Below are 246,608 nucleotides of genomic sequence, written 5' to 3' on the forward strand. Positions count from 1 at the left end.
TCAGATGCCTGAACCTGTGTTGGTTTTTTATACTTTTGCTTCATGCTCTTCTCATGCCATTCTAAGGCTTGTCTTGGACATGTGTTGTCTGTACAGCACAGCTGGTGCAAGTCGGAGAATAAATAAATAGAAAACGATGCATTCCCCAAAGGTAAGTGTTCTGCTTAGTATCAAAGAAATTCTACTGGCTATGACTTTTTTGAAATTAGTATATGGATATTTCTTGACTCTTGCAGTCCTTATAATAATAATTCAAGAATTAAAGGCTTTAAAAGTATAAGAAGAACAACTGGTCAATATATCTGTTTTGTGTTGTTTTCATCTCCCATTTTACATTTTCAAATTTTAATAGGTGTGGTGGTTTTTTGTTACCTCATCAAATAAAATACAAATTCAGTTCCAAGAAGAAGAATGCTCCTAATGTGGGAACGATCCAAGAAAGAGCAGGAAATGTATTAAAGGCTTCTCTGCAGTTTCTTAGCATTATTTACTTAAGGGGATAAAAACAGTATCAAAGGATGTTTGTTCCTTTCTGACTGAACAGCGATCTGGTTTATATCACATTAATCTTAGACTTCTGCTCATAGGAACAGAAATTAGTCTAAGGAAATATTTTCCCCCAGAGTCCCCAACTACATTTCTCTTGTTTCAGGCCACAAGCTTGAAAAAAACCTGGAAATAAAACATTCAAGCTCTGTATTTCCCTTTGTTTTGGCTAGTTATATGTATTTTGAAATTAGTCATGGTGAGGCCAGAACACAGTGTTGTGTATTTGTCAGGCTGACTAAAAAAGAACAAAACAAAAGCTGGAAGACAGTTCCCCTGTTAGATGCTCTGATTTAAATACACCTTTAATATCCAGAAGTTTTTTTCTTTATATCTGGAATGGAAGCACAAGATTTACTCAGTTTTTCTTAAAGGAAATTTGTTCACGTATTGATCGCACAGCTGTTAATATAAATGCCATCCAAAAACAAGTGTTCAGCTATGAAAACAAAACATTTTCACAAGGAAACGTTTATGTTGGCCCAGTCTTTCCCTTCAGGGGAAAAAAGTAACCATCAAACTGCAATATTACAAAATTGTTTGGTTTGCACTAAGCTTCCATTGAATCTTGTCATTATATCTTTGTTCTGGCTAAGATTTAAGGATTGTGAGGCCCCAGAAAAGAAGCTACTTCTAGAAATCTTCAAATAGATGAGAAATAATCCTCCATACTGTCGTTAACAAATTGTCTGAGACTTTTCTTCCCCCAGCCAAGGGCCAGCTCAGCAGAGACCCAACAGTTGCGCTGTAAAATGCAGGCGTGCAAAAGAGGCACCCAGCCCTTTCCAACCACTTAACGCCTTGAGCTCAGCAGGGAAAGAACCCAAAACTGTGATGAATTTTGTTGGTGTCATCAGCAAAGCATTGCAGATAAATAATGATATTTTACCAGAGCATGTTTAGACCCACTAAGGACCAATTTAGCCAGAGGCAAAGACTGTTCCTTGAACTCCTTTGGGCCATGGCTTTGCACACGCGGATGCACCTCCTAGTGTACGTGCCTCTGCACTAATTTCCCTTTCCCAGTACATTCAGTGCTGTTATCTGCTCTGTGGTGAGCAGAAGTATTTAAAAAAGTGCTACTGTGTGAAATTTTTACATAAATACAGAGTTATTGCTGGTGGAGCTAATGTGAGTGATTGTTACAGCAGTCACACAGATAGAAGTAATGCATCTGCTGCCCTTCTCTCCTGGGAGGAGGTCCAGGTTCTCTTTTGGAGTTTGGGATACTTCGGGGAGGAGCAAAACAGCTTTGATTCTTCTCAAGAACGTAGATGAACTCATGTCTCTTAGTTTTGGGTCAAATGCTCTGAACACTGGGATGTCGTTTAAGGGAAGGGTAATAAATGTAGCAGAGCAGGGATGGTCCGTAGGAGAGGCCAGGATTTCAGCACCTAAATCCTGGGCAGATTCTGTTCTCGGAGCCTGTGGCGGGATGCAGCAGTGTTGGCAGTGCAGCTCATGAGGGGCTGCCTTTGCCCCTCTCAGGCGGGGGGGAATGGCACAGTCCCAGGGTGAGGGGTTTTTTTCTTAATGCTCCAGTGACCGTCCTGAGGTCAGGGGAGTTATGTGACCAATTCACTGACCAATTGCTAAGAGATTTAATAGCAAAGGAGACAAGAGAAGGATTAGGAACCTTTTGTTAGCTGACTTCCTTATGCAGCTCTGGTTCTGTGGATGTTTCTGGGCTTAGGTGAACTCGTTTCAGGGTGGAACAACTCTGGAAAATGCAAGCCAGAGGTTACTAGGCTTGTGCTAGCTGGGAATTGTCTTTTCTCCTTGTCAGCAGATGATTTCTTTTGCCTGGAGGGAAAGACTAATTCAAGAAAGAACTTGAGAATGACTTTGGTTTCCTTTCTAACCTAATATATCCAACTGGAACATCTTGGTTCCCCGGGAATCAGACCTTTGGGGAGAAAACATCCCTGACTCCACTTTATGATCCCCCTGTGCACCATGACTTTGACAGCATAACTCCACAAAGCCATCAGGCTTGGCATCTGGAAGATAATCCTTTCAGCATCTGAGCAGTGAGGATATGTCAGAGGGACTTTCCTGGAAATGTAACTGATGGCAATGGACCTTCAAGGCTCCTTTAGTTCTGCTCCAGGTCCTAGAAATGCCGTCAAGGGCTTCACAACAGCATGGCTCTAGGGATTTCTCTGGGTCTACATCCATGCTGCACCTTAGGAGACCAGTGAAAAGTCCTTTCTGTGAGGTATCTCAAATTTCTGTGAAGTTTGAGTGAAGTAAAGCAAAGCTGCAGCGGGTTGAGAGTGACTCACGTTTCTGCATTCTTTTGACCAGAAAAAAAGTTATCATCTGAGTTGTTTTGTTCATGGGGGCTCATTTGGACATAGAGAGTAATGAAATAATTCCATTATTGAGATTCTCTTATCTTTCAAACATCTCTGAAAATTATACTAAAGCTTCCCAAAAGCATATTTCTATGTCCATAGATGATGGACTGGAAGGGCTGAAGTTTTAAGGCAGAAAGAGAATTACTTCTCTCTTTGAGAAGCTTATTTTTACAGATAAAGAACAGTAAGACAACAGTGAGACAATGCTTTTACAGTAAGAAGACAGTAGTAACGACATGTGTTGATGCATTAACAGGGCTCTAGTGTGTAAGATATATTTTCTTTAAGAGTCTTTGTAGCCTTTATTTCAGAATTAATTACATTACAACAATAATGATTTTAATAATCTAGTACTCTACAAGATGCTGATGGCAACCTTGAAATTGCATTAGCAACACTGACTTCAAATAGTGGTTTGAAAAAATCTGCTTCTAGATATTTTCATGAAACTTTTTAACTAACGTGTCTGATCAAACTTTGAAGATTTATTTAACCTTACCTCTCAGTATCTATGCAGCTGTGACATTCAAACACCAAACTTCTAAATGGTTACTCTAAAGTACTTACAAGGAATTATGCATGGAAATATTGTTCAAGGTTGAAAGGTTTTAGAAGTAAATTCTTCCTTGATTAAAATATTTAAATGCTCCTTCCTGCTTTTTTGGTAAACCATAAACATTTATTCCTACATGGATTAGCCCATCACAAAACCCTGAAGCCTTTCCCACAGCACTGTATGCATTATTACTATTTTCCAGCCACTTAATAGCTGATTGCCAAACAGTGGGATTTTGTTGATTAACTTTTTATACACTGAATTAGTAATTATTTTAAATTCCTCTATTAGAAAAGAAGCTACAGTGAAACTGTGCGAAGTTGCATTAATTAGCTGCCAGCACTATGGGGATTGTTGGCAGGTAACACATATTTATAAATTAAATTTTTAATATTTTTTTTCTAATGCATATAGGCAAATGCTTTTAGGAAAATATCATGCAGAAAAGTGTTGGTAAAAGAAAAAGAAAAATAATTTGATTGCAAGTTGCCAGTCTGACTAGTTAATGGATTAAAGGAAATTGTTGAGATAAATCAGTTTCTTACCTGCTATTAGAAACTTGATTCGAACTAGCAGCACCAGCAGCCATAAATGGCTCCTGAGACCTTGCTTTCCCTGGGCCATTCAAAGGGCAGTAATGGTATTGCTGCTGAATGTGAGAGATCACAAAAGTCTCTGGCAGGCTTGGTTCAACAGTACCTACCCTCTTAACACAAAAGGATATCAAATTTGCATTTGTAGAGCAAAGATAATCTCATAAAGTTCATCACACTGCAGCTTGGAAGGGGGAAGCTGTGGTGTGACCTGCCTAGAGGTTCCCGAGGGCACATTCAGTGAATTGGGGACATGCATATCTAGGATGCACAATAAATATTTTATTTGCAATTGATCTTTGAAAAAGGAAAATTAGGATGTTGACAAAAGTTTCTTCTTCTGCTCCAGGGTTTGCTGTGGAGCAAAAGCTGCACTGGAGGCCCGCTGATGTGTTTTGCCGTGAGACGGGACTGCACGCCTGACAGCGCCAGCAGGGAACGCACTGGGAGATCCTGGGGCAGCTGCCCCACTCTGCGAATGGGAAGCGCTACCCTCAGCACTGCACCAGGTCTCTGTAGGGGCTTCACTGGGTGAACTACCTCCATCTGCCTTGGGACAACGCAAGGCGGTGAGTTACAGGGCAGTGGAGGTGCTCCCAATCCTACTGGTCACAGCTCCCATTCTTTTCATCGTAGCTGTTGCCTGGTGGAAGAGTTGCTTGATTTGAAGGGGAGGAGCAAGAATGTGCTGCCGTCACTCATGGCCACCTTTCCCTTACAAGAAATTATGTGTAAACTTTGCAGAAACCCTGAGAACTGTTTCACAATGGTATTCATTTGCTCAGTTCAGCTTCTAAGTCGCTGGCTATCAAAGCCAGGTATGCCTGGGTGTCGTGCCTCTGCAACAGGAGATCTGTGGAAAGTTAGCGCTGATGCCGCTGGGGCCCTGGGAGGAGGGCTCCGCATTGTCTCCCGGAGGACCGGCTGGGTGGTTCTTTTTCTTCCTTTCAGTTTGTAAATAATACGCCTAAGCCCTGTAACTGATTCAGAATCCAAAGGACTTTTCTGAAAGAAAATGGTACAAATGCCTGTAATTCTGTCAGATTGAAATCCCACAAACGAGATTAACTCTTGTACAGGTGAGTTTCCAGACCTGCTCGGTAGAAAGGGCTGGCCACAGGCAAGCTGTGCAAGGCACCAGCTGCCAGGTGCCTGAGCACCATGAAGCAGTGGAGGTCTTGAAGCCAGACCCTGAGCTTTCACTGGGCACTGTGACTCATAACCCCAGCCAGGTTTTGCAAGTGCCCCTCTTTCTCTGCTGTGTCGTGCTGAAACCCAGACCTAGACACATCTGCTTTTTGCAAATACTGATATTCAAAGCCTGATCTGGATTTGGCCATAGTGCTTAACACTCCTCAGCAATCAAATGGTTAAGAGGGGAATGGTGAAGGAAGACGGTTGGGAAGGCAGCTGCCAACACCAAGAAAGAGCAGAAGGGCAGACGGAGAGGCATTCTGGTTCATTGCGCTGAGGAAAGAGTAGCACCCGCGGCATGAAGTTTTACTGGATGCCCATACGTTTAGGGTGTGGTGAGAAGCATTAATGTGAAGGTCAAGTGTTTAAGGATATGTGTCGATCCTGTATACCTGCATTTCTAGCATTGCATTCTTGTGAAGGCCTTTCCTTTTTGGTAACAAATGTCCCTTGATTTGGGGTTTTCTGCAGCCGGGTGGGTGTGCTTTCTTAGCGTTACAGGAGCCTGAGGGATTCCCTTGCTGGGGAGGCCTTTAAAGAGGTACAGGGATTCACTACCACATCTTTACTTAAAGTGTAAGTGTACTAAGAGGCCCTGCCGCTTTGCAGTGGGTTTGCAGGTGCCTTGTTTAAGCACCCGTATGCACACAGGGAGGCCGTGGCTGCCTGAAATGCCAGTGCAGCATCCTGGCTCAGCATGAAGACAAGGCAGAGCAGATCCCCCTGCCCACACCCAGCTCTTACCCACTACAGCAGGGGATATTCCCTGCAGGGAGAGGAAAATCTGTTATCCTGGAAAAGTCAGCTTTTTATTTTTCCAGATGTAAAGGAATACAAAGCGGAAAAAAATCTTTTTCAGATTAGGCATGTCATGGTGACACAGGTGGCAGGAATGTGCTGTGGAGAAGGAGCTTCGGAGCCTCCAGCCTCACTTAGCACCTGCTGTTTACTTCTTTCTTCCTTGGCTGAAAAGGTGATGGGTGAGTTGATTACCCTCCTCTTCACCAAACTTGTCACCCAGGCCATGACTTTCTTCCCCTGCAAGGAGCCACACACAGAAGAGCAATCAATGGTCCTGGTCCTGCTGGTAGAGGCTCGGGGCTGGGAGACCTCATCTGGAGACAACTCGAGTCGTTCTCCTTCCCCTGAGCCTGCTCACTTAGCAGTGGTGCAGCGGTAGCGGAAGGCATCCTTTGGAGGTTTGCTGCAGGCAGAGATTCATGGGAATGAAGTTCTTGAAAGGATTTAGCAAACTCATGCCAGGTTTGGAGCCTGCAAAGTCAAGATATGCAGTTTATACAGGAGGAAGCTGGGGGGGCTGGTTTGTCACCATAATGCAACCACGTGTAAGGCTCAGACAGTAGGGCCCCGTGAAGCTGGGAAGCAGGAACAGTGAGAATGCCTTTTATTAACTGAATTAAGATTAAAACGCCAGTAATTCTAAGGATCTTCTTGGTATGCACATCTATTTACCACCTGTTTAATTAGGATAGCATGGGTTGTTTCTCTTAAAAAGAGAGCTTGGACTACAATAAGCTTGAAGAAACAGCTTTCTGTCACACCTGAGATGTCTAAATAAAAAAGCAATAGTTGGTAGTGGGAATGTATAATATTAAAGTGGTCTTTAAATTTTCTTCTAGCCTGGATTCATCCAAGTGCAAGTCGGCCCTAACATGAGCAGATTTAAACCTTCCACCCCACTCCCCAGGGCATCTCAAACTATCCAGCTAACGGTATGAGATGTTTCATTGCCCAGGTCTATCCATCTCAGAGCTTCTCTGCCTGAGGTGGTCAAAACCTTCACTGGTGATCACTCAGTAGATGCAAGATTTGAGGGGAACATCACCTACCTAACTCCTAGGAGTGCTTGTCTACCTTGCATCTTTGCTGAAGTGACATCAAAGCTAAGGCAGAGAATGGCAGGAGTGACCAGGTGAGATCAGGCTAGGAACAAGTCAGTACTGAGTCATGCTGCAGCTGGGCATCATTCTCATACATTTTCCTCTTAGAAAATGATGCTTTATTGAAATCTAAGCTTTCACCAAAACTGTGTTGGATTATGCCCATTATATTCTGAATGCAAAGTCAAGCATGCAAATCGGGCTGAAGTGTTCCACTTTAAAATGACAAGACCTTCACATTTCCATTTCTCCTTTCAAAATAATTTTTGCTATGAAAATTATTACTTTACGTAATAAATTACAATAAGAATATAAAAGAAGGCTGTCAAAATGACAACAGAACGTTTCAAGTAACTTTTGAAAACTTTTTAAACATCTCACTTTATGCTGAATTTCTAAATATGACATTTCGCTCCACACTGGAATGAAAATTGAGTTTGAAATAACAGAATTTCCAAGGAAACAGACATTTCAGCTTCCACGTAGGTGTAGTCTTAATGCACTAAACATTTCAAACCCCTAACTTTGATTGGTCAGTGCTGCATATTCAAAAACAATTTCTGAAATCTGTAAAATGTCATGGATAGAGTGTAAGATAGAGCTATTTCATCAGTGTTGCTCCTAAAACTTTGAAAACTTTATGCATTAAGAGAGATGCAATTTGGTGGCAGGAGTGTTTCAAGGCACTAGCAGAAGTCCTCACTGACACTCCTCATCTGAGATTATCAGTTCCCCTTCCCTCACTCCCTGAAGGTCTGACAGGGAAACTCAGTTTCACTAAGAGTGAAATTTTAGTTTAAAGTATTTAAGCTCAGATAAGGTTTAAATTCATTCCTTGATCTGTTAAAGGCAGGTGCGTGAGTACGCTGCTGGGCTGCTTTAGGAGAAGGCAAAGGGAGTGGCTCCTATTCAAGACTAGTTTCCAGTAACACCCAGTTTGGAACGGGCATGATGGCAAGCTCAGCCGGCCAGCTTGGTACATGGTGCTACTTTCCCTGATGTCTTCACCTTGGCCAGTGTCTCCTTCACACCCTTTTTTCCTTGTGCTGGGAGGAAGCAGAGGTCAGAGACAGCGATGCTCAAAACATCTGAGCTGTATCGTGGCCTGGGGTAAGCATTTACCAAATTGAAGACAGGTGGGCAGAGCATCACAGCCTGGCTGGTTTCTGCCCTTTCCTTCTTTTTGCCTCTTTATGCTTCTTGACATACATTCCTAAGCAGTGTTGCCTCTGGGAGCTTGCCTACAAATACCATATTTTAATTTTCATTTTTCTCCTTCATGATCATATCTCTTTATATTCAAACAGAAGATGGCTTCTTCCCTACATCTGTGAAAATGTATAAATACATGGAAATTGTATCCACTTAAAATATTGCAGCGTGAAAGGTCTGTAAACATTTTGAAATGTTGCACAGTTTGTTTTAGCAGCTCTAGGAACAGTTTGCAGGGGGCTCAAAGCTGGACAAGGCAGATTTCTTCTCCACAGCCACGCTGCAGATGTCAGGTCAGGAAGAACCCCCTGTGCCAGCCTCCTGAGGGCACCCAGGACATCACACGGTGAGCTCTTCTGAGATCATCTTCCTTGCTTGAAACTGAAATACTGAAATGGCATTGTTCATGGGTGCGTTCAGTGCCTTGAAAATGAGTGGGTATCCTGTAAACATGAAAACAAAACAAAAAGGAAGAAGAAAAAAACAACAACAAAAACACAAACCCTTACTCATCAGAAGGGTTTAGGAGTATGCTCTGGAAAGGAGCGTGTCTTCTGTAGCCAGTAGATTGGCAGGTAGGAAAATTGAGTTTGAAATGTGTTGTCAGTGTAGCTTTCTGGTCCTCTTTGAGAATTAAAGTCTCTGGTACTAATACTTAAGGATTGTGAAGGAACAACATGGGGAGATTTGCAAAAAAGAAGATTCTTTTAAGGGTTTACGAGTTTTGGTCCAAATCATAACACTTGAGACTTTCTTGAGTAATCCCCACTGTCCCTGTCACAGCCTTTACCCATCGCTTCAGGGCTCTGGAGCAATCCCACCCACAGGGAGAGACGAGGGCTTTTTGTGGCTGTTTATACTCTGCCTGAGCTGCCTGGGTTTGAGAAAAAAACATTTTGAGTTTCAGAGCTCTCCTGGGATCCAGCTCCAGGCCACATGGCTCTGGAAGGGAAGCTGAACCTCAGCCACCTGTGGACTTCTTCTGCCAGTAGGGGAGAAATGAAAATGTCCAGGTAGCGCTTGCGGCCACCTTGTCTGATGGACATCACTCATGTCACTGCGAGCACCCACAGCTCAGCCACACGTGCACTGGCCAGGGCTGCTCCCTGTGCAGCTGGAATTAGCTGGAGCACCAGCGTAATTGGGGTAGCTCTCAAGGGTGCTAATTTGCCCTGAATTTGACCTGAGCTCACTCCTAAGAATCAACATCTAGACTTGAGGGTGAATTTCACATTGAGATTGGCCTTGAGGCCACTGGTGGTGCAGAGCGGGTGTCCCCTGCAGTGACCCCGGGCTTCCCACAAAGTGCTTTCAGGGGTTCCCAGGCACGTGGCTGGCTCTGCCCTCAGGCACAGGGTTGCATCTGCAGCTGGAGCGCAATGGATTTTCTTCTGAGGTCTTACAACCAGTAGCTGGACATCTGGGAATTACCTGAAATTGCTTTCAACAAGGATGTGCATGTGAATTGAATTTTACATGCCTTAATTGTTGCTCTGGTAGCTAAACTGACAGGTGGATAACAGCAGCCTAGATTTAGTAGGTTTGATATTACAGAAGCATTTCTGGATGTTTCCCAGAGAAAATGTGTTGGCTAGTGAGTCATCTAGAGTTCCAGTTTCAGTGGTATATTAGAAGTGTGAGCTCTGGCGCAAGAAATATGCTTGGGAGTCTCCCAGAGGATGGAGAAATTAATAAGAATTTGTGAGAATTGGCATTATCTGTGTGCAAGTGTCTATGGGAAGAGGACATAACTCTTTGTGGAATCTCACTGAATTCTTGGGCACAAATTACTGTATTGTACTAATGAGTTTCCAGATCAAAAGCACTTCATCTGAGTTTTAATGGTGTTTGACATAAAAAGGTTATTTGAATTTATATCAGTGCCTCCTCTTTATTCAGTACAACACAGAGTATTTTGGAAGATCTTTTATTTTTCTTTTCCTATATCATTCATTAGTGAATGAAATTCAGTTTTTTCCATTACTAATTTCTTATCTAAAGTTGAAATAGTCCAAGCAGTCTCTTTTCATATGGAAATCTTCCAAGTCTTTAGCATTTCTTCATGCGCTCTTTGAACTTGATTTATATTTTCCAAATGAGGGGAACAGAACTGGATTGAACACACTGTTTAAGATGAGAAGGTGTCATCACTAATGTAATATATGGCACTATAATATTTTCATCATTACATAAAACCTATATTTAAATATCCTAATGCCTTACTGCTTTTCTGGTCAGAACGCTTTGCTGAGCAGATGCTTCTTAATGAGCTCTTTACAGTGACACCAAGGCCTTTTAGTTGATTTACAATGCATGAAGACCAAGAATAGTTCAAACTGTTTCTTCCCATATGCATCACATTGCACTGACTTTAATCTGCCAACCTACTGCCCAGCTGATCTTTTTTTTTTCTGTCCTTTCAAATTTCCTCAAAATCCTCTCATATCTGGGACTATTCAAAATTCTCTCATATCTAAATCATTTTCTGTAAGCCGTAATTTTCTGACATCCACTGTTCACCGTCTTTTATAGATCGTCACTAAATATATGCAGTAATCCTGTCTCTTGCAGAAATTGTTAGGATACAGAGCTAACAATCTCTTCCCATGCTGAAAGTTTGCCTCTTAATTCTGCATTTTGGGGGTTTATCTCTTGACTAATTTCTCGTCAATGAAAGAAGGTTTTACTGTGGAGCTATTTAACCCCACAATGTGGACACCACCACATCGCTGTTATCGGAGCAGCTTTGAGCCTCCATCTCCTCATCAGTAGCCCCCAGAATAAAACAGGGGTAGCAAAAATGCCCATGTGGAGGTATCGATCCATGCAGACAGAGCGTATTTACATCCCTTGTGGATGGAGCACTCAGCTTGTTGTTGCCAGGTTCTGCATTCCTCAGGATTCCTTCAGCAGCTTGCAATTAATTTGTTTTCCTGGAGCAAGAAGCTTTTTGAGACCAAGTGAGTAAACAGGAGCACACACAGTGCCACCACCAGCTGGCTCTGGGGTGCTCCCTCCTCCTCCTCCTCTCTGGCCGTCACTGCTGCGAGCTGGGACTTGCCCAAGAACAATAGCCAAGTGCAGCGCAAGCAGGGAGCTCACAGCTCTGTTTGATCAAGGCTTAACTCTCTGTATCTTTGGGGCGGCTTCATGGGGTGAGGCTGCAGGTTGAAAGGCTCGTCTGTACACCCTTCATCCCCTTGTTCCAATGTCGGGGTTATTTTTTTTCCAGGGAGGATGTATCAGCTGCCAGACAGCTTCAAAAGGAGTAGTGTGTAAGAGCATTTTGTCTCTAGAAACCAAGCGCCTGATAAGAGTCGGGGTGTTAGCACAGCACCTTAACCGCAAAGCAACGTATGGGATTGACTGGAGACGGAGTATATGGGTGTAGGCTGAGAGTCAGGAATGAGATACAGCAGGGCTGGCAGGAAAGGGTTTGCAGGAGGTCAGATCTTGGGTCTTTTCACAGAACAGGGGAAGAGTTAGAGGAGGATGTGCACATATCGCTGATCTCCCAGCGAGCCCAGTGAAAGTCCTGCCAGGCAAGCAAACAGTGGGAAACCCTGGCGTCTTGCAGTTGGTTTGGTGGGGCAGAACGCAGTGATGGGGGAGAAGCTTAAAAAGAGCAGTAACAGCAGGGAAAGGGAACACAGAGGCATCAGCACTATGAAATCACACGATGCCAAGCTGAAGGACAGAAGGGGCTCTGCCAAAATGTACCTGCATGGGAGGCATCAGAGTGCCCAGCTTCTGTGACAACCCCCGGGGTGAATGCGGCTGTGTGTACCCCACCTGCCAGAGCCCCAGCCCAGGCTGCATCCCTTCCTGCCCTGCGGAATAATCTGTGGTGTCCAGGATACTTTTCCCCCTCTGATTCATATCAGACTTAGAGGATTTTCTTATCCAAAAAGACCCGCTATTTAAATTGAATAGCAAGAATAAAGTCTGAATAAATCTCTTCCTTAGATAAGCGGATTGCTACCAGAGGACTGGCATAGCAGTAGGCTTCCAGTTTAGGTGACATGAAAGATTTTAGCTTGCCCTAGTCTGAATAATTGAACTGACGTGATTAGATCATCTTTTTGATGGTCTAATTGAATTATGTGAATTTCTAAAAGGTTTTCTCAGTACAGCTGATGAATTTTATGTTTTATCTGAGCCAAGCAGATGAGGGTGCAGATACAAAGTTATACCCTTTCTATGTGATTTCTGTAATGAACATAATCAGAACAAGAGGTTAGCAGGGAATTTTAACACCAATTATCAAAGGTTCATCTCAGTTTCTCCTCTACTAGCATCTTGCTCAGAACCTTGTCCCGGTAGGTTGCTGTGTACCTTTGCAGGTGATATGGGATGTTATTTACCAGCTCGTTTCCTGGGCAGTCTGAGTAGCTGATGGGGAAGTTGCCTTTGGCCTTTATGGGACCTGAGCTGATCCGCGTGGTCCCAAGGGGCGAGCTCCTAAGCCCATGTAAGTTGTGAGCTGCACATCAGCCCTACAAGGACAGACCCCTTCCCACTCACTGTCCTGGCCTTTTACTGATCTTGACCTCTGGAACAGAGGCAAGAGCAAAGCTGGCAGGCAGAAAGCGGCTGTAAAAATATGAGCTTGTTCCTTCAGCGGGAGTGTCTTGGTCTGCAGAGAGGACAAGGTGCCAGGTTCAGCTGCCTCTGCCTGAACTTTGTCCCCAGGCCGAACCGAAAGTGTCGAAACAATTGCAGCAGATGGGAGGTTTGTTTAGCCTGGATTATCGGCATGGAGCGGAAGGCTTGGGAAATCCTGCAGTGACCGAAGTTTGCGCTTGGATAAAATTTGTGTTGTCAATTGCTTTTCAAAGCAAGAGATTTACAGCCACGGGAACCCGGTGCATGTGAGAGCAGGCTCAGAGGTTTCTCCTCCACCTCATGTACCACCCTTCCATCCTGACAGACCCTCTGGGCCATCCAGACCTCTGCTGGTAGATGCTGTAGCTGTTTGCAGCTCCAGTGGGGGGAAAAGAGCAGCTGCTGCTTCTTCCATTGTTACTGTCACTTGGTACCATGCACAAGCCTGTTCTCATCTGCCTCACTCTCAATGTAACTGCACGTTGGTCTGCTGCAAGCTAAGTCCGACTGCAGCCTGGCCAGAATGTAAAAACTGCTATAATCAAAGCAAACGTTCAGGAAATTTCACTGCTGCCAGCCCTTCTCCTTGTGCTTTCTCAGTTGTAGCATCCTGCAGTCTGGCAGCTGGAACCAGCCAAGACAAGGACCAGGTCCACAAAGTTCATGAAAACATCTGATACTTCCCTTCAAAATGTGGTGGTGCATTGGTGGGGAGTGATCCTCTCCTGCATCTACAAAGAACTGTGATGCCTTTGAAGTGTGAGATTCAGTTTGAATTTTTAAAACATCCCTACCTCTTACTAAGGGTAACAATGCCATCAAGGCAGGATCCATTTCCTGACATGTTCCTTCAATGCAGAGCCAAGAAGTTTTCTTTCTAGGAACAAAGTTAGTATTTGGAACACTTAAGTGCAAAAAAGTCCAGACAGATTTTGACAACAGCCTTGATAGCTGTTGCAGTTTGTTGTGGTTATAATCTCGAGACAAGAATTTGACACTAGATCAGTGTGGGGTTTAACGGCATAACAAATGACAAAATCCATCTTCAGAAAATGATGCCAGAGATAAATGTAGTCACGTTCTTTCAGAAAAATCCTGGACAGCAAAAGTGAACCTTATCAGCTTGTATAAAAGGAATCACAACATTTGCATGAAATTTCTGTTAAAATTATAATGTGGTATCACACTAATAAAGGCATGTCATTCCCAGGCACTCCATAATGATTAGCAACTTGGTGGTAAGAAGCCAGTGGGGTTCTTGAGACTTGAAGATCAACACCCTGAATAAATAAAAGCAGATAAATTTATGTTCTCTGAAAATAGTATGTTCCTTGTTTTACAGCCACTTGCTTTCATGTGTGCAGAGGACGCTCTATCTTTACAAGCCAGTTCAGGTTTTTGCAGACTAACTGGTCCAGGGGCTCAGATGGTTGAAAGGGCATCTCTGTGTACCTAAAGGGATGGTCTTGGTGCGACCTCCCTTCCCAGGCTGGGTCAGGGAAACATGCCAAACATTTTTGTTCACATCTAGAACAGGATATGGGTGTAAATGCAGGAGATTTAGTCTTTTATGCTCTGACAGTCCTTGATCTGAAGTGCCAGTGTGCCCAGAGTTTCACAAACATGGTCCCAGTCCACTGATGAGCAGACACACTCCTAACTCCTTCTACCTAAAAATTACGATCGGTCACTGCCCGCGTTCTTTCAGGATCCTTCCAGGCTGGCTTTTATTCACCATTTCACTGACACTGAACTTTCTAAAACCTTTTCCATGCCAAGTCTGTCCTGTGTTCATCCTCCTGCAAACCCTGCTGCTTCTGACACCAAAGTTCAGGCTCTCCCTACTTACCTGACTTCCTCATCTCTCCTTCCTTTCAGTGTCTCTGCCCACCCAGGGTCGCTGCAGCTTTTGCCTGCTCCTAGGCTCTGCCTTTCATCTCCTTTTCCGTACAGACCCACTCTCCTACCTGCGTCATCAGCAACATTGCAGCAAACAGCCAGTCACCTCCAGGCCATATCTCCAATTTGGAAGTCGCCACTGCATGCGGCACCTTTCATCTCTCCTAAGACTCGTGTCCTTGAAAAAAGAGGCTGAGTGGAAGTGTTGGCACAAAGGGAACAGAGCAGCCCCTTTTCATTTGCTGGCTTCTCTCTTGCCTGGCCTTCCCCTGGGCTCTTGAAGCTTTCAGTTAGGGATGCAGCATGACAAAGGTGACAATGCGGGCAGCATGCAGCACAGTCCTGCCTCAGTCAGCACTTTTGCCAGCGGAGGTCACCTCTCCTCCAGGCTCTTAAAGTCAGATATTGTTGGTTCCACATCCTTGGAAAGACCTGCAGTAAGGCTAGCAGCCTCCAGCACCTGCACTTTGAGGGCTGGAAGGAGGGTCTGCTGGGCAGCTTTCCTGGGCTCACAAGGCACAGAGCCCCGTGTTGCCAGGACGTGGGCATTTGACCTCTTTGTGCTGTCCTCCGCAGCCTGGCTGGCTCGGAGCAGTTGCTCCAGTTGTACCCATGCCAGGTCCCATGGCGTTAACATCTCTACACACGGGGCAAGCTCTTTTCACCCTGCCACAATTGCACAGCTGTAGCCTCTGTCCAGATGCACTTAGGTGATTCTCACATCTCCTTGCCTTTTGGTTGTTGCTTGACTGTCCAGCTAGTGTGGGGCTGCCTGCCCTGCTGGGACACCACAAACCCACAGCCCTCCCCGGCTATGCAGCACCAGTCAGCACCTTCGCAGGCAAGAGGCCAGCAGGAGCCCCAGGCAGACCTTGACCCCATTCATCACTGACCTGCACTTTGTGTGGCCACTGGAAAGGCTGGGTACCACAACCAGCCATCAGTGCAGAGCTTTGGTCCTCTTCACGGTCACCAGGTGGCACAAGGTGGTTGAGGGTCAGTGTGCTGATGGATAGGAGACCGCTGCTTGGTGGGGCAGGTATTCCCTAGCCCCAAGGTCTCCTGCTGGAGCCGAGTCCTCTTACACTACTCCTGTGTGGTAGGCAGCCCTGGGTCCTGATGCAGCCTTGCTTTTCCCTTAATATTAATGACGATGTTCAGTTGAGCTGTCTCACTTTTGGGATCACATACAGGGCAACAGTTAGGCTTTTATTCATCTTCAAGTGCCATCTGCTCTTTCATAGTGTAATTTGTAAAGGAGAGGCCCTTACATTCAGGAAAATCATTTGATAAATAAACATACTGTTTTCCTGTGATACTTTTCATTGCGATGATAACTTCTTTAATTGTGAAAGATAAATAAGTTTAATTAGTGTTAAGACATTTCTTTTTTAACATTTATAAGAGTGTAATTATTATTCCCCTTGCATAGGCAGATTTAGAATTTAAAGCATAGCATAAACTAATCTCCTGTGTGGCATGCACTGTCAGGGGAGTCCAATGAATAATGTAAGACCATGTTGTCATATTGCACTCAAAGAAAACGCTAAAATTTTGCTCTAGCTTTCTGAACCCCTGTCCACGAAGGATCGATTGTATTCCCATGGGAGCTGACTCTGCTGGGAGCCGCGTGGCTGTGAGTGGAAGCTGTCCTTTCTCCATCACAGTGGAAAAGTTTTACAAGTCCCAGGAGGAACAGGTTCAGCTGAAATAGGGCAGAGCACTGCATGTGCTGACAACGTGACGTACACCATGCCATGCAGGGTCTGCACCTCCAGCAGTCCCAAAGCAGCTCCTGTTCACACCCCAGCGTTTCTGCCTAGTTCTTTTGAGGCAGCGACTGAGTATTTATTTACAAAGTACTGAGGACCAACAAACACTCTCCAGGTCATGTAGCTGTTACGGGGCTAGTTTTCTGGCTTCTCTGTGGGAACATGAAGTATTTGGTGGCTGTTAAAAGGACTGTCTGTTCTGGCTCCCTGCATTCCCAGGATGAACCATCCAAAAAGCATGGAAAACTACAGACAAATTTAGAGAGACATTAGTTACAAATAACTAGTTACAAAAAAGTTGGAAAATCTCAGTGTCCCACTAAAACCAATGTCCTGCCTCTTGCAGTGGGGGCAGCAGCAAGTGGCTACAGGAGATGGAACAGTAGTGCCATCGCGAGTGACCATAGGAAATCCTGCTCTTTGGGAAGTTTCTCCCTAAGTCACGTCAATTAGAAATCAATCTTGTTCAGAAGGTGGAACACCGCACCCCAGAGAAGTGTGAGGTTGCTCCTGCTTGTCTCCCCTCCACCAGAAATGCTGCTGGAGCTGAATGCAAACTCACGTTCGTTGTTTGTTCTGGAGTTTGGGAGAGCACTGGCGTTTCTAAGAACAGCACTCGGCTTCCTCCAGCACCAGGGCCACGACTGAAGCTGAGCTCTGGGCAGAATGGATCCCCTTCACTCAGGAGCAGCTCGTGATCCTCTGTGCTTCTCTGCAAACGTGGTGATGTCTGTTAGGGAGTATCTGACAGGGAGACCGGGGCCTCACTGCTGCTCCCAGGCAGCACCCGTAGGAGAGGTGTTATGAGGTTGTTTCTTAAAAAAACCTTGCTCTTAGCCTTAGATAAATGAGGATGGGTTTAATCCAAGACACAGAGGGGAAAGGAGAAGAAAGGTAAGCTAATGATAAAAGAAGAAATTAAATATACTAAGAAGAAAGGCTGGAGAAGAGGAACGTAACCTAGAGAGGGGCTCTGAAAGGTCTTGAACTGTTCAAAAAAATTAAAACCCCACAGGCATTTAAAATGTAGGGCAAGGAGCAACTTTCCTCTCTTGCCTCTGCTAAAAACCTGTGGGCGCTGGGCAGCAGCTGCAGGTTGGCAGCGAGCGCCAACAGTGTGGCAGGGAGCCAGGGGAGGGCACCAGATGCTGCAAAGCAGCAGCTGAGGTGCTGCCACATCCCCAGGCGGCCCAGGTAGGTGCTGGAGGCAGCTCAGCACCTTGAGCTTGCATCCCTCCCTGGGCTGCTGTAGGCTGTTTCATTGCTCAGGGGGGCATTGCCCTTGCAGTCTCTCTGGCTCCACGTCCAGCTGTCCCAGCCAGGGGAAGGTGAGCCGCCTTGGACATAGCTGTGTCGCTGGGAAGATGGATGCCTGCTGCTATAAGGGCAGCCTGAATTCACGTTTGTGCTCAAAACACATAGGCAGCAGGCAATTTTGCATATGCAAACAGGCTCCTGCCTGGGCATAAGTTACCAGGGGGACGCAAGCCAGGGAGATCACATCTGCACACCCTGTGAAGGCAGGACACAGAGGTGGCACTGATCCTATGCAAACAGGGCTAACAGTCCCTTTCAGCAGGGTGGGTGAGCTGTGTGTGAAGTTTTTACCTCTAGGCCCACCAATCCATCCCTAAATGTTGCTGGCAGCGTGTCCAAAGCGCAGCTCAGAAATCAGCAGTTCCACCTGGCTACCCAGAAAACCGAGCTGTCAGCTTCCCTGGCCCTGGGCTCATGGGGACCATTACCCCTGGATTTGTTCCCTCAATATTAATCATACTGTTCCCTCTTGGGCACTCTGCCTAAAATAATAGCAATAAAACCCTCAATGTAATCTCAAGACTAGTGCTCCTAAAAGGACTGGGTTCCTGCACTGTCTGTAGCTAGTTGTGATATCTAAGGACCAGACCCTATAAGGTACCGCATCATCTGGCCGTGATCCAGTAGATAAATAAGCTAGTGTTTCATCTCAAGCCAGTGAATCACCCCCATTAAAATCAATAGGACTAATCTCATTAATTGGGTAGATATAGTACGTACCTCTGCATTCTCATCACTGCCCTTCTATAATAAAAAAACTTGATTGAACCATTTTTAAATAATATATCAACTCCAAAATACAAAGCAAAATTTGCTAAAGTCATCTTTTTTCTACACATCACACTTATTGGCAGGAGGCTGTGAGGCACACTGCAAATTCCCGCAGAAGAGGCAAGCAAGAGGAGCTCTCCTACAGAGTGTAATCCTCAAAGAAGATTGTGAGTTTAGTTGCCTCCAGCGGTTTCTCACCATGCTGTCAGGTTTAGAGACTCTGCTGGGACTGCAGGGAAGTGCCTCTCTGAAAGGTTACACACCGTGGAACAGAGCTGTAAGGTGACAGAGCAAAGAAAGGAAAGAAGGAAGGGAGAAAGGGGAGGAGAAGAAAGGAAATCTCCCTGACAGCTCTATCCTTGAAAGCATTCACTTCTCCCGAAGGCAGAGGTATAAAGCATCCCTGCTGTTTCTCCTTCATCCATGGCCAAGCACAGATTTTCTTCCCTTAGCCAGTCCGTGAAGCAGCAACGTGGCAGCAGCCCCTGGCTCCTCCTTGGGTGAGCTGCTGTGTGGGAGCCATCGCTGGTGCCCCCCACCATTGCCAGTGGCAGCAGCACGGCCCCACCATCGCCGGCGGCACAGCACCACGGCCCCACCATCACCAGTGGCACAGCACCACGGCCCCACAAGCTCCCTGCCCGCCTGCCCGTTGGCAGCCCAGCTGCTCAGGTACCTGCCATGGAGCTGGGAGATGTGCCGAGCCGGGGGGGAATGGGGACTTGCAGGGTGGAGGTGACCCTGGGACAGGCCAAACAGCCTTTGTATGGAAACTTAAAACGCTTGATATGATGACAGGAGATGTCTCTGGGCAAAGCAGAAGCGTACTGTAAAACTTCCCATGGTTAGAAATCTGCTAAGCTTTGGGAGGGAACAAAGAGTCGCTGGTGGTTGTAAGGAATGGAAAAGCAGGGAATGGATGCGGTGCTTGGTTATTGTAGGGTGGCTAAAAATGTCTGTGAGCAATGCACAAGCGTTCAGCAGAGGGTGACGTTGCTGGGATCTCTGTCCCCGCTGTCCCCACAGACTCACCCCAGTGTTCAGCTGCAAAACCATGGAGGAGCCAGGAGTTACGCAGCCTCAAATGGACATTACTGGGCAGCTCTTCTGCAGCGCATTAGGTTTGTGTTGTAGCGGCTTTTGCAGTCTTACAGGTTTGCTCAGGACCACGGCATTTTCCTCACCCCTCTGTGTACCCCAGTCCCACACCCAGATGACAGCTGGGCAGGGGTTAAGGCATCCCTCCCCAGTGCCAGCGGGGCTCAGCTCGCCCTCGAAAGACCCTCCTGCAGCCAGAAGTGAAAGCACAACGCAGATTTCTCTGTCCAAAACAAGCCAGCGTTTTAATAGTTTTCAGTCCTCACATCAGCATGCCTGATCTCACCAGGTTTCCCAAGCCAGCTGTTAGGGAGATGGGCAAGGATAAGCCGATCCTGTAGCTCTGTAGTCACCACCTAAAACCTCTGCGACAACACACGCTTTTTCCACCGCAAGCTCTGCATCCGGCTTCAGGCACCCGTTGATGATAAATGTTGCTTTTCTCATTCTCTTCCTTTGTGTTGGTCACATAAATCACAATGTATACTTTCTCTTCCCTGGGCTCCTCCTTATCAAGCCTTCAAAACCATCAGTATTTCTGACACTGGGACTTGTGCAAACACATTCCCACAGGTTTCTGCCAAGAGCTCCCACTCAGCAAATTTATAGCTTTTGTCATTTAGCTCAGAGGGCTGTGTGTTGGCCGGCTCTGCAGAGCTCAGCCCATCCTCACTCTCCTTTTGTTCCACTTTTCAGAAGCAGGAAAAAATGCCCTTCCACATGTTTTGCCTATTTCTTTTCTCCCCTATACTTGCCTTGCAGAGCAGAACAGTTGCGGGGCCATAAATACCCAGATATTATTGCCTTTTCATGACTTTTTCTGGAGCACAGAGTGATTAAGGCTCTATCAGCCCAGCTGCTCTTGCTGAAATGCATTTCCCAGAATAGAGTCGCATCAGTAGACCTGAGTGCCTGCCTGAAGGAGCAGCGTGGTGGCCCCGGGCAGGCGGGTGGCCACGCAGGCAGCCCCAGGCTGCTGCACCGAGGGTGACAGGGGAGTGAGGGGGAGGTGCCAAGCAAAGGAGAATGAAGAATTTCAGTCAGAGACTTGAGCAGCGACAGGGAGATGATGAGGAAAGGAGAAAAGAGGAACCTTGCCTCCACACTCTGCTCACCTGGGCTTTTTTCCCGCAAGGCGGCTCCGTCTTTCAGTGTCCCTCCTCTTCTGCCACAAAGCCTGGTGAGACCCCGTGGCGTTAGTGGCAATGCAGAACACTCATCCTGTTGGGCAAGCGTTGGATGAGTGAGGTAACCTTCTGTGCCTCAGTTTCCCTGAAACTGCCTGTCAGCCAGGTCGAGCTGTCCCTGCCCGGCTGAGGAGCCGTGCGGGTGAAGCCTTTCTGGAGCAGGAGGATGCAATGCTCCCTGGTAAGACCTGCTTGGGGCAGGCAGTGCCTGTAGGCAGAGCCCCTGAGCGCAGAGGTATTTCACACCCTGCACTGTCTGCTCCTGCTCCACTGACACCTGAAGGACTTTCCAGCCCCCGGAGCAATGGGGTGCTCGCTGCTGCGCTTGCACCAGTGATGCAGCAGGGAGTGGGGGCAGCGGGCACAGCAACTGCGCCGGTGGGTTCGTTTCCCCCAGCAGCCTGGCCCCACGCTCCCAAGAGCTTTCCCAAAGTGTTGTTTTCTTAAGGGACAGAATAGCATACAATGCTTTTTCTCTCTTCTCCTTTATCCCCTAATGAAAATCATCTTCTAGCTAAATTAAATTCACCCTCACAGTACACCCAGCCCTGAGGGCAATTAAAGAAACATAATGAATCCTGCTTCTTATTTTTTTTAAAGCAATTAGCTTGAAGCAGATACAAAGGTGAACCACATAGCTTTTAAAAATTACATGACTCATGACTTTTGATGGGGAAAGCAATACTGGTTTATAAGCTTCTAGTAGCACTTTCACATGTGAAGAAGGGGTTGAGGTAGAAGCTGAGGGCATGGTGTCTGGGGGAGGATATCCAGCCTGTCTGGTGAGGAGCTTTGCGATTGTCATGTTTGCTGATCAACTACATTTTCTTGCTGGCTGCCGGCACATGAAGATGTGCCCAGGGCTTGAAGCGCTGTTGAGAGCAGGGCCAGCAGGCAGCAGCTTGGCACACCGGTTCAAGTGAGAGGGAGGAGACCCCAGCTGGGGAGAGTGTCAGCTGGGGGCCTTTGAACCAGGAGGGTTCAGAGGTTGGAGATAACACAGGGAAAGGCCCCAGATCTGCAAACCAGGTGCTTTCAGTTTTTCAGCCTCCAGGCTGGGATACACGATGAGATGGTGCTGTGTTCTCCCTGCTCCTTCCTTCAGCTCTCTGGCTGGTCCTGCTTTGCAAGCCCAGTTACCTGGCCATCTCTGGAGATCAAATGGTCTCATAACTCATGAACTGGAGAGTGGCTCGGCCACGTGGGATGCTGATTGCCACAAAGTTCAGGCTCTCTGCATTTGTACAGCATGGGACACAGAGGAGCTCTCGTGTCTGTGTAGCAACCACAGCTCTGCTGCTTGCATTTGTGCTAAAGTCCCCGGCACAAACAACAAAGCTGCTTGGTAGGTTTATCTGTTCACCCAGAAAACTGGTTCACCTTGTTTGCATTCTCACTCGTGCCAGGTACACAGCATTCAGCTCCTTTCTCTGCTACAGGTTTACTCCAACTTTCCTCGCTGCCGCTGTGATCCCAGTGGGTACCTGTTCCCCGAAGAGCAGCCCTGGGCGCCCTGGCAGGGTCGGCAGCCCCAGCACTCTCCAGCTGCTCCCTGCAGCTGAGCTGGGCTGGGATCCCTGTGGCTCTGCCCCAGCTCAGCTGCTTCTTCAAACCAGGCTGATGGTGACCAGCCTCCCTTCCCTTTGCCATACCAAGCTCCTTGCTGAGCATGAACACGAAAGGAGGCAAGGCAAGTACTGATTTTATTTTCAGCCACAGTTTATTGTTTTGTTGGACACAAGAAAAACAGCAGCTGACACTGAATAATGCACATCTGTCTTGTTCCCTCCATCCATGGGCAGCCAGCTCTGGCACTGGGAAGCTGGTCCTGGCAAGACCTCCCACCCCAGGGTGCTGAGCCAGTGCTGGCAGCGTGACACGCAGCTTCCCAGGGCTTTGTCCTCCTGCGAGACCTGCCTGTCTGCACAAGGAGAGGCTTTTCCAGCATGGCTGTGTCTGGTCTGAGCCTGGAAGTTTTGCTGTGCTGTGTAAGAAACAACCTGAAGCCTGGGAAAACAACTTCTTGCCAACATTGGTTTTCCCAAGGGTGGGCTTTGGCTTGTGAGTCTGCCACATCCAGACAAGCTCATGGGAAGAGGCACTGGGGGGAAGTAAAATACCCACAAATGAACAAAGCAGCTCTCTGCTGCTCAGTAGGGTCAAATCCTGAGAGGTGTGAAGACAGCATACGGAAGAAAATTATTTTGGTTTCCAACTTTAACAGCTTGTTTCATCTACATGGATAATTAGCAAAAACAAGACAAAAATATAGCTCCTTGCTTTGCCCTGTGCTGAAAACTGGAGCTATCCCTGCAGATGCCTCCCGTGTGTTTCCTCTAATTGAGCTGGCAGTCTTGTTTGGGCCAACTCCAGCCGCAGCAGAGGAAGCAGCTCTGCTACAGCTCGGATGAGTCCTGCCCGCAGGACTCTTCCTTGCATCTTCATGGGTGGGTGGGAAAGCAGCCCCGGTAAGGGACCTCACCACCAGCTCTGCCCTCCACTGTGCTCTCGTAGCGACGCCCGTGTAGCACAGAGAATATGAGAAGGCAAAGCAGCCAAAACTGCTGTGTTTGAGGCAAGTCCTGCTTTGAGTGTCACAGCTGAGGGTGCTCCTTGCAGAGCCATGCTCTCACAGGGGCACCTTCGCAATGTGCTGCCATCATTGACAGCATTGCCTGCATCTCTCAGGCCATTTCTCCTGGCTGAAGACCCTCTGCTGTAACCCTGGGAAGCCCCAAGCCAGAGTCAGTGATGCCCAGGACTGCTGTTACCAGTGGGAAACCATCTCCAGGTTCACCACCCCCTGTCCTGCTGCTCTCCAGGGGCACAGTGTTGGAGGACTGCTAAAGGAGACTATCATTTAGCACAACCACCAAGTCTGCCGCTTGCTGAGCTTGTCACTGCTTTGCCTACCATGTCCCAAATGCTGGCCCTGAAGAGGCAGCTGAGCCAAGTATCTCTGGTGTGTGGCCTAAAAGCGACACTAAAACATGAGTGAGTGACATTATCCAGGAGCGAATTCAAGCAAACCCTGGTCAGACAAGCTGAAGGTGGAAAAAAAACATGAGCAACTCCTTACGAATGCCTGCGTGGCTTTCCTGCCCACCAACCTTGCTGCTGCAGCTCTCAAGCTACCCTTTGGCACCCAGGAGTGAAAATCTCCAGCTCAGGAAATTTGGCATCTCCTTGAGCGGCAACCAGAAATCACAGGCCTGGGGTCCAGTACAGATGCCCTTGGGGGGACCCCCCTGACGCCTCGCCCCAGCTGGGTTTCAGCAGTTATAACTGCGGCAGCTCTCCCAGTGGGGAAGGAGTGACAGCAAGTGGTGGGAAGAGAAGCGCAGGGGACGGAGGTTGCTTGAGTCCTCCTGGGCTTGCTGAAGGTGGCCCCCAGTGCCAGGATGAGGTGCAGGGCTGTGCTGTATGTGCACGGAGAAGCCCTGGGCACAGCCGTGGGGCTGCAGCATCGCTGGCTTCATGGGCAGTGGGGGTCACCCACACCCCTCACAGCCTGGGAACAACCCCCGCACCACGGGGGCTGGAAGCAAAGCTGTGCAGCCATGCCCACCCCTCCTCGCCTTGCCAAGGCCACCGCACCAGGGGAACGAACTGCCCATTTCTTCAGGGTGGCTGTAGGAGGAATTACACAGCCACGTGGAAAAGCATGAGGAACCTCCCTCCATGGGGTGAATTCTCCTGCCCATCCCTGTGCCCGCTCACAGACACACCTACACACTCCCCAAAGGTGTGTGCCGGGTCCCAGCCCACCTCTTCCCCAGGTGATGCTGCCAGTCCCATCCTGCCAGGCAGGTTCAGGTCTGCAGCAGCCTGGCTCTCCTCTGCCCTCCTTGCTAACCCCGCTGAGCTTTTCCCTGTCCTGGCAGCTCCTGCTTTCCAGTCACCACATCCCAGCTGCTGCCTTGTGATGGGCTCAGCCAGGAATCTTCCTCCTTTTTTTCACAGCACAGAAGCTGTTTTGCCTTTCCTTTCCCATTAAGCCAGGCTCCAGCAGTAGAGCACAGATGTCCAGAGATAACATCGCATCCCTTGTGCGCCGGCTGCTCCCACACACCCTCCCAGTTGCACGCTATAAACCCCATCTCTAGAGATATTTGAATATATTCAGAGCAAGAGGAGCTGCCTGAAAATCACTCGGATATGACTCTCAGCTCTTCGTGAAGAGCAACAGATGATCACACCGAGGTTTAAAGTAAACCCCGAGGAGGGGAACACAGTTAGTATTTTTCCTCCTCGCAAGTGGATCAGTCTCGCCATGGTTGGATCTCTGGGAGCATCTGAAGGGAAAAGCATGGACTTGGATGCACTCACGCAGCTGCCTCTGCAGACGGCGGCTGGGGACAGAGGTCCTGCTGCTGAGCCCGGGTAGATGGAAAAGTGGTTTCTCCATGCGGGCGCAGCTGAGCGGGGAGCAGCTGCTGCCATGTGCCGTGCAGGGGCTCACATGGCTCTGCCCGGCAAGAGCCTGAGCCCTGTCCCCGTGCCATGCACGGCAAACGAGCACAGCTTGGCTGTCAGATGGCTGCAGTAAGGGAAACAAGCAAACAAACCCCTTCACGGAACAAACGAGAATAACAGAGAAATTGGAGGCAGTCGCTACCTGGTCGCAAACAGCCTGCCAGCTGAGGAGGTGAAATTTAACCCGCTGGAGAAGCCGTGATCCTTGTAGCATCCAGGCACCGGTGAAGCCCACAGCCCAGCCAGGCGCCCGCGGTGTGGAGCGGGGTGCTGAGAGCGTGGCGCTGCTTGAAGGCAGCAGGGGGTGTTTCAGGAGGGGTCAGCAGGGTGGTCTCCAGCCCCGCATGCCTCCCAGCTTCCCAAGCTGGGACTCTGACTGCGGCAGACTGTCTCATAGCAAGAGCTTGACCTTTCCAGCACCAATTAGCTGGGAAAGGAGCCGTGCAGCTAATGAGCACATGAAGGGGCTTATCTCACCCAGCAGGCAGGGACACTGACTATAAAATTCTTGGCAAAGACAGCAGTTCTGTATCGATCTCAGGAAGGCCAGGTGTTCCATTGCATAAAAATCATGCCGAGATCACAAATGTTGCTTGCTCCCAGCTGACTCCTGCTGCTGCTTAGGGCCTGGTGTCCATGAGACCAACATCTCTCCATGCCCAGCATGGTGAAGAGACCTTCAGTGTGCAGTAAGTGACATTTGTGGCACCTGAGATTGTCAAGAGCAAGAGATCAGCTTCCTCTTGGGTGGTCTCTGCTCTGCCCTGCAGAGCCCAGCACCAGGGCTGCAGTACCGATGTGACCGGTGATGGTAGCAGCCTGGCCAGGGGCAAGCTGGGCTTCTTTGAAAAGGAAAGAGAGAGGTCCTGGTTTCCATAGGTTGCAGTAAAAATCCTGGAGAACAGGGGAGATAACACCATGAGAGGGACCTTGACAGATACACTAGATCCACTGAGATCGAAGGGAAGGTCTTGTTTATTTTTCCTGATAGAGTTTGCAGGAATGAGACATTGGGAAATGCTCTCGGTCTCTGCCCAGTTTGGCTGGTTTTCTTCCAAATAAGCTGGTGCCTGGTGCATCTGATCTCTTAGAAGGGTCAGCATGGAGGGAAGAAGCATCTCAGTACCACAGGGCTGGGGGAGGCCGTGGTACTGCCTGGCTCACTGGCTGCAGCAGCTGAGCCCTGCGGGAGGGTGCTGGGGAAGCTGCTGCTGCGGAGGATTTGGAGACCTGTCCTCAATCCAGCCCCTTGTGCTCTGGAGATTTGGACTTGTTACGTTTCTGATTCCACCTACTTACAGCCAAGCGTGGTTAGTGCTGCTGAAACCGCTGTACGTGGGATTAAGAGCTGATAATTAGCCCTGAGCTTTTCTGCTGTCTGTACCTGCAGGAGGCTGGAACAAAATTCTGAGTCAGACAAAAACAGCATTTAGAAAATGTACCAGGCCCAGGCAGAATAATCAGTTGCTGGTAACGACTATTTATCTTGCCACATCAGTGATGGCTCCCACTGTAACGTCCTCACTGCCAGGCACGGGGTTTGCAGGGAAAGGGCATCCTGTAAATCTCAGAGACACGTTGCTCCAGTGGGAGATATTGTCCTTCTCACTTCGCAGGCTGGAGGGATGCCTTGAGGTGTAGCCTGGCAGCAGCAGAAATACGGCAGAGAGGCAGTTTCACGGCAGAGCACCTTTGCTGTGTTGCATGGAATTGATGTTTCCTCCCTAGCTTAAGCCCGGCTCCACACCTGCCATGTAGTGATCCCCACCGCAACCATTTTAAACAAAGCTTTAATTTGTGATTCTGTCCAGGCTGATAATCCCTACACTAGCACATGCGGAGGAAAGGAGTCTCGTACCATGGCAGGCTGTAATAACATCCAATATTTCTTCCCTTGGGATATCCTGCCAAGGGCATCAGAGATGTCTTGTGAACATGGATGCCACCCACCCGTGAAGCAGAGCAGATTTCTTCCTATTTTGTAGACAAGGAAGGGGCACAGTAAGGTTCCCAGGAGCTCAGGAAGGTCACCAAGCAAGGAATAAAACCCAGGAGCCCTAGCTCCCACCCTCCAGGTTTAATTGCTAAATACAGCAGGCTCACCACTTCAGTCAGCTGCCACCAAGGATTTGTCCCCATGCCTTCCTTGGAAGATGATGAGGCAGTTAAACAGAGCCACTACTGTGCAGTAGCTTAAGCATCAAAAGGAAATGGAGAGAGGTTTACAGGAGCATGGCTTAATTCATATTTGCCTGTCAGCTCAGAGCATGCACACATTCAGATATCACAACTCAACTGATAACCGCTCGTTTATTAATCTGTAGTAACTCAATCTGCCCTCTCATCCCTAAGTGCTGAACGGAGATGATGCCCTCAGGAGCTGGAGATCAATTTAAATTTTCAGAAGCTTTAGTCCCTGACTTGCTCTATAGTGCCAGTGCTCCTAATAATAATAGTTGAGCGGATTTTCTGTCACATAACTGATCCTGGGTCCCTTTCTAACAGCCCTTGCTACCACATTCTTCCATGCTGGAGAAAGAGTCATTAATATCCATGCCATAAGCCATGCAGGAGGGCATGTATATGCCTGGAGAAGTCTGGGATTTGCATATGAAAAGCTCCCACCCCTATTTCATGCCATCACTGAAGTCCTCTGGGTACCGGTGCTTTCATGCAACAGCATCTGGAGGAAAGCAGGGACTCTGGGGACCTGTGTCCCGCTTCTGGCTCATCCTGGTGGCTGCGTGGTGCTCAGACACACTCGGCAAAGCTCCTTTGTAAGTGGCGGTTCCAGCAAAGGGCTTATCTTATAGTCAAACTAGACTGAAGAGATGGGGGAAACCAAGCCACTGAGTTAGAGCATGACATGGCCCAGGTCACACAGCCAGCCTGGCAGGGAGTGGAATCAAACTGAGATAAGAAACCCACTGTTTAATGGCCCCGATGCAAAACCTGATCGCTGCCTGCTCTGTATGGTCTTATTGCAGGGACCTCAGCTGACCCCCAGTCCCCCCCAGGTGGCTGCACTCCACCTGCTCGCCTGGGCCAGGACCAGCCCTCCCAGTTCCACCTCTCAGGGATCCTCATTGAGAATTAAGAGCCCTGAAAGTGAACGTGACAGCAGCCCAGCGCTGCTGACCCAGGACACTGTGCTTCATTAGCCCTAAAACACTGCTGACCATGAATGCTTTAATTCTGGCATTGCAGGTTCTGCTTCTCAATAAAAGCAAAAAGCAGTTTATGAGAGCACAGCCAATAATGCGCAACTTGCTTTATCGCAGCTAGTTAAGAGCAGTTGGCAACTGTACCCTGTGGACTGCCGTGGAGTAACTATTTCTGGAAAGCTGCTGTGTCCTGGAAGCAGAGGTCCCGCCTGCAAGGGTCAGGCTGGGAGAGGGACCCTGGCACATGCAGACGTCCCACCCTACAGCCACAAAGCTGGAAACCAGCCATAAAGTGGATGTGATCTCTCTTTCCTAGCCTGCTGCAGCTCATGTCCTGGAGGGCTCAGACACTCTCCTGCTCTGCATTTCAGCAGTTTCAAGCCCATCAAGAACCTGCTCTCACCTGGAGATAAACAGTGGGAGCTGCTGAGACCAGGGGTACAATAGGAGGGAGTGCTGGGGTGCACCCAAATATCCTGTTGATACTCAGCTGCTGGCACAGGAAAGAAAAAAGGAGAGGTGCATTGGTCAGTTGGAATGTTTTCACTTTTATTCAGATGCTGTACAGTTACAAACCTGCAGCCCCCTCTGCTCCCCAGCCTGCCCCACGCAGCTGCACCACTGCTGCTGCCGCTGCTGCCGCCACTGCTGCTGCTGTCCTCTGGCCTGGTGGGCACGCTGCCCCAGCCCGTGAAGCCCCCGGCGCCTCCTGCTGCAGAGCACTCCTGGCGTCCCAGCCAAGGGCAATGCCACTTCAGTGTTTTTCCTCCGGGTGAAGTGACACATCTGATGCCCTCCCGTTTGAGCCCGGCTGCTGGCAGGCTGAGGCTCTGGCCAGCGCGTCCCTTTCCCAAGTCTGTAGGGAATCTTTGTTTCTCAGAGCTGCTTTGCAAGATCAGTGGAGAGTGAAATTTGTAGGCTTGAGCTGCCGAGGGTGGGCAAGGTGCCTCCCGAGGATCCTCTGGAGCAAGTTCTTCCTGGGTGTCCCAGTGGGGAGCTCCAGGCTGGAGCTGCTCCTCTGACAGCCCACCCCCAGGAGCCTCGTCTCTCTCTTCTCTGCCTCTTTGCTTTCCAGAACATCCGTTATTTGCATGTCTCTGAGCGGGCTGGCACATCTGCTGAGCAGCGGAAGCCCTGCTGGAGTCCTGTAGGCCTGGCTGTCTCCGCCATCCTTGTGACTCCTGGCATGGGGACTCGGCTGCTTGTGGTCCCTCAGCCCCCCCCTGGTCCGGGAGCAGCCGCCTCCCCCAGCAACAGGCACCCCTGGGTGCCTGCAGCATCCTGGCTCCTCCTGCCAGCTGGGCTCTACCTCAGCAGCGGGTTCTCGAGGGAAACCTGAGCCCGAGTGAAAAAACAGTGCCTCTTCACTGGTGACCTGGGGGCTCTGCCCCAGGGTGACGAAGCCATACGGGGTGGTGACCTTAGGGAGATGGGGCAGGGACAGAGCTGCCCGAGCACTGGGGTCTGGCATAGCCTGCGCAGCGGCAGCGAGCCCGGTGTTGGAGCAGGACGACATAGAGCCAGGCACACCGTGCTCATCCTCCGCTGTTGAGTCCCAGCCACTCCTCCAAGCCGTCCCCACCAGCTGCCCCTTCCCCTTGCCTGAGCGCCTCTGCTTCTTGTGGTTGTCCAGAGAGGGGATAGTAAACTGCGGGATGCGGTCGGGGGTCACCACATGGAGGAAGATGTCCCTGGAGCCATTACCCTGGAGCGCACGGGGGCAGAGCATCTCCTCCCAGAGCGACATGGTGGGACCGACAGGGCTCCCTGGAGCAGCGCTGTGTATTTATGCTCTGCAGCCAGCCCTGATTGCTCTCCATGTGGTGACGCATTGTGACAACGGCTGCCAGGTCCCTGCACCTGCTCCCTCCAGACCAGCAGCAATTCGTCACCCGCCTGGGCACAGGAGAGACAGATGGAGGGGGACGGGCGAGGAGGCACTTGTCTGCAACCTCTGCTCCTGCCTTCCTGCTCACATGCAGGGCCACTGGTGCCGGCCAGCCCCGTCACCCATGAGACAGGAGGTGGGGGGTGCACAGAGGGGAAGAAGAGCTGGATGAGCAGCCGGAGCGAGGGCTGCAGCACCCAGGGTGGGAGGGAGCCAGGAGCATGAGCAAGTGCATGGAGCGGTGGCCTGTGCAGGATGAGTCACCGTCTGTGGGTATCAGGTGGAGCTGAGCAGAAGGGGCAGCCTGAGGTGAGAGCAGGAGACAAACACTTCAGCTCTGTCTGGCAAAACTCCCACCAGGAAAATCTCTACCTTGGCCCACGCAATTACCCAGAGAAATTACCGATTTCAGTCAGAGCCCCCATCTCCTCCCATCTCTGCTGTCACTCGGGCTGCGTACTGGGCAGCATCCCTGTGCTCCCATCCCTGCTGGGCATGGGACTGAGGGGGGCGACGGTCCCGGGCAGCCCCCAGGCATGAGGCTGTTGTGATGACACGTGTTGCGTGTCCTCCAGGTGGGAGCATGAACCCGCTGTCCCAGCAGAGCCTCAGACAAAGGCTGCTTTGCCTTCTCCCCTCTGCAGCCGGGCAGGGGCAGAGCTGCAGAGCCACCTTTGCTGGGGAAGCCCACCCCCCCCTCTCTAGCAGGGGGATCACGGATGCTTTGTGTTAGCTCCTGCTCTGCAAACAGCACAGAGAGCAAAGCAGCTCCGCTTCTGTGCAGTGCAGGGTCTGCCGCTGCAGCAGTGCAGCTGGGCTGTGGTAACCTGCCGTGATTTGGTTCTGTCCCACACCAGGAACCGAAGAGGCTCTGCCGTGGGTTTCAGCAGGAGCAGGGGCAAGGCCAGGCTGGCTTTGGCACTAGCCGGCGCTGGGAGCCTGACCGAGAATATCGTAAACAGCCACGTCCCAGCTCCACTGAGGGGGGCTCATGCCTGTCCCCCAAACGTGTGGCCAGTGGCATGGCTGCAAGCAAGATCTGTGGATGCTGGACATCGGTCCCCATCTCTGCGGGGTCATCTCTGCCACGATGCCCTGTTCAGCTGAATGGAGAGGGGAGGTGGGTGCCCTGTTACGCTGATGCTGTGCCCTTCACGCCAAGGGCAGTGCCCGCACACCATGCCTGCTTCTGGGCCTCGCCAGCATTTGGAGCAGTGTGTCTGTTACCTTGCAACAGGGTAAAGTGACACCTAGACATTAAACACCTTTCCCCACTCCAATCCCACCTGCCTGGTAGAAATAACAGCTGAAAATCCCTCCTGATAGTTATGGGGCCAGAACTGGACAGAGATGGGACTCCAGCCCATCTGCACATCATGGTCCTCAGCTTGCCCAAGCACAGAGCTGGGGGAAGGATCGACGCTGAGCTGCACATGGGGGTCAGCAGGTCTGTTCACACTACGCCCAGCACAACTTTTGGGTTTACAGTCCGCACAAAGTTACAACCTCAGAGTGCCCAGAGCAGGGGCTGAAAGGATCTGCTATAAAGAAGCTTCTGGAAAGTGCTTCTAGGGGCTCAGCTGAGCCCATTTTACAAAGAGGAGTGTGTGTGCATGTGTGTTCCTGCACACACAGAGCTGCTGACTAATTGATCAGGCTGTGATTTCAAAGACCCAGGCTTACTCCCTTCCTTTCATCTTTATTGACTGAAACAAATCCCAGCCCCAGCTTCCCCCTGCAGTGCGGGAGCAAGGGAAGGGCACAGGCCAGGAGGGATGCTGAAGGGCCTCTCCTCATCTGGGGTCCACCTTCTCCCATCACCAAGGGGCTCAGCAGGACAGGTTTTCTAGCACCTCATCACCCTCTGCCTTCAGCTATTCACATTGTCACAGAGCAAGGGGAGATATCCCAAATCAGGGTCTTGGCTTGGCAAGCTACAACCCCTCGGAGGAGGCAAGCACCCCACATTGAGAAAAAATAAACCTCTAATTGAGAGCCATCAGGCCCTGCACCAGGACCAGTGCTCAACCAGGGAACCCCCAGGGGAGGGCACTGGGCTGCCCCACTGGTTAGTGGGGCTGGCAGCTCGTCAGTGCAACGAGCAGCAGCTGGGCCAGGGGCTACAAGTAGCCTGAGGGCTGCAGGCTGGGCTAAACCAGGTTTCTGTTGAGTCTGGGTTCTTGGGCTTCATGGAGAAGCAAGTAATGCCATCCCCCAGACCAAAGAAGGTGCTGAAGTAGTTGATTCTGCTGGGGGCACTGTCAGAGCTGGGGTGGAGGGTGTCTGACCTTTCTCTCTCCATCTCTAGGGGAGGCCAGTCACCTGCAATGAGCCCGGCTCCCTCTCCAGCAGGCTCCTGTGCCACATCCTTCAGCTGGGTTTTGTTAAGTACCTGGTAAGTGATATTCCTGCGGATGGAGGAGTCTGAGGCCAAGGGGATGGGGGGGATAAAGCCCCTCTTTGAGACTAGCAGTTCCTTTAGTTTCTCTGCCAGATATTCTCTCTACTTCTGTCTTTTCCCTCTTCCCTGTGCTCTGTGTGCACTTCTCTGCTTCCCTCCCCATTCCAGCTCTTGTCCTCTGCCTGGTTTGGTCTTGCCTTGTTCTCCTTCTGCTAATGGGTGTTGCATCACTTGCATTTCTCCCCTTCTCTGGGCCACGAGAGATGGGGGGTCTTTAGAGACAAGGTACAATCTGACTGGCCCTGTTTTACCTGGCTGAAGTTGGTCCCAATCTCCACTCCAAGCTGGGGTAGAGCAGAGTTTAAGAGTTTCACTGAGGACTTTAAATAGCTGGAAGTTCTCACATGACATAAGGTACCTCTTGTTTGCAGCTGAAGACCCTTCAGAGAGCATCAGGCTGGACTGGATTTGTGGTCCCTGTGGAGACCATCATCAGCAAAGTCTCCTTCACACGGTCTCCCACCCAGCCTGGACAACTTTCCAAGAAGCTCAGGGGGAGAATAATGCGCCTCATCTTCTCTATTGTCCCCACCAGGATCCAGAACATCCTGGGCCACCTGCCAGCAGACTGGGGCCAAAGCAACATGCCCAAGGGTAAGAGCTGCAGCTTCCTGGAACACCTGGAGGCTCTGCAGCTAAGAAGCACACAGCATGGTATTTCAATACACCAGCTCTGGAGCTCCTGTGCTGGGTGGAAAACTGGGAAGTGCACAAATGAAGGTTTGTTCTGTGTGTGTTGTGACTGTGTCTCTTACGAATCCCTGCAGAGACCCATGAAGCTCTAATCAACCCAACTAACAAAGCAAATGAGAGAAAGAGGGATGACTTGGATCCAGAGGAGCCAGAGACCTGGTTGGTGGTATTGGAGAGGGGCCTGTCGGAGGATGACTCTGAAGACCTCACATACGAGGTATGATCTGGCTGCTGAGCAGGCTTGTGCCTCCAGGGCTGAGCAACTCCAAGGTGATTGTGTTTAGCCTCTATGTGCCCCTGGTAGGCTGGGAGTGTCACTGCAGTGTCCCCGCAGAGGAGCCTGTGTGGGGAGCTGTAAAGAGGTTTCCTTTATTGGACACCCTTTGAGGGCTGCAGGCTGTCCAAAGAACACTGGAGTATCACTTCACTTTGTGTCTGAAAGGTGTGGGTGCCCCACTCATCCCATAACACAACAAAGTTTATCTTTGGTTGACATCCCTGAAAAGCAGCATCCCTGTCACCCTTGGTTACTTGGCTGTGGCTCCCAGTGCTGTTGGGGATGGGGCCGGTGCGTCCACTGCCTCTTTCTTCTCCAGCCCTCTGACACAGCAACAGACAGTGAAGAGTACAAATCCCAGAATGACACTGAGGCAGACCTGGAGCTTGAAGAGAAAAATGAGATCATTATGCTGAAGGAATCACCAGATCTCCAGGTGAGTGTGCTTGCCCCACGCTGGCTGTAGCCTTGGTCTGCAGTACACTTGCAAATACCAGGCTGGAAGGGTGTACTTCTGTCCTTCCCTTGGCTACAGAAGGAGAGGTGTCAAGGGTTATCTGAACTACTCTGAAACTCATGAGATCACTCATGGGTCTTGTGCCACCCTTCCGTGGAGCTGCAGTCTGGCCATGCCCCTGACTCTGCAAGTGGAGGATGTACAACCCCACTGGGGTTAGTGGTACCCCAGAGCCGCTGGCTGCAAGCACAGAGCTGGGACCAGGGAATGCAGCTGGGTCTACCAGCGGGGAAGATGCTCCAGCTGCTGATGGTGGTAATGGTGATGCCCAGAAGCCCAAGCTGATGTGGGCAGTGAGGGTGGCAGTGAGCAGGAGGCTCATGTAGGCTGCAATGACCAGCAGTAGTTTGTCACAGAGTGGGGTAAGGACTTCTCTGTGCTGGGCCATAATTCCACCCACCCTTTTCTAGTGTGGAGCATGCCAGGTGTCACAAGCTCAAAGGTCTTTCAGCCTGGGGGGATGTCTCCAGGCTCTGAGCCTTTGGACATAGCTCTCTACTCCCTTTGCTGCCAAGTCAGCTAGGAAAGGGTTGTAGGGGCTCTAGTTCCTCTCCCTGTGCAAGGAGACAGCCTCAGTCCCCACATGTTGTTGAGATGATGATGGATGTGTGCTGTGGGTGTTTCCACCCCTGCATGACAGGTGCCAAATGCCAGTTGAGCATCTTGTGCTGGTACCCAGAGCAGCCACCTCTGAACCACAGGTGCTACCAGCAGGCCACCATGAGCTCTTCACAGCTCGCTGGCCTAGGTATCTTCCACTTCAAAATGGGGAGGACCTGTGGGAGAGTCTTCATCACTAGCACCTTCACACAGGGTCCTTCACTGCTCTAGACCCACATGTTGCCAAAGCACTGGTGGATGCCTGGCTAATTCCCATGAAACTGATGCTCAGTGCCTGGCTTTCAGGGAAACGGAGGGTGAGGAGAGGTGCTGGGTGGGTTGGCTCAGCAGCTCTCTCATCAGTGTCAGTGATGACTGGCTGGTGTTAACAGTAAAATATCTTGTTTTCTAGGATAAGCAAGAGCCCTGACCTGTGAACCTGGACCTCTGCTGTGGCTGCAAAGTGCCTGTTTCTCTGGGGCAGCTGTGTCCTAGAGTAAGATGTCCAGTTAAATGCTATGTTGATATTTTTTAAACTATATAATAAAATTACCCTTTTTTTTTTTTCATGTGAACTAGGATGCAGTTGGCTGTCATTACCTGGAGCTGGCAGGTTCTGCCTGTAGATGGTCTGGACATGCTGCTGCTGGAGTCCAGGGTATAGGGACCTTCCCCTCTGATCCCTCCTGTGGAGAGGCTCTTCATGACTCCTGGGAGGGTGATAGCTTTGGGAATGCTGAAATGTGGGATGGGAAGGAGAGGGGTGCAGGGAGTAGAGATGCAGGCTCAGTCTGTGTGGAGCCAGGTTTTCTGTGGTGGTACCTGAGCATGGTCACACTGACGTGGCCCTGGGCTGGCTGCAGAGGTGCCTCCCTCCACATGTGTGACATCCCCCAGCAATACAGGGGGTAGCAAGTCTGTGCCCTTGGGATAAACCAGCCAGTTTCATGTGGAGTCCCTGTTGCTCAGACTGAAGATCTCTAAGTATTTGATGCTTTCTGGCTTCTTTGTGCCTGGGTGTCTGCCTAGAGCTGTCTCCTCCACATGGATCCTACAACCCACCCTGGCTCAAGTGCAAGGGTTGAGCAAAGGGTGATTCAGGTTCTAGAAAGGCAGGCTGGGATCAGAAAGTGCCTGAATGCAACCCAGTGCTCTGGAGTCACTCGAGATTGGCCAACACCTGATCTGTCGCCTGGAACAAGTCACAGTATCTGAAGCTGCAAAGAGCAGTTCCTCCTCCAAATGTGAGTGTAAAAATGGGAACAGCTTGGGGTGTTTGGCGCTCTGCTTGGGGCATGCCTGGAGGCTGCTTCTGATGGCACAGCTGCCTGGAGCTCTATTTGTGTGTGTATCAACTTGAACTAACAATGCACCAAGTGTTATAAATAACCGTGGTGCCCTGCAGCAGGGATGCTGTGCTGAGCAAGCTGAGCTCTCGGGCAGGTTTAACCTGGATGGGTCAGGCCAGCTCTGCTCCGAGCACGGCAGTGGACAACCACACACCCTCTGCTGCCCACCAGCATTGTAACGACTGTGCTTGCCCCTGCCAGGGGCAGAGTCTCTAAAGAAGTATAAATCCCTCTGAGCTCTGGAGGGAGGGGCTGAGGAGCCCCGAGGTTTTGTTCTTGTGTTCCCCAATTCATATGGTCTGCAAGAAAGTGGGAGTTAAAAATCCCAGGAAGTTCAAAAGCAGGGTGGTAAGGAGGATGGAGGTGTCCTTGCTCCCAGACTCTGCTGTGACCAGAGATGTTAATGTCTTTCTAATTAAAGATTGTTTCTTCTGTTAAGAGCATCTCTGGGGCATGTTGTGCTCTGTGCAGCTTTTCCTGCTGGGCTACAGTGCCTGTGCCTGTGCAAAGGGCTGCTCTGGCCAGCAGTGAGCCACTGGGAGGAAGAAACACTTGCCCTTTAAACTAGGGGCTGTGTCAGGGCACCTCTTCTTGAGCTGCAGCCCTTAACCACCTCCCTGGCACTCCAGAGCTGGCTTTCCCCACGCAGATCTGGCCAGAGACCTGGCGCTGGCTCCTTGTACCTCTGCTTGGCTTGGGCTAGGCAGAGACATTTTTCTCTCAGGTTAGACCAGTTATCTGTGCACCATCGATGTGCACAATGAGTCACAAAGCGCAAGCAGTCATAAAGCAGCTCGACATCTTTCCCTGTGGCAGTGTCTTTTAAAATGCAGGTGTGCCTCTCACCTGGCACTATCTACAGCCACAATAGCACTGGTTTCATTACTGCTGAATAACAGTAAGATTTGCCTTCAGATTGATAAAGGAGCTGATATTGCAACTCCTAGATATTATATTGGTCTCTGCATTAATTCAGTTCCTCCTCATTTGTGTTTGACAGCTCTCCCATTCTCTGCAGCCAGTGTTTTCAAAGCAGAGATTAATAAAGCATCCTTTAGTGGCATGTAGCTAGGTGAGGGCTCTGTCTGAAATCTGCGCAGGCTTTTCCTGCTTGCTCCCAAACCCTGGATGTGGAGATAAAGAAAAGGCTTTGTTCATTGTCTGGGTGCCAGGCTGCAGAGTGATTATGCCTTAGAATGTGGTGAGGAAACAACTAGCACTAAATCTGGCTCTCAGAGCTCACCTGCAAATTAATTCTGTGCACACCTGTCTGCAATGAGGGGTATGCCCAAAGCTTCCCATGTCTTGCGTCCTGACCTGGGAAGAAGAGAGCTCCTCAGATGACTGTGGAGGAAGTAAATGACTCAGTGGAGTGTGAACTGGCTGTGAAGCTGCTTTACCCCAAGGTCATCACCTTGAATCCAGCCCAAGTGAGTAGGTGGTGCGTGTTTGCATTGTTGGGGAGGCAGGCTGAAAAAGGAGGAAGCTGATGGTCTTGCCGCTGCTAGTGTGCGAAGGCTCAGCCTGGAGAGCAGTGACTGATCACCTGGGAGGTGCCTGAATGTGGCAGGGGCTGCTGGTGGCCTGGTGGGTGTCCCTGCTGCTGGGGTTAAGGGGTTCTGCAGGGCTGTGAGTGAGCTGCCTGCAATACCTGCTTGCACATGGGCTTCTAGTTGCGGCAGGATAAGGCTCGTCTATCCCAGGAATACAGGTCTGTAGCTGAAAGGCTGTGTGGGCAGAGAAGCGTTGCTGCAGCCAGCCTGTTCCCTGGGAGGTGTTTTTACAGAACCTGATGCTTTTTGAAGGCTTGGCACCTTGTTACATCTTGGGGGGGGGGGGGGGGGAGGATTGCAAGCAGGGCGAGAGGGATGGGAGAGTCTATTCTGCCAAAATGCAGGAATCTACTAAGCACTTTTGGATATCCCTCCCCTTCCTTCCCATAGTCCCTGTTGTTCCCTGTCCTGGTCTGTGGCTTTTTGCCTATTTTTTTCCCCCCAGTGTGGGGAGGTGGAGCACAGGGATGTTCCCCAGCCTGGGCAGGGTGGCTGCAGCCCAGCTGGGTTTGGGGCTGGATGATGCAAGGAGCAGCCTGGTACAGCAGGTTGGTGAGCTCTGGTCAGGTAGAGATGCGTCTCCTCGGCAAAGACCACTATAGAGCAAGTCGGGTGCTGTGAGAGAGGAGGATGGGAAAGAGGGGAATGGGGGGAGGGAGAGAAATAGAGGGGTTAATGCCATGGTAGGAGGATGAAGAGACAAGCATGGCCCTTGAGGGAGCCCAAAGGGGTAAGCCAAGGCAATCCTGATAGTCAATGTCCCCAGAGGATGTGTGGACCAAGCAGTCTGCAAAGGGCTCCCTGCTAGACCTATGACAAGGGAGTTGTGTGGGAAACAAATGGCTTAATTGAGGCAAAAATGATCATAATTAGCATGAGCAAATCCAATTAGGAGCCATGGGCAGGTTACCTTAGGCCTGTCTTTGGGAGCGTGGGGGGTCAGGGTGGTACGGGAACAGCCCCGCAGCTGGGACAGGCAGGGAAAGGGGGTGGCAGGCACTCCCCAGGGCTGGCATCCCTCATTAGCATCCTCTCCTCCTCGGGCTGCTGGCTCCGTGCCCTGGATGGAGCCTAATTAGGATTGAGAAATGGATTTGCTGGGTTGTGCTCAGCAGAGGGGTGAGCCATTGATAAAGGGGCTGACGGGCAGAGCGGCCATCACATCCCGTGGCACAGTGCTGTAAGAAATGCCATCGCCATCAGCAGTTCAAATCTGGTAATTGAGAGGGTCAGAACCCCTATTCCAACCTCGTTCCAGGGCTGGAAGGAGCATTTTGCATTTTTCTACAAGGAGCAGAGGAAAATTGTTCATTTGTCCCTTCGGGGTGAGTGCCATGTCCCTGGCGTGCGTGGGGGCTGTGGAGGGGGAAACGTGATCGGCTCCAATGCCTCTGCCCCAGCACTCTGGAAATAATGAGGTTAAACGTTAAGTGTAATTTTTTAAATTACAGGAGGCATTTCTCTCCTATCATGTGCATACAGCTGCCAGGGACTCAAAACATTAATTTCCAGCAAAATCATCTTTATGGGTCATAATTTTAGTTACAAAATCTTTTCCTCTATTTCAGGAAAAGACAAAACCACAGCATTTCTCTTCCCATCAGGCTCCTCTTTCCCCTTCAGTCTCCTGGTCTCCCCAGAACTAGTGCTCCAGCAGCGAGGGGCAGGCACCGAGCACCACCTGACCCTGATCCCCTGCCTTTTCCAGCCCAGCTGTTCTCTGAGGGACCCCCGCCGCCTGGAAAGCGAAGCAGGAGCTTGCAAGCCCCTGGCAATGCTGGGCTGTGGTGCTGTGCCTGGCACAGTCCCAGCTTTGCCCCAGCAAAACCAGTATCCCTGCCAGCAGGAGGAGCGGACGGCTGGTACTGCAGTTCCTGAAAAGCATCAGGGCCCCTCATGGCAGCTGCTTTCCCGAGGCAGAGGGGTAGTTCAGGGGGTCCCTCTGGCTGTGCTCCTGCCCACCACCCCCACAGGAGACGCGGACCCTCACGGCGTGGGCAGGTGCCTGCTCGGTGCCATCATCCACGCGAGGTTCCTGCCTGCAGCTGGCAGCCTGCTGCGATAATCCCAGCTTTATCTTCCCGCTGCGACAGGAACGAGGGAGACACTGATGAGTCCCTGGGGAGCTCGGTAGGAGCTGCAGGCAGAGCCAGGGGCCTGCGCTGAGGATCAGGCTCTCCGCTGCGGCGCAGGCAGCCAGGGTCGAAGCGCTGTGGCCGCCCCCAAAACGGTGGGTTTACAGCTGGCATTGCATCTGGTGGCAGAGACAGACGGCTGTCCCGTGTCTGTCACCACACCAAGCGCTGGGCATCGCTGCTGCAGAGTAAGGCTTCTGGTCCTGGCTGTCTGGGGAATTAATCTGTGCCTTTTCCGAGGATGCAGCGTGGTCCCAGAGGCACGCGGGTGCAGGGGCAGAGCTGGTGGTGGGCTCTGCCTGGCTCAGGGATGCGTGTGGTGAGACCCAGCCAGGCTGCCTCAAGCTGCCCTTCGGGGGGTTGTGGTTGCCGGTGGGGGCTTGTCAGCAGGGCTGACCACCACTCCTGGCATCCATCTGGATCTGAGAGTCCAGGGATGCCTTGGACCAACTAAGCAGTGGTTTATCCCTGACCTGGGCACACAGGCCCTTGTCACGAGGAGAACTGCACCCAGGGGCGTACCTGGGAGCAGATGAGCACACCAGTGCCGGAGTGCTCCTGGCCATCACCCGCACCGCTGGAAATGGAGCCATCACGAGGTACATGGTTTCCAGGCCAGATATTTTTGGCTCGTGTGTACTCGGAATGTTGAAGCTCTCCAAAGGCCTTGAGCCAATATTTGTGCTGTTGCCCTTGTTGCAGTCTCCTGAACCGGAGCCAAGCTGTTGGTCACAGTTGGGTGGTGTGGAGAAACCAGTGCTGTACTGGTTGCCATGACTGGGCTGATGTCCAGCTGGGAGATGGCGAGCTGAGACCTGGAGACTTATTGTGTGTCACACTGCAAGCAAAGTAACAGAAAAACTGTGAGATCCGGTGGGCCAGACCCCCACACACTACGGGCCATGTTCAGCTGAGCTGTGAAATGAGCGGTGGTGTGCGTCTTTCTAGCTAAACCCCCAGTGCAAGCTCTTCAAAACAAAGATGGGAAGGAGAGCATGCTGCAAGCATTAATATGCACATACATTAGTTGTGTGACTCACACAAGAAAGGAGAGTAATTTTCAGGTCCGATTAGCTTCATCCATGCACTCTCCAAAACTCGCTGTATTTATTCATATTTCATTTAAGATGCTGCAAGATATCAGCTTAGAAAAAGGGAAGGCTGAGAGCTAAGGACAACCCCAACCCCAGCCCCACAGAGGTAAGGAAGGATGAGGTCCTTGCCAGGGAGCTGGTCTGCTGGTGCTAACACACGATGTGCCGGTGCTCTAGGGCTGGTTCCAGGTACGGGGTGCAGGAGCACCCAAAGGGGCCGAGGGTTGGGCTGGGTTTCGTGGCAAGAGTGCCCTGGATCTGTCTGATGGGAAAGAGGCACCTGCAGCTTCAGTTCAGGGCAGAACAGAGCTGGGGGGTAGGTCACCGCCCGGCCCCTCCTTGCTCTGAGGTAGGTCACCCCCCTCTCCCCAGGGACCTCCCTGGTAGCTGTGGGTGCTTCTCTGCCTGCAGTGGGTGACTCATCTTCCCGACCTGTCCCCATATCCCAGCTCCCCCAGGGAGGGGGGATCTGGGCATGGTGCCTGCAGCTCTGCAATATGAAGAGGCAGGCAAGGTTGCAGGTTGCTGCTTTGTCCCCAGAGGACCTGCTGCTGTCCTCATCTCATCCTGGCTGGCTGTGCCCTGCTCGCCACTGTCAGTGCTTCCAGGGGCTCTGGGAAGCTAGCCAGGCTGGCGTTCTTGCAGAGCATGGAGGAGGTGGGCTGTCTGCTGGGGCCTCAGTGATTCTTCCAGCCTTCTTAGCAGTTCCTGGCTTTATCACCAAGAATGCTTTCTCAGGAGGAGCCTACAGCCAAGGAAACTTCATGCCCAGAACAGCTCTGTGCAACCAAGGAACCACCCTGGATTGCATCTTCCACTGCACGTTCCAGTCAGTCTCCTCAGCGGTTCCAGGGTCTCTAACAGAGAAGGAATCTGAAGACCGCCTGGTTTATCACCAGCAAAAAATAGGTCCTCCCACCTTGTTTTAAGTCTTCATTGCAGCTCACATCAGAGGCAGGAGCATGATCTGCGACATGAGACCCAGCCCTCCCGCACTTCTGGGGAAGCAGGTGGCTTCTCTTTTGCTGTTCTAGCTCATGAGCTAGTTTTGTCCTCGGCTGTAGCTCACTTGCAGATCAGAGGCCAGGAGCTTTGCCCAAAGGATCAAAACAATCTGGTTCCTGATTCCCAGGCAGCTAAGGGGTGTCTTCAGGATGGGGATGGCATCGCGGGGTTGAATAGCCTGCGATGCACAGGAGGGAAGGGGACAGTGAGGGAACACTGCTGCGCTGCAGCAGGCACCGTGCATTTCTTTAAAAGGTAAGCATCCCAGAGGCAGATGTGCTCCCAACAGCCATGCATCATTCATGCAAGAGTGCTCCCTAGCTGATAAATCATTAGAAAGACAAGACACAATGGGGCTTTTAATTATAGAAACAATTACCAGGGATTAATGACAGCAGCGGTATGATGGATTATTGTTACTCCTGTTACTTTAGTAGGTTTTGTCAGACGTGGACAGCAATGAGACAACGCTTCCTTGGGTGTTTGCTTAAGCTGTAGAGCACCTCTGCTCCTGCTTCATCCTGCTCCCTTCCTCTCCTTTGCACTGATGAGGGACGTTCCGGGGGCTTGCAGCAAATGCAGGGGCTTGACCAGCTGAAGCTTCCATGAGATCGTTGTGGGAAAGGTCAGGGCTGAGTGTGGTGATGCTGCCCACGGGGACCACTGGGGGGGAGCAGAGCCTGGTGGTGGTCCTGGCCCCATGAGGTGCAGCACGGACAGCTCGCCTCAGCGACACCAGCCATCAGCTGATGTGGATGTGTCCCCCATGCTCGTAATCTGAGCAGAGATGCTGCTCCCCACAAAGCACATCCCTTTGCAGCCCCCCCAGGGGGATGCGGTGGCCTCTGATATGCAGCTCCAGCATCAACATCTGTGCACATGGGTCTTTCTGAGCAAAGGATCAGGTTCTCATGAATTGTAGAATGGTTTGGGCGGGGAAGGGACCTTTAAAGGCCATCTAGACAACCCCACCCCACCACCCCAAGCAGGAGCATCTTCAACTGGACCAGGTTGCCCAGAGCCCCGTCCAACCTGGCCTTGAATGTTTCAGGGATGGGGCATCCACAGCTTCTCTGGGCACCCTGTGCCAGTGCTTCACCACACTCAGTGTAAAGAATTTCTTTCTGCTTTCCATGTTCAGAGAAACCCCCTTCTGCCTCCCAGCAGCCTGGTGAGCTGGGCATGGGACTGCCCTGCCTGGGACCCAAATTTAATCTGCTTAGAAGACAGTAACAGAGATGACTGCTTGGGAAAATGCAAAAGTCTGCAATAGTTCCCCTTCGCCTGCAGCCCTAATTATCCCCCTGCCAAGGAGGCTGGCTTGGCAGCACTGGCAGGGCAGCTGGTGCTGATGGCAGCTGCCAGCGAAGAGCTCGCCAGCAGCAGGGACGCAATTGAGGAGTGACAGGAGGGCAAGAGCCACATGGGGGGCACAGGGTGGCTGGAGAGGGGAGGTGGAGCGATCCATGCCAGCTTGCAGCCTCGAGCTGCCCTTCCTTCTCCCTTCCTCCATGGGATGCTTGAATGCTCAGTGGCAGAAAATGCAGGTGAGACAGGGTGCCAGCATGGTCTGCCCCCAGGGCTTGCCCACAGGTGCTGCAGGGCGAGGAGACCGCTGCCCCACAGGACCTGAGCAGGCCTCCCATGCTGAGTCACCCTGAGCAGCCCCGGCATCGGCACTTGCCCCACACAACTGCCCCCGTGCTGGGAGCAGGCGTCAGGGAGCCGATGTGCTCCCTGCTCTGTGCAACAGCCCTGGGCGCTGCAATGGCTCCCTGAGCAGCACCGAGCATCCATGCGCTGCTGTGCCCCTGGGAGCACCCCCTCCTCTCACAGCACCCCACCCTGTGCTCAGGTCTTCCCTAGAAGCCCCAGAACGTGGCAGCAGGATCCCAAGATTTCCTCCAGGATTCACCCTGGGGCAGAGCAGTGAAGACTGGCACAGGGCAAGGGGTGAGAGCAACCTTAAATTCCCCATGACTTAGTGGCGGAGCAGGGGAAGGGACACAGTCTCCAGACAGCCAGCACCACGCTTGGCCTGGGTCACTTGGTCTCTGGCCAGTTCCCCCAGCAGGACATGGACAACCCGGGCCCGGTGTCCCTGCACGCTGGGGGACAGCCAGGGATGGCTGGTGGGGAAGATTTAACAGTCCAACCTGTCTAATGCTGGATTAATAATTCATTGCATGAGGCAGGGTGCAGCGATCTTCGCCCCTTCTTGCATATTAAGTGCTGCAAGGTGCAGAGAGCTGTCACTGGCATGACGAGCAGGGACAGGGGACAGGGTGCTGGGGATGGTCATGGTGGAACTGAGGTCCCTTAGGCACAGCTGCCCCTCTCCTGCTGCTGCTGCAGTGCAGTGTGCAGGGAGCTGGGTGCTGCAGGCAGGGAGGCATGGGGAAGGGGGGGGGCGGTGTGCGCATCTCTGGATCCGTGTGCCAGGTAGAGGTCTTGTTTCCAAACAGTTTTTCCTTCCATCGAGGACGTGGGTGGATTTGTTGCTTGCAGAAGTGAGACACTAATAATGCTGGCTGGATGCCAGGTGCAGCGCCAGCTCTCACCTCCAGCACTGACGCTCCCCAAGGTGCTCCCGCAGCCCCGCTCTATGCCAGCCCCCCCACCCTGCAGCCCCCCCAGTAGCTGTGTGAGAGCAGCCCTGGTTGCGCTGACCCCAGCACCCAGTTACCAACAGCCAAAGAAGAGCCCTCCTCCCCCAGCCTCCAAAGCACCCACACCTGGACAAGGCTGCCCGCGCTGCTGTCATTGCCTGCCTGGCTGCAGGCAGCCTGGAGCAATGAAACCCATTCCCACAGGGTCACGCTGGAGAAATTGCTTCCAGCCCCGGAGCCACGTTCAGCCCCAAAGCATTGCTTGGCATGGGGACAGCCGGAGCTCCTCATCCCTGCAGTGGGCAATGAGGGTTGTTCTGGCAGGCGAGACACAGCCAGCACTGCGACGCTTCACACGTGGGCCAGAAGAGGTGCTCAACAACTGGAAACAGCTGGATTCCCCAGGGGAGAAACTGCCATCTTCAAACTGGTGTCAGCCAATGCCCCTGAAGACCAACACATGGGTGGGAGATGATCCTTCTGGCAAATTTTAAGCCGTTTATATTAAAACACTTCCTCTTTAAAACAGATTTCCTAACCATGACAGCCCCTTTGTCCCACGGAAGCCGAGTGCTTGGCTGGGCAGGGCAATGGCATTCTGCTGGTAGGTAATAATGTGCTCATCAAAGAAAAGTTAGTTTCCCAAGAAAGAATTCGTCAGCTATCTTCCATCCCAAATTAGACCTTGTAGACCCACCTGGCTTATGAATCAGCTCTACCATCACTGCATACCAGCATGATTTGTCTTGTCTTTCAACATAACGGCTTCCATCCCACTCAGAGGACATGGAGCAAAAGTAGGCAGCCAAAAAAAGCAGGACCCCACGCACTGGACTGAGCAGAGCAGTAAGGAATGGGGACTGGGGGAGCTTCTTCCCTCGTTGTCTGAGATCGTGTCCTGGACATGGTACGTGTGAGGACAGGAAAGACGGAGCAAATCACAAGGGATTGGCACTTGGCGTGACCCTGAACCATGGAAGGGACTGAAAAGGGCGCATCACTCCGGGCAGCCCGAGTGAGCAAGACAGGGCACACAGCAGAGCGAAGAAAACCTTGAAAGCCTCCAATAAGAAAAGGGTCAGAGAAGTGTGTTGTCACCATTGTCACCTGCCAGTGCCCACTGGCCACAGAGCAGGAGAGGGGCTGGGAGGGATGAGGTCACCGAGCCCCAGCTGGGGGGTGGGTGGTCTCCTTTCTGTGTTTGGTGCTTTTAGTTAGTTCCTTCCAGACAAGGGGAGAAGCCTGGCGGTGGCTGGGCATGTGTCCCTGAGCAATTTGCAACGACTTGCCACTTTTCTCCCAAGATGTTGTCTTGCAGAGTGACCAGTGGATCAGAAATGTTGCGTGGGAGTGAGCCATCAGAAATGGGTGAGGAGGACCCCTCCTTGGCCGCTGGCCCCAGCAGCCCCCCAGGTCCCCAGCCAGGGTAGTGAGCTCCCTCCTGCCTGCGCTGCCAGCTTCAGCATCACGTACCTGCAACATCCCTGAGCCAGAACCTGGCAAGGGCCATCCCTCAGTGGCGCCGGGCATGACTTTTGGGGTTTTATTGCCACCAGGCTACATGCTCCACTCGTGCGATTCTGTTCAGACTGGCTGGGGACAGGACTGCCGTGACTTGTCTGCAACAGCCCTGGGACATCCGACTGGGAACCAGCAGCTCCCAGAGCTGTGAGCAGACACAGCCGTGGCTGGAGCTGATGAATTAAGGAGAGGAGAACCTGGTCTACTGGTGCTGAGCGCGAAGACAGATGCCAGGGTCACGGAAGCACGGGGCAGAGGAGGCACCGGGGACAGTTTCTGTCTAGCAAGTGCAAATGGTGTGTTTGCCGGCCACGGCACCACAGTGCCTGGAATCCTAATTGCCTGCAAAGCAGCTCTAATGATATTTGAAAATGAGCTTGGAGCTGCCGGGAGGGATTTGATGCCACTCTCAGATAAAGGCAGGCAGGAGGCGTGCGCAGAGGGAGGGCGAGGGAGGTAGGGGGAGGCAGAGGGAAACGGGAAACAGGGGTGGGAAGCGCGTTTTGCACGACACAGCTGAGTGAAGGGAAATGTGGGCTGAATTTCATCAGGAGCAATTTCCTAGTGGGGAGGGAGTGAGGAGGCAGCGGAGCAGCCGCCCCCAGCTCTCTGGTGGCATGGAGCGCGGGATCCCACCGGGAACGGCTCTGGCATGAACCCCTGCACTTGTTCAGGGATGGAGAGGTGACCTTGGACCCTTCCAGCAGCCACCAGTACCTCTGCCGCACAGAGGAGGTGAAACAGGCAGAGCCTGGCAAAAAAACTGCTGTGTCAGCACCTCTCATCACCCCTTCTGCCCGTCTGCATCAGGACAGCTGCGCTGTCCTCAGCAGTGCCCAAGCACCCCCCAGCCCATGTCTCGGCCAGTTCTGCTGGTGGTGGACACGCTGGTGCTGCCAGATGCCTCCCACTGTCCTGCACCCACCCGGAGCAGTGACAAGGGCTCGGCAGCCTGCACAGGCCAGCGCAGAGGCTGGGTGGCGTGGGGGGTGGCCGCTGGCCTGGCCCCTGCGCAGGCATACGGCAGGACATGCAGCGGCATGTGGGGCCATGAACCGGAACAAGAAATGGGAAGAAAATCACTGCAGGGGCAGCTGCCAGATCAGCTCCTTGAGCAAGGGTGGGATCTGCCACCTCGGACAGGCCACGCAGCTGCCTGCGCTGCTGCTACAGAGCTGTGGCCAGTGCTTTGGGAAGGGACACATGCTGCCCGGTCACTCTGGTGCAGAGTGACTGCAGTGCTGGCTTCCATATGTGACCAGCCCCTGGAGGACCCCTGAGGGGCCCAGTGCTATAGAAATGTGTGTTTTGGGGTTGTTGGCAAAGCCAGGTGGGTTGGAGGAAGCATTTGCAGTGGCCGTGCCCGGCTCCCTGCCTGCCCTCACCCCACAGCCCAGCACCATCTCCCCCGCCACCCTGAGCTCCAGGCAGCCTGGGGGTGGGATGTGCGGCCGCTGCGGGCAGCTGCACCCAGAGCTGGATTTAAAGCCTGAAATTTCCCACTCCTTGCTGCTTTTGGGTCGAGCAGGGATCTCAGCATGAGGCAATTCCTTAGGCTTTTCCGCTCGATGGACCCCCAACCCCACAGCATCACTGCACCACCCCCACCACAGCACGGTCTGGTGGTCCTTGAGGACACAGATGGCTCTGCAATCCTGCCAGGCTGGGCAGCAGCAGCAAACCCCACTTTGGAGATGAGTATCACAGTGGGAGGAGGAATCGGGGCGCATCTGCTGGCAGGGATTCCTCTCCCGATGTATCCTGGTGCCTGGAGCACCTTCCTGGATTAGTAGGGCCAACAGAACCCCCTGAGAAAACGAGCTGGGCAGTACTGGCCTCACCTGCCGAGCTGCCGAGGGAATAAATCAACGGCTGTGGGCTAGACGCTCTGCTGCCAGCTGCAGCAGGGCCACGAGCCGAGCAGTGGGGATGGGCGAGCCCGGAAGGTGGGCATGCAGCACCCGGAGCACACGCACTTCCACGCCAGGCAGTGAGCAGCTCCGTGAGCACGGGCAGGTGTTGGGACCTGGGCGCTGCACAGACACCCCTGCCCCTGGCAAAGGACCTGCAGCAGCGATGGACTCGCAAAGGGGACCCCGGGTGGGCTGAGCCCCACCACGAGCATCGTGCCAGGTGGCAGCAGGAGAAATGCAGCTTGGGGGGGGGCGAGTGAGGGATAATTGGCTTTATCCTCCTCGGGGCTGGGAAATAGGTGTGCTGGGTTTGGGGGCTGGTGGGGTGCAAAGCTCCTGGCGCTGGTGTTTGTTGCAAAACTGAGCCCCAGACCTTAAAACAGGGATGGGGGGAATCATCCTTCTGAAGAGTTTGTCACCTTCACCCAAATTCACTGACAGAAGGGACACTTGACCCAGACATGGTGAAAGGGCTCACTTAGGCGGTGCTGAAGGTGGGTGGGTGAGGAGCCAAGCGCTGGCTCCCCCCATCTCCCCTCTGCTCGAAGCCCCGGCAGTCAGAGGGGAGAAAGGTCCCTCTCCTTCCTGCTTGAATTAAAACCTTTCGCCTGATGGCTTTTCTGCTGGGGACAGCTCGGAACAGCAGGTGCTTGGCCAAAGAAACTTTCATTGTAGGTACCAAATATTTATTAAAAGTAACTAGGATTAGTCATGGGCTCAGGCTGTGTTTGCAGGGCAGGTACGTCCGTCCGGTGCTTTGTAGGTAAATACAGGGGTGAGATGTCTTCCCTCAGGGGTCCGTGCTCTGCAGCAGATCAAAACCGCAGACACAGAAGCATCGGGGTCAGGGCAGAGTGAGCTGGAGGAAACGGGCTCTGTAAGGGCAACGACGCCGGCTCCACGCGGCGGAGGTCACATACGCTGTGTGCGGTGTGGCAGCGACCTGATCCTGTGCTCCCCAATGCCCAGGAGCAGGGGCTGTGGGCTATGCCCCTCCGTCTGCACCCTGGAGTCCTGCCTGAGTGACATGGGGTGGGGACGCTGCATTTTGGGGTGCTGATGGGGGACCCAGCCAGATGGGACCTCCAGGCCAGGCGGTGCAGGGTCCCACCCCGGCGAGTCCCTGGGAGGGGGTGGCCCCAGGCTGGGGACCTGTGGATGTCGAGGGGCCCCTCCTGCCCTTCCAGCTGGAGGAGAAGACAGCTGGGGTGGTGGCCCTGGGGCGCCCAGGGCCTTGCTGCCTCCAGCCATGTGGTGTCACTCTCCACTTGTGTTTGGGTCCCTGCAAAGCCTCCCAGTGGCACATCCACGGGGGGGAACAACCCCCCGTGGGCCCCAGCAGCCTCTGGCACCCAGGAGAGAGGCTCCTGGCACAGGGCTCAGCTCGGGCAGCATCCACCCCAGGGGGGTGAGCGCTGAGGACGGTGCTGTCCCCAGCCCCCTTGGTTTGGCTGGCTCTGATGCAGAGCCATTTGGGGGTGTCTGGGCTGCCCTCCAGCCATGCCCTGGGGTTGGTACCCCGCCAAGCGAGGACTAGCTCCCTGGCACCCTTACAGCATCAGTGCAGTGCCCAGGGGCACTCGCTGAGCTCCCCAACCGCCCGACCTCTGCAGGACCAAACGCTGCCTCCTCCTGCACCCGCCACGCACATCATGAGCCACCCGGCCGGCTCCTTCTAGGAGTTAATCGAGGTTTCCATTAGTCAAAATTAACAGCCACCAAGACTCTGTAGTCATCACATGGCTCCCACTGCTGCATCCTGGGGGATGGGAGGGAAATCACTGGCTGTCACCGGAGCTGGCTGTGCTGGAGTGCTGCATTTGAGCTGGCAGGGGACCAGGTTAGTGGTACTGGGGGCTGGCACAGCCCCCCAGCAGGGAAAGCTCCCTCACTCCACCATGGAAGGGCAAACGGGGGGCAAAAGGGAGTTTACCTCTCTGTTTATTGGGTTATATTTTTTCCCGTTGGCACGTTTCAGCCAAAAACTCTTTGGGATTTTGAGTGTGTGCCAGAGCAGCTGTGATTTTTTTATTTCTCTCTCGTTTATTTTTTTTTTTTTTAAATCATTTTGCTGAGTCTGTGTGAAAACGCCCCAGAAACAGTAAAACTTGTCAAGGCGCTCCTAGTGCTGGCTCTCTCAGATCAGCACCTCCAAAGGTAGAGATCCCCCCAAAGCACTGTGTGCCGACAGCCCCAGGGCATACCACCCTGTGCTTCCCCCAGCCCACCCCTGAGCTGGGGACAGGGACACCTTGACAGGAGGAGGTGACATTTGTGTTCCCCTCAGTTCACAAGGTACAGCTGTAACCCAGGTGGTCCCACTCCGTCCCCAGTCCTGATGCTGAGCAAGAGGCAGAGTTCAGAGCAATGTGGTTTATGGGTCCCCATCCTCATGGCAGGGGCAGGGCACACACACACACACACACAACTATTTTACATAGGGCCAGGATCTTGGGATAGGGGTGATGGGTAGGGGTAAAGTCCAGGGAGCTAAGGAGAGCCCCCAAATGCCTGTGGCAGGGAGCAGGCTCTGGGTGCTCAGAGGATGGGTGGCCCCTGGCCCAGCCTGCCCCCTGTCTCCTAGTATAAGGTTATTTCTGATTAATGCAAATTTGAATTAATTGGACAGCAAGACCTGGCTCCCTGGGCTTCTCTGATGCCCAGCACAGGGCTGCGAGGCTCCAGCCCAGGGAAGCAGAGCTGTTAACCTCAGCCTGGCACCTCTTCCCTGCATTTTTGTCCAGGGCTTTCATTAAAGTCCAAATTGATGCTAAAGGGGCATCAAAGCTAGTAGAAGGAGGTGGGAACTGGGACACACCTGGAGAGGGATCACGTCTGAGCTAAAATCCACTCCAGGGGCTTTAGTGACAAACCCTTGTCTGTGCCTTGATTTCCCCCAAAGTAAAATAATGGTGTGAAGGGGTCAGATTCTAACATAAATTACTTGGATTTCTGGTGAGAGGCTTGGAGAGGGGACAAGGACAAGGTGGTGCCCTCCAACCTGGGCTCCCCTCTGTATTACCAGCACTCTGCCCCCCAAAATCAACTCTAATCCTGGCCAGCAGGCAGGGAAAGCATCTTCCATCAGATAAAATCAGATCAGCACTTGGCTCCCAGTGACAGGAGCATGAGCCGTATGGATGAAGCAATTCCCCCTGTCCCTTGATTAATAACAAGGCAGGCCTGTGGAGCGAGGAGGGGGGGAAGCTGTTTAATTGACTCTGTGTTTTTGAAACAGCAGCTTAATGACTAGGTTCAAATTAGCCAAAATCACCTTTTCATCCTAGGGAATTGAAATGAAACGTGGATCGCTCCAGCACGCCCTCCCCCCCAACACCAGCCTCTTAAAAATACATCTCCAACTAAGTTGCATTTCTCATGCTTGGATTTTTCACCTTTTATTAAGCAGATAAATTGTTATTGTTTAAAACAGCAATTAAATGCCTTCACACCCATGTAAATCTCCTGGTTTTAACTGCAGATCCAGGGATGAAACTCAAATGGGAAAGCCTGAGATGCTTGTGCCTGCACTGAAATTATAAATCCACATCCCAGAACAAACGAGCAGTAGGAGGCAGCCAGAAATCTCCATCAGCAGAAGCACTGGGCTGCAGCAAGGGATGGAAGTTGCAAGTGGAACCGATAAGGCACCCAAGCTGGGAGAGCTGTTGGCATTTCTCCTGGCAACATCCTGCACAAATGCAGCCAATCCAGGCAGGAACATCTAGCAAGGGAGCCCGTGGCACTAAATCAGCCTGGGATCCAGCGCTGTGCCTGCTCCTTACTCCTGATCTCTTCCCTCAGTTTCCCCATCTGTAAAATGGAGGACATGCTGCCAAACCCCGCTTGAAAACCGCTGCCAGATGCAGAAATTGTAACCAAATCGCTCAGGTGATGCTCATCAGCTGTCACGCAACAGATCAAGGGCACAGGACACTCCACTTCAGCAGCCTGCATCTCCTAAGCCCTGTGACCAGCGAGGCTAGCGCCAGCCTGGACCAGCAGTGATGAACGGAGAAGACCAGGAATTCTGTCAGCCCTAAGAGGGAACTGGCCTTTCCCATCCTCAAAGCCTAATTAACCAAATCATCCGTGTTTGCGGGAGGCTTTAGCAGGAGCTGAGGGGCAAGAGAGGTCAGAGGAGGAATGGCTAATGGTGAGCACTGTCTCCATGTGGGTGGTGGGTGCTGGTGGGCGCACCGACGTTGTCACCCGCAGAGCTTGGCGTCTTCCTGGCCCTGCTGTGGCTGCGTGTGGGGTAATGGAGCCCAGCGGGCGCGCAGGAGCTGGGCTGGGGCCATGCTCACTCCTGCTGTTACCGTGCTGCCGATGCCCTGTTTGTCCCAATTTCCCAGTTGGGGGGCGGGGGGGGGGGGGAATGGCAATGGTGGTCCACAACCACCCCCGCGGGGTAAGTCTGCGGCACAGGGAGGGGGGCTCACGGTGCTGTGGGCCCCAGGACCCTGTCCCAGGGCAGGTAGGCAGGGTGACACGGGGTGGTGGAGACACCGGCTGGGTGACACGGGGCTGGGGGAGCCCAGGCGGGTACCCGGGCGTGCTGGCATGGGCTCGGGGAGCCCAGGGCTGGGGGATCCCGGGCGGACCCCTCCCCTCCGGGCACCGCAAGGCGGGGAGGAGAGGAGGAGACACCCCCCCACACCCTTCCCTGCGCTCCGCCACGGATTCCCCCCTCCCGCAGCGCAGCCCGGGGCCGCGCATCGTCCCTGTCCCCGTCCCTCCCCCGCGCTCCCGGGGCGGCGCGGCCCGGCCCGGCGGGGGGCGCGGGGGGCGGCTCCCACGCCCGCTCCGCCGCGCACGGCCAGGCACGGCGGGCGGCGGGGAGAGCCGGGGCCGGGCCGTGCCGGGGCAGGGCCGGGGTCCGTCCGGAGCCGCCGCCGCGCCGCCCCCGGGGCTGCGGCTCTGCCCGCGCCGCCGCGCCATGGGCAGCCGGGGAGCGGGAGCCGAGCGGTGAGTGCGGGGTCCCGGGGGGGGGGGGGCACAGCCCGGCGGGGCGCACACGTGGGTGGGGGGGCGGCCGCGGAGCCCCCGCCGCCCTGGGGCCACCCTCGCCCCCTGCCCCCCGTACCCCCAAACCGGCTGCCCGGCCGGTGCCCACCGTCCCGGGGCTGCAGGGCCCCTCGGCGGCCGCGGGGAGCGGGGCTCAGCTCCGGGGGGGGGCGGGCAGGGCTGGCGCCCCCCGTGCCGGGTTGGCTTCCATGGCCTCAGGCGGGCGGGGAGCGGCGCCGGGGCGGGGGGGGGTCCAGCCCGAACCCGGCCGGCTCAACGCTCCGCCGCTCCTCCGCGCTGCCCTCGGCCCCGGCGCTCGGGGGGGGGCGGTACCTGCAGCCCCCCCGCCGCCAGGGCTGGGGCCGCTGCGGGCAGCCCCCCGGCGGCCCCGAGCCGGTCTGGCAGGGCCGGGAGGTGGCTGCTCCCCGCCCCTGTCGGCCCCCCCCCGGTCCAGCAGGCTCCCGCTGCCCCCCGCCCCGCAGCCGCGGCCCCCCGCACCCCCGGGGTTCGGGCCAGGCGCATCCCGCCCGCAATCCCAGTCTGGTTTACATGGGAATGTTGCCGGGGTTGTGGTTCTCCGGGAAATGGAGCAGGCAGCAATCGCAGCAGACGCGGCTCCTGTCGCCGTTCTGGAATAGCAGCCTGCTCTTCCTACTCCACATCCCGAGTACTTTTGTGCCAGTTTCTTAATCCACTTGCAAAACGGATTGAGCTTAAAACCTGACAAAAGGTGCTCTAATTCCCACCGCGTTCGCGCGAGGCGGCGGTGGCAGAAGAGCAGCTGCTGCTTCAATCCGTGCCCAGCCTTCACCCTGAGACGAGCTTTTGGGAAGGAGAAAAGAGCAAACGGGAAGAGAGAGGATAACAAAAGCAGGCAGAGCACCCACAAAATAGATGGAGAGCGGCTCAGCGTGTGGATCTGCAGCCTGGCAGCACCCAGAGTGTGAGTCCACACACTCGGAGCAAAGAGCATCGGCTGCGCCAGCCGGAGAGGCTGGAACCTGGGGATGGAGCAGGATTGGGGACGTTTGGTTGCCTGGTGAGGACCAGCCTGGGCCTTTTGAAGAGCTACCACTTGCTGCTTAGTTTTGTTGCTTGGTCTCAGCTGCCAGCTGCTGCCTGCTCCTGCCCGGCTGGGGATGCGCTGCCTGCGGGTGGGAAGCTGTCCTGCCTAGAGCAGGCCACCCCAGTGGGCACTGGTTTACCCAGGTCCAGCCCGAACGCAAGGGAGACAGCATGAGAAAAGCTGCATGCAGAGAGGGAAAGTTCCTGCAAACATCTCTCTCAATCAAATCACAAGGAATATTTAAAAAAAAAAAAATCAAACAAGCTAAAACTGAAAAATCAGAGCTGCCCAGCAGTTCCTTGCAAGCCCAGCGGCTGCTCAGTGTGATATATTCATGCATGTCTTTAAAGCCAGGGCCAGATTCTGCCGGTGGCCTTAAAAATGCAAAATGCAGGTGATGAACCGCATGGCAACCTCTTGGTAAAGCGAGGGACCATGCGGCTTTGCACCCCAAAGCTCTGCCCTTCGCCGCTGCTTTGTCATCCCTCACGCTGCAGGATGGAGGCTGGGGACAAAGTCCCTGCTGCCTGCACCCCCTGCCCTGGGTCATGGCAAGGAACGTGCCGTGCGTCCTTTAAACAGGAGAATAATTCAAGACATGTTGGGGAGCTGCCAGTGTGACAGCCTGTGATTGATCCGGTTTAATTTGAGATAATGTATCTATCAACAGTGTTCTGTGGTGCTCGTTAAGGTGGAGGGGAGGGAGCGGAGTTGCTGCCGGAGGACTAGCAGAGTTTTGGCCGGAGCAGCTGGGAGAGGTGGCTTCTGGTTCCCCCCGACATTTCTCATGGTTTTCAGAGGCTGCAGAAATCCCACTGCAGCCCTTCCCAAAGCTCTTGGTCTTTGGCTGAGCTGGGCTCAGGGGAAGATGCTCTCGAACACGGCAATGCCCAGCTTGCAAAGCAGCAGGAGAAGCACCCCTGGAGCAGGGTGCAAACGTGTCCCCACCGACACAGGGAAGCAGGAGGCAAAACAGCTTCTTGAAAGAGCTGGGGTTTTTGGCTTAAAACCCAGCAGATTTTGCTTTTATCCTGCTCTGCTGGGAGGAGGGAGCTGGAGGGCCAGAGAAATGGGGACTGGGCTGCTTTTCACCCCTCTTGGGCTGCTTTTCTGCCTCGTGGCGTCAATGCCTGGGGTGGGAAGCGGCTGCGCCAGGCTGAGCAAGGGGCTCGCTGCGGTGGCAGAGCCAGGGCATCTCCCAGGCACGGCTGGATCCTGCACCACCTCCTGCTGCTGCCAGGCTCAGCCCTTCCCAGGGGACTCGCTTCTGCCGATCCCTCACTGAAGATAACAGGGCCAGGGGCTTTTTTCATATTTTTCTAGTGTTTGGAGCTCAGGAATGTCTGTTTTTATTAGCTGTGTTAATCCTGCATTGCAAGATAACGTATCCCTCGCTCCAAGGCCCCAACCTAATCACTGCGCTTTCTCTCCAAGCAGCAGCACGGGCCCGAATTAAACATTGAATTTGAAGCCCGATGGCACAGACGGACAAGAGCGCCCAGCTGTATTTGTGCTTGGCATTTAAAGGCTTTAATTTGATGTTAGAATTGTTTGGGGTTTTTTTTCCAGCTTCGGGTGGTTGGCTTGCCACTGTTTTGCCCCCGAGCATCCTACCAGGGAGTGGGTGGCCCCGAAGCTGCCCTAAGGCAGGAGGAGCAGGCGGTTGCAGAGGAGCTGGGCTGCTCCAGCAGATAAGAGCTGCATCACTGCTACGTTCGCATCCCCAGGACGGGAGCGAGCTGTTGCCGTAGCCCTGGAAATAACATTGGAAATATAAAAGAACGTGGACGGGTGTTTTGCATGGGCAGCGGTAATTCCCGTGCCACCGGCTCGCTGTGCTGTGGGCAGCTTGGGTGGGACGCCTGGTGCCAGCAGCATCCCCCAGGTGCCGAATGCCATATCTCAGAGCTAAGGGACCCGGGGGCCAAGCGAGACTGTCCCTGAGCTTGTCCCTGGCCACACTGACTTCCCAAGTGGCTCTAAAAACCTCCAATATACACCCCGCGCATCGTTTCCCCATCTGTAAATGGATGGAGTCCGGAGGCCTAGCTTTGTAGGTTGAGATGGCAACAGCCAAACTCCTGCTGCCTGCCTGTGGCTGCAGCTGTAAAGCAACAATTAAATTGTCTGAGGAGGGCGGAGGGGGCATCATGCGGCACCTCCCCTGCCCCGGGGCAGGGGCTGCAGTGCGGGGGCAGGAGGCGCTGCTAACGCTGCTAACGGAGGGGCTGCCGGAGCCCGAAGGGCCGCTTTTCGAGTCCTGGAAAAACATCAAATCGAACAGGCGAGGGCAGAAATGTTCAGAGCAGAGATGTGAGAGGAGATGAAGGAAAGCAATAAAACCTGCAAGAGCATTTGGAAAAGATGCCGAGAGCCACTCCAGCTTGCCGGCAATGGTAGGGAAATTGATTTGGCTTCAGGTGTTATCAGTTGACTTTTCTGGAAGGCTATTTTTGAGGTGTAGTTGGGGTTTACCTTGAAAGACAAAGCAAATGCTTCCATCAGCGTTGGCTCAGGGGGTGCAGGAGCGAGGGGGCTGGACCGCAGCATCGCTCAGCTGTCGGCAGCATGCGCTGGGCAGCCATTGGCAAGGGCATGTGCTGGGTTCTCCTTTTGATCTCTTGGCTTTTAAGTTGTGACGCTTTGGGGCCGTAGCTGGACCCCTGTGCTGGCCCAGGGGTGCCCCGGCTCTGTGGGGTGTGGGAGGTGGGGGCTGAGGCTGGCCAAGATGTGGGGCCAGGGCTGGTGCGGGTGTCAAGGTGGGGGAATGGCACTTGTCGCAGAGCAGAGCACTCCCCAGCCCCGAGCACTTCTCTCGACAGAAAATGGGCAAACCAAGGACAGGAGCAAACTCACCCCAGCGTGGCCAAATAGCAGGGACTTGGGTGGATAATTTGGGCAAACTGTGAGAAATTGCTTCCCTGTGGGCAAGTTCAAAAAGCAAACGGTGAAGGCTCTGGGCTGCCATCCCCAGGCTGCCACGGTGCCTTGGTATCCACACGGGCATCCCAGGTACCAGGCTGGGGAGTGGAGGCAGCATCCATCTCGCCAAGCAGCTCAGTCCTGAGTGGCAAAGCCAGCCGCAGCCCCAACACGTGCCCTTCTCCTTCGCCCTCCTCCTTCCCGTGCCCTCTGGCTGCCCCCCAGATCTTTCCTTGCTTTCCTGCCTTCCTCTCCCTGAATCTTTCATGCCACCGTGAGCTTTGCTGCAGGTTGCAGCCCCATCCATCATATGGGTTTGTTTTTTAAAGCTGCATCCCAGCTCTTAACATCTCAGATGTGAAGCACCAGGGCTTCTTGTTTGGCTCCCGATGTGCCAGCCAAAATAGCAGCGGCCACGTACCGTAGTGGAGAGGAACAAGTGTCACCAAGAATTAAAATGACAGATCCCAGCATCAAGGTCTCCGAGGGTTTGTGCTTTATTAAGCAACAGTGAGTTCATGGGAAAGGACTTTCACCCGGAGCACTGGTTCTGCCTACAAGAAAAGAGAACTGGGGACTATATTTAGTTGTAGCCGTGTGATGAGGCGGCAGGGCCAGGCGCCGTGGGGAGCCGGGCATCCTCTGCCCTGCAAGGGTGAGCCATGTCCCTGCAGAGCCCGGGGGGATGTGGGGACCAGGTGATGGCAAGAGCTGGTGCAGAGGGACAACCCACAGTGCTGCGGGCTGGGAGAGCTGGAGGGTTCCCCTTCCTGGGCAATGGCCTCTGGGGGTCTCGCGCACCCAGAGCCACCTCGGCCATGACCGTGTGCATGTGGCAAGGCCAGGAAAGTCCCTCTGAGCAGGATTCGCCCCGTCTGCAACTTGCTTTTGCTAAGCATCCCCCCTGGCACTGGTTTAGGAGAAAAGCAGGGGCTGCGACCCCAAGCGTGAGCAGATGTCGGCACCCATCGGCCCCTGCCCGAAGCTGCATGGTCCTTCGTGCGATTCCCTCTCCCTAAAATGTGGGTTTGTGATAATGGAGTTATTTAATAGATCAATGTTTTATCTCTTTGCCTTAGGGTCTCCTGCTTCCCACCGCCCCCTCCTATTAAAAATTCATTGTTTCTCCCAGATACCGTTGCTAGAGGGAGATGGGGAGAAATAAAGGAGGTTCTCTGAGAGGAGGAGGGAAAATATTTAATAGAAAGGGAATAGAAGAAATGTTTGAAACAAATATTGTCCCTCTCCCTCTCACTGCCCTGGGTACATTTGAGCCCGAGTGCTGTCCCTGTTACATGGCAGGACCCTGATGCTCCCGGGAGACTCAAGGAGGCCATGTGGGACCTGGGGTGAGCCCGGGCAGTGGGGACCATCCTGCTTCTCCCTGGGGCTGAGCAACCCATCGCTCTGGAGGTAGCAAAGCCCCTGCTGGCTTCAGAGCCAGGAGCGTGGGGGTATCGTGGCCACTTACATGCACAGATGCAAGCAGACACAGCGGGTCAAGGGGATGTGCCTGACCTTCAACTCATCTCGCATCCTCAGCATCTCCAGAAAAGTGCCCCCGAGGTCTTGCTTGCCTTTCTTGCTCTATTTTGATGCTGTTTCAGTCTGGAGGGATGAGAGGGTTCATTTGCAGGCTGAAATAGTTTAGAGGGGCGTTGAGGAGCTGTGGGGCCAGCTTGCCTGGGGCGCAGCAAAGCAAGGAGCTCTGGCTGTAATGTGGAGTGGCCGGGCAGCCAGGATGGCTGTAAAACAACCCAAGTCAGAGGAGCAGCGATTGTTGCCCCTGGGGATGGACCAAGTAAGACCCAGGCAGGCTCAGGAAGGTGCTTCCTACCTTCAAAAGGCCTCGTAAGCACCATCCTTGTGCCACCCCTGGCGGGTTGGTGAGCAGCAGAGGATTGCAGAGCACCATCCTGCAGTGCCAGGTAGGGTAACTAAGGCGACTCTGACCAAGCATCTCTTCCAGACTCCATTGACTGAGTCTTTGCAGTGATCTGGTTTATGGAGACCATAATACCTAAGTTTAGGTGGGTTATTTTTTTTTCCCTTGGGAGGAAAATAAGGTGTTGAGCTCTGTGCCCGGAGCCGTGCCTTGACCGCTGTTTCAGACCCAGCCTCAGTGGTGCGGCCACAGGAGCAAACTGTGCGGGTGGTTGGTGCTTCTGGCCTCTTTTTCCAGAGGGTCACCCGGTCTGACCTTCCCCGTGCTTGGGACAGCTGGGCGCCAACTCTTCAATATTGGCAGAATGAGCTATTTTGTGTTTTTCCATTTAAATCTCATTTGAAAGAAAGTCCATCTGCTTCCCTTTGTGCTGCCAGAGGAAAAAGGCTGCTCTCAGGTCAGCCTTCTACAGAGCATCTCCTCTCCGGAGACCTGGGGGGAGCTGCATGGCCAGGACCATTGTCTCTTCTCCGTTCCAGTGCAGCAGTGAGGTGGGATGGAGCAGCGCCCCTGTAATTGAACACTAGCTGGGGGTAGAAAACGAGCAGGACCCTGCAATTGCAAACCAAAGATGAAGTGACATAAATGCGGTCTAAATCGCAACCTTTTTCCATAAGCATTAACTAAGTGTGACAAATGGAAGGCGGGGGGGAATTCCTGCTTTCATTAGTCCTTGTGCCCAGGGCTGACGTGGATCTGGAGCCTCTGGTCTGCTCCCTGGGCAGTGCAGCTGGTGATGCCAGACATCCCTCCTTGTCTTGTCTTCACGTTCACTTTTTTTGCATCAAGCACCAGCCTCATGGCAAAGCGATTTCCAGCTAAGGGAGCATCCTGCTGGCATTCAGCACCGCTGCCTTTCCCTGCCTTGCTCAGTCCTGCACCAACATCTGGCAGCCTCTGGATTCAGAGTTCAGGCCCAAGTTGTTTGCTGTTGCAGTGGCAAAGGGGGTTGTGATCTGGTGGATTTGTTTCATCCAGCACCAGCCGTCACAGCTGCCAGTTGGGTTTGTTGGTGGGTTTTTTCCCCATGAATTTGCCCCGAGGTTCTTGCTGGGTCGCGGCTGTTGCTGGCCACCCAGCCACCCTGCACCCCCCAGGGGCTGTGTGGGACCCCCGGCTCAGGGGTGGCCAGGGAAGCGGAGCTCCCACACAGCACCTGCATGGCTGAGCCTCGAGCCGGTGCAGGGACCGCTCGATGCTGGATTGATGCTGTGCTGCTGGGGTCCAGCTCAGCTGCCTCCATCTCAGTAACTTCCCACTTTCCCAAGACTCTTAAGAAACAGGTCTTTTCTCTATTTCTTTCTTCTTGTTGTTTGGGGTTTTTTTGGTTTTGGGGGTTTTTTTGAACAGCTCTGCCCCGTCTCTCCATTCCTCTCCCTGGGGTCATTTCTGGCTCTGCCCTCCCCAGAAGCCAGGAGATGCCTGTCCCTGCTGGGCTGCTGCTGTGGATGGGTGGAGCTGAATTTTTTCTCTTTCTCAGATGGTTTTCCAAACTTTCCTATTTACTTTTGCAAAAAGATGTTCTTGGGGGCGCATGTTAAATGAACGGCCTGTGACACCCCCTCCACAATAACACATCATTTTTATTGTTCATATTTCAATAACTGAAGGTCAAGTGGAAGCCTGCCTGGCTGGGAAGTGTGATGCTAATTGCCCTAATGAACAAAAGTCTCTGGCTTACTGCTCCATGCTCCGCGCTCCCATATGCCAGGGCAGCACAATGCTGGCTGGCTGGACCCTGGACACTGTTGGGTGTCCTGAAGCGGGGGCATGTCGGGGGGCTCTTGGGGTCTGGGTCTCTTGTGGTTTGGCCCCTGCGGGTCTCTCATGGGCTGGGATGAGCTGCAGGTTTGCTGCTGTGCACATCTGCAGGCTGTGGTTGGGAGACTTGGGGTGTGTGTGTGTGTGTGCCGAGGGTGGGGGGCTCCTGCCCCAGAGGAGCTTGACACGGGCATCCTGGTCTGGTCTTTAGGAGATACTGCTCTAGGAGACCCTGCCATAGCAGGGGTTGGACGAGGTGATCTCCAGAGATCCCTTCTGACCCCAGCCGTTCCATGATTCTGTGCTGCTGGCAACACTGGGACCTGGCAGCTGGAAATGTGGGTGCTTGCCCTCCCAGGGAGAACTTGAGGTTCTCCCAGGCCAAGCAGACAAGAGGAAGGTTTTCTGGAGCAGGGAACGGGCTGGGATTGTCAGTCCCTGGTGAAGCCCAGCCACCCTGCACCCCCCAGGGGCTGTGTGGGACCCCCGGCTCAGGGGTGGCCAGGGAAGCGGAGCTCCCACACAGCACCTGCATGGCTGAGCCTCGAGCCGGTGGGTTTTAGGGGGATCCCTCCATCTTTCGCTTTGGGGTAGTGATGCTTTCCTGTAGGAATTTCAGCTTCTCTGGAGTGCTGTGCACTCTCGGTTCACCGGGGACCCCAAAAGTGCAGTTTTACCCATCCAGAAGCAGCAGGTAGGCAGCGCTGGGGCTGCAGGAGCATGTGGGGGGAGGCTGCGGGGGGTGGCTCTGCCCGGGCAGGGGCACCCACCCTCCTGGGGTCAGCTCCGGTGCCACTGGCGATGTCCCCCCCAAGCACAAAGCGGGGGATCTGGTGGCACATGGTTCGGGCTGCCGCTGCAGGGCCCGCTCCTCCTTTCTCCACTGTTCTCCAGCGATGGAAAGCTCCTTTGGCGAAGGCTCCCCGGTCCCCTCTCAGCAGGAATTAACCTCCCCAGCTGCTGCCATGCCCCCTGAGCAGTTCTGGGGCAGCTGGGCTGGACAGGAGCAGGGGGCAGAGATGAGTTGGGGTCTCGAGCAGAGGTCAGAGCAGCTGCCAGGCTGTAACAGCATCTCTGTAACAGCATCTCTGTAACAGCATCTCTGTGTGAGTGTAGCTGAACAGGACCCGAGCCTGGGACCATCTGTGGTCTCTTAACCAGGAGGGTGTGGATTTCCCCTGAAAAAGGAGCTGTTTCAGTTCCCTCTTTCTTTGTTACAGACTAATTAAGGTTGATCCAGAGAGCTCAAAACACTTTAGCAAACTAGTGAAACGTGCTCGCAGGCTGGTGTCCTGCATCCCCTGCACCGGCCCTCAGGGCTGGGAGCATGTCTCAGCCCTGCAGAGAGCCCCGGGGAGGGACATGGGACAGGGCACTTCTCCCAGGTTTGGGTCAAATCTCCCCAAATGAGGGGGCTCCTGGCAAGCTGCCCATGGGCACCTGCTGTGGGGGTGCTGCCTCCTGGCATCCCCGCAGGTGATTGCCCAGGAGCGTTGCCGGGTCTTCCCTTGCTCCATCCCAGAGCTGCTGTTGGCTCCAACACTCTCCTTTTTGTCAGAGGACACTTCAGGATACAAAGTGCTGTATCATTTTATGGATGTAATTGGGCAAGCTGGAATGGTCAGGTCACACATTGGGCTGGAGCAACACTATGGATGCTTCGATGCTTCCCCTCTCTGCGAGGTGCCCGTGTGCCACGTCCTTGGGTTTTGGGGGCATTTATTTGAGATTTCTGTGCTGGACACTGTGGAAAGGTGATTGACAGTCGTCTCCTTGTGCTGTTTTGCCCAGAGGAGCCGAGGCTGGCTGTGCCGGACACTTTGCTGTCTAAACATCCCCGATCTCAGATGCCACAGCAGACCCAGATGTTGGTGCGGCCCCGGACCTGCAGAACGGTGAGCACCCCCCGGGCTTGAGAGGGGCGGGGGGGACAGCAGCATCCCTGCCCTTGCACCTCATGGGATCTGTACGCTGGGATGCTTGAAATCCAACTCATTTCTAGCTCGTGGCCATCCCTGCTTGGTGGCATTAGCTCCCTCCTCGTCCCCACCATCCTTTTTCAGTGTGGAGCACTTGGTACCATCGAGCTGGTGGTTTATCCCACGTAACAGCTGAGAAATCTCCTGCCTGTTGCCATGGCCCCAAAATGAAGAAAAAGTAACTGAAGTGGGGGTGTGATGTGAAGCTCAGGGGCGTTCAGCTCTGTTACACCCTCTGAGGCCACTGGCAGACAGCAGCGGGGACCCCAGACTTGGCCGCACTGGCCTGCACGCGCAGCATCGCTTTGAAGAGTGGCAGTTTGGGGTTTGGGTGGGTTTCATGGGATTCGGGAGTCCCCCAGCTCTGGGAGAGGGGCTCTGGAGCCTTTGCCCTTGCTCTGCTGTCAAGATGCCGGACAGGGAGTGAAGCGATACAGCCCTGCCATCCCCTTCCCCTCTTGCCATGGAGACTTCTGACTTGTGGGGACCTCACTGGGGCTGCGTGTGGGAAGGGAGATACTGCCCTGGTCCTGCAGCCACAGCTGATGCCCCGAAGCTGTAGATCTGGGGACAGACACCAGCGTGTCTTGCTCCAAATGTCACCACTTGCTGCAGTCTCCAGCCTGGAGGAGATGCGGGGGTGGCGCAGCTGGACACCCCCCCCCAGGGCCCGGGCAACCCCCTCCGAAATCTGAGCAGCGAGGCTGGGGGGGCCTCTGCTCTCCCAGGGCTCAGGCAGGGCTGGGACGAGTCCGCCGTCCCCCTCCCCTCCCAGGGACTTATTACAGTGGGGGGTTCGGTCTCTCTCCCACTGGCAGGATGAGGTATAGATTGCAATGTCAAGCGTTATTTCACCCTGTAATGGCGTTTTGCTTTCTTTGCTCGCTGCTCCCATGATCGTAATTGGGATGGCAATGAAATTGCCAATGCAGTAGCTTGTGGACAGGTCTTAAAAAATGCATTCAGCCCAGGACTGATGCTGAGCAGAGCTGAAAGGTGGAGGGGAGGCTTTTGCTCCGCACTCCCCTTGCCTGGGATTCCAGCTGTGAGCAGGGTTTCCAGCAGATCAGGGGCTCCATACCTGCCCCTCTCACCCCCCTGCACCCACAGAGGTTTGCTAGCAGAGCCACAAGAAGCTCGTTATCCTGTAGAGAGCCGAGCAGTCCTGCTGGGACCGCTTGCTTTCCCCCCATGGCTGCCTCTCCTGCCCTGTCCTCGGAGCAGACATCTGTCTGTCAGCCTGCTCATCCTGCTCATCCTGCCCACAGGTCCAGCCGCCCGGTTGAATTAAAGCCTCCCAAGTGATGCATCACCCTCCCGAGGTGAGGTGCCCGTGGGCTGGCAGCAGCCAGCCCCAGGGCTCCAGGCTCGCTCTCTGGAGGGAAGCCGGGCTCGCCAGCGTGCCAGGCACCCTTGCACCCCCCGCCGTGGGTGAGGGCACCCCTGGGGCTGAGCCCTCAGGAGCAGGGTCCTCTCTGAGGGTCAAGCCTGGAAATAGCTGTCATTTTATCTGTGTGCCTTGGAGAGGTAGCTGTGACCACCTTGACTTGGTTTTGTGCAACCCTGGCTCTGCGCTGGGTGCCACTGCAGTTCAGGTAAGGGATGAAGAGTAGACTTTGCCATCAAAGGTCCAGTGCCGGCAGCTGGAAGCATCAATCACGGTGTGAGATTTACATGCCAGACTCCCAAGGGGCTCAGGCCAGCATCACCAAGATGCTGAGCTTAATGAACAACCTAATCTAACGAGGGCTGGCGCGCTGGACCAGGTGGACAAATGAGGTCGTTTGCCGGGGCAAAGCCTGCGGGGAAGCAGCTGGTGCTCAGGCTGCTGCGATGTCCTCGACCAGCAGCTGGGGGGGGGCTCTGCCAGGTGCTGGCCGGGGCTGGGGCCAGCGGCTGCATGTGTGCCAGCCTGGGTGCGCCGCGCGCCCCCGAGCAGCGTCATCAATCAGCTTTCTGAAGGGTGGCTAATTACAGTGTATGCTTTTCAGTTATGATTATTAATCATCCTGCTCCTGTACTTCATTTATTATGGAGCTGCCTGGGTTAGAGGAGCAAAGACACAGGGCCCCTTCACATGGCCAGGTGGCACGTTGTCCCTGCTGCTTGGGAGTCCCTTCGGATGCTGTGGCAGGACATGGGTGCTCCCAGTGAGGGGGGACAGCGAGCTCTGCCTGGGGATGTCCTGCTTGGCCAGGTTCCAGCAAGCTCCCTCCGTCCCCTTCCACGTGGCTCCAGCCATGCGTGGCACACGGGCTCCGGTGCTCTCTGCCGCCCAGGGTTTGTTCCTGGGGTGCTGCTCCCAGGCTGGGTTTTGGCAGCCCTGGTGCAGAAGGTACGCGATGAGCTCGTAAAGCAGCCACACGCCGTGGGAGGCAGGAGGGGGAAGGAGCTGCAGGAGAAGGAGCAAATTCCCCTTTCTCATTTAATGACTTTTATCTGTGTCTCAGTGGGGGCAGGAGCCCTTGCCAGGAGCACAGCCCTGCGTCCTGAGATGCTCTGCTCGTAGCCAGGGTACGTGCCTGCCTGGCTGTCACGGCTGTGCTGGATGGGGCTGTTGGGAGCGTGTGTTTTCTACATCTTGCAGCAGCATCGTGGCGTGGGCTTTAAAACCCAACAGATGCCAGGAGGACGTTTCCCGGGGGCTCGGGTTGCCCGTCCCCGCTCTTGGTGCTGGGTTGGGGAGAAACCTGAGTACGGGCAGACCCCCAGGCTGGTTCGGATGAGGAGCTTTGGTTTGGATGAGGAGCTCTGCAAAGCCTCCTGGGCTGCATCCTGCTGTTCAGTGGGAGAGGGGGGAGGTGGTTTACAGGGGGAGCCTCCTAGACCCGGGTGGCCTCTGAGCTCGTTGCTGGGTCCTCTCCCAGCCGAGTGGGTGCTCAGGGACAAGGACACCATGGGATCTGTGGCCAGCAGCTGGTCGGGTGACAGACAGTGATGGCAAAGCATTGGGGTGAAGTCCCAGGGACGTGCATCGTCAGCCTGCATTTGCCTTCCCGACCCTCTTCATCCTGCCCATGACATTAACGGCTTCTGCAAATTAAAAGTTCTCACTGCGCAGCAGAAACTTGCTGGGAGTCCTGAAAAAAATAATCCCCGGTGCCCATCCGGGGACCACCGCCCCTGACTAAACCCAAGCTCAACTCCAGTGTTTTCTGAGCGATGCCAGTGGAGCAGCTCACCACCAGCAAGGCGTTCTGGTTGGAGACAGGGAGTGGAGCCCAGCCCTGGTTCCCGCGTGGTCCAGCAGGTGCTGAGGTCGTGAAGGTCTGGGCCAGGTTTGCTCTCAGCCACCATCGCCCAGTGGGTGTCGGGATTCAGATCTGGCTGGTGGTTCAAGCCAACTGCTTGGGTTGAAATAAGAGTGTAGCACCCACCAGTCCTGCTCCCCCTTCCCGCGTTTTAGAGGAGTTACTCACCTTGGTAGAGAAATAAAGATGCTTGTGGAATGTTAAATACCTCCCCAAAGCCCCTGTTGCTGATGAGTGGCTCCTGCACCTCGTTCCCTAGTACATGCAGTGACCTTTTAGAAATGTTGTACATTGTGGTCGTATCTAAATGTCTTCTCTCCCGGGAGCATCTTGTAGAGATAGAGATTCAGACATGACGTCTATCAAGAAGAAAAGCAGATTGCGGCCAATCTGTGGCTGCCTGTGCAGTATTGCCTGGGCCACGTGCTCAAGAATCATAAGGTTGACTCTAAAAATAAGCCATGGCTTCTTTCAAGTTGTCTCCTTGGTGTCTTAGCTCATTAGGGAATCCTCATTTCTGGGTTTTCGCAGCATTTGTGAGGGTTGGGAGTTTCCACGTGGGAGGAAAAGTGGAGAGTCCTGTGGTTTCGACTGTTGAGGACTCAGCTAGGACTCAGGATGGGATCACAGGGTGGGAAGACAGCTCCGTTAAGACATCAGTCGTGGCTTTTGCTGGGTAGAAAGGGTAAATCCTGCCTCTGCTGAAAGCTCACACAGCCTTCGTGCTCCAGCATTGTCTCGGCTGGCCCCGAAACCTGGGGCCATTGAGCAGGGGGAGACGAGTGGGATGCAGCAGCTGCCAGTCACCTGAGTAACTCCCTTCTACAGAAGGTTTCCACGCTGTTCGAGCAGTCCCTTGAAGTCACGCTTCGGGACACTTTCTGCAGTGGCCCAGCAGGAGCTGGTCTCCTCACAGACATCTCTCCTCCGACACTTTCTTCTTCCATCTCTGTGAGTCGTCAGGAAAGCCTGTTTCTGTTTGAGCCGGCTCAGGAGGGTGACTCTTAGGAGGACAGCCACCACGGGTCCCTGCTGGGCTCTGCCATGGCTGTTGGTTGCAGTCACTTGGCTGCCTGGTGCCCCGGGGAGCCCCGACCTTGGGGCATTTGCCAGGTCTTGCAGGCACGAGCCACCGCGGCATGGGAGCACCCACCGTACGGAGCCTGCCGGCTGCCCTCCTGCTGCAGAGGCTGCCCCGCCGCCCACCCAGCCGCTCGGTTGTCCCCGCCACTGCTCCCGCTCTGCCTCCTGCCTGCTCCCACCCGGCTTTGCAGGGAGCTGAACTGACCCAGAAAAACATGCTGTGGAGTGGCAGAGCTGGAAGAATTTGTTTCCCAGCCAGACTCTGATGGGATTAGGAATAACTCTCTGCTAGATAATTCTCCATTAGGTCTGGTGATTGATTTTCTTCCTTCTTATCCCCAGCTCTCTCCTCCTCTCCCTGTTTCAGCTGGATTATTCTCATGCTTGGTTTGCTAATTGCCTGATCACTAGAGCCTCGCTAGAGCAAGGCGCAGGCACGTCACTGGCCTCCTCTGACCCTCCAAGTTTTCTGCCTCTTTGTTTATGCCTCAGATCTGATCTATTCTCCTCCACTCCCCAGCATAAGCAGAATTGTTTCTGCTGCCCTCAGCAGAGGGAGAAACCTGCTGGTGTCACTCCTACAGCCAGGGATGCTCCTTCAGCTCCTCCCCATCATCTCCATCCTCCCCATGCCCCCTGGTCTTTCCTGTGGGTTTTCCAAGCTCAGCGTGGCCACATACCCATTGGTTTTGCAGACTCCAGGCAATGGATAAAATAAAACTGCAAGAGCCACAGGTTTATTTTTGGGTGGTGGCAGGAGAAACCCTGGAGACACTGAGCAGCACAAGATCGCCTTCGGTCCCTGTTTCAGTGCCCTTGGAAAATGTCCCTGGTGACTGTGCTCTGCTGTGAGCAAAGCCACCTGCAGCCGTGGCTGGAAATACATGGTTCAAATCCCTGACTTCACGTTTGGGCACGGATTTTTTTTGTATCAGCTCTGAAAAATGCCTAAAATTGCCCCGGGGGGCCAGTGTCAGCCTGCAGGTGCTACAGGTTGATTTGGGCAGCATCACCAGTGAGAGCTGAGCACAAAGCAGACATCCCGGGGGCTCTGGGTGTCTCCGTTGCAACCCAAGACCCCCGCAGGCAGGCTGTGCTTTTGCTGGTTGTTGCAGGGTATAAATAGGGGCGCGGGGTTTTCTAGTGGGGAGGAAGGAGCAGGCGTCTGGATGGGTTTTGGCACAGGACTGGGGAGCTGGGCTCCTTTTCGGGTCTTGAAGGGCTCTGGCTCTGGGCTTCCCCGTGCCAAGGCTCCCACCCGGAGGCAAAGCCCAGAGCTCAGCCTGGCACCCACCCGTGGGAGTTGGTGGAGTCCCCGTTCAGCGCGCGCATCCTCCGCTCCAAGCCAGCAGCTCCGAGTGGTTTGAGTCCCAGCCGAGCCATCGAGCCTGCTTGATGCAGCTGTACCCCATTCCTGGGAACGCAGAGTTCATCTAGTTGATAACCCAGGACCGGGGAGCACAGGCAGTTTGTGCTGATGGAGAGTCCGGCGCTCTGCCCGAGCAGTCTTGGCAAGCTGGAAATAAGCCAGGGGAAATACCACCCTGCTTCGGCAGGGATGCTCGGCCACACCATCCTCCTCCCAAATCCAGTGCAGGGGCTGAGCGGGGCAGTGGCGCCTGCGAGGATGCTGGCACGGCCCCCAGCGAGCACGGAGGTGCCGCTGTCTGCGCCGAAGAGCTGCTGGCACAGAGCCTGGCAGGCTGGGGACGGCAGCCGGGGAGCGAGGGCGGCCATGGGCAGGCAGCTGGGACGCTTCGCTGCCAGGGCAGGGCTGGCTGCTGGCAAGCAGCATCGAGCAGGCAGCGCTCGGGGTGTTTCCAGCAGCGTTTGGCTGCCGGCGGTGTTTGTAGGAGCCCTCTCCTGTCTCATGTCAATTTGGGATGTGCTGGCACGGGTTGCTGGCGCTGCCACCTCCCTGTCACCTGTGTGTCAGGGCACACACATCCCCCCCATTGGTGTTTTGAGGATGAGCCTTTCAAAAATGCATGGGGGTCCCAGCATTGCTTTCTGCCCTGGTTTTTCCTTCCCTGCCTGGGGGTCTCCACCCTCCCCTGGGGTCCCCTGCATCCCCTGTCCCAAGCATGTAGCCTCCCCAGGCAGACCTGTGAAGGAGGTGACACAGGCTCATCCAGCAGCAGCAGTGGGGTTCCTGAAGGAGAAGGTCTCGGCAGGACCGTTTTGCATCTTGCAAGTCAATGGTACGATAAAACAAGATGCTTTTTTGACCGAAGCATTTGTACGTGCACGATGTCAAAACAGGGGAACCTAGAAATGTCACCCTTGGCTTATTTTCTGGTCTTTATTCAGAAAAAGGGAGGAATGGTGGCTGAGGAGCAATTGCTGTCTGAGGAGCTGAGTGTGCCAAGCGTGTGCCACCAAAGCAGGAGCCGTTCGAAGCGGGTGACAGGGATTTGCCGCCTCCGTTTCCCGGAGCAGCGGTGGTGAGGCAGCGAAACCCCACCTGTGAGCTGGGGTGGCTGGCAGCTGAGCATCTGCGAACCGGGTGGCTGGGGAGCACCGTGCTGGGGTGGCTGGAACAAAACAGGCTCAGTGGCCACCTGTCCTGGTGGGGAGGGGGGGAAGGAGCTGGGGGCTGCTCCCAGGGGCTCTGAGTTAGCCAAAGGTGGTCTGCTTGGCTTCCCCACCCTGTGCCGCAGCCCCTCAGCCGCAGGCTTTCCCGGCTCTGTTCCCCAGCCCTGCAGGCAGCAGGCGTGTTATTTTTAAAAATAAATTAAATGTGAAGAAGAGCCTGTATCTAGGCCTTCAACTGGAGTCTTAATTGGCCTCAGTCCCCGGGGACGAGGTGAGCCCTGGAGAGCACCACGCTGTCGGAGTCATGAGCTATTAATAGCCAGTGGGCTCAGCTCTGTGCTGGGCTCTGCCCGGGCTGGATGGGGACCATGGGGTCCCAGTTGTCACTGCAGGGGACACGAGGTCTCCACAGCTGGGGCAGCTTCTGCGGGATGTTCCGGGGCCAGCAGAGACCCCCACTCCAGAGCGTGTATCCACCTGGATTTGCTGGGAGGGGAAGCTCATCCAGCACCCATTAATCCCCTGCTGTGGGGTTTGCTGAGGGTGTCGGGGCCGTGCCCAGCTCCACCAGAGCACCCATGGGTGCTCTGCTGCAGCTGCGGAGCGGGGAGGATAGCCATGGGCCATGGCTCCTGCTCCCTGGCTGCCGGGTAAAACAACGCCAGCAGGTTCATACCTCTGCTTAGAGGATCAGGTGGCCAGAGTAGTAACCAAAAGTGGAGTATGGTTACCGCGGGCTCATTCATAATAAACACGGCGGTGAGCTGGCGTGCTCATGGGCTGCCTCAGCACCGTGGCTGTGGGCAGGGGAAGGGGCCAGATCCACCCCCAGCCCCTGGGGGATGTGACGGCAGGCACAAGATACAGCCAAGCATAGAGATGCTACCTAGAAAAAATGCGTCACAGTCAACTGGGAAGGTGTTTTTCCTGTGGGATTGCAGGTCGTGCCCGAGTGCATCCTGCCCATTCAGCCCTGCAGCAGAGCAGGAGCAGAGCCTTCTGAAGTGGGGGGACCAAGGAAGCCACCCCCCCCCCCCATCCCAGAGCCAGCTCGGGTTCCCAAGGCCACCAGCCAGGCAGAGCCGAACGCAAAATGCTCTTGGCATGGCTGTGAGCAGCCTCCCAGAAGGCAGAAGCTGCCAAGCAGCTCCAGCCACATCCCTCCTCCAGTGCTTGGGGGGCATTTGGGGACCCCCAGTCACTGGACAGGGGGGTTTGGGTGCAATGGTGAAGCCTGAGCACTGCTGGAGGGGGCTGCATAGCTGGCGAGGGGGTAAGAAGGGGCTGGGGCATCAAGGGCATCTCTGGTCCCACCCCACTGTCCTCCAGCAAGGAAATGTGATGCTGCATCCCACCCGGCTGCTGGTCCCCTCCCTGTGGTTGTGTGAAAAATGGGAACGCTTCCCTCTCGGCTGGAAGAAAAAGGGAAATGTGGCAAGATTAAGGCACGCACCAAAAAAAAAAAAAAGTCATGGATTCATAGAATAGGAAAAGCCATGGAATCATTTAGGTTGGAAGAAACCTGTGATGGGCTGAGCGGCTCCGGACATCGCATCCTCCCGTCCCCCCTCCCCACATTTGGCTGGGCTCTGGCAGCCGTGTTTGGGGTCCCTGATGGACCCAGAGGGACAGAAGTGAGGGGGTGGGGGCTTGGGTAAGGAAACAAGGTCCAGCGCTCCCCGGAGCCAGGGCTTGGGCTTCCCTGAGGCAGAAGGGCTGGAGCCAGCCTGGCTGCCTCTCGGGTACTGCACACCAGTTTGTCCCAGTGCTGTGGGAGTGATGGGATGTGGTCCCCTGTGCTTGAGGGGTCGGTGCCCCACTGCCCCTTCAAACCATCAGTCTGGCCGTGCTGAAAATTTGGAAAACAGCGAAGGCAGGGCTCGGAGTCTGTGAGCGGAGATGTCCCAGGGACAGGCAGGTTTGTCCCCGGTGAGGGCCGCTGGAGCGCAGGTAAACACTGTCGATGGAGAGCAGCTGGGAAGAGGGATGCTCTTGCCTCCTGCCCATGAGGTGCAGTGGCCAGGAGACACCTGGGAGGGCACAAAGCAAATAAACCCTGGCAGTGAGGAGGTGGAGGAGTCAGAGGTGGAAGAGGAGGAGGAGGAGGGGGAGGAAGAGGAGAAGGAGGGGCTGCCAGGACATGGTGAGCATCTCCCCATGGAGGCAGGCATGCCAGGATGCATGCAGGCCCAGAAATACCCCACAGCACCCCAACCAAGCAGCTCTGCCACTTAATTAGGTTAATGACAGTGCTTCATTATGGAAAGGGGGACTGTGGAGTGCGTTTCCAGGTGCAGTGGCAGCCCAGCGGCTTTGGGGCGCGGAAAGGGACGGGCAGTGGGAAAGGGGAAGCAGAGAAAAGGGAAAGCAACAGCCAAGTGCTAATCCCTGGAAAGGAGGGCAGCCAGGGCACCACGCTGCGCAGGGTCGGCATTAATCCCTCTGCTGTGAAGATTGTGCCGCAGCTGCCTTAATCTCCACTCCGAGAGGGCGATGCTGGGGACAGGGATGGGAGGACAGGTCCCTACGTGCAGCACTGAGCATCCCCTGTCCTGGGGGACCTCACGGAGCCCCGGGCTTGGGAAGGATTTGTGCTGCCAGATAAGACCTCGCTGCAGCTGCAGGGGGAGCCGAGGACATGTGGCATCCCACCTGTGTCATGAGTTTGCAAGGCCTCTGGCTGCATCTCTCTGCTCCTACACTGCCCTTTCACAAACCTCTCCTCCTGCCTCGGTTCCTGTGCTCTCCCAACAGAATGTGCGGGCAGTGGGGCTTGTTTACCCCAGGTTTGCATGGGGCACAATCACAAGGTCACCCATTAGATGCTGAGAGTGGGGTCCAGTGGGTTTCCTGGGGGGTGCTGGGGCCTTACCAGCACCACAGGCCACGGTCTGGGGAGCATTTTCCAATCTCAGCCCACAGACGGGTGATCTGGGGCTGGGTAGGACTTTGTTAGCCTCCCCCAGGCTTGCCACTCACTCTGCATCTCTCTTCCTTCCAGGCACATGGGGGAACAGTAGTGAGCCCGTAAGACCATGCTCTACACAATGACATGGTGGCTTCTGGTCCTGGTCCTCCACCTGGTCCTCCTGAGCCCCCCGCGGGTGGCAGCCTGCCCTGCCCGCTGCGAGTGTGTCCCGCAGATCAAGTCGGTGGTGTGCCACCGCAAGCGGCTCACCTCCATCCCTGAGGGCATCCCCACCGAGACCAAGATCCTGGAGCTCAACAAGAACCGCATCCGCTGCCTGAACCCGGGGGACCTCTCCCCATACCCGCTGCTGGAGGAGCTGGATTTCAGTGAGAACATCATCTCCAATGTGGAGCCGGGCGCTTTCAGCAACCTGTTCAACCTGCAGACCTTGCGGCTGCGGGGGAACCAGCTCAAGCTCATCCCACCAGGGGTCTTCACCAAGCTGACCAACCTCACGCTCCTGGACATCAGCGAGAACAAACTCGTCATCCTGCTGGATTACATGTTCCAGGACCTGCGAAACCTGAAGAGCCTGGAGGTGGGCGATAACGACTTGGTGTACATCTCCCAGCGGGCCTTCTCAGGGCTGCTCGGCCTGGAGCAGCTGACCATCGAGAAGTGCAACCTGACCTCCATCTCAGCGGAGTCACTCTCCTACCTCCAGAACCTGGAGGTGCTGCGGCTCCGGCACCTCAGCATCTCTGCACTGGAGGACCAAAACTTCAAGAAGCTCTACAACCTCCTGCAGCTGGAGATTGACAACTGGCCGCTGCTGGAAGACGTCTCCCCCACCAGCTTCCAGGGCCTGAACCTCACCTCGCTCTCCATCACCTACACCAACATCACAGCCGTGCCTGCCGCTGCCTTGAGGAACCTGGTATACCTCCGGTACCTGAACCTGTCCTACAACCCCATCAGCACTGTGCAGAAGGGCTCCTTTAAAGACCTCATCCGGCTCCAGGAGCTCCACATTGTGGGCGCTCTCTTGATATCCGTGGAGCCGCAGGCTTTCTCCGGCCTGAGACAAATCCGGCTGCTCAACCTCTCCAGCAACTTTCTCTCCACGCTGGAGGAGAGCACCTTTCACTCCGTCAACACGCTGGAGACACTGCGGGTGGATAGGAACCCCCTGGCCTGCGACTGCCGCCTCCTCTGGATCCTGCAGCGGCGGAAGACGCTCAACTTCGACGGGCAGCAGCCCATGTGCTCCTCGCCCCCTGAAATCCAGGGCAATGCCCTGCGCGACTTCCCGGACTCTGTGCTTTTCGAGTACTTCACCTGCCAGAAGCCCAAGATCCGGGATCGGAAGCTGCAGCACGTGACAGCCCAGGAGGGGCAGTCCGTGTCCTTCCTTTGCCGGGCAGACGGGGAGCCAGACCCCTCCATCGCCTGGGTGTCCCCCCAGCACCGCATGATCACCACCCGCAGCACGGGGCGGGTGACCGTGCTGCCTGGGGGCACCTTGGAGATCCGCTTCGCCCAGGTGCAGGACAGTGGCACCTACATCTGCATCGCCAGCAACGCAGGCGGCAACGACACCTACTTCGCCACCCTGACAGTCAAGGGTCGCCCAGCTGATGGCTCCCGCTACGCAAACCGGACTTTATACCTCAGCGAGTTCAACGACACCTCCCACAATGACACGCAAGTCTTCTTGAAGTTTACGTTGGACCTCAAGACCATCCTGGTCTCCACGGCCATGGGCTGCATCACCTTCCTGGGCGTGGTGCTCTTCTGCTTCCTCCTCCTCTTCGTCTGGAGCCGGGGCCGGGGGCAGCACAAGAACAACTTCTCAGTGGAGTACTCCTTCCGCAAGGTGGACGGTCCCACCACCACCACTGGCCAAGGAGGAGCCAGAAAGTTCAACATGAAGATGATCTGAGCCTCTCCCAGAAGAGAACCATTGTCTGCTGCCTGGGCCCGGGCACGGCCACGGCGGAACGGGGTCGAAGGGGTGGTGGGAGCACCAGGGACGTCCCAGGGCTGGTGGCGGGACCTCGCAGTGCTGGGACACAGATGGAGACATGGCAGAGGTGCCGTGGGCCAGCAGGGTCAGAACCACGTGGACCTTAGGGGCGGGGAGCGATGGCCACGGCTGTCCCGGCCCTGTGGTGAGCCCTTGGGGCACAATGGCTCAGCAGCCGTCGCAGCTCCAGGGGCTCCCGATGTAGCCAACATTTTTGCTACCAACTATGCATTTCTCTTGCCAAGAGAACAGCAGCGTTTGGGCCTGGGAAAAAAAAAACCCTGCTTCTTTTTTTTCCCCCTTTCCCATTTTTTTTAAGAGACTCTCCGGAAAACTTTCCTGGTGGTTGTTTATGGTTCTCTTTTCTTGTTGTTGGTTTTGGGGGGGGGGGTGGGTTGGTCCAATGATATGTTTTTTAATGAATATCCAAGAGAAAAGTCTTCCGGGGCGATGCAGGACTGGGGTGCTGGGGGAGGTTGCGCTGAGTTGGGGGTCTCCCCCAGCCCCTCGGCAAAGCCGGACCCCCTGGGGCACACCTGTGCTGTGATAGCTTCCTGTCGGCAGATTTAAGACGCAGCATCTGCAAATGCGGGTGGCCAGGGATGCTCCTGCACAAGCAATAATAACCCACCCAAGGCCGGGCTCTGAGGAAGTGTCAGCAAGAAAAAAGGAAGAAAAGAAGCAAAATGAGGCCAAGGTCGCTAAAACCAGAAGGAGCAGCCCCAGGGTGAGGCAAAGCCCTTTGCATCTGCCCAAGCTGCTGCAGGAGCAGTGAGGGTGAAGGGCTGGGGAGTCGGGATTCGCGAAGGTGCAAAAGGCACTTTTGGGTCCATTTTCTGTGGTTTGCAAAGTCCAAGTCTGCAGGAGAGCGGGAGCTGGCTCGTCCTGCACAGGGCAGCGGTGCAGCCTCAGGAAGGGGAGAAGGGCTCGCAGGAACCAGCTGGGGAACCAGTGGCAGAAGCAGACACAGGGAGAAGGTCCCAGCTGGCACCTCTGTCGTGTCTGCCTGGATCCCGCACCCTCCAGCGCTGATGCCCACGGGTGGGTGTCCCCGGGCTCCCCTCTCAGGGCAGCACTGTATGGGTGGGAGAAGGGGCAGAGCTGGCACAGCTGGAAGGGAAGACCCTGGATGGGACTTAGAGAGGCCAGGGAGCCCATCACTTTCCTCCTCCTCCTCGTCTGCCTCCTCCCATGTGCACACGCAGAGGTTGCTGCAGGTCCCACCTCTGTCCCCCATTCCAGGGGGAGCATGTCCCCCACCTGGATGCCCCTTCTCCAGCCGGCGGCGCTCAGGCTGGGCACTGGGAGCTGGAGAAGGCGGCTGCCCGTCCCCTGCCCGTCCCCCTGCCAGGCATCCCCGGCCCTTTGGGGCTGCGCGGGAGGCAGGAGCTCACCAGGGCTGGGGGCTGGGGCCCCCCCATGATCTTTCCTGCGTGAGGCACAAATTAGAGCAGCTGCTGGGATCATCCCCTGCACCCCGTCCTGCTCTTGCACCCACGGGTGTTGGGTGCCCCCAGCTGAGCCCCAGCAGGGTGGGGGGCGAAGGAGCCGGTGGGTGCAGCACCCAGTCCTCTCCAAGGTGCTCCCGGGGCTGCTCCCCACTGCAGCCGGTCACTGCCAGGATCCAGCCCCCGACCTGGGCGGGGAAGGCTGCCCAGATACCCCCATCCATCCCCTGCCATGACCCCCACCGGTGCCCGTTGGCCCCCCGCATGCCCAGTGCCCCCTCGCTCCCCAAGCCGTGCATGCCGTGTCGTGCCAGGGGTCCCACCGGCCTCACCGCGCACCCTTGTTCGGTGGCTGGGGTGGGTTTTTTTACCTGGGAGGGTGGGGGTGGGGGGGTCGGGCACAGACCCTTGCAGCCGGGAGCAAAGGCAGGTTTGGCCAGTGCAGCCCCGGCACAGTTTTATATGTCATGAGCATGTGAAATGTATTTGGGGCGGGGGGAGGGGGGGGGGGGGGGGAAGAGAAAAAAAAACGGGACTTTTGTGGCTAGTCTGGTTTGTTCCCCCCTTTTCTTCTCCATGTGCCTCAAATAAGAAAAGCCAAAATCAGCAGACAAAGGTGGAAGCGTGGGGCTGGGCAGGACCCGAAAGGGTGGTTGGAGACACTTGCACCACGTGCAGGATTGGTGCCTTTGTGCTCCCAGACCTGCTGCAGCCTGGTGCAAGCCCAGGGGAGTCCCAGGGCTCAGGCAGCCGTTAACACCCCCCCCAGAGCTCTGCTGGGATTTGCAGCCCATCAGCTGGTCATTGCCACCATCAGCCCTGCAAAGCCCTTAATAAACAATGCTAAACCAACTTTCAGAAGGTACTAAAGGTCCATATTAATAACTAATAAATGATTAATGCGTATGTGTTAACAAACTGCCACTGCTATTAATCTATTATTAATTATTAATAGAGTGCTTATAAGGATACACTTAAGCTGAAGGGTGCAAAGGCTGCACCTCACCTCCTGCCTGCAGGGCCATTGGAGGGGGGGGTGTTAAAAGGATTCACATGCACACGAGAGTGCACAGACGCACCACATGCACGTGCACAGATGTACACACCCAGCGAAACCTCTCTGAGGAGGCTGGAAAACCAGGCACTGGGGATCTGCACCGCAGCTCTCTCCCTGGGGAAACTGAGGCACGGAGGGGCATCACAGTAGGGTCAAGGACAGGAGCCAGCGGCCCTGGGTGGGGGCGCCTCTCTCCTAAGGAAAACTGAAGTGACCCCCTCAGTGCCCTTCCCTGTCCTGGAGCCCCGGGGGACACCCTGGAGGCCATCCCTGCCCTTGGCCAAGCTGCAGTCACCATCCCCATGAGGTGCTCAGCCAGCCTAGTGTCCCCTCGCCCGGCTGGCTGGGGACCATCTGTCCTGGTGCCCCCCCAGCAAGGGGGCTGCTACACCACCACCACCCCGAAACCCCCATTTCCCTCTTTCCCAGCTCTGTGGCTGGCCAGCCCCCGTGCCAGTCTGCAGCCCCAGCTTTCCCAGCATGGGAGTGGATTGGGAACTGGGAGCTTGTGGAAGCAAAGCAATGCCTCCATCTGCTGGAGAAAAGGGCCCTGGGCCAGTTCCCAGCCTCTGCACCCCAAAATTCCACACCCCACTGCTCCCCAGGGAGATTCCCGGCACCCACCTCACCAGCACAAAGCAGGGTGCCCCTGGCTGCAGAATAACCGGGGTGCTGCCCGTGCCCTGGGCCTCCTGCAGCCCCTGCAGCCAGGGCAAGAGCTGTAATGGGAGAAAAAGAGGAAACTGGGGCTTTTCTCTCATTTCCTGCATGAAACAAAAATTGCATATTGCATGGCACGAGGGCGCCTGGGAGGTCAAGGGCTGAGGTTACAGTCTGCGCGTGTGCCAAAGGGTCTGGGTGCACCGTGGCCTCGGGGACACCCCTGGGAGCCGTGGCCGAGCCCACCTGCTCCTTTAGCAGCTTTTGGGGAAGAGACTTGCCAGGACGGAAGATGCTGAGAAAGTGGCTGAGGTGGTTTCGGTGCCCGCTGTGCCCAGCCCATGCGCCCACACAAGCCTGGCAGTACCACAGGTATCGCCCTGACCTGCCCCGAGCCAGGCACGGAGCATCCCTGCAGCAGCTATCTACTGAGAGTGATTCTGGGGAAAAACACCCACCAAAAATTAAATACAATTAGAAAAATGCAATTAGGAAAATGCAATTTTCCAGCAGGTGCTTTTAAAGATCGTATTTCTTGCTGTGAAAAGAAACCGATTTCCTTACAAAGTAAAAAGGCTTCAGCAAAGTAAAAACTTCCCTGCATCAGTTCCCCAAATCCCACCCCTGCACAGCTTGGGGTGGGGGGCAAGGGGCTCCACCCCCCCCGGAGCAGAGGCTGCAATTGCCCTCGCTGTCCTGCAGCCGCTCTATCAGACTGGGCCAGGCAGGGGAACCCCCTGACAGATTTGGGGATGCCCGGTGGTTTGCAGAAGCAAATTAGTGTCTGCTTACTAGTCCTGCAGGGCTTAGCGATACCAAAATCATGTCCTTTTTATGGGCTTGGGATGCTTTTAAACTTGGCATTGTCTCCTTTACTATTATAAGATGCACCAAGATATTTGCAGCTAATTCTTCTGCAAAAGGCAATTCCCGCCCACTGCGCCACAGGGCTTGCCCGGGTTCGTACCACCTCGCTCTAGCCTGGTAGGGTCACATTCACTGCATTCATTCTGTAATTTTTATTCATAAAGGTCTCTGGTATATCTTGACGGTAATATTACTAATTAGGCAAAAAAAATATGGATGCTTCTAATAGATTTACTGTTGCTTAAAACAGTTTGTAGCACAGTCATTAACATAAATGACTTACTGGGATGAGGGGCAATATGTACCCTGACCCTGCTGTTGAACACCATCAATAAGCCCAGGATCCTGCTGAATTTTAAATGCTCCATTTATGGTCTATTTTTACAGCATTATAGCCCTAGATGACATGTTGGGGGAGCAACTCGGAGCCTCGCTGTTGGGCTGGGGGGGGGGGGGGGGGGGCGGGCGCAGGGGCAGGCAGCAAAGCAGGCAGCAGCGTGGGAAGCACCGCTCGGGTACCAGCGCGGGCTGTCATTTCCCAAAGTCTTGCACATCCTCCCCGAGCTAGTGCTGGATTCCAGCATGACTCAGTCCCAACACGCATTTTGATCAGCTCTAGCATATGGCCTTGGCACCGCAGAAACGGCCCTCGGCAAGCGCCGCGGGCCAACAGACACAAACCTACCGGCTCGCTTGGCGCTGGGCTGCAAAATACACGGCGAGGAAAGCGGAGGGGTATGGGCTCTTCGCAGAGGGGGGCTTCAGGCTCACAGGCACACACCAAGCCCCAAACCGCCCCCCCCCCCCCCCCCCCCCCCCCCCCCCGCCAAGTCCTGGAGGGGTGCCTGGTCCCACAGGGCTGCATGGTCCAGCTTAAATGGTAGAGATGTGGATGCTTCCACTTTCTTCATGCAAATCCACATCCCCCAAAGCCTGCTCATCCCAGCAGAAATCGCTGAAGCTGGGCTTCCTGAAGAGGGGCTCGCCCACTCCTCCACCCACCATTTGCTAATGGGTACTGTTAGTTATTTGCTAATAATACTAGAAGGAGAAGCTATTAAAATATTTCGAGTTTTAGAGTGTTAAAAGAGAGGCTTTATCCTAGAGGGGACAGGCACCAAAGGGGGCATTTTTTCCTGCGTTGGGTTGCTCTGTGCTCTCAGCCCCTGCAAAGCTCCGAGAGAAAAAAAGTGTTTTCTAACGACCTGTGCAACAGCTGCAGGAAATCCCAGCAAAAACCATCAAAACCAAAGAAATTCCACCCCACCAATCTACTAGAGTAACACAACCCAGAGAGCAGGGAATTAATTACATAATTTGTGGGGTTTCACTGCGGAAATCCGCCCCCTCCCCCCCTTAACACAGCCGCCATCCAGAAAGCCACCCGGGAGGAAGAGTGTGAAGCCTCCACCAGCGGCTCTGGGGAAGCAAACCCATTGCAACAGGTTGCAGCGAAGGCGATGCAATTGCTGCCGCCACAGCAGGGCAGCGCATGGCTGCAGAGCCACGGTGGGGCTGCTGGGGAGCAAGGCCGCCAGCTTCCTCGAGGCTTGCAAGAAGCAGGTTTTGAAAGAGCATCCTGCGAGCGGGGCTGCAGCAAGCTGGGCGAGGCGATTCCTGGCGGTGCCATGGCCAACGCTGCCAGAGCCTGGAATGGGGAGCGGGAGCCACTGCCGGGGCGGGAGATGGAGCTGGAGCCCTCCCGGCCCCCGCCACTACCAGGGAAAACTCGGAGGTAACAAACTGCTCTGCAAATAGGGCCCAAAGAGGCTCCAGCAAGGCTCCAGCCCCACGCTTTGCACCCCCGCCAGCGGCAGGGCAGTATTCCCTGCTTCCCGGGGGATAACGGGGGCTGGGCTGGGCCGAAGGGGGGGCAGAGCCTGGAGCAGTGCAGCAAGTGATGGCCCAGCAGAAACCGGAGTTTTTAGAGAAACGCCACTGCAGTTTGGGTAGGGTTTGTGACAGCAGGTTTGCACTGAGCCGGGCCAGGATGGGGAAGCGAAACCACAGCCAGGGCTGTGGACCCTCCTGCCCGCTGCTCTCCTCCTTACGGGCTCTCTGCTTGCCCACCCCATGCACAGACCCCCTGTCCTGCCCCCCCCAGATCTGGGCTAGGGGTGGCAAAGGCGTTTCCTGCTCTTGTCCCACACCTCTCCTGCACCGCACAATGGTGGCATCCATCGTGTCCTCCTTGCGGCCACCCAACAGGGACCACAGGGCAGGCATGATCCCCCCTGCACCCGTGAACCAGCACCCGTGAAGCCCCTGAGGCAGCTCCCCTCCTCGGGAGCACCCCCAGTGCAGGAACTGGAGTCACTGGGCCACTGAACTCCCTGCCTTCTGCACCAAAACCACACAGCCAGGGCTCCCCAGGCAACTGCTTCCCCTTTCTCTTTATTCTTCCCCTGAGCCGGCACCGAACGGAGTCCGAGCCCCCTGGGGGGGGGCTAGCGCTGACTCCCGGCTCCGTGCAGGGCTCGCTGCAGCAGCCTGGACCTGGGCACCACTGGATTACCTGCCCCCATGCCGGACACCCCGGGGGGGCACTCGCCCCGGCCTTCCGACCCAGCCCTCATCTACAGCAACGTGGGTGAGTGATGCCCCGGCCCCGCTGCCCTCCTGCCCCATCCTGGACAAACCCCACCGCTGTCCCCGTCCTCCTCCCGCAGCACGCGGCCGTCACCCCTCTGGCTGGCGCTGGGCATTGCTTTGGGGCTGCAAATACGCAGCGGGGCAAATAATGTGCCTGTACTCCCACCCTGCTTCATCACCCACTTTTCCCCCCACCCTCCCCCACCCCGCCTCCCAGGGAAGCCTCAGCGCTGCTGTGTCTGTTCCTCCTCCCCAGGAGAGCTGCGGGCCCACCTAGTCCCCCACAAGGCTAGCCGAAGGGAAGGAGCTGGGAGACCCCCCTCTCAGCCTGACCGAAACCCCCTGCCCCCCCCACTGCCAAAAAAGCAGCTCCAGCGAGCGGAGTCCCTCCCGGAGCAGGGGCCATCCCAGCACCATCAGGGCGATCCCACATCATGGGCCAGCAGCATCCTCTACGGCACCCCCACCACCCCACCTGCAGCACAAGGAGGCTCCCAGCTCCATCCCGCCACAGGACAGACACTCCTGGGGACCCAAGAAGCCCCTGACCAAGTCCCAAAGCCTGGGAGAACCAGTGGCCTGGAGCAGCCCACAGAAAGCCCCATCGCCCAGCCCGGCGGAGCTGACTTTCAGAACGGCAGACGGGGAGCTGGGGAAGCTCCTGCAGCTCCTGGAAAGCTCGGCTGGGGTGTGCGGGGTGGTGTTGGGGGTGCCAGGTGGCCACGCTGACCCGGCTCTCAGCTCGCATCCAGGAGGAGCTCGTGGGGCCGGAGGAGCGGCAGCAGCTGCTGGAGGCAGAGCTGGCAGGGAAGAACTGGGCAACGCTCAGCATCCTGGACCGGGAGCCGTGCTGCGAAAGCGGCGACGCCTGGTATTTCCGAGTGGGCTTCACTTTTGAGCAAAGCCAGCTGGTGTTTGCAGCCAAGGTAAGCAGGGAATTGGGGAAAACACCCCAGGTGGTGCAGAAGAAGCCAGTTCCTGCCACACGGGGGGCTGCAGGGCGGCAGGCAAGCATGAACGGGGAGCGTTGGCTTTTCCACTGGCCCCCGTCACACAGGCACTTCCCCTTTTTCCACCTACTTCTGCATTTGCTAAATGAGGCGGTGCTGCCGGTGCAGGCTGGGGTGACAGCTCCCACGGCTCCAAAGGACACGTCAAGGAGAATGGCACTGCTGAGGGAGGTGACCTGGCAGGTGGTCTCGAGGGGCCAGCAAACACAAAGTAGAGGCTGGAGCAGAGCTGGCTCCTCAGGCAGTGCAGGATGAGACCAGACCCGCCAAAGCAGCTTTGCAGCCCAGCTGGGGGTTACACCCCCTCTTCTTACCCATTTCTCACTCAAAGCCATTCTGATGGGTGCCTGTGGGTTCACAGGGTGCGGGGGGACCCCAGCACCATGCATGGGTCAGACCAGGACCGGTGGCCCTGAGCTGAGGCGGTGGTCTGGCCCAGGACGAGGCACCCTGTGGCTCCATCCCCCACGCAGCTAGCCATGTCCTGTCTCCCCTCGTAGGTCCCCAAGCCGTGCTGCACCAGCCTTGGGGTGCAGAACTCCCTCGGAGTGCACTGCAGCATCCAGCGCCTGATCGGCCGCTTCACCGACCACCTCCCTTGGGAGCTGGTGCTCCCGGGAAGCCCCAGGGAGCTGAGTCAGTCCCCTTCCAGAGAGAAGCAAGCCCATCTTGCCACTCGCCCTGTCCTGAAGGTCCTCATTTCTCCTGAGGTTCCCTACCAGACCCTGGCAGACTTTGTAAAGGAATCCCACGGTTTGCACAGGACCAGCCCTGGGCACTACGAACGCCTGGCTTGCCTCCTGCTCCTGCAGGTGTGCATGGGGCTGGAGCATCTCCGAATGCAGAACATGGGGCAGGGAGACCTCTGCCCCAAGAACCTGCTGCTGGTGCAGTGCCCATGCCCTCGCCGGAGCCAGCAAGGCAAGGAGGCATCCCCGAGGCTGTCCCTTCCAAGGCTGCTAATCAGCAGCTTCTTCAAGGTTAAAGACAAGCGAAGACCTTGTTCTACCAGCCAAGAGCAGGACTGGAGCGAGGGGCGCAGTGCACCACCCTCCCCAGTGGCAGATGAGCTGAATGTAGGCATGCTCATCTATGATATTTTGCACGTGGACATCTCTCTGGAGAACACCTTGGGGTTCAGAAGCAACAGACTTCCTGAAATCCCTTCCCTGTCCATCTATTCCACGGGACTCAAGCGTCTGGCCATGCTGCTTCTGCACAGAGATCCTTGCAAGAGGGTCTCCATTGAGCAGGCAAGGAGCATCCTGCAGGTCCTGCTCTGGGGGCCTCGCCAGGAGCTCTTCGCCAGAAGCAAGAAGACCCTCACCCTGCTCCGAAGCTGGGTGGAGGTCAAGAGGGCTCTGCTGCTCCTGAATTTTGCAGAGAATTCAGCTGGGGCAGTGGGGAGCCCTGGCCTTGAGGAGTGGCTGTGCTGCCAGTACTTCAAGGAGGTCACCGAACACACACTCTACCAAGTCACCCAGGCTCTCTACGCTCCTTAAAGGCAAGCTGAAGCTCAGCCACCCAAAAGGTCTCCTCAAAGCCAAGAGCCCGTGAGGACTTGGCCAAATCCACCAGTTCACAGGGAACGCAAGCTGGTCCTGGCTGGGAAAACTGTTTGCAAACCTGAACCCGCTTCCCCCACAGCACATGAATGATGAAGCTGGGATCAAACTCCCACCCATGGCTCCCACAACGCAACGTGTGTTTTTACACTCTCAACCAATTTTTATTTGATTTTGTGAGTCCCGTTTATTGGAGCATCTCAGGAAAGACAGCTGGATGGAAGCCACAGGATCAAGTACCAATTTAGTGGCTGATTATCCCGAGGAAAGTTTATGGGGCTCAGACTTTGCACAAAGCCCCCTCAGACCCCTCCTGCAGCCACGAGGCTTTTGCTGTTTTAAATAACAATGCAAAGCCACACGTTATGGTTCACCTTAATGCGTTAGCAAAGGAGAAATACAATAACCCGAACAGCCTGCTCTTTTTAGAAACAATTTGCAGCGTAGGCACAAAAATAAATGACATTTTAAAGGGGGAAATACAGCAGCCACACAGCTTCAATAAAACCCAGAGCTGAGCCTCTTGAATACTGGTCCTTTATGCGCTTCTTTGAGAGCATTACACACCCCACTGATGTATCCAGAGAGAAACACAAAGCCAGACTTCACAAACTTTGGCAGCAATTAGCCAGAACAGCCCTGATGGTGTCTAGTAAATAGCTCAGGTCAGGTTTTGGGTGCTGCATCCCAGGACCAGGCTGCAGGGTCAGTCCCTGGCTGCACCAAGGCAGGGCCCTCGCATCTGCTGCTTGGTGTGGAACAAGATCTGTGCCCTGCTCCCCTAAGCCATGCCGATGCCGAGTGACCATCGCAGTGAAATGCCATGCAAGGCTCTGCTCAGGTCATTTGAATTATTGTTAATTAAGCAATTATTAAGTCACTTGCAGCCAGCACATGACAGCAGCAAGAGCAGCCTCCGTGGGCTGTGCACACAGTGGGATGGATCATCCCGGCCTTGGGCAGCCCCTGTGTGCCCAGGGATGCTGGCAGTGCCACACCGGTCACTGTGGCATAGCTGGATCGGGGAGAATTCCTCCATGGAGTCCCCGAGCTCAAAAATCTGTCAAACCCTAGTAAAACTGGAGCTGTGATCCCTCCTGAGATGAAACCACAGAGCAGCATGCTCCCAGCTCCCCCGGCCAGGGGGGTCCTGCCTCCTGCTGAGCTGGGACAGGCAGCAGCCCCATCACCTGGGCTGCAGCAGGGGCCAGATCCAGCTGAGCCCACAGCCCCTCTGTGTGAGCTGTGTGCAGTGGGGGTCCCTGCCCTCCCAGAGCAGCACCCGAACCCAGCAGCGAGCCTGGATGAGCAAGGAGGGACCAAGCAAGCTCCCCGGCCACACAAACCCCGCCATGGTCACTGCCCCAAGCACAGCCAGTCCGCAGAACTGATGTTCAAATCTCAGTATGGGCTTTGGGGCCAAAAACGTGCAGGAGGGGGGTGTCCTGGGGGAGCCCCAGCCCCGCTGTCCCCCACCGCCTCCCCTGTAGTATCCCGCGTGGCTACAAGATGGCAGTAAAGCCCGTGGCACAGCAGCAGCTCGTCCAAAGCCACCTTGTGCATCCGACCGGAAAAACAAAGACAAAACCTGCTTCCGCCGGTGCCTGCAGGCTCCCCCCAGCCCCCGGCCGGCACCTCCGAGCACCCCCTGCACCCCTGTTTCTGGTTTTCACCTTGGGTCACCCCCTCCCCCTTCTGCCGGGAGCAGCTCAGAGCACCCAAGGTCACCACAACGTCCACCGGGGTCCACGGCCCTCAAGGCAGGACCACTGACACCTCCAGACTCGCAGGTCCCCGCAGACAGCAGAGCGACGGCATCGCAGAGGAGAACAAGAACTTCTCTCGACAACTTCAGACCTTCGCCAGCCTGTTGAGTGAAGGAGGAACTCCCCAGCATGCCCACCTCCTATTTGCTGGCCTTCAGCACACGGAAACAGCAAGTTCAGTTTTCCAAAAAGAAAAAAAAACAAAAACCCACACCAACAAAACACACACAGAGGAAAAGCACAATTGTATGGGCACAAGAAAATTGGCAGGACACCTGTGGGCAGGAGCCCTGTCGCATTCACAGGAAGGCAGCACCCACGCTGCCAGCAGATGACGGCTGTGCTACCCACCGTACTCCAGGACCCAAGGAGCAGAGCACAGCCCACGCATTAATGAGAGGTTGATATAAATATCTGAAGCCAATTAAACAGACCATCAAGAACATCCACCTTTCACTGCATTGCTAATTTAACAAGAGGCTCTCTGGGAACATGGTACCACCACCTCCAGGTTACTGCACATTGCAGAGCCCACCGCAGGATCTGCTCCCTGCTGCATCTCCGAGAAGGGCATGGCAGGGGTTACATCCTGGTGTATGCCACGTGATGCCGGTACTGCTCATCCCAGAGGATCTGCCGAGGGATGGCCCGTAGGGTGAGCCACAGGCCGCTCACAGACACATTTCAGAGCACACAAAGCTCCTGAAGCCAGGCGCTGCGGGACACCAGGGCCGGCAGAGCATGCACTCATGGTCATGTGCCTGTTTACACCGAGACCCACAGTGTAACAACCCAGTAAAACAACCCATCCCCGGGATTCACAGCTCCAAGGTTTTTATAGAGAAAAAGATTGGTTCTATAGAGGAAAAATTATTTGGCTCAAAAAGTGCCAAAGAAGCCTCCAAAGCAGCAAGCATTCAGTACTGAAAGAACCTGGAATACAATGCTTTAAAGCACAGCTCTTCAGAAACTTACCTCTAGTAACCCCAGCACATCTCATTCAGTCTAGCACTACACAGCAGCCCTTCTCCCTTCTGTTCAGCATCCTGAACACCCAACAGCTGTGCCTGCAGACCCCAGCACCAGGCCCTGCCTGGCACTGCCCCCTCCCCTTACACTCAGACCATAACCCATCCCCCCAGGAGCTCTGGAGGCCACCCAGCCACAACAGGATGCAGCTATGGAAGTGCCACAAGCCTTCTTAGACAACAGGCAAAGAACTTGTCAAGCCATCCCACACACCAACACACGCTGACATAACTCTGTTACTAGTATCACTGATACTTCAGGTACCAAAGTTGCACATTAGATACTCAGCCCCTGCAAGCTCCAGGCAGCCATGAGCTGTGCTTCTTGGCATTTCACCTGTAACCTTCCAACACAGGCCCTGAAACACCAATACAGCAGGGATGCAGTGATCCTAAATACCAATGGAAATTGAGAACCTGCTAACTATTTCACCAAAAGCAGGCTTTTACAGGATTGCCGAATTATTTCCAGTCCTGGCAGATCATAGCCGTGAGTTCCAGTCGAGCAAAGAATGACCAACGCCTTTCTGTACCTGCAACTTTAATAGTCGGGGCAGTTCCAGAGCCATCTCTTCAGAGTGCAAGTGTTAAACAGCTTAAACCAGCAATAAAAAGTAAAATATAAATTTTTATTTAGAATTAAAGCAAATACTTCAGTATCACAAACACAATATTAAACTTCAAGAAATATACTGCTAATTTGGAGGGAGCATTTATTTGCACAACCACAACATGCGCACAAATCCAGAAAAAGATGTGGAGTCTGAAATTTTCAACATCTCACCACCAGAGCAGTTGGTCACAACGTTTCATACAGAGATATATACTGTAATAGATGTTGACAAAATTTCTACAGAATCATCTTTATAGACAACAAGAAAGCTCTAAGAGGCAAACATTGCAATCTATTCTTCTTCTGATGAGTCTCTTTCAAACGTGTAGGCCATGAAAGCAAGCATCTGGTCTCTTGGGGACAAGGGGATGCCCTGGTCTCACAATCTCAAAGCCCAAAAAGCTGAAAGTACGGAGCAATGCAGCTTAAAAAAAAAAGCAGAAAACAAGTTTCATCCATCTGATACCGTACAGTCAAAACCATCCACCAAACCCAACTTCAAATACTGCATTTGCATCTCTAGAGACAGTGCTATGAGTTAACACCTACCTCTATCATCTCTGTTCTTGTGGAAACAAATGAACACATGATCGACTCGAAGCTGTTCTTCAGCAAACTCCAGAAGAACTGCAAAACTGCAAGACAAATACAAGGTGTTCGATGCAGATGAGCAAGCACTTCCTCCAGAGATTATCAGCAAGGGACTGTGCGCCAATCTGCACATGAAGCCATAGGTGTCAGAGGGCAGTGTTGGAGACACACCAACAGGAGATCCCCAAGCCCTCGGTTTAACTTGAGGGCAGAAACCCAAGCCTTCAGTAACACAGAAAACATGCTTTTCTGTTGTAGCTGAAGGGATGACTGCAGTGACAGACTCTGAACCAGGCTGGTGTTTTAAAACCAGTAACCTGGAAACATCAGCTTGCAATCACTGAACTTTTGGGTGGCTCTGCCCGACAGAACAGGTAGAAGCAGCCCTCAAACCAAGATCACTTAGTTTCAGCTCCTTACAAGACAGCATCAAGTACCTTCATTAGACTTCAATTTTCAAAACAACGGAAGTGAACACCAACAACAGTGAAGTGTTCCACCCTACTGATAGGCCTTCAAGAGAGAGGCAAGTTAAACTGCAGCTTTACTCTACTCACCTGTCTTTGCTCCCTTCAGGCAGAGCACCACTGGGAATTTCTATATAGAGGTTGTTGTTGTTCAGCACTGCTCTCCAACTAATGTGTTTGGCATCTGTAAGCCTTGACTGGACATTCAGAATTCTTGTCCTGTTATTAGATGTTAGTTCTTCTGTTACATTCAGCCGATTATCCTGCAGCAGTAATATGTGCAAAGTTATTTCCAATTCATTTTGGACAAGGGATTAGCTCCCATTGACAGGCTTGAGGCAGAAATGCATCCAAGCTCACCACAGCAAGCTGCTTATTATTATTCATACTCACCGAATAAAATAAATTAGCTGAAAGATTGTGATCCCTCTGACTATTCCCTCGCCCACCTGGGATCTTCAGGGGTGGGTGAGGGACATCAGGAGCACCACCGAGGCCCCGGACCCAGGTTACTACAGCAATTGAAGGGAACCCTGGAACTAGAAAGGCATCACAGTTGGAGAGGCAAAAAGGCAGTGTTAGACAAAGCCCTGTGAATTCTGGGTTTTAAATAGTGATCACATGGTAAGATTTACAAAAACACAAACACAAAAAACCCCCAAACCTAGGCCAAGGGAACTCCTCCCACTGCAACCCAAGCAAGTGGCAAGACAAAGGAACCTCCAGACCAGGGCCAGGAACACTGCCTCAAGCCCAGACCCACAAGGGTCAGAAAGCTACAACTGTGGTATTTTGAGAGAGAAACTGGCTTGGAGATTAAAATACCCTCAGCTTGAAGTGAACAACGTGTTTTTCTATACCAAGGCACCAGTATGCTTGACCCGACCTCAAGAAACCATTCTGCTATCACACAGGCAAGATCCCATTTTCTCCCCCCTCCTTGTTCTCCTAAATTAGCATGAGTATATGGGCCCAGCAAGCTAGGGATCATTTTTCCCTCAGATATATAGCCCTAATTACCTTAGACCTTTGCATCAGCACTCTTAGCTCAAGGTCAGAAAATTACATGAAATAATCTCACAGACGTCACTACCTCAAATGTTTTCACCATGCTCAGATGCAAAATCGCCAGTCTGAACTTTGAGACCACACCTGAAGATCTGAAAACCTACAAGCCTTTCTGCTTAATTCCTCCGAGCAATTTTACACTGCTTCGCAAAGTTCGGTACTTGAGATCAGGAATGTTATCCTCTTAAGATACAAACCTTATTTCTTGTAGGCACGCTAAGTTTCACCCCATCCACGTAAGCCTGCTTAACCGAATAAGCCTTCTACTGTAGTAAGAGCAAAGGCTGTGCTGGCTGGCCCCTCCCTCTGCACCATCCTTCACCCTGCAGGCTCACTCTTGAGTTGCGTCATCTCAGCAGATGCAGCAATCGAGGCCCTCAGGGAAATTTTCACAATCGTCCTGTCTGTTGAGTGCCAGCAGCCATTTGCAAATCAGAATAAACATGTACAAAATAATCCACCATTTTGCACAGTTCGTACGAGTTTTGATTTTTTTTTTTTAACGAGCTTGAAACTTGTGATGAATAATCCGCATTAGAAAGGTACTGAACGGCCATATAGGTCAAACATTATATGCTGGAAGGCATTAGTAAGCACAGCAAATGAAAAGTTTTATTTAAAAATTAAAATTTGCACATTCTCAATTAAATGAGTGTTCAATCCATTATTTTAGGCACTTTAAAAGAGAGGTGTTTTTTCTTTAGTACTAGCATTAGATGCTTATCTCAAAATGATTGTACAGCTATGCATCGCTGACTACCCTTACAAATAAGCTTTTGAGCCCCCCCTGCAAAAGTGCGCAGCAGCAATCCTTTATATCATTTCACCTTCTACCCAATGAAAGGCTGTACATGATGAAGGGTTGCAATCGAGATTGTATTTTGAGAGTGATGCTTGTGTGCGCTTAGTCCTCTTGGGAAAAAAATAAGTCTTTAAATAGCAATCCAGTATAAAAATGGCTTTCTGAAGATTTCTAAAACTCCTTTCACAGTCCACATACAAGGTCTAACCATGGCTTCCTTGATGCAAGAAGGACTGATGTCCTACACATCCATCACCCTGGACTGGTCACCCTGATTCAGGTATTTTTCTTCCCAGAATCTGTTGGGGTTGTTTAATCTTTTGGTTGAGTTTTAATCTAAGAGCTCTCCTAGCGCTGCTATGCTCTACTTCAGGCTCAGCACCCTCCATTAGTTTTCAGGAACATCTACGATTACATAAGGGGATAACAGCTTGCAATCCCTTGGGATCTTTGCCCAATTTTGAGGGGTGGGGTGTTGCGTCGGACGAAGGCGCCGGGCCCAGCCTCCAGCCCGGCTTTTGTCCCCAGGCCCCCCAGCTCGCTGCCTCGCCCGGGAGGGGCTGGGCCCCGCCGCCCCCCGCCAGGGCCGGTGGGTGCTCTCCGAGGCGTCCCCCCACGGCCGTGACAAGCACAGGGACGCCGGGCCCCGCCGCGGGCGGCATCTCAGGTGGCACATGGCGGGAGGCAGCCGCCGTCTGAGGCGACTGGGGGGGGGGGGGGGGGGGGGGGGGCAGCCCCTTGGGACCGGGGACGGCGACTCACCGGTGCGACCGGCCCGACAGCGGCTAGGCGCGGCCTTGGGCTCTAAAAAAATGGTTTTTTTGGGGGGGGCTCGGTTGGTTTCTTTGACTCACTTCGCCCCCACCCCCCTTGCACTGCGGGGGAGGAGGCCAGGCCACAGCCAAGCGCCGAGGCCGCCCCACCCCCACCCGCCACGGAGCACCCCTCCCCTCCCCCCGGTCACGGGGGAGGCGACCGGCGCTTGAGGGACGAAGAGGAAGAAAAGGAGGATCAGGGAGGGCCCTGAGGGAAAGGGAGGAGGCGACAAGCGCCCAGCGGTGCGAAGGCTGGGGGAGGCCCCGGCCCCTCACCTGCTCTGTCCGGTACTGAGGCTCAGCACAGCGGGCATGATGGTGCTTTTATTCCCCTCTTTCTCTCTAGCGAAGCAGTGACTGTTGAGTATCCGCTGCAGGGAGGATTTCACCATCCGGCCGCTCTGGTCCGAACCCCGAAACCCTCCGCCGCCTCCCGCCGGCCGCTCTCCAGGCGCTGCTACACAAAATGGCAGCGCCGCTGCAGTGGGTCATTATATACCTTTCTTAGGCCACGCCTCCCGTCCAGACCACGCCCCACGGGCCCGGCTGCACCCCCCCACGGGAAACGGCGTCTGTTCGGTGAACGGCCCGGTTGTCCCTTAGAGAATCTCGCTTTCCATTGGTTAAAAGGAGAGAGACGGGAGGAACAGAGAGTTCTTTTTCTATTGGCTGGCAGCATGAGGAGGTTCAAGCATTGGTTAGAAGAGCGTCGGGATGGGGAGAAAGGTAATGACGGTCTCTGATTGGCCATGCCTGCTGTGGGTGGGCGGGGTCTGGTGGCTTTCGGCCGGGAGGCTTCGGCGCGACGCCGCGGCGCTCACTTCCCTTAGAGCCCGCGGTTCGAGTCCCGTGTCCGCGCCCCCGTCTGGCTGAGGTAAACCGCGGGGGCGGGGAGGGGCCGGGCCCGGGGCCGGTTGCGCGCATGCGCCCGCAGGGGAGGCGTGGGGCGGCGGTGGGGTGGAGAGGGGCTGCGCGGGGCCTGGCGGAGGACGGCGGGCAGGGGGCTCCGGGCGGTCGCGGGGCGGCCGGGACAGCCCACCCGCCAGCGGCGGGGCGGCAGTGGGGCCTCCTGTGGGGCGTAGTAGGCCCGGGGGGGCCATCACCACCCTCCAAGCTTCGTGCAGAGCGTTTGTCGCCTGGTTGCTGAGAGAAACTTTACTTAAAAAAATAGGAAGGAAATCCCCAAAGTGCCGGAGAAGGGCCCTGAAGGGACGGGCTGAAGCTGTGACCCGGTTTTGGGGTGCGAAGGGGGGCTGCGGCCTCGCCACAGAGGCCTCGGTTCCTCCTGGGCCTGCACGTTGGCTGGTGGGCGCAGTACCCTGTGGCCTTGGCTCTGGGGAGCAGGGGACAGCTGGTGACAACCTTCTAACGGCAGAAAGGCTTTGTGCTGCACCTTCCTGAGGGAGGGAATAAATGCTGCTTACACGGCACAAGTTGGTTTGTGTCCCCATAACGCCCAGTCCATTGGGCTCCCCTTGCGGCCTAGCCGGCTGCTGTTCAGCTCCCACAAGGATTTTTGGAAATTTGGGGCTTGGGGACACGGTTGGGTCTTTCTGCAGCCCCACAGCGAGAGCAAAGCTTGTAGGAACGGATGCGAATTTGAACATTGGACACCCCGCTTCTCTTTTGGACAATACTGATGAAAGCACAGGTTCATCTCTTTGGGGCGAGGATCAGTCTTCAAGTTTTGTCTTAAAAGCAGCAGGTGTGTACAGAAGGTAAATAGGTTATCATTACCATGGCAGGAGATCTTTGACTCGGCCATTTCTGAATGTCTCGGCCTGAAAACCAAGTCAGAAGCACATCTCAGAAGTTAGGGCACATCTTAAACAGTGAATCTTATCCTATACAGAAAGAAATCTCAAAACAATGGTTTAAATGATGCTGAATCAAGTTTGCAGTCAGGTATGCATCGTAAATTAAGTGGAAAAAGGTGTTTAGAGAGCCAAAGAAAACTACTAAGGAGACATTGCAATGATTTTCAAGATCGTGGTTTTCTAAAAGAAATTTTCTTAAAAAACAATTGTAGATGGCTGTATTTGTTTTTTCACCATTCAACTTGAGCTGTGACATGCCTATTTTATTGCCTTCAGGTACTGTAGCTGCATCTGGGCATTTTTTATTTTTTAGGGGTTTTATTTTGCTTATTATTATTTGCTTTAAAATATTCCCATCCAGGAGCTCTGAGCACATGGATAGTCCACTGACGGGTTCCACTTTGCACAAGGACCTGTGTCTAAATCCCCACCCACCTTCTGTGTCCTGAAACTGTTCTGATGGACTGTGATGGAACAAAGTGTATTGCCAAAAGAGAACACTGTCTGTTCTACGGCTCAGTTGAGAAGCCGAGCCTGGCCAGCAGCCAGCCACTAGTCTGGGAGTCACAGTGAGAGGTACGAGAGCAAAATGCTTTTCCTGCTGCAGGTATCTGCGCTTAGCTGCCAGCACACAGCATCACTGAGACATTAGTGCTTGCTTTCACCTCGCTCTCCAGATTTGGCTCTTGATTTATGGAGGGGAAGCTGACTGCCATTTAATGCATTACCCAGAGACCAACTGGAAACAATGGGATAGCTGCAATTCAGGAATATCCGGACCAAATGAAGCACATCAGAGAAGATTTAGCAATTCATGTGTTGTGTGTTATTTTCCTGATGGGGGAATGGACATGTTAGTTGATGGAAGGACTGCCTTAGCATTTTGTGATAGGTTTCATTATTTCTAATAATGGCATTTATTATTTATGTAGTAATCCAACTGTAATTTCTTATAATGGCACTGTGTTAGAGGACATCATCTTTGCAGCTGCTTTCCTCTTTACTGTGGCACTGGAAACAGCTTTGCCCTTTGGATACCTGTCATCTCAATGGGCCATCATTCCATTTTGCAGTTGAGTGACCCGATTAACGCTGTGCTGCTCCATAGTCTGCAAAAAGCCTGATCAACCTGTTCTGGGTTTGTACATTAAATATCATGTGGGATTAGTTCCAGCTGCAGTTTTGCTGAGATAGCCTGACTTCCAGTTTAGCAGTAACAGTGATTCATAAATCATCACAGAGAAGCCTCTGACTCACAATTTCAGGATTACCAGCTGAGGCAGTTTGAGGTGTTGCCATCTCCAGCTGTTTTTTACTGCTGGTTTGCCATATCCATGGCAGAGTAGGCAGAAGTAACTATGTGTCAGTGCCTCAGTTGCTCCAGCTGCGTTCCTAGGTTGGCATTGTAGTCCAAACCCGTCTCAGTCTCTGGTATTATCCGATACACTGGACAGTGAACCCTCACAGGTGACGTGTGAGCATCCGTTCCTACTTGCCCACGTCTGCTGTGGCATGGTATCTTTTAACACAGAGGCAAAATGGACAATTGAAAATAGAGAAGCTCATTCATCGAAGTCCTGAGGCTCCAGTTCATCCCAAATCCTATGCTGGTGTCAGCAAATACACTGTCAAAGGCCCCCTCATTCCACTGGCTCCCAGACACCACAGCCTTCTCATCTCCAAAAAATGGGTGTTTCAAAGGACCAGCATAGTCCCTAAAGCAGGAGATGCAGCAGGGAGCTTATGAGTTCTCTCCTGAACTGCTTACTGAACGCCTCAGAGGAGAACAAGCAGCGAGTCCCAGTTGCTCTGTGTTCTTAACACAAGCAGGTCATAGCAATTAGGCTGTATGAAACGACCTGGGAAAATATCTTGTACAGTCTGTGTTACTCAATAACCAGACCTGTTATTGGAGAAAGTACAGAAGAAGCCACACAACTGAACCCCGCATTAGGAATCTAAGCTGAAATTATTTCAGGTTAAGGAAAGCCAAGGAATTTAATTCTCTAGAATTACCTTTTTTAGCTTGTTTCAGCATGCTTTTCAGCCTATTTTAACAAAAGAGGTCTCAAACATCGGTCAAAATCACCAGTAAGTGATTCTTTGTCGATCTTTTTTACAGTTTTTACTTTCTGAAAGTTACTAGATTGGAAGAAGAGTTTATGCCAGCACAGGAATAAGTTAGTCAAAATCAAAACTGCTATCTGATGTAAACAGATGTTAGAGCAAGAAACGGGCAAGTAACTGAATCTTCTTCATTTTGTGTTTTCAGGTTTGCCAGTATTTGTGATCAATTGACATGAAACTAGTGCTTACAAAGATGCACAGGACCCAAAACACTCATAAGACTTGCCGGTTCTGAAATCCTGCATATTGATACTGTAGTTGTATCACATCTTTTATTTTGAGAAAGAAAGACGAACTGTTCCATTGTTTAGGTGATTAAAACATAACTAAATAACACAGCTGCAGATATTGGTGCTTCTGTGTGTTTTTCTGCCACTGAGGAGGCTATTGGAGAGTTGGCTGCTGCAGCCTTCGTTGAAGCAGCTCCTGCGTTCATGTTCTAGAGGAGTCACAAAGCTCCAATGCAGGTGAATGGGGAAAAAATTATATTTAACACATAGCAGAACACCCCATGTGTTTTCTGCTTAGCTGCATCATGCTGTCGTAGCTCTTGAATGTGTAAATAGATGTTTATGACATTTAGCAGCATCATGGGAATTAATTCATCTCTGATTTGCTGACTAGGGAAGTACAACAGAAAGAAAAACATAAGCTGTCTTTTAAAGCATTTGCAGGCCTAACATAGCATTACACACTTAGTAAACCCCCCCCCCAAATGGTTTAAAAAAAAATTAATTGAGCCAGACTGTAAAATCAAGTCATTCTGATTGCCTTTTCTCTCTGTTTCAACTCCAAGAAGACTCTACTTGTTCTTAGTTTTAAGAGTTACCTAGAGGTGTAGCCAAACACCAAAACAGGACAGAAACTGTGGCAGAGATGTCCATCGTGACCTGTGTTCACAGAAATCGTCATGTGTGATGACTCCTCTACCTTATAATTTAGCCAGTTTCAGTCCCAGAATAATTTAAGTGTTCATTTTGGTCAGGTCTGTGCGGGGAGGAAGTACAGCAAAAGCTTGTGAGGTCTTTATCAAAACACCAGGCAGTGTTATTTCTAAACTTTTAAAGACCCATAGTTTCTAAGTCTTATAAAGCAGGGCTCTTCAGTCCACCCATCTCCTCCCTTAGAACTTCTGGTTCATTTCCTTACAAGTAACAGTTAACTACCCATTGTCTAATTTTAAATGCTCCCCCACTAAAAATGCTCTTTGGTGTGTTAGAATCTATTCTGATCTTTGTGGGACATGTAATTAGAACACTTTTTCTAGCTGGAAAACTCTCCTCGTTTTCATTGTCATCCATGCAAGAATTATTTGATTTGAAGGTCAGGTTTTCTGCAGACCCACTTGTGCTGGAAGGAGATTCTGCATGCCACTGCCAAATTAAACCGGAATTCTTAGATGTTTACCAGCACAGGGAAGAATTTCTTTTCCAAGGTCTTTGTGAGATATTGAAGTAGAAGAAAGCAGTCACTAGTTCATCCGGCCAACAAATGTCAGCACTTCTTACCAATGAAACTTTGGATCTCTGCTTTCTCACTTAAAAACAGCTGGTATGAAGAGGACTATATATTGAATGCAGATGAGGTAACAGATGCTTAAAATGCTTTAAAGTCTCATTATCTGATCTAGGGGTGTAATCCAGCATAGTGCTGGTCACCTCATAAGTGCTGAATTGTTTTCTTTTAAGTTTGCAGAATCAAATTTACCAGGCATTGCTGTTCAGTTTCCATGTAAAAATAATGTGGGTGTGAGGGGAGAAGTTTGAAGGGACAACAGGAAATATAGTCAGCTAGAGAGCGGGTTAGCCAACAGCAAGAGACAGAAGACGCGGTCAGAGGGTGGCACCTTAAGATTTCTGGGGCAAGAAGTGTGCTTGAGCAGTTTGTTGTTATGGTTCCGTAATTTAAGAATAATGTTTCACAAGCTTGATTTTTGTGTTGATTTTTCTCTGGGTGTTGCTGCCCATTAATGAACAAATAAATGGTCATGAGGAATTCAGAGGTAGTTACAAAACAATGAAGTGGAAGACACTGCAACATCCTCCCTTCCACAATGCATTATTCTGTTTCATTTAGATTGGGCCAGATGCAGCTCACATATCCATCCCCTCTGCCTCTGCTCCTCCTCCCCAAGTTAATGAGAAGTGTTTAAGGTCTGGTTCCCGCAAAGGGTGTAATGCCACAGAGGGGAGTCCTACTCTGAGACGAGATCGAGCACTTTCCAGAGCCAAGTCCTGAGAAAACAAGTCCCCCTGCCATCACGCCGTGATTTGCATTTTGGTGTGCAGCAGCTTTCTGGAATTCTTTTGCGAATATTTTCATTCTCTGCTACCTCTTTCCCTCAGTTGCTTGATGGAGCCTTTGTGTGGTGGATTTATTTGTTCACGTTTCTTTGCTGGATAGGCCACTTTTCACAGCCTCTGTGTTGGGAAGGCGAGCTGGACGGCATAGCTTGTTTTCCTTCAGTTCCTATTGTGCTTGGATCAGGCAGCCTTAGAGATGAGGAAGTGCACAGTACAGCTCAGCTTTTGTAACTCGTAATTTCATTTGGAAATGTTACCAAAACAAATAGATGCCAGCAGGATGAGCGTTAAGACCTGTGCAGAATCTGCTCTGTCAGAAACTAGTTCAGTGTCAGTTTTGCCTGCCTAAACATTTCACCCAGCAGCTCATTAAAATGGATATATTCAAAGACTTTCCCCCTCGATTAGATCATTCCTGTGATAAGAGCATTAACGAGCATATTTTCGCATAAATAAAATTAATGAGCCTCAAGGGCAGGGGAGGTTATTTAGCCTGCAATAAGTTGTACCCCACACTCGTCCTTTAGAAAGTAAGGGAACCCGTTCGCCCCTTTGCTGTAGCTGAGAACAAGCCCACAAATGGCCTTTGACCAGCAGAATTGGCAAAGTGGGATTTCTTCCAGCTGTATGTGCAGCACACTGCTTTATTTTGGGTATAATCCCCGTCAATTCAGCACTTAGCAAAGTCGCTGGCCAGAGCTCACCGGCGCTGTGCTAACAGCCGGGGCAGCCCTTGGGGTGCCGCAGGAGGACTGGGGAGGTCCAGCCCCAGTAGCTTTTGGCAGGCTGTTTATTTGAGCTGTGTGCAGCCTTGTGCTTTCTGCCCATGAGCTATCCGTGTTTGAACCAATATTTACTCATGGCTCTGTGTACTGAGATCGTCAGCAATCCCTCCAAGTGAAAGTGGAGCTGGAACCAGTCATCAGGCCAGCTTAGTACCTCGGGTTGTTTACATATTTTTAAAAAATACTCTTGAATTTCAGGCTGGTGAAAGGTGGCAGCTTGACAGCTGTGGTGAGCCTTTACCCACACAGCAGGTAGAGCAATGGCAGCGCAAGCTTCCCCTGCAGCATATCCTCTCCAACGTGCCCACCCACCATGCCTCTGCAGCCAGAAAAACCCCTCTGAGCTGCAAGTGGGTAGCAGACCCCCAACCTGTGCAGACCTTGGTGTCTCCCCACTGCTTGCCCTGTAAGCAACAAGCCAAAATCCAAAGATAACTCGCGCTATCACGATGTCTATAAGGGATTGACAGCAAACTGCTATCAAATAAGCCACCAAGCTGCCAACACACTTAGGAGTGGAGGATTTAAAATGAAGGCAGTTCTATTTCATTACTAGAATCTTCCTGTTTTCCTGAAGGTTTTTATTTATGAAGCTGTTCTAGGTACAAATTAACTTACCCTGTCTCCAGTTTGTTATTAACTCTAGAAGAAGCTGAGATTTGAAGGGTTCATTGCTTACCCTGCTGGAAAGGCATGAGCCGGTACAAAGGACTTCCAATGTTTTGCCGCTGTGCTCCTGGGAGCATCGCGATGCCTGTCCCAGTGTTTCCAAAGTAACCAGGCATTAGGGGAGCTGTTTATTCCCGCATGTCCTGCTGTGCGTAAACCCAGCAATCTCAGGCAGATACCCTAACTTGACCCACGGAGCTTCCCACTGCAGAGGCAGGGTAGCCTAATTGTTGGGGAGTGCAAAAGTGCACCTCCATGCAGAGCGGAGCATGTGCTTGTAATTCTTAATAAGGCCAACAGATATCCTATGGTGTGAGAAGATAAAAAGGTGGCATAAGGAAGGCAAGAAACCTTGAAATTACTGTTCAGGATTGCACCGATGACCTAGTTAGTCTGATTTCCTGCTTACAGTGATTTTTACCCAGTACTTCAGATGACAATGTGAAAACCTACTGCTTCAGAGGTGTATGCAAAGAAAGGGAGCAGCTGTGACTGCAGACAATAAACTGTTTGGAAAGGAGTTAAAAATTGGTCTGGAAATTTGGGGTTTGGGTATTTTAGCTACTGAAGCTGTTACTTCTGTTCCTCTGAACATCTGATCCCCATATAAATGTTCGTCCTTTCTTGGGTGAGAGAGTTTTGCTTTTGGATTGTCTAGTGGGTATGTCTTTTCAAATCACAATGCAGATTGTAACGGTGCTGTGCCTTCCTGGTGCTTCCCCAGACTTTTGTCCTACAGCACATTAATTTCTTAGCTCACAGTTCCTTATTCTCCGTGATGCTTCCATGTTTGTTTGGCTTCACACACAGACATATCTTCGATCTCTGACAGCCAGCTGTCTGGCAGCAGTGGAAGCCAAAGATTGTGTACTACCCAATTGGGCAGTCTCAGCCCATCTTCAGATTCATTGAGTTCATTAGGGAGGAAAATGTAATCAGCTATCCTTCAAGGAACAGGATGTGACAGGAAGCAATGAGAGTCAGCCGGTCAGTCCTTAATAGCTGTTAGAACAATGTGCACAGTACGGCAGCTCTGTAGTTCTGCTAAATCAAGTCACAGGCTTAATGGGCTAGAGCATGCACATTAAAACTGATCCCTGCAGAGATCGGTGTGTCGCAGCAGCAGCAGATCCTACCCCATCTCTGTGACCACTGAATTCATTAGACAGGGAAAATAGGATCTGTGTTTTACAAGTTTAAGCTTCCAGTGCTGCCTCTCGCGCTCCCTTTGGAGGCTGTGACTTACTGCGCTTGTGTCACTGTGGGTTGGGAAACTGAGGCAGCGAGAAAGGACCAGCCTCAGGCTGTACAGAGGCAGAGCTGAGAGTGGGAGCTGAAGAGGTCTGGTGCCTCTGCTCCCTACAGGCTGTCTCCTCCGACCTCAAATCCTACAGAAAATGGGCTGGGGGATTTAGGTCGCTAAGTCTCCTCAACGTACCTTTGAAATAAGCAAAATGTTCTCTTGAACCTAAATTATCTGCCCTTATCCTATCTCAACTCTCATTGATAATCCTCTTTGTTGCCTTTAAAAACATTTATGGGAGATTATTCTTTGGCAATGATAGTCATGTTTAATTCTCTTTCCTATTATACTGGGCTTTCCTTTCAATGGTGTCCTAATATCTTGCCATTTGGTATTTGTTAGGTTTATGTATTGTGGTTTTAAGATTTTAAGTAGGTATGGTAACTGGATACTTTTCCCCATAAACTGTTACAGAGGTGGCTTCAAGATACCAATGTATACGAAACTTTTTTTTTTTTTAATTGTTCTCATGGTGATGTTGATTGACATGACCACTGCCCTGGGCCTCTGCATGGTTCTCACCACCATCGCTGCAGCTTCTGTCTTTGTCAAGCAACACCAGCACGATGGCACTGAAATTCTGCTTGTTTGCATCATTACTCTCTGTGTCCCTGGGACTTTTAAAACGCTTTGAATTTTAATGAAAAATCTTCCCTGAGTCTGGCATGCAAAGCAATGCAAATAAAATTTAATAATATATAAGGCTTGATTAAGCCTTTATCGTTCCAGTTCAGACTAATACCACAGGCTGAGGCTGAGAGCGAGGGGTTCAGACCTGCTTTAGGACTGTCATCTCCAGGTCGCTGTGGGACGTGGAGGGCCCACTGGGTTTGTGCTGGCAACTAGCAGCAATTCTGTATCCAGCCTTGAACGTAACTGATCAGAGAAAACCATGTTGTCTTCATCTTGGTGCTGAGCTGTGTATCACAGATGATACCAGTTGCCATTGCAGAAGGCCATATAACCCATGCTCCTGCCCCAGGAAAGGATCAGCTTTTTGGGAATCATTCCTGACAGATGTGTCTAACCCGTTCATAAAACCCTTCAGTGACAGAGGTGCCAATGTTTCCCTAGGCAATCTCTTCCAATGCTTTTCTGTCTTTACTACTACAAAGTATTTGGGCTTTTCCCCCTTAAATTCATGACTGCTATTCATTGTTCTGTTACCATGGGCAAGCAGACAGTTTCTCTTCAGCGTCTCCTCATTGTATTCATACAGGACACATTCAAACTCTTTTCCTTTGGCCAAAATAGTTCTCACAGCGGTTCTGATGAGACCTTTTTTTCCATGACCTCCACGTATAACAGCTGTGATACATTTGTTTGGAGGAAACTGCAAAATTAGGAAAAATAAGCTGTTCTTAATTTTCCTTGAAAATAAGCTATTGTTACAGCTCTCCAAGATCTGTGCTCATTAGAGTCCTCTAAAAAGCTACCAATCTCAAGGCACCCGCAATCCAAGGGAAGTCAGCTCATGTGTCTGCTTGGATTGACTTTCCTTCTGGGAAGATTTTGAGCTCTTGACACAGCTTTATGGAGGCATTGAGCACTGGGACTTCCCCATGCTGCAAGGTTTAGCTTCCCAGTTTCAGACCGGGGGGGGAGGGGGGGAATGTCTTTCCTGATGGAGGCATAAGGCTGGGAGAGACCTTCTGAGTCAAATCCAGACCTGCTGACCATGCATGGTCCTAGGATCGCATTCATAAAGGTACAGTGTGCCACCCTCACAGCCTCCAGCGTGTCCCCTGCAAGGTCACTCCACGAGCTGAGTGCTCAGAGTTATGAAGCTCTTTTTTAATCCCAGTTATATTTATTTGTATCCATTTTTTTCCCAGTTGGTTTCATGCCAACATTGTCTTTATGCTGCCGTAGACATCTCAACTCTCTTTTGGATGCTTTTATGTGTAGCAATCCTACCCTTTCTGGCCTTCGTAAGGCTGAGCAAACTGAAGTTGTCTTCTTTAAAAGCTTCTTTTCTCCTTGTTATGCTTCTTGCCAAAGAAATATTTCAGCCATCCAAAATCTTTCCCACATAAGGTATACGTAAAGCATCTCTCCATGACCACCTAAGTGCCATCGCCTCTTAGGTAAAACCCAACTATTTATAAATGCATTTGCTGGATACTGGAAAAAAAGAGCTAAAAAAGCACACACAGCCAAGCAGAACAGGGAGTGAAAAGCTGCCGGGGGGGGCGGTAATTGGACGAGGATGTTAGAGCTTAGGCTGTTGTGCTTCATGAAAGGGCTGCTGGAGTCTCAGCACTGGATCCTGTGATTCATTTGGGTCCCTGCTTTGATGTTTTGTTGAAAGCTGCTTTCAGTGGTCTGGCAAAGGGATACAAACCGGCATTGGGCTGAACCGCTGGCTCAGTGGTATCTAGGTGGAAGGAGGCTGGCAAAACCTTACTCTGCACCACAAAAATGTTACTTAGAGATCTCCCACCAGGAGTCTGGTCCTGAGTCTGTTTAGCTCCTATGTGCTGCTGTTTGATAACAAAGATATATTTTTTTTTTATGGTGAAAACTGGTGGCTTTTTATCTTTCTTCACACTCAGAGCTAGACGTTCTCTTGACATGGTTGCCTTAATACCGGTGATGTTGCCCCTTCAGCCCTGCGTGCTCCCAGGGAGCAGCAGGTGTCAGAGGGTGGTGGGTTTGCTGGGCAGCGCTCAGGGAAGAGGTGTCAAAAGGGGCTCAGAAACAACGCTGCAACTTGATGTGCAAGAGCAGTGAAGCTGCCAGCTACACACTTGCACCGCCCTACAGGTACTGGAGGTGGACATTTAAAAGCCGTTTTAGTTGCGGAAGCTTGGGGCTCTTATTTTGGGCAGATCTGTGCTATGAAAACCAGTCATGCTTTTCACAGCCACGTGTAGGTTTGACACCTGGGCAGGTGACATCTGAGGGCTCAGACCCCATTCTTCTTCCTCATGAGGGGGCTGCAGGTGATGCTCAGAGCCAGGGAACTCCTTGCCAGGGACTGAAGTATGTTCTTCCATCTGAAAGGAGCGGAGATGGGTAGGGAATCAGGGACAAAGAGGAAAAAGGATCACAGCAAGACTTTGCTCGCCTTGGGGATCTCCCTGCTGGGCCCCTTCGGAGCTCAGGCTCCACTCCTCAGTCTCACGCCCCCAGCCCCAGCGGTGTTCAGCCCCCTTTGGGCTGTGCTGTGGGGAGACAGGGCTGAGGATGCCCACATCCCCTTGCTTCCCTCTTAAAGCCTCTCAGTACAAACACGGTAACAGCATCCGACCTCAGCACAAGCACACACTCTTCTCGCCGGGAGCAATCCTGCTGCTGCCTGGTGTTTGAACGGAGGATGGGGAAGGTGGTCTCCCATCCTTGTAGGGCAGTTGGAAACCCTCTGTGAGTAGAGGGGCTGGTTCCCAGGAGAAGCCAGGCTGGCAGCATCAGGCTGAAGAAAGCACTGCTGCAAAGAGATGTGGCCACCTTCCTTCCCCAACCTGCCATCTGCATGCAGAAGCAACGGTGCCATGCCAGCAGCATTGAGCTGTGCTTCCCCCTAAACCCACATGTTTATTTTCTCTGTCAAAGCTGCAGTGTCCCCTCTCCCGTCCCCAAACCAGTCAACGTACCTGGGCATGGTTGTGGCAGCGCCAGGTCTGAGTAAGGGGTGACTCAGAGCTGGGTTCAGCCATCCCCTGCCCGCACAGGGAGAGGAGCTGGAGCGGGTCCCACCTCGTGGTGTTAGCATCTCTTTTCCCACTCCTCTTCCCCGTCGTCACCCCGCACCTCGTCTCCTCACCACCGGCGGGTGGAGCAAGACTAAACTGGTCTCTGCATGCATATCGCCTTTGTCTGGTGTGGATGAACATAAACTGCTGGAGGGAAGCATTTTAACGATGAAAACCATGCAGGGCTCAATTGTTCCCTGCATACATGGAAAATTACTCCTGCTCGCTCTCCCCTTTGCTTGAGCAGCTCCAAAACCTGCTTGTAAGGGAAGGTGAGAAGGAGGGAGGTGTATGTGCCTTTGGGGTCAGATCTGCTGCTTTTTTTTCTCCCCCTGCCTCTAAATGATTTATTCTGAAAGACTCTCGCCTTTGTGTCATTGGGAAAAACACACAGCAATCAGAAAGCATTTTGGGGCCAGCCATTTAAATGTCACTGGAAAAAGAATAGAAAGAAATGAATCGCCAACATCCCAGCAATGCGGCCCCATCCCCCATCCCTCCCTCCCCTTCCCATCTGGCACAAGCAAAAACAGATGGGAGAGGTGGCCACAGCAGGGCTGCGGTGGAGGGTGCTGGTCCCACGGCCCACAGGGGCTATGGTCCATCACTGCCAGTCCTGGGCACCCACCAGGCACCAGTTCCCCTGTGAGCTTCCCTGGACAGAGCAGTGGGTAGGGGAGTGGGCAGGACAGGGGGCACACACTTGGGCCTGGGGTGATGGGCTGGGGCTGCCAGTCACCATCTTGCAAACCTGCCCCAGGAGCTCTGTGGGTCCATCCATCCATCCCCTCCACAGCTCTCACCCTTCGGGGCTGACCAGGCGCCCTCCTCCTGCCTCTTCCCCCTGGATTTGCTTTGCCATGGTGTTCCATTTTCAGACTCTGCCTGGTTTACCTGAATTTCTGGCTTGTTTGCTCACCCATGACCTTGATTCTTTTCCTTCCCTCTGTTGTATTTTCCCCCTTCCTCCACTCCCTGTGCTGCCCAGCTTTCCTCTTTATCTCCTGCTCTCGCTCTCATTACGTTTCCTTTGTGGTCCTGATGACAATGTTCTCAGGTGTAAGGAAAGGAAAATCCCAGTGATACATGGCCGCAAGGTATTCATTAGCAATCAAGGCTGACTTTTTTTAATTCCTTGTGCAAACCATGCCTTCCCTCACCACTCTGCATTTCCCCTACCCTATCCCCAGAGCTGTGAGACGCTGGCCCTGGATTTATCCCCAAAAACCAGCAAAGATGGGAGCACATGTTGCAGGTCAGCTGAGCAATCACAGCTGTAGCCCATCACAAGTGATGAGCGCCCAAAGGAGGAAGGCAGTGGCATGAATGATGTATTGTGAAAGGGATTAAGCTAAATAAATGGAAATTATAGGCTGGGTGTCGAGGATGATTTCTGCTTGTGGGATGTGGCAAGCAGTGGATAGTATCTTAAGATGAGAAGGAGAAAAAGCTGTTGTTTGGATGCTGGAAGCTGAACTGAACAAAGCTCTGGAAGATACTGTTGTACGGTTGGGGCTGGTGGATTTGGGGTTAAACTTTGCGACAAAAATGCAAAGTACTTTAGTAAACTCACCTAGGATCTTCTACAATCCATCTTAGTGAATTTCTTTACCTTTCTGTGATGTGGGGAGAACAGCAAATATTATTCCCTCTATTTACAGAAAGGGAAGCTGCAACACTGCGAGGTGGTGGGATTGTCCCCGGTCAGAGCCCACAGCAGCTCCAGCCTCAGTGCTCGGCCTCCACCAGCCGGTGGCTCTGCCCCAGACCCTCCTGCATGATTTTCTCCAGTCTGTGTACTTCAGCCCCATCCTGCTGATGCAATGTGCTGCCCTGACAGGCTGATCTCTCACCCGCAGTGTGAGCTGGTGCTTATCTTCATACATTCCCTTTGCATAGGTATTCCTGGCACCTGCAACACTTTTTGCACCTAAGAGCCTTGGGTTGGGCTTTTTTGCATATATTTTTGCCTTTTCAATTTGTTTTCTTCTGCTTTGAAATCCCTCTTGTGCACCTGGTGTGTCTCTGAAATGTGGTGAGAGCCTTCTTCCCAAGGTGGGGATGGGGCAGGAGGCAGGCTGGTTCTCATCCTAGGTATTTAGCCGCCTGGGGCTGCCTGTGGGATGCTTCAGGGATGTGACATGAGCCACCTGATTGCCATTGCAGTTCCTTTCACTCTCTAGTATTCGAATTCAGGTTTGTTGCAAAATCCTGATTCCTACAGCAACCAAGAGAAGGGAGGGAGCTGGAGGCATCTCCTTGTACAGTCAGGGAGCTGCTCCTGTCGTTCCCCTCTATTTGTTCACTTTTTTCCCCCCCACCAAGACCTTGATCTTTCAGCTTTCTCTGCACTGCCCAGGCCTGGACAGGACAGCAGGGAGCAATATTTAAAGCATTTGTGAAACTGCAGCTGAACTCTAGTAGCTCTGCGCTGACCTCCTCTCCCTTCTTGGTTTTGAATTCTTCACCTCCCTCTTCCACATAAGTGGAGAGCTGCTCTATTTAGGGCCTGGTGGACACCCCATCAAAGGCGTCTCCAGCAGCAGGTTTCTGTGGCTCTTAGGTATTGCTCAGGGTCCCGATGCAGTGGCTTGCTCATGGTTGCTAAAAAGACACCGGAAAGATGATGCAGGGAGGCAGGGCTGGAGCCAAGCTCGTCTTAGGTGTGGCTCCTAAGTCAGGCTCTTCTGCAAGCAATTGCTCACTGCAGCCTCCCCGCTGCCTTCCCCACAAACCCAGCAGCCTCTCCCTTCTTGGTATTGGAAATTATTTCACTCAGAAATACAGAACCATGAAACTGAGGTCATGGGACCAGTTAGTTACGTGAAGGGAAGCAATCCCACAGCATTTTTTCCATATGAATAATACTGAGAATCCCTTTTTGGGCACACGTTGCATCCCGCCGTGGGCATGGTTACACCGAGAGGCATGCACAGGGCAAGAAAGCTGGAGCTCCAGGGAAACTGGAGAAACGTTCCCTGGCAGTGGGTGGGGTGCAGGCGGGTGGTACTGGTGTAAATCCAAAGTAATTCTATCAGTTTCACTGGAGTTAGACCAGAAGTTATGCCCATGTCACTGACATGGCAGCCTTGACGGTTTGACATCTAGGGTTAGAAGACTGAAGGACATGTGTAATTTAAGCCAACAGAGAATTTCATGGCTGTGTAAGACCAGCAACCTTCGTGCCAGGAGACAGAAACCGGGGCAGTAGCAAAACGAGCAGCTGGAACAGGGTATAGGTTAGATCCTCCCGTCCTGCGCTGCCCAGGAGTTTATTCACTGTTTTCTTGCTACACCTCCGCCGCCTTCTCAATTAGTTTGTAAATCACCCTCCCTTCACACAGCCGTTGTATCCCAATTTGGCAGAAGTTACACAACTTTGCTGGTTATGCCATTTTCTGGCCTGTTTATGTCCCGTAAATTAAGTCAGTGATGAGCTTGGCATGGGATCTGGAAGTTTTTCACAGCAGGATCAGTTTCTTCCCTTTAATTAAACATTACAGGTTCCTCACGAATCCTCATGCTGGATTAAGGCTTTTATGAAAAGGCTTAACAGAGTAATTTATGGGAAATCTGTTTTGATGTGCAGATCTGGGCCTGGCTTCTAACCTTGGACACAATTGCAAAGCTCCTGTAAATCATCTGACTTCGCTGGATTTGCATCTACCCTGTGACTGCAAGGCAGCGAGCACAGCCCAGCTGAGCAGGCGTGTGGCGCTGCGGCTGGCCAGCCACCTTGCTCAACTTGGGCTCTCGAGTCTAATAACGTGGACCCTTCCCCCAGGCAGGTTTTTAAACCCTTTTCCAAAGTATGTCTTCACTTGGCTCCTGCTGTCCCATGGCAATGAGATCCATGACTGCCTTACACGTCTGTGCAGGAGACCTTTGCTGGTTTTCAACCTGTCGCTTGCTAATTGCATCTGGGAGCCCAGTTTTTGTGCTTTGTGAATTGGAGAGTAACTGCTCCCTCGCTGGAGCTCTCTCAGGGTTTTGTTGCTCTTCCAAGCTGACATTTTCCTCTCTTTAGCCTTTCCTCACGTGGAAGCTCTGCTGTGTGCACCGTTTGCTCCCACACCCAGCCCTTTTTCTTGCTTATCTGTGTCATCTCAGGGGTGACCAGAGCTGCTAGAAGCAGTCAAGATGTGGGTGCACAGGGGAATCCTGAAAACACAGGATGGATTTTTCTAGCATCATCTCTGCACCACGCGCAGTAATTCCCTAGGATGCCTTTTTACTGTCATAGGCCCTGAGCTGACATTTGCACAGTTAATCCACAGTGACTCGAAGATCTCTGAGCAGCCTTAGCTCATTTGCAGCCTGTTATTGCAGATGGGTTATGGCTCTTTAAATAACCAAAGTGTACGTGGTCCTGCTGTCTGGCACCCCACACCTCTTTCTAATAACTGTAGAAAGCACTGAGCAGCGACAGATAAAGAGAAAGAAGGATAAATGTCCCAGGGCTGGATGGTTTTCCTTTTTGAGTGGAAGAGGGAGAGGCAGGTCCCAACGTCTGTGCACGGGCAGGCAGAGCTCTGCCCTACGGGGCCCGTGTCGGCTCGTGAGCCTGCACCCCAGCTAGGGCACCCTGCTTGTCCCTACCCAGGGACGTGAGGGGCGGATGGCGGGCAAAGGACAGAAATCGGTAGGAAAGCTCCTCCGGTTCCTCTGGGCACAGCAGAAGTCATCCCATGTGATGGTTTGAGCAACACCAAATTTCAGCTGCTGTCCTGGTGCCTTGTCCCACACACCAGCATAATGCTCTGGTCCAGAGACAAGTCATAGAATCACAGAACGGTTTGGGTTGGAAGGGACCTTAAAGATCATCTTGTTCCAACCCATGGGCAGGGACACCTCCCACCAGCACGGGTTGCTCCGAGCCCCGTCCTACCTGCCTTTGAACACTGCCAGGGATGGGGCATCCACAGCTGCTCTGGGCAGCCTCTGCCAGCACCTCGCCGCCCGCACAGTAGAGAATTTCTTCCTAATATCTCATCTAAATCTACCCTCTTCCAGCTTAAAGCCGTCACCCCTTGTTTTACCACTACATGCCCTTGTAAAAAGCCCCTCCCCAGCTTTCTTGTCAGCCCCTTTAGGTACTGGAAACTGCTCTAAGGTCTCCCCGGAGCCTTCTCTTCTCCAGGCTGAACAACCCCAACTCTCTCAGCCTGTCTCCATGGGAGAGGTGCTCCAGCCCTCTGACCATCTTCGTGGCCTCCTCTGGACTCGTTCCAACAGGTCCATGTCCTTCTTATGTCAGGGTCCTCAGAGCTGGTTGCAATACTACAGGTAGAGTCACATGAGAGCTGAGTAGAGGGAGAGAATCCCCTCCCTTGACCTGCTGGCCACGCTGCTTTTGATGCAGCCCGGGATACAGCTGGCTTTCTGGGCTGCAACCACATGTTGCCAGCTTCTCATCAACCAGGTTCTTCTCCGCAGGGCTGCTCTCAATTCATCCTCAGCCCAGCCTGTATTTGTGCTTGGGATTGCCCCAACCATGTTCAGGACCTTGTACTTGGCCTTGTTGAACTTCATGAGGTTTGCGTGGGCCCACTTCTCAAGCCTGTCAAGGTCCCTCTGGATGGCATCCCTTCCCTCTGGCGTGTCAACCACACCACACAGCTTGGTGTTGTTGGCAAACTTGCTGATGGTGGACTTGATCCCGCTGTCCATGTTGCCAACAGAGATGTTAAACAGCGCCGGTCCCAGCACTAGCCCCTGAGGAACGCCACTCGTCACTGGTCTCCACTTGGACATCCAGCCACTGACCACAACTCTTTGAGTGCAACCATCCAGCCAATTCCTTAACAGCCAAGTGATCCATCCATCAAATCCATGTCTCTCCAGTTTGGAGACAAGTCAGGTCACATACCGCTAGGGTAGGATGGTTTTAGACAGCTCACTGCTCTCATCGAGCACAAGGTGCCACAGGCTGTGCTCTTAGAGGAGTGTCTGAAAGTTGTTTTTAATAGGAAAAAAAACCCCAAACAACAACAACAAAACAAAAGCCAAATCTCTTTGCAATGTTAGCTTATGTAAAACATCTGCTTGGCAGAGACCACTGCATGTCCAATCCCGACGTGAGCATCAGATCATTTCCATCCCTTTTACACATGAGGTTTTTTGCCCGTTATTCCCACTGCTCTGCCTACTTAGTCCTATTTATAGAGCCCTTTTCATTGGAGTCTCTAGGCTTTTAACCTTTATTCTTGGAAAATTATTCACTTCTTGGACCTGCCATGGAGCAATTACTCACCAACGCTCCTCCCCAGCCTGACGTTAAAAGAAATTCCCACGAGGCGGCCCAGAGCTTCAAACCTCCCTGCAGCCAAACCCCGGCTCTGCCTTGCGCTGTGACCTGTCTCGGCTTGTCCCGCAGTTCTCAGCCTGGCTCTGTTGTTCATTCACCTGCAGAAATGGTTTGCTGCCTTTGATGCTTCTCTGATGAGATCATTCACCTCTGAGTACAAGAGCAAAACACTCCAAATGGGATTTTGGCGCGGGCTAATTAGTTTCTCTGGGCTTCTTCCTCATTCTCTTGCTCATCACCTGCTGGGCCACCACAGGTTCTGTCTCTGGTCCTTGTCACTGTAGGACAGAAGAGCCCAGTGGTGACCATAGAGCAAATTGGGGGTGGCTGGTCCCCCATCTGGGGACAGCTTCTGTGGGCATGAAAGCAGGGGAGCTGCCTCTTCCCTGCACCCCCCCCCAACCCCCCAACATTTCTATAGCACCCTCCTTGCGTTATGTAGAGTGGGACATAGCCAGCGGGTTGTTAGACTGTTGGCTGTCGTGGTGTGGAGGATCCATCCAACCCTGCAAGAGGCTGATGGGGATGGAGAGGGCTCGCATCCCTGAAAGGGCAGAGGTAGTTGAAGGAGAGGTGTCTTGTGCTCTTCTTGCTTTTGCTGTTAAAATCCCTGGATGGCTAGAATACGAAATCAGCTGCATCACTGCAGACACCTGAGGCCGGCTTGGAGACCGTGCTGTGCTGGTGAGACCTGGCTCCTTCCTGAGATGCAGAGGCCTCAGCCTGGCAAACGTGCTGTGCTGCTGGTGCCTGAGATGCCTGCAGCATTTCCTATGGAAAGAAAACCCTTGTGGTTCTGAGTGGCTAATTTGGGGCCTAACTTGGGGCTTGAGGAGGAAATTCTTTCAGGGTGTTGTTTGCATTTCACTGGAACGAAAGAAAAAAAATAGCAAAAGGACTCAGCTGGCTTTGCTTTCGTACCTCCCAGCATGAAGTAGGCTGGGCGCATGTGTGGCGAGGAGGAGGGTTGGGAACTGATGAAACTATGGGTAGTCGTGTTTAAACGTTTGTCTTGGGGCTGTGTTGCAAGCGTGCAATGAGCTTCACTCGTGCCCCTGAGACACCACTCGAGGGCAGCCACGCTTCAAAGTCAAATGCCTGCCCCAGAGCTGGGAAAGGACAAGGCAATTCCTGCCCTTCCAGCTGCTGTGCCTGGGTTTTCTTCCCAGGATGGAGCCTACAGGTGGTCCTTTCGTTGGGATGTACGAGTGGTCCTTTGAGGAGTCCCTAGACAAGAGGTGGAAGGGTACAGCTGGGGAGCAGAGCCTGGCTGGTGAGGGATGCTGAGCACGTTGCTGCTGGGAAAAAGCTGTGGAGCAGCTCATCTCCTGCTCTTCTGCCCACTCATGCGCTAGTGTTGCCATTTTATAATAATTCCATCATCACTTTAAATAACTGTTACTACCAGACCCTGCAGGCTCCTGCCTCAGGTGCTCGCTGGCTGCGCATGCAAGCAAACATCAGCACGCTGCCATTTCCCGTGCGTGTCTCTGCATCTACCTGCCCAGTCCTGGGGCGCATTTCATTACTTTGTGCCTTTTTGCCAAGAAATACCAGACTGGTGTCGTAGACGATCATGGGAACTAATTCAGTCTGTGCCAGACTCTGCTGCTGTGATCCAAGGTATGATCATGGAGGGCTATGTCCTGCCCCAAAATACGGCACAGGCTGCTGAAACTGGACTGTGAGAGTGAGGTGGTTTGGTTTCTTCAGGAGAGAAAAGAGAAGGGTCAGTAGTCAGAACAAGCCTCAGTACTGACATCACCATGTGGTGTTGGTGAGAAAACAGCATAAAAAACAGGGCAGAGCTCCAGACTGAATGAATCCACCCAGCTGGAGGTACTTGTCTGAGTCCCCTTAAAGACCTTCCCCCGGCCAGGTGGGCAGGAGTTTGCTCCGTTCCAGGAGCCCACTTTCAGTCAAGGTTCATTCTTGAGTCTTCAGCTCTGTCCTTCATTAAAAAATTCCACCTAAGCTTATATTAATTATGGCAAGTTGTGATTGCAGCCTGGCTTTTCCAGGACATTTGCTTTCTTCTAGTGATGGCAGGGAGCTGTGAACAAACATCAGTCCTAAAGACAGGCCTTTTTGATGCCAGAGAACCAGAGCTCTGTAATTTTCTTGTAAATCCAGCATAACCCCAAGGATTCAGAGAAGCTGCCTTGGATTTACACCGGCAGCACTCCTCCTGGCCTGGAACCCAATGTCTCGAGCAAAGTGTTTGCAATTCAGCAAAGCCCTTGCAGGCTGTGGGTATTAACAGTGACCCATGAGCATGAAGTCCAGCGACATCTCTCCCCTTAGTGCCGCACGGATGGGCTCTGCGCAAGCTCCCGGCCACGGGTGCTGAAAGCGAAGCGACGCTCTGGGAAGGCTTTTGTGTTTGTGCTGCGGGGTGGAGGGGAAATTTAATTGCTTGGCTGCTGACCATCAGCTCCAGCCAAAAGCACGCTGGCTCCAGTGTGGCAGAGCAGGGTGCTAGCTTCACGGGCTCCGGGTGCCTGGTGGCGTGGGGTCAGCAGAAGCCAGCTTGAGGGCAAGGGGGGATGCTCTGTTCTCTGTCTGTCTCCATCCGCCTGTCCTTTGCTTCAGCCAGCCACAGCCACGGGTTTCTTGTAGTTTGGTCATGGCTGTGGGGAGTCTCAAGCCTTATTTGAAATACAAATCTGGTTGTGTGCTGTTTGAGCAGGACATAGTTTAGGAACGCATGACTAGCAGGGTCATTTTGGGAAAGGACTAGAAAACATTAAAGATCATGAGCTTTGATGTCTTCAAATTTAGCCCAGGAGGATGGGAGCAGAGAGCCCTACAGCTCCTACAGGAACTGCAAGCAGGGCAGATGCAAATAATTATATATTTGCCTTGTTGCAGTGGAATTGCCTGTGCTGGTCAAAACCGGGTCTGCAGGATGGTGTTAAGGATGGTGGGTATAAAGGAGAGAAAACTGAATAATTAACAATGTGTTTTGGGAAAGGGAGTTTGCTGCTATTTTAAGGCCTAAATGGTTGGGTTCTTGCTTGTTACTACTACATAATATATGTCATTTGGCATTACTTTATCCAAGTAGGGAGAGGGAGAGCTGGAGCAGGAGGGAGCTTCACTCAGAAACCTTTTCCCCAGGTCCCAGCTTCTTCTGTGCCGCTTATAATTGAGTAGTTTGAAAAGCAGCTAAAATTATGCAGAAGGAAAGTCATCATCAAAGTTTCCAAACCTCAGAGAGATGATAAAACACATCCATGATGATCCCAGCAAGTGCCTTACAGGGGCAAGCAGCACCAGAGCAGACAGTCCTGGTCCTGTCAAGAGCGGGATTTTTGTTAAGAAAGCAGAACCCAAACCTCTCCAGCCTTCCTCTACTGTCACAAGGAAACCCAGAAATACATGGTGTGAGACAGGGAGGAGATGTACAAAACTTTTGCCTTTGGTTTCTGAAGTCTGCTGAATTTTAATTTGGGAATTTCTTGTCTGATAACAAAGAGAGAAATGGGGAACCGGGGAGGGGGAGGCACTGGGAAACTGGGGAACCCCAGCTGAGGGTCTGGGATGGGTTCAGAAATTCCTGCTATTTTTGCTGTCGCTGCAGCACTTTCTGCTGTACTTTGAGGTGGGCTTTGTACTTTTATGACCCTCCTAACCCTAAAGACCTGAAGTCTTCGTGGGGCACCTCCTCCCCTGCCACGTCGCAGAGCTGGTGCGAGGGTGCTGGGGCTGAGCACCCTCCCTGCCATCCCGCAGCCCAGCGGGGCTGTGAGCATCCCCCCGGCCATGGCAGAGGGACAAAAAGGTGTTTCTCTAGAAACAGCCTGATTGCTTTTGAAATGGCTGCGCAGTCCCACTGGGGCTTTGCAGTGTTATTAATGGTGTCAGGGCAACCTGGAGCCCTGGGAAAGGTGCTAAAACCAGCAGGACTTGCTCTCCGGAGGGATGCCATCATCCCAGAGAGCCTGGCTGCTGTGAGGAGCAGAGAACAGCCCCTCGCACAAGGCAGCTCTGGCAGCAGAGACCTGTCGCTCCCGATGCCTTGTGTTGTTTGCAGGGCACCTGCCTGGAGCAGAGGGAAGCGGCTCCTTCGCTGGCTGTGATTTGGAAAGGGAGGAACGGGTCAGCATCTGCAGCCCCCGTGGTGCCAGCGTGGCGGGGCCAGACCTCATGGGATAGAGGCACTAACAAACTGGCTGCTGCCCTCTCACAGGAAAGTCAAAAAGGGAAGATTTGTGATAGCTGGGATATTATTCCCAGGCTGTGCCAGCACCCCTTACCCAAAGCTTCGCTTTCCCCTTAATCAATTTGTGCCTCACTCTCCCCTGACGTGGCTATTTCAGACTGATAGAGCCACAGCCCCCAGCAGTGGCCCTTCAAGGGACAAACATCACGGCCACTTTCCCCATTCCCAATTGGCACTTCCAAGGACAGTTCGTTTGAAATGTCGTGTTCAAACACAATTGCATGCTTGTATTCTCCTCGGAGGTACGAACAGCTGTAAATCTTCAAAGAGAATAATGATTAGCCCTAAGCGGCGCTGGGCTGTGAGAAAACGGATCATGGAACAATTACTGAAAGCAGCCGAGACTAAAAGTAGCATTTAATGGGATCCAGCATCTTCTGTTCCCGCTGACCTGAATGCTGCTCCTTCTGCCAGGCAAAGGGAGCGAAAACCTCTGAGATTTGTAAGTCGGAGTATTTAGGTCACACGTGGATTAGAGTGTGATCAGATTGGCTTTAATGTAGAGCTGCTCTGAATACCTATAGATCTTATAGCGCTGAGGGATCAATGCTTCCAACAGCTTTTAGCAAGGGGATGGGGTGAGCCTGGGGAAAGGCGCTCCCTCCGGCAGCACTGCGGTGTTCTGTGCTGGCTGCCAGCAGCATGGTGGGTTACGGGTGTTACTCACCCGTGCGCAATCCTGGCTGCTGCGCTGAGCGGTGGGGCCAGGAGCCTTCCCTCTGGGTGGGATCGCTGCCCGCGGCACATCCCTGCGCTGTGCTCATCCCTGCTCAGACACTGATGTCACGGTGAAGGAGGAGGTGTGGGGCAAAGGGGCTTCCTGCACCCCCTCTGTTGCCTCTTCTGCCCTTCGCAGAGACCTGACGAGCTCATTTCATTTTAGAGCAAATCCGCACAGCTCTTGACCAGTTATGAATGCATTCGATGTGGTGGTTTCTGCCCCTACCAGCCTGATCTCTTGTCACGGTGCTGAGTGGCCCAAGCTCCAGCCAGTCATGGGACTGAGGTCTGTAACTGGACCATGGTAACCTGCATGTAACTGGACCCAGGACCTGAGGGCAGGATCATGGCTACTCCTTGTCCTGCTTAGCTCTGCCAAGCTGAGGCCTGTCCCCAGCACAATTCCTCCATCGCTCTGAACAATGATGAGACAACCCGGACCTTGAATGCAATTGGGATGCTGCTGCCAGGTGGGTCCAGCACGACCACTGCGCTGTACCTGGACGGACGGCTGGCGAGCTCTAGCTCAGGGCTGCAAAGCCAAAGGTGACATGGGAGAGTGTTTCCCTGACAGATGTGATCACCTTTGCTGTCCTTGCCCAGACGGATGTGTTCAGCTGGTGCTTGGTCTGTAGCATCAGGCTCCTGAAGACCCCATGGTGGTGTGTCCTCCCAGCCTGGTCCATAGGCAGGATGTCCCCTTGCCTTTAAACAAAGACTGACAGTGTTCCTGGCTTGCCATCCCACCAGGCTCACCCATGGCTAAAAGCTCAGGGTAAGAAGAAGGTCCTGAAAGATGCTGCAAGCTGTGATTTGTTAAACCAAGGGCTGGCTGAGACAGTACCTGTCCTGCAGTGCTCCCTTCTCCCTCTCCAGTTCCAGACCCTGTCAAACCCTCGCCCCAGGAGAGGGGGCAGAAGATACCCTTGGCTATGTTCTCCTGGCTAACCAAACCGCTGAGGCTGTGAGGAAGGGCCCAGGCCTGAGCTCTCGCAGCAGTTCTCTGCTATCAGATGCTTTCTACGAGCTGAACAAGCAGGGCTGGGACCTGCAAGCAGCCAGCCAGGGCATTGCACCAGGGCAGCGGAGCCTGTGCAGGTATCAGCTCTGGGTATCGGCTCGTGCAGAGGATGCTCCGTCTCTCTTGCTGGCTCCCTCCAACACGGGCAGTGTTACCCACCCCCACTGCAGTGCCTGGTGGCGTGAAGCCACAGGAACATCCAGCTTCCAGAATGCTCCGGGCTTTCAATTAGCTGCACCTCCGCAAGGAGATGGCTCAGCTCAACGTATCTAAAATCTCCCGTGGTGACAGATCGTGATTTGACAGGAGAAGCACAGCTGGCAGAAAGAAGACATCTCTTCGCTTCCTGTAACTTCCTGAGAGCTTCATAATAGCGCCAGCACTCGTAAAGGTCTGTGGTTCTTGCAATCATGCAGAAAAATAATCTCCCCGGCTGACGCTGATGTGTTGCTACCTCGGGGTAAGGAGGCAGCAGCTGTGTTTCAGCACACAGACATTGCACAACTGTGGAGGATGGGAAGAGCTGATGTATGCTGGATCCAACTGAAAGAGGAACTTTGGGTCAGCAGAATATTGTTGTCAGTGCTGGGATGTGGCCAGGTTGCTATGGGGACACCGATGCCTTTAGGTTTCTGATCGTGCAAGGAATCAGGATGCTTTTTCACCTGATTTCCCTGAGAAATCCTGTTTCCGTGATCCTCTTTTCCAGCCGCCAGCTCTGCTCCCCACTCCGATCACATCTCAGCCCGGTGGCAGTGTCCAACCACATCTGAGGGAAGGGTGGAGGGCTCCAAGACACGAGGCACCTACAACAAGCCCGTGCAATGCCTGGCCTGAGTGCCGTGTTCATCTCCGGCAGGTATTTGGTGCTGACAGCTGCTAGGCAGCGCATTGCGGCTCAGCCGGCAGCAGGACGGCACTCACCTGTGTAGCCCCAGATCAGCCAGCACCCACTGCCACCCACACCTGCGCAAAGGGACAGTGCCAGTGTGGAGGTGATGGTCCAGCTGGAGCAGGGACCAGCCTTCAGAGCTCTGCTTTGCCCAGCGGACTTGGGCTTAGCAGACAACATCCAAATTCCTGTCTTTAAAATCAGGTCAAGAGCCCAGCCCTGCCTGCATGAGGGTTGGTGGATAAATACTTCAGGGGCTGGAAGGGTTTTGATTCCCAGGCCTTGGGAACCCAGTTGGGTGGGTCTGGTGGATCCAGGGATGAAATCTGGAGGAAAGAACTGCAGCCAGCCCAGTGAGCCAGCGGGTTTGGGCCAAGAGCTGAGGCAGCAGGAAACCCACCTGCACCCCCAGCTCAAGCATCTGCCTCCCCTCGTACTTGTGGCAGGAGCAGATGAAGTCTGGCCAGGGCTGCCATAGCAGTAGGGGCTCTGGGGAGAGGGGGAATTGCACAGAGAAAAGCAAAATACATCCCCAGAACTAACCAGTGCCGAAAATAATCAGTGACTAATTTTATGTCTTTATGATTGCCTTTTAACTGCAAGTTATTAAAGATGGGGAGAAAGAAGATTATGTCCTGGTGGGAGGATAAATGAGCGTTGCCATAGAAGCAAGGGGATGCTGCAGCACAACTCAGTCCATCTGGATCACAAACCATGAAGCCACGGCAGAGCCTTGGGGGCAGCCGGCACACTGCGGACGGAGACGCACCCATGTGAATCTGAGGCAAGCTGACAGCCTGGGAAGTCAGAGAAGACAGATTTGTGTTGTCAAGCCAAAGCCAGGGAGTCAATATTTAGCCCAGGCATGGAGCACAGCCTGTGTGCAGCCGGGCCCGTGTCCATCACGCGGCTTGACTGGCCTCCTGAGCTCTTCCTCCAGTGGCTTTCTCTCTGCCTGGTCTCACAGCCAGATTGTGTTTACCCCCCTCCCCCGAGCTAACCCCATCCCAGAGACGCTTTTATCAGTCTCAGGGCAAGGGAGAAGCCAGGATTTGAGGGGTTCAAATGATTAGGAAAGAATTTGCCTCTGGGAATCTCTTTCCTCCATCTGCCTGGGATAAATTGTCTGATGGAGATGGAGGCTTTGCAGCTCGGTGGAGAACTGCTCAGAGCTAAACATGTAGAGGCAAAAATGCTCATGGTCCCTCCACAGAGCAGGAATTGGGTGTTGAAAGGTCCTGGAAAGGGTGAGGAGGGACAAAATGGGAGTTTTGCCTGAGCTCTGTGTGTGCAGACGTTGCCTGTTCAGCCTCTGGTTCTTTCCTGGGAGGACCAGCTCGCCCACGGGAGGCAGGAGCAAGCTTGCGAACCTGAAAGCACCATGGGAAACATGATTAACTGGGAGAAGAAGAGATTTTTATTCGACCTATTTATGATTCTCTGCTTTCATTACGTCCCTATAAAGTAAACGTGCCTTGCCAGTTAACAGCTCTGACCTTACTGGAGCGGGACTAAAACTGAGAAAACTACCCTTGGCCTGTGTGCCCGCAGCCGTGGCGTGCTGGGGGGGCTGTGTTTACAGCTCCATCCCTTCCTCCATCTGCATTCAGCTTCTGCAGCACTTTATTTATACCACAGCAGGGTTTGCGGCGTGCTCAGTCCTGTCTCTGCCAAAGAGGGGAAATCCCTGCCCTGGAAAGCAGACGACTGTTCCTGAGTTCATTTGCTGGATAGCCCTAAAGCAGGCCCACGACCCAGTCTTGCTGGGTGTCCGGAGCCCTGGATGAAAGGCTGAGTCCCCTCCGGGCTGCCAGTGCCCAGTTTATTCTTCCTTTAGATGTTGCAGTCAGAGACCTTTCAGACCTCTGCTAAAGAAAAATGTCAGACACGAAGCGGCACAGTTTCAGGGTTCTTTTGTTAAACTTGAAGCCTTTCAGAAGTGGCTCTCTGTAAGAGAGATGTCCTCAAAGCAGGATGCCTCCAAGATGTGCTGGGCTGGTACCAGCCACAGCTGCAGCACGTCCCCTGGGACAGGCGCTTCTGCTCGAGGCTGTACCTGCCCATGCTGAGCTGGGCGCTCTGGATAACCTTGCACAGGCAGGTCCAGAGCCCAGTGCTCATTTTCAGCTCCCCAAATGAGAGATGCTTCATCTCCTGGCTACCTCCTATGAGCAGAAAGCTGCAGTGAGGACCACATCCCTCCACGCCTCCCCAAGATGTGGCTGTGGCAGCGCTCCTGGGGACCTGGCTGCAGGAGCAGGTACCATGGGGAAATCAAAGGGCTCGGAGGGCAAAGGATCTACTCTAAACACTGGCAAAAAATGGTTTTCACTGGGGTTGTTTAAGCACTGATGGTCCTGCGGGATTGCTCCTCCTCAGCCCTGCATCACCTTCTTAACCATGCTTGCTCAGCCCCTCTGCATCCCTGGCCTTCGTGTCCATCCCCCAGCTAGGTCACAGACCCCAGCTTGGGGACCAAACGTCCCCTTCTCCCCAATTTGTCCTCATGGGGCGGGGGGGATCTCAGAGGGACAAGCCGTGTCCATAGCTGCATCCCCTTGTGCCCGCCCTGCTAGGGCAGCCCCTGCTTTCGGTGCCTGGGGCTAAACTGCCTTTTCTGGGGCTGGAGCACGGGTGCTCTGGCCCCTGGTGATTGGGTGCTATTTTGCTCCGGCACGGTTCGGCAGCTGTTGCTGTATATTACCCCGGAGAGCTGGAGCCAGCTGGGGGGCTGGAGGCAAGGCAGCGGTGGTCGAGCCCCAGGTATGACTTTCTGTGGCTTTTAACCCTTTCAGCTGGATGCGGGGCAGCCCACGGGCACAGCCCCTGAGGCAGCACTCAGCTCGCTGCTGGGCAGCCCTGGATCAGGGGCCACGGGGCCTGTCCCAGCGCTGCCATGCGAGCATGCACAGGGAGAGCCGGGCAGGCAAGGGGACTATTTTTGGAAGTTTCTTCGATGTGAGTCAGCGGTAGAGGCGATCTCAGGAGCTTGTGCAGGAAAAATCCCAGCGGCAGCACAGCAGAACCGTTTATTTGTTGGGTGTCTGCAATTTTGCGTGTTTAAGAGAGGATCTAGTGTGTGGAGCATGCATCTGAGGGAGCACAGGCAATGCCATGGAGGGGATGGATGGGTCAAGTGGTTGTACGGGAGCTCTCCTGTGCCAGAGACAGTGTGAATTAAGAACTGGAGCTTGGGGCTGTGGGTTACCAGCCCTGCTGTAGGCAAAATGTCCCTGGCATCGGTGGCCATCCCTGCCCTGCTTGGCCTGGACAGTGGCTGTGTGCTTGGTACGTCGGTGCCTGAGCTGGTCTGATGGGAACGGGCCCCAGGAAGCCCGTTCTGCAGGTGACACAACCCATCCTGGCTGGGAATGAGGGTCCCGCATGGGCTGTAGAGCCCTGAAATGCATCTGCCTCTTGCTGTGCACAGACCCCCATCTCCCATCTTGAGGGGAGCAGACCCAGACCCAGAGCTGGTCAGCTCTGGGACTGAATCAACGCCCTGGGGCGCTTGGCACTGGGAGGATGGCTGCCTGCCTGGTCGCGGTGTGGCTGTCACAGAGCCCTGCAGCCAGCCTGGCAAAGCCTGGCAGTGCTCCCAGGGGCTGGAGGCAGTTTGGGCTCCTCCGTCCAGGTGACCCCCAAGGGATGGAGGTGTGGGAACAGCCCAGCACCCCACGATGGGGAGCTGAGCTCAGCCGAGGACTGGGGACCACAGCGAGGATGTGGTGGGATGGCCGTGTGCTGCAGGACACTGCCACCCAGCACCGGTGCTGCTGCCTGCCAACCGCCCAGCGCTTTTTTTTATCCCTCTTGGTTTAGTGAGAGTCCCTCGAAGAGACATGGCAGCAGGTCCCTGTGAGGCATCGGAGAAAGACTTGGGATCCCCCGAGGCCACCGACGAGCTGCCCGGGTGGGCGGGGAGCACTCAGAGGCAGCCGAGGAAGGACAGGAGAAAAGGTACCTTGTCCTCTCCGTGAGCCGGCAGCCAGGAGGTGCCGGCTGTGGCTGTGGCCATGCCAGCACTGCTGCCGTGGTGCTTGAGGCCCCACAGGAGAGGGCACAGCATGGCAGGGATGGGTCTTGGTGGCACCGTGAAGTCACAGGGCAACGAGGGGCCACCCCGTGGGGGCATCAGCCATGGCCAGGGTAAAGAAGAACAGAGGCTCGCGCTCTCCTCCATCTTCCTTGCGCTCATCTTTGCTCAAAAAAGCCATGAATAGCTGTGTAGCTTAAAAGCACAAGAAGCACTTGGGGGGAAAATGCTTTAAGGAAAATTTCTCAATCATTGTGCTTTCCTTGGGGTTGGGAACCCCCCTGGCCAACTGCGAGTCCTGGAGCAGCTCCTTCACTTCCCAGCAGAGAAAGGACCATACTCACCATCACTGAAACAAAATCGAAGACTTTTTTATTTCCTCTTGAATGCAAGGACCTTTCAGACCACAGTTCCCTGGCCAAAAGGTTTCCTCTTACTTATTTGTTTTGCTTCGACTATTATGTCTTAGATGTCATCCTTGGAATTGCTATTTTTTCTCAGCGTTCATTCTGCCACTGGGTGAAAGTAAACTAAATCCAGCTCAAAGGGGGCAAAAATTCCTTCTTCTGGTGAGGGCTTGCAAGGATGTGGTATCCAGATCCCAGCAGTGCGAGGGCTGCGCTCAGAGGGGCTGAGAGGGCTGAGGCCACGTGCTATTGAGACCTTGGTGCATCCTCACCCCCGTAACAAACCCCCAGACCCAGGGGCAAAGAAACCCCCAGGGAGCCCGAGGAGCCCGGCATGCTCCCCAGCCTTTCATTGCATCGAACTGCTTCAGGGCCTTGGGGACTCTCCGATTTTCTCTCCCATTTCACATCTGGGAAAAGCCCTGAGAGTCATCCCTGAGCTTCACACTTCTCTGGGGTGGCTTGAGGTCTTCTTTGAGGTCTGGTTGCTCCACAGTACCCAGAACTCATCTGGCTCTCTAGGCTATGGCATGAGCTGCCTCCAGCCTTCCAGCCTCCAACGCCGCATTTTCGGGGTGTCTGTGTGCACCCTGGGCTATTTGTCCCCCCATGCGCCTTGGCAGAGAAGTCACCATCCCCCTCAGCTGCAGACCCCCAGGATACCTGGGATGGTGCCGTTTTGGGTCTCAGCAGCCCCAGGCCTGCACATGCTCCTGTTACACCCCAGCCTTGCCAGCTGCTGCCGCGATGGCCGGGGGGCTTTTTGCTTGTCGTCTGAAACCTCTTTCCACAGGTGACCCGGCCACACTAAGGGGGAAACGTGGCCATGATGTCCCCGCTTTGCAGGCTGGTGGGTGGCAGCAGGAAGGCTACGTGCCCCCAGCCCCTGGCAATTCCCACCTCCCTGAATTCGCCACCTAATGCACTGCACTGTGCTTGTCTTTAACAGATGCCAACACGCCGGTGAGCAGCGACGGGGAGAGCAGCAGAGCCCATGTAAGTGTGCAGCAGCCCAGCACTGGGGGTGCATGGGGGGTCCCTGGGGGTGGGGGCTGTCCCACAGCAGTATTCAGCCCAGGAGGGCTCTGTGGGGTGTTGCAGCACGTCCACCCTGGGGGAGCTGAGGGCCGCATCCTTCAGCTGTTGCTGTCACTGATCCGTGCAGGTGGGCAGCTCTCCCTTGTGGCACCAATCCGGTGGCACTGACACAAGCCAGCAGCCAGCCCAGCCACCAAAGCCCCAGTCCCCAGCAGCACCGAGCCCAGACCCCCAACATGTCGTGTGCCCCATCTCCTCCCGGTGCTCTGACCCTGCCGGTGAGCTGCCCTGGGTCCGACCTGCTGCCCTCCTGGATGCGTGAAGCCGTGCTCATCTGGGCTGGGGATGAATCCAGCTCCGAGGGCTGCGCTGGGGTGGGCTTGCTTAAGTGCAAGCTGGGGGTCAGCAGCTGCCAGCCCACCCATAGGGGCTGCACCCCAGCACCCGTGCTGCACGGAGCCAGCTAGTGGCTCCATCCATCTTAGCAGACAAAAAAAACCTCAAAAAACCCAACATGTTTTTAAGGCTGCTGATGCAGATACTGGGCTAGATGCTCGAGGAGCTGCTGAGGAGCCCGGTTAGTGTTGATCAAGGCCAGTGGCGGCATCGGCTCAGCCCTGGGGGACCCAAGGAGTGTGAGCACAAGCACAGGGACTGTGTCCCTCCACAGCTATGCTGAGCATCCCTTGTTCTGGGAGGGGGCCCAGATGTGCACCATGCCGCCCACCCCACCCAGCCACACTGCTTGCTTTCCCCGTGGGGCCACGTGATGCTCTTACACCCCCAGCCATGCTTGCGCCCCCTCCCTGCAGGGGCTAGAGGAGGCAGGGACCCGGCTTGACATCCCTGAGCAGGATCCGGACGAGCCTGAGCTGAGCATGCCAGAGCCAGCGCCGCTCAGCGTGGACAAGAAAGCAGCAGAGAAGAAGCGGGCAGAGAAGGTGGGAGCCAAAGGCAGCACTACCGGGCCTCCAGGTAGGCATGCAGGAAAGCCCTTCCCTGCCCCAGAATGGCCAGACTGGCCCCAGGTGGCCACAGAGGCATAGACCCTGTCCTGCATCCCCGGCCAGCCCAGGAGGCATGACGGAACGAGCTCTGCTCTCCACAGTCCCCTGGGAGCTCAGCAACATGGCGATGGGGCTTCTCAGCCACCTGCCAAATGCCACTCCTCCTCTTCCTCCTCCTCTCTGCCCTGGGTGGGGGGCAGCAGAGCTGGGAGCATGGGCAGAGGTTTTCTCCACTCGAGCCTCAGGATGCCCTAACGCCATGGTGGCCTGAACACCTCGGACTCAGCCCACGTGACAATCTTTTCCCCATCCCTGTAGTGCAAACACCTTCCTCTCCGCTGCTGGGAGCGTGGCAGGCAGCTCCTACCCCTGCCCATGCCCTGGGTGGGCAGTGCAGGAAGATGTTAAAAGCCCTTCCCACCCACCCCCAACTCAGAGCCCTTTGCTGCTTCCCAGCTCCCCCGGTAACACTGTTTCCCTTGGGGGTCCTCAGTCCCCAAGAGCCTCCCCGTGCAGAGGAAGGTGGAGCCCCCCAGCCTGGACCCCGCGGAAGAGCCGCTCCTCTGGGAAGGGCTCACCCTCAACAAGTGCATCCTGGTGGCTTCTGTCGTTGCCCTGCTCAGCGTCACCTTCCAGGTGCTCCAAGGTGAGCCGGGAGCCAGTCAGAGGGGGGCAGGGTGGCCAGACCCTGCTGCCACCTCCTGCCCCCTCTCCCTTTCTCTCTTCCAGCACCGTGTTCCAAGGAGGGCATCAGCCGCAGCAGGCAGGACCCTCCACCGCCTCCCCTTCATGGTGGGTTCGGGTGCTCCATGCTGCCCCGACCCCCCTGATCCAGCTGAGATGGGGCCATGTCCCAGAGTGGGGTGGCCCTGGGGACCCCATGTCTGGGACATCACACCTGAAACAGCCTTGTCCCCTGCTGACAGTGGCCTGTCCCTCTCCCCTCCCAGAGGTGGTCAGCACCGAGGAGGAGGAGGTCCAAGAAGTAGTGACCACCCAGCCTGCCCAGCCGGAGAGCAGCATGTTCAAGGATGATCATGGTGACAATGATGGTGACGATGACGGTGATGATGACGGTGACAATGATGATGACAGTGATGCTGACAGCAACCTGGTATGGGTCTGGGGTAGAGGGAGAAAGGGCATCCTCGGGGCACCTCCTGTCTCCAGGGGGAGGGATGGAGAGGGGTCCTCTTCCCTTGGGCTGTGTCACTGGCACCTGGTCCCTTCCGTCCCCTCCCAGGCAGAGCCCTGGATCTTCAAGAAGTGGTTTGGCCGCTCGGCACCAGAGGATGATGAGGACGAAGAGCCCACAGATGATGTCCCCGACGTGCCACCGGCCACAACACAGGTGAAGAAGAGTCGGGAGAAGAAGCTGGAGAAGAAGGAGGAGAAGGAGAAGGCCCGGGAGGGCCGTGCCACCCAGGCGGAACGGAGCAGCCGGAGGGAGGCACGAGCCAAGGACAGGGTGCTGGGGGACAAGCCCGGCAGAGCCCCCAGGGCCCCCCGAGAACCGGAGCAGCAGCCCCAGAAGAAGCGGGGCCGGGAGGGGAAGGAGAGCCGGCGGGAGCGGGACGAGCCCAGGAAGGAGGGGTGGAAGGGCCGTCCTGGCAGGGCTGACAGCGGCGCGGAGAGCCCGAAGCGGGACTGGCGGCAGCAGAAGGGCAGGAAGCCCTGGGAGCCCGCGGCCGCCCCGGGGAAGGATGGCACCGCCAGACCCCGGGAGGGCAAGAGGCGCGACTGAGGCTGGGGCGACCGAGGGGCTCGATGATGCTGAATCCAGGGGGGTCCAACCCCGCCGCTGCCCCTGGCAAGGACACCCTGCCGCTCGCTGCCAGCTCCCAGAGACATCCCGGGCCGGCAGCACAGGCAGCACGCTGGGATCTCCAAGCAGCGGCAGGGCAGCTCGGGAGCCTGGCACGAGCCTCCCCAGGGACCTTGGGTCCCCCTGGATTAGATGCGCAAAGGCAACCCGAAGGGACCAGGGGAAGGAGCTTCTCTTCACCCGGGCTTCGCACTATTTCTGCATCCCCACCCAAAATCTCTCTTGCAGTTCATTTTCACTTGTGGCCCCCAAGGCATCGGGGTGGCGCAGTGGGCACAGGGATCCCAATGAACAGATTTTGCCTCTGAACTGCGTAGCTCTTCAATTGACTAAATGGTTTTATTCAAAGCAAATCAAGAGAGAAGTAGATTCTGGGATAACAAAGCCAGGCTGCAGCCATCCTCGGAGGGACGTCAGGGAGACGACCACCACCTCGCTGGACCCCGGTGCCATCGCTGCAGGGTGGTGCGAAGCTTGCTGGTAACAAAACAGGGCTGGAGAGCCCATCACCCGGGGATCCCTTCGGGCCTTGCCTTCACAGAGTCGCTTTTAGGAACGAAAAAACAAGTGCAATATCATGCAGCGCTGTAGCAACTACAGGAGACGTTCACAGCCCCAACAGGTTTAAGTATTTGCTAAATCAATAGAGGTTAAAATAAACTATTTTCATTTTTAATAAGGTATTAAAGTGAATGTTTAAAAAAAGAATAACAAGAAAAGATTTTGTCCCTGGTCCTGTTTGTGTGTTTTCTGGCACCCCCCATCCCCACTGTACAGGGGCTCAGGGCCAACCCAGGTCCCCACGTGGGCTGTGGGGCACAGCTGGCATGTGCCAGGCTCCGGCCGTGCCCCCGGCAGCCCCGCGGGGACACTGCAAAGCCCAAGGGCTGGTCCCAGCACCAAGGGGGCTGCAGCCAGAGCAAGCCCAGGAGCTGCTTCCCGGGGGTTTGGAGCCTGCGGCAGCCCCAGTGGGTTGTGCTGAGGGCTGGGCTGAGCTGGGAAGATGATCTGGGGGCAGCCGGGCTCTCCGTGCTGACGCCAGCGGGGATGCGGAGCAGGTGCTTTGGCAGCCGTTTGCACCCGCTCCTATTAATGGTGTGAGCAGCCCAGGAGGTGTAAGGGGATCGCTGCCCTCTCCCTGTCCCCCCCGTCCCCTCGCCCCCCAGCTCTGGCAGCGCCCCAGGAGCGGGGTCAGCGGAGGGCGATGCAGACGGGACCCTGCCAGCCCTTGGCCCCTGGCTCACACAGGGGCAGGTCCCCAGATAAAGGCTGGTCCCTGCAAGAGGATTTGGCCTCTCGTTCTGCTTTTGCAGGTGCAGCTGGGTGGCTGGCAGGGGCTTGGCGAGGGGCCGTGGGCTGGGAAACAGCCAGAGGATGCTGCAAGTCAGGGGGCTTGGCGGAACCAACAGCTGCCCTGCCTAGCCACTACGGGAACAGAAGGAAGGGATGAATAAGCGTAGTCCTGGCCACATCTGCCAAGCCTTACCCTCCCACGGTGGCCCTGGGGCACCCGTATCCAGCCCAAACCCCGCTGTGGGGTCAGAGTCACGCTGCAGCACAGCCCCACGGGCACCTCGGGCATCAGGAGCAGGTGCAGGGGAATGTGGGGCTGGAGAGCAGCCCCCAGGGAGCAGCACGGCTACAGATGAACCCAGAACCAGAGCAGCGCTAAAGAGACAAACCGTGGGGCAAGGACACGCGGGGAGCACCCGTCTGAGCAAGAAGCACCAGCTCCCAAGCTGCGAGGGCAAACTGGCGGGGGGGGACGGGATGACGGTGAGTGGGGAGGCGGGTGGTGCCTCTACCGACAGCCACACTCCTCGGCCACCATGTTGGGGAACTTGCGGACCTCCAGCCCCTCTGTGGAGAGGCTGATGATGAGCTGGTCGGAGTAGCGGATGGGCACGCAGCAGGGAGCCCGCTGGAGGGGCGAGCCCCGCTCCTGCATGCCCAGCAGCAGCACCGTGTGCGAGTAGTAGCTGGTGACGCGGGTGGAGAGGGGCAGCTTGCAGGGACCCTCACAGTTGTTGGCCGCGTAGACGGTGGGCATGACGATGAACTTGCGGTCATGCAGGTCGATGGTCAGCTCCTGCAGGCGGCAGTGGGCCTGATGCCGTGCACTCCGGTTCTGCCGCAGCACCTTCCTCCGCTCCTGCCAGCGCGCCCGCACCGTCTGCAACGCCTTCAGCAGCAGCAGCGCGTGCATCTTCCCAGAGCCAGGCGGCCGCTCTCCGGGTTGACCCTCAGCTGGCCCTGGCGGGTAGTAGCAGAAGCTCAGGAGGTGCTGGAAAAGCCCCATGTTGGCTTGGAAAGCTGGCATGTCCCTCAGCTCCTGGATCACCGCATGCAGCTTGCCCATCAGCAGCTGCAGCACGGTCCCCTCCGGCTGCCAGCCCCCCAGGTGCTGCTCCAGCACGGCTCCACTGTCCTGGGGGAAAAGCAGCACCGAGGGCTCCTCTGACTGCACCAGACGCTCCAGCGCTGCCTCCTCGGACAAGTTGAGCAGTTGGTGAGGGAGGGTCTCCATCACCTGGAAGTCCAGCCAGTGGTGGGAGCTGGGCTGGGTGGGCGGCTCGCTGGAGGGGCTCAGGACCTGGCGGATGAACTGGGTCAGGATGCCCAGGAACTGGCTGCTGCCGCCGGGCTCTGGGGACGATGTGTTGGCTGGGCTCGGGGCGGTGGGTGACGGCAGCCACTCGGTCCCGGCCTGGGCTGGGCTGCGGGGAGAACATAGAGTCACGGGGTCCCTGTGTACCCCAGGGGTCCCGCCAGGCCCTGGCCCACGTGCTCCCACCACGGTCCCCTGGCAGAAGGGCTGGGGCTGCTTCTCTCCCGGGCTCCCAGCCCCTGTGTTTTTCCACGGACCTGAGCTGCGGGTACGGAGCTGTGTCCAGCACCCCATCGGCAGAGAGGTAGGAGGAAGGGGCTAAAGCCACCTCCTCTTCCTCCTGCAGGGACTCGGCCAGCAGGAGCAGCACGGGGGTCATCCTGGTGAAGCACTTGTCATCGGAGCCAAACAGGAGCTGCTGGGTCTCCGTGGGGGGCAGGGGGGCACCTGGAGGGGAGTGTAGCCGTGAGGACGCCGGTCTGGGGGGTCCCACACGTCCCCACAGCCCCTCGCTACAGACAGGCTTGAGAGGAACCCAAATGCCCACGGTCGGGCGCAGACCCCCCGCCCCCCCCGGCATCCCTACCTCCCTGGCCGCGGTGCCGGATGGCCAGGGCAGCCTGGAAGCTGAGCTGCTCGCTGCTGCGGGTGACGGACGCTACGGCCGCTCCCAGGACCAGGTACTGGGTGTCCCCGGCCAGGCACAGGCTCTGCACCCAGGGGAGACGCGGGACGCCGGGGGTGCGGGTCAGACATCACCGGGGGGGCACTCAGAGGAACCCCCCCGGCTGGCTCCAGGTCACCCAGTGCCCGGTGGCCCAGGGAGCAGTGAAATGGGAGGGTGGGGACCACCGGGGGTAGGGCGGGCAGGGGGGCTTCACCACCCAGCCCCAGGGCTGCTCCGGGAGCCGCGGGGTGCAGGGGGACCCCCGAGCGGGCAGAGACCCCCGAGCGGGCAGAGACCCCTTAGCGAGCCCGGCCCCCGCCCCGCTTCTCCCGGCAGCGGCTGCTGCCCCCGGCAATGTTGGTGGGCCCGGGGGGGCGGGCAGGACCCCCGGAGCGGGCTGGGCACCCCGGGCTGCCCCCCCTGCCCCTGCCGGGAGCCGGGGACGGGGCAACAGCACCATCTGCAGGGCCAGCGGGAGCGGGCGGGGGGGCACAGGGACGGGGGGGGCACAGGGACCGAGGGTGGCACAGGGAGCGGGGGGCGGGTGGCACAGGGAGCGGGGGGCAGTGGCACAGGGACTGGGAGTAAACAGCAATGGGGACCAGGAGAGGATGGCAAAGGGACTGGGAGAGGGATGGCAAAGGGACTGGGGAGCAGAGCTGTGACACCCCCTCCCGCTGCCCGGCCGCCCCAACACCGCATCCTCCGGCCGCCCACCTGCTCCCGCGCCAGCCCGGTGCCAGCAGCCAGCAGACCCCCGCGGGGGCCGGTGCCCCCCGCCCCACTGCCCCGGTAGAAGAGCAGCAAAGCGGCGCGCAGCTCTCCCAGCCGCCGGCCCACGGCCGCCTGGAACGCCAGCTTGAACCGCAGCAGCACCCGCGCCTCCCACTTCACTGGAAAGGAGCAGAGAGAGGAGGTGAAGGCCCCCCCCGGCCGCCGTGGCTCCTGTGGGGCCAGGGCGAGGAGGGGGCTTCGGGCCCAGCACCAAGGAGGGGGCTTCAGGCCCAGCACCGCTTCCACGGCGGCCGGAGCACGTGGGCCAGAGCTGACGGGGTAGGGGGACGTGGGGGCCCCTCCCTGGCTCAGGGCGGTGGGCAGGGGGCAAACTCTGCAGCCGTGGCAAGATGGGCACTGCCCCGCTCCCGCAGCCGCTCCGGCAGGTTTTCCTGGGCAGACCCCCACCCACGGAAACGTCTCCTCCCGTGGCAGCTCCTCAGGGACTTGGGGACATCGTGGCCGTCACGCTGCAGCCAGCGGCACCGCCTGGGGAAGGGCCACATCCCCAGCTGCCAGGTACTGGGGGTTTGGCTGAAAATCCAAAATCCGGGAGGGAAGGAAGAGATTCCAAGAACAGACAAACAACTGTGACCTTCCCGCTACGCAGGAGGGCGGATTAAAGCCGGGGGTTTCTCCCTCGATCACGGCACTGACCGAGACAGGGCAGAGGAAGGCGCCTCGCTGGTTTTCGCGCGAGGCTGCAGCTGCCCCCACAAGCCCGGGACCCTCCGGCAGCACCAAGCGTGAGTGCGGCACGTGCTCAGCCCACAGCAGCACCCGCCAGCTCTGCTCATCCCATCCTCTCCCGTCTTTTCCCAGTCAGAGCTGGGCCGGGGCCCCAACCCGCGTCATTAAGGCGGAAAGTGAGAAACCCCCATCACGGCAGAGCAGGAGCCACCAAGAACGTGGCAGGCACAGGGCACCCCACAGCACCCAGGCTGGCATCACGGCTAAAGCTTCCTAAACCCGTCCCCACGAAGGCACCGCATTGCACTGCTCATCTCAAAAGGAACCCAACCCCGCAAACATCACCCGGTGTTGAAAACCCTGAACGAGAACAAGCAAACAGCATCCCCGAGACCTGCGTCCGCCCGCTCCGCTTGGCCTGGCGCAGGGATTCTGTACCGACCTTCCTCCAGGTGCAGCACGAGGAAACGATCCTGCCCCGGCTCCAGCACGTGCGCGTGGATGTGCCTCAGGGGCTGCAGCGCAGCACCCGCCTCCCCTGCCGGGCACAGCCCGAAGGTCCGCAGGTCACTCTCGTCCCAGCTGCTGCGCTGGCTCAACAGCTTGATGAAGTTGCTTTCGTAGTGAGTGAGAACACCCACCACCTCCAGGTGCCTCGGGGCCGGCCCACCCTGGTCCATTCTCACCTTGCACACTGGCCCCTCCAGCCCCCCGAGCGGCCAGGGGTGCAGGATGGAGCCCGGCCAGGGGGTGCCCCCAGCCTCCGCCACCCCCTGCGGGCATTTTGCTCCCGGGTCGGGCTGCGGGGAGAGGGGAGCAGCAGCAGCAGCCACTCTGGCTCTGGCTGCCGAGCTGGGTCGCCCTCCTTCCTGCAAACTCACATTTTCTCTCTTTCCCTCCTCTGCTTCCAGCCCCAGCTCTGCCGGCAGCCCCCGCTCCAGGCGGATCACTGCGGGAGCCCCTTCCCCCCCGCTCCCCTTCCTTGGGAGCGCTGCAGAGGGGAGCACCAGCACCAGGCACGGCACAAGCACCCCGAGAGCCACCTTCATCTTCCCACTCCCGCTGCTCCCAGAGCTGCTCACACGTCCCAAAGCGCTGGGGCAGAAGGGGAGGACGGCGTCTCCCTTTTAAAAAGCGGTGGCCTTGAGTTGACAATGCACAACACACCTCCCCTGAGCAACTCAAAGGCTGTCATGCTGGAGAGGAGGGAGGGATGTTTCAAAGAAACTTTTTTTTTTTGCTATTTTTGGGTTTGCATCTCGTATTGAAAACGTAAAACAAAGTAAAGCTGTTTCTCTTACTCGTAGGGATGCACGTCCTTGACTTCAGATGTTTTCTAAAGGAGGATGGACATCGAGGCTTGGATCTTCTTGGGGACCGGCACGTACTATTCCCATCAGCAGTGAAACACCAAGAGGGAAGAATTAGCGGGACTAGGAGGAGGCAGATAAAGATAACGGACAGAAACTAAGTAAATGTATGGGAAGCATTCTCCTCTCGGCTGGAAAGCCTCCCCCTCAGCCGGTACCTCACACGGGCTCCTAGCCCACCCCAAGGCCCAGGCTGTGAAGAACCTCGCGGGTGCAGCAGCCACCTGCGGCTGCAAACACGTAGGAGCTGCCTTTAGCAAGTCTTACAACACTTTGTAAGGGCTTTTCTCTCTGTGAGATGCCAATACTCACGGTAATGCCTGGAACTACCACCTACCTAGCGCCCCATGGAGAAACCTCCCCCGCCACCCAAAGATCTCAGGGGGTTTTTGGCAACGGAGGGCAGGGGGAAACGTACCCACAAAGAATTCCCACTGCATGTTCAGACTTTTCTCTGAGTTTCCAGGACTTTGCAGTTCAGAGCTCAGGATCTGGCTCCAGCACATCATAAACGGACCACAGAGCCGAGCTGGGGAGGGCCACGAGCACCACACCATGGGGCCGGTGAGGCAGACCCCCCTGTCCCACAGCAGCTGTGGCAAAGGGCACACACCGGCACCAGGGAGACCCCCCGCCAGCCCACTCGGCCATCGGGCCAGCTCAGCTGGACCCAAAGTGCTGCCGGCGCGGTGAGGCCAGCGAGGGCTGGACACGCGGTGGGTGGGATCGAGCAGGACCTGTGTCAGGCCAGCAGAAGAGGCCAAGAACTGGATTCCTCCGTCGAAGGGGCAGGCAGCTGCAGGGCTGCAGCCCCCGCGCTCCGTGGAACCAGCCAGGCACTGGCCAAGGGCAAGGCTGGGGCAAGCAGCCCAGCCCCGGCGGTGCTGTGACCCACCGAGCCGCCCCGCATCCCACACAGACACCCAGTGCGGCGAAAGGAATCCTGGAAAGGACAGAGGAGAAATCTCAGAACTTCCGGTTTTTAATGGGAACCAAATGGTATTTTTTTGAAGGAAACGTTTAGTATAAATAAAACCACAGAGAACTAAAAGCTTGCCAAAACTAGTCTCGTAGTGGGAGGATATATACAATAAAAATCAGACAGCAGGTGCTTCATAATAGCACAGACAACATTTAATGAATTGTAGTAACAAACTAGGATTTGGTATCACTGCAGCTTTGGTAATTTCTTTTGACTAAACATCTGGAGATCCCCGACACTGCCACCGACAAAGCACCAGCACCGTCCGTGAGCCCACGTTTGGCATGACCAGCCTAGTGTGCAGCAGGCAGGAGCTAAGCACCTGCTTACCGGGCAAGGATGGGTCTTCAATTGTCAACGAAACCTGATCTGGTGCTTTTCAAGGACTCCTGAGCAGCAGCCCAAACCAATTTCCTCAGGAGAAATGTTTCCAGCTTCCAGCTGCCAACACCTGAGCTACGGCACAGCGCTCCGGCACCGGGAGGGGAAAGGTTTCCAAATGCAGCAGGAGTGACGCCTTCCCAATTGCAACCGTCATTTAGCGGGAAGACAGAAAAAGCTGAATTTAGAAAATTCTGCTCGCCCCCCATTCTGCCCGCCGCTGCGGGTATGGGTGATGCAGTAACAGAATCCTTTCCACATCTCTATGACAAGTCTCCCCAGCCCTGAATGAACAGCTTAATCAAGGATTTCAGTTGAATAGCAACTGATTAACTGGTAATTTATGGGCTACACATCAAGCAGCCTAAGAAGGGGCAGCAAGTGAAGCCAACGCAGCTGAGCGGAGCTCGATGTCGCTGCTCAGTCAGGAGGAAGCGAGGCGCCCAGAGACTTCCAATCCTTTGCCTCCTCTTTGGAGCATTTCCAAAATGTAACCGGACGGGGAATGTTTTATCTATCCAAGGGCTAAAGAAAGTGAACACAGGGCACCATTTCTAACCAAAACATGGGAAAACATAGAGAAAGGAAAATCAAAAACCTTTTAATGAACCTACAGGGTTTAGTCAGATTCACAGGCATACAAACCAGAAATAATTCTCTGAATCAGTCGTGATCTGCATATAAAAAGATACGAGCTAGAGGAGTCCAGCAGGACTGAGTCCAGGAGGGGCTTCAGTTGGAGGGAGGCGGAGGGGGGATAGTGCCTGGTCCCTCGGTGGGGAGAGGTGGCCTCATCATGGGTGGCAAAGGAGCCGGGGGGGGCACACCAGGCGCTGGTGGCAACTGAGGTGGCACCGGGGGTGGCGGCACTGGTCCAGAGGGAGGCATGGGAGGCAGGGTCATGCCTCCTGGAGGAGGTGGCGGCATGGAGTCTGGCAGAGGTGGCCTGGGGGGCAAGCCGTTCATCAGTGGAGGCGGAGGTGGCCGCTTCACTGTTGGGGGCCCTGGAGGGAGGTTTGGGGGAGCTGGTGGCTTCTCCATCTTGAAGTGGAATTGAAGGAAGAACTGGGGAGGGGAGAAAAGCAAAGAGAAGGGAACAATTAATCCTCAGGACCACTCTGTGCCACCACAGGACAGCTGCGCTCTGCCTCCCACAACACAGCTTGGATCTCCCCCGGCCCGTTACCTTCACTGGTGCTGCCTGCCTTCCCACCCCGCAGCACTCACAACTCAGACCAGTCCTGCCCAGGATTTTAACTCCTCCAGAACCTCTTTAAGCACCAAGCTATCTGCGATGGGGTCAGTACCCCCACTGCATTCGTCCCCTGCTCTCACACACGCTACCCAGTGAGTTCCGTGCTGCTGGCTCACCACAGACAGCTGCGTGCAGGAAACACGCAGCGAGGAGCCACAGAGAGGGCACGGTGTCACACACTTATGCACCGTTCTGCTGCTGCTGACAGCGACCCGGCATGCTGTCCTCCCACCTAAATCCTCACAAAGATCACACACAGGAAGATCTTTCTGTCAGGAGGAGCCCCTGCACATTTGCACTGAAGGGATGAGGATTTTAGCATCAAAGGCAGCATGGATGTCACTGGCATGTGCTGATCTTCCCGCACTGCCTTTCCCCGCGAGCTGCTCTGTCCTCATGCTCCCTCTTTCACCCTTCAGGAAGGTATCACTGTGCTTCAGCTACCTGCTTGGTTTCCCTGTTCCAGTGGGTCCAAAACTTTCCTTCTGCTTTGTCGATTTCTCTGCTTGGCACCTGCAACATCAGAGGATAAGGAGCTATTATTAGCACCCCCAGATTAGCTCAATGGCCCTTTTGAGCACCACGGCCCGCAAGATAAGCACAGTTATTCCAGGCCTTTGTGAGATGCGCTCGTCTCGGATGTTATTAGATAGAGATGGGGGCAGGAAAGAATTAAGTTACTTCCCTATCGGTCAAGGACAAGTGTGCTGGCAAAAACCCCTCTCTTAACATCTGCACAAAGGCTGAGGAGCAAAGCCCAGAAGGTTCCTTTCTGTGCCAGACAGCGAGAATTCAGCGGCTCCCCAGAGCTCAGCACACAGCCTAGTTTTCATGCCAGAGTCTCCACTGATTCTCAGCAGGGTTTAATGACTTCCAGTCATGTCTTCTCAACACCCCTTTTCCACTCCATTAACCCCCTAGAGGCTAGAATCCAAGTCTCTAATAACGTTCAATGGGAATTAAGTGTCTTGGAAAACAAGGGATCTTGCCCAAATCCCAAACCTTACCTTGAAAGCTATGGTTTCGTAGGGCTCTGCTGCCATCAAAAGGTACTGCCAGCGTCTGTCGGGGGGCTCAATCCGTTGCTCGTAGGCTGACATAAACCGGTGACGAGGCATGATACTTTCTGCGATCTCCGGATAATCAATCTGTTGGGGTGTGATTACAGCATTGAGGAGAACATCCCCTTCTTGTTCCCCCTTTGTACAAAACAACCCCCTTGACTACGAAGCGTATTGAGAGAGCAGCTCCGAACAGAAAACTCAGGGCCACCAAAGCAAACAGCTTGACAACTACGGTCATGGATTTGCTTGACACCTTCAGCAGCAGAGGACTAGGAAGGTAAAGGCTTTTTTTAATTAGTTCTTTCTTTCATGGATCCTGCAAAGAGCTGCTCATTTAGCAGCACTTTCACTTGGATAACCCAGACACCAAGAATTTTCACAGTGCCCTTACCTGGAAGAGAAGGCTCTGCTGGCCTGTTTCTGGATCTCTCTGTTTGGTCACTGTGAAGAAAATAAAGCTCAGTACATCACACAGCAGCGTTAGAGCAACATTATTTCTGCCCTAGGAAACACACAATGCTTCCAGCAATGCCACATTACAAGATTTTTCTCCCATCTATCAAACAAAATGCCACATTGTCTGTAACCAGAGCTACTACTGTGTTCAGTTTTGGGCCCCTCACTTCCAGAAGGATGTTTTGGTGCTGCAGCATGTCCAGAGATGGGCAGCGGGGCTGGGGAAGGGGCTGGGGCACCAGTCTGATGGGGAGTGGCTGAGGGCACTGGGGGTGCTCAGCCTGGAGAAAAGAAGACTCAGGGGAGACCTTCTCACTCTCTGCAGCTCCCTGAAAGGAGGCTGTGGGCAAGTGGGGGCCAGCCTCTTCTCCCAGGTAACAAGTGACAGGCCATGAGGAAATGGCCTCATGTTGCAGCAGGGGAGGTTTAGGTTTCATATTAGGAATAATTCCTTAACTGGAAAGGTTATCAAGCATCGGAACACACTGCTCAGGGAGGTGGCTGAGTCACCATCCTCAGAGGTATTTAAAAGACATGTAGATGTGGTGCTCAGGGACATGGTTTCAAGGTGGGCTTGGCAGTGTTGGCTTTACCATTGGACTTGATGATCTTAAAGGTCTTTTCCAACCTAAACAACTCTACAATTCTAAAGATCCCTGTGGAAATTCAGCTGCTGCGGGGCAAAGACACCGTGCACTGCAGAGACCACAGCTGTGAGATAAAGAAGGCAAGTTTTGTACTGAAGGCCATAACAAAACAACAGGGGGTTCGGAGAAAAAACTTGAGCTATACACATGATGAGTGATTTATGAGCATTAGTGAAAGATGGCACGGCACAATAAAAGGAGAAGAGAGACTGAAACAGCAGCATCTCCTGCGTGACTTCTAATAAGAGCTGAAAGACTGAGACATACCAATCTATTATTAAAATGGTTCTCATTCGACTGTCAGCAATAAAGAGATGTTTCATGGGTAATTTAAACAATAAAGGACATCAGGAGATAAGCCCGTATCTTATCCATGGACAGATCTGCTAAAAAGACTAATTAATAATTCACATCCACAGCACTGCACTTCAGGCAAGCTCCAGCAGGCGTTAGGCATCTCCTGTGGCAGACAGCCCCAACGTACCTTTGTAACCCGGTCGTCCAATTTTCACAAACTTCTTCACTTCCACTTTGACTTTTTCTGGTGCGGGCTGGGCAGGGGCTTCCTTAGCTTCCTTGGCAGCTCGACGGGCCCTGCAGATTCATTTGAAATGTACCAAATTGGAAAGGTTCGGTTAGCTGCGTTTGTTTCTAACGAATACACCAGCAGCAGTTTGAATCCCTTACCACAGAATATTCAGGGCCTCACAGAAAGCAGGCCAGGAAAACCTGCTGTTTGTCTTCCACAAGCACCACTACAGGCCGGTTCTACCCATGCCTTCCCCCCCACTACAGGCTGTCATCTCAATTATCTTATCCGCCCCCAAGCTGACCTTAATGCCTGTCTCCACAAATGGATTTGAAAAGATTTCTTGAAATAAAAAAGAAAAAACCCACAAACCAGTCACCTAAACCAACACAAACTGGATTTCTTCACATAAAACTTACAGACTTCTTCCCACCTGTATTCACAAAACCAGATCCTTCTCACTAGACAATCTGCTTTTAAGATTCTTCCTCCCCTTTCCTTCAGAAATCCCACAACTGGCTTTGAACTTGAGCTCCAACTGGAGCTTGCCAGCACCATTTTTTGGAGCAGACCTAGGCTGTACCCACTGGCTAGTGCCAGGCTGTTTACCAGGCAACATACACAGTGCAAGAACATTCTAGCACAGTGTGCTGCTCTGTAATGGAGTTCAAGATCTACAGATGAACACAACCGTAACTGTCAAGTGCTTTGGTAATGGAGAACAAAGCTGGAGTGGAGAACGACTTACAAATTGGTCTGATGCTTCTTCCCCTGGGTATGTGCTAAGTAACTTCCCTGAAATAAAAAGCAAGGCAGAAGAAAGTTAAGTGGATACAGGACTGTTCCTGCACTGAAAGATTCTTGTCACAGAGGAGAGACTATATCACCCACTGACAAAGGTATTTTAATCCTGAGCAGAGAGGAATCTTACTCAAAATTTGCAGGTTGCTTTCAACTGCTGAACTGTCATAAACTGACAGGTGTAACGCAGACAAGCCACCACCCACTCACCATCCCCTTGGCACTCGGGCATCAGGCACTTCCCAGGTTCCTGCACTTGAAGCTACTATTACTCTAAAATCACTGCCACCGAGCTCGACGGACAGCAGTCCAACTCACCTCGTTGTTGTGCAGTGTGAGGCAAAGCTTGCATTCATAAGAGCCCAAGTGATTTTTCATAAAATAAGGGTCCTACAAAGAGAAATATTTTAAAGAGTTACCAAAAAAAAATACATGGCAAACCAGCAGAATAATCAAAATACTGCCAAATTCTTCCTGCAGCAGCAGGACAGAACTCATTGATTTAAATGAACAGTACAACACTGCTTTAGGTCTATGAAGATAGAAAGAAACAACAGGAGCTTTGTTAACTGGTGACAGCACACCCGACTGCAGCGTAGGGACAGCAAGATACCCGCCATGCTCCAGAAGACCAAAAAATAACATAGTAACAGCTACTTGAACACCCAAGGGCTGGCACCTCCCCAGTAAGCCCCGCCAGAAATGTTTCTCATTGAACTCCCACACTACCAGCAACAGAAGCATTTCATCCCAAGCCACAGCTCTCCGCTAAATCTCCCACCCTCCAAGCCGTTTCACCCAGGCAAAGCTCTAAACCCACCCCCACAGCAGCCTGCAGGACGGGAGCCCCGTGTCTTTTCTTCCTTCGGCACACAGAGGCCAAGGCTCACCTTGTTGATGTCGATGGTTTCCAAAGCCAGCTGCCGGAGCCGCTCCCTGCGGTCTCGGTTACTTTCCGAGGCAGAGGCTACGCCTCCGCTTCCAGTTTTACCTCCAGGACGATGTTGAAAATCCATGATGGGGCCTTCTGTGGTTCAGCTGCTCACAGAGAAAGGCAGAGCCTGGAAAAATGAGGAAAAGCAACATCAGTGATGACTAACGCTTTTCCTAACCTGGAGCTCCCAGCGCTGAGAGCCACCAGCAAGGACAGGAGACGAGCACAGCAAACGCCACGCAGCACCATCTCAAATGGTGCAAGTCTTGTACGCCCTGACTTGTAAGTCGAGTAGGTAAGTCGAGTAGAAGTAAAAGGATCCAAAATAAGCCCCCAGAGACCTTCCCATCTCCTCAGGCGCTGCTTCTAGGCAGAGCTCCGCTCCTCTGCCAGCTCAGCTGGGCCCCAGTGAGGCTCAGCAGCCCCACAGCGACTCCCCCCCAACCCCTCTCAAACAGGAGCCTCCAGCCCTCCACCTCCACCCCAGAACTTGCTGTGGGCCAAAGCCCACCTCCATCACCATGGCTTGGTGCTGCCCTCCCACCCAATGCCCCCCCCAGGCCCTAGAGCCACCCCCATGCAGCCTCAGACCCTTTGCAAGGGTCAGAGGCTCCCCAGCCCCCCCCTCACAAATGGGATACACAAATGGATACAAATCCCCCATCAAGGATCAAGAAAGGCCAGAGACCCCCAGCCCCTCAGCAGGAGCAACAGCCACATTCAAACGCCCCCAACAAGGGCCAAAGCCCCCACCAAACACCCTCATACCCCCAGCAAGGGCCAGCCCTCTCAAACACCCCCCAGCAAGGGCCAAAGCCCCCCCAAAAAAAACACCCCCAGCCCCTCAGCAAGGGCCAAAGCCCTCCCCCCCAAACACCCCCAGATCCCCAGCAAGGGCCAAAGCCCCTCTCAAACGCCCCCCAGCAAGGGCCAACCCCCCCCCCCCCAAAAAAAAAAACCCAGCCCCTCAGCAAGGGCCAAAGCCCCTCCCCAAACACTCCTCAACACCTCAGCAGGGGTCAACACCCCCAAACCATTCCCAGCCCCTCAGCAAGGATCAGCCCCCCAAACACCCCGCCAGCCTCCCAGTAGGGGCCGAAGTCCCCCCCCCGCCGCCCCAAGCCCTTATCAAGGGCCAAAGCCCCCCAAACGCTCCCCAAGCGCCCCTCAGCGAGGCTCGCCGCCCCCTCACCCCTCAGGGGCAGCCAAACGCCCCCCCAGCCCCCGACAAGGCCCTCGGGGCCCCCTCCCCCCCCCCGAGCCGTACCTCCGCGCACCTCCCCGCTCCCCGCTCCCGCGCCGCGCGTGCGCGCTGCCCCCTCCGGCGCACTGCTTCCGGGGCGCGCGGCAGCCACTTCCGGGTCGGGCGGGAGCACTTCCGGGGCGGCGGGGGCGATGGGGCGGCACTAGGCGACGGCGGGGGCTCGCCATGAGGTACAACGAGCGGGAGCTGCTCTCCCTGGCCCGGCAGCCCGCCGAGAAGGCGGCCGAGATCTTGATGCGGGTGCCCAAGAAGGGGAGCGGTAAGGGGGGGGCGCTGGGGGGAGGCGGGGGGCAGGCCTGGCCTGGCCTGGCCTGGCCTGGCTGGGAGGCGGGGCTGCAGGGGGACTGGGAGAGCTGGGCCTCCTGGGGGGCTGCGCTGGTGGTACTGGGGGATTAGGACTGGGAAAGTGAGGGCAGGAGCACGGCAGGACTGGGAGGGCTGGGCGGGGTTGGTGGGAGAACTGGCTGCGTGGGGTGGGCAGGACTGGGGTCAGACTGGGAGGACTGGGGTCAGACTGGGAGGACTGGGGTCAGACTGGGAGGACTGGGGTCAGACTGGGAGGACTGGGCTGTAGGGCTGGGGAGCACCAGGTGTGGCATCTAGTGTTGGGGGGAGGGGGCAGGGGTGGGGGGCCGGAGTAGGGGCACTGGTGGGGTGCAGCCGTGTTACAAATCTATTATTAGTTAGAATTAGCAACCGTATTTGATTATATTGAAATACATTTGATCTTACAGAGTTATTTCAATAGGAATATAGAATTATAAGAAATATTTTAGTGGAGTTTGTGTTTGCACAGCAACCGACAGCTACTGTGAAATCCTTTGTACAGCCCTGTACCACGGCTGAAAGAGTAGGTCAGAATCGCCTAGTAGGAGTGATTAGAACCTAGATAACAGACTTAAGATTAAAGATGATTGGATACAGTATTTACGTATTTACGTAGGAGAATGCATTGAGATGTCAAAATGTAGAATTAATGAGAACTGGGGAGGGTAGACTGGAACAACCTGTAGTTACCTGCCAAGAAACAGTTACCTTAAGTAAAAGGTAATTCCAGCAGGGGGAGATTGGACCACCGACTCATGTACCACCTACCCAAATAGTACCCCAGACCCATTTCTAGATCTTTCTAATCTTTACTGCGCAGAATGAGACATGGGAGGAGAGTATGTTGATGATTTTGGGGAAATATTATGTTTATGCATAAATACTTAATGAATATGTATGAATAAGTTTTATATATGGTGTATGATTTTGAAGCTTGGTGTGCGTTGATTGTGAGGGGACTCACTCACGCACCTGGCCATCAATAAAGAAGTGTCTGCTTATCTGCATCACATTGGTGTCGATAAGTTCTTCATTCCGAGATCTCGGTAACATTTTTTGGCGACCCAGATGGGACCTCGCTGAAGGGGACCGGAGGAGTCGGGGACCTGATCGGTTCCAGCTGGCACCGAGGATTTCTCGGGGATACCCATCGATCCCCGATCCATAAGGCTCTTCGCGACGTTCCCTGGATTTGGTAAGACACTTCTTTTTTTGTAATTGTAGTAAGTGGGTTAGACTCCCACTGCATTTGTCTGCTTGTCAGACGTGGTGAAAGCTGCGCAGGGTTGGACTAAAGGATCCTTGTGGAAGTGGAAGCCTAGGTGTCTGCCCGTGAGTCATAAGCAGAAGTTATTGCAGGGTTGGACAACAGCGGAGACAAGAGAACCTGTATGCTATAGTGTTCTCTAAGGTAGCACCTCTAACAAGAAGTTAGAAGGGTATTTTTGTGTTACAGAATTGTTTACTTTTGATTGTGTATTGAGGAGAAATTAAGAAGTGTGTAATACTGTGTTATATACCTTTGTTTAAAGTAACGATTGTGGAAAAGTGTGAGCATGGCTGTAAGGATGATCAGAAAAAGTGGCCCATGAATGGGACACTGAATTATAACACTATTCTGCAGTTAATGCTGTTCTGTAAAAGGGAGGGGAAATGGAGTGAAATGCCATATGTGGATTTGTTCTTTTACTTAAGACAAAGAAAGGATTGGCAGGATGAATGTAAGCTAAATATTAGAGATAATTTTGTAATGGCTATATCTTCTGATAACAAGGAAGTGAAAAAATGTTGCTCAGCCTTTTGAGATTGGGAAGGACTGTTTGAAGAACAGAATTGCCTCTGAAATTGATGAAGGAACAGAATTAGATATATCCCCTCCTAGGAAAGGAATCGGGGTCGAGAATTAAGGGAACAGGAGCAGGTGGAGGAACCGGAGAGTAGTGGAATAGAGGATGTGGAGGAGAGACTGTCCAAGACTGTAATTCATACCCCCGTTTCCCGGAGAACTCTACAGCAGACACAAGCAATAGCTCCCCTGCGACAGGGAGTTGGTAACGATGGGCCAGTCTATGTGAAAGTGCCTTTTTCAGTTATGGATTTGATGGCATGGAAATGTTCAGCAGGAGATAGCCAAAGTAATGGTTTTAGATGATTGAAGGGGACCGGAGGGGAACCCAGCTGAGCCTCCGGTTATAATTAAGCTGGGAGAAAAAGAAGTTAAATTTTTAGTGGATACAGGAGCGACATTTTTGGTATTAAATACCTGTAAAGGAAAAATTGGAGCAAAACCAGCCAATATAATAGGAGCAACAGGGAAAGAAGAAAACAGGCCATTCCTGCAACCCCTGGATTTGAAATTTGGAAATAAGATAATTACACATGAATTCTTGTATGTACCAGAATGTCCGATACCCTTGTTAGGAAGGGATTTGTTATCCAAATTAAATGCACAAATTGTTCTTGAGGAAGGAGAACTTTTCTTGAAAACACCTGAGTCAAAAACGGGAGAAATCCTGATGATACAAGAAAAAGTAAAGGAGCAGGAAACCCCACCAGAGGTGGATTTGGCAGTGATCCCTACAGTATGGGAAGCAGCTACTCCTTGAGAACCGAAACTAGCAGAGCCTGTCAAAACAGACTTAAAGGAAGGTGCAGGGACAGTGAAAATTAAGCAATATCCAATCAAACCAGAAGTGAGACAGGAACTAAAGAAATTGATTGACAAACTTGTGGAGTATCAAATTTTGGAAGAATATGAATCCGAGTATAATACTCCTGTTTTACCAGTGAGAAAACCTTCGGGTGACTATAGGCCGGTGCAAGACTTGAAAGCAGTAAATCAAATAGTTAAGGACATTTATCCTGTAGTAGCAAATCCTGATACGTTGTTAACAGCGTTAAAGGAGACTTATCAGTGGTTTACAGTGCTTGATTTGAAAGATGCTTTCTTTTGTATACCTCTGGAAAAGGGAAGCAAAAACTGTTTGCTTTTGAATGGGAAAATCCACAAACTGGGCGAAAGATGCAGTTAACATGGACAAGATTACCCCAAGGATTTAAAAACAGTCCAACCATTTTTGGAAACCAGCTGGCAAAGGAACTTGAGATCTGGAAACAGGACAAACCGCTACAGAAGAAAGGTTTACTTGTATACAGGTGACTATCGATCTCTTGAATTGCCTGGGACTAAATGGGTACAAGGTATCCAGGAAGAAAGCCCAAATAGCCCACCAGACTGTGGTATATCTGGGTTTTGCAATTCCAAAAGGACAACGACAGTTAGGAAAAGATCGTAAAGAAACCATTTGCAGTATACCTGAGCCGAGAAATATTCATGAACTCAGAGCCTTTTTGGGAATGACAGGGTGGTGTCGCCTTTGGATTATGAACTATGGGCTAATAGCTAAACCGTTGTATGAGGCTCAAAAGAATTCTCCCTTTGTATGGGACCCACAACAGCCAAGAGCTTTTGTAGAGTTAAAACGTGCCTTAATGTGTCTGTGCCTGCTTTGGGACTCCTGGATTTAACCAAAGATTTTCAGTTGTTTGTTCATGAAAGGCAACACCTTGCACTGGGGGTGTTAACTCAGAAGATAGGAAGCTGGAAACGACCAGTCAGGTACTTCTCCAAACATTTATCATCAAAAGGAAATTTTACAATTATTGCAAGCAGTTCAGAGACCAGGTCAAGTAGCAATCACGCACTGTAAGGCACATCGAATCGGGAATACAAAAATAATTGCTGGAAATAATTTGGCTGACAAAACGGCAAGAAAGGTAGCAAAGGAACAAGCATTACAGATGGCAGTAATTCCTCCTAAAACAGTAACCCTTCCCAGGGAAAAAACAAGATATTCAGAAGATGACAAATTAGGTCAGTTACTAAATGCTAAGAAAAACCTAGCTGGATGGTGGATAACTCCTAATGGACAAGTGGTAATTCCACCTCTTCCACGGGTTGTTCCAGTCTACCCTCCCCAGTTCCCATTAATTCTACATTTTGACATCTCAATGCATTCTCCTACGTAAGTACTGTATCCAATCATCTTTAATCTCAAGTCTGTTATCTAAGTTCTAATCATTCCTACTAGGTGATTCTGACCTACTCTTTCAGCCGTGGTACAGGGCTGTACAAAGGATTTCATAGTAGCTGTCAGTTGTTGTGCAAACACAAACTCCACTAAAATATTTCTTATAATTCTATATTCCTATTGAAATAACCCTATAAGATCAAATATATTTCAATATAATCAAATATGGCTGCTAATTCTAACTAATAATGAATCTGTAACATTTTCCCGCTTTGAAAGCGTTGAAAATTATTTCAATACTTTCACATTATTTACATAGCATTTGTTTCAGCATATTTTGGTGGTGGATTGTATTCTGGTGCCATAATCAGTACTTCTCTCATGATCATGCGATTAACTGCAATTCTATTGGTAAATTGTTTCTTCAGACAGGCATATAGCAGCATGATCATCAGAAAGACAGTCAGTAACAGAAACAAAGTTTTGATTATGGACTGTATCAAAGAGCTTAGAGTCCATCCTAAAAATATTTCCTAGCTAATCTTCTGACATATTTTCTCGAATTGATTCTGTTTCCTTTCCATTTTTACCCAGTAACTCCAGATCATGTTCCACATCTCGGGTGACATTTGGAATGTGAATACAGCAGTAGTCCAGTTTATCTTTGAGTATCCGCATACCCCATGCTCTTTAAGTAAAAGCATATCTAATGCCATTCTGTTTTGTAAGGTCATCCTGGGAGTCACATGTAACTGTATATTCAATTCCTTAAACCCTTTCTTGGTGATGTTTGCTAACTTGTCTACTTGACCTGTTCACTGATAAAGCCATTCTCTATTTCTACATGATGCTATAGGATTCAAAAGTGATTCAAGAGCCCAGACAATTTTTACTCTGGTTGATGGTTCATTCCAAGTATCACCACTCATTTTAATTTCAAACTTTCCAAGGGTCCTTTAAATGGTGATCTTTTCCAAATTGGACACAATGCTGGCATGCCTGAAGTAATTTGTTTCACCTTACCATCTAATGGTAAATGAGTTGTCTAGGTTCTGTCACTTAATGCCCAAACTAAATGTCCTGGACTTTGAATAGTAGATTTTCTGCAACTAAACAGAGTTCCTCTTCTGGGTGTAAAGGTGCTGGTTAAATTGAGAGTATTTTTAAGACCTCAGCAAAACCAACCATATTTTAGAGCAGCTGCCAAAGGAGGAATTCTTTGAATTATTAATTCTGCATTGCTGCAATCATACACCTTTTCACATTTCCACCATGGCACTATTTTATTCTCCTTCTCTGTTGATGAAGTTGCTTTATCATTGACTGAGGGTAAAACTGCAGAAGCTTTTCCTTCCCAGGTGAAACACCAAGGAGTTCTGGCCATGTACTGGAATTGAGAAAATATGGCCATGGACCATATTGAGTCCCATTGTTCTGCTGATTGCGTACCTTGGCCAGTTTTGGTACACTTCCATTCCATGATATTTTGCTCACATTGGTTTTAAGTTGTTCGTCATATGAACACCATCCTAACTGGGGATTTGGACCCCCAGGAAGAAGAACTCGAGCTATGGCACTAGGTCGGGATCCTGTTATAAAACCATAATTCAGTAGTTTTACAATCTGTTTCTTTACCTGGCAACTTCCACTGTTTTCTGATAACCTGTACTTGTTCATTGAGTCACTGGCCTTTCTTCACAGTAAGTGGTCTCGGTTTTGTGTTCCAGATTGGTCAGATTCATAGTTTAAATTCCCCATGGAATAGATTCACCTACTGCCCTCGGTATTGGTAAACAAGCAGTAATCTTCGTAACATTTTGCAAATTGGCAAATCCTTTAATCAATCCTAACATCAAATTTTCCTCAAACATCTGTTTGGGAATGTTAATCACTTGTTCTGTTTCTAATTGTCTTTTGTTCCTATCCACCAAGTCAGCCCATGATCCTACCAGCACTACTTTCCAGCATAAAATCCAAAGAACTATCAAAAGCTGATACGATAAATTAGACAAGTTTCAGAGTCTGTTTTAAAGTTTCTGGACCACAGTTAACAATCTTCCACGGAGTAGGTGCTTTCTTCACCCAAGTATAATGCATCCAAGCGTCTGATTCTGCAATCTTGATAGCTGTAAAAGTGGTTAACAGGATCTGGAAAGGTCCCCTCCAGCGCTCCTGCAAAGGTTCGGAGGTCCACGTCTTCACATAGACATAGTCTCCTGGTTGAAAGTCATGCACTGAGTTTTCCAGGGATAAAGGTCTATTCCAAATTACTGCACTCTGAATCGCAGCCAAAGTTTTCTCTAGAGAAAGCAAATAGTTATACACATCTTGCTTTCCTTTTACATGCATGTTTGGATTTGGTTCTGGAGACTCATATGACTTTCCATATAATAATTATTAAGGACTGACTGAGGGTCCGCTCTTTGGCTAATTCACTCCACTCCAATTCATAATAATGCCAAAAGAAGCGCTTAGGGACATTTTAGATTAGTTTCTTGACAAATTTTACTTACTTGTCTTTTTAAAGTCTGATTCATCCTTTCTACCTTTCCACTAGATTGTGGCCTCCAGGACGCCTGTAAATCCCAAGTAATACCCAATATTTTGCGAATACTTTGGACTATTTCGGCAACAAAGTGTGGACCTCTGTCAGAAGAAATTCCAATAGGAACTCCAAATCTTGGAATTATTTCTTTTAGTAACCACTTCACCACTACTTTTGCTTGTGTGGTGCGACAGGGAAGGGCTTCTGGCCATCCTGTGAAAGTATCAACCCCCACCAAGATGTACCGGTACCCATTTTGTCTAGGTAACTCTCAGAAATCTACTTGCCAATAATCTCCAGGTTCTGTGCCAGATTTTAACGTACCTAGTTGGACTCTTTTCTTAATCACTGGGTTGTTTTTCAAACATACTTCACAATTTGCAGTTATCATTTTGGCTAATCCTAACATTTTAACTGATACTACTTGTTTCCGTAAAGAAGCTACTAAGGCTTCTGATCCCCAGTGATATTCCTGATGTCTTGTTTAGATTACTTCTCTCATCGGAAGAGGTGGAATTACTACTTGTCCATTAGGAGTTTCATCTTCTTCTGAATATCTTGTTTTTTCCCTGGGAAGGGTTACTGTTTTAGGAGGAATTACTGCCATCTGTAATGCTTGTTCCTTTGCTACCTTTCTTGCCGTTTTGTCAGCCAAATTATTTCCAGCAATTATTTTTGTATTCCCGATTCGATGTGCCTTACAGTGCGTGATTGCTACTTGACCTGGTCTCTGAACTGCTTGCAATAATTGTAAAATTTCCTTTTGATGATAAATGTTTGGAGAAGTACCTGACTGGTCGTTTCCAGCTTCCTATCTTCTGAGTTAACACCCCCAGTGCAAGGTGTTGCCTTTCATGAACAAACAACTGAAAATCTTTGGTTAAATCCAGGAGTCCCAAAGCAGGCACAGACACATTAAGGCACGTTTTAACTCTACAAAAGCTCTTGGCTGTTGTGGGTCCCATACAAAGGGAGAATTCTTTTGAGCCTCATACAACGGTTTAGCTATTAGCCCATAGTTCATAATCCAAAGGCGACACCACCCTGTCATTCCCAAAAAGGCTCTGAGTTCATGAATATTTCTCGGCTCAGGTATACTGCAAATGGTTTCTTTACGATCTTTTCCTAACTGTCGTTGTCCTTTTGGAATTGCAAAACCCAGATATACCACAGTCTGGTGGGCTATTTGGGCTTTCTTCCTGGATACCTTGTACCCATTTAGTCCCAGGCAATTCAAGAGATCGATAGTCACCTGTATACAAGTAAACCTTTCTTCTGTAGCGGTTTGTCCTGTTTCCAGATCTCAAGTTCCTTTGCCAGCTGGTTTCCAAAAATGGTTGGACTGTTTTTAAATCCTTGGGGTAATCTTGTCCATGTTAACTGCATCTTTCGCCCAGTTTGTGGATTTTCCCATTCAAAAGCAAACAGTTTTTGCTTCCCTTTTCCAGAGGTATACAAAAGAAAGCATCTTTCAAATCAAGCACTGTAAACCACTGATAAGTCTCCTTTAACGCTGTTAACAACGTATCAGGATTTGCTACTACAGGATAAATGTCCTTAACTATTTGATTTACTGCTTTCAAGTCTTGCACCGGCCTATAGTCACCCGAAGGTTTTCTCACTGGTAAAACAGGAGTATTATACTCGGATTCATATTCTTCCAAAATTTGATACTCCACAAGTTTGTCAATCAATTTCTTTAGTTCCTGTCTCACTTCTGGTTTGATTGGATATTGCTTAATTTTCACTGTCCCTGCACCTTCCTTTAAGTCTGTTTTGACAGGCTCTGCTAGTTTCGGTTCTCAAGGAGTAGCTGCTTCCCATACTGTAGGGATCACTGCCAAATCCACCTCTGGTGGGGTTTCCTGCTCCTTTACTTTTTCTTGTATCATCAGGATTTCTCCCGTTTTTGACTCAGGTGTTTTCAAGAAAAGTTCTCCTTCCTCAAGAACAATTTGTGCATTTAATTTGGATAACAAATCCCTTCCTAACAAGGGTATCGGACATTCTGGTACATACAAGAATTCATGTGTAATTATCTTATTTCCAAATTTCAAATCCAGGGGTTGCAGGAATGGCCTGTTTTCTTCTTTCCCTGTTGCTCCTATTATATTGGCTGGTTTTGCTCCAATTTTTCCTTTACAGGTATTTAATACCAAAAATGTCGCTCCTGTATCCACTAAAAATTTAACTTCTTTTTCTCCCAGCTTAATTATAACTGGAGGCTCAGCTGGGTTCCCCTCCGGTCCCCTTCAATCATCTAAAACCATTACTTTGGCTATCTCCTGCTGAACATTCCTATTCTTAGGACAATCTTTTTTCCAATGCCCTTCCGCTCTACGCAAGGCACACTGATTTATTCCTAAGAACAAATCCACATACGGCATTTCACTCCATTTCCCCTCCCTTTTACAGAACAGCATTAACTGCAGAATAGTGTTATAATTCAGTGTCCTATTCATGGGCCACTTTTCCTGATCTTCCAATGTATACAGAGGCCACCAATGATTACAATACAAAGCTCCACTAAAATGTTTCTTATAATTTTATATTCCTATTGAAATAACTCTATAAGATCAAATGTGTTTCAATATAATCAAATGTGGTTGCTAATTCTAACTAATAATGTAATTATTCGTTACAATATTTGTAACAAGCCCAGGGGAAGGAGCGTTTGGGCAGCTCATTGCCTGACCCCAGGTCTCTTCCCCGCCGCCACAGCTTTGCCCCTCAGAGGTGACATCCGTGCTGGCAGCCCCGGGGCTCCCCCCACATGTGTATCACTCGCTGGGCCCAGCCGGCCGTGTCGGCTGCATCATCCACCTGCCAGTGCCGCGGTGCCCTGGGCTCTGCCTGCCCAGAAGCCACCCAAGAAGCGGCGAAATGACTTTTCAGCCTGTGGCAGCAGCGGGCTGGGGGGCTCTGGGAGCAAAAGTCTGAACTGAACCGGAGCTTCCCTGTAGGGGTGGTTGAATCGGCGTCGTGCTGGGGGGTGGCCAGGGCTCCCCTCTGCCCCCCTCCATGCCGGCCAGCTTGGCCCTTCCACACCCTCAATGCTCTTTTTTTCTTTACAGTGTTAAAGAAACGCCTGGTGAAGCTTGTTGTCAACTTTCTCTTCTACTTCCGGACAGACGAAGCAGAGGTACGGAACCTGCTCTGGTGGTCGTGCTGGTTGTTTTCCTCCCTCTCTGTCTTTTTCTGTGCATTGATGGTGGCGCCTTTGTAAAGTGGTAACAGGCTGCCAGAGTCAGGACCGCGCACCCACTTTCCCTCTTCCATCAACTCAGTGGACACTCATAGCAGGGAGAAGCAGCGCTGCCCTCTTAACACACCCGGGTGCTTCTCCACTGAGCTTGGAACAAACCTTTTAAACACAACCTCAGAACTGCAAAGGGTGAAGACTGTGACTTTTTTTTTTGATCATGCCAAACTGTGAGGGGAAGCTTATCTTTTGCTCTCCCAGGAAGAGAATTAGCAGCGTTTCTTCTTTTTTATTACATGAATGTTACTTGCACCCAATGCACGCTGTTACTGGGAAGCTTTTGTGGCCATACCCTGCCAGTGTGGTTATTTTGGGCATGCAGAAGTCCTGCTCGGGGCTAGAAAAAAAAGAAGTGATGGACAGGACCTTTGGGTTCTGTTTCTGGCTTTGCCACTACTGAGATCTGCTCGTTTTTAACGAAGCCTGTGATAACTTGTTGGTAAAGAATCTCTTCTTAGGAAATTAGTGTAAAAGCAATCTTAGTAATATGTCTGAAGAAAGGTGCTGTGTGCATGCTGGTGCTGCAAACAAAGGAACCAGAAAGCTTTTAGTGGTGTTTTTAGATTTAGTCCATCATAAATATTTTACCCTGATAATGGCCAAGCTCCTGTTTTCAGAAAACCCCTTTTCTCCCTTCTGCCAGACTGCAGGCGCTAATCGCTGCTTTGCTAGAGCCGCAGCTGCAGTTCTCAGGGGGTCCAAGGTGCTGAGCAGTTGCCCCGGCACGTGTCTGTGTGCAGGCTGGGCTGGGGCTCCCCCCCAGCGTGGGCCGAGGTCCTGAGGACACGGCGCGGTGCCTTCGCTGCTGCCCAGGGCTGCTCTGCTCTCTCCTTTTCTGGTGTTTTTTTGTAAGCACTCACATGTGTGTTCTGATGGAGGGGAGAGGATGTTCTGAAACGTATCAGAAATAGTTCAGCAGGTAGGTGGAGGGTGTGCGGATGTAAAGCCGTTGTGCCAAAAATAGGTGGTAAACCAGGATTTTCAGTATCTTCCCTGCTGCCTTATTGGCCTCTCTCATTTTGTTTAGCTTGGGCAAAAGAATTTGCTTGTGCGTTGCTTTTGTGATATCACCGGTTGGTTCTCGTGTCCTTGCTCAGTGTGCACTGGCGAACAAACAGTGCCTGCCTACCGCCTGTCTGCTTATCCTGAGCTGTTCTAGTCTGTCACCACGCTGTTCTCAACCTCTTGCAAAGCTTCAGGACTGCCCTTGCCGAGTCTGGTGTGAGTTGTTCTGCGTGTCATGTTAAATATTTCATCTTCGTTTGATTTACTGAGCGAGGAAGTAAACAACTGGGCTGCCTTTGCATCACAGAAACGAATGCGAAAGCCCAGGCTGAATCTGAGCAAGTAGAAATGAACGTGTGCAAAGCGTTACAGGTAAGACAGTGAAGCACGTCAGTGGACACAAAAAGGTCGATTAAAAGAACATGGAACATTCCTGCAATTAGACTGAATTTTAAGTAGCGCCAGGTTATGAAACTTGCTTAAAAGCCACCAGGCAAACCCCTGGGTTCAGAGCGCTGCCGCACCGGTAGACAATGTTGGTTAAATTCTCTCACTGGGTCTTTTCCAGCCCATTGGAGCTCTGCTGCTGGAGCACTGCAGGATCACCAAAGAGGAGGACAACGTCTTCTCCATCAGTGAGTTCTGCCTGTGCTTTCCCTGTGCGTTTCCTGCACGGCAAATAGCGCTACGTGAAAGGAAATGTTTTGCTCCTTAGTTCCTGCTTTCCCCTATGCTAACAGTGAGGTGGGTCAGGGCTGCCGAGCCCTCCTGCCCCTCGAGGGCGGGGGGGGGGGGGTGTCAGGGCTGCCGAGCCCTTCCCCTCAGCTGCCAGCTGTTACTCTGCCGAGCCCCATCCCGAGCCCAGCGGTATTCCATTGCTGGCTGGAACAGCCTGTGGGATTTGCACAGTTGCACGCGAGGAGGGAAGCAGCAATGACAGAGAGACCACAGCTCAGGGCTTGTGGAAATCCCTCTCTGGGAGGGTTTGGTATCAACAGATTGCTGCTTCTGTGCTAGTGCATTTTATCAAAAAAAAAAAAACAAAACAACAAACCCGAGCCTCAGATAAACCATCTGTCGGGCTAATCTAGCACCAGCCCTCCCGGCACACTGTTTGTCCTTGTGTTGATAGCCCTGGCTCCAGCTGGCTCATGGTGTGTCGTCCTTTGTAAGCAGCCTTTCATCCAACAACTAATCATTGTGTGAGAGGTATGTGGCAAAAATAACAGGATGTTTCTCCAAGGCCATCCCCGTATCTTTTGGCCTGGCTGTTGGGCACAGCTGCTTTCCTGTGCAGAGCCTCGGCTCCTCCTTTAGCCGGGAGAGGTGGTGTTCTCCCTGTCTCCAAAGGACCCTCAAAGAGCCTGAACATACCAATCTCTCGAAGCACCACACCTCGAATTTCTGGGGCTTTAGGACTGTTGGGAGCTCTGGTGAATGAGGATTCCTGAGAAAACTGTTAAAAGCAACGGCAGTTGGTGGCAGGTTGTGTCCTGCATGGCAGCCTTGAGGGGTTTGGTGCTGTCTGACCCAGTTATTTCGCAGCAGCAGCCTAGATCTCTGTGGACTGCACTAAAGAGCAGCGCTCCAGGGACAGTGTAATTAATTAGATGTCCTGATTCTGTCTTGGTAAAGAACTGGAGTTGCATGGGGACTTGCTTTCCACGGTGCCCAGTACCAAACTCCCAAAAGCCTTGAGCAAAGACAGGTCAGTGCTTTCTCCGAGTGCGTTTTAACTCCTCTGATGGCTGCCCTCTGCCTATAGCAAAATCCCTTCCTTGGGGCCGTTTTCAACTTTGATTAGGAAATCTCTGGTGAGAGTTTGCAAGGAAGCTCAGGGAGTTTTGGTCCCGAATCTCGCCGTGTTGGCCCAGTCCAGTTCCAGGTCATTTTGAGAAGTTGCTCTTTCTGAAGTCGTTGGCTGCTCCAGGCTGGCAGGCAGTTGCTCGGGGCCAGCCAGGAGCCACCCCGGGTGGAGGGGACAGAGGTGGGGGGTGACCAGCTTGGTCAGGGATTGTCTCAGTCAAACAAAGACGCTAACTGTGGCCTGGCAGCTGGGGGGGCTGGGGGGGAGGCAGTGGAGCACAGGCAGCTCTGCTGGGACCTCCCTTAAGCCTTTTCCTTGTCCCTGGCAGGTTTCGTTGAGGAGCCGGAGAGGAAATACTGCTTTGAATGTGACAGCGAGGAGCAGTGTCAGGAGTGGATCGAGGCACTCAAGCGAGCCAGGTAAGCTGTGCTGCTGGTGCGAGGTCTGCCTTGTGCAGTCTGTGCCGCTTATTTTCTGGGATCAGCTTGTGGTGAACCCAGGGAGGAGAGCGGTCGCCTCCTCTCAAGCAAGCTTCCCTTCAGCTCTAAATAGCATCTGAAACTTCTCCACATCCTTTTCTGCTAAGCCTGCTGCACGGTCCGTTCCTGTCTTACAGCTACGAGTTCATGAGGAGGAGCTTGATTTTCTACCGGAATGAGATCCAGAAAATGACAGGGAAGGTGAGTCCCTCGATGTCGGCTTGTCCAGTGGTGACCGATGGGTTTGGGCTGGAGCAGGGGCTGGGGTGCTCGGGTGCTGCTGCCAGCTGCCCTGTGCAAGGCTCTTTGCCACCATCTGTGTGAAAGATCCCGCAGTGAGGCAGCTCCTGACGCTGTGGTCTCCACGGCCAGACCCGAGAGTTCCCCTGCCGAGCAGCCTGTGTTGTCGTACTCGGCGCTGACCCTCGTGCGTGCGCTCCTCCCGTGGCGGAGTGGCCCGAGGTTTGTAGCTGGACAGGGCTGGTCCAGACTCCCAGCAGCTCCCTGGAAGAGCTCGCAGGCAGGCCTGGCCAGCTCGGAGCGATGCGGCGCACACCCTGCCAGGCTCCCTGGAGCATCCCTGCCCGAGGTGGCTGCAGCTCTCCTGTGCCAGCGTGGCCGGAATGCAGCCCATAACCTTGGGTATCTGCTGCATCCTCCCTGAGGGCTGCTTGACTTGCTGTACCAGAAACAGCAGCTGGGGGCTGAGCCGGGGTAAATCCGGCACATGATGGGGATCGGGGTAAATCCGGCACATGATGGGGATCGGCACCCAGCCCCAGCCCACAGGCTGGTTGAGGGAGGGTCCCACCGGCCCCCCATCTCACTGGCGCCTTCACTGTGCTCTTGCCGCAGGACCCCCTGGAGCAGTACGGGATCTCTGAGGAAGCGCGCTTCCAGCTGGGAACACGCAAGCAGTAAATCCCTCGCCTGGGCTGACCGAGCTTCTGGCCCCAGGCTCACCCCGGAGGGTCACCCCCAAGCCCCCCCCCCCACCCCGGGGAAGAACAGCAGCAGTTCCCCACAGCAGTGACCAAGTGACTTTTTAATTTATTAGCCAAATAATTTTGTATGATTTTTTTTTTTTAAAGGGATTTCATTGCACATTCCCACTTGCCCCAGCTGTGGAGGCAGCCAGTCGGAACCGCTGCTGACACAGCAGGCGTGGAACCACCCTGGCTCCCAGGGAGAGCAGAGGAGGGGGCAGTGCAGAGCTCCCGCAGCTCTAGCCCTCCTCTTCCTCCCTGTCCCTCCTGCAGCAGCTATGCAGCCATTCCTGCTCAGGATCTTCCCAAGGGAGCCATGGAGGGTTGTTTGTTCATCCCCTTGCTGTAAGAGGATGCTCCCACCGTTTCAGGGCTGTGCGTGCAGGGTTAACCCTGTCACGCCCTCCTCTGTTCATCACAAAGCCATTTTGGTTGCCCAAACCCAGAGCCTGATGGCCAAGCTGTGAGCCAGGAGGAGTGGGAAGCCTTCCATTAACGGGGGGGGCTCAGCACGGGGCCAGCTGATGGGGGACACCCACTGCCCTGTGTTGTGTCCACTGGCGCCTGCCTCTGGGGGTTGTTTTCTTCCTTTCCCTTCTTGGAGCAGGCGGTGCTAATTCCTAGAGGCTTGGTGAAGCTGCAGAGCATTAGAGCGCTGTCACAAACATGTTAGACAAAGCTGCAAAGCACAAGGGAGCTGAGAGAGGGCTGAGAGATCCTGCCTCCCCACTGCCGTGCCGGGGGCTGGGCCAAGCTGTGCAGTTATTCCGGCTTCCCAGAGGAAAGCCAGATGGAAGGTTTGTAAAGAGGGAACTGCTCCACGTTGGCTGGATGTTTGAGCTTCAGGGGCTGCAGAAGTTAAACCCAGGGAGCTGTGACAGCCGGGCCTAAACCCTTCGTTCCCTGAGCTGCAGCTTTTCTCCCCTTTGGGAGTATCCAAAGGGAAGGACCAGAAAACTGTGTGCCAAGGTCAGAGCTGCCAGGGAAGCTGGGCTGCCTTCCCCACGGCTGCCGTAACCTCGGGAGAAGCGTTAGGGACAGTGTCTTTCCTCAAGGCTCTGCAAAAACTGCCCAGCGATGAGGGACAGAAGGCCGCTCCCCCCACCCGCACCCAGGGCTTCAGGAGACCCAGTTCCCTGACCCCTGCAGCTCCCCTGGAACTAGACCAGGAAAAGCTCCAGGAAAGGCCCCAGGTGATGCTGTCAGGCGGCTGATGACAGAAGGAACTTGACTTGCCACTGGGGCAGGTACATGCAGCAGGAAGGCTTGGCCTGAGCGGGGGGGGGGGGGGGGGGGGGGGGGGGGGAGGGGGGGTGTGTGTGGCCCCCAGCTTTGTTCCTGCTAGCTGGCGGGGGGGCTGCGCCGCTCCCAGCGGGCGGTAAGTGAGGTGGGGCAGAGCCTGCTCCATACCTGGCTTTGAAGGGAAGCGTGAGGTCTCTTCCTTTTCGGCTGGGAATTAATGCCGGAATGAGAGCCCGTATTGCAAGCTTCAGTGGCCTGGCCTCCCCTCTTGACCTCCTGCTGCTGGGTACCAGGAGTGCGGCAGATGTCACTGATGCTTCATGTTTAATCTCAAAGCCAAGATTTTTTTCCTTTCCCTCCCCAAACACTCCCTTTCCCTTCAGTTGTTCCAGGTGCTTGCTCCAGAAATTACCAAAATAAGCAGAGGGGCAGCTGTCCTGTGTAGGGAGCCGAGGGCAGGGCGGGGGGAAGCAGAAAACCCGGCGGTTTTGAAGACAGATGGCAACTGGTGGAAGCTGCAAGGAGGGATTAAAATCAGGAACACACAAGAGCTTGAGCTTTAGAGAATTAGTGTCCTCAGATGACTTTCAAGTGCATTTTAATCCTCCCAAGCCTGCTCTGCTTTACCTCAGTGCCAGGGTATGGTCCTGACACGCTGGTGGGGTGCGCAGCAGCTTTTACTTACTGTGAAAAAGGGACTTTGGTCACTCAAGAGAGGATGGATGGACGCACGGGGCTTGGCAGCCACTCTTTCCTCTTCACAGCGCGAGCTGAGCTGGGCAGCCGCAGGTCCCCACGGCAGGTCCCGCTGCACTGTGGCTTCAGCCCTGGCTTGTCTGCGGCCAACACGTCCCCCAGTGCTGCCAGCCAGTTCCAGGGGCAGAACGGCCACGTCCAAACCCGGCTCCCCAGGGTGCAGCATTAGGGATTCTTCAATATGCAAAGTCAGCCGGGATAGGAACAAAACTCTGGGAATGTGGCGGATGCTGGGTCACTCCTAGCAAGGTTCTGGTGCTGCGGCGAGGCGCTCGTGCCTGCTGGCCACCACCGGTAGCCAGCAAAGGGTTCTCAGCCCCGTGCCTTCCCAGATGTGCTCTTCCCAGATGTGCTCGCATCCTCTCCTAGAGGTAGAGCTGACACCCACTTCTTCTTCACTGTACGTCAAATGGGCATTTTATCCAGGTGTTACGGGGAACAGTTGGGTGAGCAAGAGAGAATCCCAACACTTATTTAAGAGGCGACAATGGCATTTCTTAACTGAATGTAAGACAAATGCTGTGAAGAGTTACGGGGCCAGCGGCAGGCCCGGTAACTCGGTTAGATCAACTTCTAGAGTAGCATTAGGACACTGGGTTTGGTTTCAGGAGTAAGGGAAGACGGTACTTTGAGACCTGCATCAACTGCTGGTGATTTATAAATAATTGTTCATTTTTCACACTCCGGTCACTGTGCTTTTTGTATTTCAGTGCCCTGTTGCAGCGAGTGCTGCGTACAGGCTCCCTGAAAGCATACTGAAGCCATTTCTCTTTTATACAGTGAACATTTCCAATAAAAACTTGTTTTAATCTTGGTGGCAGTCAGAGCTGTTCTAAGAAACCAGAGCCTTGGCTGAGGAGGGGCGGCTGCACCCAGGGCCATCGGTCCTATGAGGAGGAGCGGTGTGGGGAAGGCAGGCGGCTGCCCACAGCCCTGCAGTGGGATTTTATTGAGAGGCTTTTTGCTAACGGCAGTGGCTCGAGTGAGGGACGTGCTCAGGGAGAGGAGCTGCCAGAACCTGCCTAGAGCCACGCAAGCCCGCGGTGAAGCAGCGCCTTCACCCTGTTTTAAGACTCTTAGGGTGAACGAGCTTGGGAAGCGTTACAGCCACCGCTTCCAAAGTTTAAACACGTCGCCTGGCTGCGTTCAGTTTTATTATACCAGTGAGGTTACTGGCAAAAAGGGTCAATGGGGAATGCCACCAGGGCTCATAAAAAGCCCAAGAATTTAACTGCCCTCAGCATTCCCAGGGCTAAAAGTGGGGAGGGGGGAGAGCAGGGGGGGGTGTCTCTCCCTGCCTGCGCCCACCGGTGCCACCAGGCAAAGCCATGCCCCAGAGCAGCTCGTTCCCATGGCAGCTGAAGCAGTGAAACGCCACAACAGTACGGTGTATTAAAATACATACACTTTAATATAAAGACAAAACTTCAAAGCATTGTTTCAATTACAAATCAAGGTAAAGACACAAGAAATTAAGTGGAAGGGAGGGGAGAAAAAACTAACTCTTACATTGTGGAGAATTAGAAAGGCAGGGTGGAAATATATATATTATACATACATATATACACACCAGAAGAATTCACGCTACTTCTATGGAAGAATGAAAGGAATGACAGGACAACTTACCAGTATAAAAAAAAAAACCAACAAAACAAAACAAAAAAACAACAAAAAAAAGATAAATTAGGGGAAGTTTGAATTTTAAATAATTCAGTTTAATAGGCTAAATTATATAAACTAATTCCTATTCACTAGGAAACATCCCATATCACTGTTCTAAGAAAATGGGTTTTTTAAAAAATCCATTGAAAAATGGATTTTTATTAGTAGTTAAAAGTTTACTAATCAATTCCTGAGCAACAGCAACCTCATAATCTACTGCTTTCCCCATCCAAGTCCCACTCAGCGAGGGCAGGCTCTCACTCCTAAGAAGTTTAAGTAGAACAGAGACCTAAGAAGTTGGGTTTTAATTTGAAATTGATCACTTCAAAGATTAATAGGTCAAAAAAGCCAAGCAGGATGGATCAACCCATTCCACCTTTTCATCATTAACTCCAGAAACAAGACCTTCCTAAAGAATAATTTGACCGCACCAGAAAAGCAACCAGATGTACCTTGAAAAAAACCAAAGGATCACAAACTTGAGAACTTCAGGGTTAGCACTGTAAAAATTTAAGATGCGATTTTGTTTTTTAAACTAGAAAACCAAAAAAACCTCTTCAGAAAGAGGGCTGCCAACAGCGAATATACTGGAGAAGTATTTCCAATTTTTTTTTGTCTCTGGTTTAAACCCTGAAGTTCACAATAATAACATCTTTTATTGCAATCAATATTCAGTCTAAATAGATATTTATATATTTATAAATGCAGAAGGATAAATAAAATATGGCACAACAACATTTTTAAAACTGGTAATCCATCTTTTAGTGAAAACCTGATAGGCAAGCTACGGAAATGTTTGAGCAAAAAAAAGGAGGGGAAAAAAAAAAAAAAAAGTCTTAAACAGCCATAAAACTTCAAATACTTGTACACTGACTACACATCCGTGCTTCCAAAAAAAGCCAATTATTGTGATTTTTTCCTCAGTGCTGCAAAGATAGTTCACAAAAACACTGTCTAGTTTCTTCTCCCCAAACTGATTTGTAAAACACGTGATTGCTGGCTTTGCAGTCCGTGGGACAACAGCCATGCCCTAACTGAAGAAACCATCATTGGGAGCTCCCACTGCTTAATTCCTCTCGACGGTTTTGGCTCAGACAAAACAACAAAAGCAGAATTTTTCAAGACAAGTCACCTGTGTCGGGCGGGGGGACTCGCGACAAGAAAAACCAACTCCCAGCCGTAACCTGCAGGTTTCCACAACCTGTATTAAAGGGCTGGTTCCAACACGGAGCTGAGGGGTTACACACAGGGCTCCGTCACCCAGAGCCACCCGGCACCGGCGAGGGCTGGACCCGGCTGGGGGAGCTGCGTGTTCCCGGTGCTCAGAGGCTGAGGAAGGGGCACGGGGAGGGCTGCGCCGGAGGGGGGTCACGAGCAGCAGCTTGGACACGAGCTCCCAGCGCTCCCCTTCCAGCAATGCAGCAAAGCCTTGAGCGGGGCAGGGACCCGACGGAGCACCCTCCGGTGATATGGGGGGGACATCAGTGGGGCTGGACGGGGACAGTCAGCAGGGCTGGATGGACATGTGCCCTGTGCTGCAGAGCCATCCTGCTGCCTCCAGGACAGGGAACCCCTCCTGCCACCAAGCCCCTGCTGCTGGAGCATCACAAGGGCACAGGTCCCATCGGTCCTTGTGCCAGAGCCACCAACATGCCCACAGACACAGTCCCCTGCATGATCTCGGTGGAGATGGAAGCGCACACTGGCCCTGAAACCGCTCGCAGGGTCTCTGGGTCCCACAAAAAAAACATCACCTGAGTGAGAGCCAAGCCCACCCCACTGCAGATCCCAGCTCTGCCGGTGCTCTCCCCGCTCAGCCTCTCCTCTGCTGGAACTCTCTTCCAAGTGGAAAAATAATGGGATGGGGGAGCAGATGCTGCTTTCTAAATACACAATCCTAGCAAGAATCAAACCGCACAGGTCCCCGGAGGTGACCCCAAGCTGCCTGTCCATGACCTCGTTACTCCAGAATAAAAGACCTTCTCCCAGAAGGGGAAGCCCAGCAGGACGGGAAGATACAGCCTCCGCAGCAGGGAAGGCTGGGATGAGACAGAACCTGATCACCACGGGAGTAAATCCAGTGTGGTGCGGAGCACCCGGCCAGCAAACGCTGTTCTAGCCCCGCTGCGTTTGTGCGCTGAATAGCGGAGCTGGCTCGCTTGCACCCATCTCCTCCCCATCACCCCACTCCCATGTATCTTCCCAGGCAAAGCAACTATTCCCAAACATCTGTACAAGGAACCACAGAACGACAGAGTAGTTTGGTCGGAAGGGGCCTTTAAAGGTCCCAGTCCAGTCCCAGAGGAGGAGGCTGAAGAAGCATCGTCAGCAGCTCTGGGAGGGAGCGCTCCCCCGGCCGGGGGGGACCGACGTGCACACAGCCACATGCCTGGCCACACTGTGCCGAGCCACGCGGCCACCCCAACCAGCCACGGTGGCCAAGCGGTACTGAAGGGATCCTCCATTCCAAAATGCTATTCAAGTCAACGGAACCATCAGGCCTGAAATCTATTGGAGCAGCAGACGGCAAATGAGGAAGTGACTTGCTCAAGTGCTGTTTGCCTAAAGAAGAAAGCTACTCAACACCTTGAGATTAAGTAACCGAGAGTGACAAACAGTTGGGTGAGTTTCAGGCTGAGAAGCGTCAAGTCCTGGGGATCTGAAAGCTTGATTCGCAAAACCAGTGACTAGTAGATCCCTCAGGATCAAGTACCGCAGCCTTCCTGCCTGGGGTACCTTGGCGAGTCCTGGCCGGGAGCGCAGACTCCGCAGCCCTGGCTAAGCACCAACCGTGCACTAAAAGATAAAGCGGCTGTCACCACTAGGAAGGAAGAAAATAATATGGAAGCATAAGAAAAGTATTTCTACGCTTGGTCAAGGAGACATGAGTTCCTGCTGTTAGAAGAAACTAGTCCGAGCCGGTGACTCTGCCTCCAAATGTCACGTACGGGCAGGACGCGCTGCACTCCCTGTGGCTGGCAGCTTCCCTTCACCTCTCTCCCGTTGCATCCACAACCTGAACTGAGAGAAGTGAAGACGCCTCCCATCATTAAGATTATCCAGAGTGATCCACAGCTCCTGCAAGGAAACAGCCTCTTTTGCACCAAAACAAGCGGCGACGCAGGGAGAGCTCGACCTTCCCCACCACCCTGTCCACCAGCTCGCTCTCAGCAGCCCAAGCCTCTCCGTCCTCCAGCAACGCTTCCCAATTTCTCCCTCAGCTACAAAAAAAGCAGAGAAATCCGACTGCCGCGTGCCCCACACACCTCTGGCTAATGGAAGAATTAATGGAGCACTCCCAGCTCCGCAGCACGACAAGTCTCGGCAGATCAAGCCTGGCAAGCGCCAGCCGGAGGTAGCAAACCACCAAAGAAGGAAAAGCACACAAGGCTTGTTCCTCAAGGCTGACATTTAGCAGCCAGGCACAGGTTTTGCTCAGCCCAACGCTCAGGAAGTTCCTTTTTTTTTTTTGGCAACATACGTGCTACAAGATGTATTTTAGCTTCCTGATGAGCCCCTTGCTGGCAGCAGTGGTGTGGAGAAGGAACATGTGTGACAGCCACGGAACAACGGGACCCAGCAGGATGTGGTAAAGCAGAAGGAATTCCTTTTTGGAACTGGCTGTTTGGCTTTGATTACTCAGAAGTATCTCCAATTACTGAAAACAGGTTTCGGACCTCTGGCACAGTGCTCCTACAGGAGAGTCACGAGGGTCTTATTCTTGTGACCGTATGATCAGACCATAACATCTCCAAGATATTCCTTCAGCAACCCGACAGCAAGGTAAGTCTTTCCCCGTTTCACAGAGAGGAGAAACGAGCTGAACTCGCCTGATCTTATGACAAAGCAATGAAAGGCCAGGGAGCAGGGAAGGCAACAAGACAAATCCCTTGGCAACCACATCTCCGGCTCAGGCAATTCTACCAAAGTGATCCCAAAGCTGCGCTCGGCCGGTTCCCAGCTCAGTGCTGCTCCCTGGAAGCATCAGCTTATCAGGCACCTTCCTGGAAGCGCATCTCGCTGGGGATGACGATGCAGTATTTAGATTAGCACCAGCGAAGCGCTGTGGTCACACCATGCATGGCAGGGTGAAGGTGCCAATGGTGCCAAGCATGGGTGGAAGACGTTGGCAAAGCAAGAGCAGCTCCAGGCTCCTGCAGCGCGGGTGGCCAAGATGGAGACATCGGGTCACTGGGAGCAATGCAGAGGTAGATGAAGGCCCGGTCCCAAGGGACCCTGGGAGGCTGAAGCAGATGCTCAGCAGGTTGGCCAGCAGCCTGAGCCCCTTTCAAGCACATCCCAGCCAGGCGTTTATTCCTGGGTCAGCACCTGTTTCCTTTGGCCTTCCCAGGTGACAGCTGGAGAGTCAGAGACTCCAAAATCCTGGGTAGCTGAAAACATCTTGAGAGCCGACATGTGCCCAGTTGCAGCCAGCGGGCTCGTGCTACCAGCCCGATGGCTGCTTGCCAGCACGTCCCGCATGGACACCGATGACTGCCGATGACCACTGCGCTCACAGGTGATGCTGAGGGACAGCGGGGGCTTTGCTTTTCCACAACACCCACCAGCGGGGAGATGACCAGCTCCTTGCCTGGGGTCTTTGCTCTGAAGGGTCACAAAACCATTTAGGTTTGCAAAGACCTCCAAGACCATGAAGTCCAACTGTAAGGCTAACAGTGCCAAGCCCAGCACCAAACCCCGTCTGACAGCTCCATCCTGCTCACCAGGCGCCAATCCCTGAAATCCTACGAAGCTTGGGACAAAGCGCGTCATTCCCACAACATGGACCGGCCATCCTCTTCAGCAGAGGAGTGCTGGGAGCCAGCTGGGTGATGGTCCTCCAGCAGGCACCGGCAAGCACGGCAGGTTCCCCAGAGCCCTGCGAGTCAGCTCCTTCCCCACCGGGCACCTTTGCTCGTGTCCTGTCAGCACCTTGCACACGAGCACAGGCAAACGTTCCCCTCACGGAACAAGTGATGGCGAGTCGTCTCACTGCAAGTCTTCTGCAATTTGGGATGAAGGGGGGCACAAGAGGTCTGAGGAGCACTGGCTCTTGGTCCCTTTTCAGAAGAGGATCTTATAAAAGCAGAGTGATTAAGAGCTTATTACTTGTATTTCCTCATCTCTCTCATCAGGGATATAAATGATAGGGGGGAGATGTAATTAAGGCTGCTGCCCCTCCAGCAATCGCTCAGGCACAGCCCACCAGTTTAAAGCCTTCAAAGACCTGAGCACTCCGCCGGGTGCTGGGAAGGATGCTAAGGCAGCTCTGCAACTTCTAGTCAACCCAAGGATCTGGAAGAAGCTAGAGCTGCCCACGTCCCAGCTGCAAAACATCTGGGTTACATTGTCTTCCTGGATTCCAGGACATACACTGTGTACGGCTTCTACTAGAAGCTACTGGCTGTTCCTCAGCTGTCACCCTTGGAGCACTTTTGCCCTTTTCCAGGTTTTCATCTTGCTGTTAGTTACTCAGCAGGGCGCACCGCTGTCCTCTCCCACACACAAAGCAGAAACCAGTTCCGAAACGTCCCTCATTTCCAGCGGCTATCAATCCCTTCCCTTTCCAGTGAACAAGGCGGCCAAGTTAGATTGTTTCTGCGCACAAGGGCTGCCTAGGGAAGACACACTTAGGAATCAACAAAATAACTGCACTTTGTCCTAAATCTCTACTAAGATCGCCAGGTACAGGGAAAAAGGCTAAACCGAAGCCTGCAGAGGGCTGCGGCACCTCGCCCGCGCCACTCTCGGGAACACGGCCAGCATGGTGCTCGTGACCATTCCTCCCGGATCCAGGCAGCAGGAGAGAGTGCCCAAGGGCAGAGGTACCTCGCCTACTTCAAACACAGAGGCAGGAGTTGAACAGCCAAGGCGTTCAGCCCAGCTTTCTGTGCCCAGGGGATGCTCCGTCAGGTGGCTGGTACAGCAGGGCTCAGCTCTGAGGCAAATGCCCGACGGCTGGAGGTGGGAGACTCCCTAGGGAGCACTAGCAACCTAGAAGGGATTCAAGGACAGTGAGTGCCCGGGCTAGCAGGCAGCCGTTTCCCAAAGCCTAACTGTGTTTTTTCTCTAGTCATCTTGCTGTTGCAATTCCCCTTCTTCTACTGTAGTTTCCTTTCCTGGTGCTTGGTCCAGTCTGAACTACAGACCAGCGTGATTTCTACTGAATGGATCATCCTTCTCCTCACTTTGTGCACTCGAATAAATAAGTTTTTACAAGTTTACTGTGCATTGTACAATCTAAAAAATAAATGAAATAAAGTATATGAAATTTATAATTTTTCATCACATCTCTATAAAATACAGCCGCTGCTCAGAGCAGCGCTTTCTGTACACAGAACACCAAGTCACAATACAATTAACTGCACCAGTTTGATAGTGTGGCAGCACGGTAAGCTAGATTGTGGTGTTTTTGTGAACTACCATTTAGACCTACTTAAAAGCAAAAAAATACAAAAGCAAAATGCACTTCGTCAACAAATGCACACGGCTAACCCATTTCTGAATCAAGTATCAAAACCCTACTAACAAAATACATTGTACTTGGAACAAAAAAAAACCAACAAGCTGAGAAAATCTGCTACCTGCACCAGTACAGACGCGCTATGTTCAGTCTTCCCAACGGTGGTAAAACGGGCCTGACCAATACCAGTGATTACACACCCTGTTCATATGCCAACGCCAGCACAAAACAAGTTACCAGACTCGCTACCAGAATTCACAGTGACTTGAGTGCCACCAGCAACTGCAAACGGCCCAGCGAAGTAGTTCAACGGGGCAGGACTTGGATTTCTTTTGTTCAGCCCGTGCCTGCGCTGGCCAAGCTCGCCTGGGCCACCCCAGGCTCTCCATCTGCCACCCCAGAGGGGAAGACTGGGTGCTCGTTCGTCACTAACGCACTGAAAAACCACCCCGTTAACAGGGTGCCCGGCTCCATTCCAATTAAAATCAAAATGAGATTTTGATCTTCAAAATAGAAGGCTGCCTTTCTCTGTAGCTCACGCTGCTGCCAACCAGGCGGATTTTGGTATATGAACAGAGTAAGTTGAATAAATAAACTGCAGACCTTTCCGAGAACTGGGTTTGGCATTGGTCAACCCTCCAAATTCAGCACCAAGGATTCAAACCGGAGGCACAGTTCTGACGGGTGAAATAGCACCAAGAGGAGGCTCTTTACATCTCTGCTGGTGTGCCAGTCCTTTATTATTCAGAGAATTTAATAATAAGTTGTATTTATGATTCTAGGTGGAATAAAATAAGTCAAAATTGTTTTCACTTTAAAAAAAGATAAATACTTTATCTAAACTATCAACAATACAAACTGGAGCTTTAAGCATTTCTTTTGCCTTTTTTTTTTTCTTTTTTCTTTTTTACTCAGATTCACAGTAAATATTTTCTCTGTTGTTTAGGTCTTTTTATGTTTTTATTTTGCCCAGTAGTAAGAGAGTAGAAACCCCTGCACAGGCCAGGTGAGCACCTTTCAGTGGAAGCCGAGTGAAGTTGGTCCACGTTGTCCTTGCATAGGTCACATTGGGTTGAGGTAGAAATCCTAGTTACCTGCACAACAGGAGGAGAGGAAGAGACTCATCTAAATAAAAGACAAAAATCTGCTGTGTGTTAGACGTGTCAATCATTTCTACATTGCTCCGAGACCTCGTTAGCCAGCAAAGAAGGAGCAACTCCTGACCCAACTGCAATTAGACAGAAAGGATGCCTCCAGGAGTGACACGGGGCCCCGCGGGCTGTTGCAGGTTTTAAAGCTTTCTCTGTGTGACCACATCGGACTCTGTCCTCCTGCGACTGACCTCGGGGGCGTGGGGGGAGCATTCCCCCACTCAGCACTCGGCCTTTTTCTAGCACACTCTAATCTGCTTGGAATTTTTTATTGCCCTGGGGGAGAAACATTAGGAGAAGCAAAGCAGTTTAGTTTAGCCCCCCGATTCCAGAATTCGGCTTTGGTTCACAGGGACTCTGAACACACGTATTCACACCGAAGTCAATGAAACTGCCCAAGCACTTGGCATACGGTTCAAGAGTCACAGGGCACAGGACCGCAACTACAGTATGTCCGTCACACACCAGCTCCCGGCAGCATCATTTCTGCTCATTTGCTCCACAATCCAGCTTTGTCATCCCCTTTTCTCCACACGTCACTTCTGTGCCTTGCCCACTTTGCTCAGAACCTTTTTGTGACAGGGGCCACCACACCCAAGAGCAGGGAGCGTGGCCCAATACGGCCACAGTTCCAGGTAAGGCAAGTTCAGCAGGCAGCTTTCACACTAGAGTCGCCCATGTACACAAAGCCCTGAGCCTAACCCTCCTCGCCCCTTCTCCCCCATCTGGTTTCTGTTCGGGGCCTTCCAAGCCCCTTCCGTAAGGACATCACGCTGTTGGGTCTCCACCGGCACACAGGGACCACATTGCTCCAAACTCCTCAGCATCACTTCCCCGTACAGAAGGACGGAGGTAATACTTACGTGCCTCACAAAAGCCTAATGAGGATTTGTTCGTGTCTGTGGAGCAATGTGATGATGAAGACACTATACACAATGCGCAGTCAAAAGAATCTCTCAGGTATATTGTAATTGAGTCATACGTTTTATAAGCAGCAAAGAGTATTCAACCATATATTGTATGCAGCTTTGGTATCAGTGAACAGCAACAACAGCAAAGACCTACAAGAAAAGCACGGAGCAAGCTCCGGGGCCCAACAGACTGATTGAACTTCGCAAGCACAAGTTGTTACATCAGGATGCCACAGAGTATTTTCAGGAACAACAGTACCCAACTCTGTGGTGGTACACTTTATTCTGGAGTCGCTCTGAAGACATTTCAATACCTGCTTCAGTAAGAATGGGTACAGTCTCCAGAAACCCTCCTCTCTTCTATGCCCCCAGCCTCTACGAAGCACGGACCACAGCTGGCCCTGCAGATCCCCTGTATTCTCATTCACAATCTACCCGGGAAGCCAGTGATTGCCAAGTGAGCATAAATACAGCATCTGATGAGTTTGTTACTGTTTGCCCTAGCAGGCAAGTCCGATAAAGCTGCAGTGCACAGATAAATCACACCCCTTTCTTTGCTACCTGTAGCTGTGTTTTCCATTGATGCAGGGGGCACATTAACTGCAGTGCAAGACCAGTGCATTTGCTCTCCAAGACAAAGCTGCAGCTTGTAACCTGGAGATTTTTAACTTTATGATTATTTAGAGCAGCTGTTGTCGACTGACAATAAAAACAAGACCATCGTGTTGCCACATGCAGTCACAAAGCAGCACCATCACGCGTCCTAACGCTATGCGAACATGGACTTGTGGAGATGCAACAGTCTGCGTCGGAGGGCAAGAAGAGGGGAAGGGGGAATCAAAGTAGACAACAACCACTTCCAATAAGTGTATAAAACCGTACTTAAAAATAGACATTTCCTCCCCGTTACTGATCTTCAGAAATAGACATTTTCATGAAGCAATCTCAACCTGCACATAATCCTAACGTCAGATGAGACAGACCAGAGGTATGATGGTGGGCACTCTTTGTCGAGAAATCCTGACTCCCAGAACAGAGAGCGTTAAGACTCTCCATCCTCTGCCGTCAGATTATCTGCTTCCCACATTTTAGAGTTTCACAGAGCCCATCCCCAACCTGTCTCTGAAAAGGAAGAAGCATCATTCAGCATCTTGTACAAAACTCCTCTTTTTTTTTCTCTAGCCTTACCTTACAAAATAAGAACTGTTAGCTAAGCAAGCTCTTTATCGTGGCTTAACCCCAGAAAGGTGCGAAGCATAAGGAGACTGCATGCCAAGTGTAACCCACATAGCGGACGTGCCAGCTGCGTTGGACTGCGTGATCATGGGCGCGGACTGTGCCAGCGCCAAACGGGGCAGAGGCGGGTGATGGACTGTAAAGGAGGGGCGGGAGGTTTTGTGCTGGAGAGAAGCTAGCTTAATAGACAAAGAAGCATTAGCAGACTGGACAGAAGCAGCAGAAGAGGATGGCAAAAAAGCTTCGCCGGGTGGGATGGATGGCAGGTTCTGCAGAAGCGCAGGCTCGGAGTTAGAAGCAAGTAATGGAGGAGGTGGGGGCAATGAAACGTTAGGAGGGGGCGGAGGGGAATGGAAAACAGATTGCACTGGCGCTCTGTTGAGGTGCTGAGCAGATCTAGTCTCGCTAGATGTTACTAAATTAGAGGAAGGGGGTGGGAAAGATGAGGATGAGGTGCTGGCAACAGCCTGCAGAGGGTTTAAGCTTAGCACTGTGCTGCTAGAGACAGCACTGCTGCTGAAACTGGCTCCAAATTGATGAGGAGAGGAGGCAGAAGGCACCGCATGGTTAAAAATACCTGCAAACAGGAGAGAAAAACTCAGCTTCAACAGATGGGCTTTGTACGGTCTCAAGCGACAAGAGAAACAAAACAAAAAAGCAAAAAACCAAAACAACAACAAAAAAAAAAGGAAAAAAGCAAAATTATAATAGTTACAGCCCCATACAAAAATATGCAGCATGAGAAGGCAGCAAGCAATGAGAGATAATGGTGCAGGCCAGGAGGTACAAAAGATTTCACTTACCTTTCCTACTGCCAACCTCTAAATGCCACGAGGAAAAATGGTCAGACCCAAGAACTGTCAGTTCTCTACCACAGGGGTAGACTTCTGATGAGATTACGTGGTCTCTAGAGTTGTTTATCTGAAGACTCAAACTGCTGCTCTTCCCTCCCCACCCTCCTGCTTTCCCACTTACAGGGCAGCAGAGGGGAGATTGTATTTCCAGCAAATCTATGTGCTGAGAGATGTGAGAGTTAGGATTTCCCGACATGGTGCCTGAATGATTATGGACAGGTAAGAAAAACTGCCCTGGACACTTAGTAACAGCAGGTTCAGGCTATCTTCTAGCCCTGCCAGCTTGTCTCCGGTCTGGGCCACAGAAGCCAAGGCTGTGCAGGATCCCAGAAGTGCAAGGTGCATATGGCATTGCCCCTCCTGGCAAAGAAATGCCTTTTGTGTCCATTCCGGAGCCAGAATGCTACGCAATTCCCAACACCATCTCCTCTGAAGAGGCACTGATGTTTTACTCTTCCTGGATCATGCTACATCCATTTGAGGCCTAACCTCAACCTTTACTCAAGTTGACAAGTTAGAGATCCTTAACTTGGTACCAGGACAAGTTAAATCCTTTACCTGCAGGCAGACCTAAGTTGGTTCCAACACAGCAACATCTGAACAAGCATACATTATGAAATCACAAAGTCTGGGTGTATTCTTTCATTAAGGTGATACAACAAGCTCATCTAGTAGACAAAGATCATGAGATTTCACTGTGGGGAACTGAACTCATCCTAGCATCTCCGAGAAAGAGAGAGAGAAAGAGAGAGAGGAGACTGGTTATGTGGGACAGATCTGCTTCACATCCTGCAGAAAAGCAAGGGTTTCAGCCCTGGAGAGGCAGCGTCAGACTTTCCTTTAGGCCCTGTCTTATACCAGAGAAAGAGTTCTGCCTACCTCCAACTGTTCCACCTGTAACCCCAGGAGAGAAGTTCCCCATAGTGTGAGAATTAGTCAGTCTGGTTGCAGCGGATGACACGTGGACCAGACTGGCAGCAGCTGGCATTGAATTAAATAAGGACTGCAATACTGAGGAATTTGTCACCGAGTTGAGGTTTGCTTGCAAGGCCATGGGGCCAAGGGGGAACTGCGATCCAGTGGTCAAAGTGTTTAGGAAAGGATGGTGCGTCTGAACAGAAGATGCTGGGTTGCCTGCTGAAGAAACAGCAGTAGAAAGGCTTTTACCATTCAGAAGGCCACCAGACGGAACAGCAGCAGAAATGAAAAGGTTGTGGCCATTTTTAAACTCCACATCTCGGTCCCTTCCTTTGCCGACCTTTCCGTTATGCTGCAAAGAGTTTTTTTCTGAAGATCCCCCAGTACGAATGCTTATGTCGCTGATCTCTTTGCCTTTCACCCCTGACCGATTTAAGTCTTCTTTCGTGCCGCCGAGGCCTTCGAGCTGCCTCTTGTTCAAAAAGGGATTTGTTTCCGATACCCCCACCTCTTTGCTTCGCTGTGACTGGAAACCCAGCGAGCAGTTGGAAGCCGCCACGTCCGAAGCCTTGTGTGGAAGGGAAGCACCATCGATAAAGCCGTGTAAACCGATGTCAGCCGACAGCCCGCCGTTGTACGCGAACCCGTTGGCGGCGTTCGTACCAGGGCTGAGCCCATCCGCCCCCGCCGAGGGCAGGGCAATGCTTTTCCTCGCATGTGCCGTCATCTTGGCATCGATGGCAAGGCTGTCCTCGGAGGACGGCCTGAAGGCAAACAGCGAATTCTGGCTCAGAGATGAAACCGACTGCAAGGGACTGTCCGTAGTTTTGGTCAGGTTGATGTCAGAGATTGGTGAAAAAGTTGATTTCCATTTACTGCTGTTCATGTTTTCGTTGCTTTGTGCTTGTTTCCTCCCAGATAAGCTGCCACCTAGTTTGGAAGAAAATTTATAAATGTTAAAAAACAGCAGTCACTGAATCTGCGCATTAAGAACAGGGGTTTCTCTTTCAACACCCACAATTTATCAGTCTGTAATTCTGGGTTTGATCCAAAGGCAGAAATATTGGTGAAATCGCCTAGAAGTCCTTAAAATTCAGTTTACTGCTCTGAAAAAGTTTGACAATGCTGATCTACTTTTTCCTCAGTCTTTGTACTGCAGATCCCTCCCCAAACCTTGAGTGAGCAAAAAGACAGGTCAGATCTTTGGTGACCTGTGATTACAGAAAGAACTGACCCAATATTCTTAATTATTGGACACCTGTCTTAATTCTGATTATTGAAGGACCTGGCAGAAGTGCACTCTGCTCAGCAGGACAGGAGCAGAGAAAAGCCTCCTACTAACAGCTTCAGTCAGCAGCAGACACCCACTCCCCAACTCCAACCATCACAACAAATAATTAACATTCCTCACACCTACCATTTTCAACAGTCTTCTGTGGAGATTTGCTTTCCAATGATATCGTTGCAATTTTCCTCTCAATTCTAGTGGGAAAATAAAAAGGCTGTAACACTCATCGCAGATCTTTTGTTGCACATTTGCCATCACAACCTATTCTGTTCACGTCTTAACAGGTGGCTAGAGTATATTAAGGCAAATCAGCTAGACAGCTGTATGTTACTAAAGACACTTAAAAGCATTAAAAAAAAATCCACAACTTTAAGTAGAAGCTATTATGGAATTACTACTCTTTGCCAAGATGAGCGCACGTTCAGAGGACTTTGTTGTTGTGAAAGAAAAGCAACAAGTAGGCTGTTGCTCACGTGTCTATAGTGGTTGCTGTTGCTCACGTGTCTATGGTGGTTGCTTTTCCAGCACCTTAAACAAGAAAAAAAAATTGCACCCCACAGGCAGGCAAGGGGTGGCGAGTACTCAGTTTTCACAGCAACACATCAATAGTTTGGGGCAGGAAGGGAAGAATTCTGAATCAAGATGAAACTGGGAGTGAGCGGAGACTGATTCCTAGTTAGTATTGCACACACAGTCTCAGCACTCCTACAACGCATCATCCAAAAAAAAAAAAAAAAAAATCTGCACTAATTCTTTCAGAGGCCAGGCTCTGTCAGCCTTGCAAACACAGCAACACATTCAAGTACTATTTCCTAAATACCTTCTCTATTCACAATTTCAGCTGTGTAAGAGGCTTGGCATAATGGCATCGGTCCCAAGGCAAAGGGAACAAAGGCAGCTTAACACACCTCTCCAGTCTAGAGCAGCGTTATCAGCTCTCAGAAATCTCATCCTGAAACCTGTGCCTGTGTATTCACCTGCTGCTATTGTGCTCATCTTCGGATCCCTGCTCTTCATCTGATGTTAGAGGAGAGTAATGAACGCCGTTGCTCTGAATGAGGGGCTTTTCCTTTTTCAGTACCGGGGGCTGGTCATTGTCCTGGTAAGGAACAGGAGAGTTCTTCAGGGAGTTTTCAGGAGAGGAAATGGCTGTTATTTCTAAAGGCTGGTTAATGTTATTGACCTGGGCAAGAAGGAAAGAAAGCAGTTACAGATGAGAGTATCCCTTTAGAAACAAGGCATCTTGTTAAGGGTATTAAAAGCAGGCTTAACCCGCTCAGCTTTAGGATATGCCCACAGCTGCTTGTTTAGCGCTGCTATTATACCGCACCATCCTGCATTACAACCTGGGGTGAAAACCTAAATATACCTTGGAAAAATACCTCATTTTCATTCTTTGATTTTACGTTTAAACGCAGAAACAAAGACATGGGATAACTGCATTTCTTTCCAAACTGCCACTGCAGGATCACATGAACACAACTTCTATAGCTGGCTTAATTATGCAAGAATGCCATATGCTTCTGGCACTCTTACGCTATTTAGTCAATCTTAGTTTAAACTATTTTCAAAATATTTAACCTACAGCCTAAAAATCAACTTCACTGGAGAAACAAGCTCTTTGTCATAAGGGAAGAGATTCTTTTTAATTTTTAATGCTCTGTCAGCAAAGAACTCTTTGAAGAGGTTCCACCTATACAGAAATAGTTCACCACCTTCCCAGCAACTCTTTCGCCTCCCAGAGGGGCCATTTTCACAAAGGGTCTTCACACCAATTGTAGCTACTAGCCCTGTAACAGCCTGCAAGTACATTAAAGAACAGAGCAGTTGAAGCTTATTTCTAATGCAAAGAGCTTTCCCAGGCCCTTCTCTCTTGCTCGAGCTCTTCATTTTTGCCCTTACCATGGAGTTGATATTGAGCGGTGAACCTGATGGTTGCGTAAAGAGTCCAGACACAGTAGGTAAGGATTTGCGTTTAGGGGAGACCCCGGAGTTCCCGCTGAGAATCCCAGTGGAGGATCTCTTCCGCCGGCCTCGCTTCTTCCCATCCTGCGCGTGTGCTTGGCCACAGTCCAGCCGAGCGCTCATGGGCAGAGGACTGTGCTTGTTGGAAGGGGATTGTTTTACATGTCCTGTATTAGGAGAGATTGTAAAGATGATTCTTCTCTTGGCCTCGTTCTCAGGATCTGAAAACGCTGCATCAGACTGAAGATCCCCCTTTGTTCCTTCGGCAAACATCTTCTGAGCATCTGCATATTGCAATACCCCTACCAGGCTCTGGGATGTGCCATTTAACCTGGGGCTTGTGGAGTGCTGGTGAGCAGGGGAGTTTTGCCCAGAGTTCCTTGACTGCATCATTAGCAAAGGATGTTGTGGAGTGGAACTCCGAGACCCTACTGAGTTAAACAGACTCCCAGAGTCGTCCAGAGCTGCCTGATCAACACTATGGTTAAGATGGGCTGGGCTGTTTGTAAGATTTCCATTGACTGCCACGGAGCCAGAAGAGTAAGAAAAACCTGTTGAAAGGGAAAGTATACATCATTGCTTCTGCTGAGTGATAGTTCACAGTGCTAGATTTCTGGGATGACTGGGAGTGGTTTCAGCTCTACCTGCGTTAGCTCAGCTGGTGGCCATGTACTGCGGAGGAAACTGCACAGCTGCTTTTTACACAGTGCAGTTGAGGACGTGGCGCTCTGTGCCCAGGGTTTCAGTGAGGAGTTAACAACTTTCACTACTCTCTTGCCAGTTCAGGAAAATGCATGTGTCATATGGAGACATTCTATGGTCTACCCAGTTTTTAAATGGAATGCCAGCTAAGTTTCTTTTGAACCATTATGCCTTTTTGAAATCAGGGCTCCTCTACTCTCGACTCCTTCCTACTGTCAAGGAAACAGATGGCCAAATTCAGTCTGTTTCCTTCCCCCAGAAAGCAGGGACTTTGCCATCCTCCTTCTCAACATCAAACAAAAGGCTGTGGCTTTGAAAGTGACAGGGGACCTTCAAAGAAACTGTGGCAGAAGAACATCACACAGGAGGAAGCTTGGAAAGGGAATCAAATCTTTGTCATGGTGCATCATCAATGGGTTTAGTGCTCTAGTATGGCTTGTCTCTGGGCTGTCTAACTGAAAGGGGTAGAAGGGAACTTGATACTGTTTATAACAAGTTCTTTTTTTTAAATACTTCATTGGTTTTACAGAAAACTGCAGCCAAGCCCTTCTTTGCAAAACAGATGCTAGGAACAACACAAGCCCCTCGAGATGGTGAACATTCAGAACAAACGCACTCTCTGATGAGGGATCAGCTGTAGAATAGCTTCTGTATGCTAAAGCCTACCTTTCCTGATCCACAACATTTCCATATCCTGAACAGCAAAAGGCCATGACTTCAACAGATGAGTTCAGAAGCAATGCCTGCACTTAAAGGTATCCCTTATCCTCTCCTGTTTGACCTTTCTTCCTACCCGGATACTTGTGCCTTTACAACTGTTCATGAGGCACCACTGTGACCCTGCATTAAGAAATTTATTTTGCTATTACAAAAATTCCACCGCCCTGTAAAATAAAACTTCTAAAGCTAGATCATCAGCGCATAGCATAGCTATGCAACACTTTGCTGGTTTGCCACATTGTCAAGGGAGGAATCTCTTCATCCACATGGAAGAATTTACAAAAGCAATTATTTATTTACACTACGAGGTGCTGCCGTTCAGGTAAAGGCACCCCAAACCAATACTTTTATGTCAGAACGCAGCCAAGCCGCAGGCACGTACTATCTCTAAGCAACATCCTCCGTGACTCTCTGCTCTTGTTACAAAAGGTACATTTATCTGGCGCCCTACTGCCCAAATGGCCTGTAGCACTCCGAAAACTCCGACGCATGCCCTGGGGGATGCTGTCACGACAAGACAGCACACCTGCGCGTAGGTGAGGCTGTTACCTGAGGTAGCCAAAGCCAGTGGCTTGTTTCCAGCAGCATTGCTTACGCCATTATGAGAGCTAGCACCAATCTGCTTTTCAAGTGTCGATGAGTCTCTACTCTGATGAACTGGGCTAGGTGTGCTTCTCTGGGGGGAGAGAAACAGGCATTTTAGTACAGGAAGCATACTCAGAAGTCACCAGGTTAAAGACAATTCACATGCGTTGGTAGATCTACCAAGGAAAGGGGCTCTACTACCTAAGTGTCCTAGATTTTGCTTGTTTTGAGAGAAATGCAGAACAGCACGTTACGGGACAAAAATAAATACCGTTATTAATTATACTGCAATAGTATCTAGCTTACAACAGATACCAGGCAGATAGAGGGAGAACAGGCTCACTGGCCCAGCAAGTTTAGACTCAGGACAGCACTGCTGTCAGAATGAGTGCCTCGGTCCACTATTTCATAGGCAGCCAGAAAGGAAACAAATGGTTGTATTGTGCCCCCAAGGCTGTGCGCATGAAATTCCCCCAAAACAACCCAAACTGTATGTGAAACACATTAGGCTATGTTCCCTGGTACACTGAGGGTACAATCAACGAGTGGTGTTTTCCTAAAGCAGGCAAAACAATCATGCAATGGCAGCCTGAATAAACGGCGTGTTGAAGGGAGAGATGCTGCCCAGAGCTAGCGTTCTCTCTCCTCCCAGGACGTACAACTTCTGCTCAGAGCTGTGCAGGCTGTAGTTCTGCTACAACTAGAAGCCTTCAGCTGGAAAAAGATAGTAGATTCCATACTATGAAACAACTCCAGCTTTCCAAATAGGGATTGTAAGGCAAGAACCTGTGGACAGGTTCTGAATTCACAGCTCTCATGGGAAAGCAGCAAATGCTTCTCAGTTCTCTAGTGTAACACTTCTGTCTGGACCAGGCTTTTTTGAACTCCTCTGCCACTGAGTGGCATGGTCTTATCAGGATTTCAAAAAGAGATGGCCCCAGAAGTTCTCCAGTTCTCTGATGCTGCAGAGCAGTCCCTTGCACATTAGGCATTACGGCCTCGAGGTGCTGTTCAAGTTCATCCTACACAGATATGTTATAAGACAAGACAATTTGGAGATCACCGAACTGAGGCAGAAGAATTTGTCTCCCAGGGTCATGCAAGAAGGCAGGGGCTAGACCAAACTGACACCTGTGAGTTTTCACTACTACAAACTCTCAGACTCTGCATCCTTTCCACCCAGACATTTAAGACTAGTAGTATCTCGAGGCATGTACTTTCCTTCCTGGCTGAAATACCACCACCCCCCAGCCACGCGAGGAAAAATCTACAGAATGACTAAGAGCCAAGAAGATGCACCCCAACAGCAGCCTCCCCCAAAGCATCAGACATTCAAGATTAGCAGCCCAGGAAGGATTCTGGTGCACAGCACCCCGTTACTGCCCGGTGTGATTTTAGTTAGGGATGGAAAGTGTTGACAATCCCTTACTCACCACCTTCTCAACACGGCTAGGTAGGACTACGCTGGCCAGAGGGATACTAACAGGGAGTTTATTGGGCTGCACTGTGCTGAGAGGAATACTGATAGGTAGGCTGGTGATAGTTTCTCCATTACTCACAGAGGTTCTCTCTCTCAAAACCTGCAAAGGTGAAACAAAGTAATGTTCTTAACCGCATGCTATTACTGACAAGACTTTTTAAACTAACAGTAACCTGCTCATCTATATTTGTTTTCCCCAACCCTTCCCCCCTGCACTTTTTTTTTTTTTTTTTTTTTTAAAGAATTACACAATTAAGAGTGATGACTATACAGCACAGACAGGGCATGCATGGAGCAACTTTTGTTACCAGCACCAGTCTACTGGGACAACAGCATCCAACAGCATAGAAATATGTATATTAAAGCTACTGCTGGCCCCAGGCATAAGGAAAAGGATAACTTAGACAAGTCCATTTCCTAGTGTCTTTGTCAGAGCTCTGTGAAAAGCACCCATTTGAAAGAACTCATACCTGGAGGCCCTCTGTACACAAAAGATAAAGTAGCCAGAAATATTTCCATGGTAACTTCCTCTCAGAGGGCACCTCCTTGCTCTAAAATGAGCCCAATGTGATTCATGGCTGGACCAATTACGTGGACAATTTTTTGTTGTTTTTATTAACAATGGAAAAGTCTACTTTTCAGGTTCAAGCAGACACACACCAGATCAAAAAGAAGTCCTACTACATCACTGGCACTGTTCATATGCAAACCAGTAACGCGGAGGTAGGCACGTCTGTCATGAGCACAGTATTCTCTTCCTCTAGCCAGCATCTTTTTATTGTGTCACACCTACTGTATTTTCTGTTATTTTCCATGCCATGCTGAGCATAAAAAGGAGCATGCTTGCATTCCCTAGTTTGAACAACTTCTTCTTTGTTCTACCAGGTGTTAACATCTCTGCGCTTGAGCGCCAGCAAACCTCTTACCTTCTCGCCTGCAACTGGTAAGGCCGCTGGGGAAGAGGGCCGAGTTTCCTGAGGACTCAGCTTTATGCCATTTGAAATACCAGGGCTTGGATATGTAAGGCCATTCTCTTTGACGTGGTCAGCTCTGGAACAGAGACGTACGATCGTTAGAACAGAAAAGCTGATGACTTCTCCCTTGCAAGGAATTCCTGTGCCCAATGGAAGGTGCCGTATCGCCTTATTTACTCAGTCAGGTGGCACTTATGATGTTCTTACAACAAAACATTTAGAAGCGTATAAACCTCCACTTCTAAACGTTGGATGTTTGGATGTTTTTCCACAATCCAAATAAACCACCGTCATTAAAAGAAGCAATTACCCCTCCTTTCCCATCCCAGGAAAGGATCGCTCTCACCTCTGTATCTCATTAGTTGTTGCTTTTCCATTGACTCCATGGTCTTGATTCAAGTGTCTCCTTAGTGCTATTTTCGCTGGGGAAAACCGGGTATAATCAGGTAGGGACAAGCTCGTCAGCTTGTCTGCCTTCTGTCTGCTGCTGTGGTTTGGGGTACACGGAACTATTTCTTGGTCCAAATGAGAGGTCGTGTACTGAGGCGTGTTCTGCTTGGAAGACGACCTGCTAAAGGTGTTATGAATTTCATAGGGAGTCGCATGGCCGTTCATGGACAGTTCAGGGCTCATGCCATTGATGTGGGGCATAGGAAACTTGGAGCATTCCAGCTCCAGCTGGAACCTGCCGTGGTCAGCCTCAGGATCACGGCTCAGGTGGTTTTTATTGTGGAGTTGTACTGACAGTGATTCATCAGATGGCGTGTACGACTTCAGCTGCATGAGCTCCTGCTGTCTTTGACTCTTCTCAAGTTCCACAATGCTGATCTTTAAATGAAGAGGACAATGATTAAAGACTATTAACAATTCTACCACACTATGAAGTTTTGCCTCTATAGGATTCTTAGTAAAAGTGGCCCCATCTCTGGGAACAACGCAGAACAGTTGACCCAAAATATGAGAAACAAATTTCAACATGCTGCTCTGAGCTTGAGACCAAAAGGCACAGGTAAGGGGAATGGCTCTGGGACTCTCAGAAAGCACTACTCAGATCTTGAAAGCAAACATAAAGTGTCTCCAACTTATATAGAGAGTATGGAGTCACTTGATACCTCCAGTCTTTGAAGGAAACAGTCGCCCCATGTCAAAGTATCCAGCAAAAGGCTGTATTAGCTCTAGGGCTAATCTCACAGGAAAATAAAAGTTCTTCAGACACAGCAGTTTAATTTGTTTTCGCTATGGTAAGTGACATTCTGTGGGTACTGATCCCTGAATCAGCCAGAACATCAGAGCACACATGCAAAGAAGCAGGACTTTTCATCAGGTCATGCTTTTTAAATAAATTAACAATAAACCACGATTCCTTCTTCCACAGCATTACCAAGGAATCAGGTCACAGCATTTGCTTCCTTTAAAAGTTATCCACATCCTTATTCTTCAAGTTTACTAAAATCCTCTAATCAAAAGATTAATCTCGGGTGGGGGGGGGCGGGGGGGTGGGTGCGGGTGCGGGGGAAGGGGGCAGAAGAAAACTGCCACCTAGCTTAACCTTTAACATCATATTCAGCCAAATACCCTTAACTGGCCCAAAAGCTATCCCAAGTTGGTGACTCTAGATTTGCTTTTTGCTCTCTACCTGCAATTCCAAACAGTGCTTTTGTTTCTCAGAAATCTGATTCTTCAACGCCTGCTTCTCTTTCAGTAAGTTCTCCAGTGACAACGTTGACCAGTCCAGCTTCAGTTCCTCACACCGTGCCTTAAGCTGCAAAGGCACGAGACAAACAGATCACAAGACAACTCTCGCCACTTCACACCACCCAAGGTGCAAGCTGAAAGCCAGGCATCTTTCGACTGGATATATGCAAGAAGCTTCTTAGCCCACTGAAAACTCCTCTCAGCTTAAGGCAAATGCCACCAAAACGGTCCTGTGGTCCCTACATAGTGTGGCAGGATGTGGCCTGGCTCTTTCTGAAAAGGGTGTTATCACCCACCCTCCCTAACCTGCTCCACATCCAGATTTGCCCCTGAACAGTTTGAGCTACCAAGACAAACCCCAGAAGCATTAGGGCCACCCAAAGCAAGCACTGGGCAAACTTCTTGGCCAGCAAGATCCAGGTTCAGCAACAAGTGCGTACACAGGTGCCAAGCTGTTCAGGGGACACAGCTGAGGCCAGAGCCAACTGTCACATTCGGTTAGAGGTAAAATAAAGGTCACTGAGAAAAGGGACCACCCGTGTTCTTTCCCTCATCATTCTTCTCCGTTACAGAGAAGCTACAGCACCTGGATGACTTTTCATTAAGACACCTTGGAGAGGGGCAGCCCTTGGCTTATGACCCATCCTCCTTACATCAAGGGCAGCATCACCCTGCTACTCAGACACAAGCACTGCACACACCAGCTGCAAGCTCTGGTTCCTGAGTTCACTGTTATCCTTCTCCAGCTGTTTCGTCTGTTCTTTCAGTTGTTGATTGTGAGCAGAGATTTCCTTCTGAGCCTGAATCAGGTCGTTGTATGTTAGAGCTTTAACTCCCAACTACAAGATGAAGAGAAGGAAAGAGATCCTTCAGTAAGGTCTTGACAGCTTAATTCCCGACAACTGTCACATTCAAAAATGACATCGAGGAGATCCACAGAGTTTATACAGCTCACAGCAACTCCCGCAGCATCCTCCAAGGCACTTTGTCATTGCCAGGGGATAACGACGAAGGACAAAAGTACCTCACTTGAAGCTGCTGTTCCAGTAATTCAACTTTAAAACTGGCATTTAGTTTCTTGCCAGCCAAAAGAACACTATTTTTGTAAAGAGCCACCACATTTCCTTCTGTGCTTTTGAATTTGCATTGGCAACACAGAGTTTGTTCAACCAGCAGGGGATGCATCCTTTACTGAAATACCACAGTGTCTGTGGTCTGTCACCCCCTTCCCTTGGATACAGAGTGGCACACAACAATTTCAACAATGAAGATAAAACATAACCAAAGAGTGATACAGATTCCACATTATTTAGCATGATCTGCTGCAAAATTGAGGCTGAAGACCTGAGACTATTCTCTGGTCTTACTTATTTTTATCAAAAATGTTTGCATGCAGATGATTAACAAGCATCCACATCCACTTGCATCAGATCAGGGCTACCTCATCAAGTTTCTGCTGAAAAAGACGTTTGATTTCCTCTTTCTGTGCCTGGCAGTGGGTGAATAACTGCTGTGCTGTCCCCAGTAACTGAGCATTCTTTTCCTGGAAGAGGGAAGAGTGAGAAAATACACTTTTAGCACCAACTGCAGCATGGTCCAGCTCAGTAGGACATTTACACCTAGTTTGTACAGCAAGTTGGGAATGAATCTGAGCTCAGAGCACGTAAGTGTGAACTAATCTAGCGCGCTCTCAGACTTTTGTGAGCCTCTCTTTGCCAGTGTTTAACACTTGGTGAAGTTAGGAAAGCTGAAAAGTGCTTTGAAGTAGTTTTTTCTCCTACGTAGAAAAATATAATCAGGACAATCTTCAAAATTAATTTTTATTCTCCCAGTGCATTGTAAAGAAGTAGTAATAATCACATCCTACAGAGCAGAAATGGAACTGGAAAAGATTATCTGTATGAAAACTGTTACTAAACTGGGAACAGAATCTAAATCTCCAGAGACCCAATTCAGAGTTTTCCTACACAATACTCATGGAATACATGCAGAAAATGAAAATACGCTGTGGGGGAGGTAGGAAGAAAGTCATAAGCAAGCCAAACCACTTGTACTTGCAGTGCCAACATCACTTCAGCATGCCACCCAACCCTTCCACTCCCAGAATATTTCCTGCCCATAACATTCCTTAACTAGATACTTGCTTACTCATTCCATGGCTGGGTACCGTGTGAGCCGCAAAGGGCAAGGACGGGGCTGGCTAAACTGTCTCATTTAAGCAGTTCCCAATTGAAAGACAAGTGCAGCCAGAAAAGCAAGCTCTGGAGATTACACTTTGCTCCAACTTCTGCTGCGGAGGCCAAATTGGAATTGTGCAGAAACGGAGCCATCGCTCCAAGAAGAAGTAGAGGACACAAGGGTGAAAAGCACCTTGATCTTCCAAGGAGGGAAGCAGCAGTGCTGGCAAGTTCCACATTTGTGAGAAACACGACCTGGCATACAGTTCTTGTTGCCTCTCATGCCAAGGACTCGGGAAAACAGTGGAGTCACTGCAATGCTGAACGGACTGCCATAGGTGATGCTGAAAAAGTCATTTATGCTTTCAACATCAGTCATTTCATTCAGCCTTTACAGGCAGTGAAGGAACTGACAGCTCCATCTAAGGGCAACCTGGTGAACTAGCAGCTCACAGCATCTTGTTTATTTTAAAATCATACAGCAAAAACATTCTTCTTGTACTTTAAAAACCTCATGTAAGAGGGAGATACTAAACAGACTACACAACAGCACCTCATCCAGCAAAGTTCTGCTTCTGCCTTTGTGAAGTTTAATCTGCCACACTCCCTGTGTATCGCTCCATTGAAAAAAATATTTTCATACTGAATTCCTCATTTTAATGTCTTAAAGTATGAAACAGCTGTCAGACACCAACACGAAGTGATTACTTTTCCACACTCTCCATGTCGACTTCCAGTGTACAGCACAACACTTGCACACTATCATTTCTCGGGCTGTTTTCTGGGCAAGGAGGTAAGTTACCTTTACGCTGACTTTCCTGACAAGTACAGAACAAGCAGAAAAATATGCTGCTTACAGAAGCTGAAATTTCAAAGTGCTGTTTGACTGTGAAAACAAACTGAAACAACCACAGAAAAAAAAGGTTTCGTGAGCACCACATCAGCATCAACCACTTCTCAGTAACGAACAGGGGGGCACAAGTTAGCCCCTCTTGACTGGAGAAACAGTTCCTGGGATGGAGAATTGCAGAAACCAACGCTATGGCTTTATGCTGACACCTTCACAAAGGCCACAGAGCAAAGGCAAGCTTCCACAGGGGCTACCAAAAGCTGGAACTGGGCAGAAGTTAAAGATTACTGTTGAGCTCTATGAGAAAGGGCTCCTCCATGGAAGTAGCAGGCACAGTCTCTCTCATCTGGGCTGATTTACAAACCAATTAAATCAGTCATAACTGAGGTAAAGCAATACAAGAAGAAAAGGTGTTTAGCCAGTAAATCTCCTCCCTCTGCTGGGGAGATGGCTCCATAGCAGAGAAAAATGCCACACTTCACAGCTGCAGGATTTTCTTCGCCTTTCCATGTATTTCAACCCACGACTTGGAAAATTTACACTTTGCCCATCATTAGATTATCAATTCATGTGTCGCTGCCCATGGCAGGGGGGTTGGAACTAGATGATCTTTAAGGTCCCTTCCAATCCAAACCATTCTGTGATTCCGTTCATTTATCTCCTAAGTCAGTCATGACAATTTGGGTTTTTTAATCCCAAACTTCAATTTGTTACAAGTTTAATGAGCCGCCTTCATGCTACAGTACTCAATTCATTTAGGCTTTCCTACCCCGAGAAAAGAATAGATGTCAAAACCCAGAAAATTCAGCTCCAAGGAACAAGTGTTTTTCAAGACAGTCCTCATCCGAAGCTGCTACAATCTTTAGCTAGATCAAGCCCAATTTAATTATCTAAGAGCAGTTTGACTAGCAGCTCACAGGATGCATCCACGCAGGGCAGCCCGCTAAGCAGAGGGCAGGAACGTGTTCAGGCAGTGCGTACTGCTGGCGACATCGACCACCACCCTCTTGCTCCTGTGACCCATGAGACATACAGAGAAGAAAAGGAGCTGCCAATCCCAAATGGGAGAAAAGGACAAGGTTCAAGAGACCAGCTTCCTGCACAGGTACACGCAGCTTCATGTGAAAATAGAGGAAAAAAACAGAAATATTGAAGTAAGTCTTATTAGGTGGAAGGGCACCAGAGAGAAGAGAGGAGGTGCATCTCTCCCAGTTTGCAGATTGGAAATTTAAGCACACAAAGACCGACCGAGTTAGCATTCAGCCTAAACATTACTCTGGTAGAGTCTCTGTAAGTGACCTGATGCAGCACTGGTGTCACGTGTACACAATGCCCATCTCCAGCATTTTCCTCCCACACAGAAGGTACCTGGTACTCTGGCAATTTTGTTTAGAAACATTAAAAGTGAGACCTACCTTCTCCTGCTCCAGTAACTGTTGCAGACTTGCTTTATACTGAGGAGTTTTCATGTATGCCATGAACTGCATGTACTGGATCTTAAAAGAGTCTGCAAAATAAATAAGGAGATGATACATTTCAAGCGAGAGTAAGTGCAATGCCCCTATTTATCCCAATTTGCTCCCTTGACACCTCTCCCCACTTTGCCCACTCTTGCTTTTTATTTGGACTGTAAGTCAGACCAAGCCATTAAAGATCAATTTAGAGCATGCTGAAAACCCATCTTCTGATGCAAGCTGAACTTTTGGATCCATTAGCTGCTTATAATAGGTACCCCAATGGAAGTCATGACAACACATTCAAACACACAGAGGAAGAGGATGAGTGCTAATGGTGTGTTTGCATGATGAAAGAAGAGTTGAACAGCTTTTAATGCACTGTAAGTAGAAATAATAAAAGAGATTAGCTGTAACAGCCAAACCCAGCCCCAAGCTCAGAGCGCTCATCCTCCCAGCTCACAAGACAGGGCTTGCTGTACTCCTACCACCTCCATACAGAGCGACAACAGGCTCTACACCCACATTTACTCCACCCTCCAAGAAGCACTTGCTTCCATCTCCCGTCTCCTATGGCAGAATGAACCTGCCTTCTCCCCAGCCCTCACCGCTGGGGCCCTTTCACCACAAAGCCAACCCCATGCTTAAGTCCAGTCTGCTGCAATCACAGGCAGCCAAAACGTTTAACAGATGGTACACAGTACAGAGCTTTGCAGCAGGGCTGACTCCAGACAAGTGGCATTCTCTCCGCTCCCCCCACAACCCCACCCGACACAAAACGTCACTCTAAATTACTCTTTTTCTCTCTCTTTCTCTCCAGTAAGAAATCAGTCCCAACTGTAAGATACCACAGCAAGAGAGCAGGAGTTAAGGGCACCACAGGTGCCCTCGGTCTCTGCATAGAGAGGAACGTTCCATCAGATTCCCAGATGATCTCAGACTGGCTCATGCCCAATGCCAAAGGCCAGAAACAGCTTGGGGTAGCAGAGAGGGGGAACCAGAAGACCCAAAAAAACACCCTCCAAGTTCTTCCTTAAATCATGCCTTGCACACGGACCGTATTTTCCAATGACACTGCCTCTGCGATCTCAAAAACTCAAGACAGCATCTCATTTACTTTGCTCTAAATTTTGCAGAGAAAATGGAGTGGTGTTCCTCAAGATTCCATCATTTAAGAATAAGAGAATGTCTTAATTTAAAAGAGAGTTATTTCTGACTAGCCATTCCCATTCAAAGTTACTTTGGATTCCTGCTACACCCAAGCTTATTTCCTTTTGTCCTTTCCTTATTTCCAAAGAGCTGAAACAACGTCAAAAAACAAATGCAGACTGAGACATCAACTTCAGCAGCAAGCAACAGAAGAGACCTTGTGGTGATGCCAACAGAAGTGGGGCAGGTGGGAGAAGATGAGGAAGAAGCTACCCCCCCTCCTGTTCAATACACAGCTTTCCGCAGCTGCTGGCTATTTGTAGCCCTTGGATTTACCGCATGTCCAGAAACCTCCAGGGAGAGGTTCCCAGGACAAGTACAGGCACACCGTTACAGCCTTACCTAGCAGCTTCTGTAGTGCAGGTGGGGTAGGCGTCACCAGTAGCTGGTTCGATGAATGCCGTTGCACTTTAGGAGGTAGTTGGTAATATGGACTATGAGGTGACTTGTATGCATCTAAAGAGAGACGGGAAAAAAAAAAAAAACCTTTCAGATTACGAAAGTCATTGTTTCTAGCAAGTCTAGCAGCTTTGCCATTGGAAAGCCTGTCATTCACAATGCGAGATCCGGTGACTTTGCTAGATTAACAACACTGCAACAAATAGTTTGGAAGGGCATCTGCAACTTATCCTCAGGACAGCAGCAGCAGAGACAAGCTACGAGCCACAGCTCAGCTCCAGCTTCTCACCAAGTACCTACAGCCAGATACAGCCACCACCTCCTCGCAGAAGCACCCCACCGGCTCACGGGCAGCTTTGCTTTGGAGGCAAGGGAGAAGTTCGGACACAAAACCAAACTGAACCTAGCAATGAAGGAAAGACAACCTCCAAGCACGCACTCACAGCCTCACATACTTCTCTAGGCTCCTGCGGCAGGGGGTGGCCTCTTCCACTGCCAGCCCTGAACTCACCCTGAGGAGAGGATGAAGATGTCTGTGAAACAGTTTGAGCGTGCAGAAGTTCTAGTGCGGTTTGGTTCTTCTTGGTCTTGCGCTCTGTGTTTGCAGTGTTCATTTTCTTGGGACGTCCTCGTTTCCTGCCTGCCATTTTTCTTCCTTTTTTACTTAGCTTTTTCTTCCGTGCTTTGGAGGGAGATGGCTTTTTAACAGAATTTGCCGCAGCCTTTTCTTCTTCAGCACCAGAATCCTAATAGATTTTGAAAAGCCGAGACCTCTTTAGTCAATTCTACCTGCATATACAGCATTCCTTTTAAGCAAGCATTAATAACTTTAATAATTTTGAAAGGAAACTGATGCATTGCAGTAAAATAACTTGCCAGTGAAGCAGACTTGCTTGGGGTAAGACCCAACACCCGAGGAGTTGTGCTCATTCTTTTCTGGACTTATTACAGAAAAGGAAAGTTTTAACTGTTGTCTAAGAAAAGCTGACTATTCACCCTGTACTGACTATATTCTTCAACTGAATTTCATTTAAAAGTCAAAGTATATTCAATACTTCACATTTTTGTGCATAAACCGTCACTGAATTTCTAACAGTATTATACAACGGAACGAGAAAGGAAATGAGTCTTCCCAAAAGAGACTCAGCACACTTTGAACTCCAGTCCCGTATCCATGGGATATGACTCAGGGTAAGCGCTGCAAGCTGGTGCTGAAGGTGAGCAAGGGTGGACAGCCAACTAGTCTATTCATCTTGCAACACCTTTTTTGCAGAATGAGCGGTGCAATTCCCAAGCATAGCTTTTATTAAGTCACTCCATAGCATTTTTGTCCACAGCAACAGCTACACCAGTTCACATGTTCAGAACACACACGCAGTCAGTCTCCCCACAAAATCAGGCTGTTGCTGACACAGACTACGAGTTTATGCACAGATGAAGAGAAAATGCATTTACTCTACAAAAATGCAGGGTGTTCACCTTGTTTTCTTGAACCTTCGTTGGAGTAGTTGTGTTGCTCTTGTTTTCTCTTTGTTGACGACGTCTAGCTGCCTCTTGTTCCTCCTAGATAAATGTTTTAAAAGACTTAGTAATTTGTTCATATTTACCACTTTTTAAGACAGACCACTGCATTTCCCAGCTTAGTCCCCCACAAGAGCTAGGTGTAAGTGCTCTTATCATACAATGCCTAATTAAAAAAGAAAAAAACCAGCTTTTGTTACCAGCAAGGGAAAAAACTTACCCTGCCTCAGGCAACATTCAGTGGGAAAAGGCAAATAAGTGCATGCCCCCCTTTTGCACTATATTATACTATATTATACTATAATAAGTTTCAGAAATGCAGCCACAGGGCAAAGGAGATTAAGCCCCAACCTTTTCCCTTATTCTGCCCCTCCCAATCCCACCCTCCAGATCACACACTGGTGTTACAGGTTTTGGGTTTTGCTTGTTTTTTTGTTTTTTTTTTAAATTATTATTAAATATTTCAATAGCTTTACCTATATCCCTAGCATTTCACGTGTTGCTACATCACTTTAAAATCTTACGTGACTTGAAATGGCAAAGCCATTAATCATCGTCTAATTCAACTTTAGCCAAGTCTGTAGAGGAGACGATAAAAGACAAAAGCAGCAACTTTTAAGCTTGATTTTCTACTAGACAGCAAAGACAGGAAATTTCAAAGAGCTCCCTCAAAGCCCTTCTTGTACCTTCCAGGTGAGGTTTAATTTGCATAAAAATTCCAACACCTCTTCAATTTAAGCAAGTTATCGACTAGACCATGTAAATGGCAGATTTAAATAGCCTCACCATTAAAATCAGGGAAGTTCATAAGTACATGCATGCCACCCTGCTTGCTTTTTTTTTTTTTTGGACTCTGAGAGGTCTTTTTTTTCTCCCAAGTTTGAATTCAGCAGCCTGAAATTACCCGATCTCAAAGCTACCATTAGTCTGTTTGCAACACTTACTAAGCAAGTCAGCCTGAAGACAAACGTTCACCTGAAGTTTTAAATTAAGTGGCCTCACTTAATTCTCTTACTGGGAATAACCAGCCCCATTGGTAATTTCAGATTAATACAGCCCAGCACAGTCTCAAAAATCCGCTGGCATTTTACTTCTACATGTAACAGCACAGACTGCAGCAACTGACAACACATTCTATGTCTCAAATAGCATGTCCCAAAAGTAACATCTCAGAGCACTCCTCAGCTTCATTTTCATGCAGCTGAACACTGGGACGGATTCAAACTATCATTTCCATTCTTTAACTTCAGTTCTTTAATGAAGGAATAGCTCTTTATAGACCTCCAGTGCAAGGCAAAACCACCTTGGGGCTGCCCCATTAATTCTCTATTAGAAAGCCTTGAACATGATTGTATTAGTGCTTGATGGCACACGATGCTTCACTTAAATTAGCTCCATGTCCACATTCCTTGCTTATCAAGAAAATCTGATTTTCTATCAGTTCTGTACATCTTTAACAAGCAACTACATTCCTCACAGTGGCTGCTCCATTGAGTTTTCTACAGAAAATGACTGAAACTTACCCTGAGTTTTGGATTTTTGAGACTAGAAAAATAGTTTTCAAGCTGAAAACAGAAAGATGAGATAGTCATTTTCAAAGTCATGACAGACAAATACATAAGAACAAAATATTAGCTTACGACAAATGCAGAACTGCAGAAATTCTGACTGGTTTTCTTCTGATAAGCTACATTAAGAAGTCATTCTTTTTAGCAACAAAGACACGTTGTATAGCAGGACATAATCCAAGCCTCAACAAGGTTTTCTCATCTTCACCACTGCCTATCCCTGCTTTAATGCTTTGTGTCATATATCCCCACGCAGCAAAACATTTTTCATGAAGCTACTTCATTCTTGTACTCCACCAAAATACTTCCCTGCACTCTAGCATATTCTTTAACAAAAGCATTATTAGACTGCAGCAGACTAAGAAAAATAAAAATAGTTTTACTACCATATCGTAAAAAACTCAGTGTGGGAACAAACACTCCCTCCACAAAAGTTTATGTTTCTACAGGGTTGTTTCTGTTTTCTTTAATCAAAAAAAATACCAAACAAAAAACCAGCAAATGCACCAGCACCGTTATGGAGCTTTGGCTGATTCTCCAGCAACTGAAAATTTAACTAAAATTGAGATTTACAGCTTGAATACGACAGAATGGAATGGTCTGTACACCACAACGCAAAGTGAAGAATTCAAGACGCACAGAGCCTCTACTCAGTGTGGCAGCGGCAGCACAAGACCACCGTTCCGCACAGCTACATATGCTGAGGCATCAGAAGGAATTACACTTGTGAGTCTGTGCACCTTCAACAAATTAATGAGCTACGACAGTAGCGTCCACAATTATACCCTTCCAGTTAGGCATGCTTTAGGTCTGTAAACACCTAAGGAATACGAGAACAACTCCCCAGAACAACGAACTGAAGCTGGCGTGTTGACTTCAGCGCAGGCAGAGCAGGCAGAGATCTGCTGCCCCGTATTTATACTCACTATGGTTCGGTCAATAGTATGCAGGTAGTAAGAAACTGGTTTCCCGGTCCATGACACAGACCCTTTCAGTGGTGATAGCTCCACAACTCTCATTATAGTGCCAATATCTAAAGGAAGAAAGTCAAGTTAGGGAACCAAAGCTCACTCAGCTCAGCTGAAACTAGCTAGGCAACAGTAAAAGCACATTCAAAACAAAAAGATCACTTGTGATTCAGATAGCAATGTCCTAGAAGAAAGCAATGCAGCGAGTTTAAAAAATAACTTCTTATTCTCTTGCTACATGCATCCTACAGAAAACTTAATACATTTGGAAGATCTACCCTTCATTTCTTCAGAGATAGACATCTGAGAATAAAATCATGTGCTAGTGCAAGCTTTCAACAAACAGAACCTTCCTGTGGAACCTACAAGGAACCCATCTGCAGTAACAGGCAGGATTTAATTAAACGGAACCAGTAACAGAACATCATTAGACCTGACCCATGTAAACTGTAACTGCACTATATTTGGAATGGGGACAAACATGTTTTCTATTTGCTTTCTTGCCTTTATTTGTTTTGTTCCCTAAAATTAATAGGTATGGGATGTGTCTAAGCATTTCCATAGCTGCTGAGCACTGAGTGGCATGACTGCAGAAAAAATTACAGCACGCTTCTAATTAAATAGAAAATTACCCAGAAGAGTCAAGAAGCCAGGTTTAGGATCCAGCAACTTCAACCGCTATTTTAACCACATTTTAATACTTGTTTTGGTTTGTCCCAACTCTTACCACATTTCCATTTCTTTTTCCAGATGGAACTACTAACTGTGGAAGTGTCACTTAGAGCAGCCCATTAAGACTGGAACCAGCCCCAGGCCTGGCACAGCCCATCCATGTTCATTTGATACTGGGATTTCCCAAACACAGTGTGGTCACAGAATGGGATTAAGACCTAAAATTTACTCCCACGATTTTCCATCGCTGTTTGTAGCCTACAAAGGTAATTTCTTTGCAGGACCTCTTACCTGAATCCCTGGATGAGTCTCCTATTAGTGGAGGCTATTATCTATTTTTACGCTAAGCAATCTCATTCACCCAAATCTTAATGAGCTATCTCTATATAATTTTATCATCAACATTAAATAACAGTGGATATATAAAATTTCAGCATTCTAGAAAACATTCCCAGTGAATCCACACTGGGGTGAAAGCTGAAATAGGATAAAGAACCGGCTCAAATGATAGTCGTACTCGAGGCTTTTATTAAGTGAAAAAATAATAAGAAAACGTTGGCCCCTCTGCCTCCCCACCACATCTTCAATAACTGCAGTCTCCCAAACCTCGCAAAGAGATCACAAAATGGTCAGAGGCCAGGAAAGAAAAGCCTTGAGAGACCAAAAAAAATTTATTTATGTCGGCAGGTCTCCTAACTGAAACCTCAGAAGTGCCTTCTTATATTTCATCTGGTTGTAGTGTGCTGTACAAGAGGTAGTAGGCTTTACTTAGGCGCTCTTTGTCTTACTAGCAAACTGACAGACCGATGTCAGCTCCCTGGAGGTTTGAGGATTTCCAGGAGTACCATTCTGTCTTTTTTTTTTTTCCTTTTATTTTTAAGTACACGTCTACAAAGGACTGGCAAGCCAGGACCCGACCGTTAATAAGGTTCCAAACCATCATATGCCACAGAACAGAGTATCACACAGGAAGGAAAAGGGCATTTTGGCTGTCCCAGGCACAGGACATTCACAGCAATTCAAGCTTCGTAAAAATAACCCACAATGGCACTATTTCAGTGAAATGCCTTATTGACAGTCTTGAAAATACTATTCTTGAAAAGCAGTTTACCATGCGTGTCAGGCCAAAAACAGAAAACGCAGCTTGAGATTTGTTACTCAGTGTGTTACTTGCCATGTTTGCACAAGGAGCGGAATAAGGCGTTTTTTAAATTTAGGGAATGTTTTGCACTAGACACAGTAAATACATGTAAAACCCGGCCTGGGTTGATCTTTTGCTTGAAAAATTTCAACAATAAAAACTGGGGAAAAAAAAGGAATTGAAAAAAGGTCAGAAGAAAAACCAAGAGCATGGGGTGTTAGTAATCCCAAGACCTCATTAAAGTGTAGTTCACACACTTGCAAAGGCCAGCACTGGCAAATAGCATGTCTACTATGTTCAGCAGAGAAGAAAAACACAAAACTTTGTTGGCAATGAAACAGACACAGCAACTGGGCGTTTATGGGATAGGTCTGTTTGATCAATTTACAGTACAGAAAAAAAAGTTTTCAAAGTTGAACATTTCAGCTTCCAAGCCTTACAGATCATGACTGGTGGGATTTACCTGGCCAGATTTAGACAGCCGTGGTGTAAGGAACTTGCACGCATGTTAGTCACTGCAGCTCTTTGTAGTTAAAGAAATGAATCACGCCCTTGCAACACCTTATTCCTCTTCAACTATAAAAGATGCCCAGCCAGGTAAACATTGACATTATAGACATCTAAACATAGCAGGATAAACCCCATAAAAAGAGTGTCTGTTTGTTCCAGCACCGCATGGGGTTTTTAGTTTGTTTCTTTTTTTTTTTTTTGTTTCCTTTTTTTTTATGTATTTGTTTGGGTTTGGCATGTATGCTATAATAGTACAACAGCATTTTTCACTTACTTACACAACTCTTTAAAGAGCAACAAAAACGCACTACAGACATGTTTGAGTAATGAATACACCATAATTGTAACGAACAATAAAAAGGGCAATCATACCACTCAAGTTTCGACTGTTAATTCTAAAATTTAGAGGTGCAAAAGGTTTTGAGGACACAATTCTCCCACCTGGCAAAAGAAAAAAAGAAAAAGCAGTGTCAGCTACCACCGTTTCTTCCAGTAATGACTATTTGACTATTTATTAAATATAACCCAGTACAGAGCCCTAGAGCAGCCCTAATAAAACTATCACTTGTCTATCACTAAAAAAAAAATTACTTAATGCTCATTCTGACAGCACCCAAAAAAGTCAATATATTAAGTCCTGCTAGGTAGCTATGAGGTGACACCTCAAGGATCACTTTAAAATGACAGATCTTAAAAATACTTTAAAAAAAAAAGAAAAAAAGCACATTAATTCTCAGTGGCAATTTACAGACATTCCAATTAGAAGCACAGCTATCTCACTCCTAGTTAGTGCTTTTATACACAAGCCCCCAAAGCCCTTTTAAACAAAAGACTGATAATCTCCACTTCGCAGCTATTGGCGGTCATTCAGGAGCCTCAGCACCTTCTGGGAAGAGAACTAAGGTTTCTCGGGTTTGTAAAGCGCTCTTGAACCTTCCCCACTTCTCTCAAGCCACCGTGAAGCAAAAGTTTTAAAAAAAACCCACTAAAATTACAGACAAGAGCTTAGGTTTGGGGATTTTACAGTTTGCAACAGAGCCCAGAAGTCACATTATTTACTTCAGCACAAAGCTGTACCATGGGAAGCCACAGCTTCTTTGTTCATGCCACACATTTTTCTTTCAAAAAATATTATTTTTGTAATTTCTACTATAACCAAATAAAATTGTTACTTATCCAAGAGGTTAAGAGGAAAGAAAAAAGGCCCCTCGGGCAACGTAACGGCCACAGAGGGGTCACTGGGCATGCCTGGTCACTGGTGTCTGCAACGCGACTTCTCAAGAAGCACACACGACACCCAGTGACAGTGTCCCCTTTTTAATACTTACTCGTTAATACCCAGTATTAAACATGACAACTTTAACTAGGAGAAGCCAGTAACAGAATCCAGTTACAGCAACTGGATATCCAAAGCCATGCTGAGGCCACCAGGAAGCTTTGCAGTCTTGGCCATTGCATGCTTTGTTGGTTCCAGTCACAGGTAAGGAAAGACCGGCAGTTCTTTCCCCCCCTACAGAGCTCTGCAGAGAGTCTGTACACGCAGAGCTACCTCTGAGTAATCAGGTAGGTTAGAGATATTAAGACAGGAGGCAAAAATTCCAAGGAATAACCACTGTGGTGCAGATGCTTGCCCGCAAGGCACAGAACGAAACCCACCAACCTGGCTTCTGACGGCTGTCACTAAGCCCTTGCCACCACCAGCTCCCACAGTAAGCAGGACACCAATGGAAAAAGGTTTTGAGTTCGATTTGTTACCTTCCTTCATGTTTGCAAATCGCTCCTTCAGTTGGTGATCCACCTCAGGACCAAAGGCAAAATTATTCACAAAAATAACACTGCAAGATAATGGTCTAGTTAATGAACAGGGACAGGCAAACGGCACCCCAGCACAGCTACCCCCCCACGATCACAGTCCCATAAAGCCTTTACTGCTACTTATGAAACTGAAAAATGCTGCTCGTCCCCCACTGTTCAGTGACATCCACCCAACAAAACCCTTTCTTCTTGCACAGTGCCACAAAGCAGGACCTTACCTTTCACATTCAGGGACACTGCCTGCAAAATTACATGTTTAAAAAAATTTAAAGGCACCCTCCTCCAACAGCTCCTCCTAGCATCCAGCTGAGTTTTGTACTGTAAGTTCCAACATAAAAACAATGCACAAAATGTTTTCACATCTCTGCCATGGTGAGGTCAAACACCAACACAGTAACTACCAACACACAGTAGTTAATCCACACATGAAAAGCAATACTCCCAACACAAGGCACGTTTCACCCCATCACTTCTTCACATGCTTTTAAGATACCAGAGCAAAATATCAAAATATATTTTCTCTTCTAGCTCTAAATTCCCCTGTAATGCAAAAAGACACTTGACATCTCTCAGCATGTTCTCCCTGACCTAGACCCAGCGCTTCATCCCAACCCACAACAGAGGAGCTGCATCTTTCTTTTTGGGTTAGGAAACCCAGTGAGGGAGGAGCTGTTCCTGAAAAAAACCCAGTCAAATAGAAACAAAAAACCTGCACGTAGATTGAATCACACAAATGATAAAAATGTTTGGGAAAAACGTAACACGTCACAGATTAAAAAAAAACATCATCCTTTTATTTTTAAGAGGATAGGCTTGTCCTTGTCCTTGGTGCCTGTCTCCTACCAGCTTGCAACAAGAGTCCTCAACATCTCTTGGAAGCCGTCAAGCACCATGCACTGATGAACTGCGAAAGCCTTTCTGGCATATTGTTTCAACACGAAGAACTGATTTCTTTGCAAGAGATGTGTTTGAAAACTCCCCTCCTAGTGCCTGCACGCACGAAACGTGTTCAACAAGGACACTGAGTTTAAGAGCAGCAGCCAAAGCTATTAAAAACTACGGATGAAAAAAATGTTTATACACCAAGAGAAAAAAAAAAGTTACTCTTGCTACGCCTTGCTCTTGGAAATTTGGGAAACCCTGCCTGGCAAGTAAGGCTAGCAGGGTTTTCTTCCTCCTCCTTCCCTCCGTGTGCCAAAAAAGAGGCCCTGCAAAACAGCCAAGCATATTAATGGGACTAGAAAACATCCAGGAAAGGAAGGGAAAAAGACAGAGCTTGCCAGATTGTATTTTTTTTAGTGTTCATTCTGGCACAATATTTTATATGCACATGACAAAAGCACAGGAGCCCCGAGCCCACCTTGAGTTCAGCCCTCTGTTCAGCACGTATTGCTAAGCCACAAGTACAGTTACTACAGGGATACTATACCGTGTGCCGCACAGCTTGCTCACACGGCAGCGCTCAACCACGTAGGACCGTGCCGTGGTACAAACGCACCCTTCCCTTCAGAGCTTCCATGCTCACGGGAAGGGGGCACTTCAACTTACTCCCTAAGGCTGGATGGCTCCAGTGCAAATTCATCAGACAATCTGCAGCCTCATTAGACAGAGCAGACGCTGAACAGTTGGCACACTCGGAACAAACACAAACACCTAACAGTTGCGGGCAAAAAGCTACTGGTTTTTGGATTTCTGTATCAGAGAGCAAGGTGGCTGTAGATCTGTAGGCATGCAGTTAGCTGCATACCACACAAAATAAACATCTACCAGCATTTCTGCATGCATTTAGATGAACCTCAGCTAAAAATTATATATATATAAATATATATATATAAAATTGTTCCAGGAAAGGCTGCACAGACAGCAGAGGAGCCTGCATTTGGAATAGCAAGCAACAAAGCTAAGCCCCACCATGCCGCAAGGTGGGACAAGTCTGTCCACAAATTAAACGGCGCCTCCAGAAGTTTTAACTGAGGTACATAATAATACAAAAATCATCAGCCTGGCAGATGCCTTCTTGATGGAGTACTCTTAAAAACAGTGTCTTGGAAACAATTCATAAATTGCTATAACGCTGAAGACTTTCAGAGAGCCCTCTTTGGCAACTGCCTCCCATTCCCCAACAAGGTCATAAAAACAACGACTTTTTCTTCCGTCCATAAGGCTGAAAGACTGCAAAGCCTTTAAAAATACAGAACAATATCCTATTGCTTTTCAGAAATTTACTCCCTTTTTGCTACCATCAGAAAGGAGTCTAACCCTATGTACAGATCTTCACAGAAATAAGTCTTCAAGACAATCAGCTTAAATTAATTCCCAATTTAAGTTGGAACAGACTCACTTGGGCCTTTTGCTTTTTTTTTTTTTAAATGGAAAGTGAGCCTAGCTGTGTGTACCAATAGCCAAGATAACTATGTTTTGCTAGAATCACTGACACGAACTACGAGGATATGCAAAACAGAGGTTTATACTGCTCTGTATAACCAGAATTTATCTTGGATACACCCCTGTATGGAATATCATGGGACGTGCATTTAAACCCATTCCTCTAGTCAGAAAACAGGATCTAAAGAGGCCAGTATAAAAGTTGGCAGATCGACTTTTGGTATTTGCTATGGAAATTCTATATAAAAAGCTGGCCAGCCGCCCAATTTCCATTATACAAACTCCCAAACATCCAGTTCATAAAGCAGCATTCAATCGCTGTACTGTACCTTGTGTTTGCAATTCTCTCTCTCCATTCTTCTGAGAGGAAGTCACCTCTTTCCAGCTTAAAAAAAGACAAAGAACACAAAAAAAACCACACACACACAGATGGGTTAACATTGTTCCTTGCTGCTCCGTATCCCTTTTCCCCTGGCCAAGGCCAAGCATGCTGCACCAGCCCAGGGATGCTGCTGCGGGTAAGGCCAAGCAAATTCCTTTGGGAACACCGAGGGGACCAAGCACCCAGCTGCTCCTCGGCTCCCCACGGTGCCTCCCTCGCTGCTCCCGCCCGCAGCTGCTCTCCTGCCCCAGGGGCAGTGGGGAAGGGTCTCCAGCTTTCACCACTGCCCTCTGAAGACTGTGCTCCACAGAGGAGCCAGCAATGCTGTGCAGCACCCCGACCAGCAGCGATCAGCAAACCCCCCTTGAGCCCCTGCTGACTGCCCTGCTTCGGGGGGAACCGGAGCAAGGACACTCAGCACAGGGTCATAACTCAGGCTCTTGTTGCACCAGACAGGCATGCATCTGATTTTTAAATATAAAACTGGAATGCTTCTAACATTTTCAAGTAACATAAAGGGCTTATTTGAAAATAATTTGTTATGACTTCAGTGACTTATAAAGTACCTTTCTGATGAAACCACAGCCAGTCCCAGCTACACAACTAACACCCAGCAATGTTTTCTCAGTTGTGCTTTTGAAATGAGAGGGGAATCTACGGGCCATGCTGTTTCGCTGTGCCACAAGTAAGGCAGAAGAAGAGTTGGGGGAGGACGATAAGAGGAAGCAAGAAAAAAAATAATATGCAGCTGTATAATTAATGATGACGACGCACTTTGAACAAGCAAGAAAGATGATGGCTTATATCAGAACCTCAGGAACATCAAAGCAACGACAGTGACTGCTTAGTATCCTTTCTCTGCATATACTGCATCGCACGGAAAGAAGCGAGCGTTGCACATGCCAGCACTTATTCTCATTTAGTGACAACTCAAACAGAAGTGCCGGCACTGCAATGCAGACACACTCGAGCTACTCTCAAGCCTCGCTAGCTGAGCCAGGATCCCTGTCTCCGTGAAGCACCAGAGCCTGGTGTTTTCCACTGCAGCTTTCTCCTCTCAGCAGAGCAGCCCAGAGGCAAACCTGTCTGAGCCGCCGGGAAGGACAAAGCCACAGCTGCCAGCAGGACTGGGTTTGCTTCTCAGGCGGAAAGGAATTGGGGAAAAGAAGTCCAAATGCCCTGCTGCTACACACAAGACGGGTGGGAAAAGTGAACATTTGAGGGTTCTCGGGCAAGAGATCAAGAACTTGGCAAAGATTCTGAAGTGTTAGAAACTAAACGTGCTGAAAACAGCAGGTTAGAATAACTGAAGTTAAGTCAGAATTCTCTGTTCTGCCAAACAGCTAGGCTGAAATAAGATTTTAAAGCAGAATTACTACCTGTATTCTCACACCTACTGGGAAGGGATGCACGTTTTGATATCCCCATTAGAGTAAAAACAAACTGGATGTTGGAGCGTGAACTCAGAGAGATCCAACCTAACAACATACTAGTAGGTATTTTCAAAACCTAAAGCAGAAACTCAATGAGACATCAGAATAGTCCTAAGGAGTACTGACTTCCTCTCACCTCATATATGGAAACAATTTTTTTGAGTTCTGTTTGCCCTATTTGTAAAATGGAGACCATTTCTAGATTATTTTTAATACATAATTTTGTCTCAAAGTCTTATCTGTTCTTTAAATAGTTTCACGTTGAGTAACCAAGACACAGGAGAAGAAAACCCACATGCAAGGCAACTATATTTATTTTACAACAACTTTTGCAAGTTAGCTTCTATATTGCAGTCCTCCACACCACATGGTTTAATGTCCACACAAGGTTTTCATACACTAACGGGAGAAAGAAAAACATTTGAAAAATAAGGAAGCATGATTATAAAGCCACGGTCTAACAAGAGAACAAAGAAGCAGTGTAACATGAAACTATTTTCAAATACTAAGCTTCATATAAAGGTCTTGAAATCTAACCTAAATGGCTGTTCTACTTTATTTGGATCCAGTTACACTATATGTTTGTCCTGCCCATGTGGTCAGGAAGAACGCAGTTAAATCCAAAATCTCCATGCTTTAAACTAATACAACCCATGGAGGCTGAACACCTTTTCCCCCCTCGCCCCCCCATCTACTTTGGCAAGATCTAGCCATGTTACATTCAAACGAACCACAGCCCTGTTTAAGCCCATCTATTTTTGTACCGTAATGCTACCCTAGCTCATACTTAGCCAATAGTTGAGGGGAAAATCTCACCAGGAAAAATACTGGAGTATAGAAATAACCAGATGGTCAACTGTGGCTGGGAGAAAATTGGGGTTTTTTTTCCTCTCTGGAAGCAAGACAGTGACTCCTGGAACAGTGGTCTGCTACATGCAAAACAAAGTACAAGAGGTATTTAATTGACTGCTCCTGACACCCAGTTTCTTTGCCTACTCTACGTGGGGAGCAGTAATCAACACATGATGGCCTGAATGGAGGAAAGCAGAGCCTTCCCCATCAACTGACAACTGGAATCCAACAAAATCCCCCCCAAAATCCCAGGCAACTCTGTGGTTTACAGTAATTTTGAGAGCAAAACAAGAACTGGTAAGGAAACTCCAGCTCACTCACTCCTGGCCAAGGGCTGCAGTAGCTAAACCAGAAGAAACTGGTCCATTATGGCCACGCAGGGAGAAGGTGGCACACCCATGCAAAGCAGCGGTGACAGCGATGGGGATGCACTCAATCTCTTCCCACCAGTGTCCCCACCCCCATCCCGGTCCTCCTCTCCCTTCGAAACTTAATCTCCTTAGTGAATAATGAATGGAAGGGACCATCTGTAATGCAGATATTTTCATCTGATTAGACAATGCAGGAGCCCTGCTTTATCTAAAAGGATAATTAGCTCAGTGAAATCCGCTTCAGAGAGCTGCCAGCCTGCATTGTTTCTAAATTTAGAAGCCAAACCAGGTTTTTTTTATTCAGGTTTTTCAAACAGATAAATTTGCTCTACGGAGACTGCAGAAATAACGCTCAACGGCATCTGATTCCTCTAACTCTTCCTGTAAGTCGAAGCAAACCAGCAGGTCACCGCCCAGGGGGAAGCAACAAGAGGTACAACTCCAGCACCGTGCATTCATCACGTAGCAGAGCAACAGTTGATGAAGGTCAAGCCCCTCCAGCGCGGAGGAGGGCTCCATTCTCGCCCCAGCGCCGGGCTGGGAGTCTCTCTGGTAACGCTCTGTTTGACCGGCTACACTAACCCATAAATTCACACGCAGAATACGCCTCATTCCAGCAGCCTCCATGCAAACACTTGGCTCACAAAAACCAGTCATTTCTGCCTGGAAAAGTACACATGGTTATTTTTAGGTTCCTGTTCTTTTCAAAAATAACTAGAGGCACGAATCCAAACCTCCAAAATGTGGCATCATTTCAAAGCCACAGGGGACATTTGGAGGGCTTTTCAAATACCAAAACATCAAGCTTCCCGCTGAAATAGGGCATTCGAAATTATCTGGGACAAATAGATATCCTGCCCTCTCCTCAGCAGCAGGGCACTGTTCAGCAATGGAAGTTTTTAAATACCGGTGATGTCAGTTATCCCCACAAACCAGCAGCTGGTATCAGGCAACAAGAGACAACGAAACTCCTACACAAATCCCTCTGCTTTTGCTCAGAACTGAGATTTCCAGGAAAACAGGCCAGAGGGGGCACCCCAAACTCAATCAGAGACAAGCCTGTGAGCTTACAGACACCAGGCTCCCCCTGATTAATGCACAACAAAAATCACCGCTGATCCACGGAGCTGAACCACAAGAGCATCCTCAGCAATTAGAAGCTACTGGGGTTTCCTCCGAGCAGACAGCACACGTGCCACCGATGTCCATCCAGCCAAAATCCCAGCCTTTAGCAACGCTGACCTGTGTTCTCCTGCCTTATTTTGAAGACCTGTAGATGATTTCCACCTACCACTAAAACAAGCTTCTGTGGAACAGGGGGAGGTATTCTGTTATGACAACCCTGAGTAAGCAAAACCAAACCAAATCCTGGCCTTGTGCAAAAGCCCAACATGCAACTGCAGCTACCTCCAGCTCCGCTTGCTGAGACCTACTCTAACCTACGACTAGAAGAACGCCTTCCCCTAGCAGGAGCGTACAAGAGGTGGAAGGCACTGAGAACACACTGAAAACTTTCTTCAAGGGTACCCCGGGAGGAACACCAAAGCACTTTCCGCGACATGGCAATGGCAGCACTGTGCCCTAGATACCTGGAGATGGCTCCCATTTTGGAGGCCACATGAGGATATTTACAGTTAGAAACCATGAAAACCCATCTGCCTCTTAATTGCAATATCACTTTTTAATTCGATGGCTGCACATGTGCAGAAATTCCCCAAGAAAGACTCTCTAATTATCTCGGCCTAATGACCTTCGAAAAGTCTCCTGTTTCCTTCAGACAACAGTTTTCTTGAAAAGAATGGGGTAAGGCTAATCTTGGAAACTCCTCAGTTCCATGGGAAGAGAAAAAAAGAAGATAAAAGGAGTTGAAACAAAGTGAGATGTGTTGGAAGTGGGACATTCTAGCTCAACAAGCTGAAGCAGCTGATGATGATAAAAAAAGCCCTAGCAGTATAATGCGTTCCCTCTGGATGCAGAAGAGAAGACCTGCAAAGAACATGATTATCCCTAACTGGTCAGGAATTAGACATCAACCACCATACAACCATAGCACAGGGATGTAAATATTGATGTCAAGTTGAAATATTATCAGTTGAATATAAGAACTAAGGAATATTCTTATCAGAAACTGTTACTCTTTTGGGTTTGGGGGAATTTTTTTTCCAATTAGACTCATGAGATTGAACAGCTCATTTAAAATGAAACTCTGTTCATTTAACAGGATTATGAGATACGATTACCTACAACAGCTGGAGATCAGGAGACTTACAAGCCAACCTATGGTGAGCAACCTTTCTCCCACTCCTCTCATGCCCCAAAATGATCTTCCCACTCTGCAGCTGCAGCAACGACCCATTCTGCAGCTGTAGCTCTGCAGAAGCCTCAGGCACCCAACGTGCCTCAGGACTCTGTGTCACTAGCTACTGGAGAAGTTTAATATGCAATTATCACCTGCAGGTGACTACACAATGATGTTTTGTTTTACTGAAAAAATGTGCATATATGTGACTGCATATTTTGTATGGAACCATTTCTCAAAAGAGACTTTTTTTCTATGATTGTGGACAAAATCGAATGGAAATACACCTGGATGATCAGGATTTGTTTTAAATGTTGTCTCAGAACCTTGCTCAGCAGAATTCATGTGTCCAAGCTGCTGAGCTTGTTGCAGAGCTGTTAAGGGCAATCAACTGCTGCCTCACCAAAACAGTGCTAGCTACAAGACAAGACTTCACCGGCAGATCACTTTTCAGTGAGAAATCAAAAACCCATTTCTGTTGGAAACCTATAATTGTACTAGGCTCTTGGCTGTTAAAAAACACACGCACCACCCACAACCCTGCAGGCTCAACTCCAGGATTTATTGCTGCCTTATGTACCACAATTTTTACTTTTACAGCAAGGCAGCTGTTATGTGCATGAAGTCAAAACCACCGTCCACATTATTCAGACAAAGCTGCAGGTGTGATCCAAGACTTGTCCCCACTGAACTTCTGCCAAGCTTCCCTCCTCCAACACTTTATTCTTCTCAAAATATTTATTTTTCATCTGACTGCCTAAAACATTAGAGTGGAATCCACAAGTTAAGCTCTGCTGATGACAGACCATTTCGATTTGTGCTTATTTGACTTCAACATTTGGAATTTTGGGATCCCACTAAGCATTCTTCAGGGCCAAAGTTGTTTTCCAGACAGATAAAGATCCCAGGTTTTTAATTCCATGCCTTCCAGTGTCTTCTAGCTGTATTATGAGACATGTTTGCTCTGTTTAACAATAGTCACCTTAGAAGATGCTAAGAAGTTACTAAAGAAAAATATACTGTTTGGCAAAAGCCTAGGATGTTTGATGAAGCAATAAATTCTAAATAAAATCTGCCCTGTGTTTCTACATGTGAAAGACCAAAATCTATCATCAAGCATCACTACCACAAGGTGATAGGAAACTTTCCTTAAGACAAGAAGTGCTGTAAGTGTTCAGCTCTTCTCAGAAAAGCAGACTGTATGTTCAAGAGAAATGTTACTCTAAACACTTTTCAGAAAACAGTTGCAAAAGCCAAAGAACCTAGGAAAAAATAAGTAGCTTTGTTTCAGTATAGTACCAGACTCTGTCACTTGGAATGCACAATATGGAAATGCTCGCTGCCTACGGCAATCAATATGCTTTCAATATTTTAGTCCAAGTTCCTATCCTATTCTTTAAATTACACAGCTCGCAAGCAGAGTATCTTCAGTAACAATTCCTTTCATGTAATGCCAGCTGGGTGACACAATGGAAAAATGCCATATGGCCACTTCATGAAAAGTAAAGCATTCACAGTGTTTCCACAGCAGGAAAGAGTTAGCAGCCTGATATCAATCCTCCTACAAACTAGTCCCACAGCAGGCCCAGCATCCCTCTGAAGAAAATCACACTATACAGTAAAGGCATTTCAGGAAGAAAGTGCAGAGGCAGGTGGCACTATCACCTTATCCCGCCTGCTTCCCAAAGGGATGGTTGTAGCAACCTTCCTTACAAGATAAGCCCTCTAAAGAGCACTGGGGATCTCAGCAGACACAGAAAATTGGGAAACAACGCCTGGCCATCTACGACCTGCCATTTGATCCCACACTGCTGGAATGCTGAAAGCCATGTGGTGCAAACCATTCCAGTAACACAGCGATAATGGTTCTGTACAAAAGGAAAATGAAGAAGTAGTTCCTCAACTACTTGCTGGCACTTCAACCGCGGTACACGTTGCTAGCTGTGACTTCTGAGCAGGAAAGTGTCACCCAGCTTCTCTGGGCAATTAAGGAAGAACCTTGATCCATCCAGCCTCTTCCCTGACCATAGGAAGGTGGTAGGAGAAGCATAAAAGCATGTATTTTCAAAACTCCCAGTGGGTTCCTATTGTACTATGACTACGTACATTTCCTCATTAGAAAGTGATGAACTGGGGAGCAGATTTTCTTAATGACATTTAAGAGGGGGGAGAAAAGGAAAAGGGGAAGGAATGACAAGGCAGTGCACGACTCTGCACATGCTTCACACTACCATTACAGTGGAAAATATCCACAATGATTAAGTAACATTTGGAGGAAGGGGAAAGCTATTTCACCATGTGTCCCTAGCCACAAGCAGAGAGATCCTCTGTAAGGACCCATTTACTCCTCCTGCTCTGCCTCCACCCTCACAGCACCTAACTCAAATCCTTTCCAAATCAGAACTAACCACCCTCCATCCTCCCTGAGCCCACAACCCACCCCTCACACCTCCAACTACAAGCCATCTATCCTGTTAATTGGTCCTGGAGTTTTCTGCTCTAATCTCACAGTGCTGGTATTCATCCAGAACTTCAGCCCCACGCTCCCGTGTTGAAACCCCTGCCATCCCATCCTTGAAACACCTGCCATCCCATCCCCTCCCACCACCTGTCCCAGGAGAGCACACCTTCACCTGCCTGTAGAATCAAAGCTTCAGCTTTTGTTTCTAGCAGGAGATTTCAGAAACCCAGGAAGGAGCTGCCATTTTCAATAGTCTACACAGCAGAACCTCCACACCAGGCGGGATGGGGGGGGATATTTAATACAAACATACAAAATTTAAGACACATGGCAGCCCCAGTTAAAATTAGAACATTTTAGAAGAATATATCTTCCAAGAGCTTCTGAAAAGACCTGAAAGTACTCCCAGTAATGCCATATCACATCAAGCAAGTCAGAGACAAGCCTGGGAGGATGTCTTTGAGAACACCATCCTCGGGATCAAGATAAAAGCCAGGAAGCAGATATGACTCATACTGCTGCTTGGCTGGTGAAAGGCTGAGGAGGACTTTGCAAATTCTGTACATCAGCATGGACCATAAAGTTTTTCAGCTGAATTTCACTCACTGTGTATTCTGCATGTTTTTTCCCATACCATTTCATCCACTTTCTGAACTCTCTGTCCATCGTCTAGAAAAGGGAGGAAAAACAAAACCACCGATTAGGATTTCTCGTGTTACCAGTTACACCGCAGTAAAAGAAGATGCAGCTCTGTTTGTGGATCCCCAAGACTTTTGTTTGGTGGGTCTGGCATTTTTTGCCATTAACACTCAAAGGATAGGCAGACAGACAACTACTGTATGTAGTTTAGTTTCCTTTAAAAAATAAAAACAACTTTGCTTCATCAGGGCCAAGTCAAAGCTGGCATCTTATTCTCCCCACACTTTTCATCAAAGTTACATGTTATAAGCAAGGCAATCTGAGCTGACAGTGCTCAGCACTAAAAATGGCGCAACCTTAAGTAGCTACTGTGTTGTGGTACATAATCCCACAGCAAGTAGGAGGCACTGAATGCAGCCCAGTCTAAGCCCAGATAGCAAAGGAACAAACAGGATAAAGACAGGTCTGCCAGGGTGAACGAGAAAGCAGAAAGCAACATGCAAGGCACTGCAACAGCGAATGGAAGGAGCATCACAGCTACTGGAGCAACCAGGGAGAATGGGTCAAAGCACATCTAAACAGCCTGGGGCTGCGGAGGAGGGAAGGCCTGCTGCTACCCAACCAGGTCGCTGGCACTAGTTTTCCATTGCCCAAATACAGGAGAAAGGAACCAAAACCCCCATACATCCAGATAGCTTCGTGCCTTACAAATATGCACCTCCAGAGTCACAAAATCTTGTCCCCATCTGTATAAACTGACCGTGTTTAGCACAGGTCATCAGAGTGGCAGTGAGGGTCCAGCTACACCTATTCAATACATTTGAAAATGAAACTCAAGTGTCTCGGAAGACCGGAAAAAAACCCAAACAAAACAAAAACAAAAACTCCTGAGCTTTAGGACTTGACTCCACCTATGGGAGGGCCCAAATTTGGAGGTAGCAGGCAGAGGAGATAAGGGAGAGCAGCATAGCAGGAATTCTGGCTTCACTGACAGCTTGGAGATGGTGAACACCTCCATCAGTTGGTCAATAAAACAGTGTGTGTTGACAGATGTGTTCTAAAATTCTTTATGTTTCTAAAGCACTCCAGAACTCAGTAGGATAACTCACAAAAATCTTCACTATTTTCATACACTGTGTGAACTTACATTTTAATATTTTTTTAAGACAACTTCACTAAAAATCCATAACGTTCTTCCTCCTCAGCTGAGGCTTTTCAAAGTCATCTGCATTAATTATCATAGTAACCAGAGATGTGTTGCCACAGCCAATCTTAACTAGAAACTTAATCCAATCCCTTCCACAAATGTTTGTCAGAGATGGGGAGGAAAACTGGTCCACTACACACAGCACAAGGCAGATTAGCTGTGCACAGGCAGCTTCACATGTTCTGACACTGCAGCAGCTGCTGAGTTGTTAAATCTGACAGGACATTGTCTGTAACCAGAAGAATAACACAGTATATTTTGTTCGTCCAGTAATAATGAAATAACTTATGAAATACTGGTGTACTTCTGAAACTATGAAATACTGGTGTACTTCTGAAACTGAAGGTACCCCATGTGCTCTTAATACTCAATTTGTGGGTAACTTTTTTTTTTCCCTAATCATTTTCACTATAACCTTGTGTTTGCACAATGACATAGAGGGGTATTAGTGAAAGTGAGAATTTAACTTTCCCTCTTTAACACCGATCTTTAAGTTTACCAGTAAACACAGACAAGAGTCCAGACCTTGCAAGTGACTACCTAACAAGACCAGAATGCTCACGCAGAGGGACTGCAAAGAGTACTCCAGTTGGAAATTTCCACTGGGTCATGGCAGGAAAAACAAAATAGGATTTTTAGATCCTTGTCTGATTCTCTTTGCCACTGTGTTTACGCATTTTTGCCCACACCACTGAAAAGGAGGATCAAGGATTTTTTTCTCTTCCCCTCCCTTCATAAGGTATAATTTTCTAGCCCGTACAAACTGAGTCAGCTTGTTTTAGCAATATGGAGGGTAAGTTTCTGTTCAGACTACTGAAGAAAGTAAACTTCTTATGGTAAGGCATGACTAACCTCTATTGTTTGCTTGCAGCTCAATTGCCTTCCAGGTTTGTCTTGGAACTGATTATCTTTGTGTCTCCCCATTGGCACAGCATTAGAAGTGCAGAGAAAACTGTCTGTCTGACTAAACATTATGGTTTTCTTACAATAAGACTTCATTTAGGTGCCTGCTAAGCACTTATTAACCAGATACAGGCTAATTGACGAGGCCCGTGTTGGGTAACAGTTTAATAACTAAGCTGAACTTCAACTCTAGAACATTAAAAAGGGGCATCACTACCATAAGCAGAAACACAGCCTTTAAAATCTTTAAGAAGGTTTGTTTGGTGAATTCATTCCTAGACTTGCTGAACGCTGTGGTCTCTGGAAGCCCTGTATCGGAGCCATTTCAGACACTGAACGATCGCAGGTGTCCAGGAGAAGCTTACACTGCTTCCCTTTGAGCAGCTCCTATGCCATTATGCTAAAACAGCATTACATCTCCTAGTCCTGACACCACTTCAGAACCATGCCAATGCTCCTGTGCACCCTGTGAGCACTGCTAGCAAATGTCCAGCCAGACTCCTTTCCCCAAGCATGCCCTGCTCTAGGTCTCACTGACCTGAGAAGCAAAATCAGCGAGGGCTGAAACTCTACTTTTTTTTCCTGTACAGCACTTAACAGGAATCCTGAACCACTTAGTGAGCCTTCAAATAAGGCATATGCACACAACTCCAAAAAAAAAAAACAAAAACAAAAACACCCACACCACCAAAATACCTCACCTCAGCATATTTGGCTGGAATATCAGCTTTCTCCACACCGTAGTGATGTTTGCAGTTTGTGGCTGCAGCCACTTGAAGCACCACCTGACCCACACCTGCAGGGAAAAAAAAAAGAAAAGAAAAAAACCAAAACCAAACTAACAAACCTGAGGACAAGTTTCAGTAGAAAACCACTGCAAAGGGAGATAAGAGCTTTCAGAGCAAAGGGCAGCAGGAAAAAAAAAAAAAATAATAATCAGGTAATCCGTGGGACTAGGGTTCAGGGTACAACGTCACCCCACAGCTGCGTCTGACAGTTCCCGTACGAACCTGCCTGTCTCTCAGCTGAAAAGCAGATTCAAGGCAACGTGCGTTACTGAAGTCCCACTTCCCGACCAGATGTGCAATACCAAGAACCTGTTTTTCAGTAAAAAGGGTTTACATCCCAACTAGAAAGTAAGCAGCACAATTTCACTTTTCTTACAGCAAAGTATTTCTAGCATTGTGGCTCTGAGGTTTACATTTTTCAATACACCGCGCTCTTTATGACAAGAGCATACAACTACAACATTTACCACAATGTTTGTATTGAAAATTATTAAAGGCTACTTTATTAAATCCTACAGGCTCATTTCCACAAATTCACACAGGTTTCAGAATAGCTGCGTTATAATTTTTTTAAAACTGTATAAGCATTCCTGCAAACCTACAGGTTTTACATTGTAAATCACTACCTAATTAAGTAAATGAACAGTTAAGACAACCCCTACCACATCCCAAAATAAATACTTGTTGGTCACACACCTACGCCATTAATTTAAAGACTGGTTATAGTCTAGCAATATTTATACTGGTTTTCACCATGAAATGCAGCACAAAGTCTGAGAAGATGTAAAGCTTATTCATATACGAGCTACTTTAGAATACTACGTTAGAAAATATTATAGGGTTCAACACTCAAAATTTCAGGAGCAACCACTACGCTGGCAAGACTGAGTCTTACTTCAAAATGCATGATTCCCATCACTCCAAACTCTACCTGCATAGATGCTACCAACAGTAACCAGCTACTTTTTTTCCTACACCTCGCCTGAACACATTCCCTGTGCCCCCACCCCAGCTTATGCTAAAATGACAAAAAACCACTCATTAGATTTCTCTCTGTATGGGCAACCCGCATTTTACCCACCATAGAGCAGTACCATTCCACATTTGTTAAAGCAGTTAATTAAGATTTTCTTCAAACATCCAATATTCATCCACAGGACGTTGATACATCGCTTTTCGTCTCTGACTAACACAAAATGGGTTCTTGTCTCACCCATGCACTTCATCACTCTGCAGATGACCATATGGGAAACAAGAGTGGATCTAAGAGGAGAGCCCATTTCAGAAACAGAAAACATACTGCTGTTTTCCGTGCCGCTGGCTGCCGGCGGCCAGCGGCACTGGTAATTGCAGGGGTGGAACTCCTGCATTTAAACCATTACCACTATCATGTTGTCAGGCACAACGAGAACTCTAGTGCTGACAGGGTTTTTTTGGTTGCTTTTTGGTCTTTTCACCAACTCGCATTTTGCACACGTATGCATATTTCATACGCATGCAGGTAAGGATGTACAAATTTATGCAGGGGGAGAACCTGGACAACCAAAGATGTGAGGCAGAACTGTTCTGCTGTTTCTTATTTCTGAAGAGCAAGGAGGACAAAGACTAAAGGGACAATGAAGAACACACTGCATTGTCAGATAGCATACGATACAGCGTAAGAAGTTGTTAATCTTGTCTGTCTTTGCCTTTTCTCTTTGCAAGAACTTAACTGCACTGTAATTGCAGTTTGCCTAACGATGATGCATACCTCCACAAATTCCTCCTGCAATGAGCCACATATTCATCCCTGGCATCTCACACAAACTAACAAGAACAGCCCCAGCACCCCAGTGGGGGGCTTAGCCCTGCTGTCAGCCTCTGCCAGATGCACATCGTTATTGGAAAGGCATCACATTTACTGGTAAAACTAATATGCTATGACAGCGTTTTCATTTATACTGCATGCGATACCGCATTGATTACAATTTACAAAAATTGAATGAAGTACAAAAAAGAATGAAGTACAAACTCAACAACTAACTCCTGGTTTTGTTTCAGCACTCCAAACACTAGAAGCCAAAGGCTTCTGAATTCAAACCGTTCCTTACATACAAGCTTTTCAGACTGAGTTTTTAATCTTGGAGCTTGACCAGCAGTATAAAGTGGAGAAGTTAGCAATAAAAACCTGATTTTATTTCTGACGATAGCAGGTAAAAGTGTCTAATATTTGAGCTTGTTACATGATTAGCAGCCCTACAGGACTTCAGATATGATCTTTCTCAACCTTCCTGAACAAACAATTGCAAGCATCTATGGCAATTTTTTTCTTCCAGATGGAAAATAGTTTGTCAGGTCTGATGTCTTTCCAAATGTCTCATCTGAACATAAGTCACTGAAACAGGAAATTTCAGACATAGGTCCCACCGACGGAGGCAGGGGGGTTAAAAAAAATAATAATTCCCTGACTGAAGATGTATTAAGTTTTGCAGGGGATGGCAGTCCTGCTGTATTTAAATTCAAAATGTATTTCGGGTTTACCAACTGAATGTATTTTGAAATATTGTTTTCTCAGAAGTCCTGTATCATACAAGCAACAAAACCAAAACATACTTCATTTAAAACTTTACAACCATCCAGTAAAAGGGAAAATTCTTATTACTTCTTTCCTGCTCTGTACCAGATTTTAGCAACAAAAAGAACATCATCTTCTTAGTATATCTCTTCCACATGTGTTTGAGTCATCTCTGGTTTCTTTACGAACTAGAAACATATATTTCCTTTTAAAATTCTAACCTGTTCACGAGATCAGTTGTAGGCTGTAAGCTAGATGTTGTGGGGTCTCACAAGGCAGCTGTTAAAGCTAACAACAGTCTTTTTTGACACACAGAAGAGTATGTCAGAGGGAAAAAACTGCTTAATTTTCAGATTCCCCACCAAGTGCTTCACGCTGGCATGGGAAGGGTCAAGAAACCTCATTTTAACATATGAAGGACATAAACTGAATCCACTGAAAACAGATGAATCCTTAGAAATGGAACTGCTATTGTTACCTTTCAAGCAACATTTTTAATAGTTTCTTCTTTACAAACGTATCCACCAACAGCAACAGAAACCAAGTTTTCTGTCACACCGGTTTATTGCATTTGTCGACCAACATTTCACTAACACCACAGGGAAGAACATCTAGAATGTCCGTTTGGGCCTATTTAATCTTGTCATAAAAAGCAAGGGCATCATTGGGGATTATCTAGAAAAGGTGCTTATCCTGGAACAATCCTTCACCCCAGTTCACTTTCCAAATATGAATTTCAGTTTGTTTGTTTCTTTAAAGAAAGGGAAAAACAGCAAGCAAAAAGGGAAAAACAAAACCCACTTCAGTTACTAGTCACTTACCACTGCCCAAGTCAACAAACAAATCATCCTCTGTCATTTTAATTTCATCTATCATTTGGGCCACTAAGTCAAAGGAAGTTTCTCCGTAAACCTCTGGGGAAAAGGGCTCATAGTTGTTGAGTTTCTCTGGATCAGTCACCGAGTGGTTGTAGACTTGCTGCAGGATGTGCCGGAGGAGCCCGTTGGAGGGACGAGTGTTCAGTTTCATCGGCTGCGTGGTTCCCTTCCACTAAAGGTAAAGAGCAGGAAGAAGGTATGAACCCACGGTGAGGACAAGGAAACATCACCAAACCCAGGCTGCACTGGCGTAACGTAGAAATGAGAGAAATGCCCTCCCATCCCCTCTCTCACAAGCTGGTCTGCAGGTGCTCTGCAAAGATAAAAACAGTGAACACCACTAAAGAAATCACACAACACCCTACCCTTTTTCCCACCTCAACGAATAGGTAATTGCAAATGTGTCTGCTGGAAATAAGCGGTAAAGGGGAAATTAAAGAGATGTAAAAATGAATAGGCAATGTAAAGCTGAATACCGAATAGAGCTGGAGTAGCTGTAAAAAATTTTTCACTCATTTTTTGTTTAGTGATCGCCACTGAACTGTTGTGGACTGTACAGTCAAGAGCAGTTTCATTTTCTTTCAGGAACCGTAGGATGGGAGGGATCATATGTACTCAAACAGGGAGTGGCAGGAAAGAGATGAAAATCAAGTTTCCTTTCTTCATCAGAAAAACCCTGTCCTAAACATAAAAGTTGTTAAGTTTTAAAAATGCCCATCTCTCCCTTTGATAAAAACAAACCAAAAAACGACAATTCCACAATCCCTCCCAAACACTTCTCTGTTTGAGATTCAGATGGCAAGAAGAAAATTAAATCAATCACATTTGCCATTTCAGACAGCAACTGCAAATGCTGAATAGCTTCAAATTCTTAGCTATTAACCAACATACACACCAGGACACCCGAATCCAAACAAGCACAAGTTTTAGGGAGTTGTAAACACACAAAGAGAAGGGAAGCCTGGCAAAAAAAGTATTGTTGTCTTAACACTGCACACTTGAAATACTTCCCACAAGCACAGCAGAGAAAAAAAATCCAGCTATACCTTCAACATTAAACCAAACAGTAACATTAATTCATTGTTCATGTTTTGTTTCCTCTAGCTCAACCTTTTATAAGGGGTAAGAAAACCAAAAAAGCTTGTTAAATTCGTCTGAAAAGACATTACATGCTAGTTTTGCCAGAGTGATCCTGCAGAACAGAGTGGCTGAAGCGAGTGGCAAGCAAGGAAATTCCTAAGCCATGGATCACTTCCACAATACACGGGAGAGTTCATATGGATTATTTAAGTACCCATAAGCCATAGATTTCCCCATGCAAAAGTAAATCTATATGATAAATCCCCGTGAAACATCTACATGCTTTCCCCTAAAGGTAACTCAGCTATTTCAAAGTGCCAAAATAATGGTGCCAGAAGTGCACACTAAAGAGTAATAGCTTACAAATCTGCAGTTAGGGGGGAAAACACATAATTTTTCTTTTCTTCCTACAAGAATGTCCCTCCACCAATACTAACTCCTTGACTGCCTGGGTGTGATCAAGGAAATAAGGTTTAATATCAGACTTAAATCCCCCAAAGAATGGAAGTGCTAAATGCTGATGGTACAACTAGACTAACAGCAGGCTAACTTGACTAACCTACCATCCAGCATTAAGTCAGTCACCGCTTTCGGGATATTGTCTGTTACATGTGAATTCGAACCAGCTAAATGTGACGGTGGGTAACAAAGGTAAATACATACCAACTGATGAATGCTATCAATGGCTCGGTTGTACTTGTCACAAAGCCTCTGCATGCTTTCAAAGCTACGCGGGGAGAAAGAACGCAGGGTCAGTTAAATTCAGAGAGCTCAAACGCAGGTTTGCAGGTACAACCTTGTGCTTTTTTTGTCATCATACATACTGTAAGTAGGTGGCCAGTTCGGGGCTGTTTCTTGCAGAACACGTGGTTATATACACAGCCTTAGGACTCTGTAACAGTTTCCTTTAAAAAAAACCTCCCCAGTAGACCAGGAGTATATGTCAAATAGTATTACTTTCTTTAATTAATGGGAAAAGAGCTGAACTCGAAGTATGACTTATTACAAAGTTTTGTATTCTCATAGTCTATTATTTCTTTTCCATATTCTCAGCTGCACAGAAATTTAAAACATCTGTAACTTTTTCTCCTTTGTCCCCTCATCCCTCCACGATCATTGGTCCTGAGACAAGTAGATACTTTTCTAGAAATTAACCCTGGAACTGAAAATGCAGACAGACCCAGGATACAATCTAAAATTTCACCCATCAGAAAAGCACACTGATTGCTTTATGGGCTGGGCTGGGATTACAGTCAATTCAGGCAGCTGCCTTAGTGACAGAAGCTGAGAGGATTAAATAAATTCATCTCAGGCCAGGGAAGAAAAGATATTACTAGGAATATCATCCGTTACATAATCAGACCCACAAAGCAGCAGCAAAAAAACCCCAGTAAGGAGCTACAGGAGTAAGATAATTAAATCATGGCCATTCCCAAATCCAGAAGGGGGGGGGGGGGGAGGGGGGGGGGCTGGGGGACATCAGAAGAAAGTGGCTCTTCAGTCTCTTGTGATCTTCGTTACCACTGTGCTGGCTAGGACACCTCAGAGGAGTACTGCTGACTTCCACTTCAAGCTTTCATCTGCCCATGCTCATGTCCACATTAAGACAAAGCAAGAGGCTGAAATGGGTTTCTGTCTGCACAGCCTGTGCACTACTATAATCTGCTGCTTTTCATTCACATCCATGTCTCAGTCTATTTGCCACAAGTAATTTTTCCAACAATGTTTTTCACGGGAAGCAAAAAGAGTAAAATCATTACCAAAATTACAGATTTATTACTTCCTTGAGAGGTTGCAGAAAGGTGAGGTGTGACTTTTGGGAACAGATGGGTTTCTCTTTTTATTTGGTGTTGCTGCTGACCACACTGATGCTCCCCAGGTAAACGTGCCCAGGGAGAGTGCCAGAACTACAAAAGTTACAGCATTACAGTCGCTGGAAGTAATCCACAAATCCAAATTAATGGATTTGATGACAAGGGATGCTCAACCCTGACTTCTCCTTTTGAATCTGTCAGGGGGAAAAGAGGAACCAACACATCTTGCAATGGAACAACTAAAATTAAGACAGGAGGAAGAAATACCTTAAGCAGATCATAATAAAGCAGATCATGATTGAGCAGATCTGGTGCTCAGGACAATAGCCTGTGATTAATTACAGCGATGTAGTTGCATCTGTAACCTCCTTCTGAAAGTTTTGTCATGCTGTGGACTTGAACCAATTCAGTCTTTCCCATGAAAGCAACCAAAGAGTTTTTTGTAAACTGCAGCTTGAGGGTCATCTCTTTTTCCAGTCTCAGTATAGCCAAGTCAATGCACATCCACCGACCTCTCCACAGATACACCGCAGGTTGGAATCTGCCTCTCCCAGCCTCAAGGTGAATGCCACGTACTATACGTTCATTTTAAGCTACTCATGGAATAGATATGCACATGTAACCACAAGCATCTTAAAATGACTTCTAACTGCTCAGAAGACCAGGATGAATAGCTTGCCTTTTAATTTAGCCCCTCACCCAAACAGCATCCCACTTGCACCGAATCCTAACCAGAGGAGGGATGGGGCAGGTTAACCTCCTACAGGCACAGCAGGCAGAGAACATGGCACTGGCGGACAGCTTTGGCATGCCACTTTCTAAACAGGAATTCTTAGCTACTACAAAACCAGAAACCTCAGTGTCATTCAGATTCCTAACACTGGACACAGTCCAACAGCGCAGATACCGATCATTGTTTCAGAATGAGTAATACCAACGTACAGCAGAGCTCAACTTTCTGCTGTGTGGAGTTTCCAATTATGTCCTTAATCCAACAGCCTTTGCCAATATTGCTGTTACACATTTCCTACCAAAATAACTCCACAGAGTCTGAAGCCAGTTCTAAAAGAAAACTTCAGTTCATGATGTCTAAGAATAACCAGTTACAAACTAATTCACTATAAACTGTGCTGGCCTGTCCTCCTGGTGGGAAAAAAAATGTTCCTCTCACCTTTTTGTATCATAGTCAATTAAAACGTAGTTTTCCATAGCAAGCTTGAGATCTGGAATTTCTTCACAGACCCATCTGGAACAAGAAAAGAAATAAAAACGCCTTCAATTAAGTATAGTAAGGTAGCCTGTCTCAATTCTAGACTGGCATAGCTATATGTTAAGACAGAATACTGCAGCAGACCTGAAAGATCACAGTATTGTTAGGAGTAAGGCAGACACCACAAAATTCTAATTGGAAAGCTGCAATAGCTCACATTTGTATTGAATAAACAGCAAGGTGCCCATAGACATTGGCAGTAGTATAAAGCTCTTGAAATGGCACAACTTCAAAACAAGGTGATAAATGTATTCAATGCATCTAACAATACTCAAAGCCATGGCTGATGCTAATCTAACATAAAATGTAATGCAGAAGTGCAATATTTCAAAAGAATGCTGATACCGTAACAAGGTTTGACAAAGCTGAATATGGATAAGACACTTCCTACATCACCCCAAAACAATGCCACCAACCACTCACCCCAAGGATATTCTCCTCTGTGTAGTGCTCTAAACTGCTCTTACACTTTACATGACCCAAGCCAAACCAGATTTTCAAAAGTTATTTTGATAAAAGATTCCTTTTACATACTGAGTTAACAAAGCCCTGTATGTTCTTGCCACTACAAATGGAAAGCGCGCACCCACTTGCCACACGTCTGATGATGACATCTCACAGAAGAGATCTTTGCTCTTGGAACACTGGAAGATTATTTCCTTTCAAAGACAGCTTAAAAGCCACATAAGCTTTGCACACACTTTCCTCCAAAAGCATTAAAATGGGAAAGCACTATCACCACAAATAACCTCAGAGCATGTCATAGGATGAATTCCAGTATTAACAGCACAGTTTCTTCTTTGTGCACCTTGATGTGTGCTTCAATGTTAAAATTGTGGGGGGGAAAAAAAGAATAATAATGACTATAGAGATCCAGCAAGTCTGGTTCCTTTTGTGAGATTCACACTTACCAAATAAATATACAGGCAAGTAAAAAAGGACAGAACTTCTACATCTAAGGCTGACTCTTCTGACTAATATCTCCTGTCTCCCTAAAAAGGTTAGGGCTCTGATCTAAATAATTTTTTCTCTTAAATTTCAGGAATGGGCAGTCAAAAGCTGTCTATCACTGGCTTGAAGAGATAAATACTTCTTTGCATTCTTTTACCCACCACTTCCATAACCACATTGCGGTTACTTTGCACAAGGCAGGCACAAAAGCCTTCTAACACACTGCATTCACTGCAATCTTGCTTAAAACATGGTTGTGAAATATTACTTGGGGCTCAACTACTTTCTAACCCAGTTTTCCCCTTGCCTTCAGCTAGCACAGCACAGAAAGCCCTAGCACCAATGACTCCAGCAATCACTTCCAGCACCACATCTGTTTAAATCCCTTTAGAAAGGGTCTTCTCAATAATCACACTGACTAACGATGCCACAAGCTCCCAAGGCACCAGATCTTATTAACAGCGGTACAAGTGAACTGGAAGTAGTGATGGCAAAGCACCCTGTGTCAAGGTTTTGTAGTTAGACACTTCTTCAGAAGAAAAATTCTCAGCTCTAGCCCCATTACACATTCTCTCGACCACAGACCATGGGAAAATACTATGATTTCATGTGCATAAAAGTGATACTATCAACACCACCACGCAAGCACTTAGCTGTCACGCTCATGCTGGGAGCAGACGAGGCTCACTGCCTTTTCCAAGGCTGTATGTGACTGACCAAAGCACAGGTGGCTCTGCAGGCAAAACATCACTCTCTGAACCTCGCCTGTATCTGCACCACCCAGCCTTTACAACCCGCTGCAGATACAGCCCTCAGACAAGGGAAGCCCGTACGGTAAGGATCTAAAACAGTTAACAAGAACAGCTTTTAAACAATCTAATGCGGATAACACATTAACGTCCCTCAGGTGTTTGAGGAATTTGTGTTAGCATTTAATAAAAGTTGTTCTGCAGCAAGACACCTCCTAAGCCTGCTGAAATAACGGCCAGCCATGTCATAACCACTGCCTGTGCTGGGAAGTGCTCAGGCTTCCTACTCTCCATACCTGTCTTTCACCTTTATCCTCCCATTTTCCCCACATTGGTCAGAATTAAGAGGAACGCCAATAGGGACATCGTTCCCAAATAATGCAAATGCTAGCAATGCTGCAACATGACAACAGGGGGAAAGGGAGAGGGTGGGGAAGAGGATATGCAAGATCAGAACTTTATACATCATGCCAATGATATTTACTAAACCTTGCTTTTTTTAAAGATCGAATACAGGCTGCCATAAGCACTGAAACTGAGTTTCACTACTTATTTTTAATTCTGTTCAAAAGGGAATAGACTATGGCAAGTTAAAACAAAGTCTGTTTGACAGGGAGATTTGCATTGCAGCAGTATCAATTCAGCTCAAAAATAATTTAGAGCTGCTGAATTATAATTGTAACTTCTGCACTCCTTTGCATCTTGTCTCAAGACATCTCAAGACACAGGTCTAGCCATATCTGCGTTGAACACTTACCGAATTGTCTCAATAATTTCATGAGCAGCATCATGGTGTTTGTCCTGAAATAAAAAGAAAAGAAGAGATGTTTTCAGAGAGACATCAGGTGTACTGTTTGTCAGAAGATTTCAGGAATCACCATCTTTTTAAGAATATAGGTGGCAAGCATACCAGGAAAGGAGTCTTTGACTGCCACTCAGGCCATTAAACCCATCAAAATGAGCCCTCAAAGAAAAAAATAAGGCTTAAGGAAATACATTTTGCAAGTTGCTATGAACTAGCAGAAGATTTACATGAAGGAACTGTCATTCTAGTTATTTCTTTGTCATTTCCTGAAGTCAGGAATTGTGTAGCTGATACCCTTGAGGATTATTGGTATGCAGTTGAACTCAACTGCAAGTTCCACAATGAACAGCTGATTTCATCCACCTCGCATCTGGTCCAGGCTCACAGCTCCATATGGGCAGCAAGATCCTAGCCCAGTGAATAGCTTTCTAAAATAAAGCATCAAATAAACAGTAGGAGTGGGTATCAGCGTAAAAGAAAAAAACCTCACAGCGCACAGAAAAAAAAAAAAAAAGAGACAGCCTGAATATGCCGACCTCTTAGTGAACTGAAAAATAAAACACACATGCACAAAACACATTAAAACTTGTGCATTGCACGTACACACTAGACTGTAAGGCACAGATGTTTGTTGACTTTAATTTGGGAGTTTTCTCAGGAGCAACAGAAGCAGTACTGAGTTTAGCAAGCCATTCCAAATTCATGCTAATAAAGCCCCTGGAGCTGCATGTATATGCACTATGCTACAAAAAATTCTGTTTTAGGGAAATTACAGGAGTTCCTATCTATATTGTTGTATCCATCCTGCGAAGCCTTCGTTACCAGAGTCCATCTCCACAAAGTTGAGGTTATATTTAGACATTTGTTTCTTGAAGTGGCTTTGACCTTTTAATTAGGAGTCTAGTATCTAAGGATCTTCCAGAGTTAAAAGTGTAAAGGCTCACTCACTCCCAAATAATTTCCCTTGTCTTCTGCTGCAGAAATGTCACTTCTATAGAGTTACCAGAGGGAAATTCTATAGCAAAGGGTAGGGACAGGCAACAGAAAGCAGAGATTAGAGGCAGGGGAAGGAAGGGAACGCAAGAAGAGAAACACTAATGGACAGATGACAGAAAACAGCTGGGATTATTTCTTCAAGACATGGAAGGACATAATATTAAGTCAAACAGAAGCCTTTTCTATCAGTATCACAGCTTTTGTATTTGCATAAGGAAACAGATTTCCCCATGTACGACCAGTTTATACACATAGGATAAGCCAATCTTGTAGAAGTTCTCATTTCAAGAAAACTGCACACAGCCCTTCAGATACCTGGATAAAAGTCTCATGACAGAGTGGTAGAGAGGCAAACATTTCTGAAGTCTGTTACATTAAGAGTATGAAGCAACACTTCCTATTTTACTAGGAAAAGCTTTTGTTTTCAGAATGCAAAAAGTTAACCCCAGAGCTAGGAATCACACGAGAGACTAATCAAAGAAAAACAAAACATGCCAGCTGACAGTATCAAAAAGAGAAAACAGCCAACAAAAGTAGTCAGGACATTTGGGATCGAATACACTGTGTCCTAGAAGCTGAGTGTTACCTTGGTCATGTTTCATAACAACATGCCGATGCTCCACAAACGCCCCAAACACGGCGAGCCACGCGGAACAGATCTGGGGCTGGGCTGCCTCCAGTCCTTGGGAGGTCACGCTGGGCCAGGACTGGGACAGCCCCAGTCCAATAGAAACCAACAGCACCCATAACCAGTCACCCCATTTAAGTTCAGAGATGTCAGGTAAGTCATTCTGTTGACAAACCTTCGCCTAGAAAACAGGGAAGCACCTGAACTGAAATCTGTTCCTGACTCTCCGTGCCCATATAGAAGAAGCATACAGGAGGAGGACTTTACTTTCTTTTCATTTCTTATCTGCAAAGTATAAAAACAATGCAAGACAGTCAGCTCATCCATAAACATCCCCTATAAATTTTCATGTTTCACTACGCGCAGAATTATCACAGCAGAAACCCTCTGGGCTGATCTAGCATTCCCAGTAAACTGTGTTCCTGTATAGTAAGAATATGCTTTATCAACATAAGCACATTACACCGGAAAAGTGAATTCATGCTTATTCTAGCATAACCGTTTTCTCTGAAGAAGTTATTTTCTTCATTGATGGTTTTAGACAGTTTCAGTGGTCGCAGAATACATGGAGAAACCCCTTGTCCTATAGGTGTTCATGAACCTCCCCATGAATTACCAAAATTGCTTAATTAACAGATTCCTTTGTCTTGGATTAAAAAGTGAAAAATAAATTTAAAAAAAAAAAAAACACAACACAATGCACATCTACAACTACAGATCACCCAATTTAAGTGAGTGGTTTTACTAACACAACCTCATGTGGGAACTCCAGCCAGATGGGGCCTTTCCTGAGTTTAGTTTGTGTCATTATCTAGAAATAATGAAGTTGAAAACAGTTCCATATTTACTGCCGCTAAACTTCTAGCATTGGAACACTTCCCAAGTTTACTATACTCTATAACCAACGTATATGTTATAGACATATGGTCCAAGCAGACAAGCTCCCAAGATCTCATGCAAGTCTTGCAAACAAGATCAGGGATGATCACCTAACATTTCTTCAAAGCAGGGACAGCCATGGAAAACAGCGGAGGGAAGCGGGGGGGGGAAGAGCTAAAGGGCATCCAAAGCAGTTTCTCCTTCTTCAAAGAAACTTTCAGTCCCATTTCAGCATTACAGTTGTAAAGTTCATTAAGAATAGACATTAAACAGTACCAGCCATCACATCTGTATTCGTGCAACTGTTTCCGACAGTGATAAGTAAGGGAGTCTTCAGCAACTCAAAAGGCAGGCTGAACAGAAACCTCACCAAACCCACCAATCCCACTCCAACCAGCATCACCTCTGCCCATCACCCTTTCCAGCAGAGGCACTGGTTTTGGCCAGGCGCACAAATGAGCTCGGTGCAGCAGCTTGAACCCAAACTCTTCTACAGCCCCAGTGGCTGAACACTGAAACCAAGGAGGGACTGGCAGCAGCTCCCGCTGGCTGTGCTGCAACCACCGCAGCCGGACAAACCTCACACCCACCTCGGCCACCAGGCAAAACACGCTCAAGGATGGCCTGAAGCTTCTCCAATACAGCCATGGGTTGGGCTGGGGGGTGGGTTTTGGTGGTTTGGTTTGTTTTTGTTTTTATTTTAATTTGTTCAGGCTGCAGTGACCCATAACCAACACCAGCATGCCAGCTACACCTCTCGTGCAGGCGCGTTGTACGAGCACGTCATGTTTGACTTTGGCAGAGAGTCATCTGTGAGAGCACAGCTTTATGTGCATCTGCATCCGTCCTCGCAGTGCTTTGTCAGTAAAATATCCTGGTAAAGAGCCTCCTACAGACAGACTTGGCTATCAACCCTGAAATACACTGTGCAGAAGCCTTTTGGACGAGTCTCAAGAAGCATATCTGTTCTGTTTGCAGTCACGAGATGATACCACCGTACCCTCTGTCACGAAGAGAAGTTCCATTCATCCTCTGACTCTATCCAAGCTGTTCTCCCTCTGTCTTCCCCTACACGCTGATGGGAAGCATACTACGTGCTGCTCATTGGCCTGGCTGTACTTCTGCAATGTTCTTTGTATTTATGTAGTTTGAGAGGCCCTTGGAATCTTGAGCCACATAAATGGAAGCTATTTCATGAGACAAGACCTTATCTCTTTATTGTGGTCTATGCACTAAGTATTTAAAGTAAAAAGTTGCAGCCTATAGTAATTATTGGGAATGCCCAAAGCTATTCATAACAAGTTTATAATAAAGAAAAAAACTAAACACACATTAAAAGTTAGTTATTGCAGTCAATTCTCTCCAGCTGAACTTTACAGTAAAGACTTCTTATTTTCAACCTAAATGTTCAATTTAAAATTGAAATGTGAGCTCCCAGAGAAAATTCAATACTTTTTGCCAAGACATTTCATTGGAAAAATAATGGAAAGAAAGCAGACACTTTTTCAAAAGTCACTTGTAAGAGAATCCAATTTTCTATGGAAAACAGCGGAGAACAGTCTCAGCCAGCAAAACTGAACAGCTTCACAGTTCCGATTCTTACAACAGATTTCTCCATCCACATGTTACTACAACTCTAATCACAAGAGTTAAGGAGTTTGAAGCCAGAAACACACCCACTGCTATTACTTTTAGTACACTAGTGCCCAGAAGCCCTACCGGCACGCACGACTCCTGCTCACACACCATGCCCAGCTGAGTCCTCCTACAGAAATCAACAAGCTGCATTAGCAGTTCTGCCCTTTAGGACACGGAAATTAGGCTGTAGGGCAATTTTTAAGAGGCTGATCTTTCCCTTCACCTCTTCTCCAAAAGTTTCCCACCCCGAGGGTTCTCAGTTAGGAACTTTTCCTGCAGTTTAGGCTCAGCTCTCTGGTGGTGGGGGGCAGGGGGGGATAATGAACATTTCTGCGTGCTTCAGAGCTCGAGTCAGCCAGCCCTCTCCGTACAAAAGGCATTTTGTATGTGTATCTCATATTCTCGGATGTGTATCTCACAAATATCAGAAGCCCTATAATGTGGTTTTAAAGGCCAAACAAGACGGTGCCCAAAAGCTCTTTCCCAACATGTATTTTCATGCAAGCATTTTCTACAGTCAAATACTGTTTGTTTGTTAACCCAAATTTAAAAAAAAAAAAAAAAAAAAGAACAAAAAAAAAAATCAATAGGACCAGAACTTGTAAGTTCTCAGTAATACTCACAGCTATCACTCTTAACACCTACGTCAGAAAACGAAAGGAGCCCCATTCATACTATGCATGTGAACAGTACCAGACTCATTTCAGTTATCTATACATAACTTTGGTCTACAAAGCACCAAATTTTGAATAAAAATGGCTGAATCAGAAGTTTTGGTGGAACACTCTGCATGAGCAAGGTAAAGTGAAAATTACTCTTTGTTACATTTTTGCCACAAGCTAGCCATTAGAAAGGCTTGGGATGCACCCTGAACACAAAGCACTGCACACCCTTCCACCAGGTGTGGCTGTTTTGGTTACATGATCTTTTCAAGTTAACATCCCTTAGGATATCTGAATGGCATTATTTTGATATAATTCTGTATTCCAGTACTGTATCCTCTCAGGTGTGTTTGTGCAGGACTAGTTATCTCACAGTGCAACAATTCATACTCTAAAGTGAACCTCTAACCTAAAGCAATACATTTAAACATATGTTTCTTCCTCAAACACAAAGAACATGTTCAATTAAATTGGTCTGCCATCATTGCCTGAAGCAAGGAACAACACCCTAGTGCCCTTCCAAATCTACACCCTCTTAAATTTAGGTCCTTCTTATGAAACTATGCTTCTCCTCGGGGATAAGTGTAAGTTGGGGCTCAGGGGGGAACACTAAACTTCATTTCCTCCCACGCAGAGCAGGATCCTTGTGAGATCCGATCAGTCTGCACAGTGCTACACACTAAAGGTAGCAAAAAAGCCCAAGCCTGCAAACCTGAGAGGAGAACAAACGATTTGAAAATCTGGATGGGATCTTGAAAACAGAAATACAGCTCGTGCGCCTTCAACCAGTAGCTCTCAAAGCACCATACGCAGAACTCCAAGACTCCTTATCTGCTCCTCATAGATAGGAACATTTTTATGCATAGCTTTGACTGCCTGAGACTAAACTGTCCCACAGCAAAAGCAGTTCTTACCTTTGCAAAGCCAGTTTAGTTAGACCACATTTACGCCCCCAAAAACAGCCTGGATGGCCAAAGCAGCTCTTCAGGAATGTGCAAACAAGCTGCAGCCAAGCATTTGTGAAGGAGGAGGAAGATTTTTCCTACAAGCCTTTCGCTGTCCACCTAATGAATCCAAACAATTAAAAGAAAACAAAACCCGAAACAAGATGGTTACAAATAAATCAATGGCAACACTCATATACCTCTTAGCGATTGTCTTTAGATACCATTCTACTTCCAGTACTTCCACTAAGTAACACCGGCTCCCAAGTACTAAACACCAACAGAAGTCATTTTGAGTTACGGAATTCTGATCAACACATGATCTGCTTAACTCGCAAAACAAAAAGAGGTCAGTCTCACTAGCCCCTGGTTTTAAAGAACAGCTTGGTTGCCTGTAGTGGCAGCTCTCTCCCCAGGCAGTGGTCCATAAATCCAGAGGAGATGATGTTACAGCTGGAGACAAGATGGTTAGCAGAGATCAAAAAGATGGATTAGGAAAAGCTAATCAATCTTGCACAAGGCTAGTGGGACAAGTGCCTCTTTAATGTCCCCTAGGTTTCCTCCATCTGTGGAGGATGATAAGCATTTCTCTAGACACCAAGAAAGGCAATGTGAGCTACTGCAGCTGCAGCATCCCCACAGGAACCAGGAAAGCATCCAGCATTCTGCATGGCACATGGATGCCCTCAAAACCACTGCCTTCAGCCTGTCACAAATTTGCGCTCCTCTTCCCCCAGGGTTTAACTTAATTTACACCTTGTCTAGAAAGATTCACCAGTAAAGCTTCTTTGTCCAGAGCACCTCCATATTCAATACACCTGCAAAGAGCGGTTGACAAGAGCCTATGAAAAGCCAAAAGCAAAGTGCTTCCAGCTGCTACAGCAGCAAAGAGTTGCCTGCGGGCCAGCTGCACGAGAGGAAAGATCTCTGGCTCTGCAGCCCTGCCAGCTAGTGCCTTCAATCACCTCGCATTTTAACGTCTTTGCCTCATGCTCAAATGCTAGTGACACTTTGGGTAAGGAAAAGGGAAAGCCTGCGCTGTGCAATATTTCATATATTGTACAGCTAGACTTCATTTAATATTACCCCAAATCAAGACTGTGTCATTCAGCTTCCACAGCAACAAGGTAAGAAAATTTGTGCTTTGCAGGTGAGATGAGGACCAAGTCTTCTTTGAAGCACCCAATTACTGTCGTTCCATTCATCAAGAAAGTATAAGGACATTCACAAATATACATATATATTAGCACGTATAAAAAGAGATCTGCAGAGGACAGCTTGTCTGTTGTTTTCCTCCCAGCCTCAGAGAAGCAGCAGGGGAAGCAAGAGCTACCAAGGCTGCATTTTGAAACCCATCTCCCACAACGCAAGTGAGCAGACAAGGCTGATGTAGTTTCAGTAGCTATTAAGTTTACTGTCACACAAAACTAAATGGAAAACACGGAGAGCATTATAGCCTCCTTAACAACTACATAAGGATTTTTAAAGAAAAAAAAAAAAAAAAGTGTGGTCCAAGATCCAAAATATACTCAATTACTGAGTTAACAAAGGAACTAGGCATTAAAGAAGATGATCCAAATTGCTCCAGGTAATCCTTATAAAGCATGAGTACAGGTGATCCAGAACTTCTAGACAAGACAGTTGTAGATCTGGTTGCAACAGGGACTCGCACTTTCACTTGGCTGCCTAAACCACAATCAAACCATTTTGCCTTTCCACACAGTGATTCCAACTGTTGCTACGGACACTGCACAAATGCAAGAGGGAACGGTTCCCATGATAGTGTGTAGGAGGGTCTGTATAAATATATTAACATGCAATCACTCTGCTGGAGCATCTAAGGCAACATCCACATGGGACAGTTACAGGAGGATGACCTACTGGCTTTAGTCTGTGCAAAGCAGACACAGCCCTGACATTAGTAAGTAATAGTTCTATTATGCAAACAGACAGACTAGTTAAAAAAAAAATATATATATATATCCAAAATGTCTGTATTGGAATACATAGGGGAATACAATTATGTTGGTAAACCGGTGCCTTGCATTGGTATATCCTATTGCCCTTTCAGTTAAGTTTTAGGCAATTACAAACTGTTCCCACAGTACGACAGCTGGAGGGAGCACGCGGATGCCGTAGCGATCCCAGTGGCTGAAGCAGCACTATGTGTACATGCGAAAGAGTCCAGTGTTTGCTTTTTCTGGGACAGAGCGGACTACTGGGCTTTCACTCGAATCAACAAGGCAGGCGGCCCTACCATCATTTCACCCAGTTTAAGCCAATGCAGCCACCTGCCTTGCCACTGCTTCCCTGAGAGCTGCTTCTCGCTTTGGGCCAGTGGTGTCTGTGCGTGCGCACATGGCCAAGTCAGGGGAGGCCCAAGCTAAAACCAAACATTTTCGGTATTTTGGTGTAATTATCTTTCAACCAGATCAGCTCACCACAGCGTAGTAAGGGTAAGGGCAGCTTAGACGCAACAGCAAGTGGACAGAGATGGGAAGAGTTATTTCTGCCTGCAGAGATATCAGTTTCAAACTGTCACCTAACCATTAATGAAGAAATAACCCTTCCACTAGCACTAACTGGAGAGGTGGGGGGGAAGCAGAAAAGAAAACAGCCATACACATCCACGCCGCCAGAAACAAACCTTTATGTGAAACCTATGCAAAGGGTTGCTGCTGCTAGAAACGAATAGCCGGTCCTAAAATCGCTGTTGCTGAAATTGACGACCGTATCCTTCCCAAGCCCACAGCTTTCCTGCAGCCCTGGTGGGTGCTGGAAGCTCGTGGCACACCCTGGCCCTTGGGTCAGCACTTGCTGATCCCCACCTCCTGCAAGGAAAACTGGCAGGCCAAGGGCATCCTGGGTGAGAAAGCAACATCTTAAGCAACGCCTTTACATTCTGTAAAGATAATTCAGCCTTGGACAGCTCAGAAATTTTGCTCCTACTTAACAAGCATAAATATTCTACAGAACAGAAGTTAGCAATAAAACCCTGTAATCTTTCTGAAGCCTACTGAGCGCCTAAAGAAAGATGCTTTGTGAGGTACAGAAGAAAAATATGAATGGTTACAGTTTTCCCCCCCATAAGCTTCGACTTGTGCTGCAGAGCAGTGCTACAAGCCACATCCAGTGCAGCCTCTGAACAGTACACATGAAATTCCAAGGGCCAACCATTTCTAAAAGCTTCCATTTTAAAGACCTGTGAACAACCCTACAGTGTGTTGCAAATGACTGTTTGTTCTAACAAGCAGCGGCCGGACCCAGGCAGACCCCAATCCCCAGCTTCCCAGGGTCAGCGGCCACCCTGTGCTGGAGCACCTCGTAGCTCAAGTACCGAAGGGCTTTGTTGCCAACAGATATGCAAACAAGAGGTAATCACCTGCAACCCTGTGGAAATCCAGCCGGGGAAAGAAAAAGCCGTCTTGAAAGCTCAAGCTTTTTAGAATTTCACAAGTCAAACACTAATAATATTGCTGAGCTCGAAGAAGTAAACGGCAAATTGACACCAAAACCTCAGGAAACTGCCCTTTGGTGCTACACAAAAAATATCAGAAAGTTTCTCAACTGCAGAAGCGGTATTAAAATCCATTAATTTTTACTAAGAAAGCTATTCAGAATTTTCCACAGTGCCTTGGTTTTTTTAAAGTTCCCAATGCTCCCTAAGTCTGTTTTCAGTTGTCCCTCCAACTTTTAATCCAACACTGAAAAGTTCTTTCAGTGCAGATTTTTAGGAAACTCTCATTCACTCATGAAATGAGACAAAACAAAATACTCAGAACAGGAACTTTCTTGTTATTCATAGATCTGTTCATATCTATGAAGCCATCATTTCCTGCTGTAAAATATACTCACCCTCTTCCTATGCTCTAAAAATAGTACCTACTCAATTTGACATCTATAGCAGCATGTGGCCAATATCTTCCTATATTCAGTTTTCTTTCTTGCTCCTCTTAGTTTTGTCTTATCTTTAATAATTACTACAAAAGTACATATATTTTGTTCACAATTCCTAATACAAACTTGTCCTGCTTCTGTGGATCTGGATCGTTCTGTTAGGAAGGAGAAAATAAATTAAGCGAAAATATTTTAAATATGTTGAGAAACTTTATTATTATCAATCTGTGATAAATACACTGTAAGGGACCAAAAAGCACCCCACCTCCGGTCCTTGTCTTGATCATTACAGTAAAAAGCTTTAGTCAGGCACTCAAAGGTTAACTGAAAGCAGGAAGAAAAAAAAAAAAAAAGGCAGCAAGGCAGTATGAAAGGGGAAAAAGAAAGAAGGAAGAGTACAAAAGTAGACATATGGATGTCTGGGGAGAAGGGTGATTAAATTTCCCATAAATCTTGCATACCAAGAGGTAAGATATTTTGCCTAAATTCCCAGAAGAAACACAATTCAGTCACATATCTGAGACTTGAAAGGATAATCATCTCCATATATATTAAGGCTGCCATGAAGGACAAGAGTTGGAGTTGCATGTGGTGGCACGGATTTCCCTTGGCACACTAAAAGCTTTCAATACTGTGTCCGACTGTAACTGATGGGTGAATTTTAGGTAGATAAATTTGAATTATCCTAGTTTGGAACTTTGGCTAGAACAGGAACATTAATCCACACTCATCTGCTGATAGAAGTTGGGGGGAGGGCAAGAAATCCTGAACAGCTACTCTGTCTTTCAAGTGTTACCTTTCAGATAATTCAGTGATATGAAAAATAAAGACTACTGCGGTCTTAAGATGCACTGTAAGAGACAACTTTCACTTTTCATACAGAAATACTAAGGAAAAAAGTGTAAGTTAACTGAACTCATGATTTACATTGCATCCAATGGGTCAGAGCTTTGAACAAAAGCCAGTCTGAAAACTGAACAAGTACCAATTGTCACTCGTAGCAAGTTATACTTCAAAGGGTAAAGCCCAGAAGAAAACTGCTATTCTGTAATAACCACGTGCTGCACAATTAAACGCTGTACAGTTATGGTCTTCCTCACCTTGTGAGGCCACCTCACCTCCCAACAGCACATAGCTGGGCTTCCTTTGGCATTTGTGTGAGCAGAAAAGCACAGAAAAAATGATGTAACTGTGCCAACTCTGTCGTTGCTTCTGGTTTTTTGCTGGGCAGTAGAGAAACCCAAGTACTTTTGAAATTACCAAGTCAATTATTTCCCAGTTGTACACTATTCACTCTTCCCCACTCCATGTCGGTTTAGAACTGGGGAGGGTACAGGGGTGTTGAGAAATCGGAAGTCTGCTGAAGTTTTCAAACCTGTTCTTTACTAGAGAAGTTTCTATAAGCAATTAGTCATCCCCCACAAACATTTCCCAACAAGCTGCATCGACAGCATCTCTTAAATCAGAGAAAATCCCCTAACCTCTGCCACCACTGCCGAATTTCTGGGCGCTTACTCAGGGTGTGAGGAGGTTTTGCCTGGCAAAGTCAGCTCAACAGTTTCCCCTGCTCACCACCCCCTCCTTTGTACCAGCACCGCTGCCCTGGGAAGGCAGCATGAGTCAGATTACAGATCAGGGCGGCTGTGAAAACACTGGAACATTTTTTTCCAGCCCAGATATTTTCAGCGATCCAGTTCACAGAGCCGCCCCACACACAGCTCCACTGCAGCACAGCAGAGGGTCTGCCACCACGCCTGGAACTGCAGGCAGCAGCTGATGGGGCAGCTTCACCATGCTCTCGCTCCGGCACCCTACCTTCTCCCTCCAGCACGGATCCATCCAAGGGAAAAACCACACGCAAGTGCAAAACGTGGAACTGCTTTCCATCAGCTCATCCCGCCAGAGTGTAATGGAGCCTGTAGTAAGGGCAGGGCTGGATCCGTGCAGGGGAAACAGCGAGAGCAAGTGGCTGATGAAAGGAGACAGGGGACCACCCCTCAGCAGTGGCCTGCAGCTCCAACAGGGTAGGCGCAACACAGCAGAGACCAGTTTAGGTCCAGTTTCTTCCTAAATGGATCTTACCGTTCCGTGCCATGGCACTCAGCTTCAGCGACGGCTCCCACACCTACCTCACACTGTCTGAGAAGTCAAAGCTAGTCATCAGAAAAACTATTCCCAGTAACGCTGAGTGACACACACAGAAAAAGGCACTAAATTCTTAAACAAGGTTTGTTATTCATCTCTACCGCTGATCTTTAATTTCAAAGGTGACACTCCCTGCTGGGCTGTGATTTTCATTATCACTGCCTGCCCTTGAGCTTTTTGTGTGCAGCACATTCCTTTAGTGACAGAATGGTATCAGCTGTATGGACTGGTGGAGGGAGGGGGTGAAAAAAAAAAACAAAAACAGAAAGAAAACAAAACAACCCCACACCACACACACACACTCACACCCTGCTCCCTTCCACCTGTACAAAGTCCAGTATTATCAAGCTTGTATCCCATCACTCCTCGGTAGCAGGCACACACACACCTCTCCTACAGCTGCAGGGCGATGCTCTGACAACACCCAATTAGCCAACGAGAATTTTTTGCCATTACAGCTGAGTGGAAAGTCAGCAGCAAAGAGGAGGAACACAGACAAATCAATGAATTATTCAAACCAGACTTATTGTCACTGTTGCTAATTTGGAGGCTTAAGCTTCAGCAGCGCACGGCAGAGGTACCGCACCCTGGTAAGATGTGCACAACGGCACAGCCAGGACTGTCCCCTCCTGGGACTGGGTCTAGGGCCTGAGATTTCCAGGCTGGAACACAGGATCAAAACTGGTAAAAGACCCAGAGCGTAACCTTACTGGGATCCACAGCAGCTTGCCCGTCAGCAGCCAGGGCTGCAGGACGATTCCCAGGCACTATCACAACACAAATGCCTAACGAGTCAACCAGGGAATGGGGGAACACAACACACACAAACCTGACTCACACAAGGGTTTGCAGTTGTCTTTTGGGGAAACGCTATTCAGCAGGCAAACAACAGGAAGGCCTACCACACGAAAAGAGCAAGGCAAGACAAGCAGATGCCCAATTCTGAAACTTGAAAGGATGTGCACACTATTTAACGTGACAGGCAGCGAGTCATTTGCAGCCAGCTGGGTGAAGGACACGGTGCCACACCATCATCAGCCACTCAAAGCCAACACCCGTGTCACCTCCCCTCTCTCATCACCTGGCTGTGCCTCCCCGTTCCCCCTTTGTCAGCACTGACACTGTGATCACGCTGCAGACCCGTTCAGGGCAAGCCTAAAGGAGGAGATAAATGAACCACAGTCTTCCCTTACTGATGCACACGGTACCAGAAAACAGGCTCTTCCACATTCACAAACACATACATTTGCAATAGGGTGCAGTTCAGCAAACATCAGTTTTGGTGACAATTAGCTTCAGCAGCTCTGAAGCCTCCTGTTGCTCAGTTCCGTGTGCAAGCAAACCCTCGCTGGTCCCAGAGATACATCAGCAGAACCAGACCAGACCAGACTGTGGAACTGATGCAGATAAAAAAAAAAACAAACAAACAAAAAACCCACAAAACACAGCAAAAAACCAAAAACACAATATAAAAACAAAACAGAACAACAACAAAAACTCTACCCCAGACACCTTTTTACACACACACACACCCCCGTAGGCTGGGACTCCTTAAGCAGGAACTGTTGTCAAGAGAAGTTCAAAGTGCAACCTCAGACACCTCACAGATTAAGCAGAGCTTATCACGATATGAAAAAACTCCACCGTTAAACCTAATAAATATTCAGATTTAACTATAGTAAAAGCCAGAGACAAGAGAGTGAACCAATTTAAAAGACAGTTCTCTGGAATAAGCCTAAATATCTGCAAGTCTTAGAACTACAAGGGGACTTCAGCCCTTGTATCCATCAGATCTAAGTAATGAGTACCAAGTCGTGCACATCAATACCTGAAGGATGACTACAAATGCCATCCCCTGTCAGCATTAGCCTATTTAAGACGACCTAGATCCATTAACTCTGCTCCTCGCCCATCTGAGCACATTACGCATTTCCTTTATCCAGGCCCGTACCTCACCCGATACGAAAAATCAAAATTTTTAACGCAGTATCACTGGTCTCTGACAACCTAACGCAAACAAAAAAATGGGGCAGGTATGTGGGAGTCAAGGAGCTAAGCAGCATACAAAAGAATAAACTCACTTCAGCTCTGATTAAGCAGGGCACTCATAAAAACAGAGGTCAACATCAGAAAATATTTTGTGAGTCATGAGGAGAGATTACTCACCATGCACTATTCAACTTACTCATCACAGTGTGCTACGGACAGAACTGCTCACCATGTATTCATTAGGAAACCGTGGCCTTTCCTTTGAGAAAAGCAGAAGGCGGGGGAAAGAGTCATACTTTCAGTTTTGTATGTAAGCCAGTGGGAGGCTGTATCTGCAACACCAATGCTCTCTCCTCCCACGGCCCTAATTAGACTGGTAGGGAAATACATGTTTCACATCACCCTCCCAGGCTCTTTTAGCATCCCAACAAGCACCAGTTTGTCAGCTGAGCTATTATGCAAACTCAGCAGTCTGAGGAGACCCCACTTTTCCTATTATACATGAAATAAGCAGCGTTCCTGCAGTAAATAGATGCGTTATTAATCCAGGCATCCATTAATACGAGAGATTAGACCCTTAGCCTTTTACACAGCAATACCGATGCCGCTAATTTAAGATGTAGTAAGAGCACAAAAATAGCCAAGTTACTCAATGCAGGGTTACATCACGCAGCAGTGCTCATCAAGCAGCAGGTCTACAATACCACTCGGCCTCTAATGTTGGGAAAGATGATTCCCTGCCGTTCCTGGCGCTCTCCACAAAAATAATTAGCGAGGACTGCAAGCCTCCCCTCCCCTTTCTCTCCAGCTCCCTTTGGAAAATATATCTCACGGCATACAACAGGAAGCACCGAGAATGCTGCTAAATAAAACTACTTGAAGTGGTTTCCCCCCGCCACCCCCCCCCTCCAGGTATCCCACCTTGCTTCCTAGGAACCAAGCAGCAGAAAGAGTGGTGAAACTAAGAAATGTTCTGCTTACGTCAAACAGAGCTGAGCTCTGAAACCACAACGGTACATATACCCTGCTGCCAACTCAAGGCTGAGCCAACGAGGGAAAGAAAGTCTACAGTTCAGCAAAGTACAATGTTAGCAGGCCAAACGCTGCCGTGTACAGAGAGAAGGATTTATTTCTAAAGCTCCAGAGTTCATCCGCTGCTGCAAAGGCCAGAGCCGCAAGCGGCGTGCGTGTGTGTGCCTGCATGCCCACGCTCGCAGTCGCACGCTTCTCTAATACGCGGTGTGATCTTTCCACCAAAACTGCAGAACAGAATATTGATTGGCTCCAGATGACCCATCCGCTTCTGTATTACTGTGGAAAAATTTGCAACACAAAGAGGCCGGTTTAACAGCAGGATGTACAGTTTTCCTTAACACATGCACATAGCACATGTGGATAAGCATCCCGGCCCGTTGTACTTCTCATTCACTGGGAAAGAAATTCTATGTACCGTGCCATCTTCACAAGCGGCTGCCCAGGTTCTCCTAAATTAACTAAACCCTTACTTCCCATGCTGCAAAAAGCAGCACTGAAACACACGTTTTAAGGCGGGGTGGGGGTGTTTGAGGTTACAGTTTGAGGAGGGTTATTTGTTAAGCCTGTAGGAAGTTTTATGAATCTACATAAAACCATTCCTTCATTCCAGATTAATCCCTAACCTATGTAATCTTTAACCTATGCTTCACGCAACCTGCTCGGAGATGCAAGTTAATAATTGGCCACACGAAGAAAACCGAACTGGACATCGTTATACTTTCAGTTTCTGTCAATTTAAGCAGAGCCCGCGCCCGCGAACACACACAGACACGAATGACAGAGCTGCCCAAACAGGAAAGGCTGCATTAACCAGCGTGTGCTGGAGGCTCCAGCGCCGGGAGCAGCCGATGAAAACAGCACGCCAGTATACATGGAGGATGTTTGGGAAACCATAGATAAAGCAACAGCACCGAAAGGCAGGCAGGAGATACGAACACGCAGCCATCTCCCCTGCCACAAGCAATATATTTCTAATCATTCACACACAAGCGCGTCACGATTGCCAAGCGAGCAACAATATCAGCCGCCCCAGCCTGTGTGTCCCAGCATGTTCTCCCCGCGCAGCAGCACACGTACAAGAGCAAAGCCTGAAACACAAGGGATCATCAACAGCACCCAGGCCAAGTAAAACAGAGAGATTTTTTTTTTTCCTTTCACGAACTGCTCTCAGAGGTGCTACCAACAGTTAAGAGTGGAAAATCGTCCAAGGGCTGGTACAAACCCTGCAGGCGTTAGAAAAACACCAAGGCAAAACCTCCGACGCCTTTCGCCTCTCGTGAGATTTTCGCCCATTGGCACATGGACATTGTTATCAAGGTCACACATCTCCCACCCGGGGCTCGGGAGAGGCAGGAAAAAAAGTCAGGCAAGTTGGAGAAAAACGGCGGCTCGTGTCACCGAGCGGGGACAAGTGACATTTTCTGGGGAAGCATGCGGATTACGGCTGCCATCAACTGACAAACCTGACTTGAATTCTTGTTCAGCCGAAATAAAAGAGAAGCTCCAAGGGCACCCGTTGGAGGGAGGCGGCAGCAGCAGCACCGACACTCAATTAACCTCCCCGCAATTAACGCTTCTCTTGATTATTTCCACATATCACGAGGGGGGGGGGTGCCCCCCGACCACCCGCAGCCGTGGGTGATGGGGGCGATGTTTACCATCCCGGGAGCCCCCTCCTCGCCACCCCGCTGGAAGCAGCCCTGGTTATTAACCAGTTACACCAGCTGAGGAAAAGACGAAAACTTTTCATTAACCAGTCCTCCTCCTCCCCGCCCTTCGGTTTAGTCAACCAATTATAAAAAGAAATTGGGGATTTGAGTTGCAGGAGAGCGGCGGCGGCGCCCCGGGCCGGGCAGCCCCTCACCCTCCACCCGCCGCTCCGGGGGGGCTCCCGCCCGGCCAGCGCTCCCGGGGAAATAACGCCAATTACTCCCGTTCCCGGGGAAATAACGCCAATTACTCCCGCTGCCGGGAAGGGGACGCATTAACAGATTGATTAACAAGTGACAGGGAGCGCTGAGGGGGGGAAGGGGCTGGGGGCCGCCGCGGGTGGCCGGGCCCGGGCGGCGCTGACAGGGCAGGTGCCGGGGCCGGGGCCATACTCACGTAGACGGGCAGCGGCCAGGGGTAGACGGCGGGCTCGGCTCCCACGGGCGACTTCAGCCGCAGCTCCAGCCTCTCGCCCATGTCGGCAGCCGGAGGAGGAGGAGGAGGCGGCGGCGGCCCCGCACCATGCTAGAGGGGCCGGCCGGGGTGGGGTGTGGCGGCCGGGCCCGGCCGGGGGGCGTGTGCGAGGTGAGGCGGCGGTACGGGGAGGGAGGGAGGAAGGGGAGGAGGAGGAGGGGGGGGGAGCGGCGGGGAGGGGAGGCCGGTACCGGCGGGGGCGCCCGTTCCCCCTCAGCCTCCCTCTATTGTCGTTAGCGGCTCGCGGGGCTCTCCGGCGCCGCCGCCATCTTGGGCCGGCGTGAGGCAAAGCACAATGAGGCGCCGGGGCCGGGCCGGGCCGGGCCCGACCGACGCGCCAGACGCGGGGAGGGGAGGGAGGGAAGGGGGGGGCGGGGAGGGGGGGGGCGCGGCCTCACGCTCCCTCCCCCCTGTCCTCAGCTGCCCTCCCCGCGCGCGCCCCCGCCGCGCGTGACACCCGCGCGCCCCCGCGCGGGGGGGGGGGCGCGCGTGGTGTCACGCGCGGCGGGGGCTCGCGCGGGGCTGGGGCGCTGCGGTCGGGCACCGGTTGGAAACCCCCGGGGGCGCGACGGGGCGAGGCCAGCACGTTGCACACGCGTAGCACGGCCGGGCTGCGGGGCCACGCGTGTGTGTGACGGGGAGGTGACAGTGCATGGCTGGAACACCCGTGTGATAGTGCATAGCTGGAACACACATGTGAGTGTGATAGTGCACGGCTGGAACACACGTGTGATAGTGCATAGCTGGAACACACGTGTGAGTGTGATAGTGCACGGCTGGAACACACTTGTGAGTGTGATAGTGCACGGCTGGAACACCCGTGTGATAGTGCATAGCTGGAACACACGTGTGAGTGTGATAGTGCACGGCTGGAACACACGTGTGATAGTGCACGGCTGGAACACACGTGTGATAGTGCACGGCTGGAACACACATGTGAGTGTGATAGTGCACAGCTGGAACACATGTGTGAGTGTGATAGTGCACGGCTGGAACACCCATGTGATAGTGCAAGGCTTGCACCACATGCTCAGGTGGCCATGCAACGCTGGAACACCCCATGTGATAGTGCACGGCTGGAACACCCGTGTGAGTGTGACAGTGCAAGCAAGGCTGGAGCTTCCCCCTGTGATAGTGCAAGGCTTGCATGCTGTGCTCAGGTGGCCATGCAAGGCTGGAACACCCTGTGTGATAGTGCATGGCTGGAACATGCGTGTGATAGTGCACGGCTGGAACATATGTGTGATAGTGCATGGCTGGAACACCTGTGTGAGTGTGACAGTGTGAGGCTAGAGCTCCCCATGTGATAGGGCAAGGCTTGCACACCATGCTCAGGCGGCTGTGCAAGGGTAAAACACCCACGTGAGTGTGACAGTGCAAGGCTGGAACACTCCATGTGATAGTGCAAGGCTTGCATGCTGTGCTCAGGTGGGCGTGCAAAGCTGTAACACTACTTGGAACACAGCGCTTGGGTGGGCGTGCAAGGCCGCAATGCCCCGTGTGACAGTGCAAGGCTTGCACACTGCACTCATGCAGCTGTGCAAGGCTGGACCACCCCGTGTGACAGTGCAAGGGTCACACACAGCACTCACACAGCTATGCAAGGCTGGAGCTCCCCATGTGACAGTGCAAGCGTTACACGCAGTGCTCCGGTGGCCGTGCAAGCCTGGAGCGCCATGTGACAGTGCAAGGCTGGAACCCTCCCCGTGACGGCACAAGGCTGGCATGCAGTGTTTGGGTGACCGTGCAAAGCTGGAGCAGCCCATGTGAGGGTGCAAGGCTGACGCACTGAATTCGAAGGATTGTGCAAGGCTGGTGTGCCCCATGCAATGTCACGAGGCTGGCACACAGCGCTTGGGTGGCCGTGCAAGGCTGGCGCGCCCCGTGCAACATCGAGGTCACTAAAGCAACAGAACATGCCCATGTGCCGCGTGGCTGCTGGTGCAAAGTCTTCGCACAAGTGACAGCATGAGCTTTTCACAAGACGCGTGTGACTCAACCGGGGGCACCCGAGGGGCTCCATGTGGCTCCAGGTAGGAGCTTCAGTGGGGGATGGGGACCCCCAGCCCGCGGCCTCGCACCAGGGCAGCACCCGCGTGTCAATCGGTGCATCTTTTGGCGGGGCCGGGGCACCAGGGTCCATCGCCCACAAACGGAGGCACAGAGAGCAGCGATAGGGGGCCCGGCAGCTGCTGCTCCCTAAGGCAACTACAGCCTTACAACCCAGCGTAACCCGGTAGCAGGACTGTGCAAGGAGGCCATGATGTCCCCTGGCATCTCTGTAGGTGCCCAGCTGTGTCCGCAGCTGGGCGATAAAAGCTGAGCGATAACGTCAGGCCAGAGCTTCCCCTGCCGGTGCGGTCTGTGGGTGCTGATGTCCCTTGTTTGGGGACCTGTGGGTGCCCTGAGGTGCAGGGACACCTGGGTGGGGTGTGGGGACACCTGGGTGCCCTGCCACCCCGTCCTGGGTTGCGGGGACACCTGAGTGGGTTGCGGGGACATCTGGGTGCCCTGCCACCCTGCTCTGGGGTTTGGGGACACCTGGGTGCCCTGCCACCCTGTCCTGGGTTGCAGGGACACCTGGGTGGGGTGTAGGGACATCTGGGTGCCCTGCCACCCTGCCCTGGGGTTTGGGGACACCTGGGTGCCCTGCCACCCTGTCCTGGGTTGCAGGGACACCTGGGTGGGGTGCAGGGACATCTGGGTGCCCTGCCACCCTGCTCTGGGGTGCAGGCGCTGTCCCCCTCCAGCTATAGGCAGAGCCCCGGTGCCCCATCCCCACGCATGACAGGGACACAGCCCCATGGTGGGGTGGGACATGGGGGCCTCCTGCTGCTGGGGCTCCTCCGCTTGTGGGGACAAGAAAATCCCAGCCGGAGGAAGCGTTGCCGCAGCTCCCCCAAACCAGCTGCGGCACTGGGGACCCCGGCAGGTGCAGCCGCGGTGGCCGACGCAGGATTCCCACCCACCGGCGACACCGGGGTCACCTCGCCCCACGCTGGCACCTTGGCAAAGGGACGGTGCACCCCGACGCCCACCACTGACTCAGCCACCCTCGGTGGTGACACCGGCTCCTGGCAGGGTGTGTGCCCACCTGCGGCGCCCCAGGGTCCTGGTGGTGCACACGGGCATGATCCCCCCAAGAAGGGGCAGGCTCCGTGCCGAAGGTCTCAGCAGGACCGCAGGAGCTGCCATCATCGCTGCGTCGCAGCAGTTGGAGCCGACCACAGCTGCCAGTCTCAGCCCTGGTGCGGGGGCAGGAGTGTTTCCAGTGGGGGTGGTGGGCTCAGAGCTCCAGCAGGTGAAGCACCTGCACCCCCGGGTCGGCTGGGAGCCCTCAAAAGCAGCCGCTGCCATCCCAGCAGGTGATTTTTCAGGCTGTGGCACATGGGTGCAGTGCCCAGTGCCTCGGGGCTCTCCAGCCCTCAGCTTGGTGGCAGGTGGTTCTGAGGGAAGAGCACCCAACGCCACTGCAGCACCAACAGCCTCACTGCACCCCGCTCCCACCCCACGCCCACTGGAGCGGGGGGATTGCATGCCACATGCGGGTTTCCATTTGAGGGCTGGAAAAGCAGCAGCAAGCCCATGTCTGCTGGGGATGAGCATCCCTGCAGGACAGGAGCATCCCGCATCTGCTGGGGATGAGCATCCTGATGGGACAGGAGCATCCCACATCTGCCGATGATGAGCATCCCTGTGGGACAGGAGCATCCCACATCTGCCAGGGAGAAGCATTCTGATGGGACAGGAGCATCCCGCGTCTGCTGGGGATGAGCATCCCTGTGGGACAGGAATATCCTGCATCTGCTGGGGATGAGCATCCTGGTGGGACAGGAGCATCCCGCGTCTGCTGGGGATGAGCATCCCTGTGGGACAGGAATATCCTGCATCTGCTGGGGATGAGCATCCTGGTGGGACAGGAGCATCCCGCGTCTGCTGGGGATGAGTTCCCTGTGGGTCCAGAGCATCCCAAGGCAGCGCTCGCAGCCTGGGCCGGCATTGCTGAGCCTGAGCTCGGCTCCCGCGTCCTGCCGACAGCTTCTGGAAGGAGCCGGCCTTTCCCCACCAAAGCAGCGGTGGAAGTTGTGCTGGAAGCGGGGGGCTGGGGACACCCCGCTCAAGTTCTCGCTTTCTCAGCCCAGGATCGGTAAACACGGCGCGGGGCAGGATGCTTTTGCCATCTGTCTCTCCTGGCTGTTGCCCCCCACGTACTAATCTCATCTCCCTTTTCCCCTGATGGAGAGGATGTGGGTCAGCTGCAAACGTGCTGGGGAGGCTGGGGGGCCACCTGCCACGGTGCCAGGGTCCGCACCAGCCCACGGTGTCCCTGCTCTGCTGTAACGACATCTCTCCCCCTGTGCTGGGCTACAACTCTGGGGCCAGGCAAGGCCACCAGAGCCCAGCGGGCTTTTGCCGAGTCCTTCGGGATCCCGCTCCCTCCGCCTTGACAACGCACGGAGACGCCCAATATTTGGGCTGAAAAGCAGCATCATGGCCTGGGTCACAGGCGCCATGCTCCTGCTCCTGTTACCCTGGTGGCGCCGCGTGGGCAGGTGGGGGATGCACCGTGCCTGAAACGTATCCCGGCAGCGCTGCGTGCTGGAGCGGGATATTTCCTGGCGAGGTGTTCTGTGCATGGTCTAACATCTGTGCTTTTCAACAGGTCGCTGTCCTCCACCGAGACGAGCCACTGTTGGGTAGAGGTGGGTGCAGAGCCCTGCGCCGCCGACCTCGCCCTGGGACATGTCCCCACTCCTGTCCCTGCTGCTGCTCCCTCATCCAGGAGCGCATCCAGGTCCCAGCTCGGCCGCTCTTCCCTTTGTATCCCTCTTTTCCTCCTTAAATGTCCGTACGTGCAGAAAGCTACATAACAAGGAATGTTTTTCTAAAGAAAACACTAAAATCATCAAGTCAGCAGTGCTTAAACTGCTCTGACTGCCTCTTAAATAATCAATTCATATTTAATTAGCGTACCACAAAACTTCCATTAAATTTAAATAAATAGACATGGCAGGAGCTCTCCGAGGCACAGCAGGCTCCGCTTAAAGAATTCTCTTTGAGTTCGTTAGGTTGGTCTTTAATCAGTTTGTCGTCACAGTCCTTGTGTGGCCCAAGTGGGCTCCTGGGCTACTAATGGGGAGTGACGGAAGGGACAATGACAACGTTTCCTGGACGGATCCAGCTCAGCGCCAGCGCTGGGGTCTTCTGGCAGGTGATGCCTGCCCTACCCCGGAGATCCTTCTTGCACCAATCTCGCCAAGTTTTCCATCCAGACGAGGCGAGGGAAGTGAGCACAGCCATGGCTTGGTTGCTGCCGGCGCAGTGAGCTGAACTGGCCCCCAAGAGGTGGCGGCTGCTCTGCCCCCTCCGACAGCCCCAAAATTTGGCTTTTTTGGGTCTCCTCTGCCCACTTGCCCCATGCTTGCCCACGGCGCGGCTCTGCACTGCAGCAGGACCCCCAGGTGCTTCCAGGGCTCCACAGACCACTGATTTTTTGGGGGTACCAGGCAGTGACCACCAGCATCACCCACTCCAGCGCCATGAGACCAGCGTCGGCATCGGCGGCTGCTGCGTTTGGCCAGTGCAGAGGTTTGCAGGGGGAGCGGTACCTGTCTCCCCCTGGGTGGGCTGCCCCCGCTGCATCCCCCGCCACTGCCTGCACCTCCCGGCTCCGTGCCGCTGCAATTCAGAACTAAGTAAATTTTTTTGCCACCACCAAGCAAACTGGGTTTGACTGAGGGAGGAACGGGGAAGCGCTGCGCAGCCCCCAGACCACGGCCATGCTTCTGCCTGGCTCCTGCGGGCATGGGGGGGACACAGGGAGGGCATCGATGCACCAACAACATCTTGCACAAGCGGTGCTCCGAGCACGCCCTGCACAAGCCTGGTGCAAAGGCACCTCCTGAGCTCCTTCCCACACTGGTGTTATTCCCCTTGGGGCTGCAGGATCAGCTCCCCGCGGGACACCCCACCATGCTCCTGGGTGCATTGACCTTCGTGGGTGACATGGGGTGGGGCTTGGCCATGGGGTGGGGGCCTGGGTGGGCTCAGGGGCTCGAGGTGCATATGGCTTCCTCCGGAAAGTTCCCTTTCCAGCGACATCTCATCTTGGGTATTGACCTGATTTAGTTGACAATAACAAGTTGGATGATGAGGCGGGTTAATGCGGGCAAGTCTGTTCCCATCAGATTAAATATTCCAGCTGGAGCCCTGGGCTTTTGCCCCTGTAACAGCAGGGCAAGATGCTGGTGGTCCACAGCCCCAGGGGGCAGGCTCAGCTCCTTCCTCTGACACCCGCTCCCCACTCTGACACCCCCATCCCTGCAAAAGTCTCCCCTCATCCTGGCTGCCCACATCTTTCTCTTTATTCCTGATCTGGGCTCCCCTGTGACAGGGTTACTGGTGCCCTTGGTGGTGCGTGGTTTTTCCTCCTCTCCCCCTGAGCCTGGACCACAGCCAAGCTCTGTTCACTGTTTCGTGGTAGGACCAATAAAAGTCAGGCTCTTCAAATGGCTCCTGTCGAACAGCTCGGTTTGTGGAGCAGTTAAGCTGTTTAACCCCAGCTGGAATTGCATGTCTTGGTCCCCTGTCAGCCTTCCAGCCGCCCCGTGAAACAGGGCAGGACGTTTGACAATGCGAACACAAGCCCAGCCCTGCAGAGCTTCCCTTCCCCTCCTCGCAAAATGGCCCACGTGCCATTTTCCAAGCCCCATTTTTATTTCCAGGGGTCAATCCTGCAGCGTGATGGGGAGTTCCCTTCCACATGATGGAGCAGCATCTGTCCTTTCCATCTGTCCTGACAGCTCCCTGGGCCAAATCTCTCCGGGGATGCTCCGGCTGCAGTTGCCACAACAACAAAATGATGCAACAGTTTCCTCTCAGGATGCAGAAGCTGCATTAACACTGGGGACCGGGATAGACGAGAGATGCCGCAGCCGCACTGGTGCCAGCAGAGGTGTGGGGAGGACAGAGCCCTTCGTGGTTGTGAATGTCCCCAGTCTGGTCCTGGAAACTGGTCTGTCTGAGCCCAGTTTGGGGGGGCTTTTCTCCCCAGTGAGACACGGCTGCCACCACTGGAGCTGCCCTTGCCCAGGGATGGCAGTGCCGCACGTGAGGAGCCAGCATCCCAGACTCACCGTAGCTGATGCTGGCCAAATTGCCGGCTTTGCTCAGCCCCCCTGGGCTGGACCCACACCCCACCGAGGTTAACAGGGATGTTTCCACTGGAACAAGCCCAGAGTGATCACATCCCCAGTGTGGCCAGGTGTGCGGCGCCCAGAGGGCTGCGTCCCCCTTGCTCCAATAGCTGCACATCCCACATGGGCTCTGCTGCCTGTCCCCAGCGCCCCCACTGCTGGGGCTGGCGGGCACCCACTGCCTACCCCCATGGGTGCTGCGGCTGCACCTTTCAGCCCAGGGGGTTCTCAGGGGGTACAGAGGGTTGCACAGCCGGCCGAGAGGTCCCCCATCGTGAACCAGTACCAGCTGGGGGAAAAACACTGGTGCTGACTGGACATGACCCCCTCCCAGCTCTCCCCCCACTCAGCAAACACCAACCCTATGCTTGCACCAGGGCATCGCTGAGCCTGTCCCCTCCTGCCCTTCCCTGTGCACCACCCTGGCTGCAAGTGAACCCCATGCCCTTGCCAGCCCCCCCCAGTCACTGTCACCTGGGGCTGCAGCCACCCTGAAGCTTTCCCCCTTCTGCTGTGTGGGGCAGGGGGTGGTGCTATGATGAAGGGCTTTGCCCCGCACATCCCACTCCCACGGGGATCACCACCACGCTGGGATGGACGGGCAGAGGATGGGGAGGAGGAAACTCCCCCTGCGCCCACCAACTGCTCCGTGCTCGTGGGCTGTGTGGGTGCCCATGTGCTGGTGAGTCAATCACCACGTGGTGGCACCTGGGCCCAGCCAGGAGCCAAACTGGGGGGGGCAAGAGTGGCCCCGGGGGCTGCTGCCCCACACCGGTGGTGGATCAACCCAGCCAGAGGTCCTGGAGTTAAACCCCCAGAGGGGCTTCCCTCTGCAGGGAGCAATGTGCAGGCACAAAACGGGGGCTCTCACCTCCACTCTGAGCCCAGGGCTCCCCGTCACACACAGCCCCCCCAGAATCTGGGGACCAGGCACCTCCTGAGGGCACGCAGGCACCCGCTCGATGCCACTTGCTGAATTGCTGCGGGAAAGCCCAGCTCTGCCTGGGTGCCGGGTGGGATGGGGCTGGAGCGGGGTTTGCTCGAGGGGTGCTGAGCTCCAACCCCCCTGCACAGCCTGGAGCTGGGGTTCCCCCCGGCTCCCCCCCAACCCTGCCAGCTTTCTGTGCTGTGCCACGGAAAACCAGCCCCAATTTCATCCTTTTAGGCTCTGCCGGCACCTGAATCGCCTGGCGCCATGGCCTTGCCATGCATTAGCAGATGCCACGCTGCTAGAGAGCTCCCGGGGCCACGGGGTCCGCGTGGGGACCCTCTGCCGTGACCCCACAGGGACCCACAGCCCACACCAGTCTGTCCCCACCACTGGGGCTCCCAGCTTGCCGCTGGCTCAGCAGTTGGGCAGCTTTTGGCCCCAGTGCACCCCTTGGCTGGGCAGCCCCCAGCCCCCCTGCCCGTGCTGCAGTGGGCAGCCAGGCTGCAGCACCCTGGCTCCATTGGGTGCATGGGGAGGACGCAGCACCCAGTTTTCCAGGGGCTCCCCAAACCCCCAGCTCACTGGGCCGGCCCAATCCAGCCTGGCAGTGTTTGCAACCAATTCCAAGCAACCAATTAAATGGGGCATTTTGGGGCATGAGGCCGCGGTATTTAATCCTTGGGATCCATCCCTGCTCCAGGATGGCACCGTCCCTGCACGTGCGGCTGTGTCCCTGTTCCAGGGGGGACTGGGTGGGGGACAGAGGTGCTGGCAGAGTCGGGGCAAGGGGCTGTGCCGGCTGCACGTGCAGCAGGGTGCCAGAGCCCAGCCGCCCACTGCGGGGCCACAGCAGCCATGGCACACGCAGCCGCCTGAATGGGTCCCTTGTCCCCACAGTGCCAGCTGGCTGGGTGCCCCGCTCCGTGCCTGGCCCCTGGGGACACCAGCTGCCCCCGCCCCACAGCTCACCCGTCACCCAGCCAGGGCACCCATCACCCACACCCTAGCGTGGGTGATCCAAACATGGGGCACCCATCACCCCCATCCAACATGGGGCACCCATCACCTCCACCCAAACACAGGGCACCCATCACCCCCACCCAAACGTGTGGCACCCATCACCCCCACTCAAACACGGGGCACCCATCACCCCCACCCAAACGTGGGGCACCCATCACCCCCATCCAAACATGGGGCACCCATCACCCCCACCCAAACACGGGGCACCCATCACCCCCACCCAAACATGGGGCACCCATCACCTCCATCTGAACACAGGGCACCCATCACCCCCACCCAAACGCGGGGCACCCATCCCCTAAACACGGGGCATCCATCACCTCCACCCAAACGCGGGGCACCCATCCCCCAAATGCGGGTCACGGCCAGCCCCCCGACAAGGGGCACACCACTCGGGACCCCCACCCGCGGCAGGTCCCGCTGTCCCCCCCACGGCTCTCCCGGGCCGCCGGCGCCATCTCGCGGGGACCGAGCAGGAGGCAACGCGGGCAGCGCGGGCAGCGCGGGCAGGGGCAGCAGCGCGGGCAGCGCCGGCAGGGCGGGCAGCGCGGGTAGCGCCGGCAGGGGCGGCAGGGCGGGCAGCGCGGGCAGGGGCGGCAGGGCGGGCAGCGCCGGCAGGGGCGGCAGGGCGGGCAGGGGCGGCAGGGTGGGCAGCGCGGGTAGCGCCGGCAGGGCGGGCAGCGCGGGCAGGGGCGGCAGGGCGGGCAGCGCGGGTAGCGCCGGCAGGGCGGGCAGGGCGGGCAGGGGCGGCAGGGCGGGCAGTGCCGGTCGGGGGCTGCCGGCCAGGCCAGAGCAACACAGGCACCTGGCCACGGGCACCCCAGCACAGGGCACCCTGACACGGGCACCCCACTATGGGCACCCTGCTATGGGAATCCCAAGACAGGACACCCAGGCATGAGGCACCCCAGCATGGGCACCCCAAAATGAGCACCCCGGCACAGGGCACCCTGACACGGACACCTCAATATGGGTGCCCTGGCACAGGCATCCCAGCAAGGGCACCCTCAAGACAGGGCACCCCCATATGGGCACCCTGGCATGTGGCACTCCAGTGTGGGCATCCCAAAACGGGCACACTGTCACACGCACCTCAGCATGGGGACCGTAACGTGGGGCACCCTGGTATGGGTGCTCCAGCACAGGCACCCCGACATGGGCACCCCAGTGTGGCCATCTGGTGCACTCACCCCATTACGGGCATCCCCTCAAGGACACCTCAACATGGGGCACCCCAATATGGGACCCTGGCATGGAGCACCCCAGAAAAGTCACCTGAACACGGGCACAGTGTCACAGGTATCCTGTCATGAGCATCTCATCACGGGCACCCCAACATGGGGAGCCCCAATATGGGTACCACAGCACGGTCACCCTAACAGGCATGCTAGCACATGCACCCCAGCATGGGCACCCATCACCCCAGCTCCACCACCCATTGCCCTGCTTGTGCCTGGGCCAGCAGTGAGGGGCAGGGACATGCCACAGGGCAGTAGCATCATGAGACCCAGCACCCCTGGACCTTGGCTGGGCACCCAACGAGCCCAGCTTGAGTCTGCCCCTTATCCAGGGACAGGACGGCAGAGGGACATGGCCCTGGGACTGGTGCTGCTGGGCCTGGCCAGTCCAGTAATCATGGTCCTGAGGTCCCCTCGCACCGCAGCGGTTGCTGGAGCCCAGCCTGAGTACAACTTTTGCAGCAAATCCTACTTTTGCCCTTGGAGGCTGTACAGCTCCGATGTCACGTTTCTTTCCCCTTCAGTTTACACAGAAATAGCAATTAATATAACACAAGCCAAACCTCATTATGTATCACTGGGATGGAGCCTGAGCAGCAAAACCCACGGAGCACTCGGAGCCCCGGGGCAGGGGAGTGCTGCCTTTGGGGGAAAAACAGGATCGGGCCCTGAAGAGGCAGCTCAGCCCAGCTCCACCTGGGATGCAATGGGCCAAACTGGTGCTTCCCTATGACGGACACCAGGACTGGGTAGCCTGTGGCTGGAGCTCTCCCATGGCACAGCATCCCTTAGGGATGCTCGGAGGCACAGCATCGAGCAGGAAAGTTCCTTCCCTGAGAAAGCTGCCTGTGAAATTGTAACAGCAATAACAGGAGGTGGCGTTATTTATTTAAAAAAAATAATAATAAAGCTGAGCTGCAAAAGCCATGAGACAAGATAGGAATTTTAAGGGCTTGAGGTATTACCAATGGCAATGATTAGGGTCAGAGCCGTGCTCTTAATTAAGGGTGATCATAAGGATTTGGAGGAAGAAGAGTGATAAAGTCATTACCCCAAATCTTTAAGGCTGAAACAAGTCAGGCCACCCCAGGAGGAGAAAACCTTGGAAACTCAGTCCAGAGGGATCAAGTCCTGAGCTGAAATTCATCTGTAGGTGACATTCCCCACACTCTCGGTTCCCAGCAGTCTGCTCGGAGGTGCTGCTGTGGCGCTGGGTGCATGCATGGCGCTGAGCAGCTCACCACGCTGCTGTGCCCCCCAGCCCACGCTCCCGCAGCCAGCCCTGTCCCATGGGCGTGCGGTGTGACAGCGTGACGACAGTGTGGCAGCGTGCAGGCCTGGGCTCCGGCTGGGAAATGAGCTGGGTGGCCACCGGGGCTTTTGGGGAGGTTTTTGGTGGAGCCCCTTGGGGAGCAGCACTGGCGCAGGGGGGCAGTGCTGGGGGACGGTGGCAGCATGGGTGGGCACAACCCACCACCTCAGCCAAGGTACTGGGATGCCATCCATCCGATGAAGACTGGGGGTACCTGGATGCCATCCATCCGATGAGGACTCCGGGGTACCTGGATGCCATCCATCCGATGAAGACTGGGGGTACCTGGATGCCATCCATCCTGTGAGGACTCCTGCAAACAGAACTCTCACCCTTTGACTTTTTCCCTGAAAAAAGGAAACCTGAGGCTCCAGGGTGGATGTGCACAGCTATTTCTGGCTACAACAACAACCCCTCTGGCTCCCTTCTGCCAGGGCCCAAAAAGGAGCTGGGAGTCGGATCCACAGGCAGGGACCAAAGGGGAAGGCATGGGAAGCAAACGGAAAACCTGCTCCTTCCCCCGGCTATGAAGCGGCTCAAAATCCCGAGCAGCTCTTGGCAAGGTCACATCTCCATCTCATCCCAAGTGCCTGTTTGTTCCTCTCCTTTCCCAGCTGCTGGAATCCTGCTCAGGAGGCGAAGGTGGGGTGGGAACGGTGGGGAAGCAGCCCCTCCACGTTTCCTTTTCTCTCTCCTGTTCCATGGCACAGCCACCCCTGCAGGACGGCACCCCCCGGCAGACGCACCTGGGCTGACACAGGTGCTGGGCGCGGGCACTTGTCACCTGGGGAAGCGGGTGACTCTATCCATGAGGCCACCCAGGTCCCCATGAGTGTCAGTGGCTGCAAGTGGCTGTGGAGGCTGGTGCTCGCTCCGCATGGGGTGGCTGCAGTGGGTGCCTGGGGGCTGCGTCCCCAACAGGGCACTGCCAGAACTGGGCCCTGCTGGCTGTGCAGCCAGTGATGACACCTGTGAGCTGCGGCTGGAGCTCTGCCAGCCCACCAGGGCCCCACGGCACCCGGCCCCGTGGGAGGACCCCAGCCCCACAGGGCGACCCAAGGGACC

General features: G+C 51.1%; 9 protein-coding genes across 24 annotated transcripts; 4 read left to right on the forward strand and 5 right to left on the reverse strand.

Moving 5' to 3' along the window:
* Nucleotides 1-29,218: 29,218 nt before the first annotated feature.
* LOC130148996 (C2 calcium-dependent domain-containing protein 4C-like) lies at nucleotides 29,219-30,519 on the reverse strand. Its single transcript, XM_056338204.1, has one exon. It carries the CDS (start codon nucleotides 30,396-30,398, stop codon nucleotides 29,547-29,549), a length of 852 nt encoding a protein of 283 aa, XP_056194179.1. The 5' UTR covers nucleotides 30,399-30,519; the 3' UTR covers nucleotides 29,219-29,546.
* Nucleotides 30,520-52,069: 21,550 nt separating this feature from the next.
* On the forward strand, nucleotides 52,070-74,668 carry LINGO3 (leucine rich repeat and Ig domain containing 3). The gene is made up of 3 exons (XM_056338426.1): nucleotides 52,070-53,234; nucleotides 62,759-62,862; nucleotides 72,817-74,668. The coding sequence occupies exon 3, from the start codon at nucleotides 72,851-72,853 to the stop codon at nucleotides 74,666-74,668; it is 1,818 nt and encodes a 605-aa protein (XP_056194401.1). The 5' UTR covers nucleotides 52,070-53,234; nucleotides 62,759-62,862; nucleotides 72,817-72,850.
* Nucleotides 74,669-82,003: 7,335 nt separating this feature from the next.
* On the forward strand, nucleotides 82,004-84,469 carry PEAK3 (PEAK family member 3). The gene is made up of 2 exons (XM_056335510.1): nucleotides 82,004-82,302; nucleotides 82,887-84,469. The coding sequence occupies exon 2, from the start codon at nucleotides 83,205-83,207 to the stop codon at nucleotides 83,886-83,888; it is 684 nt and encodes a 227-aa protein (XP_056191485.1). The 5' UTR covers nucleotides 82,004-82,302; nucleotides 82,887-83,204; the 3' UTR covers nucleotides 83,889-84,469.
* Nucleotides 84,470-87,353: 2,884 nt separating this feature from the next.
* Nucleotides 87,354-91,578, reverse strand: OAZ1 (ornithine decarboxylase antizyme 1). Its single transcript, XM_056335511.1, is given in 7 exon segments — nucleotides 87,354-87,695; nucleotides 87,697-87,782; nucleotides 87,908-87,993; nucleotides 88,507-88,679; nucleotides 88,810-88,896; nucleotides 88,898-88,955; nucleotides 91,378-91,578. Coding segments are annotated over 7 exon segments (651 nt in total). The 5' UTR covers nucleotides 91,494-91,578; the 3' UTR covers nucleotides 87,354-87,650.
* A 290-nt stretch (nucleotides 91,579-91,868) lies between these two features.
* LOC130147798 (submandibular gland secretory Glx-rich protein CA-like) lies at nucleotides 91,869-126,387 on the forward strand. 8 transcript variants are annotated; one of them, XM_056335500.1, is made up of 8 exons: nucleotides 91,869-91,975; nucleotides 93,280-93,494; nucleotides 122,358-122,404; nucleotides 123,259-123,421; nucleotides 123,947-124,099; nucleotides 124,183-124,245; nucleotides 124,380-124,567; nucleotides 124,697-126,387. In XM_056335500.1, exons 4-8 carry the CDS (start codon nucleotides 123,325-123,327, stop codon nucleotides 125,195-125,197), a joined length of 1,002 nt encoding a protein of 333 aa, XP_056191475.1. In that variant the 5' UTR covers nucleotides 91,869-91,975; nucleotides 93,280-93,494; nucleotides 122,358-122,404; nucleotides 123,259-123,324; the 3' UTR covers nucleotides 125,198-126,387. The 8 variants fall into 8 exon arrangements, with proteins under 8 accessions (XP_056191475.1, XP_056191479.1, XP_056191476.1 ...); XM_056335503.1 differs by lacking the exon at nucleotides 91,869-91,975 and adding an exon at nucleotides 92,104-92,806 and having other exon boundaries at nucleotides 123,234-123,421; XM_056335502.1 differs by lacking the exon at nucleotides 91,869-91,975 and adding an exon at nucleotides 92,104-92,806.
* Nucleotides 126,388-126,443: 56 nt separating this feature from the next.
* On the reverse strand, nucleotides 126,444-133,183 carry AMH (anti-Mullerian hormone). Its single transcript, XM_056335514.1, has 7 exons — nucleotides 131,806-133,183; nucleotides 131,319-131,450; nucleotides 130,460-131,141; nucleotides 129,271-129,446; nucleotides 128,473-128,596; nucleotides 128,144-128,333; nucleotides 126,444-127,995 (listed from the first exon to the last, which is right to left on the reverse strand). Exons 3-7 carry the CDS (start codon nucleotides 131,064-131,066, stop codon nucleotides 127,080-127,082), a joined length of 2,013 nt encoding a protein of 670 aa, XP_056191489.1. The 5' UTR covers nucleotides 131,067-131,141; nucleotides 131,319-131,450; nucleotides 131,806-133,183; the 3' UTR covers nucleotides 126,444-127,079.
* A 147-nt stretch (nucleotides 133,184-133,330) lies between these two features.
* Nucleotides 133,331-139,796, reverse strand: SF3A2 (splicing factor 3a subunit 2). The gene is made up of 9 exons (XM_056335508.1): nucleotides 139,704-139,796; nucleotides 138,393-138,563; nucleotides 137,821-137,892; nucleotides 137,450-137,496; nucleotides 136,657-136,766; nucleotides 135,461-135,510; nucleotides 135,013-135,153; nucleotides 134,450-134,518; nucleotides 133,331-133,815 (listed from the first exon to the last, which is right to left on the reverse strand). The coding sequence occupies exons 2-9, from the start codon at nucleotides 138,516-138,518 to the stop codon at nucleotides 133,483-133,485; spliced, it is 948 nt and encodes a 315-aa protein (XP_056191483.1). The 5' UTR covers nucleotides 138,519-138,563; nucleotides 139,704-139,796; the 3' UTR covers nucleotides 133,331-133,482.
* A 1-nt stretch (nucleotide 139,797) lies between these two features.
* Nucleotides 139,798-155,435, forward strand: PLEKHJ1 (pleckstrin homology domain containing J1). Of its 2 annotated transcripts, none has more exons than XM_056335512.1 (6): nucleotides 139,798-139,959; nucleotides 149,678-149,745; nucleotides 151,439-151,505; nucleotides 153,006-153,096; nucleotides 153,264-153,357; nucleotides 154,012-155,435. In XM_056335512.1, the coding sequence occupies exons 1-6, from the start codon at nucleotides 139,866-139,868 to the stop codon at nucleotides 154,075-154,077; spliced, it is 480 nt and encodes a 159-aa protein (XP_056191487.1). In that variant the 5' UTR covers nucleotides 139,798-139,865; the 3' UTR covers nucleotides 154,078-155,435. The 2 variants fall into 2 exon arrangements, with proteins under 2 accessions (XP_056191487.1, XP_056191488.1); XM_056335513.1 differs by having other exon boundaries at nucleotides 139,802-139,959; nucleotides 153,294-153,357.
* A 2,088-nt stretch (nucleotides 155,436-157,523) lies between these two features.
* DOT1L (DOT1 like histone lysine methyltransferase) lies at nucleotides 157,524-234,191 on the reverse strand. Of its 8 annotated transcripts, XM_056335492.1 has the most exons (29): nucleotides 233,769-234,191; nucleotides 216,802-216,845; nucleotides 214,246-214,320; nucleotides 211,924-211,987; nucleotides 210,124-210,352; nucleotides 206,662-206,756; nucleotides 203,818-203,880; nucleotides 195,743-195,798; nucleotides 192,969-193,048; nucleotides 191,586-191,654; nucleotides 188,849-188,955; nucleotides 187,878-187,919; nucleotides 186,313-186,396; nucleotides 185,345-185,579; nucleotides 184,777-184,890; nucleotides 183,187-183,278; nucleotides 180,186-180,287; nucleotides 179,446-179,583; nucleotides 178,686-178,811; nucleotides 177,396-177,877; nucleotides 177,002-177,125; nucleotides 176,029-176,175; nucleotides 174,560-174,686; nucleotides 172,526-173,139; nucleotides 171,601-171,806; nucleotides 170,753-170,817; nucleotides 169,297-170,265; nucleotides 167,516-168,140; nucleotides 157,524-165,359 (listed from the first exon to the last, which is right to left on the reverse strand). In XM_056335492.1, the coding sequence occupies exons 1-28, from the start codon at nucleotides 233,847-233,849 to the stop codon at nucleotides 167,551-167,553; spliced, it is 5,220 nt and encodes a 1,739-aa protein (XP_056191467.1). In that variant the 5' UTR covers nucleotides 233,850-234,191; the 3' UTR covers nucleotides 157,524-165,359; nucleotides 167,516-167,550. The 8 variants fall into 8 exon arrangements, with proteins under 8 accessions (XP_056191467.1, XP_056191471.1, XP_056191469.1 ...); XM_056335496.1 differs by having other exon boundaries at nucleotides 157,524-168,140; nucleotides 172,526-172,755; XM_056335494.1 differs by having other exon boundaries at nucleotides 157,524-168,140; nucleotides 171,601-171,722.
* Between the last annotated feature and the right edge of the window lie 12,417 nt (nucleotides 234,192-246,608).

This window comes from Falco biarmicus, chromosome 4 (genome assembly GCF_023638135.1).
Source record: "Falco biarmicus isolate bFalBia1 chromosome 4, bFalBia1.pri, whole genome shotgun sequence".
NCBI classification, from domain to species: domain Eukaryota; kingdom Metazoa; phylum Chordata; class Aves; order Falconiformes; family Falconidae; genus Falco; species Falco biarmicus.

What these genes read in the sequence shown, in the direction of transcription:
- SF3A2 (XM_056335508.1), bottom strand. Translation starts at nt 138,518, where the DNA reads ATGGATTTTCAACATCGTCCTGGAGGTAAAACTGGAAGCGGAGGCGTA. An exon ending in TCACACTGCACAACAACGAG is followed by an intron (nt 137,497 to 137,820) that starts GTGAGTTGGACT and finishes TTTTTATTTCAG; the next exon opens with GGAAGTTACTTAGCACATAC. An exon ending in GGAACAGGGAAACCAAGCAG is followed by an intron (nt 133,816 to 134,449) that starts GTAGCTGAAGCA and finishes TCCCCTCCCCAG; the next exon opens with TTCTTCCTTCAATTCCACTT.
- LOC130147798 (XM_056335500.1), top strand. Translation starts at nt 123,325, where the DNA reads ATGCCAGAGCCAGCGCCGCTCAGCGTGGACAAGAAAGCAGCAGAGAAG. An exon ending in CACCTTCCAGGTGCTCCAAG is followed by an intron (nt 124,100 to 124,182) that starts GTGAGCCGGGAG and finishes TCTCTCTTCCAG; the next exon opens with CACCGTGTTCCAAGGAGGGC. An exon ending in GTGATGCTGACAGCAACCTG is followed by an intron (nt 124,568 to 124,696) that starts GTATGGGTCTGG and finishes GTCCCCTCCCAG; the next exon opens with GCAGAGCCCTGGATCTTCAA.
- AMH (XM_056335514.1), bottom strand. Translation starts at nt 131,066, where the DNA reads ATGAAGGTGGCTCTCGGGGTGCTTGTGCCGTGCCTGGTGCTGGTGCTC. An exon ending in CGTGCTGCACCTGGAGGAAG is followed by an intron (nt 129,447 to 130,459) that starts GTCGGTACAGAA and finishes GCTCCTTTCCAG; the next exon opens with TGAAGTGGGAGGCGCGGGTG. An exon ending in GCTCCGTACCCGCAGCTCAG is followed by an intron (nt 127,996 to 128,143) that starts GTCCGTGGAAAA and finishes TTCTCCCCGCAG; the next exon opens with CCCAGCCCAGGCCGGGACCG.
- LINGO3 (XM_056338426.1), top strand. Translation starts at nt 72,851, where the DNA reads ATGCTCTACACAATGACATGGTGGCTTCTGGTCCTGGTCCTCCACCTG.
- PEAK3 (XM_056335510.1), top strand. Translation starts at nt 83,205, where the DNA reads ATGGGGCTGGAGCATCTCCGAATGCAGAACATGGGGCAGGGAGACCTC.
- LOC130148996 (XM_056338204.1), bottom strand. Translation starts at nt 30,398, where the DNA reads ATGTCGCTCTGGGAGGAGATGCTCTGCCCCCGTGCGCTCCAGGGTAAT.
- DOT1L (XM_056335492.1), bottom strand. Translation starts at nt 233,849, where the DNA reads ATGGGCGAGAGGCTGGAGCTGCGGCTGAAGTCGCCCGTGGGAGCCGAG. An exon ending in TTCAGCAGAAACTTGATGAG is followed by an intron (nt 179,584 to 180,185) that starts GTAGCCCTGATC and finishes TTCATCTTGTAG; the next exon opens with TTGGGAGTTAAAGCTCTAAC. An exon ending in ACAACTAATGAGATACAGAG is followed by an intron (nt 177,126 to 177,395) that starts GTGAGAGCGATC and finishes TCTCTGTTCCAG; the next exon opens with AGCTGACCACGTCAAAGAGA.
- PLEKHJ1 (XM_056335512.1), top strand. Translation starts at nt 139,866, where the DNA reads ATGAGGTACAACGAGCGGGAGCTGCTCTCCCTGGCCCGGCAGCCCGCC. An exon ending in GGACAACGTCTTCTCCATCA is followed by an intron (nt 151,506 to 153,005) that starts GTGAGTTCTGCC and finishes TGTCCCTGGCAG; the next exon opens with GTTTCGTTGAGGAGCCGGAG. An exon ending in GAGGCACTCAAGCGAGCCAG is followed by an intron (nt 153,097 to 153,263) that starts GTAAGCTGTGCT and finishes TTTTCTGCTAAG; the next exon opens with CCTGCTGCACGGTCCGTTCC.